The sequence below is a fragment of the Arachis hypogaea genome, chromosome 17, assembly GCF_003086295.3.
Source record: "Arachis hypogaea cultivar Tifrunner chromosome 17, arahy.Tifrunner.gnm2.J5K5, whole genome shotgun sequence".
Lineage (NCBI taxonomy): Eukaryota > Viridiplantae > Streptophyta > Magnoliopsida > Fabales > Fabaceae > Arachis > Arachis hypogaea.
Window position 1 is genome coordinate 133,345,782 of NC_092052.1, and position 284,890 is coordinate 133,630,671.

General features: G+C 34.0%; 19 protein-coding genes, 5 long non-coding RNA genes and 2 other non-coding genes across 45 annotated transcripts; 15 read left to right on the forward strand and 11 right to left on the reverse strand.

Annotated features, from left to right (window-relative positions):
• Window positions 1-23,777: 23,777 nt before the first annotated feature.
• LOC112764399 (growth-regulating factor 1) lies at window positions 23,778-27,350 on the forward strand. The gene is made up of 3 exons (XM_025809969.3): window positions 23,778-25,275; window positions 25,436-25,940; window positions 26,165-27,350. Exons 1-3 carry the CDS (start codon window positions 24,924-24,926, stop codon window positions 27,024-27,026), a joined length of 1,719 nt encoding a protein of 572 aa, XP_025665754.1. The 5' UTR covers window positions 23,778-24,923; the 3' UTR covers window positions 27,027-27,350.
• A 12,551-nt stretch (window positions 27,351-39,901) lies between these two features.
• LOC112767132 (uncharacterized) lies at window positions 39,902-42,076 on the reverse strand. Its single transcript, XM_025813011.3, has 3 exons — window positions 41,620-42,076; window positions 40,593-40,642; window positions 39,902-40,516 (listed from the first exon to the last, which is right to left on the reverse strand). The coding sequence occupies exons 1-3, from the start codon at window positions 41,946-41,948 to the stop codon at window positions 40,038-40,040; spliced, it is 858 nt and encodes a 285-aa protein (XP_025668796.1). The 5' UTR covers window positions 41,949-42,076; the 3' UTR covers window positions 39,902-40,037.
• An 11,604-nt stretch (window positions 42,077-53,680) lies between these two features.
• On the forward strand, window positions 53,681-54,091 carry LOC112764006 (basic leucine zipper 4). The gene has a single exon (XM_025809526.1). It carries the CDS (start codon window positions 53,681-53,683, stop codon window positions 54,089-54,091), a length of 411 nt encoding a protein of 136 aa, XP_025665311.1.
• A 26,748-nt stretch (window positions 54,092-80,839) lies between these two features.
• On the reverse strand, window positions 80,840-86,121 carry LOC112765007 (uncharacterized). 2 transcript variants are annotated; one of them, XR_011875726.1, is made up of 12 exons: window positions 85,893-86,113; window positions 85,484-85,676; window positions 85,330-85,404; window positions 84,882-84,988; window positions 84,287-84,347; window positions 83,558-83,617; window positions 83,366-83,440; window positions 82,914-83,060; window positions 82,643-82,697; window positions 82,256-82,378; window positions 81,589-81,868; window positions 80,840-81,331 (listed from the first exon to the last, which is right to left on the reverse strand). XR_011875726.1 is itself a non-coding variant. In XM_025810863.3 (12 exons), exons 1-12 carry the CDS (start codon window positions 85,922-85,924, stop codon window positions 81,308-81,310), a joined length of 1,182 nt encoding a protein of 393 aa, XP_025666648.1. In that variant the 5' UTR covers window positions 85,925-86,121; the 3' UTR covers window positions 80,840-81,307. The 2 variants fall into 2 exon arrangements, 1 of the variants encoding a protein (XP_025666648.1); XM_025810863.3 differs by having other exon boundaries at window positions 81,589-81,818; window positions 85,893-86,121.
• A 44-nt stretch (window positions 86,122-86,165) lies between these two features.
• TRNAD-GUC (transfer RNA aspartic acid (anticodon GUC)) lies at window positions 86,166-86,237 on the forward strand. The gene has a single exon. It is a non-coding gene; the product is annotated as a tRNA-Asp (tRNA).
• Window positions 86,238-87,813: 1,576 nt separating this feature from the next.
• On the reverse strand, window positions 87,814-89,959 carry LOC112765008 (uncharacterized). Of its 3 annotated transcripts, XM_072223764.1 has the most exons (3): window positions 89,349-89,959; window positions 88,807-89,001; window positions 87,814-88,447 (listed from the first exon to the last, which is right to left on the reverse strand). In XM_072223764.1, the coding sequence occupies exon 1, from the start codon at window positions 89,815-89,817 to the stop codon at window positions 89,413-89,415; it is 405 nt and encodes a 134-aa protein (XP_072079865.1). In that variant the 5' UTR covers window positions 89,818-89,959; the 3' UTR covers window positions 87,814-88,447; window positions 88,807-89,001; window positions 89,349-89,412. The 3 variants fall into 3 exon arrangements, with proteins under 3 accessions (XP_072079865.1, XP_025666649.1, XP_072079866.1); XM_025810864.3 differs by lacking the exon at window positions 87,814-88,447 and having other exon boundaries at window positions 88,738-89,001; window positions 89,349-89,953; XM_072223765.1 differs by lacking the exon at window positions 87,814-88,447 and having other exon boundaries at window positions 88,738-89,004; window positions 89,349-89,953.
• Window positions 89,960-97,507: 7,548 nt separating this feature from the next.
• On the forward strand, window positions 97,508-100,200 carry LOC112764007 (uncharacterized). The gene is made up of 2 exons (XM_029294326.1): window positions 97,508-99,336; window positions 99,432-100,200. The coding sequence occupies exons 1-2, from the start codon at window positions 97,508-97,510 to the stop codon at window positions 100,198-100,200; spliced, it is 2,598 nt and encodes an 865-aa protein (XP_029150159.1).
• An 8,985-nt stretch (window positions 100,201-109,185) lies between these two features.
• LOC114925674 (uncharacterized) lies at window positions 109,186-110,768 on the forward strand. Of its 2 annotated transcripts, XR_011875727.1 has the most exons (3): window positions 109,186-109,437; window positions 110,184-110,265; window positions 110,454-110,768. It is a non-coding gene; the product is annotated as an uncharacterized lncRNA (long non-coding RNA). The 2 variants fall into 2 exon arrangements; XR_003815057.2 differs by lacking the exon at window positions 109,186-109,437 and having other exon boundaries at window positions 110,127-110,265; window positions 110,454-110,693.
• Window positions 110,769-117,116: 6,348 nt separating this feature from the next.
• LOC112767393 (uncharacterized) lies at window positions 117,117-118,297 on the forward strand. The gene is made up of 3 exons (XR_011875728.1): window positions 117,117-117,344; window positions 117,888-117,966; window positions 118,156-118,297. It is a non-coding gene; the product is annotated as an uncharacterized protein (transcript).
• An 11,446-nt stretch (window positions 118,298-129,743) lies between these two features.
• LOC140180892 (uncharacterized) lies at window positions 129,744-132,112 on the reverse strand. The gene is made up of 4 exons (XR_011874985.1): window positions 131,934-132,112; window positions 131,788-131,842; window positions 131,571-131,699; window positions 129,744-130,061 (listed from the first exon to the last, which is right to left on the reverse strand). It is a non-coding gene; the product is annotated as an uncharacterized lncRNA (long non-coding RNA).
• A 9,804-nt stretch (window positions 132,113-141,916) lies between these two features.
• Window positions 141,917-142,711, forward strand: LOC112765899 (uncharacterized). Its single transcript, XR_003183955.2, has 2 exons — window positions 141,917-142,117; window positions 142,234-142,711. It is a non-coding gene; the product is annotated as an uncharacterized lncRNA (long non-coding RNA).
• Window positions 142,712-144,121: 1,410 nt separating this feature from the next.
• Window positions 144,122-146,019, reverse strand: LOC112764859 (protein PHLOEM PROTEIN 2-LIKE A10). Its single transcript, XM_025810662.3, has one exon. The coding sequence runs from the start codon at window positions 145,466-145,468 to the stop codon at window positions 144,203-144,205; it is 1,266 nt and encodes a 421-aa protein (XP_025666447.1). The 5' UTR covers window positions 145,469-146,019; the 3' UTR covers window positions 144,122-144,202.
• A 5,364-nt stretch (window positions 146,020-151,383) lies between these two features.
• Window positions 151,384-154,619, reverse strand: LOC112764987 (uncharacterized). Its single transcript, XM_025810846.3, has 3 exons — window positions 153,917-154,619; window positions 153,474-153,661; window positions 151,384-152,555 (listed from the first exon to the last, which is right to left on the reverse strand). The coding sequence occupies exons 1-3, from the start codon at window positions 154,446-154,448 to the stop codon at window positions 152,040-152,042; spliced, it is 1,236 nt and encodes a 411-aa protein (XP_025666631.1). The 5' UTR covers window positions 154,449-154,619; the 3' UTR covers window positions 151,384-152,039.
• A 17,524-nt stretch (window positions 154,620-172,143) lies between these two features.
• Window positions 172,144-173,610, reverse strand: LOC112767359 (U-box domain-containing protein 30). Its single transcript, XM_025813216.3, has one exon. It carries the CDS (start codon window positions 173,383-173,385, stop codon window positions 172,159-172,161), a length of 1,227 nt encoding a protein of 408 aa, XP_025669001.1. The 5' UTR covers window positions 173,386-173,610; the 3' UTR covers window positions 172,144-172,158.
• A 1,332-nt stretch (window positions 173,611-174,942) lies between these two features.
• On the reverse strand, window positions 174,943-177,697 carry LOC112767358 (lecithin-cholesterol acyltransferase-like 1). The gene is made up of 2 exons (XM_025813215.3): window positions 177,121-177,697; window positions 174,943-176,235 (listed from the first exon to the last, which is right to left on the reverse strand). The coding sequence occupies exons 1-2, from the start codon at window positions 177,552-177,554 to the stop codon at window positions 175,305-175,307; spliced, it is 1,365 nt and encodes a 454-aa protein (XP_025669000.1). The 5' UTR covers window positions 177,555-177,697; the 3' UTR covers window positions 174,943-175,304.
• Window positions 177,698-184,230: 6,533 nt separating this feature from the next.
• LOC112767360 (uncharacterized) lies at window positions 184,231-185,027 on the forward strand. The gene has a single exon (XM_025813217.3). It carries the CDS (start codon window positions 184,437-184,439, stop codon window positions 184,947-184,949), a length of 513 nt encoding a protein of 170 aa, XP_025669002.1. The 5' UTR covers window positions 184,231-184,436; the 3' UTR covers window positions 184,950-185,027.
• A 4,722-nt stretch (window positions 185,028-189,749) lies between these two features.
• On the forward strand, window positions 189,750-196,215 carry LOC112767364 (serine carboxypeptidase-like 18). Of its 8 annotated transcripts, none has more exons than XM_025813222.2 (13): window positions 189,750-190,066; window positions 190,184-190,395; window positions 190,761-190,849; window positions 191,158-191,322; window positions 191,414-191,451; window positions 192,217-192,315; window positions 192,425-192,511; window positions 192,601-192,744; window positions 195,250-195,321; window positions 195,401-195,519; window positions 195,615-195,728; window positions 195,822-195,867; window positions 195,966-196,215. In XM_025813222.2, exons 3-13 carry the CDS (start codon window positions 190,828-190,830, stop codon window positions 196,047-196,049), a joined length of 990 nt encoding a protein of 329 aa, XP_025669007.1. In that variant the 5' UTR covers window positions 189,750-190,066; window positions 190,184-190,395; window positions 190,761-190,827; the 3' UTR covers window positions 196,050-196,215. The 8 variants fall into 8 exon arrangements, 7 of the variants coding, with proteins under 7 accessions (XP_025669007.1, XP_072079869.1, XP_072079868.1 ...); XR_011875729.1 differs by having other exon boundaries at window positions 189,775-190,066; window positions 190,184-190,342; window positions 195,411-195,519; XM_072223767.1 differs by having other exon boundaries at window positions 189,779-190,066; window positions 190,184-190,342; window positions 190,761-190,837.
• Window positions 196,216-196,656: 441 nt separating this feature from the next.
• Window positions 196,657-212,476, reverse strand: LOC112767361 (calcium-transporting ATPase 3, endoplasmic reticulum-type). Its single transcript, XM_025813219.3, has 34 exons — window positions 212,103-212,476; window positions 211,669-211,719; window positions 211,495-211,528; window positions 211,142-211,159; window positions 210,864-211,000; window positions 210,535-210,609; window positions 210,210-210,255; window positions 209,715-209,774; window positions 209,533-209,613; window positions 208,715-208,800; window positions 208,167-208,268; window positions 207,298-207,351; window positions 206,495-206,596; window positions 206,176-206,234; window positions 204,950-205,094; window positions 204,305-204,412; window positions 203,792-203,944; window positions 203,580-203,684; window positions 203,204-203,400; window positions 202,350-202,461; window positions 201,893-201,991; window positions 201,660-201,805; window positions 201,454-201,511; window positions 201,030-201,122; window positions 200,872-200,922; window positions 200,615-200,746; window positions 200,134-200,235; window positions 199,946-200,000; window positions 199,155-199,240; window positions 198,367-198,515; window positions 197,969-198,074; window positions 197,795-197,848; window positions 197,382-197,430; window positions 196,657-197,076 (listed from the first exon to the last, which is right to left on the reverse strand). Exons 1-34 carry the CDS (start codon window positions 212,133-212,135, stop codon window positions 197,009-197,011), a joined length of 3,006 nt encoding a protein of 1,001 aa, XP_025669004.1. The 5' UTR covers window positions 212,136-212,476; the 3' UTR covers window positions 196,657-197,008.
• Window positions 212,477-214,414: 1,938 nt separating this feature from the next.
• Window positions 214,415-217,310, reverse strand: LOC112767363 (heptahelical transmembrane protein 4). The gene is made up of 4 exons (XM_025813221.3): window positions 217,009-217,310; window positions 216,121-216,379; window positions 215,505-215,790; window positions 214,415-215,191 (listed from the first exon to the last, which is right to left on the reverse strand). The coding sequence occupies exons 2-4, from the start codon at window positions 216,375-216,377 to the stop codon at window positions 214,556-214,558; spliced, it is 1,179 nt and encodes a 392-aa protein (XP_025669006.1). The 5' UTR covers window positions 216,378-216,379; window positions 217,009-217,310; the 3' UTR covers window positions 214,415-214,555.
• Window positions 217,311-217,430: 120 nt separating this feature from the next.
• On the forward strand, window positions 217,431-218,363 carry LOC112764009 (uncharacterized). The gene has a single exon (XM_025809529.1). The coding sequence runs from the start codon at window positions 217,431-217,433 to the stop codon at window positions 218,361-218,363; it is 933 nt and encodes a 310-aa protein (XP_025665314.1).
• A 1,141-nt stretch (window positions 218,364-219,504) lies between these two features.
• LOC112767365 (uncharacterized) lies at window positions 219,505-222,962 on the forward strand. Of its 2 annotated transcripts, none has more exons than XM_025813227.3 (9): window positions 219,505-219,826; window positions 220,201-220,356; window positions 220,457-220,550; window positions 221,015-221,134; window positions 221,254-221,302; window positions 221,567-221,666; window positions 221,782-221,843; window positions 222,021-222,079; window positions 222,506-222,962. In XM_025813227.3, exons 2-9 carry the CDS (start codon window positions 220,205-220,207, stop codon window positions 222,608-222,610), a joined length of 741 nt encoding a protein of 246 aa, XP_025669012.1. In that variant the 5' UTR covers window positions 219,505-219,826; window positions 220,201-220,204; the 3' UTR covers window positions 222,611-222,962. The 2 variants fall into 2 exon arrangements, with proteins under 2 accessions (XP_025669012.1, XP_025669011.1); XM_025813226.3 differs by having other exon boundaries at window positions 219,543-219,826; window positions 220,198-220,356.
• A 6,117-nt stretch (window positions 222,963-229,079) lies between these two features.
• LOC112765145 (GPN-loop GTPase QQT1) lies at window positions 229,080-233,498 on the forward strand. The gene is made up of 12 exons (XM_025811020.3): window positions 229,080-229,569; window positions 229,681-229,912; window positions 230,035-230,079; window positions 230,170-230,249; window positions 230,582-230,656; window positions 231,022-231,125; window positions 231,206-231,362; window positions 231,465-231,552; window positions 232,217-232,289; window positions 232,367-232,497; window positions 232,994-233,085; window positions 233,195-233,498. The coding sequence occupies exons 2-11, from the start codon at window positions 229,821-229,823 to the stop codon at window positions 233,049-233,051; spliced, it is 903 nt and encodes a 300-aa protein (XP_025666805.1). The 5' UTR covers window positions 229,080-229,569; window positions 229,681-229,820; the 3' UTR covers window positions 233,052-233,085; window positions 233,195-233,498.
• Window positions 233,499-262,995: 29,497 nt separating this feature from the next.
• On the forward strand, window positions 262,996-264,406 carry LOC140181081 (uncharacterized). Its single transcript, XR_011875731.1, has 2 exons — window positions 262,996-264,180; window positions 264,271-264,406. It is a non-coding gene; the product is annotated as an uncharacterized lncRNA (long non-coding RNA).
• Window positions 264,407-265,454: 1,048 nt separating this feature from the next.
• LOC112766079 (uncharacterized) lies at window positions 265,455-267,454 on the forward strand. 2 transcript variants are annotated; one of them, XR_003184103.3, is made up of 4 exons: window positions 265,455-265,944; window positions 266,275-266,433; window positions 266,980-267,040; window positions 267,191-267,454. It is a non-coding gene; the product is annotated as an uncharacterized lncRNA (long non-coding RNA). The 2 variants fall into 2 exon arrangements; XR_011875730.1 differs by having other exon boundaries at window positions 266,980-267,035.
• Window positions 267,455-267,654: 200 nt separating this feature from the next.
• LOC112766076 (protein NPGR1) lies at window positions 267,655-271,886 on the reverse strand. 4 transcript variants are annotated; one of them, XM_025811926.3, is made up of 6 exons: window positions 271,622-271,886; window positions 270,808-271,155; window positions 270,442-270,700; window positions 268,951-270,188; window positions 268,444-268,591; window positions 267,655-268,314 (listed from the first exon to the last, which is right to left on the reverse strand). In XM_025811926.3, exons 2-6 carry the CDS (start codon window positions 271,000-271,002, stop codon window positions 268,004-268,006), a joined length of 2,151 nt encoding a protein of 716 aa, XP_025667711.1. In that variant the 5' UTR covers window positions 271,003-271,155; window positions 271,622-271,886; the 3' UTR covers window positions 267,655-268,003. The 4 variants fall into 4 exon arrangements, with proteins under 4 accessions (XP_025667711.1, XP_025667712.1, XP_025667710.1 ...); XM_025811927.3 differs by having other exon boundaries at window positions 270,808-271,192; window positions 271,622-271,884; XM_025811925.3 differs by having other exon boundaries at window positions 270,808-271,473; window positions 271,622-271,863.
• Window positions 271,887-279,272: 7,386 nt separating this feature from the next.
• On the forward strand, window positions 279,273-282,442 carry LOC112764968 (WD repeat-containing protein ATCSA-1). Of its 4 annotated transcripts, none has more exons than XM_025810824.2 (8): window positions 279,273-279,666; window positions 279,749-280,169; window positions 280,655-280,833; window positions 281,010-281,232; window positions 281,429-281,583; window positions 281,682-281,771; window positions 282,031-282,102; window positions 282,205-282,442. In XM_025810824.2, the coding sequence occupies exons 1-8, from the start codon at window positions 279,511-279,513 to the stop codon at window positions 282,244-282,246; spliced, it is 1,338 nt and encodes a 445-aa protein (XP_025666609.1). In that variant the 5' UTR covers window positions 279,273-279,510; the 3' UTR covers window positions 282,247-282,442. The 4 variants fall into 4 exon arrangements, with proteins under 4 accessions (XP_025666609.1, XP_025666607.1, XP_025666606.1 ...); XM_025810822.3 differs by having other exon boundaries at window positions 279,292-279,666; window positions 281,010-281,253; XM_025810821.2 differs by having other exon boundaries at window positions 279,310-279,666; window positions 280,652-280,833; window positions 281,010-281,253.
• The last annotated feature ends 2,448 nt before the right edge of the window (window positions 282,443-284,890 follow it).

Here is a 284,890-nt window from a genome sequence, read left to right on the forward strand (position 1 = left end):
AGATAAACCAGGTTGTTTGGCAGTTTGGCAAGAAATGCAGTCAAAAGATTCATTTAGAACTTGACCTAAAATACCCTGAGACACAAGAAGACACTGTTTTTCTAAGGAGGTGTGGGCAAGACGTTGATGCCATAAGTGAAGGGTAGAGGGAGAAGACGTAGCACAGAGATTTGGTACAGGAGGAATATGAAGATTCTCGAGTTCAAACAACCTTCCGATCTTACGTCCAGTCCCGATGATTTGTCTCGTCCGAGGATCCTGTACACGACAACCAGAAACGAAAAAAGTGACTTCAAAACCCAGATCAACAAGTTGACCAACAGAAATAAGATTGAAGTTTAATTTGGGAACATAATAAGTATCAGGAAGATTAAGAGTTGACTGGGATATAGAACCCTTATGTGTTGCATGCAAGAGGGAGCCATTTGCAGTATTGACAGAAGGTCCATTTGTAGTGGTAGACATGGACGAGAAAATATTACGCAACGGAGACATGTGATTAAAGCAACCCGAGTCAAAGTACCATTTAGAATTACCTGGAGGGGTCGAAAAAGCAGCAAGGGTATTACCAGAAATGGAGAAAAGACGCTGAAGAAGAGATGCAATATTAGATAGAGAGACAGGAGACGAGTTGAGTGGATCAGGACGTGGTGGGCGAGTAGGATAGGCAGTAATTAAATGTCCCGAGAGCTTGCAGTAACGGCAGAACAGCTGTGAACAATGGTAGCTAATATGACCTTTCTGGTAGCATGTGCGATATTCAGCAGAATGACAGTCGGGGAAGAGGTTCCCAGAATGGTTACAGTTTCGACACAATTTACCCTTTCTATCGGTGACAGCAAAAACATCTGGCTTTTCTATGATAGTAGTCACAAAGATCAAAGAGAGGAGAGAAAACGGCAATTTTTGGAGCAGAAAATGAGAAATCGAAGTGCAGAATCGGAAAGAGCTCACCAAAAACCTTAGGGAGGGTCCCACTGCCTGCCACGTCAGTGACACGTCAGCGCTACATCAGCGGAATGGTGACACGTGGCATCCCGTGAGAGGACAGAGAAGACAGACAGGCGATGAGGTGGAGAGCGGGTCAACCAGCGGTCCAGGTCGGGTTGAGCGCGGGTACGCGGGTTGCAGGGAAAGCTGGCGGCGTGACATGTAGAAGCTCCAGGATCGTGCGATCGGCACTAATATTCAACGGCTACTGAAGAACAATGGAGGTGGGCAGGGAGGTTCCGGCGGCGCGTGAGGGCGCGTCCGGTGGCTTCAGGCGACGATTCCGGCGGCGTTGGAATCCTGACGGAGAGACGAACACGATGATAGCAGAGGTGACGAGCCAAAGCGTCGGAAACAGAACGAAAAATGAGAGCAAAGAAGCACTGTCGAAAGAGAAAAATAAGGAGGCTATGAACAAATGTTCATTGGAAAAAAAACTTTAGGCTCTTGATACCATGTTAGAAACAAGAGACCAAACTGAATAAAGTGTTTTGTGTACATTTCGGTCTGATCAAAAGTACAATATAGAAGGGGTATTTATAGGTGCTAAATGAATCAAAGTAATAAAGACATAGAATCCTACAATTAATATACAGATATGCTATATAAATATAAACGATACTAATTGATCTAAATTGATCTAAATTGATTCTAATGATTCTCTAACAAGAGTATTAGTTAATTACAATTAGCTTTTAATTAACAAAAATTATTTTTAATATAAAAAATCTTTGAGTATTATACATTTATATTTTATTATAATATGCTATGCTAGAATATAGAGGTACAATATGTTTGAATTAGATCACATGTTACTTTCAGTAGAACCAGCTTTGAAAAAAAAAAGACACGTGGTTCTATGGAGCCAGCTTTTGCAGGGAAGAAAGACGCACGGCGAGCTTCCATCAATATAAGAATTGTGTGTTGCTGCATGTGGTTCAAAGATTTTCTTTCTTTTTTTCAGAAAATTTGCGCAGTTTTTAAGTGATTCTATTCATTTTTTGACAATTTTTCAACACGAAAAATGCGTGTTGACAGTATATTTGTATGTAGGAGACATGCTTAATCCAAAAATACACGACGCAACAAAAGTTTAGCTTTAAAAGCCCCCACCCAAGCTCTCTTCCTCAAACGAGTGTGATTTTGCCTTGTTAATAACAGAGAGTGAACAAAGTGAAGAGAATTTTTTCAGTCTAAAAAAGGAGAATTTTTTAGTGTAGAAGAAGACAGTGAAGTGAACCAAAGAGCTTTCAGTGTATTTAGAAAGAGTATTTAGTGTATCTAGTGTGAGGTTCATACATAACAAATTATAAGCGTGTAAAAGTGGTACGTGATTATACGTTGGCGACAAAACATATTGTCAACTATTTGGGACAACATAATTATGTAAGTTTATTATTTTTGCTTTTTCAGAGCTTACTATTTGGTTAATATTATTTTTAACGTAATTATTTTGGTTAATATTATTATTAGTAAAATTAGTATAATTAATTATTTGATTAATTTTTTTATAGATTTTCTGTAATAATATTATTATATGTTCTGGCAAGGATACTCTGTCGAGCTATAAGTCGGCTCCGCGCTCTTCCTCAAGCCTTTGAGAATCTCTTGGTCAGCGGGAAAGTAATCCTTAGAACTCGGTCCCAAGAGTGAAACCTGCAGAAAGGATTCCGACGCTCCAGTTAGTGGAATATCTTTGAACTCAAGAGAGTAAAGTGAGTGTGTTATTCTTTTGTTCTTCTGCTCCATATCCTCGGCCGAGAACTTTTATTTATAGTCGCTATAGGAGAATTAGCCGTTAGTTATTTTCGAGTTCTCAGGAGCCGAGATCTTAGGGATGTTGGAGATGTCGAGAGAGTTTGTTATGGTAAGTGGTTTTTGCCAAGGTATAACTTGTGATGGTTATTAGTGGCTAAGAGAAGAGAGGTTGAATTTTAGCTTCTTTTTCTGCAAAATAGTACTTTTTTATTTTTCTAAGTAACTTAGGAGATATTTTTACTTTTGTCTTATAACGAGTTGAAATACATTTTCATTTTGTCTTCTGAGTAACAGAAACAGAAGTAAAGTAGAGAAGAAGGAATAACACCCAGATGTATCCAGGTTCAACTACTTAGTGCCATGTAGCCTACATCCAGTCTCCATCACAACTGTGACGGAATTTCACTATCTTTAAACAGATTACAATCACCAATTCTTTCCTAGGATCTACCCAATCCTATCTAGGACAAATCCAGATTCTAACCCAATCTGAATTTGACTAGACCTCAATCTAGCTTTCAACAATAAAGTGCTAACCCAACTTGCAAGGGAATCCTCACAAGATCATGAAACAAAAAGAAAGATGTACAAAGAAATTCTAAGACATCTTATGGCTTTTTCTCAAAATTTAACTTACTGTCTTTTTTCTCTCATTGGCTTTTTCTTATAAACCTCACCATGTTTGTATTTTTCAATGAGACTCAGACAAATTAAACTCAGAAAAAGAAAATACTAAATAAACAACATGAAGGAGAGGAACTCAAACAACTTGTGTAGCTATGAGATTGAACTCTGTGTTTTTTACTTATTCTCCTTACTTTCAACCCTAATGTTGTCTTCTTCTCCATCATTAGAGTTTTACAACGGCTTCATCAGAGAGGAGAGAGAAAACCAAATCTATTGCATGCAACTCATCTTTTCTCTCTCATCCTTTTTTTTCAAGCTTCTTCAATCTTGATCGTAGAGCCTTGCTTTGGCTCCCATTTTTTTTTTAGCGTTGATGAGCTTCTGAACCAAGTTGACTTCACATTCTCCATTATTGCTTGTTCCGTGCTTGTAACCTTGTGGCTTTCTTCTTGGTTCGTCGATGTAGCACAAATGAGGAAAGATACTTCTTGATGTGCTTTGACCGAATGAGACTAGCTACTTGGCTGTAGCCCCTTCCTTCTTGCTTGATTTTAGAAACAAGCTTTTTGTTCTTCACTCTCCAAAGCTACTGTACTTTCCTTTTCTTTTTTTCTTTCTTGTTGAGTGAATGATGTGACCGAAGTGAAGAGAGAAAGGAGAGAGAAGAGAGGACTTGGCTTTCGATAGAAGCTTTAGAAAAATTAATTGAATTGAATTTTAGGTTCAAGTATAGTGAGGTGTAGAGTGCGTAACTGTATGAGGCTTGTGGACTATTTGGTTCATTTCTTTTGTTCCTCATACTTGAGTTATGGGCTTAATTGGTTTTCATTTTGATGGACTATAATGTATGAATAGTTTAGGCCAAGTTTCCAAACTTATTTTCCTGCATGCAAACATAACATAATCATATAAAAATTAATAATTCTTTTTATAATGTTTGTTCATTATATAATTAAATATTAGTTTTTCAAATTCAACATCTTGTTTCGTTCGAATTATATGGGATACAATACACAGTCTCCAAACTTGACTTACCGAGCTTATATTAGTAAGTTGAGCTTTTCTTAGGTAGTTATACCTCGTCTATAGACAACTTTGTGTTATGAGCCCCTAAGCTCAATGTGCGTTGTCTTTTGACAAGCTTGGGCTTTTGGCTTGGTAATAATAATAATAATAATAATAATAATAATAATAATAATAATAATAAAAAATAAAGAATTAAAATAATAATAAACAATGATGATAATAAATGGTAACTTTGTGGGTTGTCTTGCAATAAATGTGTGCCTTTCTCTAGGAAAAATCTTTACCGTTTATTTGTCATGGGAAGTAAACAGTTTTACCGAATCAGCCACTAAATTAGTGGGGTGTAATAATGGGCTTTATTGCCATTTTTTATCTTGAAAAGAGACACAATTTCTAAAACTGGTCTTCTTGTGCAGGTGTTGAATGAGACAGAGACATGACGTCAAAAGGTTAGTGTCTCTTTCTTTTCCTTGTCTTTTAGTTTCGGTGATGGCTAGAAAAAAAAAAAAGAAAAAGTGGTTGAGGTAAAAAAGGAGAACCCTTACGGCTGGGTGCATGTTGATGTAAAGCACCGTGCCTCTTTGTATTATGACACTGAGTCTCTGCGTGAGCTCAAAGCTTTGAAATTGGTCAAAGACGATGCTGGTATTGGTGTTGATGTACTCCCCTGTAGTAGTGAAGAAAGGGTTTGTGAGAGAAGAGGGGACTGGGCGTATATATATATATATATATATACGCCCAGTCCCCCCTTCTCTCACAAACCCGGTTTGACAGAGCTTCATTTGAGGTTTCCATTTTCTGAGTTTGAATGCAAGGTTTTGACTCAATTGAACTGTGCACCTTCGCAGTTACATCCAAATTCCTGGGCATTTTTACGAGCTTTTGAATGATTGATGGATTTTTTGGATTTTCCCGCATCTCTCAACATTTTCTTTTCTTTGTTCCAGTCGAAGGGAGTGCGAAAAGGTTTATGGATTAACCTTAGTAGCTTCCCTGGTCGTTCCTTGTTTTTGTTATATAAATCTTCTTTCAAGAGTTTTAAATCTATGTTTATAAAGATTCGGTCATCAGAGACCGAATACCCTTTCTTGTTAGATGGTGAGTTGATAGAGAAATTTCTGTTGTATTGATGCCCGGAGCTAATGCAAATTCTTGAAGCTGTGGAGAGAAATGAAGAAGAAAAACTCTATTTAGATTTCTTGATAGAGTGTTTTGTAGTTTGTGAACTTTTGTCTATTTCTGAAATGTTGAAATTTGAGAAGGAAAAAGATAAAGAGGGATTAAAGGCTTATATAGGTAAATGTGTGTTTTTTTTTGTTTTTTGTTGGCTAGTTGCTAATTGCTGGCACCACTTTGCAACCTACCACTAAAGGTGGAACTACTCAAAAGGTGGATATTGATACCTCTACACCTATAAATACTCTAACACCCTAAAGTATTCTTCAAACTCTAATCAACTAAAAACTGCCTAAGACCCTTGCTAAAAGCATCAGAGTCTGTTGTACCTTCACTAAGACGTTGGACGGCGGCACCTCGGCACCAGAGAACGTCGGACGCAATCAGCGAAAAGAGCTTGGACCTCACGTTTAAGCCCAAATCACCCTGATTCTAAGTAAGCCTCAGAACATTGGTTTCGTTGTTGGGGATCTGGTAATCAACACCGTACGATGGCAGATGACATTCCATAAGATGGACACACGGGATCCAATTTTAAAGCCAGATAAGAAGAGCAATATAATGATGAGAGAGCATTAGATATACCTCCCCGAGTTGATAACAAAAAAGGTATTTCTAGAGATGCACATCAGTGCAACCTGGAAGGACACAGTATAAGCTCAAAAATACATCAATATGAAGGATAAAGGATTAAAGATCCTACAGAAATTATGGGGCTTATCCACGGACATCAAGGTCGGCTTGAACAACTCGAGTAGGAGCTAGAACGACAACGTGAATCCGAAATAGTCATGAGAAGGTAGGTAAGAGAATAGAGAGAGTTAGAGAAAAACTCTCGAAACTAGGATCTAATTTCAAGGGTAGGAGACCTCACATTGATAGGGAAGAAACACCTTTAGGAGGTGAAGATCCATTCATAGAGGAAATGACGCGGGCTAGAATTCCTAGAAACTTTAAAAGCCTGGACATAGACCTCTACGACGGAACGACTGACCCGAGATATCATTTAAGTAATTTCAAAAGTCGAATGTACTTGGCTGACGCATCAGATGCAACTCGTTGTAAAGCTTTCCCGAGAACATTAACCAAGGCTGCAACGAACTGGTTCAATAGTTTACCACCAAGATTGGTAACTTACTTCGATGATCTTGCACTTCACCCGATTTTTCATCTAAAAAGATAAGGTCAAGCATGCGCTATACTTTTGGGAGTAAAACAAAAAGTTGGAAAATCTCTACGAGCTTATATGGAAAGATTCAACAAGGCATGTTTGGAGATTCAGAATCTACATACCAAAAGAGTTTTCATGGGACTAGTTAACGGCCTCAGAGAAAGTCCCTTCTCTCTACAAAAAAAAAACGCTGAATACCGTCAGAATTACCATTAAAAAAGTGAATAAAATTTGACCATAAAATATTTACCGCCTGATTTTATGTCGGTATTTATCCGACGGAATAAACCTCGCCAGTAACATATTGCTAGCGAATTTTTTGCGTTCAATGATAATTTTCATCGGATTTAGCGACGTAATATAAATAGTAAGAAAACAGAATTTATTGAACATTACCGTCGAAAATTTTTTGATCGTAATGTTGGCACCATATCATACGTCTCCGTGCCATTTTACCGACAGATTAATTCGACGGTAATGGCGATAGATTTTTTTAAAATTTAAAAAATATTGACTGGGCTATTACCGTCAGTATTCCGACATTAATTCAGATGGTAGTCTTTTTTATTTTTTAATAATATTTTTTTGTCCATCTATAATGTACCATGATAATTAATAATGGAAACTGTAGTCCTTACTAAGGAATGTAGTGCAATAATTCAGAGCAAATTGCCAAGAAAGATGCCAGATCCAAGGAGCTTTCAGATTCCATGCACCATTGGTAGCACAATCTTTGACAAAGCCTTATGTGATCTGGGTGCAATTATCAACTTAATGCCCTTGTCTGTAATGAAAAAGCTGCAAATCAAATAGGCACAGCCTACAAGGATAGCATTACAAATGGCAAATAAGTCTCTGAAACATGCACATGAAATAGTGGAGAATGTCTTAGTCAAGGTAGGAAAATTCTTCCTCCCAGCAGACTTTGTGATACTTAACATGGGAGAGTATGAAAACGCCTCCATAATCCTGGGAAGACCATTCCTAGCCACTGGGAGAGCTCTTATTGATATGGAAAAAGGTGAATTTGTTCTGAGGGTGCATGAGGAGCTTTTGATCTTCAAGGTTTTTAGATCCATACAACATTCAAGTGAAGAAACTAAGTGCATGAAGAATGAAGTCACTAATCCAAGTCTCCAAGAACCCCTTAATGAGGTAAAACAGAGTTTGCAACTCAAGCTTCCTTTGGTGAGAATCAATACAATTCTCCCTGACATCAAACCTAAGTTTGGTGTTAGGTATGCATCATCCACCAAGGAGGAAGTTCCCAAGAAGAAGGTACCCAAGGGATGGAGAAATAAGAATATCTCCGCTGAAGATTTCTCACCAGGAATGAAAGTGGTATTGACTAAAAGCCTAGTATTACCTCATACAGTGAACAGAATCCTCTCTCTTGAGCATATTGAGTTAATCCATGAGAACACAGGAAAACAGTTCAGAGTAAGAGGTGAGGAGTTGAAGCATTATGATCAACCCTTGACTTAGCAGAGCTGAATGCAAGCTATTGACGTTAAAGAAGTACTTGTTAGGAGGCAATCCAATAGTCCGTATCCTTTGATTTCACAGCCATTCTAATTTAAATTTGATTATTATATTTAATTACAGTTTTCCTTTATTTTACATATGATTTGGTCATGCAAAGTATTTAAAACAGGAACAGGAGGAATCTGAAAGGAAAACAGAACACCCTGGAGGAAAATGGATTCGGGTTCCCCAGAGTTAAACACTGAACCTTGGCGTTTCACGCCAGGAGGTACAAATTTCGAGGGGAGCATTCTGTTTGGATGGCGCTAAACACCAGGCAGGGCGTTTAGTGCCAGAAAGCACGAAAACCGAGACAGAACCACTTAACACTTGGTCCTAAACGCGGATCTGGGTGTTTAGCACCGAAGTGCACACATTACAAAAGAGCCCACTGTCTTAGTAGCGCTAAATGCCAAGAGCGGCGTATAGCGCGAGAGCAAGATCTCACGGCACGCATACGTGCGGACTTGTGCGCGTACAAGTGATCATCTCGTCCCTTAAAAAAAATCGAATCTCTCAGTGGCGTTAAATGCCAGGATAGGCATTTAACGCCCCAATTGGCACAAAATATGGCACGCTGCAGTTTAGCGCCAGCAGTGCGAAAATGGATTTTGAAGAAAGGTTTGATAGTTAAAAACGGTAAAAATAGTGGGTCGCACTCTTATTTTATCTTTCCCCTTACCTACTTTCCCATCTCCATTCCCCTCATCTTATTACCGTTACCCCCTCCCCCATTAACTCCCAGTCCTTTCCCCATATACTAACTACCACCAACCGTCCCCCATAACTCCACTTCAACCATAACCCCCATATCCCCATCTATAAATACCACTTCTTTTTACCCTTTCACCATATCCCCATCAACATCACATGATTCCCTTCTCTTTCCAATCCTTCCCAAGTCCCTTTCATTCCCTGACCCACCACCTACCCCCTAATCCATTTTCTCCTACCTCTTTCTTTTCTCTAATTCCCCTTTTCACCATACTTTTACTTTGTTCCATTTTGTTCTCTATTTTTCTTTCTTTTTTTTTTTCTTTTTTTTTGCTCGGGACGAGCAAAAGCTCTAAGTTTGGTTTTGGGGCACTTCGCTTCTCTATTTTTATCATCATCCATATGGCACCAAAAATCGGGAAATCCTCTTCAAGGAAGAGGAAGGAGAAGGCTCCTGCAACCAGTCCATTTGATGTGAACCGGTTTAGCTCCTAGACACATGAGGATCACTTTAATTAGATTGTGAGCAAGAAGAAAGTGATTCTGTATATGCGATTTGACTTGCAACCGGATGAATATCCGGAGATCCAAGAGCAGATTCTGAGTAGGAGTTGGGAAGTTCTGTGTAACCCCGTGACTGATGTTGGAGTTCTGATGGTCCGAAAAATTTACACCAATACTTGGGTGAATTACAAGCATGTCAAGGGCATGAACTTTGACCCGAAGAACTGGCGCACTATAGTCCGAGGGAGGATCCTGGAGTTTAGTCCAGAGAGGGTGGGGGAGATATTTCAGTTACTGCCGTCCAGAGATGACCCTCACTCTTATATCAAGAGGGTCAATAGTGATCAGAGGCTGGACCAGATCCTCACTGACATATGCCTCTCCTGAGCACAGTGGAGCCGTGATGCTAGGGGGCAGCCATACCATTTGGGAAGGCACGATCTGATACTCGAGGGTGGTTGGAGTTCATTCAGCGCTCCATCATTCCTACGAGTAACCGGTCCAAGGTTACTATTGACCGAGCTGTGATAATTCACTACATCATACTCGGTAATGAGGTGGGGGTGCATCGTGTGATCACTCAGGAGCCGTACGACATAGCCGCGAAGGCTTCTACTTCTGCTAGATTGGTCTTTTCCCACCTCATCTTCCGCTTATGTGAGGCCGCTCGAGTCTGCATTGATCGAGACACTCCTATTGACGTCGATAGGCCGATCACTAGGAGTGGTATGGAGTACGCAAAGGAGTATGCCCGAGTACCGCCTCAGGAGCCAGTTCCTCCTCCTCAGCTGGAGCAACCTAGGATACCTCATAGATATTATTTTCCTCTACTGAATTATTGGGGTCAGCTGACAGTATCAATTGGACAGCTGACATAATCAGTTGATCATCTAAGGATTGATCATGAGGGCCACTCTGTCATTCTGCAGCAGCTGGTAGAGGAGCAGCAGAGCCAGAAGCGGGATATGGATGAGCTGATACGCGACTTTGGAGCTTGGAGAGGATATCCGTTAAGAGGGGGAGGTAGCCACCATGACACCTGAGGTGGTTCAGTACTTTTTATGCCTATTTTCCTATTTTAGCTCTATCATCATCATCATCATTATCATCATCATCTCCTGTTTTCTAGTGCTTATTAGTGTCTTTTGCATGATCTTGATTAGAGTCATTAAGTCTAGTTATAGTTAGTAGTTTTAATTGTCTTTAATTTTTGCTTATTTTGAAAAGTGGTCTCATGTATTGCTCACTGAACTTGAAAGAAAAAGAAAAGAAAAGTGATATAATTGCATGAGAAATTGAGTTATATATTCTGAAGTGTCTTATTTGTCTTGATGTGGTGGTATTATCTGTGGTTCTGAATGTATGAAATGAATAGTGCATAATTGATATTGAAGTTGAGAGTGTTGAGTTCTGAAGCATAGAAATTTAGAGAAGTATTATGGATTTTCTAAATTAAACAAGAAATTAATCCTTGAAGCAAAAATAGACAGCAAAAAAATAAAGAAAAACAAAACAGAAAGCAAGGTCCAAGACTTTAAGCATCAATGGCTAAGAAGGTCAAATATGATTAAAAGTTCAAAGAGTTATTTTCCTAGCCATATGCTTGTGGTGTGAATGTGTCAAGAAATTCTTGAGACATAGCACTAAGGGTCGAGACCAAGTGCAAATAAAAGAGTATGCAAAAGGCTCTGAGCACCACTGACTGAAAAAATAAAAAGAAAAATCTAAACTCAAAGAGTTCCCCAGTCAAGTGCTTGTGGTGTTTTTGTGTCAAGTAAAGTTTGAGACAAAATATTTAGAAGTCACGGCTAGACTCAAGGTGCAAAGCACCAAAGAAAAAAATAAGAAAGAGTTATGTTCAAGGATTAATCAGAGGTTAAAAAGAAAGAGAATTCATAATATTATCCGAATTATAGCTCTGAAGGACTTTTACACTTCTAAACTTCAACGGATAGTGAGATGCCGAAACTGTTCAAGAGCAGAGTGTCATTTACCTCACTCAATAAATGGACAGGAGCTTAATTGAAAACTCAATTCTCTGACAATTTCATTCTCCAGTTTTATATTACTTTTAGTTGCTTGAGGACAAGTAATAGTTCAAGTTTGGTGTTGAGATGCGTGAGCATCCTTCCTCTATTTTCTTGTTATTTTGGATATGAATTTATTGAGTTTTTAGTGTTTGAAGCCTATTTGGATGCTACTTTGAGGCACATTGTGGTTTTATGTATTTCAAAAAAAAATTCGGGCAAGTTTGGCAGAGTTCGTGCAGAAGAAAAAGGGAGAAATTCATTGCTGCCAAGTTGGCGCTAAACGCCACTACTGAGCTTTTAGCACCAGACGCCTCGTACCGCATGTAAGCTCTCTGGTGAGCTGGCGCTAAATGCCGCTGCTGGTGTTTAGCGCGGGAGATGTCGTAATTCATGTCCAGAATCAAAAGCAGTCGGCGCCAAATGCTGAGCCTAGCGTTTAACACCAGGAAGACAGAAACTTCTCTGCCCCAGGGGGGCTAAACGCCGAAACTAGCGTTTAGCGCCAGTAGCGCGGAATTGAACATTAATGAAGGCTCCGTTGGATGAATATTTGGTTAAAAATTTATTTTATTTTATTCTCCCTTAGTTATTTTTATTTACAAACATATTCTTTTAGGGTTTAGGCATTATTATTCTATTTTATTTTCAAATCAAATTAGGTTAGATATAAAAAGGGAAAAGATTTAACCCTTGAGAATCTTCTCTCTCTCTACCTCATTCTAGTTTTTACAGATTTTAGAACCCTAGTTTTCTGTCTGAGTCATGAGTAACTAAGCCTCCTTGGTTAAGGTTAGGAGCTCTGTTTATTCTATGGATTAATACTATTGCCATTCTATTTTAATTAATGTACTGATTTCAATTTCAAGGATTTGTTTTTGTTCTTCATCTTAGGGATTAGGGTATATTGGAAGATAACCCTTTTCTACTTGAGTTCTTGTTAAATCTTAAAAATGTAATTTACCTGGATAAAAGCTTGAAAGTATTTCCTCCTTAACACTAATTGCTTAGACTTAACGGGATACGTGACATATAATCCTCTTATATTTGAGTAACTAGGGTTTTTGTGGTTAATAAACTAGAATTGGACTTAAACCTCTAATCGAAATTAAGTGACCAAGGAATTGGCGTTTAACTAGGTTAGAGGAGACTAAATTACTAAGGAATTAGAATTTAGTCAATTATAGTTTGCCATGAATTGAATCTTGCATGATTAAAATAGTTGGTAAGAAATAGAAATCCAGAAAGTAAATAACTCTGAAACTTTAACTATTCTCTCATATAGCTTTCACACCAAATTCACTGTTTGCCTTCTAAATTCCTGATTTACTGTTTAATGCACTTGAAACCCCAAAACATCATTTTCTGCTTGTCTGACTACGCTAATCACTCAACTATTGTTACTTAGTCCATCAATCCTCGTGAGATCGACCCTCACTCACCTGAGGTATTACTTGGTATGACCTGGTGCACTTGCCGGTAAGTTTGTGGATTGTAAATTCCGCAACCATGTTTTAGCGTGTGTGTGCTTGAATGGAGAAGAAGATTGGCTGAAATGGCTTTATATATATTGGGACTTGGGATCGGTTTGGACCCGGTCCAACCGGTTCGACTCAATGACCCAATTTTGGGCAAAAAATTTTTAAATTAGTGTCAGAATCTGTATTTTAATTATTTTTACCTCCCTAAACTATAAAATTTAATTTTCTAATTTCTTTGAATAATAATTAATTTATTAGCTAATTGTTCACTAATTAGATACTCTCCCCCTCTCGTTTTGGTAAAAAGGTCGGACACCTTTCACATGTCGGACCTTGAAAAAATAGTTTTAAAATCGTGAAAGGAATCTTCAAAAATCGAAAAAATTTTCCGACTTTGGGAAGCTAAAAAAGAACCCCATTGTTGTTTCCTTGAGCTAAAAGGTTTGGTAAGTTTGAAAAGATAAAAGAAAACTTTGACAAAGGGAGAGATATCAAATTCCTGACATATCAGCTGATAAACTTTCATAAACCCCCAAGAGTTCGAGTGAAGTTAGCAAGGAGTGATCTTAGAAACCAAAAGGACATTCATCTCGAAATCGGTAAAAGGAATATAGATTCCTAACCTAGTAATTAGGCATTCGTACATAAACAAAAAATGCTCTTCCGACCTATTATAACGGGCATAGCAAATTCTCTCTTGGGGTCATGAGCCTCTAAAGGTACTTCTCCTCATTTTTCCGACTTTCACAAATCTTATATTATAGTCAAAATTTCTCTAAATATTCCCTATCAATTAGGGGAACGGCTGACAAAACGAAACTATCAACCTAGTCTAAATCGGCAGGAACATTAGAAAGCATTATGTGAACTATTGAATGAGACATAAAGGGTCACACCTACAAAAATAGCAAACGAAGCTATGTCACCACCAAAGCTCACAAACTACAAGTTGGGTACAATAGCCCATTACAAGTTTATTTTTCAGTTTTATATTGTTTTTAGTTGCTTGAGGACAAGCAACAGTTCAAGTTTGGTATTGTGATGCGTGAGCATTCTTCCTCTATTTTCTTGTTATTTTGGATATGAATTTATTGAGTTTTGTTGACTTTTTAGTGTTTGAAGCCTATTTGGATGCTACTTTGAGGCGCATTGTGGTTTTATGTATTTAAAAAAAAATTCGGACAAGTTTGACAGAGTTCATGCAGAAGAAAAAAGAAGAAATTTGTTGCTGCCAAGCTGGCGCTAAACGCCACTACTGGGCTTTTGGCGCCAGATGCCTCGTACCGCGTGCAAGCTCTCTGGTGAGCTGGCGCTAAACGTCGCTGCTAGCGTTTAGCCCGGGAGACGTCGTAATTCATGCCCAGAATCAGAAGCAGTCAGCGCCAAATGCCGAGCCTAATGTTTAGCACCAGAAAAACAGAAATTTCTCTGCCCCAGGGGAGCTAAACGCCAGTTGCGCGGAATTGAACATTAATGAAGACTTCGTTGGATGAAGATTTGGTTAATAATTTATTTTATTTTATTCTTCTTAGTTATTTTTATTTACAAACATAATCTTTTAGGGTTTAGACATTATTATTCTATTTTATTTTCAAATAGAATTAGATTAGATATAAAAAGAAAAAATATTTAACCCTTGAGAATTCTCTCTCTCTACCTCATTCTAGTTTTCACAGATTTTAGAACGCTAATTTCCTATCTAAATGAATAATAAGAAAATAAATTGTGTACATAGAGTATTATATATTGACAAATATACTTCATCATTCACAATTTTGATGGTACTCCGTAATTTATTATATTTTGTCCACATCCTCCAATATGAATTGGGTTAATTTTCATTATTGATTCTTTCAATTTCATAAATTTTATATCGATCACCCAAATACGTAAACAGCTACAATTAACGACAAATTAGCTATAATCTTTTTCCATATTTATCCGTTATAACCAATAGTTATTTTCATGTACATATTCTTTCATAAACCGCGACAATGTACAACAGTTTATGACCACTCTTTGTTGCTCCTAATCTGTTATTGGGTGGCTTATAAATTTTTCTACATGCTCATAATCTGCGACAAGATATTGTAGTTTACGTATAAATTCATAAACTGCAGTAGTATATAAAATAGAATTAGAACCCAAATTTAATGTGTTTTAAAATATTATATTTGCGTGAATTTCTCATCTAATTATTTTATATATGTCATTTGTCTTATATATTATGTAAATTATTTTTAATATATATATATATATATATATATATATATATATATATATATATATATATATATATATATATATATATATAACTGATTTTTTGTATAACTAAGTATGATTACTTTTAATGAATATTAGTTAATATTTTAGATCAATATTTTATTTTTATATTATTAAAATTTATGAGTCAAAATTTATAATTTAGTATTTAAAATTTAGAATTAGTTAAATATTAATTAAAAATAATAAATTTTATTAATAATATGACATTGTTATTTTGAGAGCGAAAATATTTGGTAATAAAAAATATTAATTAAAACAGGTAGAATTTGTCTTATTTAATATTAATTAATTATTATAAGTTGTAATAATTAATAAATGCTAAATAAGATAAATTTTAATTTTTTTTTGTCTTCTTAACATTATTATTTAAAAAAAAAATCCAATAGCCATGCTAACAACAACATTTTATTCATTTCTTATGAAAATAACAAGAAGTGAACATACGCTAACGTTTTTTATTTGAATGATAAACAAAAACTCGTTATTTGTTCAATACAATAATGACATAACCAATTTAGTCCTTTAAAAAAAAAAAAAAAAACAGCTCTGGCAGAGACGAGCGTATACAAAAGAGGCTGAAAAAAAGAAAAGAAAAGAGATGTTAATAATGAAAAGGTTACAAAGTAGAAAAAACAATGATATCAATAAAATTGATGTGAAATATCATTGTTGAAGAAAAATACATACAAGACAGACATAAACTATAACATGATGCAGATACAGCTGCAGCCTTCGTGAGCTACGTCAGTAACCAGTAGTACTTATAATTATTGATCGGGTAGATTTTTTTTTTTCTTAAAATTGGTCAAAATTTTTAAATTTTATTTTATTTTAATTTTTTAAAATATTTTAATTTATATTAAATATATTTTTTACAGTTAAATTTAAAATTAATCTAATAATAATACATGATAATTATGTTTAATTTATATGTGTTAAAAGTTATTTTTATTAAATTATTGTTTAATTAGTTATAAATTTTTTAAAAAATTAACCTTTAAAAATATATTTGATATAAATAAAAAATTTTAATATAAAATTAAAATAAAATAAAATTTAAAGATATTTAAAAAAAAATTAATAAATTCCAAACACGTAATATACTTCACCTTCCACCGGATTATTATATTGAATAGTAGTAGTACACAATGCTTTTATAAGATTATTCCATAAAATTTGTTGCCATTTTTTTTACTTGAAAGAGATTAATGTTATTTGCTTATTGTGTTTGTATAAATTAATGTTTACTGATTTATTTTTTATTAAATATATATAATGAATTATAATTTAACTAAAATTTTAGTTCAAATCTTGAAATAACAAAAGAAGAATTTTTTTTATAAATTATATAACGAAAGATATTTTTTAAAAAAGTTGGGGCTATACTATTATTTTGAATATAATAAAAAATACTATATGCAATAATATTTATATTTGTAAATGTAAGAAATTGAGAGAAGATGGGGCAATAGAGTCGATATTTTTGTCCCCCAAAAGGGAAGAAATGAAAGAAATTCAAATGGGAAATGGAAAAAACCAAATTAAAGATGGGCCAGTCTCTGCTCCAGCCAGTACCAGTAGATAGTAACTAGAAAATATATTATTTTTGAATAATCTTTTTAAAAAGGTAAAAATAATTTGATATTTGAATATTTTATATAAAAGTAATTTTTATTTATTAATTATATTCAGATATAATTTATAAAAATATTTTTATTTATTTATTATGTTAAAATATTTTTTAAAATAAAAAATCTTTTTTAAAATATATTTTTTAATATTTTTATTTTTATTTTTAAAAGTTTTAATTTCAAACACTTAAAAATATTTTTATTAAATTTTTTAATAATTTAATAACATCCAAATAAGTTCATAATGTACAATAAAAAATATTATATCTATTATTTTGTATACGTATTTTGATTTTTTATTCTAATTTAAAATAAGAATAAATTATATTTTTTATCATTGACATTTGTAATTTTTTAAAAATATTTTAAATATTTAATTTTATTCCAAATTTTTTCTATTCATTCAATTTTGTTATTAACGTTTTAGATTTGTATCAAAACTATTCTTAAAAGGTTTTATTTTTGTCTCTCATATTTTATATGAGTTAACGTTTAAAAGTAATTTTAACACAAATAAAAAATATTAGAGATAAAATTAAATTCAACTAAACATTAAAAATATTTAAAAAAATATTAGAGACAAAAAATAGATTTTATTTTTAAAATAATTAATAAAAGAAGAAAAGTTAAAGTGATTGTTCATATTATAAATAAAAATGCAAGAGAAATAAATAATATAAAAAAAATATAAATGTCATTTTTCATATACAAAAAGAGAAAGTTAGTATCGTACGATGGTGAGTGATGACACAATAGCAACACAATTGACCTCACACCTTTCGCACCCATCTGTTAATATAAAAATGGACTAGCTGTAAATGAAATGTCAGGTGACTTTTTTTCGTTGTATTTGTCAAAAATACTGGTAGTTAACAATTTTTTTTATTTATTAAAAAAGCATGCCTACAATAACAATTTGTATTGACTGTTATACGAATCCTTAAAGAGATTACGGTGGCCGTATATACGTAGATAATAATTGAAAAGCCGTTGTCATTGTGTTTGGCCTCCTATAGAGATTAGTATAGAAAAATTTTTAAGTGTATCGTTATACCGGTGTATCAATAATTTTTAACTGTTGATTTTAATTATATATATTATATATAATTTTTATAATTAAGATCCACGGTTAAAAATCACTGAAACACGAGTAGAAGGACATAATTGAAAATTTTCCGTTAGTATATACTCTCTTGTCAATTATGAGTGTGTGACTTTGTGGTAGGGAGAATAATTAGCCTATCACAGCTGCTAGCTGGATGGGCCGTACGCTTTTGCTGTCTTCCATTCGTTCTATTATTTTTACATGGATATGGATGCCCTCATCCCTCGTTATCTCCATTCTTTTTTCCTTTTTTTTTTTCAAATCAAAACTCTTTGAATTTTGGATACATACGACGATCTTAGCTTTATACACATTATTTGGATCAAAGGATTATGAAAAGAAAGAAAACAGATAAAAAAGTGAATTTTTTATTGTTTAGACGAGAAAAAAAATTAAGTAGAAAGAAAGAAAAATAGTGTGAGGTCCATCAAAATCTTTTCTTCTCAGAGAACGAGAGAGAACAAAGAAAAGATGTGCAAAAGTAGATAAAATTACTAATTTATCTTTTAATTAATAAAAAAATAAAAGACGTAAAAGTACTAACATGATTTTAGTCCATATTAGTTTTTTTTTTTATTCCAACAAATAAATTTTTTTATTTTTTTATCTAAATAACACATAAAAAATCTATTTTCTCTTCTATTTTCTTTTCTTTTATTTTGTTATTTTTTATTTTCTTTCTTTTTATTTTCTTTCATTTTTTAGAGAAACAGACAAATAGATCTCTTAACTTTTGTCACGCAAACATTTTGGTCATTGAGGATTAAAAAATACATTTTCGTTTCCTGGCTTTCTCAAAATTAAGACATTTAGATCTCTCAGTCCAACTAAGATTGTGAAACGTAAAGAAGATGCCTGATGTGGATGTCGTTATGCTGACGTAGCCGTAACGGTGTCCTACGTAGATGTGATAGAAAGGCTTAGGGACAAAAAGATCCCCCAACCCCAAAACGACACCATTCCATGCTCAACCCAAAAATCCATGCTCAACCCAGAAATTTGACCTGACATTGCAACCCCTCTTCCCTCTTTCAGTCGCTGAAGATGCTCGCTGAACGCCGCCTGCCTCGTCACCATTGGTTGAAAACGAAAACGCTATCCCCATCCTCTTCGTTATCATCATCCGTTAGTTACTCTCTCCATCCCCAAAAACGCTACGGTTGCATTCTCTTCGAACCAAATTCCGTCGCACCAGTCTTTTTCAAAGGATCATCGTAAACATCATCTGCCTCTAATTTATTTTACAAAGAAATATCAGTCTATATTAGAATTTATTTTACAAATACGTTAATAAAAAGGAAAATAAAATAACTATGCTAATTCATTTTTCTATGATTTACAAGTACTTTGTTTTTGTTGTTTTCCTTTTTCACTCTATTATTTTGTATACGAATACCTAAAAACGTTGAAAGCCATTGTGGCTTCCCAGTGAAGACAAAGTAACATCATAAGAGCACTTCAACCACCACTTCACATGCATATCCCACTGCAACAGATTTTCAGCCAAATTCAAAATTTTTCTCATGCACAAATGTCAAAGATGATGAAATATGTCCATTGTTCTCAATTCCATTGCATGATTTTGACAAAGAGAATCCACATAGCATTCTATTTCTTCCATATGAATTATTTTGGAATGTGTTGAATTGGCCACATGTAGGTATAGCTTTCTCTAATTGATTTTACAAAACATTTAAGATTTAGAAAAATTTAAATTTGTTAAGGCTAAAGGACTCTCACCCCTTAGCTGATTTCATGAGAGTTCCGGCCATTCCAAATTTCTCAAGTTACCTAAAGTTTGTGGAATTGTGTTGCTAATTCTATTTTGTGAGAGATTGAGCCCTTTAAGAGAATTTAGTTCTCCAATTACTTGTGAAATTTCACCCACAAATAAATTATTTGACAATTCTATAGTTGTAAAAGTTATTAATATTTTCACTAATTTTACTAACTAATTTTTCATGTTGACCACTACTGATGCAAAATATGATATAGAAGAATTGGCACGCATATATTGTAACTCAGATTGAATGTAATTGACATTCATCATTTCTTGAAAGTTTTTTAAGTATGATACAAGCAAGGACTCGCTAAAATAGTTGTTGAAAAATAAAGGTAGGGAGAGAATATGATGCTTACTCGAAACGATTTGACAATAAAATTCTTGTTTAGACGAGTACAGTGAGCAAATTGAATCCCGAATTTGGAGACGCGTTGCAGCAAGGGTTCATCCATAGGGATACTAATGAATGAAAGGAATGTTAAAAACTTTTTAGAGAAAACTAATCAAATACCTGATGCATTCTCGGAGTTGCAGCCGATGATCAGGGATAAGCTTAGGAGGTTTAGATAGAAACAATATCATTTTAGGGCTGAGGAATTTTTTTGTCTCTAAACCTTTCTGCCACATTTACATGGAACACCGTTACGGTCACGTCAGCATAATGACATCCATGTCAGATATTTTCGTTATATTTTATAATCTCAATTGAACAGAAAAATCTAAATATCCTAATTTTAAAAAAGTCAGAGACATAAATATATTTTTCAATTCAGAGATTCTTTTCTTTTTTTCTTTAATTAATATGGCTTATGTATGTATGTGTGTATTGTAGAAGAAAGAAATAGCATATTAGAGTGTGTAGTAGATTGTGATGACAGCGATGCCGAGAAACCCAACCTTGGGAGACAATGACAGTACAAACACACACACACATAATTAAATGGCCGCATGAAAAGCACTTGAATGCACAATTGCATAGTCACACCCACACCCTCCCTTGCTTGTTCCGGTAAAATTTAAACACAAGCCACACCAAAAACCCTTTTTTTCACAATTGCTCTCTCAAATGCGACATCCACATAATCTGTGTACTCACCACGAAACATTCTCCAATACCACCACCATCGTCCCTACCTCACTCAACACACTTTAATCACTAATAATCAATTACCATTTATAACCAATTAAACCATAACTACTTTTGTTGCTTTAACTCTTTTTCTCCATAGTGGAAACACATACATGCCCTATATTAATTTTTGGGCAAGCAATTTGTGACTGTACTATAACAATTTTAATTTATTTTCTTGTTAAAGATGATGTGCGGTCCTCCACCTTAATCAATGCGTATCTTGTTTTGGGGTCTCAAAATCGAAGGGAAATAAATATCTGTCCCTGCAACTTTGGTCATTGAACCATCGTGGGGTCTCACACTCAAAAACAAAAACCAAAAAAAAAATAAATAAATAAATAAAAGAAAACAAAAAAGATTGGTCTATTTGTGACAGAGTTTAGAAACTTAGAATAGAATAGAATAGAAGAGAATAGAAAGCTAACTCTTATCCCTGCATATGCATACATATATTAATATTAATGGGATCAGTGCTGCTACTGTTTCAGCTACAGCAATTATATTACATACAGAAACATTTAGAATTCGTATAACTAGAGAAGTATATTAGGTAAAAAAAAAGAACAAAAATAAAAGAAGAAAGGAGACATAAATGAAATGAACGCATTGCCAACCCAACAAACTGCTGCAACTCTTGTTCCAAATATTAACCAACTCTTTTCCTAGTTTGATTGGTAGGTATATTTTGCAGATATGTTCTATATATGGATAAGGATGCTGGAGATATAATGCAAATTTTCATCATTCCGTGTTCATTTAATTACCAAGAAAGACCCACTAAAAGAAAATTATCAATTCTGCCCTCTCCATACATTTTATTTTATGCAAGAAAGCAACATCACCTTCCAACATTCCTCTCATATTCTACATATTCTTTTCTCTTGCCCTATTATTTATGTTTTTCTCTCACACTTTCCTTCTTTTGTTTTTAATGTGTGTTATTAGGGGTACAGAAATTTATCTTCTTTCAATTCATGATGGTTTCTTGAATTCTAGTAATAGTGATGAGAAAATTGAAGTCTAGCTACAAAAAGTACCAATAATTAATGGTGGTTGGTTCTAATAGTACATTACTGTTTTCCTCTAAACAAGATTTTAAATTTAACTCACATAAATAAAAAAGAGTGAAAATTCAGATGCAGTCGAGACTTAATGTGAAATTGATAGTTAAGAGTTATTAGATGAAAATTTAGTTAAATCAGTCAAATCATCTAACGACTCTCACCTATCAACTTCATGTGAAGTCGACTGCACCTGAGTTTCCACCATAAAAAATTCACTAAAATAGAAATTTTTTTTTACTAAGAAAAAATTTTTCATTCATGAGATAGCTAGAATACACGTACGGATATTAAAAATGACAATATATTTACTTTTTAAAAAAGAAGATAAATATTCTCTAGGATATACTATAAACCGATAGAAGATATAATTTTTAATTATAAAAAATCTTAGTAAATAAAATTTGAGAGACAAATATAAATCTCTTCTGTACAGACAGGCTATATATAACACATAGAATACATTTTTTTTCGATTAAATCTGAACAATTTCTAAATTTGTAGATAGTTTTACGAATAAATCGCTAAGATAGGTAGCTCTATCAAAATGTGAATTTTCATTTATTCTTATTTAATAAATAAATAGAAAAAAAAAGTACTAATCAAATTCACTCCATTTTTGCTACGTGTCCATACTTGAACAAAAAAAAAATGAAGAGGTGGAGATGATAAGGAGACCATCAACGATATCATTTTGATTCACATTGGATCTCATATTAGACAGGTTTGAGCGTTGATATAAATGTTAGTTGGTCAACTTGGACTTAAAAAAAGAGGAATAAAATTTTATAATGAAATAAATAATATTATACAAAGAATATGACAAAAGCAATGTATGCATGTATTTTACATACAAGATGGTCATGTGCTAGGTTGCATAAACTATAAAAAAGGAACATGTTTAATATTACTAGTTGGTCATGTGTGCTCCTTGTTTATGTTCCTTAATTATTAATTAGTACAAAGAGGGTGGTCACTGGTCATGTGCTTTGGTTTTCCATTGCTGTAATCTCCCGCAATTTTTATAAAACCACACATGCATTACTAATTCGATTATACCATGCGTACGTTAAACTACACATATATTTATACACAAATATATTACTAACTGATTTTGATGTACGAATAATATTTTTGTTACTAATTATATCATTTAATTGGTTAGTACTACATAAAAGTGGCCATATGTGGCCCATTCCAACACCCGTTTCATATGAGTAAGACCAATCTAACAAGATGGATTGGCAGTTATTTCTCTTTAGGCTGTCTAAAACTACAAGTTCTATTTAGGTTGTCCTGTTTGTTCTTCTCTAGAAAATAATGATGTTAGAATATGAAACCCGTTACGAGGGCAGAGTACAACAACGTAGGAATTTAATTGTGTATGTGAACACGCAGAGCCACTGACTTTATGCGGGGCTTATTTACTATTTTGAATCTATGATGTAACAAAAAGTAGTTGGGGGAAGCTAATGTCTTCATAAATATAAATAGAAAAAAAGCCTGAATTAAACTTTTTTTTCTTCTTTTATTTGGAAGGAGAAAAAAGTATTTTCCAAGTGGAAGAAGAAGAAGAAGAAAAAGAGAACAAAATGTGATCTTTTGATATCTTAAGCTCAGGAACTAGGCTACCTAGCTTGCATACCTTTGCACTCAAGTTATGCTCTTTGGCAATTGAAGCACAAAGTACATAAGAGTGATACAGATCTACTTTATTATTATACACATTACCATGGCATAAAGTATTGTATATTATTGTGGGAACTGGGAAATGATATAATATAATGTATGGCATGAAATGAGAATAGGACATAGTATAGATAGAGATGAGGTAGAATTATTTTGGAGTAGTGGCGACTGAGTCACGTGGCGGTGCATCTTTGTTACTACCTTTTGGCCCTTCTTACTTTAAGATGAGTGAGAACTGAGAACTCACTCTCATACCGCTAGCGGACTTTGCAAGGCAAATTAATAACTCTCTAGTTTTTATTTATTTATTTTAATTTAATTATTGTTATTTACTTTTTTACCATTGTAATAATCATTACTAGTAACTACTAATTTTAATATTACTCTCTCGGTTTTTACTGTTGCCAGCTAACTCTATCAACTTCATGTACTATTCTACAATATAATAATAAGACAGAAATCATATCCGATAATATCTTACGTTCACGGTTACAACTTGAAAACGTTCCAAATATGAGGGTAAAGTGGATGAGAGTTGGGGAAGGAAGGAGGGGGAATTCGGTAATTAAGTAGGCATTTGCATAAAATGACATCCCCGTCCTTCTCGGTCCAGCTACATTCCAATGTTTTTCCTGAGTAGGTTTCCATAAATGCCCTCTCTAACCCACAAGTGTAGTAGAAGACCCTATGCACTAGGCGTGGGGCGAAACAAAGCAACCGCAATATTATATTATTGTTATTGTTATATTTATAATAATAATGTAGTTTCCTATCTCTCTATCTCTCTTATTGTATTAGCATGAAACTTTGGAAATAGTAGATAAAAAAAAATTTGGATATTTTGATGAGTACGCCCAAGATATAAACTTGGTGCAGTTGGGTTGTTCTCTCTCTCCAATTATATTTATGTTTGTGAAGACAGAAAACTCACTCTTGAAAACACAAAAGCCACATTCTTGTTTTCAATTTTTCCAGTTTGAGCTTAGCTTTAAAGGTGTCATAAGGCATATCTGCTGTTTCCTCATTTTCACATCCTCTCTCTCAGCTCACTCTATCTAACTATCTATCTATATGAACTATGATGATGTGCCTCCCTTCTTCTTCTTTGCTTGTGTTGATCTTGTTTTTGTCCCATGACTACTCCCTCCCAACCTTAATAGCGCTACTACTCTAGCTTTTCCTACTTGTTCTTCTTCTACTTGTTGTTCCCTCGTTGGTGTCTGTGTTTTCTTTTCTTTATGGATCTTGGGGCGGTGGGTTTGGATGGGTTGGTGGGTGTGGGTGGTTCTATTGGGTGTTCAGATGGTGAGACAAAGCACAAGTGGTACGGATCTGGGTTGTTGAAGCAGGAGAGATCTGGCGGTGGCAACACAAACAACGAAGATGATGATGAATATTGGAGGAGCAACAAAGTGGCCAAGACTAGTATTAATGGCGAGAGGAACTCGTCATCAAGCTTGCTGAGATCCAATGCAAGTCTCTTCTCTGATGTTGGTGGCAACAACCAGCAGCAGCAACAAATGCTAAGTTTCTCTTCACCAAAGTCAGACACATTCCCATATCATTACCTTCCCTTATCAAGAAATACAGGTAAGCTTTTCTCTATTTTTTTTTTTTACCAAAGATAGGAGACTCGAACTCGCAACCTCTTAATCGAGTATGGGGAGACTATGCCATTTGAGCTATTACTCGCTATTACTCGTTGGCAAGCTTTTCTCTATTTACTTACTTATGTTTGGTTGTTGGACAGGTTGTCACAGTTGGGGAAGCAATAGCATGCATGGGAATGGGAATGGGAATGGGATTGGGATGAGAGGGGCATTCACTCCATCACAGTGGATGGAGCTAGAACAGCAGGCCCTGATCTACAAGTATATAACCGCTAATGTCCCTGTCCCATCTCATCTTCTTATTCCCATCAAGAAAGCCCTTCATTCTGCTGGCTTCTCTCACTTCTTCAGGCCCAGTGCAGTGGGCTGGGCTGGGTTCCATCTGGGCTTCTCTAACAGCACCGATCCCGAGCCAGGCAGGTGCCGGAGAACAGATGGCAAGAAATGGCGTTGCTCCCGAGATGCCGTTGTCGACCAGAAGTATTGTGAGCGGCACATGAACAGAGGACGCCATCGTTCAAGAAAGCCTGTGGAAGGCCACAATGGCCATGCCCTCACCGGGACAACCACCTCCACCACCACCAAGAATGTGGTGCCCGGAAACACTCCTCCTCCTTATTCTTCACCTCCTAATACCATCAGCAGGTCATGTTCTTTCCATCTTATTCTATTCCAATATTGTGTTGATGGTGACTGGTCAATGCTAATAATAGTGGTTGAGATTCCTTTGAGGAAAGGAAGATGCTCTTAGGCGTATCAACTTGTTACTTTATTTATCTCTCTGTCAAGTGTGATATAGTTTAGGAAATGTGCTTTTAATAAACACAACACAACAGAACTTCACTTTTTTTTTAATTTTCTCATTGCAGGATGTTTATGACTACTACTACTACTACTAATAATAAGGAGAGTAATGGTAGTGAGAGAATCCCAGAAGCTGAAGATGCACTTCCAATGCTGCCACCAACTCTTGAGCTGAAACCAAAGGAGGAAAACCCCTTCATCATTCCCAAACACCAAATCCCATACCAACAGGAATCTTCAAGGAATGAGTTTGGTCTTGTCACTTCTGATTCCTTACTTAACCCTTCCCAGAAGAGCACCACAACCTTAACAGACAGGGAAACTGATTCCCATCATTCCCTCAGGCATTTCATCGACGACTGGCCCAAAACCCAGACCCACCACCGCTCTGCCTTGTCGTCGTGGCCGGAGTCGGAGAGGACCGAGCTCTCCATTTCCATCCCCATGACAACAACCTCCAATGACTTCATGTCGTCCACCTCCTCTCCCACCAATGACAAGCTCACTCTCTCACCCCTGCGTCTATCAAGGGAACTAGACCCGATTCAAATGGGTTTGGGAGTGGGAAACAATGCTTTAAGTGATTCATCAAACTCATCAAGGCAAGCTAACTGGATTCCAATCACTTGGGAGAGTTCAATGGGTGGTCCTCTTGGAGAAGTTCTGAATCTCAGCACTAACAACAACAATGGAAGTGATAATAATCAATGTGGCAAGAACAACAATTCGTCCTCAGCACTTAACCTCATGAGTGATGGGTGGGATAATACTAATAGCCCTCCATTAGGGTCTTCTCCAACTGGGGTTCTTCAGAAGACAGCCTTTGGATCTTTATCAAATAGCAGTGCTGGGAGCAGCCCAAGGGCAGAGAATAAAACACAAGAAGGTTCAAGCTTGTGCAATGATCTTCTAATGCCTGCATTGTAATGGAGGAAGAACCTTTTCAGTTATTTTAGTTTTTGTTTATTTGTTTTAAAATTATTGCTTCCCCCCTAAAATATGGTAGTAGTAGAATTTGCAAGAATATGTCTAGTCCCGTAACGTAACGTTGTATGTTAGCGTTGATAATTGGGTTGTGTAGGGTTTTGTTGCTTTTGACTTTTTGGTGTTTTTTGTATTGAAGGGTACTAATGTTGGTTGGTATATGGACTGGTTTTTATGAGAGATGTCCCGGTTATAGGTGATGGTGGGGACTCAGATTGCGTGACGTAACAGTAAATATTTAATGAGTGTTTGCAAGCTACACAAAAATCATTGAATGCGCTTCCCCATCTTTGATTTTAAACAACTTCCTCCTTCCTCCATTCTTATTCCTATTCTCTCTTTAAGTTTTCTTTGGATCTTTCTTTGTTTTCAATTTTAATGACTTTTGTCCCACTCGAAAATTTAAATCACCACTTCTCTCCAGACCATTCACATGTTAAATTAATCCGTTTCAATTTTTCTTTTTAAATAAAAATGGTACGAGTATCTGCAAAATACTTATTTATATTGTGTGAATCCTTCCTTTTTCCTAGTCCACGCAAATTGAGAAACCAACTTGCTCAAGAATCGATGATTCAGCATTTTGGAACTTGGGATAAATAGCTTGGTTTGCCATCTGTCATCTGCTATCAAATTGTCCAGTGACCCAAAAAGGTTACATTTGCTTTTATCAAAGAGCTGGTGGAGAAAGAAGGTTAAGGAAAGGTAAGCAATTTCTAAGCGGGTGGGGAAAAAGGTTAAGGGTAAGAAATTTCTTTCTTAGGCAGTGGTGTGGTGGAGGCTCTCCATAACCTGATGATTAATTAAGGCAAAGCATATATTTTGTGATACGAAAAAAAAAATACAAAATAAGACATGAATTGAAATTGATTGGTGATATGGCCGTTATAATTCGTCTTTAATGCTATAATTCGGCAATAGACACGTTATAGATCAGTTATCAACAACGGACACCAAAAGAAATATTGTAACGCCCTAATATGCTATTACTCTCTATTAATGCGAATTATTGAGAGTATAACTGTCAATGCTTCATCCCAAAATATAAAAGAGAGGTAAAACGTTTATTCGACACATTGCATTCTGCAAAGCTTATTATTCACTTTCTTGGAGTGCCTTCACCGACAGACGAGTTATAAGACCAAGTGAAAAGATAAATTGAAATTGAAATAGAAAATAAAAGATAGATTGAATTTTTTTTTGGTGAGAGGGTAACAAATAAAAGAAACCTAGAAAGACTAAGCTAAATCATTATGCAAAATTTGCAGTAGGTTTCCTAGTGGTTGAAGCCAAGAACAATGATCAATGCTTCCAAATACACCTTATTATGCCAAAGTATCCGCCACTCTATTAGCTTCTCTAGGAGCCAAAGAAAACCATGTCAAACAAGCTTAGTAACTCCATGTTCTAACACCAATAAAAGACCACACCATATCGCCCACACTTCAGATCGAAGCACATTCACACCCGAGACATTCCCAACGCTGCCAACTACCCATCAAAGAAGACACTCCCATCACAATTCACCTTATAGAAACCATGCTCTGGCTGAGCCCATTGATAAGTAACCAACGCCACAGAATGGTGGAGCGTAGAGGATGAAGCTTTTCGAAGCTCTTCAGCAAAGATTCTCGAGCTAAAAGCAGTGATCATTGGAGAATGATTTTTATTGTTAAAAATAAAGACATTATAATCCAACCATATGTTCCAGATCGCTGCTGAAAATAAAGAAATATCACAGCAACTAATACTCCTTTTCAGCCAATCTTCAAAATTCTGAACCTGATTGCTGACAATTTGCTGCATTCCTAGAATAAGCCAAACGTGTTTTGCTCTTGCACAATCTCTCAAACATTGAAGAACTGTTTCAGGCGCTGCATTACAATGGTGACAAACAGCCGAGGACTCTGGTTTTCGGCAAAAACGAAAATGCCGAGTAGGAAGAGAGCATTATGAAGACCAAGCCAAAACATTATTCTTATATTTTTTGGCACGGACAGCTTCCAAAGCCACGTCCAGTTTACTGCTCGGTCAAAGGATAAGAATCTATCCAACAACCACAAATAACCATCCTTGGTTGAATATTCTTGACTGGAAAATCCCAATCAAACCCACCCTGGCGTCGTAGTTCTTGTGAGATTAGGATTGTGAGTTTGTGACTAATGATCTCCATTCTCAATCTTTTCGAAATCATAGATGCTAGCCCATTCAAGTTCCAAACATTGTTATTAATTAGATCTTCTAAGCAAAGATCAGTATCTGAAATATGGACTGTTCTTGTATGGATATCTGAAGGGAGAGCTCGGTCCCTGGGAGTCGACGCCGTATTGTTATCTTTGGTGTCGACCTATGAGCTTTGTGAAAATCCGAGCTTTTCTCCGAGGAGATGTCCAATTGCACAAAGCGGTGTTGTTATCTTCGATGTCGAACTATGAGTTTTGTGGAAGTCCGAGCTTTTTCTCCAAAGAGATGTCCAATTGCACAGAACGTGAGCCAGGAACAAGGGAGGAGTGTACCCGCAAAGACACTCCAATGGTTAAGTCAATATTGAGAATTTAATGTGTCCAATTAAGAAGAAGATGTTATACTTTTATAGGCGAAATAAAACAAGTCGGTTATACTTTTGTTTCATCGTTTGAATTGAAGAATAATAATAAGGCTTAATGGGTGATGATATCTGTTTAGACGTTTTAATCTTAGTACGCAAGCTGTTGTATTCGGTTTGTAACGTGTAACGCTGAACTATGCATTTATTTGGCCGAATTATGAGTCGTGATGCCGAGTTATGACTTGGTATTTGTAACGGTCGGATCATGCACAAAATCCATCTTTCCTTCAACAGAACCGGTTTTATCCATTTAGAATACCAGAAAGAGTCGAGTAAGGCCCAATATTCTATCCAAAATCTTCATGCAATTTATTAGCTGCTACCAGAATAGCTTTCAAGTATGGGATGACCCTTTTGTCGCTTGAGTATTGAAGATATCACCTCCTCTAAAATACTTATGGTACATAAGTTGAACCCAGAACTTGTCTTTATTTGAAATAATCTGCCATACCACTTTGTCAAGAAGAGAATAAATAACAATCTTAGAATTTTTGAAAGCCAAGCCACCATATTTCTTTGGGGTCCAACTAACTTGATGCAAGCTTCTAGTGTCGGTTTTGCCTTTCCAAACAAATTGCCGGACACATTTATCAATATCCAAGCAAACCGAGGTCGAGAAAAGAGACGTTTGCATCTTATCAATCGGAATAGAGAAAACGGCTGACTTTGCTAAGCAACATAAAAAAGAGTCGTCAGCCTAATTTGTTCCCACCATAATTTAGAAATTAGATAAAAAAAAAGAGGAATTCAATTGAAAAGATTTACTCAATTTTTATCCTATTTTCTAATATAACAAAAGAAGAATTCACTCAATTTCACTTATTTATAGTATGGGTTCAATACAAAACCAAAAAGTAATTTGTCACTCTTCTAATCTTGCTATCTGATTATTACCATAATTTAGGAGATATTTATAATATTTTATTAAGTTAAAATAAAAAATTTTAAGCCCACAAATATATAAAGTCTAACATAGTAATTAAATAAAAAAATCAAAATAAATTAAATTAAATTAAATATTCTATTAATATAAACTAATAATTTGTAAATAATATTTAAATTCTTTATATTACGAACATTTGAAACACATATCATTTTGTCTTTTAGCAATTTTTTTAAAATATTTCTAAATTTTAATTTATTCAATTTTATTATAATGTTTTTATCTTGTTTAATTTTATTTTTAACAATTTTTATTTGTGTCAAAATTATATTTGGATATTTTCAATTTTGTATCTAATATTTTAAATAGAATTAACATTTAAAAATAATTTTGATACAAATAAAAAAATATTAAAAAAAAATAAATAAAATTAGATGTTATAGATATTTTTGGGAAAAAAAAAACCCAAATGCTAAGACAAAAGATTACTTTACCCATTTACTTTTTGGGTAGGAAGAGGGTTTTCTTGCATCGTTAGCTCTTGTATGGGAAATTTTCTAAATTTCTTTTGTCATCTCTGCTTTTTTTTGGACGCGATTGGCATCTCTCCTTCAATTCTTCTTCAAGCTTTGGATAAGTTGATCGTTTGATTTTTTTATTTTTTTTTATTTTTTGATATGGATCGTTTGATTTTTAGAACTTATATTATAGTGTGTACATACATGGCTTTTTGTTTTTGTCATTCATACGTGGCTTATGCCTTATAGTGTGGATGATACAATTCAATTTTAGGACCACCCCATTAAGTTTGGACTTCGATGTACAATAAGCCCGAAAAATAGAATGCATCCTGGGAGTTGGGACTCTGTCTTAGACTCTTACTCTCTTCTTGTTCAAAAAAGACTCTTACTCTCTTAGTACAACGGTCCCTAGAAATGTGTATTTACTATTTAGACATCTATTTATAGCCCAAGACTAAAAAAAACCCACACATATACACATCATTAAAAGAATTCTCGAAAAGAATTCTCACAGTTGAGACTTAACTCATATGGTAATCTATGTGTCCTTTAATATGCTGTACCTGAATTTAAATTTTAGTGAATATACACTCACACAACACATTCACATGCTCTACATGAGTTTATTTTTGGATTCATTTTTTCTCCCATGAGACTTAAACTCGAGTATGGTTGTTAAGGAGGCATATGATATGCCACTTAACCAAGTCTCTAATCACAAACCCCATTTTAGTTGTATTCCTTAGCTAAGTTGTTGTTTTTGTGGTATGGGACAACCAAGTCCAAAAAAAAAAAAAAGGAATTCTTCCCAATAATGTAGTATAGAAATTGCGTATGTTTCTTTGTTTGGTGTATAATTTAGGTATGAGTAAATGATCAAATTTCTTTGTGAAAGATTATTTATTTTTTAAATTAAATCTCAAAATATTTGTAACTAAAATTATCTTTTAAAAAATTTAAATTAATCATGTCATTTTTTTTATTAACGATACTAAAATTTGTTAATGTGACATGTTAAGTGATACTATAATACACATATAGATGTCTTAATTGACTATTAATATAATAAGTTCATGAAATTAGATCAAATTAAAATCTAATTGAGAAAAAAATTTGAGGTATTGAAATCTCTAAGTTTGGGGTTTATTTGATCTAATTTCATAAATTTATTATGTTAGTCGCTAATTAAGACTACTAAGTGTGTATTGTAGTGTCATTTAAGATATTACATTAATAAACTTTGACGTCATTAGCAAGGGAAGTGACAAAAATACTAAAATGAATAACTTACAATTTTTAAAGGACAAATTTGACTAAAACAAAATATTTTAGAGACTAATTTAAAAAATGAGTAATCTTTCGAATACTAATTTGAATATTTACTCTTACACAAATACTTACTAATTGTACAAAAGAGGCATTATTTACTTTTTATTAAAAAGTTAATCATAAGTATCCAACAAAAGTTTAATAAAAATGAGCTATTTTTAATTTGGAACAAAATTTTTCTCTAAACTTAGGAGTTCGAAGTCTGAAAGATAGATTATATTATTTTCACTTTATATATGATGTGTTTAGATTTTTCTGAACAAGCCTATCCTAGGTTCTTATGGTGTAATCTACTTAATGATCTTAAAATATGAGGTGTTATTATAACGGATCCCTTACTATAAAACCGTTTTCTGAATTTTCAGCATATTTAAGCGTATTTTCAAATTGTTTGTATCTTATATGGAGGTCGCGAGCTAATGAGATTTGAAAATTCTAATTTGGACAACATTGCAACCAGGTCATAAGGACAACTTACAAAATATTCTGATGCTTAAGTCAATAGTGTTTTAGGTGATAGAGTGAATAGTATGTCCATTTGCTAAGTTCTCCTTTAATTTTCTTTGATTTCATTTTTCCGGTATAACGTTATTAGGCAGTTACTGTCTTTAATATATGCTTTTAATGCCATGATGATTTGACAATTTCGTGAGTTAATAACTTAGCCATTAGCTAATAACGTAGGTTTCTTATTTATTAGTATTCTCAAAAGGTCATTTTTGTCCAAAACAGTGTCCCAACTTAAATTTGTTGACTTAACAATATAGTCAAGAATACCCAAATTTAATGGACCAAGCATAAATAAATTTTTTCCCTTTTTATTTTGAGTGCCAAAAAATTCATAAAAAACTTTTTAGTTTTCTTCAAGCAATTGCTTCTTTCGGTTTTCAAACTGTCAGAAGAGTGAAAGGTCAGTTACATTGATTGATAACTAAGGAAAAAAATCACGTTAAACCATCTGGGGTCGTTCTTCCGACCTCCTTTGGTTGCATGCTGGAGAAAGACTTTTATTCTTCTAAGTTTGTGGACTCATATCATATGACTTAGAGGATGCTTTTTTGCTCAGTTATCTTTGTTATGGATATTCATATGGAAATTTCAAATCTTTGTCCTGAATTTGTGGCAAAGAATAAAGACACTAACAATACTAGCTATCATTTAGATTCAGAGTTTAAATATATCTTTGGCCTCTATTCAAGAGAAAAATACCATTTTTCGGGACAAAGTTAAAAGCTCAGAAGAAGCGAAGATAACAAAGTTGAGAACCTGAAGAAACAAGTTGTCAAGCTCATGAAAGAGGTCGAAACCCTCAACCAGTCAGTCACGAAGTTTGAACGTGCTGCTGTGGATGAGTTGTTTGATTGTCAGCATAACATGCTTGAGCAAGTAAAACTCTTGGCTTTTAACTTGGATGTCTCCAAAATCAGTGCTTTTAAGAGAGTTGTTAATGGAAAAGTGGTGGATATCTTGTAAAGATCTTTATGAATTTTTCGAAGTTATTTGTACTTTAAGTTTATGCACTTAGTAATTTTATTTGCCTTTATAGACAAATTTTTTATTTGTCTTTGTGGACAAGTTCTTTTACCGTTTTTTCAAGATATTTTTTTTGTGTCTTTGTTGACAAGTTCTTTTCCTATTTTCTCGGAAAGTTCTTTTCTCGCTTTTTCGAAAAGTTATTTTTAGCTATTTTAAATTTTTGTTTAGACAATTAGACTAAGTTTATTTGAAATTTTATTACTTTTAAATGTTATAGGCGAAGTTTACTTGAAACTTTATTGCCTTTAAATTTTATGATTGCGCTTTTACTTTTTATTGTTTCTCGATATTAGTATTAACTGCGCTTTATTACCGTTGTATCAGTAGTAATATTAAATGTATTTTAAATATTTGTTATGCCGTTGTACCAGCATTAACTTAAATATTTGTCATGCCGTTGTATCAGCAATAACATTTATGCACATTACATAGGCAATAATAAACATTAATGTGTGGAGCAATTGACAATTATTAATATATCAAATTAAATTATCTAACAAAATTAAGTACAAATAAACATAAAATTTAGGCCTCATTAAAAGTCTAAGTTGATAGAAAAAGATTCCCTTTATTCCAGTAACTTTTTTAGAATAATATCTTTTGAGGTAAATAGCACCTTTTGAGGTGGATAGCATTTTATGTTTTTGAGGACCTTGGAATCATTTAAGATTTCTAGCTTGTATGTCCATTTACCTATATTTTCTTTAGCTCTAGAAGGTCCTTTCTAAGTAGAGGTTAATTTTTTTGGAGATACTGAAGTGCCGACATTAGCTTGCTTTGGTACTAGGTCTCTTGCTTGAAAGCTCCTATGTCTAACTTTGATATTATATCTCTTTACAACCCTTTGCTTTAATGCTTGTTCAGCTAAATTGGTTGCTGACCTTACTTCATCAATAAGGTTAAGATCCATACGATGATTGGGACTCCCGACTAACAACCTTGGAGTAGGCTCTCCACATTTTTATTGGATTCTGTCTAGGCTTCTCTTGAATTCAGGAGTCCAAGTCCACCAAAAATGCTCTAGTAAAATCTTTAATTTTATCCTTTAAGGTCAAACTTGCTTTATTGCACTTTACAATAGCTACCCGATCTCTTCAGACAGTGACTACACGACCTTCAGTGGTCAGGACATCATTCTGAAACTTTGCTGGTATAAATTCTCATAGGTCATTTATTGTCTTCTTTTCCAAGATCACATTATAAGTTGTTGAATCTTTTAGGATCACATTTATTGTTTCTCTTCCTAACTTGTGGTGTTAACGACTTTAAGGTTGAGGATTGTCCTAAACTTCCGGCCTTATTAGGTGACGTAACTGAATTTTTTTTTTTAATCGAAACTACTTTTGAGATGTCTTCATCTCACATATATTCCAAGGCGTTCTGATGAATTTTCTCTATAGACTTCACATCCTTGGAAGTTAAGTGTCTCTTGAAATCACCTTTCAGCAAACCAACAATGAGGCATAAGCACAAGACTTCAGGAGTTCGTGTGTTAACCTCTAATAAGGCCTTATTAAAACGACCTAAGTAATCTTAGATGCTTTCTTCCATTCTTGGCTCTACGCCAAGTAGGAAAATCGGATGCTTAGCATAAATTCTTCTAGTAGTGAAATTTGCTAAGAACTTTTGTCTTGATGTTAGCAAAAGAGGATATGGATCCAGAAGTTAAAGTGTTGAACCAAGTTATAACTGGTCCTCGTCATGTTGGAGCGAGACTCTCCTTTTTTTTTTTTTTTTTTGCAATAAGAGAGTTTTTTGCAGTAAGAGAGAACGACGACAATCATCCTTTTGACGTCAAGCATGGTTCCTCTCTGGGGGTCCTCCTTTCACGGCTATCTTCCCGCCCTTTAGTCGTACGACTTCGAGAATAGAATTACCATGATTGCGATCGTTGTAAGTTGTTGCTCTAACTGCTGCACTGATCAATGGCGCATTTCTTTCACGACATGGACATAGTTCTCACCTATGCTTACAAAATGCTGAACTTAGGGTTTTGAACTTCCTGACGTTCGAATCCTGGGGGAACTTGATGATGTTCCTGATTAGCAGAGAGAGTAACATCATCTCATGTCCATCATCTTAATTTTGTTGCCTTTGAAAGGATTGTTTGGATTAATTAATGATTGAATTTTGTGGTCAATCGTGGAACCAGTAGCGTAGGATTCTCACAGACGCCGTTAAATATTCGTACCTTTTGTGTAGGTCACGAGCTAATGAGATTTAGAGATGCTAGCTGAAGCAACGTTGGAACCAGGCCGGGAGGATAACCTGCAAAACACTCCAATGTTTAAGTTAGTAATAGTGCTTAGGTGATAGAGTGAGCAATATGTCCACCTGCTTAGTTCTCATTTCCCTTTTATTCCCTTTTTTTCGGTTTAACGTTATTCGACATTTACTACTTTTAATATATGCTTTTAGTACCATGATTTGACAGTTTCGTGAATTAATGATTTTATTAGTCTTAATGACTTAGCCGTTAACTAGTAACGTAAGTTTTCATTTATTTGTATTCTCGAAAGGTCATTTTTGTCTAGAACACAAACCAAAATATAAAATATTATAGTTGAAATGCAAAAATCTTATTTATACATTAAAATTAGCTATTAAAATTAATTAATATGTATTTATATATAAATATAATTATAAACTCATAAATATATCTTTATTTCTCTTGTATTTTAATTATACCAATATTAAATTTTAGTAGCTGATTATAAATAATATTCTGGGTGTATGCTATACTTCTTGAGGTTTATGCTCGTATATTAAGGAAAAATATGATTCTTGTGAAATCAATCACTGATGAGAAAAATAAAGATCCAGAGCGTAATACAGAAAAGGTGAGACATCAGTATCGCCCTATAAATTAAGAGAAGTCGTCAAATAAATGTAAGATAAAAACAAAGCATAGCTTCTTAATTTGTCCTGACCCGCTTTTCAGTCGCATGTTTCTTAAGTTTTTCGTTACTGTATAAATTATAAATCAAGCTCCTGAAAAAGTTGATAAAATAAAAAAATAAATATCTAATTATTTTTAAATTAAAATAATTTACATACAATAAAAGTTATAAATCCGATAGTAATTAATCTTTTACTTTATTATTTTATGGAAAAATATATGGAACCAAGAGATAATTAGTCAAAAAATAAATAATTTAACTAATTTATAATTATATTTAATTAATTTTATTTGTTTTTAATTTATAATATTTGATATTAATTACTTCTCACCCCAAATTAAAATTCTGAATGATACGTTGGAGAAATAGGGGCGGGGATGGCAGAACTTCCAACAATTCCGATTCTTAGTATATAAAAAAGTTTATAAAATATATAAAAGAACATCCATTTAGTATGAAAAAGAAACATTCTGATACTTAGTAGAAGAAACATCCTAATGCCTAGCATAAGCACCATTCACGTAGAAGTTCTGGATTTAACCAGTAGCATTTGGCTGGTACCCTCTTGGTTCTCTAGCATTGTTATTATTTTATTAATCTTCTCAGTTTAATTTCTTCCCTTAATTATGTCTAATTTCAACACATATTAAGCTAAACAATCATAACTTGGTTGCTTTTAATTTCAGCTTATTATTATTTGACAGTTACAAGATACCATACATATAAGGAAAATAACAATTTAATAAAATTTGATATGCTCATCAATGTCATGATAAGTTTCCTGATGAAGCAAAACTATCTACAAATTAAAGGCTTTGTTTTCATCACTGAATAAGCCATGCTTTTGTTCAATTATACAGTTGCGGTAATCACGTAAGGTGTGATCTTTCATGCTTGTTTGTTTGTCTTCTCGCTATGAATTAATCTACAAGCTAACTCTTTTCAACAAAGTTTGGATACATTTATATATTAATTAATCAACAAAACTCGTGATACATGCTACTATAATATAAATTAAAGAAGTTAGGAAGTTGATATAAACGTTGAAGAAGATAGCACATATGTGATTATGGAACAGAGCAAGAAGAATAATGAGATAAACGTTCCATTCTCATGGGAATCAAAGCCTGGTCTCTCCAGAGTAAGCAACAGTGAGAAAACAATGATTAGGAGCAGTGATTTAGAGCTAAAACCTCCTCCTCCGTATAGGAGTAGCAGAGGTAAGAATAATAAAGATTATGCAGTTGATGATTTGGACATAGAGAGTTCTAATTTCCTGTGTGCAGTTCATCCAAGAATCAGTTCGTTTCGAATGGAAAGTACTAGTCATACTCATTGTAACAAGGGAGAAGATCCTTTTGTTGAAGCTTACAAGAAATGCACCAAAACTCCACCATCATCATCAACGCACCGTAACAAAAAGAAATCATCTTCATCTTGGCCTAGCAGCATAATAAAGTACATGCATATTTTTTCCTGCAAGTTATTCGCTGGCGATGTTGTTAGCTAAATTACTGCATGGCATGGTGAATGATTGGAGAGTGTTTTTGTTTTCATGATGCATGGTAGAGACAGAGACTTAGGCGGCATGATGGGTATGCATGACAGAGACAAAACGGCATCTTATCTTCTTTACTATAATGGGAACAAATAATGAATACATAGCAGCGGCGATAGTGGGTGTATTAATTATGGCTATGTCGTCCCCACAATAACGTTATACATTATGGAAAAGTATAGGTAACCAACAAGATTTTTGAATAATGTGTAAACAATGTGAATTAATAGGGTTAAAAGAGTAAATTTAATTAGTAGCATTAAATTAGAGTGTAATGTACTTTCATTTGATTGGTGGTTGTTCATGTTGTTCAAAATTTTTATTGTTCCCTAGCACTCTCCATATATTATTATACGTAACATTGTTTTCTAATCATCTATATTGGCCCTGCTACCACTGCTTGTAACTTTCACTTTAAATGCTTCCAGATGAGGCCCCCCATCTCTCTCCACATCCTTCACATTCAACAACTTCTTCTCTCTATTTTGAGCTAATAATCTGCTTCGTCCTTTAAATTATACTTGCATCTTAAATTTTAATTTATTCAATTTGACATTTATAATTCATGTTAGTCTCTTATGTTATTGAGATAGCCTGACAACAATTAAACTTCCTAATGATTATGTGATGTAGCAACTAAAACTTTTTAACTCAAAATGAAATTAGGATTAGAATTTTAAAGATTTCGCAGGAAGAAAATTGAGATAAAAGAGTTTTAATTACCATCTCAAATAATAGTTAAAAAGATCAACTTGTGCCTTCAGTTATTAGTACGCCATCAACAGTTTGTAATAAAAACAAAGTTAAGGACTAATATGAATTACGAATGTTAAATTGAAAAACCAATCAAAATTTTAATAGGCTAAATTAAGACGAGAATGTAATTTTAGAAACTAATTGAGTATTAACTTATTTATTTTTATTTAACAAAGAATAAAGTATCATTTTTGTTCCCAACGTTTGGAGTAAGTCCTATTTGTGTCCCTAACGTTTAAATCGTCCTATTTGTATCTTTCACGTTTATAAAAGTGATTCAATGTTATCCTACTAACAATTATACTAACAAATCAGATTATATTTTTCAATTATTCTCACTTGGATGTATTCATTCTCAATTAGGTCTCACTTGTATGTGTTCGATTTTAATATTATACCCACTATTTGTGTTTAGATTCAATTATGTCCCTAGAAAAGTGAATTATGCAAATGTTGTAGGAATTAGTTTCAACATTTAATGAGCTATTTTTCGGAGTAGATCATTGATTCTATCCCAGACATTTGTATTCTAACTTTAAGAAGAGATTTTTAAAACTCAAACTAAAGTGCTCATGATGTGTAATTGACGGCAGAATAACATTGAATCACTTTTACAAACGTTAGGGATACAAATAGAACGATTTAAACGTTAGGGACACAAATAAGATTTACCCCAAACGTTAGGGACAAAAACGATACTTTACTCTTTAACAAATTTACTACCATAGGACTAATTGTAACTTCTTTTTAAATTTGAAAGTTAATTTCTATACAATTCAGAGTATAAAACATTCAGAATAAACGGCAGCATGCAATGGTTTCAAGTTTAAAAGGATTGGTTATATAGTATGACATCATTATATTTAAGAAGCTAATAAAGGGTGAGAAATGGGGGGTAATTTGTTACTACTAAGGTAGGAAGAGAATGCGGTTGGTGTTGAAATCTGAATCATATCTGACACAATTTCATGTTTCACGCCTTCCAAAATTCCCTCGGCAATCTCAACGCTAACGGCCTTAACATGCTGCTCAAACTTACTCCATTCATTCATAGATTTGGAGTAATCCAAAGTCAACAACTTCATTATCTTTGACTTTGACTCATGACCAACTTGTTGACCCGCTTCTTCTTCTTCTCTCTCGCAATCGAATACTACCTGGTTGGACTTATTTGTTCCAAGAAGCTCTTGCAGTTGCATTCTGTAGCCATAGCTTTCGCTTTTTGCTGTCTGAATGAGTAAGCTCCATAGTGCTGCCGAAAGCAGCGAATCCTCCGTGATTTTCTTGGGTGCAAGAACACCATAATTCTGTATTCCAGAAACATCCTCATTCAATTCTTGACCTGCCATTCAAACTCTTATTAAAGAATATTCTATTTAATTTCGATAAGAAAAGAAGTCTGGAAGAGGTGTATGTACCTTGATCTAAGCATGTTTGGCAGTGCTTTCCATTGTTGGTAGCATGCTGGCTTTGTTCATAAGGCCAAAGTGAGAAAAAAAACTTGTACAAATTAAATTAAGAATAAATTACTATTTGTACCCATTAAAGATATAGACGCTGAAAAATATACCCATATAAGAATAAAGTGACAATTATAACCACGGAAAATGGCTTTCGTGTGCCAAAAGTACTCAGACGTTGGTTACTGTTAGGGTACTTTTGGCACACATAAGCCATCTTCTGTGGTTACAATTGTCGTTTTATTTTTGTTAGAATATAATTAGGATCAATTAGCATTATTTAGTATATTTGAATATTTATTATAGGAGATTACGTCTTTATTATTACAATTCTCTTAGGTAGCGTTTGGTAGAGAGACAGAGATTGAAAGACTGAGACTGAGAGACAGAGACTAAGAGACAGAGACCGAAATAAATTTTAGTATTCTGTTTGGTGCAAAGTGAGAGACAGAAATTGAAACAAGAATAAAACTCTAATTTAATTTGCACAAAGGATAAAATTGGAATTAATTAATTGAAATGAGGGTATTTTAGGTATAAAATGTTATTAAAATTTCAGTCTCCATCTCTAAAAATTTCAGTCCTCTGTGTCCCTACTTTTTGGAGGTACTGAAATACTGAAATTTTAGGGACAGAGACAGAAATTTTAGTACCAGTCTCTGAACCAACAAACATGATACTGTGTCTCAGTCTCTCAGTCTCTGTCCCAGTACCTCAAAACAAACGCTACCTTAGTACCTATAAATGCCTTTTTATATTGTATCATTACATATAACTTGAATATACAATTTGAATAGACAACTTGATTACACTCAATAATAAAGACGTAATCTCTTATAATAAATATTCAGATATACTAAATAATGCTAATTGATCCTAATTGATCCTAATTATATTTTAACAATTCTTATATGCGTCTGTATTTTTCATGGGTACAAATGATAATTTATTGATTAAATTAAATATAATTTTGATGGGTTGGTACCTGGAAGGTATATTATCAGTGTGTGATGCTGAAGAGGTTCTGTCTTCGTCGAAATCAGAGCATGAATGGAAGACGGTTGAGCTGCTAGCGTTTGAGAAGCGATCTGAGTTTGCAGCAGCACAAAATTTTTGGTTGTGGAAAGCAAGTTTGTTGTGTAGAGCTGTTAGCAGTTTGGAGAATGGGAAGACACTTTTCTTTCTCTTACTGAGACTTGTTGACTTTGAAGTCAATCTTTTTGAGTAGCCTCTTTCTAGAAGGTAAAGCTCTAGGATGAAAGGCTCTTGTTTCTCATTCAGAAACTCTGCCAGTCTTTTCTCTGTTGAAGCCATGCAAGCAACAAGTGTCCAAGTTTGAATTTAGTTCTAAAGAATATAAAGATGTGTGATATATGTAGTTTAATGAAGGGGGCGTGACAAGGGAGCAGAGCAATAAATTGGGACAGATAAGACAAGGTAAGAGGAGAGTGCATAGAGATACTTATGAGTTATGTGACCCCACTCTCTTGCTATCTACCTGCTCTGTCTTTACATTTTACACTATTTCATTTTCAACTATCTAATCTAATTTCTCATTTCTTATTACAATAATTCTCATAAATACCCCTGCTTCTTCTCATTTGAATTTTGAATATGTAATCAAATTCAAAACATTATTTAGCTATTAGTAAGTCAGTGTTCGGACAAAAGAGAATATAATCGACCAAGTGATTAAGATTATAACTGATTTTACAGGATAACGATTGGATATTACTACGGATACGTTATTATATTCTACAATAGTTGAATCCCAATAAATAATGTGCCATAATAAATATTGAATGGCGAAAAAACAATAGCTTAAAAGACAGTAACTAAAAGAGAGAAGTTAACATTAGGTAAATACACAAAATTTATTTACAATCTCACGTTCTATTAATTTTAATATTAGAATATCTATGTCTTGCAAGTTATTCTCCTGACTTAATTCTATGTTTGAAGAAGTTAAAATCTCTAATCTTCATCTTTTTAGATCATAACCTCGCTTCAAATACCAACAGTCGAATATATAAAGTTTGGAACTTTTTGTTGGCTTTAACAAGTGTTCTTAATTATTGAAGACATGAACCGAAAAAGTATTACTACATACATACATTTTGATAAAGTAGTAAAATAAAGGTTTAATTACTCTGTTGGTCCCTATAGTTTCGTAAAATTTTCAATTAAGTTTCTATATTTTTTTTCCTTTTAATTGAGTCTTTGCACTATTTTTTTAATTAGATCCCTACAATTTTTTTTATTTAGGTCCCTGTACCAATTTTTTTTAGTTGGGTTCCTATAAAATTAAGCTAATTACTACTAAGAGGGACTTAATTGAAAAAAAATTAATACAGAAATCCAATTAAAAAGAAAAAAGTATAAAGACCTAATTTAAAATTTTACGAAACTATAGAGATGAACAGAATAATTAAACCTAAAATAAAGTTTATTGGATGGGAGATAAGGATAAATTTTCCCATAAAGTTCGTAATGGGGTAACATCAAAAGATGAGATGATGACAAATGATAAATTCAATTAAAATGATGCTTTGGTTGTTAAACAACTCTCACTTATATGCGGTTCAGTAGTCTACGTTTATTAATTGATGTGAGGAAAAGTGGATCCATCATTAAGGGCAAACGAAATTATAAAAAGGTCGCCAAAGAATAATTATGTAGTATTATTTGGATGCCTTAATATAATCATAGGTTGTAATGCAATGATATGTGATAGGTATGCTAACACGTGTAAATAATAAATACTAATTTATTAGCTGGAGTTATATCAATTCAGCTACAAAGAAAGAAAGAGAAAGCATAACCCACCTCCAATGAACAATCAATCACACACAAACTAGACAATGTCCTTCGACCTAATCTGTACGTTTGCTTATGCTATAATTTATTTCTTTAATAATAATTTAAAAGACAACCTTAGCAAGGGTAGATCCAACTCACTCTTGGTTATTGCAAAGCATAATTTTAAGTTATGAAAAAAACACAGCCTGAGGAAGAAGGCTAAAGAGTAACTAAGCTGGCAGATTCATAAGTTACCACTAATTGTCGGATCAAGTTTTTTTAAAACGTAAGAACTGGTAAAATGAGAAAGTAAGTGTCTAATTATCTTTAAATCAAAATTATAGGACTCATAATAACAGAAGTTAGAAATTTAATAGTAATTAATTCTTTGTTTTATTCCTTTATAAATCTCTTCCCTTACATTTTTTTCTTTGCAAAATCTCTTCAATTTATCTCTCAAATTCCCTTAATGAATTTGGACCTTCTTTCGTTGGTAGCAATTACTGGGCCTGACTATGTTATCATCCTTGCAAACGATTTTTGTGAGAATACATTGGGAGCAACAAATTGAAAGGAGGGCCTCTCAATGGCTCTTGTTTGTTTGTAGACCCACCAAAAAATAAATAAATAAATAAATAAATAGGTCCCTAACTTTTGTCACACAAATATTTTAATTATTGAGAATTGAAAAATATATTTACATTTTTGACTTTTTCAAAATCAGGACATTTGGATCCCTCCATTCAACTGAGATTATGAAACATAACGAAAATGTCTGACGTGAATGTTGTTATGCTGACATGGCCATAACGTGTCTCACGTGGATATATCAGAAAGGTTTATGGACAAAAAGTCCCTCAACTCGAATATGACACTATTTCTGTCTAAACCTCTTCCCAAGCTTATCCCTGACCGCCGGTTGTAACTCCAAGAATGCATCAGGTGTTTGATTAGTTTTCTCTGAGAAGTTCTCAATATTTCTTTCATTCATTAGCATTGCTATGGATGAACCCTTGCTGTAATGCATCTCCGAACTCAGGATTTAACTTGTCTACCAAACTCGTCCGAACAAGAATTTTATTGTCAAATCACTTCGAGTAAGCATCATTCTCTCTCCCTATCCTTACTTTCCGACAACTATTTTAGTGGGTCCTTGCCTTTATCATACTTGAAGAACTTTCAAGAAATGATGAATGTCAATTACATTTAAACTGGGTTGCAATATATGCGTGCCAATTCTTCTAGATCATATTTTACATCAATAATGGTCAACATGAAAGATCAGTTAGTGGAACTAGTGAAAATATTAATGACTTTTACAACTATAGACTTATCAAATAACTTATTTATGGGTGAAATTTCACAAGTAATTGGAGAAGTCTGCGGGTTGAGTCTAGTTTCTTTATGACTATTTTATTCATATCTCTATATATGCTTCATTATCTTGTATCTATGTCTTGTGTCTTAAATTTGTAGCTTCGTGTGAACGTTTTGAGCTTTTGAAACTCTGTTGTTGAGCTTATTTCTTCATCAAGCTTTTAGAATTATTATCTTTTTCTATATATATACATATATAATATTGTATAAGCATTAGAATTGTTATGGCCTTTAATTAACCTTTATTTTACGGCATGAGATAAGGTTTAGGGTAATTAGGGTGTTACAATAGTGGTCAACATGAAAGATCAGTTAGTAGAACTAGTGAAAATATTAATGACTTTTACAACTATAGGCTTGTCAAATAACTTATTTGTGGGTGAAATTTCACAAGTAATTGGAGAACTAAATTCCCTCAAAGGGCTCAATCTCTCACATAATAGAATCAGTGGCACTATTATACAAATTTTGGGTAACTTGAGAAATTTGAAATGGCTAGACCTTTCATGGAATCAACTGAGGGGTGAGATTCCTTTGACCTTAACAAATTTGAATTTTCTCTATATCTTAAATATTTCGTAAAATCAATTAGAGGGACCTATACCTATAGGTGGCCAATTCAACACATTTCAAAATGATTCATATGGAGGAAATACAATGCTATGTGGATTTTCTTTGTCAAAATTATGCAGTGGGATCGAAGACAATGGACATACCTCATTATCTTTGACATTTGAGCATGAGAAAAATTTTGAATTTGGCTAAAAATCTGTTGCAGTGGGATATGCATGTGGAATGGTGGTTAGAGTGCTCTTAGGATGTTACTTTCTCTTTACTGGGAAGCCACAATGGCTTGCAAAATTTTTAGGTATCTGTATACCAAATAAGAGAGTGAAAAAGGAAACAACAAAAACAGAGTGCATGTAAATCATAGAAGAATGAATTACTATAGTTATTTTATTTTCTTTTTTATTAATGTGTCTGTAAAATAAATCTTAATGTAGACTGATATTTCTCTGTAAAATAAAACAGAGGCAGACGATGTTCATGATGGTCCTTTGAAGAAGGCTGGTGCGGCGGGATTTGGTTCGAAGAGAATGCAACCGTGGCATTTATGGGGATGGAGAAAGTAACCAATGGACGATGATAACGAAGAGGATGGGGACAGCGTTTCCATTTCCAACCAACGGTGGCGAGGCAGACGGCGTTCAGCGAGCATTGAACAAGCCAGGAGGAAAGGAAAGCTTCAGCAAGTGTGAGAGGGAAGAGGGGTTGCAATGTCGGGTCGGATTTCTGTTAGGTAGCGTTTGTTTTGAGGTACTGAGACAGAGACTGAGAGACTGAGACTCAGTATCGTGTTTGTTAGTTCAGAGACTGGTACTAAAATTTCTGTCTCTGTCTCTAAAATTTCAGTATTTCAGTACCTCCAAAAAGTAGGGACACAGGGGACTGAAATTTTTAGAGAGGGAGACTGAAACTTTAATAACATTTTATACCTAAAATACTTTCATTTCAATTAATTAATTCCAATTTTACCCTTTGTGCAAATTAAATTAGAGTTTCATTCTTGTTTCAATTCATGTCTCCCATTTTGCACCAAACAGAATACTGAGATTTATTTCAATCCCTGTCTCTTAGTCTCTGTCTCTCAGTCTCAGTCTTTCCGTCTCTGTCTCTCTACCAAACGCTACCTAATCGTCCAGTTTTTCACTTTTCTCTTTCGTATTTTCAATCACAAAATACTAGATAGTCATATTTTTGTTTATTTAGTAGATTCATTTTATATTCTTGAGTTAAAGTACATATTACTGTTCTCATTATACTGTTCATTTGGTGATAACTTTGTTAGGTCGGTGTAAAAATGTTACGTAGTGTTTCTTATATAGTTTAACCTATATTTACATGTGTTTGAGGGATTTGAATGTGTTTTTGTGCATATTTAAGTGTTTTCATATTTTGAAGTGAGTTCATGTGTAGTAATCAGTAACAATTTTCGGTGTATTTTATTTGAATTGATGTGCATTTGGTGTTGTTGTCCTCTTTTTGTTGTAACTAGCCAACAGAATGTTGTTATAGTATTTTTGATATTATTTTGTACATGTTTGATGATTTGTATGTGTTTTTGTCTATTTGGGAGGGATTTTGTTCATGGATTTGTTGCAACTAACCTATAGAATTTTGTTGTAATACTTCTAGTATCATTTTGTGCATGTTTGATTGAATTGCATGTCGTTTTGAGTTGATATTGTGTGATGTAATCAAGAAATAATAGCTTTGGATTTAGTTTGTCTTTCGGTGTATTTTATGTGAATTGAGATGCACTTGGTATTGTTGTCCTCTTTTCGTTGTAACCAGGTAACAAAATGTTGTTGTCGTGCTTCTAATATTATTTTGTGCATATTTGAGTGATTGCATGTGTTTTTGTCCATTTTTAAGAGATTTTGTTCATAGATTTGTTGTAACTAACTATAAAATTTTGTTATAGTGCTTCTGATGTCATTTTGTGCATGTTTGATTGAGTTGCACATCTTTTTGAGCTGACATTGTGTGATGTAATTAAGAAATAATAGCGGTGCATTTGGTTTGTCTTTCAGTGTATTTTATGTGAATTGAGATGCACTTGGTGTTGTTGTCCTCTTTTTTGTTGTAACTAAGTAACAAAATATTGTTGTAGTGCTTCTAATGTTATTTTGTGCATGTTTGAGTGATTTATATATGTTTTTGTCTATTTTTGATGGATTTTGTTTATGAATTTATTATAACTAGTCCATAGAATATAATTTTGTTGTAGTACTTCTTGTGTCATTTTGTGCATAATTGCTTGAGTTGCATGTCTTTTTAAACTGATATTGTGTGATACAATCAAGAATGATAGTAGTGTATTTGGTTTATCTTTCGGTGTATTTCATATGAATTGAGGTGCACTTGATGTTATTGTTACTTTTTAACCTCATTTTTTATTCTCTACAGAAATAATGATAATAAAAAAAGTTGATGAAAAAAGCACCACAAAAAAAGAAGGACCAAAATATAGAAAATTCTTATTGTAGGTTTACATAAGAAAATATAGAAAGTCAATAGATTGTATAATATAAACGGTTAACAATATCTCTTCAATACTGTTTTGAATTGTGTGTACAGTTTTGAATTAACAAACACATACGTTGTATCTCTGTAAATATTCAATCCAAATTTTTAATAAAATTTCTTTGAAAGATTAAACTTTTATGAACTTGTCTATACGGTATTGAAATCTTGTTAATCTGAATGAATCCAGGTTCACAAAATTGTAGAAAAAGATGAAAATTTTTTGCAATACATTGAATTACTAACCAAAAATACCGAAATTATTCAAATAAACACCGAGAAAATACTTACAATTTTTTATGTGAATTTTCATCCGAATATATAGAAACTATGTAGATTGAATTTCTATATTGCTTAATTATTGAATTGTCTGCGTACTATATATTTAAAACAAATAAATTCCATAAAAAAATTGAAGAAATTAATTTCAAAACAAATAGTAACATGGTAAATAGAATAAAACAAAAGATATAAAAAGTAAACCTTCTACACTTTACACCAAATACAATATAAAAATTTATGTTGTCTCCGACTCTTTCAGTCTCTCTCAAGTATTAATCTATCTTCTAGATATAGCCTAATAGTTTCATTTATATTTGAGAAGCTAGATTTAGCTTTAAATAAATAACTAATAAACTAGTGTCACAAAATTATTCTTCATCATCATCATCATATGTTTGTTTGTTTATTTTTTACTTGAGTATATATAATTTTTTTTAATTAAATTTATATAATACACAATCTTTTATTATTGTGTTTATATTTAATATTATAATTTTATTTTTTATAAAATAAAATTTATTTAAATATAAATATTATATACATAATATATATTTAATATTATTTTTTCTAAGATTCTAATATTTTTTTTCTTCTAAGATTCAATGACGCAAATGTCCCATATACATATATATTTAATATTATTCTCCAAATATTTATCATTAATTCATTGATATTACTATGATAGGGTTTGAGTACGTTTTCTTATGTTTTCTTATGTTTGCTTCATGACGTATATCAATTATGTATTATACTTTCTTTTAAAACAAAACGATGGTGAGAAGCTTATCTAATTCACTCTAATTCCGTTAAGTAGTCTAACAAGACAGAATCCCGTTACATTATAAACATTTGGCTAAGACTAACCAAACCAATTTTTTGAAGAGCATGTCATCCTCCTATAAAAATCAAGTGTCATTCAGGCATTTAATCATAAAGAATTTCTCTATATCTGTATCAAACTTGTCTCTTTACCATAGAGGCATAGAATGACCCAAATAATTTACATGCATGGGATATATAGATTTTTTTTTCTTCCTCCAGCTTAGTTAGTTTCCTGTATCACATGCTTTTATATTCTAGGCCAGGCTTATTGCATTGTGTTCCTTTAGGCTACGTTTGTTTTCGAAAACAGGACAAAACAAGATACTGATGGACAAAGACACTAAATTTTGTGTTTTTATATTATGTTTGATGATAAACTAGAACAAATTATGAAAATCTAATTTATTCTCATTTTTTCATTCAAAAAATTTGAGATGAAAAATATAATAATAAAAAATATAATTATGAAAAATTAACAAAAATAATGAAAGAAAAAATAAAAAATAAATTGTGTCACTACTTAGTATCTCCGTGTTCTTCCTGTCAGGATGGACACAAAATACACTAATTCAGTGTCTCTGGACACATTGTCTCTGTCCATGTCTTCTCTGCCAAACACAATTTTGTGTCTCTGTGTTCCTGTTTCAGTATCCTATCTCTGTAAACAAACGCAGTTTTACATACTCACTGATTACATCATAGTGCTTACAGTAATTATGAAACTTTAACGATACTTAAAATATATCATTAAATTAAAAAATACGAATTTTATTCCAAGTTTGTTGGAGATTTGCTCCCTATTCCTATAGTCTAATAAAGAAGTAAGAACTGAGTGAGTGAGTGAGTGCATAAGAGGATCAACCTTAGGTGTATTTGGAAGTGAAAAAAGAAAATCAAAGGTAGCAGAGAGATAAAGGAACAAGGAACAAGTAGCCCTGATGAACTGAATACAATACATAATAAAGAAGAAGCACCCAAATGCTACTATCTTTTTCTTTCCATTATAATTTACATACCGCACATGCAACCTACTCTGATTTGTTTGTTTATTTATCTTGCTTGATTCTTCATTAAATAAATTATAATCAAGGTTAACTAAAATGGCAATTGAAAGGATTGCATGTTATCCTCCACTAACACTCACTTTAATAAATACTAGCTAATAAGTGGGGGAACCAACTGCCAAGTGCCAAACCAAAAACAAAACTATCCCTCAAAGATGGATGTCCTCAACTAAGAAAACTGCCCAAGAATATTCCCAATTATTCTGTGTGCTAAATAAATAAACAAGTAAACTATACTCACATATGTAACAGTAGCGTTTGACAGAGAGACAGAGACTGAAAGACTGATACTGAGAGACAGAGATTTAGAGACAGAGACTGAAATAAATCTCAGTATTCTGTTTGGTGCAAAGTGGGAGATAGAAATTGAAACGAAAATGAAGCTCTAATTTAATTTGTACAAAGGGTAAAATTGGAATTAATTAATTGAAATAGAATATTTTAGGTATAAAATGTTATTAAAGTTTCAGTTTCCGTCTCTAAAAATTTCAGTCTCTTGTGTCCCCACTTTTTGGAGGTATTGAAATACTGAAATTTTAGGGATAGAGTAGACAGAAATTTTAGTACCAGTCTCTAAGCCAACAAACATGATATTGAATCTCAGTCTCCCAGCCTCTATCCCTGTACCTCAAAACAAACGCTACCTAATATTCATATTGTAATAAAATATGGCATTAATTAATCTCTCTTATAAATATGGTACATATTTTAGAGAAATTATATGAATTGAGGGTCATATATATATCGGATATATATAGGAAATTGCCATGGTTGGACTAGTTCACATCAATCTAGAACAACCGAAAAAGTAGGAGGAAACTAAAGCAATGGCATTATTCCCAAACCAAACTGAAAACTCTTGTGAGAAAAATCTAGACAGATAAAAATGTAATGCATCTATGTCTCCGTCCATATTTGTTAATTTGATAAGATAGATAGCGAATTTCTCTTACTTCTTATCTCTACATTATTGTAGTTGATAGCTTTTGCATATTTCTTTATACTTCACCTACACAATTTACTTACTTGATATATGAGTAACTTTAATTTTGCTAGACAGTTCCATTAGCTAGACGTTTACACAACATATACTCCCAACTTGCAAGTTAAACTATAAATGTAAGGAATCCAATAGTTTAGAAATTATTTTAATTTATATTGGATTCATTATGCCTTCTTTAGTTTGTTAAAAATGGTTGAGTGGGTCTAAATGATTTTAAATTAGGTTTTTAATAAAGTTTAGGAAACAATAAAAGTTAATTTAAAGTTATCTTATTAACATTAATTAATTATTATTAAAATAATTGTGTAATTTTATATATAATAAATATACAAATTATATATTATATATATATAAAATTATAAATATTAAATTAAATAAAATAACTATTTTTGATAAATTACTATATAACTATACTTATTTTATGGACAGGATCTCCACTTCACTCCTAATATGTTGACGGTTACTACTTCATTGGCGTGACCTCTGATATAGGAGATAAAGCAAAGTGGAAAAAGATAGAATTTTTGCAAATTTAATTTGGAAGAGAGGGTGTTCTATTTCATTATTGCTATATCTTTTTATTGTATGATGTTAATTATGTTAATGTTTAATTTCAAGAGAAATGAAAGGCGTAACGATGAAAACAAAGAAATTGGATAAAATATTGAGTTTTTGTCATTGTTAATTGGAAAATTAAGTTGAATTAAAAATTGTTTATATTATTTGAGCAAATTAATTATCCCTATTTAAATACTTTATCGATGGAATGAGTTTTTACATCACAATAATGGATTGCTCATAAAATTAATGAAGAGATAGCAATTAAAATGGTCCATTAGTTTTAATTGGATAATCAAAATAGTTTTTTAATTTTTAAATTAATTAAAATGGTCTTTCAATTTTAAGTTGTAAATCAAAATAGTTCCTCCATCAATCATTAAGTTTACGGCGTTAACGCCAACGAGTTATAACTCAAATAATATAGTCTTTTCATTTTTATTTAGATGTCTCAAAAATCAAAATAATTTCTTAATTTTTTAAACTAATTAATTAAACTAGTTCCTTGATTTTTAACTGTAAATCAAAATAATCCCTCTATCAGATCTACAACAAAGTCAAATTCTTCCCCTGGTATCTAAAAAAGTAAAAATAGAATTCTTATCATGAATGTTAGTAAAAATAGAATTCACATACGAGTATATAATTTGCATTTTATATAATCAAATCTTACATTTCATCAACAACTTCCTAAGAAAAAGGACTATACATATTCAACCCGAAGAATTTTGGTTGCAAACGAGAACTATATAAACTGTAAAATAAAATTTTTTTTGAACGAAAACTCAACACAACAAGTGGAGCATAGGGATCAGCAGCATAGTATGAGACTAAAAACTAAAAATAAATAGAACAAACGAAATTGTAGATACTCCTTTGTCATCTCCGATAATGCCATCAATAATAGAAGGAGTCAACATTTAACTACTTCTTGTAACTCAAAGCAGACATGTTGATAATCTCCTCAATCCCTTTTTTCTTTGTTTTGAAAAATCATGCGGTTCCGTTCTAACCATAAATTCCAAATGATCGCGCAGAAAAAATCAAGCATTTCAAATAAAATAAAGCTCTAATAAAGCCCGTACAAAATACAGCAAGTGCCTAAACAACAATAAATTAGTTGAGAGAACATTTTGATTAATTCAAAACTGAGAGATCATTTTAATTATCGAGATAAAATTTAGGGACCATTTTGATTGTGATATCTTAATTAATGAAAAGAATAAATGTGTGGCCACAAACATGAACAGCTATATATGGTAATGAGGGGTGATTTTTCACATACTAAATTAAACGTTAATTAGTTGGTCTTCCTTGACCTTATATATGATGTGTATATTCTTTCACCGACTTGTTCACCAAGAATAATAATAATGATATGCATTTCTAAAATGAACACTACCTACCTGTGATTGTGTTGCCCAACTTTCTAATCCATTTTGTTGTTTTTATGTTTTTGTTTGATCCTTCGTCATTAAGCTAAAGCTAATCTTCCCCTCAGGACCCCATTTCTATTACCATTAACGATAAAGCTTACCCCAATCTGTATCCCCCACCACCCTTCTCTGACGTTAATCTTTAATTAAACAATCTTTATATCTTATTTTTTTTTTAGTTTACCCATATTCCCCAACAGGTTAAGGACTAATCTGTCGCGGATCTGAGCTCCATTTAAGGATCTGTCGCTGACTAATGAGTTGCTGCATACACAAGGTGAGATTCGAACTCTCAATACTTACTTAAGCGGACGAGTGAGTTGACTACTCGACCAACCTAAATTGGTTATCTTATTTAAAACAAAATATAATTAGAGACACAAGAATCACAAATACATCTCTGATTTGTGAACCCTACTTTTCATTAATATTTTTGGACCAATGGGGCCTGGGCCTTCTGAAATCCATTGCTCCTGTGGGCCCCAAGTGTCTTCCTCCTTTTCTGCATAAATACCCCCACACCCCTACTTCGATTCCTCCCTTTTCCCCTCTCTTCCTCCCTCCGGTTCACTCTTTTCAATTCGCCGGTTCTTTCTAATTATGCACTTGAGCAAAGCCATGACCTTCCAAGACCACGAGCTGGTTCAGTTCATGCTGACCGAAACCGAAATACAGGACCTGTTTTCCCTCATTAACCACCATCCGGGCAGCCCCCCTAGTAGCTCCGGCTCGCAGGGGTCGAACCGGTCGGTTTACTCGAGCGAGGAAAGAAAGCTGAGGCGCATGCAGTCAAACCGGGAATCGGCCCGAAGGTCCCGCGGCAGGAAAAAAAAGCACATGGAGAATCTGACGGTCCAATTGAACCGGTTGAGAGTCGATAATCGAGAACTGAAGAACCAGCTACTCGTGACCATGCACCAGCATCTTCTACTCTCCCTTGAGAATGAGAAGCTATGTTCCGAATCCATTGCACTAAGCGCCACACTTTCCGATCTTTGCCAGATTTTGCGCACCATTCTTCCACAATAATACCCTTTCCATCCAGTGAGTTTAATTAATTAGCACTAAACAAATATCAACCAGACTTTATACTAATAATAATGCTACATAATTAAGTTGGTAATTAAATGATTAATGCTATCTAGCTAGCTATACAAGGTAGGTTTTTTTCCCCTGTTGAGTTTCCTTTCGTTTCCTCTTCTTCTACTGATTCATTGTCATGTTACCAACAACATGCAATGTATAGTAGTGGTTTCGAAGAACAATGTAGGGATTTTGTGGGTCTACACCTACTTCTGATCCGATCCTAATATAGTCGATCATCATCACCTTTATCTTTTGTTTGCTATGTCTTTTCTCTTTCTCTTTTGTAAATTGTGAAAGATTAGTGAGTGGTTAAGCTAATTAAGTAGAGCTGTCCAGTAATCTAATAATTGTTGATTTGAGGTTCGGACGGCATCTTCGTGGAATATATATATATATATCGTTAATGTAATAATGTTGTAAATATAATTATATATATGCCCAACAATGAAGTGCATCGTGCATGCTACTTCTTGTGTGTGTCTTTTTCTTTGTTTTTTTTTTTTGGATAATCTTGAATAGTATATATATACGTCATACAACTTGACTAATTAATTAATAAGACCTCAATTGGATTTACAAATAGACATGTATATACCTTCTCTGGCTCTGCTGTGGTTATCTCTTTCAAGTCTCAACTCATCAGATTATTAAATAAATTAAAGGAAAATAAAATATGGTGGTGGGGTCACTCACTCAGGAGTCAGGACCCACACGTGAAGCATTCTTTCTAATCATCATGTGATGGTCTCATGGGAATTGTGTTTTATATCGGCAATATGATGCCTGGCCCGGTAATAAAGTTAGAACGTTAACAAAAACGGTAACAAAGTAAAGAAAATGAGAGAGGAGAGGAAGAGGGGGGGGGGGGGGGGTGTATATATATATATATATAGAAGTAGGGGTGTATATAAGTCGAGTGAAACCGAGTTTGTCTTAATCTAGATTTCGTCCTAAATATATATCGGGTCTATTTTTTAGACTTTAATCTGGCTATAAATCCGATGAAACCTAAACATTTTCGGACTATAATTATACTGGGTCCAAACCGAATAAAAATCGAATCTTTAAAGTTTTAACAATAATAAGTGTAATGATTTAACACAGCCATCGACTTCTCTCAGTAGGAGAGATCTCTTCTTTCACATAAGGAGAGTCTCACTAGAACGTTTGGTTTTTATCCAACAGAAAATCTTCAATCATTTACTCTTCATACACTCATCGCCATAATCGTTCCATACCTGATCACATTCACAAAATATTTTGATTAGGATTCTTATTTTCAGGGTGCGTTTCTGAAACAGCAAAAAGATATTGAAAATGACTACCTACAAGCTGGAGTCTATAAAAGAAAAAGTGATTAGCTTCAACAAAGGAGCAGAGTTTGGATATAAAGCTGATTGCCTAAATCTAGTGGAAAAAGTCATCACAGAGAAGGAGATAAGCTTCTAAATGTGCAAGAATGCTCTCTTGGGGATGTGGGAAAACCCATAAGGAGTTGCAGTCACAGATATAGGGAGAAAGAAATTGCTGTTCAGTTTTAAGGATATCAAGAAAGGATTGCAGATTGTTCGGAATAGTCCATGGAACATCAGAGGCAATTTAATCAATTTGCAGCTATGGTCTGAAAGAGAATCGGTCTTTGATGTTAACCATGACTACATAGAATTTTGGATTCAAGTTCATGGGCTTCCTTTGGATTACATGAATAAGGAAATAGCTACCAAGGTGGGAGATATGATGGGAATTGTTGCTGAGGTTGAAAATCCGTTGGTGGATGGCATACTCAGAAGGTCGTTTTTACGGATTAAAGTGGGTATCAATATAACAAAGACGTTGCCAACTGGTTTTTGGTTATCCAGAGAGAAAATGCCCAAGACATGGGTATTTTTCAGATATGAGAGACTACCTGATTGTTACTGTTTCAAATGTGGGATAATAGGGCACGAGAAGAAGAATTGTAGTAAGCCTATTGCCATGGCGTGCTGGGATCCGACAAAGCCAAAATACTCAGCTAGTTTGGGGTTGAATCCCGTTCGTCCTTTATCAGCCATGGAGGAAGGTAGTTCATGGAAGAGTGGCTGGAGAAATAAAGGAGAAGTTGACCCAGCGCGTGAGCAACAACACAGCAAGAAGGAGAGTGTTGAAAAGCAAGAAACAAAAGAGAGCGCAATTAGGGCTGAACAGTGTCTACAACAGGGATTAGGAGAGGAATGTTTCTTGGAAAACAAAATGATGAGAGAGATAGAAATGGTAGAAGTTGGAGTGCAGGCAGATAATGTGCAAGAAATCCCTGATTTTCAGGGATATGAGGAGGAGCAGAGGGAAGTAGGGGCAGCCTATCAACTAAAAAATCTAGAAGAGTTGAGAGATGAGCAAGTAACACAGGTTGTAAATAAACAAAATTAGGAAGAAAATATTTTAAGAGAAGTTTGGAGGGGCAGCAAGGTTGGGCCAAGTTATGCTGATAGGCCCAATAAGATCGAAGCTTATGCTGAAAATGGAGGGAGAAAAGAATATAGGGCTACAAACCAGCCCAAAGGGAAAGAGGTTGTTATAGAAGGATATGGGTTAGAAAGGAGTCAGGAGGATAGTGTGAACATGCCACAACAAAATCTAAGAGAGTTTAGAGGCCAAAATATCGAAAAGAAGAATGAAGAGGGTAAAGATGAAGCCCAAATTAAATATAATAGTCCAGAGCACATAACAACTAGGGAAGCTCTCAAAATAATAATGGGGGGAGAATTACAAACTAAAGAGCTCAAAAACCAAAGGATAGCTAGAAAAGAAAAGGAACTGATCAGTGCTGAGGTTCAACCCGAGTGGCACTGGAAATATAGAGAACCAGTAAGAGAAAAAATAGGCACTACAGATTATAAACAAAAGGAGAATCAGGGGACAGGAGAGGAGGTTGCATACTATGTGGAGCTAGCTAGTAATGAAGAAAATGGAGAGGGAGCAGCTGAAGAGAATGTAAAAGAGATTGCAAGATGGAAAATAGTGCTTATAAAGAACATGGACGAAAGACTGCAGCTTAAAAAGAAAAGAGAAAAAGATACTCTGAAGCTGATTATGAATGAAGAATGGAAGGAGAAAGAGACAAAAAGAGAAAATCAAGTGCCAAAGAAGCAGAAAATAGCAGAACAAATGAAAGGAAAACTGGTAAAGTACTTAGAAGAAGGAACCGATTCACTAGCTTTGGACATAGTCATGACTGAGGAGGCAGGCATTATTATGCCCCCAACTCAACCATGATTGTCATAAGCTGGAATTGTCGAGGGTTAGCAGCCACCTCGACAATTTCAGAATTAGTGAATCTGTGTAAACAGATTAAACCGGCTGTTATCTACTTAATGGAAACTAGGGCTAAGGTTGATAAGATAGATAAGATTAGAAAAAGATTACATTTTGATGAATCATTTTATGTAGAACCCCAGAGATTGTCTGGTGGTCTATGTTTACTTTGAAAATCTAATATTAAAGTTGAAGTTTACCGGTGGAGTAATAATTTTATTAAAACAAAAATGAAGAAAAACAATAGAGAGGAATAAACTAGTATTTTTATTTATGAAAATCCTATTTTCAAACAAAGGAGGAAGTTATGGAGTAATTTGGCAGAGGAAAAGGGAGACCCAAATGAGCCGTTAGCTTTCATCGGGGATTTTAATGACATTTTACATCAAGAAAAAAAAGTGGGCTTACATCCTAAAGCAAGGGTACAATTAGAGGAGTTTAATAATTTTGTAAACAAAATTGGACTTATTGATATTGATTTGAAAGGAAATAGGTTTACCTGGTTTAGCAATCCTAGAAATTGAGTAATTACTAGAGAAAAATTAGATAGAGTTATGGTGAATTGGAGATGGAGAAAAACTTTTCAACATGCTCAGTTAAAAGCTCTGCTAGCTATAAGTTCATATCATTGCCCTTTGATCTTGAACACAGAACTAAATGACAGAGCAAATAAGATTTTCAGGTTTGAGGCATTCTGGGCAGATCATGAGGATTGTAAAGAAGTTATTGAAAATAGTTGGACTCAACCAGGTGAAGAAGTAAGAAGTTGGAATAATTTCAAGAGGAAAAAAGAGAGATGCAGGGAGGATCTAAAGAGATGGAGTAAACAGAAATTTAAGAGAACGGATAAAGAAATAAGCAAATTAAAGGAGCAGCTTACAATTCTGCAAAATTCTGATCTTAAAGGAAATCAACAACAAAAAGAGAGAGAAATTAAGGAAAAAATTTCTCAGTTTTGGAGACAAGAGGAGAAATATTGGGGATAAAAGTCCAGGCTTAAATGGCTGAGATGGGGGAGATAAGAACACGGCATTTTTTCATGCTACAACCATTCAAAAAGGGATAGAAATAGAGTTGAAAGGTTGAAGAACAGTTTTGGGGAATGGATTCATGGAGAAACAAATATTTTAAATTTAATCGAAAATCACTTTAGGGAGCTGTTCACTACGGTGGGGAGAAAACATTTTGAAAAGTGTATTAAAGGAATACCAAGGAAGGTTACAGATGATATGAATGAAGAACTAAACAAGGAGATAAATATGCAAGAAGTTAAGGAGGCCGTGTTTAGCATGGGAAGCTTAAAGGTCCCGGGACCAGATGGTTTAAATGGTTTATTTTATCAAAAATATTGGCATATTATTCAGGAGGATGTTTTAGCAGTGGTGCAGATTTTTTTAAAGATGGGACAATTCCAGAAGATATTAATGAAACCACAGTGGTTCTCATACCTAAGGTGGATAATCCGAAAAATTTGAATCATCTCAAACCGATAAGTTGTTGCAATTTTATTTATAAGATAATATCTAGGATTTTAGTAATCAGGCTGAAAAGGATTTTGGATATTATTGTGTCCCCAATTCAAAGTGCTTTTGTGGGAGGGAGAATGATACAGAATAATATCGTTATTGTCCAAGAAGCATTTCATAAAATTGGAAAGAAAGGAAGAGAGGGGATGGAGGATTTAGCAATAAAATTGGATATGAATAAGGCATATGATAGGCTTGAATGGGACTTTTTGGAAGAGGTATTAAAGGACTTTAGATTTTGTCAAAAATGGGTGAAGATGATGATGAGTTGTGTTACAGGAGCTAATTACAGGTTTAAAGTGAATGGAAAACTAACAAAAAAAAAATCAAACCACAGAGGAATTTAAGGCAAGGGGATCCGCTTTCACCCTATTTGTTCATTATTGCGGCTGAAGTATTTACTATCTTGATAAATAAAGTAGAGAGAGAAGGAGATATTACTGGTATGAAATTAGCTCCAAATGCTCCGAATTTAACCCATCTTTTGTTTGCTGATGATTGTATCATTTTCTCGAAAGCTAGAGAAGAGGATATATATCAACTTATTCAAATCTTAAATGTTTACACGGAAGCCTCCGGTCAAAGAATAAATTTGGATAAATTCGAAATAATATTTGGGAATCAAGTTTCTATAAATACAAAAGTACAGATTGAAGAAATTCTTGGAATATCTACTTGGGATAATCCAGGAAAATATTTGGGCCTGCCTGCGAAATGGGGAAGATCTAAGATGAAAGCGCTAGAATGGATAGAGGATAAGGTTAATAAGAAAATTGAGGGATGGAAAGAGAAACTCCTTAATCAAGCTGGGAAAGAAATCCTAATTAAAGCAGTGATTCAGGCTATACCGTCATACGTCATGAATGTGGTGAAGCTGCCAAAGAGTTTTTGCAAGAGATTAGAAGGAAAAATAGCAAAATTCTGGTGGACTGGATCAGGAAAGGAGAGATGAACACATTAGATAAGTTGAAAAAGAATGACTAATAGTAAGAAGGATGGAGAGTTGAGATTAAAAAATTTAGAGAATCAGAATATGGCATATTTGGCTAAGTAGGCTTGGAGACTTGTAAAGAATCCTGAGGCAATATGGGCAAAAATTTTAAAAGAAATGTATTTTTTGGATGGAAATTTTTGGGAGGCAAAGGCAAAAAAATGGAGACTCTTGGGTTTGGAGAAGTTTAGTGGAAGGAAAAGACTTTATTAGAAGAAATGGAAGATGGAGCATTGGAGATGGAAGTAATATTAATATATGGAAAGACAATTAGATTATTGAAGGTGGGAGTTTAAAGAATTACCAGGATAATAGGATATTAATGGTTAAAGACTTATTGGTGGAAGGGAGAGGATGGAATGAAGAGTTATTACGACAGGTGTTTCCCCCTAATATAAAAGAAAAGATCCTAAGCACACCTATAAGTCTCATCAATAAGGAAGACTGCTTCTTTTGGCCACACAAATTAGATGAAAATTATACTATAAAATCAGAATACTACATTGCCAAATATAAAGAGAGAGTTGGTGAGGATAATTGGGCATCTTCTAGTGATAATATAAAGGAAGTATGGAGTGAGATATGGAAGATGAAAATACCAAATAAAATAAAGCTCTTCTTATGGAAGGCCTCACACAATATTATTGCAGTTAATTATAATCTTTGGAAAAGAAAAATTACTAACAGTCCAATATGCAGAATATGCAGGGATGGTGAAGAATAAGTGGAGCATGCTATCCTATTATGTCCATGGACAAGACCTACTTGGTTCGAAGCACAAATTCAGGCAATACCGGCGGATAATTTAATTCGAACATTTGTTCAATGGTTGCTGAAAACAATCAAGAGATTAAAACAGGAAGGCAGAGAAATGCAGGAACAACGGATAGGTAGTTTAGGATTCATGTGCTGGGCTATTTAGAAACAAAGGAATAATCATATTTTCAAGGAAAAGAAATCAGTCCAAACAGAACAATTCAAGCAGCAAAGGTAATGCAAATTGAATTTTTATCGGCAGTTGAACAGGTAAAAATGAAGCACAAAGGAGTAGAAAATAGGAGGATGAGAAATGTTACCTAGAGGGCTCCACCAAAGGATTGGTTGAAAATCAATGTGGATGCAAGCTTCAGAAAATCTACCAGGAAGGGAGCAACTGCAATAGTTCTTAGAGATTGTCAATAAATTTATCAGAGGATCAGCAACCGAAATTAGGGCTTTTTCCAGTCTTGAAGCTGAAGCATTAGCACTCAAGGAAGCATTGATAATGGAAAAAAGTCTACAGTTGGAAAAAGTTTTAATAGAGTCAAATAATTTACAATTAATACAATCAATTAAGTCAAAATATCATATAGGCGAAATACTAGCTTATTTAAAGGACATAGCACATCTTTTGAAAGATTTACCAGATGCTAGGATAATCTGGACTCCAGGGGAGAAAAATCATTTAGCGCATCACATAGCAACACAAAGAGCAGCAGGTACACTTTCAAGCAATTGGTCAGTGAGATTACCAGTGATAACTGAAACCCAATTGAGAAGAGAAGCAAAGAAAGTTAGAAGAATTGGAGAAAGGCCTACACATCACGAAGGTGCAATCGAGCAAAATGAAAACTGGGTTTTAACGGTACCCAATCAAGTGGTCATTGAAGTCAGGGAAAGAACCGGAAGGGGGCAGCAGACAGAGGAGCAACCTGCGTTTGAACCAGAAGAAAGTCACAAACAGGTACAAAATTAAAAATGATAGAAATACGGTAAGAAAAACGAGAAAGACAATCAACTTACCTTTCAAGCTTAATCCGAAATAAGGATTGTACATCGGAATCGAGCAATTTAGTTGAGAGGAACTCCCAGTGAGAAATTGTGGGTTCCTTCACCCTTTGCAACAGAGCTTCCATCAGGGGCACTGCCGGCAGAGGAGACCTGAACAAACCGGCACAATCATACCATGCATCAAATTCAGATCTCAAAAAAAAGAGGAAAACAAGAAGAAAAAAGAAGATATTGAAGAGACGAATATCGGTCTGAAAAGGAGGCTATGGGTGCATTATTTTTCAACTCCTACTACTTTTAACTTCTACAGGAATTAAGTTATTAAAGTCTAACTGTCTATGTAAAAAAGGGGATTTGGATTTGGGGTGGGTGGGTTGTTGGGTTTGGGTAGGGTTAAAGGGCTTAACCCAAGACCAAAAAAGAAAATTTTAACAATAATTTATAAAAAAAAATTATTTATAAATAAATTTATTTATAATGCACTTATTTATAAAGAAGAAACGTGTTACTGAGAAGTTGATATCCATATTTAAACTTGAATTTGTCCATAAATTCTAAATTAATGCTTCTTTGATCTATTTTCTAATTCAACAAGTGTGATTAAAGATAAAACAATAAGCTTATAATTAATATAACATAATATTGGAATTAATTAAAAACATATATACCTTTTTTTAATTCTTTTAGGGTGCACATGGATTGGGTGAAGTCAGGTTCACCTTGACCCGGACCCGACCCTAAATAATAACCAGGTCTATTTTGAAACCCGAACCTAGACCCAAAAATGTTCAGGTTCAGGCCGGGTCTTCGGGCCAGGGGACTATGTACACCCCTATATAGAAGTTTAAAAAAAATTAGAGTGTTTGGCACAAATTATTTTTTATATTACATTAGTTGTAGTGATGTGCAATTCAGTGGGTCGAGTGCGTGATAAATACGTGGGTGGTAGATCTTGGCTTCTCGTTATAGGAGAAAAACTGATGCTGGCAGTTCGGTGAGTGTGAGAAGTCTGGAAGGAGCCACGCATCTTAGCCTGCACAGAGCTCTGCCATTCCTGTAAAAAAAAAATTTTGTGAATTGTAAGAAGCATGGGACTATGCCACGCGTTCTCCATACATATTGGGTGAAACTGTCTCCTACCCTTAAACTTTATATAAATGATCTTCTTCTTTTTCGCATTTCTCATAAATTCCAACCTTTTTCGTTCTATGCATGGCTGATATAGGATAGTAATATGTTAAGAAATTTTGTACCACCAAAAATTAAAAAAAAATAATTCAATATTTTTAATATAAATTATAATTTTTACACTAATATATTAATTAAATAATAAATTATGAATGATTGTTTATAATAAAATTATTTTAGTATATATAGCATGAATTTATTTAAAAGAGAATAATTTTTTTATTTTATTCTCAAAACATCTGATAATGGCTCCAAAAATTATAAGTAATAAAAAGTTGAGAAAAAATGGTTATGTATATTAGTTTTATTGTTAATATTTATATCAGTTTTATCATATTAATTTTACTTTTGTATATGTACCAAGTTTAACTTTTTAAACTTTATTAATTAAATTTGTCTTGAAAAGGTGATTTCTTCAATATTGAAAAGCTGAGCCGTCCCTTTGATAAAGTAAGTCATACTTTATGGACATTCATATCACAACACTCTTCCTTGAATGTTCATTAGAATTATGTCTTATTAAAATCTTATTAAAGAAAAATTTAATGAAAAAAAATTTAGTGAAGGAAAAAGAGTACAATACCCTTGTGATGGAGATTACCTCATTAAAAACCTTGTCAAGAAAAGCTCAATAGGGAGAAAAATCTACCAAGGAAAAAAGAATACGATCTCTCCCTCTTGTCAACATTATTTAATATCTCAAAATCGGTGCATCCCAATATGATATACCAATCTTTTAAAGGAGGATTTTGGAAGTGACTTTGTAAATAAATATGCCATATTATCGCTTGAGCGGATCTGTTGGATATCAATTATTCGTTGATTTTGAAGGTCACGAGTGAAGAAGAATTTGGGAGAAATATGCTTTGTTCTATCACCTTTGATGTATCCACCCTTAAGTTGAGCAATGCATGCTGTATTATCTTCAAACAGAACAGTTGGAGCTATTTTTCTATTAATCAGTCCACATAATGATAGAATATATTGGATTAAACTCCTGAACCAAAAACACTTGCGACTTACTTCATGTATCGCTAGTATTTCAGCATGATTAAAGGATGTCGTTGCTATCGTCTGTTTTGTAGACATCCATGATATAGTTGTATCACCATATGTGAATAGGTATCTTGTTTGAGATTTTTCTTTGTGTGGATCATACAAGTATCTTGCATCTAGATAGCCAACTAATTGTGACTTGGATTCATATGGATGAAACAATCCCTTATCAACTGTTCCATGAAGATATCGAAAGATTTGTTTGATTCCATTCCAATGTCTTGTGTTTAGAGAGGAACTATACCTTGCTAGTAAATTCACAATAAATAATATATCAGGTCGTGTAATATTAGCAAGATACATTAGTGCTCAAATGGCACTGATATATGGTATTTCAGGATTAAGGATGTCTTCATTTTCTTCTTTAGGACAGAATTAATTTTTTTCCACATCCAAAGACCTTATGATAATTGGGGTACTTAATGGATGTGACTTATCCATATAAAATATCTTCAAGATCTTTTTTGTTTATGTTGTTTGATGAATAAATATCTCATTTTTGTATACTCGATTTGGAGGCTAAAACAAAATTTAGTCTTTTCAAGATCTTTCATCTCAAACTCTTCTTTTAGACCTTTTATAATTATTAGAATCTTTTCTTGGGTTCCAATAATATTTAGGAAAAAAGACAGATAGGTCCCTGACTTTTTAAATTTTTGACAAATACATCCCTGACAAAATTTAAATACAAAAAAGTTCCTGACTTTAACAAACGGAGGACAATTTAGTCCTTCCGTCTATTTGCCTCTCATACACCAAACGGAACTGGCTGACGTGGCTGAAACGGTGTTCAGGTGTCCGTTACGGTGCCACGCTGGAAGGGGAATAAAGTTCGAAGGACAAATAAGTCCTTGACGTCATTTTACAAATAAAGTTCGAAGGACAAATAGGTCATTGAGAATTTAGTTCATTATACTTCTATTATGCTTCTATTATGAGAATTTAGTTTATAAAATTATGCTTGTATTTTGAAATCTAGTTAACTTGTTGTATTCTGCAATTTAAATTATTTGTATTAAAATTGCAGAAATTGGGCTTGTTATGTTTCTACTTTTTTTTCTTAAATTGTATTAGTTCAGTTTTAGTGTATTTGTGTATTATATTAGAATTTGTTAAATTGCATTAGTTCAGTTTTCATCATACCAGTGGCATTAGTTAGTATGAGTTCATTTATGCATCAAGTTAGCATTAGTTCATTTGTGCATCATTCATGTATTAAGTTAGCATTAGTGCATTTGTGTATTATATTAGAACTAGTATTTTTATCCATAATAACATTACGAGAATAATTTTTTTTAATTATAGTTCACTTTGTTCTAACAGTGTAAACTATGCATGGCACAAAAGATTTATAAAATCAAACTACTTTTACAAAAAAGTCGTAAGTTGACAAAAGTCTCTGGCTAAGAAGATCAAGATATCTGCAGATAAAAAAATTAAATAATAAGACTTTTAGTTATTATTTTTATATGAAAAAGTCTAATTTTTTATTAATAATTAATTTTAACATTCGTTATCTAAAATTTAAAATAATTTAATGTGTATACTTTTACATTTAAAATATTTTAATTGTAAAAAAATATCGGATGACATATTTTGATTTGTCAAATTACTAATATAAAATATAATTATATATAGAGTAAAAATAGTAGAGAGAAATAGAAAAATGGAGAGAGGTAGATTAGAGAATTTAGGAAAGGAGTTTATTAATTTCGAAAAAAAATATTTTCTCTCAATTTTAATAATAATAAGAGTGTCATGTAACACATTTGATTATTAAATTAGATAGTAATATATGATACATAATATAGGTATATTTCAATTAGATAGTAATATATGATACATATAGAAGTATAATGAACTAAATTCTCAAGAACCTATTTGTCCTTCGAACTTTATTTGCAAAATGACGTCAAGGACTTATTTGTCCTTCGAACTTTATTCTCCTTCCAGCGTGGCACCGTAACGAACACCTGGACACCGTTTCAGCCACGTCAGCCAGTTCCGTTTGTTAAAGTCAGGGACTTTTTTGTATTTAAATTTTGTCAGGGATGTATTTGTCAAAAATTTAAAAAGTCAGGGACCTATCTATCTTTTTTCCTAATATTTAAATCATCAACGTACACAGCAATTATAATGAATCCAGATGCAGATTTCTTTATGAAAATATATGGGTAGATATCATCATTCTTGAATCCATCTTTGGCCAAATACTCAGTAAGATGATTATATCACATTCGTCTAGATTGCTTTAGACCATATAAAGATCTTTTCACTTTGACTGAATATAACTCCTGCAAATATTCATTAGATGGTTTGGATATCTTTAGTCCTTCATGGATTTTCATATAGATATCACGATCTAATGATCTGTATAAATAGGCTGTCACCATATCCATTAGATGCATATGTAGTTTATGGTATGCGAATAAACTGACCAAATAATCCAATGTTATTGCATCTACTATAGGGGATATATTTTTTCATAATCTATACCGGGCCTTTGTGAAAAATCTTGTACCACAAGTCAAACTTTGTAGCGTACAACTTTATTTTTCTCATTTCCTTTTTTCACAAATACCTATCTGTATTCAACAGTTTTTACATCTTCTGGTGTACGGATTATAGGTCCAAATACTTTACATTTTGCAAGTGAGTCTAACTCAACCTTCATAAATTCTTTCCATTTTGGCCAATCATTCCTTTGTCGATATTCTTCGACTGTTCTTGGCTCAAGATCCTTACTTTCATACATGATGTGTATTGCCACATTATATGCAAATATTTCATTGACAATTGTTTTATTCCTGTTCTATTTTTTTATTGTAAAGACAAAATTTATCAAAATCTTATCATTTTCACAATTTTCATAATTTTAAAGTACCTAAATGTCTTTTGGTATCAAAATTATATCAGAATTTTGGACAACTGCAGGTCTTCTTACTATGTCTTTATCTTTTTTAACAGGAATAGTATTTACCTCTTTTTTTTTTAGAATTTTTGTCTTTGGAACCGACGGGCCTACCACGCTTCTAACGTGAATTTGTTTTGGTGGCTATTTGTCTGACTGGGACATCAATTTGAATTGGGACATTTTCAGCTGGTATATAAGATTTAGTTATCCTTTAAGTATCAGAAAATACATCAAATAATTCATTTGCTATTCTTTGCAAATGTATAATCTTTTGAACTTTTAGTTCATTGTCCTGATCGAGGATTTAAATGCATTAAGGATGATGCATTCTAATTAAGTTTCTTTTCAAGAAACTTATTCTGTCTCCCTAATATTAAAAATTTTGATTCATCAAAATGACAATCTACAAATTAGGCTTTAAATACATCTCTAGTTTGTATCTCAAGATAGTTCATTATATAGGGAGAATCATATCTAACATATATTCTCAATTTTTATTGGGGTCCCATTTTGGTGCGATAAGGCGGGACAATTGGAATATATATCGCACACCCGAATATTCTCAAATGAAAAATATTTGGATGCTAGCCAAAAGCTAATTGCAGAAGAGAGAATTGGTGATAACTTGTTGACCTTAACTGAATAAGTGCTGCAGCATGTAAAATGGCATGCCCCAAACAATGGTTGAAAGATTTGTTCTCATAAGTAAGGGTGTATCAATCAATTGGAGCCGTTTAATAAGTGACTCTGCTATTATATTTTGTATATGAATATGAGCTACTGGATATTCAACATTTATACTGAGCTTGAGAGGTGAATTTACCAGCATTATCAAGACAAATTGTTTTGATTGGATTTTTTGAAAACTGTGTTTTAAATCGAATAATTTGAGCAAGTAATCTCGCAAATGCCAGGTTGTGAGAAGACAATATGCACACATGTGACCATCTCGAAGATGCGCCTAATAGGACCATAAAATATCTAAAAGATCCACATGATGGATGAATAGGTCTACATATATCGCCTTGAATCCTTTCTAGGAATTTAGGAGACTCAAATCCAATCTTTACTAGTGATGGCCTTAAAATTAGCTTTCCCTGAAAACATGCAGCACAACAAAATTCACTAGATTTAAGAATTTTCTGGTTCTTTAATGAATGTCTATGAAAATTTTCAATAATTTTTCGTATCATGGTTGTTCCAAGATGACCCAATCGATCATGCCAAATTATAACTTAGTAGACAATATAATAGTGCATTATTTATTATGAATTTTGTTCCTCCATAAAACAAAATTATAGCTTTTTTAGAGCCTTCTATCACATTGCCTGAGCCAATAATAGTATTAAGACATTCTTCTTTTAGTACAAAATGAGTAAAATATATATTACTTTTGAGAATGGTATGCAAACTTACACTATCCACAAGGCAAACATCTTCATTATATGTTTTTGTCATTTTTTTCAAAGACAAATAATAATAATAATAAAACGAGTAAAAGTACATGCGTAGTAAAATTGTATTTTTGATTAGAATTATTTTTCTAAGAGGCACTATACATAGTATCATTTACTAAAAATTTTACTATTATTATTATTATTATTATCATTATCATTATAGAACTTGACACATTTAGTAATTTTGAAATTCTTAAACATAAACATTAATATTTTATTAAACATTATTTATATACATCGTACTTGAAATTCAAATGTATAGGAAATAAAACTTAACAAAAATTTTCTTAAATTATTATTTACATGAGTACTTAACGAACTCAAATATTAAACTTTTTTTATCATTGATTAAATGACCAATATTTCCTTCAGGATCCTCAAAGAAATCAGATACTTCATAATGAGTGGTGTAATTTTCAATATCTTTTGAAATAAAATTTGTCTCATTTCCTTTGTCATCATTTTTCAAGGATACTTGATAAAGATCAACTAAGTGCCTTGGGTTACGATAGGTACGCGACCAATGGCCCTTTCCACCACAACGAAAATATTTATCCTCTATTGATTTATTTTGCCCATTATTTCTTTCTTTATCCCACTTCTAGTGAAATCCTTTTTTGTGAACATAATTTTTCTTCCTGCCATAATTTTTCTTCTTATTAAAGTCTTGCCATTTATCTCTTCTGGAGTTATAATTTGCCGCATTTGCTTTAAGAAATGGGGCGACACCAACTGGGTGCACTTTATGATTTCTTAAAATGAATTCATTGATTTGTTCAGCAACAAGAAGGTAAGAAATTAGTTCAGAATATTTTTTAAATTTTGTTTCTTGATACTGTTGTTGCAGGAGCACATTCGAAATATGAAAGGTCGAGAAAATTTTCTCTAACATGTCATTATCAGTTATCTTTTTCCTACATAATTTCATTCGTGAAGTAATTCAAAACATTGTTGAATTGTATTCATTTATGGATTTAAAATCATGTAAAGTGTGTCCACTCATATCGGGCTTGAGAAAGTATTACTATCTTTTGATGATTATACTTTTCTTCAAAGTTCTTCCACAAATCTGCATGATCTTTTAGTGGGAGATATTCATTTTTCAATCATTCGTCAATATGCCGACAAAGGAATATCATGGCTTTGCCTTTATACTTTTGGGATGCTTTATTTTCAGCTTTAATAGTATCTCTAAGATCCATTGAATTAAGATGAATTTTGGTATCTAATATCAATAATAAATAGTTATTTCCAGATATATCAAGAGCATTAAATTCAAGATTAGAGAGTTTTGACATAATAAAAATTTATTACCTGAATTTTTTTAAATTTTTATCAGATTCTCATGCTGATAACGTGTTGTAAAATAAATAAATAAGAAAGAAGAATTAAATATAAAATAAAAAAGTGTAAATAAAAAATTCTAGTATTAATATTTACTCAATATAACTGAAATAATTCATATATGTATTAACTAAGTCATATGTTGATGAGTATACATATATAAAAAAAAGTGTTTTTATACTTGGATTGTGTATTCTGTTTCAAGCCTTGCTTCCCCTATTTATATAGGTACTAAATCTAACTTTTCAAACTTCATTATTAATTAAATTTAGAGAAAAAGATAAATAGGTCTCTGACCTTTTGTCCCGCGGATATTTTCGTTCTTGACCATTGGAAAATACTTTTAAGTCCCTGACCTTCACAAAACTTGGAAGGATCAGTCTCTCCGTCCAAATACCTCCGTCAGACTCAACGTAAAAGTCTGATGTGGCTCCCGTAATGCTTGTCACATGTACGCATGGCAGACTTCCCTCTCACGCGTACGCATGTATCACGTGTACGCGTCGCCATGAATTCAGCAAATCCTCATTTCTTCATGAATTCTCCACTTTGCATGCTTTTTTTCCATTTTTTTCAAGCTATTATTGCCTTCAAAACTTTATATCACTCAAACAAATATATCAAGACATCGAATGGGAGAAAAGTAAATTAAATTTAGCAATTTAATAGCCTAGAAAGCACGTTTTCAATCATTAATCACACTTAGGAGAAATTCACAAAACCATGCTATTTTAGTAAATAAATGTGGAAAAAGTTGATAAAATCTACCAAATTCAATACAATATAAACCATAAAATTGTGGTTCATCAACTTTCCCACACTTAAACATTAGCATGTCCTCATGCTAAACTCTTGTGGTTCATCAACTAATATGCAAAATGTGTCTACCTACTTGGTTAAAAATGAATCAATCTCAAAGAACATATATGAACAAGTAGGGCTAAGATAGTATGATGATTTATGAATTCTACTAATTCAAATCTCAAAATGAAGTATAAATATACTTGCAAGAAGAAAGCTCGTGAAATCAAGGAACAAGGGATTGAGCGTCGAACCCTCACCAGAAGTGTTTGCACTCTAATCTCTCTAGTGTTTGAGGGTCGATTCTCTCAATTCTCTACTAATCTTGCTTTTTAAGACTTGCTCTTCTTCTACCAATCAACATATATTCAATGCATGGATACACATATCAAAAGGTCTTTTCAAGGGTTGTAATGGGGTTAGGGCTAAATTTAATTTACTTTTCTCCCATTCGATGCCTTGATATGTTTGTTTGAATGATTTAAAGTTTTAAAGACAAAAATGACTTAAAAGAAATGGAAAAAAAAGCATGCAAAGTGGAGAATTAATGAAGAAACGAGGATTTGCTGAATTTATGGCGACGCGTACGCGTGTGTCACGCGTACGCATGAGAGAGAAGTTTGTCAGGCGACGCATACGCGTGACCCACACGCATATGCGTGACAAGCATTATAGGAGCCACGTCAGACTTTTCTATTGAGTTTGACAGAGGCATTTAGACAGAGGAACTAATCCGCCCAAATTTTGTGAAAGTCAGGGACTTAAAAGCAATTTTCAATGATCAGAGACGAAAATATCCGCGAGACAAAAAGTTAGGAACCTATTTATCCTTTTCTCTTAAATTTATCTTAAAAAGGTAATTTCTTTATTATTAAAAAACTGAATCGCCTATTTAATGAAATAAGTCATACTTTATTAATAGACATTCGTATTACAAGTTTACAACACAACTAAACTTTTTATGAACCACTGAAAACTTCAAAGATCTTGGGACCACCGTAACGCAACATAAATAAGTAAACAAGCAATTTACTTCCAGTAAACAAGCAATTTACTTTTCCTTTAAGATTTTGAACACTTAGACAATTAAATGAATTAATTTTGACCAGCGTAAAATAATAACTAAATAAGTTTAATTTACTAATTCTCCAATTTTTTTATTTAAAAAAAAAGTAAAAGTTGTGGACCAATAGATTTTATTAACATTAACTAATATTTTAGATCAATACTTTATTTTTATACTATTAGAATTTAAGATTTAGTATTTAAAATTGACTAAAAATTAACAAATTAAAAAATAATAAAATTTATTGATCATATAATATTACTTTTTAAAATATATTAGGTGACTAATATTTTTCTTTGTGCATTGCATTTAAATCAATAATACTAACTAATTTTAATTTTTTTTTGGTGACTTAATTAACTAATTTCAATTTATTTCTAGCATTTTTCTTTTATTGTTGGACAAGAGAACCTACTTAATTCTACGTAGACACTTATCATCTGATAACCAAATGGAGAAAAAACATTCTCTCGTTTTCCCTTATATTAATGAAAGAAAAGATATAAATAAATAACTCCTAACTAGCTAATTTTAAATAATTATAACTAATAATTATTGATTTTATATTTTTTAAAAATAAAATTAATTAATCACTAATTAATAATAATTAATTAATATAGAGTATAATTTAAAAATACTTATTAACTTGTTGTTAGCTAAATTTTTATTAGTTACCTGGCCAGATTGTAAATGAAATTATGCCTCTTATATTATCTTATTTTACGTATAATATCTGATTTTTTACAATTGAATGGATCAATACAACTCCAAAAAATCTTATATATAGCAGAAAGAGGGTTATTATTTAAGTTTACAAAAAGTTATTAGGTAAAAATTCAAATGCAGTTAATTTTATATGAAATTGATAGTTAAAAATTATTAGATAATAATTTAATCAAATTTATCAAATTATTTAACGACTCTCAACTATTAACTTCACATGAAATTAACTATATATGAGTTTTTACCAGGTTATTAAGATAAAATTGTTTACTTTTGGGTACTTAAGTAATATATATAGTTGAACATGCATAAATCTTATGATTTTGTGGTTAATTTTTGGTTTATACTTAGCATAATTGATAATTGAATAATCAATAGAAAAAGTATAGGGTACTAACATATTATTTGCCAATTTATTGTCAATAATAATTAATTATTATATTTTAAACACATATATAAAGAGACACATTTAGAAAATATATCTATAAAGATACTTCTATTAAACACAGCCATAAAAAAGACATTTTTATTAGACACGTCCACAAAAACATTTTCATTAAACACAATTATAAATAAGAGTTGATAAAAGTTAGCAGAAATGCTGTTAGTAACATAGCGAGATTGTAATCAATACTTCCGATGGCTGAACTTGGAGCTAATTGACAAACGAAAATGTTATATTGAAATTGTAATAGACTTGAATTAATAAAGGACATCGATTCTACTCATAATTGGGCATGCAACGAAGAAAGTATATGCAACACTAGTAAATGGATGGCGTATATAATACAGGAAATATTTTAAGTGCATCGGGGAGTATCGGTGTACCAGTTATTTTAACCATTGATTTCAATTAATATATATTATATATATTTTTTATAATTCAGATAAACGGTTAAAACAACTGAAATACTGATACTCTCAGTGCACTTAAAATATTTTCTATAATACATAGTGTGTTCCTTATTAGGTCAATCATGAATTAAATCAATAAAGACGAATATCCACATTGGAGGCATGGACGAATAATAATGTGTACCTCCTTTTGATGAACGAACGAGTTGTTTTTTTCATCCATATGCAACGAATGCATTTGAATTTAAGATATGTAGCCCCCAGAAATCCACAAAGAAACATCACCGAAATTTTGTAAAATAGGATTAAAAAAATAGAGAGAGATTAATTAAAAAAAAAATTTAAAAATCTCCATAACTGATTGTCTAATTAGTGCGGCGTTATTGCTATATGACCATGGTTGGTTGCATTGTCTCTGTTCCTTTTTCCTTCGTCTTTCTGTCCACAAGCAATTTTCTTTGTGATCTAACAAACTAGGCATATCTTTGGTATTGGAAAGTTAAGAGAAAGAGGGGTGTCATCTTTTGACTTAATAACGCGGATTAGAAGCATTGATGACAACGATTTGTAATATAACTATATAAATAACATTATCAAGACATCAATAGTATCCTATCTCAAACCATGATTGTGCATAAGTGCACTATTATTAATCTCTAATACTAGTATAACCATCTAATAAACTTCCTTTGTATATATTATTGTTCCTTTGCATTTCACTAGCTTTATCTCTAATGACAAGACAAGAAGATAAACTTTGAATTTATTTAAGCAATCGCCTTGTAAGGATAAAACTCTATTGATTATCATTTTCTTGGGCAAATGAATTAATCATCTTCGGTTGCCTAAAAGAAAGGTATTCTGCCTATTCTCTTTAGAAAAAAAGATAAATACATTCTTAAATTTTTATCACCCGAATATTTTCGTCTTTAAGAATCAAAAAATATATTTATATTTCTGACTTTCTTAAAATCAGAACATTTGGATCCTTTCGTCCAACTGAAATTATGAAACGTAAAGATGTCTGACGTTAATGCCGTTATGCTGACATAATCGTAATGGTGTTCCACGTGGATGTAGCAAAAAGATTTAGGGGAAAAAAAATCCCCCAATCCTAAAATGATCGTTCCATGCTCAATCCAAAAACCCATGCTCAACCCAGAAACGGTGAAAATTAGTAAGAGGAATGCTAGGGGCAAACAACTTTTGTGATTTGTAGCCATCAAATAGCCATCAATGATGGTTTTAATGGTGTGAGATTGGTGTGAGATTTCATCCAATGGTTCACTTTTCTTTGCAGGTTATATGCTGGCCAAAATTTAACAAAGTTGCTGGCCCTCTAGACTTTTCCAATTAATAAAACTAATTTTAGAAAATAAATAAATAAATAAATAAATAACTAAATAAAATGAAAGGTAATAAACAATCCTAGTTTATAACCTTAGGATTTTAATGGTTGAAAAAGAGAAAAATTATATATCTCTAATTGATGGATGGTTCATATTGAAGAGACTCACCTATAAATTGAGTTTTTCTTTAATTCATTTCAATCAAGTCATCCAGATAGAATAACATAATATTTCTTTGAGTAGTTTTCTCCTATATATGTAGAGAGAAGTGTGTTCTCCTTTTGTCAAGAGAGAGTGTTATTGTAGTCTCCTTGTGATAAAGAGAAGTTGTAATTCTCAAAGAAAGTTATTCAATTGTTTCCATATTTTATACAAATTTCTAATTTGTCATCTCTATATTTTGCTGTATCATTTGTCTGGTACCTAACAGTGGTATCAGAGCCAAAGGTTGCTGATTGATATTTTTTTTTTCCGCTGCGAGTTACCGTCTAAAAAAATGGCAGCAAAGTATGAAATTCCAAAATTCAGTGGGAGTAATTTTTTCATATGGAAATTGAAGATAAAAGCCATTATAAGAAAAGACAATTGCGTGACAGCAATTGAAGGTAGACCCACTGGAATTACAGATGAAAAATGGAAGGAGATGGACAATAATGCTGTTGCAAACTTACACTTGGCATTAGCTGACTCAGTTTTATTAAGTGTAGCAGAGAAAATGACAGCAAAGGAAATTTGGGATGCTCTCACCAAATTATATGAAGTCAAGTCACTTCACAACAAGATATTCTTGAAGAGAAGACTTTATACTCTTCGAATAAGTGAGTCCACATCGGCAATGGATCACATCAACAATCTAAATACGCTATTTTTCCAACTTTCATCGTTGGAATATACCATAGCGGAAAATGAACGTGCAGAGCTCTTACTTCAAAGTCTACCAGATTCATATGATCAACTTATCATTAATTTAACTAATAATGGTTTGACTGATTATCTTTCTTTTGATGACATGGCTGCTGCGGTTCTTGAAGAAAAATCTAGGTGCAAGAATAAGGAAGATAGATTAGAGAGCTCAAAACAAGCAGAGGCTTTGTTGATGACAAGAGGAAGATCAATAGAGCGTGGTTCCAGTGGGAGTCAAAGTAGACCAAAGTCACAAAGTAAGAAGCAGGTCAAATGCTACAATTGTGGTAAGAGAGGGAACTTCAAGAAAGATTGTTGGAATAAGAAGAGTATAGAGAAGATTCCAGAAGGATCAAGTTCTCAAGGATGTGTTGCGAGTACCTCTGATGATGGAGAAATCCTGTATGGCGAAGCAACAATTGGTTCTAAAGGCAGTAAACAACTCACTGATGTTTGGATTGTTGATTCAGGAGCAACATGGCACATGACTCCTCATCGTGATTGGTTTTGTACATATGAACTTGTCTTGGAAGGATCTGTATTTATGGGAAACGATCATGCCTTAAAAATTGTTGGAATAGGTACTGTCAAAATAAAAATGTTTGATGGTTCTATTCGTTCACTTCAAGGGGTAAGACATGTGAAAGGCTTGAAGAAGAATTTGTTATCGATTGGGCAATTGGATGAACTTGGTTGTAAGATCCATATTGAAGGTGGGATCTTAAAAGTTGTTAAAGGAGCTCTTGTGGTAATAAAAGCAGAAAAGATTGCAGCAAATCTATACATGCTTGTGGGAGATACTTTGCAAGAGGCAGAGGCATCATTTGCTTCAACAAGCCAAGAAGAAATGACGATGATATGGCATTGCAAACTAGGCCACATGTCAGAACGAGACTTGAATATTCTTGTAGTTATAATCTCATTCCCGGGCTCAAATCGGTAAACTTACCGTTTTGTAAGCACTGCGTTACAAACAAACAACATAGATTGACGTTTGGTAGATCAACTGCTCGGAGCAAGCACATATTGGAGTTGATTCATTCTTATGTGTGGGAATCACCAGAAATGTCCCTTGGAGGAGCAAAATATCTTGTATCATTTATTGCTGATTACTCTAGAAGGCTATGGGTGTACCCGATCAAGAAGAAGTCAGACGTGTTTGCGATGTTCAAAGAGTTCAAAGCAAAGTTAGAACTTGAATTTGGAAAGAAGATCAAGTATTTAAGGACAGATAATGGAGGAGAATATGTCAATGGTGATTTTCTAACATTTTGCAAGCAAGCAGGTATTCAACGACAATTCACAATTGCATATATGCCTTAGCAAAATGGTGTAGCAGAGCGAATGAATAGGACTCTCCTAGAAAGAGCACGAGCTATGTTGCAAACTGCAGGTTTAGCCAAGTCTTTTTGGGCAGAAGCTGTTAAAACCGCCTGTTATGTGATAAATCGATCACCATCAACTGCAATTGGGTTAAAGACACCAATGGAGATGTGGCAAGGTAAGCCACCTAATTATTCTTCTTTACATATATTTGGTTGTCCTGTGTACGTGATGTACAATTCCCACGAAAGAACAAAGTTGGACCCAAAGTCTAGAAAATGTATATTCTTGGGTTATACTAACGGAGTTAAGGGGTATCGCCTGTGGAATCCCACTGCCCGCAAGGTAGTTGTCAGTAGAGATGTGATATTTGCAGAAGATGAATTGCAAAAAGAACAAGAAAATGACAGCACTGTTAAAGAGATAACCACTGTTCAAATAGATGAAAAATGCAGAGAAGGTGATCTTTCTGAAGCAGAACCACAGCACGAAGAACAAGAAGTAGAGGCCAATGACATAGAAGTTCGTCGATCCACTCGATAAAGAAGAACACCATCATGGCACTCAAATTATGTTTTGACAAACCATAATGCATATTGTCTTTTGACAGAAGATTGAGAGCCAACAACTTTTATGGAGGCTATGCGCAATCCAAATGCTTCTATGTGGATAACAGCAATGCAAGAAGAAATTGAGGCATTACATAGGAACCATACCTGAAAATTTGTTGAACTTCCAGCAGGTCGGAAAGCCATTGGTAACAAATGGGTTTACAAGATCAAACAAGATAGTAATGATCAGGTGGAACGATATCATGCAAGATTGGTTGTCAAGGGATATGCTCAGAAAGAAGGCGTTGACTTCAATGAAATATTTTCTCCAGTGGTGAGACTAACTACTATTAGAGTAGTTTTCGCTATGTGTGCTGCATTTGATTTACATCTAGAGCAATTAGATGTAAAGACTGCTTTTCTTCATGGAGAACTTGAAGAAGAGATATATATGCTCCAACCAGAAGGTTTTGAAGAAAAAGGAAAAGAAAACTTGGTTTGCAGATTAACTAAATCTCTGTACGGTCTAAAGCAGGCGCAAAGGTGTTGGTACAAGAGATTTGATTCTTTCATTATTAGCCTTGGATACAACAGACTTAGTTCAGATAATTGTACTTATTACAAGAGGTCTGGTGATAATGATTTCATCATTCTACTGTTGTATGTGGATGACATGTTGGTGGTAGGTCCCAACAAAGATCAAATCCAAGAATTGAAGGCACAGTTGGCTAGGGAGTTTGATATGAAAGACTTGGGACCAGCAAACAAGATTTTAGAGATGCAAATTCATCGAGACAAAAAGGATAGGAAGATTTGGCTATCGCAAAAGAATTATTTGAAGAAAATCTTGCAACGCTTCAACATGCAAGAATGTAACCCAATTTCAACCCCACTTCCTATGAATTTTGAATTATCCTCAAGTATGTGTCCTAGTAGTGAAGCAGAGAGGATGGAAATGTCTCGAGTACCGTATACATCAGCAGTGGGAAGCCTTATGTATGCCATGATCTGTACAAGGCCAGATATTGCTCAAGCAGTTGCGGTGGTAAGTCGATTTATGGCAAATCCGGGTAAAGAGCATTGGAATGTTGTTAAGAGGATCTTGAGATACATCAAAGGGACCTCGAATGTTACATTATATTTTGGAGGATCAGAATTCATTGTCAATGGATATGTCGACTCAGACTTTGCAGGTGATCTTGATAAACGAAAATCTACTATAGGCTATGTGTTTACACTTGCAGGAGGAGCTGTGAGCTGGCTATCTAAATTACAGACTGTTGTAGTTTTATCTACTACAGAAGCTGAATATATGGCAGCTACACAAGCATGCAAGGAAGCTATTTGGATCCAAAGGTTGATAGAAGAACTCGGACACAAACAACAGAAGATTTCTGTGTATTGTGACAGTTAGAGTGCCTTGCACATTGCAAGGAATCCTGCTTTCATTCAAGAACAAAACACATTGGAGTACAATATCACTTTGTTCGAGAAGTAGTAGAAGAAGGAAGTGTTGATATGCAGAAGATTCACACTAAAGATAACCTAGCAGATGCCATGACAAAACTAATCAACACAGAAAAGTTTGAATGGTGTAGATCCTCATACGGCTTATGGAATACATGAGCAACATGAATTTTGAAAATTTATCAAAATTAGCTTTTTGGGAGATTGTGAAAATTAGTAAAGCTAATTTTAGAAAATAAATAAATAAATAAATAATAACTAAATAAAATGAAAGGTAATAAACAATCCTAGTTTATAACCTTAGGATTTTAATGGTTGAAAAAGAGAAAAATTATATACCTCTAATTGATGGATGGTTCATATTGAAGAGACTCACCTATAAATTGAGTTTTTCTTTAATTCATTTCAATCAAGTCATCCAGATAGAATAACATAATATTTCTTTGAGTAGTTTTCTCCTATATATGTAGAGAGAAGTGTGTTCTCCTTTTGTCAAGAGAGAGTGTTATTGTAGTCTCCTTGTGATAGAGAGAAGTTGTAATTCTCAAAGAAAGTTATTCAATTGTTTCCATATTTTATACAAATTCCTAATTTTTCATCTCTATATTTTGTTGTGTCATTTGTCTGGTACCTAACTTCAATAATCTTTCGTCTTCTGTTTCTGTGTTTCTTGGTGAAGATTTTGGACATAACTTTGAGATTTTCTTGAGTTTTCACGAAGATTTTGAGAGATTTTGAGTGTCGTTTGAAGTTTGATCGTTTCAGTTTTGATTGAGGGAAAAGAGGCGTTTTTCATATTAACGTTTGCACTACAAAACAGTTGCGGGAGCGCATGTTTACACGTTTTCTAATCTGAAGTTTGTTTTTGTTGGATTTAAACCAACTTAGTTAGACATAAATGATAAAAAGGCTTGTATGTGTAGTATAACTTTTGATTACTTATATGATATTCATTTTATGTTAGTTTCGCCATCTTAGCTGGAGGAACCATTATTCAGGAATTATATACACCAAATCAACAAAAATTGAAGTGACTTTGCAAGAAATAAGAAAGTGTATTAATTGCCCATAATTTTATGCGAGCAAATTATTAGAATTGATTCTGTCTACGGCTAAGTAAGAGAATACTTCGAATTAAGCAATACAAATATACAATGGACTTTTGTGATTGAAAATTAAAACTTAGTTGAATAATTAAATAACTTAAAAATGGAATAGATTAGTTAGACATCTATGCAAATGTGTTATGGATGAGTATTAGTTAATTAGATGACAAAACCTTAACATAAAGGTAAAATTAATTCTTCAAAATCTTAACATAAAAGTAAAATTAGTTCGTATGTATAAAATTATCATAAATTATATTTATATTGAATAAATTATCATTTTAATGATTTGTATTTTGAATATTGAACTTCAATTTATATATTATTTATTTATTTATACTCTTTCAATTTGTTTTTATCAAATATTAAATACTACTTTTATTTTATTTTCTCCTCATTTTCTTTCTTTTCACTTTTTTCTCAACCCAGCAAAGCCTAAGAAAAGGAAAGAAAAACTTAAATAAAAAATGATTCTTATATAAAAATGAGTGTTAATGAAACACCTAAAAAAAATAATCAAGAGTAGAAACAAAAGTTGTGTCTAAAAGCCATATCAACATCATGGTAAAGTAGACGTCAATATAAAATACAATAATTTGAAAACTTTCTTTTTAAAATATATTCTTATCATACTCAACGCGCACAGGGATTGGGAAGAAGAGTAGAAGACAGACTCAAACTCAATTCGCTTGGCTTCTTTGTGTGTGTGTGTGTTTTTACTTTTTAGAGGCAGTAAGAAGCCAAGGCTGCAACCATAAACAATTTGGAAGCTGAAAATGAACACATTTTGCTTACATACCTTCTTACAGAATGAACAAGTTAATTGTTCCCAACTAGTAACGAAGACTGGCAAAACAAAAAGTAATTGAATCCTTTTCAGAAGATAAAAGGTCCCAATTTCCAGTTCTGGCTGCCTGCAGTTTAATTTCTTTTACCCCTGAACTAGATTAATTTCTTTCACTTTATTTTAACGTGATGAATTAGGTAGAAGGGAGTCACACTTTTCAAAAGGGAGGAAAAAAGCAGCTCAAATTACCTTACCTCGAACCTGGTGATTGATGATGTGACGATTACAATAATCCAGCACATACACCAACTAAACCATTTATCAATATTTATAATTCTAACCACATTCAACAGATTGGAAAGTTTTCAAATGTATCCGAAACACTAGTGTTCCAGTAATCTTAACCGTTGATTTTAATTAATATATATTATATATATTTTTTATAATTGAGATCAACGATTAAAATTATTGAATCATCGGTGTAGCTGATACACTTGAAGTTCTTCCCACAGATTAACCCGGGATACTTGAACACCAAATATGCACAATTCTTTACATGCACATGCACATGCACACACCAGACACAACTGTCAGAAGAGAATAGAATTTCATTGCTCAGAAATGGTGTTCTTGGAGATATCATCGCCTGCTCCTGTTCAGTTTTCGTTGAAACCAAAGATACGTTGCATGTTCACATGTTCACTGGAGGAGCTCCCTAAATATGACAGTTATATATTGTTTATAATCAGTGCTCTCCAAGTAAGAGAAGAATAATGTCAGAGAAATAAAGCCAAAAGATTAGCATTGCAAAGTGAGGATAAAAGCATGTCCTATATGAACCATTCTAGCTGAATAGTCTAAAACCATGCAAACTGTCTTAAGCAAAATACAAGGAAACATTTTTCCTAAGAATGATGTCAAATTGTCAATGTCATTTTATTTTAACGTTAACTGTTCAATGCAAAACCTCACCTTGAACAGAAGATCATACGCTATATATTCCCAGGGCAATGATATGGACATTAAGCTGCATTTCAAAGGTATCATTTCATCGAAGTCAGAACCAGAGGAAGAGGCAGCTGCATAAGCATGCCTTGCTGCTACTGTTGCAACTGATGCGGCTCTGCGAAAAATTACACCAAGACCCAACCCATTCTTTGATATAACTGGAGAAGATGGACCAGAGTCCTGCTGACTTTGATCTGACATTGCAACAGACAGATTCCATTTCATTCATCTTTCTGTATAACCTCTGAATAATAATAACATTGTTTTTACGTGTGTCTCCAATAAAAGCATCATAATACATTTGGTGAGAATAATCAAAGAAATGGTTTTCTTGCATAGGCACAAGTTTAATACATGATAAATAAGCACACACACAATTAAAGTGGGTACCACCAACTGTATTCAAGATACATTCACTATCATAGACCATAACAACTTTTATGTGAGTACATCCAAGGATAATGTGTGAAATTTGTGTTTATACAAGAATTTTGCTAACAGAAATCACGCAGTCACTAATGAAATTTAGAGTCATGCTTTATAACTATCTTTTTCCACGCAAGTTCCAAGAAAAAGAATACAAGAGTTGCATTACAGAAATCAGGAATTCCACCCATAAAAAGTTGCCTACCTGTAACACCAGAAACAGCTACTTCAACTTCCCCTCGACCTCCGGGACCTTTCATGTAAATCCTATCTGTTTTTCCTGTATAATGGCCTACTGATAGAAGGCTCCCAAATCGAGACTTGCCAGCTGCAATGTGGCAAGGGGAATATATTACTGAACAACATATATATGGCATGTGGCATCCATTGGAATGTAAAAAACAGAATAAACTTGGAAATTTCATGACTGAGCAATATGGTATCTTGGCAACGATAAAAAAAAAAGCAGCAAAAGCTCTGTAGGTTCCAATAACTCTACAGGGGCAGATTTGAAATGTTAAAAGAATTACAGGTCCCAAACTACTTTTGGAGATAAAATCATTCAAATAGATAGTAAAAAAAGAACAATTACCATCATAAGCATCTCGAACCATCTGATAGCTGACAAATCCTGAGAACAGGGTAAGCTGCATATCAGAGATACCAGCAAGTAAGATTGACTAAAACGCTAAAATAGCTTCTACTTATTACCATGTATGACATGTAAAACTATAATGCAAGTTTCAAGGATAAGTACAAGTGCTATTTGAGCACAACCACATACAAACAAACAATTGCTTTGGCACTTATTTAATTTCTTAAAGCAAATAGAAGCATATACAGTAGCTAAGAATGGAACAAACCTTAGTATCCTTCTTCTTAGCTGAACTACTATTCGGAGAAGAGTTGTCACTAGTACTGCAATCGTTTGACCCCTTTTCACTAGGAAATGCAGCCCCGTCATGTGCGTTAAGAACTACACAATAGCAATGATCTTTTTCAGTCAAAACCTGTTGGAAATGAAATGACCAAAGCTTATTTTATTAAGAGTTCTGAACCACGATGGAAAAAATATTTAATGATATGGCTATTCCTAAATAAGGAAATTAATTAAAGAACAAGGACACAGGAGCAAGAATTCTAAGAATACAGCATGACTCATGAATTATGAAAGTAGCAAAGTAAAGCAGTGCATGTTTCAAGGACTATTCTTGGATGTCTTAATTAGGAAAATGGACCACAAAGGAGAAAGCATATCTAAAACATTCTACATGTAGCAATTAAAATGTAAAGAGTTCACAAATGGTTACTTTACCACTGTATCAAAGGTGGAGTCAAAATCATCAATTGCAAAACATATATCTGGATAAGCAGGTGTTGTCTCCACTTCCTATATACATGTGAAGAAACAATTGTAAAGAGTACTCAAATTACAAGAATGCTTCAAAAAACATGTTTTCCTTTTTTTTTCTGCTCAAGGATATATAAAGAGGATAGGTATGCTTGCCTTTTTGGAGTCCAATTGAAAATTTACTCGACTTGGAGATGCATAAACAGTCTTTACAACCTGAGAAATTGCAATGGGATGCAGCAAAATCAAAACATAACTGCTGTATATTTACATTTAGGAATTTTCAACTTGGAGACACCACTGTTAGGTATGTATCACTGGGAAAAAATTGTATTAGCTTCACACTAAAATGTAGGAATTACTCATAGAAAGAGAAAAGAATATACTATAAATGTGAATGCACTCAAAATGAAATTCATCATTGACAAAAGGAGCACAAATCTTTAAAGTGATATTAGTTAGGTTTCCTACAGTAATCACCTAATAGTAAAAATAACATGAATAGATATAACAAATTATAGAAATAAAAGTCTGAAGATGTGCTAATGATCTCGAGGAAATTAACTAATGCCAATACCTGCCAAAACCATGGTGTGAAGTGTGAACTGTCTCTAACTGCTAAAATCAACTTAATTTTCAAAAAAGTTATGCTTCACCATCTAAATTTGGGCTTGGGGTTGATAAATCTGCATTTTTTATTTTTAAAACTTAAGATTCCCACAAGATTTGTAAATTGAATTATTTTTCTTATGGACATAAACATATTCACAAACACAACAAGGCAGAACTCCTAACAAAGAAAACCCATTGTAATATTTCATAAAAAATTATAAGTGAAGATAATTCAACTGGTAGATAAAGTTTCAATTCTTTAAAATGAATTACCTTGTATACGGGGGATAATGGTGTATCCTGCCCAGATTGATGATTCTGAAGGACCTGGTAACTACAGAAATGGATAGTTTTAATCAATTTGCCAAAATGAATGTTTATGACGAACAAAAAAGTATAACAACCCAAATTGCAAAGCTTATAGAGCTTGTGCAAACCATGACTTTTTATTCAAAGACACAATAGTCTTCTTTACAAAGTTAGAGAATGCAGAATGTCTCGGTCGGAATTTAAAAGTTTATTCTAATTATGAATAACAAGTGTAATGATCCACTAAAAAATCAAATGGAAAACTAATGAAACTGTAACGAACTCTAGTATTGTTGTAAAGGATATCTTTCTGATAAAGAAATGGCCATGTAACAATACAATTATATAACTTACTATTTTTGCAACATTTTGAGAAACACGTAAAATCAGAGATTCATTCTCAGTATTCCATGGGCATTGGACAAATCATTTGAAGCAATATGATCACAATCACAAGTTAAAGGAATTTAAGGAAACCAGAATGTTTGTCAAACTACTTAAGAGATTAGGCATGGCAAAACACAATGGTGGATATGAAATTGAGGAAAGAAAATTTTACCTGCAAATTGCAACAGTTACACTGAATGATGTATGAGCAATCAAATTCAAGTAAAAAGAACGCCTCCAGTCCACATTTAGTGAAGTTTCATCAACTAAGTTTTTCAACTGATAGTAAAAAAGTGAACAAAATTATTTGCCATCACAATGCATGGACTACAAAATCCTATGTCAGAATAGCAATCCAATAAGCATAAAGACTAATTTGCCATCAATGCTATACCAACAGTTTTCATCTTTGGTTTTATTCATCAGCAAAGCAAATTAATCAAACAGAAACACACTAGTATCATATGTACTGAGCTCTTGATTGGAGAGTAATGACTATAACCAGTAGACAGAGTTTCAAGCTTGACATTGAACTAAAGCATTACCCACCTCACTGGCATATGATATAAGCTAGAGAAAGGTAAAAGAAAATCTCCAACAGATTTTAAGGTCGAATTTACCTCGGGTGCCCACCTGCGTACAAAATAAGGATCAAGATTGTCCGCATTGTTGTTGGAACCAGAACCACGGGAAGCCTGCAGTAATAAAGCTCAAAATTCAACTTCACAAAGATCATTGCTGAAAACATTTCTCATAACAAATAAAGGTGCATACCAATTTCCTGACAAAGAAAACGAGATCATCATCTTGGCGTCCCCTTGATTCTTTACCACGGACAAAGTACAGATCAAAAACGTCATGCCAGAATTTCATGTCCATTTCGACATCGGAAGCATCTTCTTGCTCCTCCACTACCGTTTTGCCTATCAAATTAGAGTGCTTCTTTACCATGCTCAGCAATTCATGCCTTAACGATAACGAATCCAGGTGGCGCGGTGCAGAATCATTAGAGCATCAAAATCATGCAAAAGAATATGATAGTGAGTGGGTGTAAGGAAGAATGCGCGAGCGGTTTGCATTGTGCAATTGGAATTCCGGTTTTCAAATTGGATTCGAGATGGAAAAAGAAGCACAGAAAGAGAAGAGAAGCGCGAATGGTGAATAATGGTGCTAATTTAAGTACCTTGAGGGGGTTTCGCCTCCATCGAGAAGCATATCTTCAGAAATGATTGTTCAAACGGATTGAAGATTAAGATACGAATTATGAAGTAATATGTAGGGTTTATGCTCAAAATTTGATGGAGAAAATGATGCTACAAATCCAGCTTCTGATTCGACCGAAATCGTGCTGGAAGATGATTCGAGTTCAGAGCAGTTATTCGGTGCCAAGCAGAGCTAAGAAGCAATCAGATAATCATAAATAATAACAAATATGTGTCATGAAACTAGCAGCGAAGTCGTTGTAGTATAGTGGTAAGTATTCCCGCCTGTCACGCGGGTGACCCGGGTTCGATCCCCGGCAACGGCGAAAATCTTTTAGTTTTTGGTTGACGCAATTTTTTTCCTTGGCAGATGTAGCATTTTTTATGTTCTTTCTGAGCCCAAACTACACGGCCCAAAAAAGCAAGGTTCGAATTTCTATGATGTTAGTTGAATTGGGGAATGAAGAGGACCAACATTTTTAGTTAAAAGAAAAAAGAATCTATTCGTGTTAACTCAAATGTAAAGTAAAGTAAATGTCAATAAATATAACCAATATTTTGGAGGTCATATGATATCAACTTTTATTCGGTTAATATTAGTCAATTTTTTTTCTGTATTGTAAAATTACCATTTTAATTATTTTTTATAGAATTTAAAATTTAATATTTAATATTTAAAGGTTAGGATAATAATTTCGACAAAAAAAATATAGGTGAAGTACTTCTCACTAGCACTTTAGCATCCGATCTCATACATTGTTAAGAGAATGATATTTGAACCCTTCTTTTTATACATCTTTTTATTTTCTTTCGGTACTTATAAAAAGATGGCGCATATAACATTCTAGCAATTGATTTACCACTTTTTATTCAAACTCTTTCATACTGTTTTGTGTCCACGAGAAGATTTAACATTTTCGTTGATTATGACTACGGATGAGATCAAGGGAAACATGAGTTTTGGAAAAACTTTTTTAAAATATATTTATATTTTTTTAAAAAGTATAAATATTTTGTTTTATGTTTAATGAATTAAAAAGTTCATGTCTTTATATTTATAGTTAGAGGTGATAATTTAACAAATCGATCCAACGAATTTTGTAGGCTTTTTTTTTTTTAAATTTATTACGACCGAATATTTTTAATTAATAGGCTTTACAAAAACATTAAGCTTTGTTTGGTCTATTTAATAAAACGAGTCGAACCTAAAATGAGTCGAGTCACAACCTTTCGTCAAGTAGACTTACCAACATTCACCTATATTCGCAGTTTTTAAAAATTAGAGATATTTTTGAAAGTATCTAAGAGGGAGTTTTTTAAGGTTGTCTTATGCTTATCAAAATTTAAAAGTCTAATGTAATCTCATACGACCTTAATTAATATCCAAATTTAATTATTACATTAATATTTATATTTTTAAATTTTAAAAACTATTTTATCAAACACACTTATTGTTGTTTGTACTTATTAAAAATAATTTTTAATTTAATTTACCAAACATAGATGATACAACTTTTAAAAAATTATTTTCTAAAAACTAGCTTTTATAAACTACTATTAAAAAAAAGTTTTACCAAACCAAACCTTAACCGTGATGGAATATCAATGTATCGCTTACTTGGACGACATATTTTTTTCCCTCCAAGGCACAGGGCAAAACCTATAATTAGGGGTGGCAATTGATAGAATAGGATAGGGTTACCCTACCTGCAGGTTGAAAACAATCCAATCCTAATTCTATCCGTAGTCAATTCGTAAGTATCCGACCCTTCTCATGAATTTTTATAAATATACAATATTATTATATATCCTAATGAGTATGTAAATTAAAAATTAAATATAATCAACATAATTATTTCACAAATAATATAATATCTTTTCATAAATAACGTAATCATCAAATTTTTAATTATACATAAATTTAATTTTTATATAAATAAAAATATTAAATTATCAATTAATAATTTTAACTCGAATCGACAATTTTACCTTATCAAATTGAATAAAATTAAATACTCGCAAATAAGGTAGATGTTACCACCTTGCTTATGATTAAGCGAAGAAACAAGGTCAAAGGAATTAAGGAACTATATATACATACGAATATGATGAATTCTTTAACCGCATGCCACTATTTCTTGGATTCCTTGGATTCCTTGGGAGGTGATTTTGAGCTAAGGGACAAACTATACAACCTAAAAGAAACTTTGTCCGCTGAATTCACGCAATGATGGCGACCCATGCGACAACATCATTAAATATGATGAGAAATGGAAACAAAAATATTCAATTTTTTAAAGCAACTTTAGCCTGAAGAACATGCTTATTTAGTAAACAAATTAAATCGCGCAAGTTGTTTTGAAAAAGCTTTAGAAAAAAATAATCAAGGCATAAAAAATAAAAAATAAAAAAACAAACAAACGGTGGTGATCCCAATAATCATGCATGTTTATTTCTAACCCAATAATTATTACGCGCTCACATTAATCCTTTTCCGGTCCCCACCTCTTTCTTCTTTTTTCCAATTTTCTTCAATCTGATGAATAAGAAAGGAAAGTGCCTCTAACTATTTTAAAAGAATGATAAAAGAATGAGAGAAAATGGTAAATAAGTCCTGACCTTTTGTCCCGCGGATATTTTTGTCTGGCCATTGAAAAATATTTTTAAGTTTCTAACATTCACAAAACTTGGACGGATCAGTTTTTGACGGATGCATTTGGACGGATTAATCCTTAACGGAGGCATTTGGACGAAGGGATTGATCTATCCAAATTTTATGAAGGTCAGGGATTTAAAAATATTTTTTAATGGTCAAAAATAAAAATGTCTGCGGCACAAAAGGTTAAGAGACTATTTAATTAAAAACAAAAATTAAGAACTTTGGAATACACGTACATTCTATGACGAAGCAAATCACAAGATCTAAGTCATTTTCATCAACAATTTTGATCCAGCACGAAGCTTTAATAATAATCTCATGAACATGGATGAAACTGAACCAATATTTAATACTTGGCGGTGTGATAGAATAACACTCGAGATAACTGAATGTTAAATCTCCATTTTGAACCCAGAATCCGGATCCACAACCTACTACAAATACGAGATTTTATAAGTTCACTATAATCAATTGAACTCAGTGAACGAAATTGCAAAGCATAACTAGCTGAACAAAAATCTAGCATAAGAAATTGACAATGTTGCACAAAACAAAAACAAGAGAAGAGATGCATTAAATTTAAATGAAGCTCAATATAATTTATCTCATTACACATTAATAACCATATTCATGGTTTTTTTTTCTCCCTTATATATATTAGAAGCCAACGAAGACTACTTATAAAATTCCTTTCAAGATCTCAAAAAAAAAAACATAAGCTTTGAACGCATCATCATAATATAATTTGGTGAACCCCATATACAACATGACCACTTACCAATTAATTAAGAAAATTAAGGGAGACATTGATTTTGTTCAAGGCCTCATCATAAGAGTGTTCATCAGTAGTCTTGTTCGACCACTCCATTATTATTATTACTATTCTTATTCTTCTTCCCTTTGCCGGTTCTTCTCCTGCTGGCGGTGCCGACAGCGGAGACACCATCATGGCGAATGTTTCCATCGTTGAACATCAAGGGCAAGTCGTTTGCATCTTCTCCATCATCTTCTTCATCGGTGGCTATGCGAATGCAAGAGCAGCGGTTTAAGGATGCAAAGAAAGCCATGGTGACACCGTTGATGAACCACATGGCTACGCCATCAAGCTTTCCTCCTCCTCCGCAACCAGAAGAAGAAGAAGAGGACGATGATGATGAGATGTCTCTGACAACCCTTGATTCATCAGCAGTGTTTGATGATCGGAGACTGAAGAATCCGCTGCAGCTTGAAGAGGTTGTGGCAGCCATGGATCGATGTTTGATATGATATGCGGTGTTTGATATGATATGCTGCTATAGTAGTAGTAGCAAGCATCCACGTTCACCTAAAAATGAAAGAGAAAAGAGTGATAATAAGAGCTTATTAAGAAGCTTCAGATTTAGTTGTGATAATGGACTATTATATTCTTAATTCTCTATATATCATGGTTTACTTAATTATTCAGAAACAATAATCTTATGGACTATTCCACGGTTTCGCTCCGTATACTAAAATCAGCCACCAAAATCAGCTACTAATATGATATATATGTTAAAATATAAATATATATTAAAAATAAATTAAGCCACACATATTTATATATAAATATATTAATAATTAATTTTAATATAGAAATAATATTTTTGTAATCATTATTATATGTCGGTCTGTATATTTATTTTGAACATACATGTCTTTTTGTTTTTTTAGACATAATTTCTTTTTAACCATTTGCTTACATAAGCACACAAATAATTAATAACCAATCATATTAAACATATACTAAAAGATTAATTAATAAATTAATTATTTATATAAAATATATATTAAAATAAATTAAATAATATATATCTAATTTTGTATGTGTATATAATATTTTTGAATTAGAATACCATCCTACAACGTAGCGTACCTTATACTCTGTTGTTGTGGTTGTATATCTGACGATATATAATTTACAGTTTTACACGCTAGATATACAGCTCTTTTTCAATCTATCTATATCATAAATCCGATGTATATGGTTGATGAGTAATGCAATCTTTTGCCACTGAATTTCTAGAGTTTGAAAAATCAATCATGTTAACTATAAATTAAAAATTAATAATTAAATTAATTAATTATATAAAATATATATTAAAAATAAATCAAATAATATATATTTATATATAAATATATAATAATTAATTTTTAATGTATACATAATATTGTTATAAAATATGATAAAGTTTTGAACAACTTGTTAATATATTTCTAGAAAGATAAAAAATGTAGTATTTTCTAGAAAATAATTTAACTAATATAAAAACTAGTAAGTTTTAGATTTTTATTTATTTATAATTTAAAAAATGCTTAACTTGATTAATAAATTATTATTTTAAATATAAATCATTAATATAAAATATAACAAATAAAAACTAATTTTTATTTGATTAATAAAGTATACAATATTTTTTAGAATAAAATATTATTTTGGTCTTAATGTAACACCCTAATATGTAAATTCTTATACTCAACTCATAAGTCAATGATAATAAGGTGGTATGACTCTTAAGGTGGATTTTTATTACATAAATAAAGTATAATTGAAAGAAGTATTAATCAAGAAGTATGAAAATAGTAAAAATAGAATCGCGAAGTCGTATCACTCACGTATCGACAGCTAAAAGATAAAGCGTGAAGTCGAAAATGATGTACAGATAAAGGTATAAAGGAGAGTAAGAGAAGGATAGTGTATAAATATATAACATAAGTAAATAGTCACTAGTCGCCGCGATCTGCGAAGTTTAGGCCGGCTAGGGTAAAGTATGAAAGTAGTTGACAACAAAATCTCCTAATCTCTCCCAAAAGAAACATAAGAGCCTCTATAGGCAAGTTCAAAGGAGTTCAATACATAATATAAGCTTTTCAAAATAAAGGTGGAGAGATTCTAAGCAAAATATAAAGTAGAGAGTGTAAAGATCTTCGCCATCTCTCATATGAACCACAGTTCACTTCTGAGCACCTGGACCTGTATCTGAAAAACAAGAGATATATACGGAATGAGAACCCCCGACCCTTGGGTTCCCAATACGGTAAAAGTGCCAAATAAATACAATGCATTGTAATAAAAACTCATTAAGCATCCTAAACTTCCTTTCACCAAATATTCATCCTATGTTCTCGCTAATCCATAAATAGGCAACTGTCATAAAGGAATGCTAAATCTGATGCATATTCCTCATGCTTTCTAACTTTCTAACTATCTGACAATTCACAATCAGAATTATATCCAAAACCATCACCAGCTATTCTGTCTCCACAATTCTATATCAATACCTCATATCCCCACCTGGAGTAAGTGAAATCACTTCACTGTGTCTACCCAGGGAGCTCAAATTATCTCAATATCAACCTGGAGCAGTAAAATTATTTCACTACGTCTACCCAGGGAACTCAATTACCTCATTCAATAATCATCATCCTTATTCAATTACATCATCAACTCATCTCATCAAGAACAACCCTCAGCATCCATCGACACCAGCATGAGGGACCTCTCAGTTGTACAAACACAATTAATACAGACAAGTAATACACAATTAAGGTAGGGGTGCACAGACCCGGCCCGGCCCGGTCCCGAGCACTTTAGGGGCTAATTTGGTGTGATTTCATCGGGTTTAGGGCCGGGTAAGGGTCTCAAAAATAGACCCGGTCATTATTTCGGGTCGGGTCCGGGCCATAGCTCGGGTCACCCGAAGTCGGCCCGGTGGCCCGGTCATCATACACAATTAATATTTTGTGTTATTAGTGATAGATCATGACTATTCTTATGTGGAATTTAAGTATTGTAAACCTTAATATTTTGTGTTATTAGTCATTATAAGACTATAAGTTAAGGTTTTATATTTAGAATGCATAAGACTTTAGACTAATGCATAATATTGTGTTATTTGTATTGATTTAAATATTTGGTATTATTAGACAATATTAGTATTGATTGTGGTTTTGCTTTAGTATTGATTGTGGTTATGCTTTAATTTTAAAGAAGGGTTGGTTCTTGTTATATTTTTCTAAGTGAATTTTACCATGTTAAATAATGGTTGGAGTCTTGGAAATTTAGATATTTTTACATGCTAGCTTACAAGAATGTATCAACGTAATGTAATGTTAACGGCCCGGTTTTCACCCGGTATAATTGTGGCCCGAAAGTGTATTGGTTTCATCAGGTCTAGGGTAGGGTTCGGGTCTAATAAATAGACCCGGTGTATATTTCGGGTCGGGTCTGGGTCACATCAAACCCGGCTTCACCCGGCCCATGTGCACCCCTAAATTAAGGTATAAGTAGAACAGATAGCATATAGTCAGGTAACATAGCATATATGATATAACAATCCAAACAAATAGGCAAACTCAAACAATTCAAATATATGCAAATGATGTATGCCTGCCCTATGACTGATGATATCATCTGTCGGTTATCAAGCCAACCCGACGTGTCCGGCAGCTAATAACCTGGGCACAGTCTCTCTGTTGCGCATTAATATCATTAGAGGGAATACATGCCCTATCACTATTAGAGGATATATGTGCCCTGTCACTATTAGAGTGTATAAGTGCCATGTCACCATTAGAGTGTATAAGTACCCTGTCACCATTACAACCAGAAAAAAACACAAACATATTCACATTCAACATTTTCCATCATTATTCATTTACCACATTCTTTCATAATCATTCTTTATTATTATCAATTCTCAAAAAATATATAGCTTAATTAAAAATATTGTTATCATTTACATTACTCACTTTATTAATTATTCATATCAAATTTAAATAGTATTTTATCCTAGTTTTTATTTAGCAAATAGCCGTTTCTAGCGGGTTAGTATGTCTTTTATTTGAAGGTCTTATTAGATAAGATGATAACATAACATCGTTCATCACGCACTCTGGCAAGGAAGACCTTGGAAACTATAAATCTTGTCCGTCCCCGTTGCCATCCCCTTTAATTTGGCTTTTACCCCAAAGCATCCCCCCAAACGTAACCAAGAAAATGCCAAAAGAAGAAGCCATGTTTCAATGTGAATAGACGGGTAAATAAAGTACCGTAGAAAAACAATGAAAAGAAGAATAATGACAATCACAATATGATCTTCTCTATCTGTCTCTCTAAAAATAAACAAAAAAGTACATATATAATGTACATACAACTGTATGCATGTATGTTATTACAATAGTCGTGTCTGTAACAAGCATTATGATTCATTGGTAGGGATGATGTGTATTAATCATAATTTGGAAGTGTAAAGATTAACGAGAATGATGAGGAGTTAATTAATAAATAAGCTAAGGAAGGATGGTAATGATATGTGTAGTAGTGCATGTAATCATAATAAGCCACGGTGGGTCTACCCATTGGCCATTAGTCTCCGATCCCATTGCATAATCTAACCTACCACCTACTCTCCATAAATTAAAGGGACACTACAACATTTTTAGACTAAGGTAACCCTTATTCGAAGTAATATTTAACAAAAGTTACCTTAGACAGGCAAAGACAATATTTTTGATGAGTTACCTTTGAATAAGGCTAAGATAACTAAGTTTTTGGCCACCCACAAAAATTATTATCTTTGATATCTAAAACAACACTAAAAAAATGTTACAATATAAAACATTTAAGACAACATTTTTAAATAAAAATACAACATTTTATAAAAGTTATAAAAAAATTGAATAAATAACATTTATAAAAAGTTGCCTAAAATTATTCTAGGTTACAAATTTTAGAGGAAAACTTTTCATATTCCCACCAATTATTTTCCAATCAAATAACGTACAAAAAAAAAAAAAAAAGAAAAGACACAATTGCTTCATCAGTTCATCACTTCCTTTATCACTTAGCTTCATCACATACACCATAACCCTAACATACATTTGAAACGAACAACACAGACGGCCACACACCCTCCACCGATCGCGGCTCTCCTCCACCACGATCGCAGCTCTCAATCGCAGTGCTGTCCACTCCAAACGGCGACGGTGCGGTGCTCCCTTCCACGGTCGTCAGCACGTTACTCTCCTCCACGGGCTTCTGCGCGGTGCTCTCCTCCACGGGTGTCGGCGCGGTGCTCTCCTCTACGGGCGTTGGCGCGGTGCTCTCCTCCACGCACGCTGCTCCACGACTCCTCCTCTTCCTGTCTCGGCTCCACGTACAGGGTCTTCTTCGAGAAACCCCCTCTCCTTCTCCCACTTCCACTTCTTCCCCTGTCTCGCCTTCTCCTCTTCGCAAGGTCTCACAATACTACACGCAGCTGTAACCCCCCTCCTCCTCCTCTGCTTATTAGTAAGAAAGCTTCTAAATTTTACTATGGAATGAAATTTCTGAATGCATTGATTGTGAATGAAGATATGGAATGTTCTGAATTTTAGTATGAAAATGGAATTTCTGAATGCATTGAAGCTTAATTTTGGGGCTTCTCAATTATTCTGATTTTAGGGGTTTTATTTCAATTTTTCTGAAGTTTTCATGAGGATCAACATCTTCCTGGTGCTTTTTCAGTTCCATATTTTTTACCCTGGTTAAATAAATTCCCACTATTATATTTTTCTTGCAGCTTCTGTTCTAAAAGCTATGTTAAGGTACAGAAAGAAGCAGTTTGCGGTTGATGAGACCAGGCGTGATACTTATAATTGTCCAGTGCCTTCACGCAATAAACCACCAGTATTGACTACAGTTTAAGATGAATTCAAGCAATTAACTACTTGCGGTATGAACTTTTCTTATTGCTTTTTCTCTTTTTCTTGTTTTCGTGAACTAGATAAAACAAAATTGGAAGCATATATCAAGTATAGAGTCATCTTTTGCTTCTTACTTAGATTTTTTTCAACATCAAGTTGGTAAGAAAGCTTCTAAATTTACTATGGAATGAAATTTCTGAATGCATTGATTGTGAATGAAGATTGGGAATGTTCTAAATTTTAGTATGAAAATAGAATTTCTAAATGCATTGAAGCTTAATTTTTGGGGCTTCTCAATAATTCTCATTTTAGGGATTTTATTTCAATTTTTCTGAAGTTTTCATGTGGATCAACATCTTCCTGGTGCTTTTTCAGTTCCATGTTTTTGACCCTGGTTAAACAAATTTTCACTATTATATTTTTCTTGCAGCTTCTGTTCTAAAAGCTGTGTTAAGGAACGAAAAGAATTCTCTAAATTGCTGCGGTGAATGCTATGGCTATATATAGTTTCATACTTTTGGGTTATTGTAGCCAGCTAATATCATCAATCATCATCCTGATTTAGAATATGACTGAAAATTCCAAGGTTCATCTAATTTTATATTATAAAATACAACCATGATTTCTACTAACATTAGTAGAATTGCAAAATATGCTGATGTCCATTGTTCTTGTTATATTTATTGGACTTCTAAAGATTTATGTAACGTAAGTCAGTATATTTTTATCTTTTTTCCAACTGATGGCCAAATTTTATGTTGGAGGAAAAGATATATCACAATTCAGACCTTATTTATTCTTCTGAATCATATTGCTGTGCCCGTACTTGTGTTCTTGATTGTATATATGGTTTTGAATACAAGTATGTGCAATTCCTATTCTCTTTTTTACATAAATTCTTAGATATCACCAAGCATCTAACCTACATCAAGCAGTTAGAAAATTAAAATCTTAACCCATATAGTTCAATGTTACTCTTTATCTATCTATATATAATCAAAGTTCAATTAGCACAACACAAATTGGGCATGCAAATCATATATTTAATTTATATCAATAAATAGAAATATATAAATCAATATAGAGAGATAAAGGGATAATTAAAAAAATAACCATATAAATTAAATTGAAATACTTGGATCTCAAGACAAACCCTACCTTGAACCTTTTAAATCTTTAAGTTACTCTTAAAGTCTAGTATTATGTTCCATGAATTACAAGACTTTATGTAGTAAAAGTTGTAACTAAAGAGTTATGGAATCTTGGATTTTCACTGTATTTTTTTTTTCAGCCGCTCAAAAACAGAATTAAGTTCATGCCATTCCTCTTGGGCTTTATTCTTAAATTCTAGGAAACATTTTTTGTGCAGAGAAAAGAACAAGGAATATCTATTTTTGAACCAGAGGATGATATTTGATAATGACACTAATCTATTTTCGTGTTTATCCTCAATCATGCGACATTATATTTTGTGTGTCTGTGCTTAGAAGGCAAGCAGCATGTTTTATTTGATTATTTAAATTGCATAAGCTTTTGTGTTTGTGTTTGTGTTTGTGTGTACTTGGTGGAGGACAGTGCCTTGGACTTTTGTTCGATTATTATTTTTTGTTTGATTTTTCTGCTTTCCACATGGAGTAATGTAAATTTGATACTTTCCTCTGTTATACAGAAAGATTACTTTAGAGGAGTTTGAGGAACATTGGTGGATATTCTAGGACTTGAAGATTGCAATTTGTTGAGCCATGACTCCGTAAGTTTTTTTTATCTTACTTATACTTGTATGTTTTCATATGTATATTATGACCTTTGTGTAGTTTTTTTTTTCATGTTGAATGTCTTTTATGTGTCTTTTTCATTGTTTCTTAATTTTAATAATAATATTTTTATGTGCCTTTTTTATGAATTTATATACTTACTGTGCATAAACATTATTATTTACATGGTTATTAGTTAAATAGTAGTAATAATATATGAATAATTAGGTTTTTCCAAGACCTAGAAAAAGATTGGATGAGTTTACCGAGAGATAAAGCTGAGTTTAGTAACGGTGTCAATGACTTCTTAGACTTTACTTACTCCATCGGATACCCGCAAGGAGAGGAAATCTTATGCCCTTGTGCAAAGTGTTGTAATTTCTTGTGGCACAAAAGACAAACAATTTATATTCATTTGATTGCCTTTGCATTCGTTAATGGTTATACGAGATGGATTCATCATGGGAAAAGCGTAGTCGGCATGGATGTTGATAGCGATAGCGATAGTGAGATTGATAGTGAGAGTGAGACTAACTCGTATGACGACATGGACGCCTTGTTGAATGATAGAATTTGGGATGTGGCACAAGCGGAAGGGATAAAAGAAGGTATGAATGAATATGCAAAGAAATTCTATAACTTGGTTGAAGAGGCTAGCAAAGAATTGTATCCCGGTTGCAACGGGTTTTCTACGTTGTCTTTCACCATCCGACTATACTTGTTAAAGTGTCAACATGGGTGGAGTAATGCCTCTTTTACTTCTCTCTTGGAGTTGCTAAAAGAGGTTATTCCTAACTTAAATATTCCTACTTCTTTCAATAAAGCCAAGACTATGGTAAGAGACTTAGGTCTTGACTATAAAAAGATTGACGCATGCCCGAACGATTGCATGCTATATTGGAAAGAGTACGAGAAGGACACATCTTGTCATGAATGTGGCGCTTCTCGTTGGATTGTGCATCCTGTAGTTGAAGCTGATGTTTTGCCTTCAAAAAAATATCACAATATTCTTGTGAAGACGTTGCGACACTTTTCCCTAATTCCCAGGCTTCAAAGACTATTCATGTGCTCAGCAACAGCTAAAAGCATGAGGTGGCATGACGAAGAACGCAGAAAAGATGAGAAGTTAAGGCATCCTGCTGACGGGCAGTCATGGAAGGACTTTGACAATCATCATACAAATTTTGCTCTCGATCCCCATAATGTGAGACTTGGCTTGTCAAGTGACGGATTCAATCCATATCGAACCATGAGCATATCTCATAGCACGTGGCCTGTTGTTTTAATGGCTTATAATTTGCCGCCATGGATGTCTATGAAACATGAATACTTTATGTTGTCGTTGCTAATCCCTGGACCAAAGTCACCAGGAAATGATATAAACATTTACTTGCAACCTTTGATCGAGGAGTTGAAGGAGTTGTGGGAGGTCGGGGTGGAAACATATGATGCATCCAAAAATGAAACCTTCCAAATGTATGCAGCTCTTATGTGGACAATTAGTGATTTTTCGGCTTATGCAATGCTATCTGGTTGGAGTACAAAAGGGAAGCTAGCTTGCCCTTGTTGTAACCATGGGACTTGTTCTAACTATCTTAAATATAGTCGCAAGACATGCTATATAGGTCATCATGCCTTTTTACCCGAGGATCATCCATGGAGAGCTAATAAGAGACCTTTCAATGGAAAAGTAGAATATAGGCAAGCTCCACCATTATTGTCGGGTACTGAAGCTTTAAGTCAGTTGGAGTATGTGGATAATTCATTTGGGAAGCTAAAACCAAAGAAAGATGGTCCATGGAAGAAGAGGTCAATATTCTTTGATTTACCTTATTGGCAGTATAACACATCATTATGCCAATTAGAGAGGATCTTTCCTCCTTCTTTCTTCGACATAATGATTCATCTGCCTATTCATTTGGCTAATAAAGTGAGATTGGGAGGTCTAGTTCAATTTCGGTGGATGTATCCTCTAGAAAGATACATGTGTACTTTGAAGTCCTATGTTCGAAACAGAAGTCGTCTTGAAGGATCTATTGCAGAGTCATATTTGGTTGAAGAATATTTGACATTTTGCTCGTGTTACTTACATTCTGGTGTCCAAACAAAATTGAATAGACAACCCAGAAATAATGATGAACCTAATAATTCTATGATGAAAACTACAGATGTATTTTCGAATCTATTTCCAAAAAGAGGTGTTCCTTTGGGTGCAAAGAAAGGTGAACCTTTTCTCCTTGACGACAAGTCTCGAGAGCAAGTTCATAGCTACATATTATTGAATTGTCACAAAATAGACGACTATGTTAGGTAAATCATACTAATTCTACTATATTTTGGTATTTTAATTAGAAATTTTGATAGGTCTGTTTTATACTTACAAATATTATACTTTTGAGTTTTAGTGAGCATGAGACTTATCAACAAGGAACACGATGGATGAGAGCTAAAAACCATAGCAAAAACTTTCCTACATGGTTTAAAACACGTGCTTTGCGGCATGATGTTCCAAATTGGATAAAAGAGCTCTCTAGAGGACCAACCCAATGTGCAAAAAGATATTCTGGTTATTCTATCAACGGATATAGATTTCACACTAGGCAACGTGAGGTAAGACGCAAGACACAAAATAGTGGTGTTACTTTAGTAGCATTAACGACAAGCTTTGCAAGCACAAAGGATGCAAATCCAATTCATGAAAACGTTTCTTATTATGGTAGAGTGAATGATATCATTGAGTTGGACTACTATAGAAATTTTAAGGTTGCATTGTTCAAATGTGATTGGTATGAGGCTTGGGAGGATGCTTATGGCTCGACATATGTGCATTTTAACAAAAAGTGCTATCAGGAAGAGCTTTTTGTATTGGCATGTCAAGTGCACCAATGCTTCTATGTGCAAGATGCATTTGATAAAAATAAACATTATGTAATGAAGACTGTTCCAAGGGACCTATTTAGCATAAGTGATCAAGTTGCCATTGATGCTGAAGATACTTATGAAAATGAGCCATTTGATAATTCGACGGTTCCTTCTATACCTAATGATGATGGTGAAGTAGACTTGGTAAGGAATGATTTGAATGAAGTTCTGGTCGATGTCGCAAAAGAAGTCTATTTTTCCCAAGAGTATAACACAGGATCGGATGAAGAATATGATTCCGAAGACTTTTGAGTGACTTGTTTCCCTCTTTTATGGTATATAAGTCGGATTTATCGCTTTATGTTAGCAGTTTTCAACTTGTTTTCCCTCTTTTATGTTCTGATTGTTGCTTTTTAGAATTTTCTGAATTTTTCTGCATCTTGATTATGAGTGTGTGTGTGGGACATATTTTTCTACATTTTGATTTTTTTTGCCTTTTGAGTGAAGAATATGATTCCGAAGACTTTTGAGTGACTTGTTTCCCTCTTTTATGGTATATAAGTCAGATTTATCGCTTTATGTTAGCAGTTTTCAACTTGTTTTCCCTCTTTTATGTTCTGATTGTTGCTTCTTAGAATTTTCTGAATTTTTCTGCATCTTGATTATGAGTATGTGTGGGAATATTTTTCTGCATTTTGAATTTTTCTGCCTTTTGAGTGAAGAATATGATTCCGAAGACTTTTTGAGTGACTTGTTTCCCTCTTTTATGGTTGGTACGCGGAATCGTGATTTCACACTTTTTTTACAACTCCGCGCAACTAGCCAGCAAGTGCACTGGGTCGTCCAAGTAATACCTTACGTGAGTAAGGGTCGATCCCACGGAGATTGTTGGCTTAAAACAAGCTATGGTTATCTTGTAATTCTTAGTCAGGAGATTTAAATGGGATAATTGATTTTGTTTATGAAAAATAGATAACATGAAATAAATAGTACTTGTGATTCAGTAATGAGAAACAGGTTGGGGTTTCGGAGATGCTCTATCATCTGAATCTCTGCTTTTCTACTGTCTTCTTCTCCAAACATGCATGGCTTCCTTCAATGGCAAGCTTTATGATCCTCTCAGTGAAAATGGTCCTCTACGGTTTCTGAATGGCTAATCAATTGTCAGATTTCTCGTCTCGGATGAAAAATACCAAGTACAGCTACCGCATGGCTAATTATCTGTCGGTTCTCGCTAGCGTCGGAATAGGATCCATTGATCCTTTTGCACACTGTCGCTGCGCCCAACATTCGCAGGTTTGAAGCTCATCACAGTCATCCCTTCCCAGATCCTACTTGGAATACCACAGACAAGGTTTAGACTTTCCGGATCCCAGGAATGCTGCCAAGTGGTTCTAGCCTATACCACGAAGGTTCTAACCTCCGGACTCGGTCCGTTGATTAGAAACCCAAGAGATACACACTCAAGCTATCGCCCAATGACTACGTTGAGCTCAGATAGAACGGATGTGGTTGTCAGGCACGCGTTCATAGAATTGAGAATAATGATGAGTGTTACGGATCATCACATTCTCCAGATTGAAGTACGAGTGAATATCTTAGAACAGAATCAAGCGTGATTGAATAGAAAACAGTAGTAATTGTATTAATCCATTGAAACACAGCAGAGCTCCTCACCCCCACCTATGGGGTTTAGAGACTCATGCCGTCAAAGATACAATATGGAATGTAAAAATTTCATGAGGTGCTGAATGAATCTCTAAAAGTAATTTTTATACTAAACTAGTAACTTAGGTTTACAGAAAATGAGTAACTAAGTGCAGATAGTGCAAAAATCCACTTCTGGGACCCACTTGGTGCGTGCCTGGGCTGAGCTTTCAAGCTTTCACGTGCATATGCCCAAAGTTGGCGTTAAACGCCACTCTGGGTGCCAGAATAGGCGTTTAACGCCGAAAAAGGTGCCAGTTCTGGCGTTTTACGCCAGAAAGTTTTAGGCTGATTTTGAACGCCAGTTTGGACCATCAAATCTCGAACAAAGTATGAACTATTATATATTGCTAGAAAGCCCAAGATGTCTACTTTCCAACGCAACTAAGAGCGCGCCAATTGGGCTTCTGTAGCTCCAGAAAATCCACTTCGAGTGCAGGAGGGTCAGAATCTAACAGCATTTGTAGTTCTTTTTCAGCCTCTGAATCAGATTTTTGCTCAGGTCCCTCAATTTCAACCAAAAAATACCTGAAATTACAGAAAAATACACAACCTCATAGTAAAGTCCAGAAATGTGATTTTTGAATAAAAACTAATAAAAATATAACAAAAAGTAAATAAAACATACTAAAAACTATGTAAGAACAATGCCAAAAAGGGTATAAATTATCCGCTCATCAATGGTATATAAGTCAGATTTATCGCTTTATGTTAGCAGTTTTGAACTTGATTTGCTGAATATTGTGATATAGAATTTGGTAATTGTTTGTTATGGTTTACCTCTTCCCCTTATTAGATGCATATGCAATTGTATTTTATGGCTATTTTAATATTTTTATACAGCAACTTAATGAAAAATGGAGCAACTTCAAAGAGGAAAAGACTGGTAAAAAAGTATCAAGCTCATGCAAAATTTAAAGAATTTAAAATGAAGGAAGTATCTTCTGCTGCGAAACTAGTTCGAAATTTTATAACCAAAGGTGATAAAGGAAGTAATCAAGCCAAAATAGCACAACAGCCTAAGAGAAAAATTTCAAAAATTGGAGACAAACAAAGTAGGGAGAATTCAATGGAAGGGAGAAATAAAACACTTGTAGACAATGTTATGAACCGGTCTTTGAGGTCTTCCCATAACCAAGTGAGGAGTAATGTTCAACTAGAAGAACAACCAATTCCTAAGAAGATGAAGAGCAAGGCAAAGTGTCCAGCAATGACTCTTGATGCCTTTTTGCATACAGAAGGAGTAGAAGTGGAAAGAGAAGAGGAAGATAACTTTAAGTCAATTGGTGAGAATGCTGGAGCTACTGAAAAAGAACCAGCTAACTTGACAAACTTAAAAAATAACTTAAAGCGTCCAGCAATGACTCTTGATGCTTGTTTGGGTGACCAAGGAATTCATGTGGAAAGAGAAGAGGAACATACTGAAGTTCCAACTACTGAGGATGCTAGATCTAGGCCATCCCCGAATAATGGAGAAAATGTTCATATCTCCTCTGAGGAAGATTATATTGGTGAACATGAAAGTGACAATTTTGATGTAGAAGGAGATCAAGTTATGGAAGAGGCTCAAGTAGAAGGTGATGTAATTTAGTTTGTTGCTATTTGTTTTACATTTTCTTTTTATCTATGAGCATGGGGCTGCCCTTTCCATACCTTTCACGGTATCCCTCTCCATATATGATTCACGGTTGTCTTTGATTTTAATTTGTACTATTTCTCAATTTTTAATTTAGTTATTTCAAAGGTTAAAAAGACACGTGGAAAAACAAGATGCCTAAAGATTCATGCAAGAACTTGGGAAGAAAGGGAGGAAGTGACTTTTGACCAGGGAGCAACCGTGGGGCCAACTGCTCAAAGAGTGAAGGATTTAACTAATTTTATTGGAACAATGGGAAGGAATAGTGATTTTATTATCTTGATGTACACTAATTGGAAAGCTGTGCCTAAGCAAATCAAAAAGCGCATTTGGAAGTATATTAATGTAAGCTCCATTTATCTTTATGTTTATGCCATATGTTAATAATCTTTTTATGCATATGATATGATGAAATTGATGTGTTTGTAGTCAAAGTTCATTCTTCCAAAATCTTCAAAGTTATGGGTGATGATTGGTGTTCAAGGAGCATGGAAGCGTTACAAAACAAGAATAAAAAAGAAGCATTTTGAACCATATTCTGGAAATATTGAGGATATGTTGGTGAATCGTCCTTTGGAAATTTTAGAATACAATTTCAGAAGCTAATTGCATATTGGAGTATTCCAACTGTCAAAGTGAGCTAGAGGATTTCAATTATTATTATTTGATATGATCAAGTATAATTCTTTCAATTTTTATATTTTTTTCATCATTGTTTATTTTAAACACAGGCCATGTGTGTTATAAATTCTGAAAATCGCAAGAAGCAACAATGGAGGCATAAAATGGGACCAATCAATTTTGCAAGAGTGCGTGTTAATTTGGTAAGGTCACATTTGAGTTAAAATTCTCTACTTGTTACTTCTCCCTAATTTTAGTATGTTATAATTTTGTAATTGTTATCTTGATCTGTAGTGTGAGAAAAAAGAGAACAAAGAGGAACCAAATCAAGCTGAAATATTTGTTGCAACTCGGAATGGACTAAAAGGGAAAACACTTGATATAGAAACACAAGCTGTTATGTAAGTTACTCTATAATTTTTTTGTTTTAGTTGTTGTTTTATGACTGTCATGGATGCTATTTTTTTGCTGTTTTATGGCTATCGTGATTGTTGTTATGGTATCTATTTTGTGGCTGTTTCATGGCTGTTTCATGGCTGATTTAGTTGCTGTTTTATGGCTATTTTATGCCTATTTTATGGCTGTCATGGCAGCTATTTTATGACTGTTTTATGGCTATTGTGGTTGTTGTTTTAGTATCTACTTTATGACTGTTTTGTGGTTGTCATGGTTGCTGACTTGCTGCTTTCTTTTTTATGGCTGATTTAATTGCTGTTCTATGGCTATTTTATGCCTATTTTATGGCTATCGTGGTTGTTGTTTTAGTATCTACTTATGGCTATTTTATGGCTGTCATGGCTGCTATTTTATGGCTGTTTCATGGCTGTTTTATGGCTGATTTATATGCTGTTCTATGGCTATTTTATGCATATTTTATGGCTATCATGGACTGCTATTTTATAGTTATTTCATGGCTGTTTTATGGCTGATTTAATTGTTGTTCTATGACAATTTACAACCATGTTTTATGGCTATCATGGACTGCTATTTTATGGCTCTTTTATGGCTATTTTGGATTACTGTCCCTATTAGTTATCAATAGGTTTTTGGATTCTTTCATTGAATTTTTATCACTAAAAATAGACATATCATATATTTGTGTGTATAGGATAAACTTGATGATCTCCAAGAAGCTGGAGAAACTCCTACTAATGCATTTCAAAAAGTTTTTGGTAAAGAGAATCCAGGAAGAGTTCGATGTTATGGAAGAACTGTTACAAAAACTTCTCTTAAGAAAAATAAAGAAATAGATGAAATCAAAAAACAAAGTGAAGAGAAGGTAACAACTTTAAAAACTGAATTAGACGACCATAAGCAATGACTGCAAGGATTGGAAGATATTGTGAAACTTATGTTGCAACAAACTTCTCCTGGTATGAATGTTGATGAAGCGCTTTCTCTCTTGCGATCTAAGCAATCGTCTGCAAATAGTGCTCAAGATCCAAATTTAGTTCCTCAGCATTCTCCTCCATCGACTCATATACCAAATCATGATTAGGTATATGTATGCTAAATTGTTGTACCACTTGAGTATACATATTATTGTATAGCTGATGTTTTGACTATAATTTTTTTGTTCATTTAAATTTGACTGCAGCTTTCTTATTGTTGGATGAAGTTTTCTGAAGACATAAAGACAATTCTTGGCACAATGGTGAAGCACAAAGTCTTTTTGGTTTTAAGTGGACAAATTAGTTTCTTTTTTGTTTAAGTTCATTAGCAGAAAAACATGTATTTTGCTTACTTAGGTTTATTATTTATTTGACTTGGTAACTTATTAGCAAGTATATATGTTAATTGGTACTTGGAAGACCTTTCTATATATATATATATATATGCAATATATATTATTAGCTTATTCAAATGCGGGTGTTATATATTCTTCAAATGTCATATAAATATAACAAAGATAAAAAAAATTATTTTAGATATTAAAAAAGAGAATCTAAGAAAAATTCAATAAGGTGTTGCTTTAGGTATTAAAAAAAGATAACTGTAAATAAACCTACATAAGTGTTGCATTAGGTCTATAAAAAAGGCAACTTAAAAAAACTTGGACAAGTGTTGCTTTAGGTATATGAAAAGGCAACTTAAAAAAACTTGCACAAGTGTTGCTTTAGGTATATGAAAAAGCAACTTAAAAAATTCTGGACAAGTGTTGCTTTATGTATTAGAAAATACAACTCGTAAAAAGTGTTGCCATAGCATTTTATATAAAGCGTTGTGTTTGGGTGCTCTAAGGTAACCCTTTCGCGGAGTTGCTTTATTTGCAGAAAAGGCAACGTTTTTTGAAGGTTGCCAAAAAAAGGGTTCCCTTTAATATACAAATGCCTTAGACCAAAGGTAACGACCGTATAGCCAACCCCCAAAAAGCGTTGCTTTTTGTCAGAAAGTGTTGCCTTTTATCAAAGGCAACACTTTCTCTTATTATAAACAACGTTTTTAAAGGGTTGCCTCAGCCCGAATTTGTTGTAGTGGGACATTCTAGGCTATTGTTTTAATTTAGACAACCCACTTGAATCTAGATGTAACAGGTAATAGATGACTAAATATATAAATGGCTTATATTGTCTATAAGTATAGTATTTATAAGTAGTTATAAGATTTTAAGAACACTTAAAAAATTAATTTTAATTATAAGAAATAATAATACATTATCACTTAGAAGGTTTGAAGAGTTAAAAATAATAAATTATCTTAACTAATTAATAAAAAGTTATTCTATTTTTAGCTAATGTTGGTTCTAATAATGACATGGAGCTTTTAAAATTAGTCAAAGTGATTTTATGAAATGTTTTAGTTTTACAATAAATTTTATTCAATGAACACAAAATTAAAGAAAAAAAATTCTTATATTTCTCATAAAACATTAAAAACATTATTACCATAGTTGTTGTTCAGATCTTGGTCCAGATAACTCAGAACTATAAACTTAAAAAAGGTTAGGTCATTTTAAAGAAGTCCAATAACTTGCTAATTCAATTCAACAAGACCTTAACCAACATGGATCGACCTATTCGACTTGATCGAAGCATGGGTTCCGTAACCTGCAACCGATTCGACTTGCGTGACAAACAAAAACTTATTATCCACTACTTCTGAAGATATTTACAAACTTAATAACTACTCTAATATGAAGTAACTCCCTAAATATCAATATAGTAATTATCCAATATCCACTACTACAAGAAGAAATATTCTGCAGTGATGATCAAGTCATCACTTTTTCTATAAATACCTCATTAACCTATAGAATTATCTAATAGATTAACGGATTTACAAATCGATCTCCATATATAAAGAGAGACAACCATGGACATCCATCCTACAACTTGCTTAAAGCATGACTTCTTTAAATTCGACTTTTAACAGAACACTGTTCATACTCTAATCCATCTAACTCGGAACCATAGATCCAAAAAAGATTGGGCCATTTTAAGGAAACTCAATAACTTGCTGATCCAATTCAATAGGACCATAATAAACATGGGTTGACCTGCCCAACTTGCTCAGAGCGCGGGCTCTGTAACATGCAACTGACTCGACTTGCATGACAAGTAAAGGCTTGTCACTCTACTACTTCTGAAGATATCTACAAGCTTGGTAACTATTCCAAAGTGGAGTAACTCCCCAAATATCAGGAGAGTAACTATCTATTACCATAAGAGGAAAGATGCTGCAGTGATGATCAAATCATCACTTTTTCTATAAATACTTCATCAATCTCTGGTATTGATCAATTTCAATTCTTATAAACATATCTAGAACTCTTGATAACTACTTAAATATGAGAGTCCCTTGCAAGTACCTCCTACCATTCTTCAGAGTTGACGCAAAGCCACATCCAAGTAACTTCACACCTTCTTTGACCTCTTTTTTAAGCCCAATTACATATAGCCCATTTTAAGTACGCTTTGACACTATCGTAAATTTTCAAACCATAACCATATACTCATTATCAACTATCATAGTTGGTTTTCTTGAACAAATATTAATACATACATATTATAAAAAGTATAAAAGAAAAATAGAAGAGAATTTAATCTTGAAGAAATAAATCATCATTAATAAAATGAAATTGAACAACTATTTAAAAAAAACGATTAAAATTAAACATTTTGATATGATGTATTAATAATGAATTTTAATTTGAATAAAAAAAATATGGATAAAATAAAAAATATTGTCATATATTTAAAATAGTAAAACATTTGTGTGGTTTTATAACTTTAGTTACAATTTAGAAGTGTTATCAAAATTTCATAATAACTTTGGATGCTAAATCATAAAATATTATCATAAAGTTGACTTATATATTATTAACTCATAAATCTGGTTTAAACTTGGTATAAATTCATAAAATTGACTTAAATAGTTAAAATTTTATCGAGTTTAAAATCAGATAAAGGTTTAGAGAATAAATTCAGTCATAATTTAGGGTTGGGTCTGATTTAGGTGAATTTGATTTTGTCTACTCATAAACACTATAGTTAATATTCAAATTCATCTCTGAAAGATTATCTATTCATATCAGTCCCTAAAGATATAACTGCAAATTAAATCGGTTCTTTCATAAGTCACATGATAATATCACGTTAAGTGACACTAACACATGATATGATGACATGGCAAGTTAATAACACGTGTCAGAAAGTGATGGATTAATGTATCATCTGATACGTCATGAACTTATATAAAGTCAAATTAATTTCTGAAAATATACATATGAATCATTTTTTTATCCCTAAAAATTTAAAAATTGATCAAATAAGCACTACAAGAAACACCGTTAAAATCGACAGCTAGGCCGTCGATAATATTGAAAAACGATGGCAAAATTTTAATAAAATCGACGGCTTGCCAGTCCGTCGATAATAATTCAATAAAATCGACAACCTTGTCGTCTATAACATGAGTTTGAGAATTTTACATGCTTAATAAAATCGACAGGTTTATCGTCGATATTATTATAAAAAATCGACAACCTTTTCGTCGATATTTGATTCATTAAAATTGACAAAACAGCCGTCGATTTAATTATTAAATAATCGTCAAGTATGTCGTCGATATTTTTATTTTCTTTTGTATATTTTAAATTTAAAAAGTAATAAGAGTGTCGTCAATTTTAATAGTCATATTTTTTTTATTGGAAAAATAGTTGACAATTAATACAAATAAACTTTTAAATATAGAAATAAAATTTATACTAAATATTAGATAACGAGGCAACTAAACTTTTAAATATAAAAATAAAATTTGTACTAAATATCAGATAATCAATTTACAAACTTATCAAAATAATAAATAATCCTTTATCATAAAGATTCAAGACAACATAAATATGATAGTCCTATAGACTATAGTATATAAACAGAATTACTTCTCCATTCTTAGTTGAGATTAGACATAATTTCATTTATTTCCATTTGCATTTCTCAAAAACTTGTTCTACAACTTCACACTTCTCAGCAGTATCCCGAATCAAATTCTTGTCTCTCTCTCAAACTCTCTAAGGAGTTATGTCGATGTTGTTGCTGCTTCTTCTTTTGGCTTGCACCACTCTTTATTTTCTCTATTATCAAAATGTAAGAAGCAGCAAAGCAAGCTACAAGCTTTTACCAAGACCTTCTCCTCTTCCCATCATTGAAAACCTACCAAGCGTTTCATAATTTCAATTATTCTTAGTGTTTATGTTAATTTTCTGATTAATTTCTGATAAATGATTTCAAATGCAAGTGTTGCTCAGAAATACCAGGTTGGTTATATAAATATAACAGTATTATTATAACTAAATATTGGTTATAGCTTCTTCCATTCACTTTACATTATTTTATATCATATTATAGCATATATGATTCTATGTTCTATAAATGGCATATGATGATATGATTAAAAAAAAAGGTTATGTGCTTCCTCTTCGACTCCATAGTCCATACGCAACGCTTACACAAAACACAACTGAGTGGTATTGAACCAATCATCATCAGCCCAAAATAACAATTAGAATAATTATTTTTTTATTTATTTTTGTCTCATGCATGTCTTTCTCTGTTTATTCTAGAATAAGGTGACTCATCATTCTGTTACGATAAGATTTCTTTTTTAGATTTGTTTGTTTTAATTTGATGAGTTGTATAGTCCTTTTTTTCTTGTATATATTGAATCAACATAATCATTGAAAGAATATATACAATTCTTTCTCATACAATCTTGGCTTCTCTGATCTTAAATAATTTTTGTTAAGTGGTAAAACTTCTTGGAAAAGAAAAACATTCTCATAATCAATTATGTCAAAATTGGTCACTATCTTCACCTTGTCTCTTCTTCTTAGCTTTGGCTTAATCTACGCCTCTCGCCCACACCTTGAATTTGATGCCGTGACGATGATCTCTTCATCATCCCTGCATGATGAGGTACGTATAGTATATCTTACTCAATAATAATTAATTCTTATTAATTAACCTCTTCAAGTGTTCGATTAGTTTTCTTATTTGGTATATAGTCATGATGCGATGATGAGACATTATTATATTTTTGTTCATATGTATTACTTTGTTTGAGGAATTAATATAATTTGGATGTGTGTGGAATGAAATTGAAGGATGTTAAGACATACAAAGAAGGAGATCAGTCGGATGATGAGAATTGTGAAGGAGAGGAATGTTTGACGAGAAGAACTCTAGCAGCTCATCTCGATTATATCTATACTCAGAATAAGCCCAGAAATTAAATCAATGCATATCACCACCCAAATATATGATCCATATCTATATAACAATACAATAATAATTTGTATATATAAATGATTCCTCATATATAATTATCATTATTATTATATGCATATATATGTAATATATACATGTATCAAAAATCAAGAGACTGAAATTTTAAAATACTACTATATTATTGTTTTGTCGATTTTTAGCAAATCGATGGTGGTTCGATTCTAATGGTCTGGGAGCGAAACCAACTCCTCTTTTGCAGGTACCAATTTTCTATAAGTGTATCAAAGTGTCTTCGATTAGACAGGTATCGAAATAACAAATAAATAAAAATTTGTAAAAGGATAAAAGAAGTTAAAGACAATAAATTCGAAAAATAAATTAACTGAAATCGGAAAAGGTTTGCATTGAAATTTAAAGAAAGCAGTAAAGGTGTCTTGAACTAAGTCGAAGGGCTTTTGGCAGGAAAATTAAAGATACTAGAAGATAAATTGCATTCGAAAGTTAAATCATTACTTGAAACATAAATTTGTTTGAAAAGATAACGTTTATAGAAAGTTAAATTGAAAAGATAAAGACATGTGGAGGGAACCCTACAGATAATTGACTCGAAGCAGACTCAGAAAGTTTCTGGAGATGTGAGTGTGCGTGAGTAATTTCTGAAACGAAGTTCCAACTCTTATTCCCTAAAGCTTTCTAGTATTTATAGTCTACTTCTATAACCGATTATTAATTACATAGCGCTGTCTTGTATGCACACTCCCAGGTAACTGTTCCCACTCTTTTGCCAATAAACGTTACCAACAAATTTCTCACATGATGAAAGCCTTCAATTTCTCCACTTACGTAACTGCTCGATCTGCTATTTCGAATACTTGTTCGACTAGGCCCGTTCGATTTAATATGGTGTTTGAAATCGAGTCCGTGTCAAGTTCCTCCGACCAATACCTGCACGTGCATCTTTTCGACAACTACTTACATCTCAATCGATCTTTTCACCGCTTCGAACTAACTTACCTTAATCAAAAATATTTTTCGACTAACAATTATATTATGAGATCTAAAAAAATTAAATTTCTTTTAGTATATAACTAACAATCATTTGACAAAATCATTTAAGTAACAAATAGGATTTATAAAGTGTAATAAATGAAATTAAATAGGATTAAAAAATATTAAAAATAGAGTATATAAAAAAAGCTACAGATTAAATTGATTAAATTTTAAAATTTTAGTAATAAAAATGACTCATGTATATATTTTTAAAAATTAATAAATTAATTTGACTATATATAAGTTTATGACATATCAGATGATATATTAACTAATTATTTTTAGATTCGTGGTATTAATGTGTTATATATTAGACTACATTTTACTTAACGAACGTAACACATTAATTATCTAACTGATAAAAAGATCGATTTGATTTATTATTGTATTTTAAGAAACTAATAATGTAATTAACTAATTTAATCTTTAGGAGATTAATTTAAAAAATAATAATTTTTAAGAGATAAATTTAAATATTAATCTTTTATATATATATATATATATATATATTCGAAAGAAAAAGATATTTTTTTGCAATTACTGTTATTTTTTATTTAAATAGTAACATTCTATGCTATAGCTGATTTTGGGATTTTTATTATCATTACTGCTTGACTATTTAATTATTAAATTTAGATCCCGGCCCTTTTCAGTTTTTTTTCTCCTGCTTTTTTTTTTTTAATTTTGTCAAAGATAAAGAAATCGTGTTTTTTGAGTCTTTAAGCTATGTTACTCTTTTATTCTTGATATGTGATGAATTAAGATTTTTGCACCGGTTTATAATTTCACTCTAGAAAAGAGCTTTGTCGATAGTATAGTCCAAACTGACAATTAAATTCCAAATATCAAAGTTTAAAATTTCTAATTCAAATTAATCGAGAGTAATTAAATCTCGGGTCGTCTTCCCTAGGAACTAATGTCAAGAGTGCACAATTTTAGTTGTGGAAAGCAAAAGGGGTGTTTTCAATAAATTAAAGAAACGAACAATTAAAGAAATTAAAGAACGATCAAAATTACAATTAATAAACTAATAAAGGAATAAAAGAACTATGTATATAATATGGACAAGTAAGATTCAAAGTTGAGGAAATTGTGGTTCAAAACATAAATGGAACCTTGACTTGGGATGAGTTATGGAATCTCTTCCTTGCCATAACCACAACTATGATAATTATGATAGATTAATCTCATTAAATCAATCCTTAACATCGAAGGATAGGTCAAGTGAGCATAATTGTTATTAATCCACAAATCCTAGCTAACTTACTAATTACCTTAGCAAGAAGCTAGCGTTATTGGAAACAATAACAACTAACAACCCAAGAATTATTACTAAATGTCGGACATTATGACTCTAACAATCCATAAACTCATTTTCCCAAGTCAAGGGGTGGAAATCTACCCCATAATTAAAATTGGCATTTCATCAAACACATGGAGGGCATAATCCTAAAACATGATAAAATTGGAAAAATGATAAAAACTATGAATCACAAATGATCAAAAATAACAAAGGCAACTCAAACAAACATGTAATAATCATCAAACATCAAATTAACCAACTAAAAATCCAAAATTGCAAAACTATGTATATATTGATAAAGGGAATTAAAATATATGAAAGTGTAGAACAAGTAATGTAATAAAAGAGAAAATTAAGGAATACTTACAATGAGATAGCTAAATCCAAGATCAAAATTGAACTATAAAATGCTACATTGAAAACCTAATTAAAACTGTAAGAGAGAATTTTGTATACTAGTACACTATTCCTACTCCTACTATGAGTTTTCTAATCTAAAAGTGAGATCCCTCTTTTGATATGTGAATGATGCCCCTTGATATAGCACTTCAAAACAAGCTTCAGCCTTCCAAAATTGGGCCAAAAGAGCTCCAAAATCGCGAGCCACGTGCTTTATTAATGAAGTCACGAGCTGGTACGTATCTGTGCGTACGCACACTTCGCTGAATTTTCACTGGTGCGTGCGCATAGAGGGTTATGCGTACGCACGCATGCTGATTTCCTTCTTGTGCGTACGGACACATCCCTGTGTACTTCTTCTTTGATTTCCTCATGTTTTCCCCATGTTGCATGCTTTTCCTCCACTCTCATCAAGCCATTCCAACCTATTATACCTGAAATCACTCGTCAAAACTATCAAGGTATCGAATGGAATGAAAGTGGAATAAAATTGGTTAAATTAAGCACAAAATATCATGTTTTCACAATTAAGCTCAACTTAGGAAAAGAACACAAAAGTATGCTATTTGAATAAATAAATGTAAGTTTATATGATGAAATCCACTCAAATCTATTCAAAATTTATTGTCAAATGTGAATTCATCAATATGTTTCTTTCATGATCAAGAAGAAGCTAATGGAATTAAGAGATAAGAAAAAGAATAATTACGTGAAGATTAAATCTTAATAAACCATTTCCTATAATTACAGGAGTTACAATATCACTCAATCATAAAAGGATGTAAACCCTTTGGTAATTAGTTAGTGTCCATAAACACTTTAGAGTTAGTTGAAGTTTTTCAACTTCCTCAAGTTTTTATTTTTTTTTTTAATAATGGTCCTTCACACCCTTGTAATTTTATTGAAATTTTTTTCACACCACACAAAAAGAGAAAATCCAAAGAATTCTAACTATATTCTTTTCGTATAATTATTTTTTTATGTTATTTTTTGAGTAATTACCCAAATCAGTCTTCGAGGATTTGAAAATCGAACATTTTGGTCCCTGAAAAAAATTAATATACAAATTAGTCCCCATTGTTTTTCTCTAGTGGTCAAAACAATCCCTAGACCCATTTCTCCATTTTATGCCACCAGAAAAAGCTGAAGTGACACAGTTACTCTCCAGCGTGTCCAGCAACAAGTACAAGTGTCATAGAAGGACAAATTAGTCCCTAGCCACCTCATCAAGACGGCGCCGTTTAGGGCTTGGCACCAAACATTGAGTTTTAGTGGGAGACACAAGATCACGCTTCTTCTCCTCTACTTCAACCCCTTTCTATTTGAATAGAAACCAAACCCTACACATTCTTCAAACTTTTACAGAGAAGGTGGCTATCACTGCATCGCACTTAATCTCCCAAAGCACTATTGTCACTATCGTTGAAGAATTCGATCACCAACGTTAGCATTGGGTGACTCTATTGACGTGTCGTTCCCGAAACAGCAGCAATAATTGGTGCGCAGGACCGAGTGAAGTGGATGTAACGACAGTTGAACACGTTCATTGAGAAAGGTGAGTTTGTATTCTCTTATGTTGATTAGATTTATGGAATTTTAAATTAGTTAAGTACAATGCTGAATGTCACCATTACAGAGTATGTTGGGGTTTGAGTTTCTATTCTGTGATAATTATAGAGTATAATGGTTTGTTGTTATGTTGTGACTGTATAGTGTTTGGTTAGGGTTCAGTTACAAAAATTCTTAAAATAGAGTAGTTTAGGGTTTGATGATTCTGTTTGTTGATTTCAAGTATGTTGTACTTGCAGTTAGATGGAGAATTATGTAGTTCCTATTTTTTATCACGGTGGACATTTTGTAAGGGATAACTAGGGAGTTCTTCTATATATTGATGGAAAAGTTGACAAATTTTCTAAGATGGATATTGACCTCATGTGCTTCTTTGACCTGAAAACTCTGTTCAAAGGTTTGGGCTATTTGGATTATAAGGCTAGGTACTAGTTTGATCCTAAGGCTCCTAACTTGGAGAGGGGGCTGCACCCTATAAAAGGAGATTTGGAGATTAATCATTGGCGTGAGAATAAACAGATGAACCAGGAGACTGACGAGTTTTATCTATATTTCGATCACCCGATAATGGTTACTCCACTAGAGGACATCAATTTGGATTTTGATGCTAATGCAGATGTTGAAGAGGAGTCTAGTGATGAAGGGTATGAAACGATAGAGGATGAACCATATAGACCACCCAGTAGGATTTGAGGATGAAGATAGTGACTCAGATTGTTTGATTGTGAAGAGAAATACTAGAAAAGTTGGCAAAAAAATAGAAGATGGTATAGGAAAGAAGATTTCACAGAGGAATATAGGTGCAATAAGGAAGGCTTCAATAGAGAATAAGACAAACACTAATGGAGCTACTAGTTTTGGATCAAAGTATGCAGGTCCAGACAATTCTAGGGCTGCTGATGCTGCTAGGCCTAACACTAGGACTCCAAATAATGCTGGACAAAAAGTTCATGGGTCAACCTCATCTGGCCCAACTGCAAATGGGCCAAAAACTGTTAGAACAAGGGTTGGATTGCCAAATTCTGGGGCTGCCAGGGCTGCTGATCCTACCAACAGTAGTGGTGAAGATGAGATTGTGAAAAATATTGAAGAAGAAGATCCAATTTTTGAGTATGAATCAGAGACATTATTGACTCTGGAAAGCTCTGAAGATGAGAGAGATAGGTATGAATTCTCTCAATTTAATGAAAGTGTTGGATTTGGGGAGGTAAACTTTGAGTTGGAAATAGAGTTTGCCACAATTGAAAGTTTTAAGAATGCTCTTAAGGATCATGTAATTTTTTAGGGGAGAAAAATTAGGTACAGAAAGAATGATCAAAGGAGGGTTAGATGCGATTGTGAACATGGGGTGGAAAGGATTAAAAAGCCAAGAAATCCAAAGGGGAGCCATACATCTTCTACTGCGGCTACAAATGAGCAAGTTAATGCTTCTGATGAGAATGAAGGAGATGTGAATGACGGTGATGCCAATGTGAATGAAGCTGATGTGACTGAAGAGACTGTGACAACTGAGGCTGCCAAGTTGAATCCTTGTCCATGGCCAATTTACTGTGCATGGAATAATCAGCTTAAGAGTTACCAAATCAAGACTTATACTCCTCATCACACTTGTGTCAGAGAATTTGGAAGCAACATAGCAGATCAGAAGTGGGTGGCCAAGAAGCTGGAAAAGAGACTTCAAACTCAGCCTCACATGACCCTGAGTGAGGTTTATAAGCACATCAAGATCGACTACAACGTTATGATTAATAGGAAGATGGTATATAAGGCCCTCAAAGAAGCAAGGGAGTGTGTGATTGGCAACGAGAGAGCACAGTACAACAAATTGAGGGACTATCTGACAGAGATACATAGAAGTAACCCATGAAGCTCCACCATTCTCGAAGAAGTAACAGAAACAGCTAGCAAAACGCAACAAAATCCAAGGTAGCAATACAAACAAAGGTAGCAAAATTTAGATAATGTTTATGACTTTTTAAATTTCAAAATTTAATTTACATGCTAAATTTTAGAAATTTTAGAAGGAATAGAGGTCAATCAACTATAACTCAAATGACTCTCTTCATATTCACCTAGACGTCGTTTCCTCTCTTTAAACAAAAAAAAAAAAAAGTAGAGGCGAATATTCCACAAATAGAGTTAGGATACAAAATTTTACTTCTGATATATAATAACAAAGTAACTTCTATATAAAATAGAGTAAGACGAAATGAGACCATTAAAAAATCAAATAGTACGAAAATTTGGCCCTACTCATCCCATTGTCATTCCTCTGCCTCATGGAATTGAAAAGAGTTATAATCGGAGCTACAAGGCTTGAAAACGTGCCATAAATCGATTCGTGGCAATTAAAGTCTACAAGATTTGAGAGACGAAAGATGTTTAGGTGTAGACGAATAATCTATCGTGGCATATATAGAGGATCACTCACTCTACACCGTGCCGGGTAAGCTTAGCTTCTTCCATTTCACTTTACATTATTTTATATCATATTATAGCATATATGATTCTATGTTCTATAAATGGTATATGATGATATTATTAAAAAAGAAGGTTATGTGCTTCCTCTTCAACTGCATAGTCCATAAGCAACGCATACACAAAACACAACTGAGTGGTATTGAACCAATCATCATCAGCTCAAAACAACAATTAAAATATTTTTTTCTTTTTTTCTATTTATTTTTGTCTCATGCCTTTTTCTGTTTATTCTAGAATAAGGTGACTCATTTGTTTATTCTGTTAAGATAAGATTTCTTTTTTAGATTTGTTTGTTTTGATTTGATGAGTTGTATATTCCTTTTTTTCTTGTATATATTGAATCATCATAATCATTGAAAGAATATATACAATTCTTTCTCATACAACCTTGACTTCTCTGATCTTAAATAATTCTTGTTAAGTGGTAAAACTTCTTAAAAAAGAAAACGTTCTCATAATCAATTATGTCAAAATTGGTCACTATCTTCACCTTGTCTCTTCTTCTTAGCTTTGGCTTAATCTACGCCTCTCGTCCGCACATTGAATTTGATGCCGTGACGATGGTCTCTTCATCATCCCTGCATGAGGTACATATAGTATATCTTACTCAATAATAATTAATTCTTATTAATTAAACTCTTCAAGTGTTCGATTAGTTTTCTTATTTGGTATATATATAGTCATGCGATGATGAGACATTACTATATTTTTGTTCATATGTATTACTTTGTTTGAGGAATTAATATACTTTGGATGTGTGTGGAATGAAATTGAAGGATGTTAAGACATACAAAGAAGGAGATCAGTTAGATGATGAGAATTGTGAAGGAGACGAATGTTTAATGAGAAGGACTCTAGCAGCTCATCTCGATTATATCTACACTCAGAATAAGCCCAAGAATTAAATCAATGCATACACCACCCAAATATATGATCCATATCTATATAACAATACAATAATAATTTGTATATATAAATGATTCCTCATATATAATTATCATTATTATTATATGCATATATATGTAATATATACATGTATCAAAATCATGAACGTCTTAGTTAATAAATAATAATCCTTAACCTGTCTTTGCCCTTCTGTTTTTTGATGGATACTTAGATTTAGATTGAAGATGGATATCTTGATTGGCAATAATTGGCATGCCAAAAATAAAAACGGTTTACATGTGGCACGTGCATGAATGATCCGACCGAATCCAAATCTTGCACCATAAATTTTATTTTCTTTCTGATTAACACGTTAATTCTCTTTGTTTTTCTGCACACTTTGCATTTCTAAAAGAACTCTACTATCTCAATGTTCATTGATGCCTGATTAATTGGCCCTACGTGAAGTTTAGAAGACAAGGCCTCAATAATTGATAGCACAACGTAAAGATTAAAAAATGCTTTAACTCATGTAGCTAGTTAGTGACATTTAATTTATAGGTTTAGTTAACGAGTACAGCATTTTTTAAGTAAAATATATAAAATTTAAGTTTTTAATATATTTGTTGTGATATATTTATTAAAACAAAAAATTTTTAAAACAATAATTAAACCCTTTGATTAATAAACAATAATTGATCAGACTAATTTTTTCTATTTACTTTTCGAGCCCTGCGCCCTAATCAAGAAGTCACTGATTTGAACAGCCACTGTCACTCTCAAGTGATAGAACTCCTCTGTTTTACTTAAACAAAAGGACTGTTTCAAAATTGAAAATTGATATAACTCAACTTAGAGAGATAATGCACCAAATGGCATGGTTTGTTTTAGTCAAATAAAGTCATGGTATGAACCAATTATTAAGCAGTGTTTATGACTAGAGACGTAGAAATTTAAGTTGTAAATCATATTATTATATGTTATGTTATTATTTTTCATCCAAAACCCTATCTTTGCTTTCCACTTCATCAGTCTCTCTTTCTCTAACACCCAAACCTGTTGTTAAAAAAGTAAAAGAGAGTGTCAAACACGACTGCGTTACAGGAAGAATCTAAGACGGCGTTTGATTTCGTGATCATATCCATTAACACAAAAATATGATAGTATATTTTTGGCGTTTGTTTACTAACACAAAATGATAAAGGATACAGTTACCCAATATGTATTTTATGTCTTTCTAAAATGTTTGAAACATAAATTTATAACTTAAAATATACTTTTTGTACAATTTTATTCTTTAATATTTTAATAAGGATTATGTTAGGTAACCAATAACTTTCTTGAACAACTTGAACAACCATCAATTAAATAAAAACACACTACATCTCCAAATTACCCCCTTAAATTTTAATATTAGAATAACTATCCGTACACCTAGTGAAATGAACATCTGCTATATCTATTGTTCACATTATTTAGTATTTTCATTGTCTACTTATACAACCATACCCCTTCATCTTCCACCTACTCTCTTCTCTCTCACAAGTCACAACGAGCCTTCTCTACTCTCTACCGTCGTTGCCTTCGGACTTCGATGGTGCCGCCTTCCAACCTCTTCTCCAAGGAGAACGTTCCTTCTCCTTCACCCTCTCTCATGTGCCTATGTTGTTCTCGTTCCTCAAGAAAGGGAAACAACCATTGGTCGGCGCTGAAAAATGACCACAAATCTATGGTTCTGCTTCTCTTCCCCTCTTTGAGTGTGTCTTCGTTGTTCCCTCATTCCCTCAATCCATAGTCTCGCTTGCGTCTCATTGCTTGTTGTCTCAACCTGTTGTTTCTGTGTTTGAATTTTTTATTTTTATTTTTTATTAAAAAAATTGAATCTGTGTACCTTTTTTCATTTGAAATGAATCTAAAAATGTTTTGTTGATTTATATCTATTAAATTTAATTTGGATTTGTGCGAAAATAGAAATGAATGTTTCTAAATCACTCACTAGGCCACATGGCTATGATGCAAATCTATATGGAGATTTTTTTTCGATTGTTGAGTTACAAACTCGACTTAAAAATGGGAGAAAAGATACAAAATAAATCCTACATCTCAGTCATATTCTCTTTGGCATTGTTATCAAGAATAATGATCAAGAATAGGACAACACTACTAATATAAAAATGTCTGAAATACAAAAAAAAAAATCACACCTAATACAAAGACTAATACCAAATCAAAAAGAAAGTTCTCTAACTAAATACTAGAGCTATAATAACTCTTGCTATGATGTATCCACCTTTTATTGCAATATTCCGTTTTCAGCACTGTATAAAAGACCACATCCCTATTATCAATGCCACAGTTGCTCACGAAAATTATTTTGGAGATCACATAGCTTGTCATTAGCACTACAAGACTTTCCTATTCTCATTCTGATTATTGACCATTTTTTTCTAATTGTTGATGAATTTGAACTCCTTGTGTGAAGCATATTGAACCTTAATATTATTGAAACTTTGCAGAAAATTTTTCAGTTTATTTCTTTCAAAATTCAGCTTCCAATAGTTATCACCTTGTCCTTTGGCCCATCTCACCAAGATTGTTTCATTGGTTTTGAAGACCACCCGCTTTAGAATTGCACTACACTCCTCCAGCAAGAATTGACCGGATGTTTCAATGCACTCCGCCAAGGCATTAACTCTAGAATCTGCATTCAAAAACTCACATAAAAGCACAACAATATTACTCTCAGCATTCACAAGATAGCCACCCACTGCTATATATTATTTTGAAGCAACATATTCAGCACAAATCCACATGGAGATTGCAACACTAAACCCATGATTTCTTCTTTCCTCTTTTGTGTCTTCCTTAATGTTAGAGAATAAGAATCAGTTAGAAAAGTTTTACTTGTACTCAAAGTGATTCTTCATTATTTTTGAAAAATAACAGCTACTTCTGTCACTTACATTTTTATATATGTTGATGATATGTTAGTAACGGATAATGATGATATTAAAATTACTTCTACAATTACACAGTTACATTCAATTTTTCTGTTAAAAGAGTTAGGAGATTTGAATTACTTTTTTGGTATCGAGGCTGTTCATCATTCTTCTTCTTTGATTTCTCTTAATCAATCTAAATATATTGGTGAGTTATTAAATAAGGCAAGTATGCAACACTCAAAAGGAGTCATTACCCTTATGATAAGTTTGATTAAGCTTCAATCCAACAGCAGCTCAGCTTTTGAAGATCCAACTTTATTTAGTTTTATCATTTGAGGGCTGCAATATGCAACCATTACTAGACCAGACATTACATATTCAGTCAATAAACTGAGTCAATACATGGCTTCACCATAGCAAGATCATTGGAATGCAGTAAAAAAGGTAATGAGGTACCTAGCAGGTAGTATCAGTATGAACCTCTATTTTCACAAAAGTTCTTATTTACGATTAATTACTTCTGTAGACTCAGATTGGGCATCCGACTTAGATGATAGGAAGTCTACTTCTGATTTTTGTGTATACTTTGGTGCCAATCTTATATCTTGGAAGTGTAGCAAACAACCTACAGTTAGCAAAAGCTCTACAGAAGCAGAATTTAAAGTCATGACCGCTGTATTTGCAGAGCTTACTTGGATTCAAATACTCTTAGCTGAAATGAGACAACCTTGCAAAATTCCTCCTATTGTGTATTGTGACAACATGTCAGCAGTTTTCTTTGCCAACAATCGGATATTACATCATCGAACTAAACATTTTGAAATTGATCTATATTTTGTTAGAGATAAAGTCACCAAAGGGCTGGTCACAGTCTGATAAACCACTATATTATGGTTTATCTTGTGCCCAATTGAGTGATTTTTATCAATTCTTTACTCACTTATTCATATAAATTGCATGGTTTTACAAATCCTTCCTAATTCTGTGATATAGTTGAAAACAAGTTTCCTAGGCCTTTAAACTGTCAATTTTAATTATCCTTTATTACCACTCGATGCCGTGATATGTGTGTTAAGTATTTTTAGGCTTTATAGGGCAGGAATGGCTTAGAGGATGGAAAGGAAGCTTGAATAAATAGAAGGAGCACAAGAAATAAAGGAGATAACCAGCGAGGAGCGACGTGCACGCATGGCTCACGCGTGCGCGTGAATTGGAGTTCGCACGGCGACACGTGCGCGTGCCTGACGCGTACGCGTGACATGCGAGGATGACCAGCGATGCGTACGCGTGACATGCGCTACCTACAGAAATCGCAGAAAACGCTGGGGCGATTTTGGGCTGAGTTTGGACCCAGTTTTCGGCCCAGAAACACAGACTAGAACCAGGGGACAAGCAGAGACTCAAGAGACATTCACATTCAGATAGTTTTTAGTTTTAGTTTTGAATCTTAGAGAAAAATTACTCTTCCTCTAGGTTTTCTACACATTCATAGATTTCTAATTTTATGCTTTTGTTTTGGATATTGAGAAGAGTCACTACCTCCGTTGAAGTTGTTATTATTCTAGTTTTTTTTCTTATTCCTTTACTCTTTTGATTACTTATTAACCCTGTTCAGATAAGTATGTTATGAATTTGGGATTTATTAATGCAAAGTACTATTTTTTACTTTTAATTAATTTTCAGTTATTATTTAATCTATCATGTCTTCTTCTTATTCTCTTTATATGCTTGTGAACGTTGTATTCATGTCAATGGAGTAGACTCCCAACTTGACTTGGGGGTTGATTAAAAGGAAACCCTTGAGTTGGAATACTCAAGTGCTAATTTTGATTGGAAGTTGTTGATTGACTCTCTAGTCTCTGACTCTAATCCTTCCTTAGGAAAGGATTAGGACTTGGGATTCAGAGTTGGTTAGTTAGTTACCTGACTTCCCTTTATTCAGTAAAGGATAACTAAGTAGAACAACAACCTATTACTATTACACTTGGGAAAAATCCAACAAGGACAGAACTTCCAATTAATCTTCTCCCGGTCAAGGATTTTATTTTGATTATATAAATTCCCTCATTAATTTCCATTCCTTTAATTTACAATCATTTACTTTTTTGTTCTCCAACTCTTGAAATTTCTCGAAAAATTCATGACTAGTAAAATAGCACTCTTTTGTCAACTCGTTGGGAGACGACCTGGGATTTCTACTCCCAGTATTTTTATTCTAATTTTCTGACAACCCTTCTAAATTGATAAGTGGATTTTCGTCGATTAAGAACTGTACTTGCAATGTTAGTTCTATATTAATTTCTTAATCGGCTAATTTTCGCCACGTCAATTTTTGGCGCCGTTGCCGGGGAGTTGCAATTGCGTGCTAAATTATTAGTTGGTGTACATATTTTTAATTTTTGCATATTTTATTTTATTTTATTACCATGAGCTGTATGTTTCTTTCATTGAATGACGCATTCGCTGCCTAATCCGAGCTTAGCCGCGTTTGATCCTGAAATTGAAAGAACTATTTCACGTATTAGGCGAGCTCGGCTTCGGTTAGCCTCTGAGGGTAGTGAAGTGGTTCTCGCCAATTCACCAATCTCATCAGAGGGCAAATCTGAAGCGCCATCTGAGGAAGAAACAAGCTCCTTTTCTACTAATTCTGTTGATTCACGTGAAGGTAATATGACGGATCCCAGAAGGATTACTCTACAGGAAGCAGGAGCTCCAGACTTCACCCTGCAACCGTATCTAGCGCGTCACCCAAATTTGGCTGCAGATTTTGAACTGAAGACTTCGCTAATCAACCTAATACCTAAGTTTCATGGCTTACTAGTTCAGGAGCCTATCAAGCACCTTAGGGACTTTTAGACAGCCTGCTCAACCATTAGGCATCATGGTGCAGATAAAACTACTATTTTGCTATTTGCCTTCCCGTTTTCTCTTAAGGAAAAGGCAAGGGAGTGGTTCTACACTCAACCGGAAGCAGTTGTTACCGACTGGGATCTGCTCGGAAGGGAGTTCCTGGACAAATACTTTCCAGCTGAAGTTATAGACAGACTGAGGAAAGAGATCTCCTGCATTATCCAAGGAGAGTTAGAAACCCTTTATGAGTATTGGGAACGCTTCAGGAACCTCTTAGATTCATGCTCCCACCACAAGATTGATGAGATGGTGTTGATCAGCTACTTCACACAAGGCATGAAGCCTCATGATAAGAATACATTAGATGTTGCAAGTAATGACTCTCTGAAGAAGTACAAGACGGCAACAGAAGCGTGGCAGCTGATCGCCGATCTAGCTGAATCTACCTGGAATGCTAGGCATAGGACCAACCATCCCAAGGCTGTTGCGAAGGTTTCCTCTAGCAGTGAAACTGCTGCCCTCACACAGACTCTGGGAGAGATGACCAACATACTGAAGTAGCTCCAACTAAATCAACAACAATCTCAGCCTCCCTCACCACAACATAGTCAACAACTGGTTCCTCAGAGAGTGTGTGAGATATGTGCCGATTATAATCATTATACTGATGAGTGTCCGCAGCTCCAACAAGAAGACAACACCTTGGCAGCTACTCATAACTTCTATGACCGCCCGAATCAAGGATACTATCAACAAGGCGGCAATTATAACCAAGGTGGGAACTATAACCAAGGTTGGCAAGACAACTCCAACCATGGGTGGAGAGATAATTCCACCCAAGGCTGGAGGGACAACTATAACAGAGGAGGCAGAGATAACCAGGAAAATCAGAGGTGGAATAATAATAACAATCAGCAGCACCGGAATCAGCAGAACCTTCCCTATCAACAGCAGAACCAGAACCAGCCTTATAGAGCACCTCACCTAAGGCAGTCCTAATTGCCTCAGGACAACCAACAGCAGGCTCCTCAGATCACTTATCCCCCTTCCTCTTCTAATGATGAGATACTTCGTTCTCTTGCACAAGGACAACAAAACATTCAGACTACACTTAACTCTACCATAAATGGTCTGAATGCCACTTTACAAACTCTTGTCTCCAGGATGGATTCATTCTCCGCTCCCAATAATCAGCCTTCAAGCTCCAGTGGAATTCCTTCTCAACCTCTACCCAACCCCAAAGGTGGAATCAATGCCATCACTTTGAGGTCCGAAACCACACTACAATAGAGGAATCATGAGGAGCCAAGCTTGCAAGAAAACGCCCCAGTTGAGGACATGGTTGAAGTGGAGGATGTTGAAGAGGAAGATGAAGCACAAGACATGGTTGAAGAAGAAGCAACTCAACCAAGAAATGGAGAACCAAAGGAAGATGAAGTCATAAGAGATGCCATTCCTATCCCATTTCCACACCTTGCAAGAAAGCCCAGAAAGCAGATGGAACTCGATCCCAAAATGGTAAAAATCTTCAAAAAGGTTGAGGTAACCATTCCCCCTTTTGATGCAATTCAGCAAGTACCTAAATATGAAAAATTTCTAAAAGATTTGTGCATACATAAGGATAAGATTAATGAATTAGAAACTATTCCTTTAGGTAGTTCTATATCTGCTTTAATGGGGGATATACCTGAAAAATATAGTGATCCAAGTCCATGCATGGTTAACTGTACCATTAGGGGTGTAATATTTTCTGACAGCATGTGTGATTTAGGAGCGTGCGTGAGTATTATGCCATTGTCTGTATATGATACTTTGAGGCTCCCTCCCTTAAAAAGGTCGGCAGCTCGTTTTGTTTTAGCAGATAAAAGCATCATCACAGTGGTTGGAATTGCTGAGGACGTGCTGGTGAGCATTAAGGGGCTCACATTTTTCCATTGATTTCTATATTTTGGAGATGCCCCCTAATGACTCAGGAAGACCATTGTCCATCCTGCTTGTAAGGCCATTCCTGAAGACTTCAAAGTTCAAATTAGATGCCTTCTCAGGAACTTACTCCTTTGAGATAGATGGCAGAGCAGTGAGCTTCAACTTGGATGAAGCTATGAAGCACCCTCCGGAAGATCATTCCATCTTCCAGTGCGACATCATTGATGAAACTGTGGCTGCAGTCCAGCAGGAAGAAGTAGAAGAGATGCACATGGAGCACGGTCCAAGTGTGGGGAAACCCTCTGAACACAATGAGGACACTTTTCCATCATCACTAGCTCCAGATGATCCAGTACCTAGCCATGAGCAGAAAATGGAATTGAAGCCCCTTCCACCCCACCTCAAGTATATATGCTTACCTTGAGGACCATCAGAAGCTCACAGTCGTCATTGCAAGGGAACTCACTTTCCAACAGGAGGAGCAGCTGCTTAGTGTGCTGAGAAAACTCAAGAAAGCAATTGGGTGGAGCTTGACGGATATAGTAAGCATCAGCCCTCAAGTTTGTGAGCACCGAATATTTTTAGAAGAGGGAGCAAGGCCTGTTCGCCAACCCCAGAGGCGGCTGAACCCCACCATCTTGGAAGTTGTCAAGAAGGAAGTAACCAGACTGTTGGAAGCTGACATCATCTACCCAATCTCAGATAGCGAATGGGTCAACCCAGTGTAAGAGGTGCCCAAGAAGTCTGGAGTCACTACAGTGAAGAATGAGTAAGGAGAGCTCATAGCAACTAGAGAGCAAAATTCCCGGAGGGTTTGCATTGATTACAGGCGCCTCAACCAGTCCACTCGCAAGGATCATTACCCCTTGCCATTTATTGATCAGATGCTTGATCGCCTGTCAGGTAAATCACATTACTGCTTTTTAGATAGTTATACCGGCTATTTTCAAATTCATATAGCTCCTGAAGATCAGGAGAAGACTACTTTTACATGTCCCTTTGGAACGTATGCATACAAAAGGATGCCTTTTGGCTTGTGTAATGCACCGGCTACTTTTCAAAGGTGCATGATGAGTATCTTCTCAGATCTTATTGAGAACTGTATGGAAGTTTTTATGGATGGTTTTAGCGTATATGGTGATTCATTTAACATTTGCTTGGATAGTTTAGCTAGAATATTAGACAGGTGTGTTAGTTCAAAACTTGTATTAAATTTTGAAAAATGTCACTTTATGGTAAAACAAGGTATTGTACTAGGACATGTTGTTTCTAATAATGGTATTTCTGTAGATCCAGCAAAGGTAGATGTGATTTCTAGTTTACCTTACCCCTCCTCCGTGAGGGAAGTCCGTTCGTTCCTTGGTCATGCAGGTTTCTACCAGAGATTTATCAAGGACTTCAGTAAGGTAGCGTTGCCTTTATCCAGATTGCTGCAGAAGGATGTGGAGTTCTAGCTGAGTGCGGACTGCATGGAAGTGTTTGATAAGCTGAAGATCGCCTTGACTCAAGCTCCGATTGTGAGAGGACCATACTGGAGCCAGCTATTTGAGATTATGTGTGATGCCTCCAACCATGCAATAGGAGTGGCGCTGGCTCAGCGCAAAGGTAAGGATCCTTTTATAATTGCATATGCTTCTAAGACATTAGACGCTGCTCAATCTAATTACACTACCACTGAAAAAGAGCTTCTGGCTATCGTTTTTGCTCTGGATAAATTCCGAGCTTATTTACTTGGTACTAAGGTGGTAGTGTACTCAAACCATGCAGCTCTAAAATATTTATTAGCTAAAAAAGAGTCCAAACCAAGGTTAATACGTTGGATATTGTTGCTGCAAGAATTTGATTTAGAAATTAAGGATAGGAGTGGTTCCCAGAATTTAGTGGCAGACCACTTGAGTCGCCTTGAGCACATTAAGGATGACTCCACTCCTATCAATGATGCTTTTCCATTAGATAGCTTGCACGCAATATCTAAAGTAGTCCCTTGGTATGCACCTATAGCTAATTATCTAGTTAGTCATACCTTCCCTCCCAACTTTACTAAGCATCAAAAGGACAAGCTGAAAACCGAGTCCAAATATTATATATGGAATGATCCATATTTATGGAGGTATGGTGCTGACCAGATAATTAGAAGGTGTGTGCCTCAATCAGAATTCCAGTCCATTTTAGAGGCCTGCCACTCCTCTGGGAGTGGTGGACATTTTGGCCATCAAAGAACAGCTATGAAAATTTTAGACTGTGGATTCTGGTGGCCCACTCTTTTTAAAGATGCTACTGCCTTCTGTAAATCTTGTTCCCCATGCCAGAGGTTTGGTAATATATCCAAGAGGGATGAGATGTCCCAACAAATTATGTTGTTCTGTGAGATTTTTTATGTTTGGGGCATTGACTTCATGGGTCCATTCCCAAACTCTAATGGTTTCTCATATGTATTGTTAGCTGTTGATTATGTTTCTAAATGGGTGGAAGCAATTCCTACTCGTACTGATGATGCTAACACTTTTGTCTCCTTTGTTAGAAACCATATTATTTGTCGCTTTGGATCACCACGAGCAATCGTGAGTGATCAAGGCACTGACTTTTGTAACAGGAGATTAGCAGGTCTACTGAAGAAGCATGAGATTGTTCACAAAGTAGCAACAGCCTACCATCCTCAGACCAATGGGCAAGCCGAGGTATCTAACAGAGAGATCAAGCGCATTTTGGAGAAGATAGTCAAGCCTCATAGGAAGGACTAGAGTACCAGGCTACAAGATGCGCTTTGGGCATATCGGACAGCATACAAGACACCAATCGGGATGAGCCCTTTTTGCCTGGTTTATGGAAAAGCTTGTCACCTCCCAGTAGAGGTAGAGCACAAAGCATTCTGGGCGGTAAGAAAAATCAACATGGGATTTGAGAAGGCTGGAGCTGAAAGGAAGCTGCAACTACAAGAATTAGAGAACCTTTGCCTAAAAGCATATGACAACTCCAGGCTATACAAAGAGAAGATGAAGGCTGTGCATGACAAGCACATCAAGAGAAGACATTTCAGACCTGGGGAGCTAGTTCTCCTTTACAACTCAAGACTGAGGCTCATGCAGGCAAGTTACGTTCGAGATGGGAAGGCCCCTATAGAGTAGAGAAGGCAGAGCCATACGGAGTCTTCCATCTGAGTCATCCTTCAAGTTCCAAATTCATCAAGGTCAATGGACATCGCTTAAAGCTGTATCATGGTGAGAAGATGAAGAACAACAAGGAGCTAGAGATTTTCCTCTTGGAGGATCCATCAATAGAAAAAGACTAAGCTTGTGGACTGTCCAACTTAAGCACGTAAAAGCAAAGTGCTAGGTGGGAGACAACCCACCATGGTATGATCGTCCATTTTCATTCCTAGTTTCATTTTATTTTGTTTTTCATAGTACTCTTCGTAATTCCTGCATAATCATCTGCATTCTGCATTTTGCATTCTACAAAAAAAAGGCACTCGACGTGCAAGCGTCGCTGACGCGTACGCGTCATATGTGTGTGTGTGACATAAAGGAATTGAACAGAAAGTTGGGCTGGAGTGGTGCTGGATGTAACACCCTACCACACTAAGCTTTACGCTTAAGCCGTAAAACAGAGGTGGTGTGGTATTACGACCTCTAAAATAGAATGAGTACATATAATAGCAGAAGAATTATAATATGCTAGGAGCCTTGAAGAAAAGAGGAAACAAAAATCGCAAAATAAAAGCGCAACGCTCAAGGTATGAGTTAACTTACGTGCTAAGAAAATCATAATTATTAAACATAAGATAACAGAAGTAGGAATAGAGTGCCAAAGAAACAAAATAACAAGCTCCTAACTCAGCCTGCGAAGTCAAGACTGGCTGGAGAATATTTACATATATATACATACATATCCAAAACCCAAAAGTACATATACACAATCATGCCTCTCCATAAACCTCTAAGAGGATCAAAAAGAACAAGTTATACGGAGAGAAAGCCAAGTACATATATATTTATATACATCATAGCATAACAAAATAACCCAATAACCACTCCGCTTTAAGAGTCTAGACGCCTAACGAGATGCCTCTCGACCTGCATCTGAAAAATAACAACATAGTATGGAATGAGAACCGGGGGTTCTCAGTATGGTAAAGATGCCACACACATAATATATAAGGTCCTGGGAATGCCAGAGGCAATCCTAGAACGCCGACACTCAGATTATAGAGCTTAAAGTATTAAACAGAAGCCATAAAAGGTGGTTTCCTAAAAATATTTAATCCTAACTTAACTTAACCTTAAATCTAAGTTCTATACTGACATTCCTCCATACCTCCAACTCCATCATGCATTTTCACAGACAAATAGACAGATAAAGGCAAACACAAGAAGGTTACAACTACTGCAGGTAACAAATACACATTTAGCATGGCAAATACAGATAGGCACACCCAATTAGAGCACAAGCAAGTAATTCAAGTAATATGCATATGATGCATGCCTGTCCTATGGCTGATGAGGCTCATCTGTCGGTTATCCAGCCAACCCGACAAGTCTGAATTGTCCTTAGACTGTCCCCCGACGTGCATCCCCAAGAGTCTATGCATAGATTTTTCTCATATAGTCAATATTGCTCAATGGGGGTAACATTCCCGGGAATTTATATAGTGCCCGGTCACACTTATGTCGTAGGGTCAACAGAGTATCAAGTTTTCAACCTGGTACACGTGGTGGCAAGCCACGGCACTTAATCCAGGGAATCTCGTATCTCAGATTATTCAAATTCATTAGCCATATAAATAATTCAATTATAATTCATCAACATCCACATCATTCTCAATTGCATCTCATTCATCATCATACATTAAACATATTAAATCCTTATCCTTCATTATCACACCTCCCATTCCGTCCATCAATAGTTCCAATTCAAAACATAATTCATTCTTTTCTAAGAATCAAACTTCAAACTTAAAACATACTCATTTTCTTAATAACTCAAAATCAAACCATATAACCTTTAAATCTAAATCTCTTTTAAATAATCATCTAATTAAAATCTCTAATTTTTATAAAATTTCGGCAGCATCTCCTCTAAAACTCGGACTTTGCCACCCTTTTCGGGTCCAAACCTGCATTCTTTTCAATTCAACATACCCTTCCTCATCATCATAACAATCACCACAATAAATCTACCTCAGATCAACAATTAAACTCATGCAATATTCAAATCCAACAACCAAAATTCAACTAAGGATCATAGTTCACTAATCCTAGGCTTTTAACACAAAATACCTCATTATCACAACAACCTCCACAATAATTATACCTCAAATCAATAATTCACCAAATCATTAGTTAATCAACAAGCACCAAACTAACCATGTTCATCAACAATAACATTCAACCATAATTCTCTCCAAATTAACATAACAACATTCACCATCCAAAATTAAAAACTAATTATCCAATAAACTTCAACCAAATATATTCATCGACAAATTACTAAACATTAAACATACACTTGCATTCCAACTTATCCAATGGTCATCTAGCATAAGTTTTCACAGAACATTATATATTAAATGCAAGAAACCTAAACCATACCTTGGCCGATTTCCACGTAACGACCAAAGCTATTTATTCAAAACCAAGGCAGCCCCTCAAAACTTAACTAATCCGCTTCCTCCAAGTTCCAGTATTCACAATTCCAAGCTCCAATTATTTATTCACAACCTAATACACATTCATAACACATATATATCCAATTTAATACTCAAAGCTCAAATTCAATGAAAATAAAATAGAATTATCGTATCCTCACCTTACCCAAGCTTCACATAAGCAAGAGTGAACGTTTCTCTCAAGCTAATTGGATCCTAAAACATCAGAAATCAAAGAAATTCAACATTCCCACTTAAAATTCGAAAATTAGGGGAAAAGAGGGCTGAGAGTGATTAAACAAGTTACCAGTGAAATTGTTCTGATATAAATGTAGAGCTCGACGCGGTGGACGCGTGGTCGCAAACGGTGCGGCGATTGGAGCTCGGACGGAGAAGTTACGGGGATTGGAAGTTTACGTGAGGGTTACAGGAATGTTTCATTCTTCTTTTCCCCTGGGAAGCTTTCAGCTTCATTTACGTTGAAATGAGGGGGACGAAGGCTTGGGTTTGCTTAAAAGGGCTGGTCCGGTTGGACCGACAGACCGGTTCGGGTCCGGTTCAACCGGTTCGGTCCGTTCGGTCCAATTTTTGGACCATTTTCTTCGAAATTGGTGTCAAAATTCTCGTTTCGATGAGCTCTATCCTAATTTAATATAATATTTACGTTTCTAATCCTCCTTATTAAAAACTAATTTATTGACTAATTATCTACTAATTTAACCGGGGTTTACACTAGACACGTGCCTTGCGCACAAGCAAGTCCACGCGTACGCGTCCCTCATGCATACGCATCGTTTGCGATTTCAGCCCATCACGCGTACGCGTCCTTGACGCGCACGCGTGACCACGTAAAATCGACGTAAAAGGTGTTTGGTCAAAAAGTTATGATGGTATGGGGCTGGAACGGTGCTAGGAGCACAAGCCTCATCACGCGTACGCATCCCCGACGCGTACGCGTTGTTTTCCCATATTGACCATCCACGCGTGCGTGTCCCTGACGCGTACGCGTCATATGCATTTTTGGCTCTCGTGCGTATCAAAACAGAGAGTTGTGCGTGCGCGAGGCTGCCTTCGCGCCATTCGCACAACCGCGATCACGCGTACGCATCCCCGACACTTATGCGTCGCCTGAAAATAGCGCGATCCACGCGTACGCGTGATGCACGCATACGTGTCGCATGCGACGCACAATCTATCCACTTAGCGCCTGATTTCAAATCTCCTCTCTCCCAATCCTAATTCTTTTCAATCCTAATTATTTCTTCCTTCTTTCTTTCTTCTTCCTTATTCTTTCTTACTTTCTACTACTTTCTTCTTTCCTTCTTCATCAAGGTTCTTTTCTTCCTCCCATCTACTCTTTCACTATTGCATTTATTTATGTTTCTTTCTTCTCTATCTTTCTTTTAGCTTACTTATTTATGGTTTCTTTTTCTTTTCTTTTTCATGCATTCTTATGTTGGTATTGGAGTTCTATTTGGGTATTACCTTATTATCCTGAAGCTTGTGGTTATTATATGGAGTGATTTGACAAATGATTTTTTTAATTTGGCTCTAATATACAATTGAATTATATTATTTTCATTCCTACTTTAACTTGCTCACCAAGTGTTTGTGAAAAAGCCTATGGCATCTTGAACTCTATTTTGTTTTACCCTTTTACTTGCATGCCCCTTTTTCACATCACTTGCACTCCACATGTATTTGGAATTATCATTCACAATTGTCATCATTACACATGCTCTTTAATTTGGCACATTTTCTACTTGATGCTTGAGTTATGCCTCTCATGCCCCTTTTTGCATGCTTTTAACCTCTTGCATCTAATTATTATGAATTGCCTTTTTTATCTTAATTGATGTCTTACCTACATGTTGTAGCTACCATATATTTGAGCTAACATCTTTCCTTTGGCATTCATTATCACTTGGAATTTTCTCCCTTCCGGTTCTTTAGTTATCTATATTTAATATTCTCTCTTTTTCTTTCTTCTTTAGTGGGTACCAAGAAAGGAAAAGAGAAAGTCACTGACAAGACACCAGCAAGGAGAGGAACTAAGAGAACACTGGCAAAGGCACTTCCATCTACCAGTGTCAAGCCACCAACAAAGCGGGTGAAGAGGATTTTTAAGGTTGATGAATCAAAAAAAGCTTTTCCCGCTCGAGACTCCACACGGTTTGTTAACCGTTATTGCGAACAGATGTTCCCCATCCTAGCCGAGAGGAACTACAACAATGAGCATCTGCTCATTGTCCCAGCACATTTTGTTGATTTTGTGGAGCCCCGAATAGAGAAGAGACAGTGGCGATTTATGAGGAGGCAGCCGCGAGAAACCAACTTATCATGGGTAGTTGAATTCTACTCCAACTTCCACTCGCCTACTCTGCAAACTATCTGCGTTCGTCAGCAGCAAGTCCTTGTCTCCGAGAGTGCCATACAGAGAGCACTGGACCTTCCTCCTAGTCCAGAGGGATGGGATGCTTATCAAGCAGCCTCTTTTAAGCGCCAGATGTATTAGTTCGATTGGGATAGTGTTCTTGGAGTTATCGCCCAACCCGGCAGCAAGTGGATCTACGGGCAGCATCGTTCAAAATCCAAGAGCATCTCAGCCCAGTCACTCACTCTAGAGGCTCGCGTGTGGGCACAAATTATGTCTCACTATATCTTTCTGAGCACTCACGAGTCGACCTTCACAGCAAACATGGCTGTCCTCAACTGGTGCATCCTGACAGAGCAACCCCTCAACCTGCCCCGACACATCCGGCAAGCAATGAGACATGTACAGATTGCGGGTAATCTGTCTTTCCCCACCTTGGTTTCAGATTTAGTCTCTGCCACAGGAGTGTCCTCTCGGGCAGGCGACATGAAGGTCATGATCCCTAGGGCCGACCAGTATGTCCCGAATGAGAAGTACATCAGGCCACCAGTTGCCTCTGCGAGCCGGCCTACAGGCCCATCTTTGGATACTCCTCCTACTTCTACTCCACCATCATCCACACCACAAGCACCATCCACCCATCAGATGTTCCTTCAGATCCTTGAGAGGTTCAACTGGCAAGACCAGCGGATGGAGCAAATGGAGCGTCGTAACAAGCACCGATACAACTATTTGAAGGACCTCATAGTTGGTACACACCCACCTCCAGAACCAAAGGACACCCCGGTCTCCCCTTCATCCAGTAGTATAGAAAGCCAAGGTGAACCAGACACTGGAGGCGACGCTTCCAGCCCTCCCTTACTCCTTACTGATGGTACGGAGGACGGTGCCAAGCCTTATGTGTGGGGAGGTCAGTCCTTGACTTCCGGAGGTAAGCTTTCTCTCTCTCTCTCTCTCTCTCTCTCTCTCTCTTAACACCAACATTTGAATTTTTCTTTTGTTAGATAGGATAGATTGCATGATAATAATTGTTTGCATGTATGTTTTGCTTGGTTGGAGTAATGAGTCTTTATTCAAGACCCTTCTTATAGTATTTCACTAATTCAAATTAAAATTTGTGTTAAACTTGTTTGAGGATTGTAAATTGGAACATGAATTATAGCTAAGGACACACAACCTATGAGAGTTGAGCTTGATTACATGGTTACACTATTTAACCATAATATTTTATTCTTGTGTATTTCTTCTCTATGATTGTAATCTACATTTTGTTCCATTCTATATGTCCATTGTTTAGTATATTTACATGCTTGCATATGATTGAGGCCATCATTTGATTTTAGCTCACTTATCCCAAATAGCCTACCCTTTCAATTACCTTTGTTTGTCACTTTGAGCCTTTTAATCCCCATTTGTTCTATATTTTACCACATCACTAGCCTTAAGCGGAAAAATAATTAATTACCTCAACTGAATATTTGGTTAGCTTAAGATAGAGATTGTGTGTCAATTAAGTGTGGAGAACTGTGGGAACTTGGGTTGATGAAAGTGTACAGTGTCTCATTGACAAAATATTGGAAATTTGGATACCTACTCATGTGAGACTAGAAAAATTAGAAACCCATGTGCATTGATATGTTATGTTTACTTTTATATTTTTAATAAAAAAAATCAAAAATATTCAAATAAATAAATAACTAAGGGGACAAAATTACCCCAATGTTAATTTTAATGAAAGATCAATGCATATGTGATAAAATTAAAGAAAAGTGGATGCATGAGTGTGTGATGCAAAAGTGAAAATTCTAGGTAGCTAGGCATGATTTTAGAGTTACATAGAGTGTGTGTGTGTTTAGGTGAGAGCTTAGGTTAGTCAAAGATTCATATTATAGCTCACTTGGCCATACATATATCCTCACCCTTACCTTAGCCCTATTACAACCTTAAAAAGACCTCATGATATTTGCATTGGTATACTAAATTTTTGTTGATTGGTTAAGATGAAGAACAAAGTATAGAAAGCACGACTAGAGAAGAGTAGAGTGAATTAACCCTAGACACTTGAGCGATTAGAGTGCATATACACTACCAGTGAGGGTTCAATGCTTGATTCTATGTTCCCTGCTTTCATGAGCTATCTTCTTACAAGTTTACTTGTCTTTTATTGTATGATTTGAATTAGTGGAATCTGGTTTATTTTTGTCTTGAAGAGCTTATTTACTTTTGACCAAGTAGACAAAATCATCTTAGCATATAGTTGCATCTCATGAGTCTTACTTTCCTCCATTCATTTTATATATCCTTGAGCTTAGCATGAGGACATGCTAATGTTTAAGTGTGGGGAGATTGATAAACCACTATTTTATGGTTTATCTTGTGCCCAATTGAGTGGTTTTTATCAATTCTTTACTCACTTATTCATATAAATTGCATGGTTTTACAAATCCTTCCTAATTCTGTGATATAGTTGAAAACATGTTTTCTAGGCCTTTAAACTGTCAATTTTAATTATCCTTTATTACCACTCGATGTCGTGATCTGTGTGTTAATTATTTTCAGGCTTTATAGGACAGGAATGGCTTAGAGGATGGAAAGGAAGCTAGCATAAATGGAAGGAGCACAAGAAATAAAGGAGATAACCAGCGATGAGCGACGCGCACGCATGGCTCACGCGTGACTGACGCGTACGCGTGACTGACGCGTACGCGTGACTGACGCGTACGCGTGACTGACGCGTACGCGTGACATGCACTACCTGCAGAAAATGCAGAAAATACTGGGGGCGATTTTGGGCCGAGTTTGGACCCAGTTTTCGGCCCAGAAACACAGACTAGAACCAGGGGACAAGCAGAGACTCAACAAACATTCACATTCGGATAGTTTTTAGTTTTAGTTTTGAATCTTAGAGAAAAATTACTCTTCCTCTAGGTTTTCTACACATTCATAGATTTCTAGTTTTATGCTTTTGCTTTGGATATTGAGAAGAGTCACTACCTCCGTTGAAGTTGTTATTATTCTAGTTTTGCTTTGGATATTGAGAAGAGTCACTACCTCCGTTGAAATTGTTATTATTCTAGTTTGTTTTCTTATTCCTTTACTCTTTTGATTACTTATTAACCCTGTTCAGATAAGTATATTATGAATTTGGGATTTATTAATGCAAAGTACTATTTTTTACTTTTAATTAATTTTCAGTTATTATTTAATCTATCATGTCTTCTTTTTATTCTCTTTATATGCTTGTGAACATTGTATTCATGTCAATGGAGTAGACTCCCAACTTGACTTGAGAGTTGATTAAAAGAATACCCTTGAGTTGGAATACTCAAGTGCTAATTTTGATTGGAAGTTGTTGACTGACTCTCTAGTCTCTGACTCTAATCCTTCCTTAGAAAAGGATTAGGACTTGGGATTCAGAGTTGGTTAGTTAGTTACTTGACTTCCCTTTATTCAATACAGGATAACTAAGTAGAACAACAACCTATTACTATTACACTTTGGGAAAATCCAACAAGGATAGAACTTCCAATTAATCTTCTCCCGGTCAAGGCTTTTATTTTGATTATATAAATTCCCTCGTTAATTTCCATTGCTTTAATTTACAATCATTTACTTTTCTGTTCTCCAACTCTTGAAATTTCTTGAAAAATTCATGACTAGTAAAATAGCACTCTTTTGTCAATTCGTTGGGAGATGACCTGGAATTTCTACTCCCAGTATTTTTATTCTAATTTTGTGAAAACCTTTTAAATTGATAAGCAGATTTTCGTCGGTTAAGAACTGTACTCGCAACGTTAGTTCTATATTAATTTCTTAATCGGCTAATTTCTGCCACGTCACAGTCACTCACATTCCAGGCACTGAACAAGTTGCAGATGCTTCACCAAACAAGTATTTTCTGCAGTGTTTGACAAGTTTTTGAACAAACTCAGGTTGGCAATAAAGCCACAATGAGTTTGAGAGGGATGTTAGGAGAATCAAAATCAATTAGAAAAGTTTTTCTTAATAGAAGTAAGTTACAAGTTTGTTAGATGAATATTCATTCAGTTAGGGTTGGTGTTAAACTCTGCAGCACCAATATATATACTTGTATTTTTGTTACCAAAAATAATAACACAGAATTGATACATTTTCTCATTCTCTATTCTCTACATTCTACTTCTTTCTTTCAACTTCTCTCTATCATCTTCAATTCTCCAACACTGGTATCGAGAGCTCAACTGATCTATGGGTGACCATAATTCATCAAGCTCTTCATGTTCTGCTAGTATCATACTAGAAGATTCTCCTAACACTTAATCCCTATGGTTGTCAATCACTCACCTTTTTACTATTTCTTATTTGGGATGAGATTGATTTTTTTTAATTGATTTTATAAAAATATTGAATTTAGTTTGGATTTGGGTTTCATTATTTCTGGGTTAGTTTGAAGATAGTGGTGGTTTTTGATAATTCTAAAAGAAGAGTGAGAAAAGTAGAAGTGATAGTAATGGTACTCAAATGATGAGAGTAAAATTGATATTTCAGTATAGCAATGAATGATGTGTATGTCTTGTCTAATTTACTAAATAAAATATAAAATTAGTGTCTTTTTGTGTCTATATATTCTTATATATTTATGTCTATGCCTCTCTTATTTTGAGACAAGCCAATTCCACAAAGAAAATGTGGCCATCGCCAGCAGTTTTATATTCAGGGCATGTGAGTTGATTAAAAGGATACTTGACACCGAAACAACTCTACCTTTATATGAGTTGATTGACGAAACAAAATAATATTGATAACATTTTTTTTTTTGAAAAAAAAAAGAGGATCCATGAATAACTTCTATGACACCTATTTCTTTACGAGTGAAAACTTAGGTACAGTTAACTTAATGTGAAACTGATAACTGAGAGTCGTTAAATGATTTGACAGATTTAACTAAATTTTCATCTAACGACTCTCAGCTATCAACTTCATATAAATTAACGACACTTGAGTTTTCACGTTCTTAACGTCAAAAGATCTTTTTGCTCTTACTAAACCAAACATTCCAAACTATATTTATTAATGTATTAAATATAGAAGATTTTTATTAAAAATTTAAATTTTCTAGTGTTTTTTAGAAAAAAGTTATCATTTTTACCCACAAAATTTTAGAATGCTAACAAGACTACTCATAAAAAAACGAAACTAATTTTATAGTTTATATTCATTAAAAATAAATTTCGTATGACAAAAGTATCTAAATGTTAAATTTTGGTTAACTTTATTAAAAAATTATCTAAATTTTCAAAATTACTTTCATCATCTCTCTCCATCACATCCTATTCCTAATCCATACCCACTCCAAACCCCAACTCCCACCAACCACTAGGTAATTTTCAACCATTGTCACCACCCTCTTACTATGTCACCACTCACCGCCATTGAATCTTGTTTTGCTTGCCCCACTCTCACCGTTACTCTCACTCTAAATCACCACAGCCAACTAAAAAAAAAATAGAAACAGGTTTAATAACAATAACAATCATTACAACATGTTTTGCCTAAAATAACCATTATTCAAAACGACGTTTAACAAAAGTTATCTTAGATAGATAAAGATAACATTTTTGTTTGGTTACCTTTAAATAGGGCAAAGATATAAAATCTTTTGTAACCCATAAAAATAGTTATCTTTGATATCTAAAAATATATTTACAAAATATTGCAATATAAAAAATTTAAGACAACCTTTTTAAATAAAAAATACAACATTTTACAAGAGTTGCTAAAAAATTTTAACAAATAACACTTATAAAATGTTACCTAAAATTATTCATAGCTAAAAATTTTAAAAGAAAATTTGTGATCATGTTCCCACTCATTTTATTTTTTTACCTCCAAATAACTTAAGAAAAAAAAAGACAAAAGAGTTTGAAATAGGTTTCTGGAACCAAAACCCATTGAAATCCCTAAGTCTATTCAAAATTTTAAAATTCCAAAACTCCAACCCCTTTGTCTAGTAAAGCGAGCAGCTCAAAGACGATGGTCTTCCACGACGCTGCGCTTCTCAACGACGCTGGTCCTCCACGGTGCTGAGCTTCTCGACGACGCTGTTCCACCTCCACCTCCACAGCAGTTGACAAGCTCCACCTCCACAGCAACTGACAAGGCCTGAGAAGTTGCCACCTTAGAGAAAAATAACACCAAGGATGGACCCAATGCAAGGAGCAAGTTCTGGGACAGCTGTTCGCTTGGTAGAGTTTATGAAATTCATTCCCACCCAGGCTTCAAACAACCAAGGAAAAAATAGTTTATAACTTAGGGTGTTATTTGAAATATGTTGTGTTTCTAATATTTTGTACAAAACCTTTTCAAACTATGTTATTTTGAGACTATGTTATGAGGTGCTGTGTCTTGGTTTGGAGAAACTTAATTATTATTGATGATACTCTAGACATCACTTTTGATATATTATAGCAGTTAATGCTGTTGCTGTTTGAATACTATAATTAACTATTATGACTTTTAGTTAATATGTTTAAAGTTTGTTTCAGTTTAATTAATTTGGTATATTACAACAGTTAATCTATTGCAATGATTAATATGTATAGCCAATGAGTTAACATATTTTGTAATATGCATATTTCATTTTCTATTTTAGAAACACAGCTTCCACAATAGACATGGTTCATCGTTTCATTGCAAATAAATATATTTCACTTTACATGTTATCTCATACTTTAATCAATACTTTCTCTTCCATAGACCATAACCTACAGATACAAACCCAAACAGAACAACAATAATAGACAGAACAATCTTTCACATTCTTAAAGTTCTAATTTCAGCTTCAATCCCAGATTGATCTTCTAATGCTCTTCGTTGATTTGAGTTTCATTTTTTTTCAATCATGCCATCATCTTTACTTACATCTTTCCATACAAATAAACTACACCATCTCTTCCCAATGGTTTGAAGCACAAAAAATAAAAAAAATCAAAAAAAAATTGAGAGGAAGAACAATAAAAAATTAAAGGAAGAACAATAAAAATTAAGAATGGACATTCAACCAACTCACATTATAATTAGGACATCCATAAAATAGTATTTCTGAGTTTGCGTTTGTACCAGACCAACAAAGAATGGGTTGCATCCCATAACCACACCAATGCGGAACCTTCCCTCCTCTGTCATGATGTGCGTTCCTCACCCAGCTGCCATGTGAACGAGATCTACTAGTGCTTTGGAAAGCTTCGTTGCTGCTCCTCAACATTCTCCTTAACTCACCAAAAACGGGTTCAATTTGGGGCACTTCTAGGTTTTAAAGTTCAAATCCGAAATTTCTAGAGGGCTAAATTGATGCCTATAAGAATTTTGCCACATCATATAATAGTTAAAAGTGCCAGGTGTCAATTAAACATGACACATCAGCGCTTCGGTGCCGGAGATTGACAAAATGATCAACTTGAGCCCCGCGTTAAAATTTCAGGGTGTAATTTGTGTCAATTAAAAATTTGATGACTAAATTGTATCGAGAGTCTAATTTCAGAGACCATTTTAAGTATTAACCGTACTTTTATCACATAAAACTCATTTTTTTATGGGTATAAGTTAATTTCGTTCTTTTATAGATAATTTTGTCAATTTTCTAAATTTTTGTAGATAAAAATGGTAAGATTTTTCAAATAGTGCATTTATTAAAAAAATTTAAAAAATATTTATTCTAATTGAATAAATAAATAATTTTTGAGTAAACAATTATTTTTCATCATGAATGTTCAGAATGCTAATAAATTTATAAAAGAAATTGACTTTTTATACTCACTAAAAAATAACTTCGGTTGATAAAATTATTCAAATTCTAAAAGATTATACAAAACTTTTAAATTATCCCTCTTAACTTTTGCATCCCCAATTTTCAAACCCCTACCACCACCTCAACCCTCAACCTTTTACTATCATCCAAATCTGTCTTCTTCTAACTCCCGTTCCCAACCACCGTCACCACCATCTTCACTACTGTTGCCTCCTTCTCTTTACTACTGCCACCATCACACTCTCCTGCATTATTTGGGCCACATCCAGGTGCAGCGCTGCTAGTGAATTATATTTCTCTATAGCTCACTGTTTATTGAATTGCCTTCTAGGTAATTGTAAGCAATTGTGAATAAATTAATGAAAATAGAGCTTCCTGTATTTTGTATTTTCCTCTTGTCCTATTGTAATTTGTATATAACGTACGTTTCCACATCTCTTCCTCCAGGGAAATAAATATTGCTATTTTTCTGGCTGAGATACCTGCCCCAAGCTATTACTCTTCCACTCCATTAGGCAAGCACTCACCAACTGTTGGTGGAGGCTCATCGCAATGCCAACGTTCATAATCTGAGAAGAGAGGATCAGAGAGGATTTTGGAGTATGATGGTGGTGGTGACGGTAGCAATGATGGCGACGGTGGTGGTGGTGATAGATGGGGATGAAAGTTGGATGATAAACAATTTGGGTAATGGTGGCAAAAGGTCGGACATTGTAGTGAAGAGTTGAGAATTAGAAATGTGATAAGTTAGATGAGGAAGAATAGTTTAGAAATTTTGAATAATCTTTTAAGATTTAGATAACTTTGTTGACCAAAATCTATTTTAGGGTTATAAAGTTAATTTTGTTTTTTGTTTTTTTAAAGTAGATTTATAAGTATATTTGTCAATATTCTGAATATTTGTGAATAAAAATAGTTGTTTTTTTATAAAATTGGATAAATGGGGCTGATTTTTTTTAGTATGAAAAAAATATTGGTGTTTTTGTTAAAAATGGGATTATTTGGTGTAATTACAGGTAGGTGGATTTTGCATAGGAAGTCAACACCTGGGGGCATGTTGCAACACGTAGAGGGCGTGTTGGACAGGTGGCAACATCTTGACCAACACGTGGAAGGTGTGTTGGACATGTGGCAACATCTTGACCAATACGTGGGGACCGTGTTGAATGACTTCCACAATACTGTAATACACTTCAAATATCAATATTTAACCAAAACACCATCTCTATTTCCATATCAAAAATAATTAAGTGAATACCCCATCCGGCCCCTAACAATTATCTCGAAAGGACAACGAGATCCCCAAGAAAAAAAAAACACCCAATCCGGTCCCTGATCTTTTATTTTTGGGACTGATTAGCCCCTGTGCCAAAAAAAACAACATTGACTTTTTTTTGGCACAGAAGCCTCGTTGTCCTTTCGAGGTAATTGTCAGGAGTCGAATTAGGATTTTTTTGTCAAGGGCCTCGTTGTCTTTTAAGGTAATTGTCAGAGCTGTTTTGGATTTTTCTCAAAATAATTTCCGGATAAATGGATAACGTGATTCATGAGTAGATTTTTTTAATTTTGGTAACCATCGTTGACTACTAGTCGCTACCTAATTTTTTTCCCCTCCCTGTTTTGGGGTCATGTCCTTACCTCTAAATTCAATAAATACCGAGTCACAATTAACACAAAACTAACAATATCAATAAATTCATGCAGGTCCAAAAATCAATTACGCTAACTAACCTTGCACTCCTAGGATAGGGACATTTTTCTCCCAACAACCATCATCAACACTCCTTTTCTTTTTCTTGACCCAGAAAGGGTTTAAAAAAAAGACCACTATTTTCACGAGATTATTACATAAGTATTGTTTCTAAATGCCAGTAGTCTCACCGCAGATGGCATATGAACACCTAATTTATTAGACTCCTATTCCCTATAGTTAATAAAAAAGTATCAAATTGCTGCAGAAATGTTAAACAAGAAACATTCAAAAGGATTAAAAAGATCAATAGTATGTATACCTGAAACCTTGTTGGCTCTGTACCGGAATCACTGGCATGGCATGAAGTGAAGACAACAGGCCAATTTATAAGTGCAGACTACAGACAATTAATAATATAGAGAGATAGAGATGAAGAGACGACACCCTCAAGGCCTCAACAGATAATCCAATTGTAATCCGTAACTAAGCACGGTTAAAAGGTATTACTACTTAGTATTTACCAGCTAGATGGCAGTTACACAGACATAACTGCTATCCAATCTCAACTTTAGCTGTTAAGTTTCTTTTCCTTAGTTTTCTACTTGCCAAAATATGACCTCAGTTTTTAACATAGAGATAGAATTAGTGGAATTTGTTGGAATTATATTCAAAGATGAAACTGCATTACAATTACAACTAACTGGGCAGGGTTTAATCATCAGACTAAGCAGGCAATACAAGGGTACTGCCACCCAAAATATGCAAGTAAAAAGCAAGGAACAATGTAAACATAACTGATGACTTAGCTCCAACATATCTAACAACTTCAGACCCTTTGTGCACAGCTTCATCATGGACGTTCTTGAGACTTCTGTTCAATGCATCTGATATTCTCCATAAGAACAACGCCACAAATGATCTCAATGCTTCCATTGTCACCTTCCCCGTCACATCAAGAACAAATCTCCGGTTGGCCGGAACCGCCATCGTCGATTTGATCTGGCCAAGCAATCCTGCATCCTGAACACCACCACCAACCAAGCCTCCAACTTTGAAATGCTGAACAACTTCTCCAATTGGCTCAACGCACCCATTTCCAGTTACAATTGAACCACTAAGAACAAGAGAATTCACATTTGAACCTGAACTCGAGCTCGCACTCAAATTTGATTTTTGAGTTCTCGAATTCGTCAAGACTTGGTGAGATGTTCTAACCAAAGTTTCCACGGCACCATTGCACACAGAAACCAGAATCCCCTTAACTTGTTCCTGGTGTTTTGGATTGGTCATTCCAGCAAACATCTCATCGAAGTTATTAACATCCATTGTTTTGTCGAGAAAAACTGCAACGGCGGTGCTCACAAACACTTGTACAACGTCCCCTATAACCTTCCCACACCTCTCATCACTAATCACATTCAACCAAGCAGGCGAATCCGAAGACGCAACACCAAATTCAGCACTCTGAAGACCCAAAACCAAATTCCTCGCAAAGCTTCCAACTACCACCGAGGCAAAACCGGTTCCAGCCTTCGAGAAAAGCTTCTCCAACACCCTATCGGTGGCGCTATTAGGGTTTGTGATGAATTCGGGACTCTTATCGTTGCTCTGTTGGGTTTTAAGACCTAGCAAAAGTCCAATCGTTACGGCCTCGGAAACCTTATTGACCGAGGCGGAGCATTCCTTGGATGTGACAATTTTGGATAACTGCTTCAAGCTGTTGGGGATCTCGTCGGAATCAGAATTCAGGAATCGGTTGAGGTCCTTGGACACGGTGGCAATGGTTTCTGAGGATTCCGCAACCAATTCGGAAAGGGAAACGAAGGCTTTCACGAGCTTCATAAGGCGCTCTCTCTTGCGAGCCACGGAGGGAGAGTGGTAAGCCTTGTATGCGCCATAGCCAGAAGCTCCGAAGAGAGCAACGAGGAGAAGCCACTTCTTGTTCCTTCGAGAGAAATCCAAACCCTTCTTGATAAGTTGACCTTCCATAGGTAAGATCAACAAACCCTAGAGTTTACCAATCAGGAACCCTAGGAGCGCGAAATTGAAAATCTAGGGTTTCAGAATTTGGCAATATGGTTGGATGGTTAATTGAAACGGGGAGGGGAAATGAATGCAGAGGATTGAATTTGAAGACGAAGAGAGACGAATTGGGGGGAAATAAATGCAGTTAGGTGAATTTGTTGTTGGAGGGAAATAGATTGAATACGTCTTTTGTTGTAATTGGGAAATTAAGAGAGAGGAAAAGAAGGTAGTTGTTCGTTCCTCTCTATTTTCCAAGGTACGAATTTTCCAAGATGGTGATGGTTTTAACGAACTTTGTGTGAAGTGGATTTTGGAGGCAGTGAATTAAGGAGAGTGAATGGCAATGTTGAAGAAAAAACCAGCAAGTTTCGGTCAAGACCAAAGGCCAGAGTACCCGCCAAATAAGGGCTTCTTTGCTTTGTTTTGCTAAGTGTCAAGTTATCAACTATGCAAGTCTGGTCAATCCCCGCACCACAAGGAAACAATCATACAAAGCAGAGCACAACATAATAACACAGAGAACATGACTTTTTAGTCTTAAATGGTTATAAATATATGAGTAAAGTATTAAATTAGTTTTTAATGTTTGGGCGTAATTCTATTTAGGTCTTTCAGGTGTAAAATGTTTTATTTGAATCCAAAAAAATTTTATTTAGCTTCAATTTAGTCCTACCGTAAGGTCAAAGATAAATAATTAACGAAATATCATACAGTATAAGAACAAGGTCAATAATTTGGAGAATAAGTACAAGTTCTAGCGGCATAAAATCAACCGTTGATGCATCAATATATGTATTTAACATTTTTTTAGTTTTATAGAAAATATTTCATTTTAATTATAAGAAAAATAATAAATAAATGTATTGATTTATCCACGTTGATTTTATGCCTTTGGAACTTGTACTTATTCTTTAGATTATCGACCTTATTCTTATACTGCTGTCATATAGGAAATTTCGCTAATTATTTATCTTTGACCTCCGGTGGGACTAAATTGAAGTTAAATGAAACTTTTTTGGATTCAAATAGGACACCTTAAACCTTAAGGACCAAAATAGAAATACGCCCAAATGTAGGGGACCAATTTAGTACTTTGCCCTAAATATATTTGTTATTAGGAGTGTTCGTGGTGCGGTTTGGTTCGATTTTTTAATGAAAAATTATCCGATTCAATGTTATATTAATAGTGTGATTCGATTTAGTTCGATTTTTTTTTTATTAAGCCTATCCGAATCAAACCGAATTTAACCAAACTAATTAAATTCGGTTTGATTCGGTTCAGTTTGTTCATTTTTTAAATTGTTTTGAAAACCTTTCCTATTCTAATCATCAAATCATATTTAGGGTACTAAAATAATTAACAATTTCGCAAAATCAGGAGATGCAGATGGAACAATGATCAACTTATAAATCACTAACAAATTAGCAGAAGCACAACAAATTAAAATCATTAACAATTTTGTTACAAAAACAGCAGAAACAGATAGAACAATAATCAACCTGCACTGAATCAAGAAAATCAAGAAATATAACCAAATTAATTCCAAAAATTTTGCAAAAATGGTGCACCAATTCCAAACTAAATCAAGAAATAGAACCAAACTAAGTAAAAAATACAACCACACTAATTTCAAAAATGTTCATGTGGTGCACCAATTTCACAAATTCTTCCTCTTTCACCTTCCCTTTTTTTTTTGAAGTAAAGGAACTCAACACAACAAGGTGGAGCAACAAAAGAGCTAAGAACTAAATAATAATAATAAATAATCCATAGTCATCTCCGGCATTGCCATCAACAACCATTTGGATCAACTCTACTCTAATCCTTACAACTCGTAAGCGACCTATTAATAATTTCCGCAATTCCTACTTCTTGACTCCTGAAGATTCTGTCGTTCCTTTCCATCCATATATGCCAAACAATAGCAAAAAATCCAATTAGCCACCTATTACGTTCCTCCTTCCTTACAGTCACTCCCGTCCATCTTTCAAAATGCTGCTTAATTGTCCCTGGAACAACCCACAATCTGCCATAGTCAAACAACCATGCACACCACACCTGCCAAGTAAACTGACAACGAAGAAACAAGTGGTAGAAGTCCTCAACATCCTTTCTGCATAAAACACACATGCTATCCAACTGATCAATAACGCCTAGCCTTCGTAATCTTTCCTTAGTATTGACTCTACCAACTAGCACAAACCAGGTGAATAACTCAATACGTAGAGGTACTAAACCTCTCCAAATGGAACTAGTGAAACTATAGGTCGTAATTTCTTCCGGAAGTGTTTCCGCCTGTAGAGTTAGTAGTATAAACGCCAGATTTATCAAATTTCCACACCAGTTGGTCCTTTCTCTCAGTTGTTAACTTGACTGATCGTAGAATTTCATGAAGTTGGTTAACTAGTTTCAACTCCCATTGGAATAGTTCCCGTCTCCACTGAAAGTTCCATATCCATTCTAACCCATCCCAAAAATCACAATCCCCTACAACAGATCCGTTCTGATTTGAAACCGAGAAAAGTCTTGGAAAAGTGTTCTTTAACATACCAGTCGGCAACCAACTGTCCTCCCAAAAACGCACTTGTCTACCATTATCTACTTCCAGAAATAAAAAAAAAAGTTCAGAATCAACCCTAAATCAGAATTTTCCTAAATCAAAATAGAACAAAAATTTCAAAATTTAAAAAACTAAATCAGAATCAACAACTCAACCATAGAATCAAGAATAAGTCAACCAAGTGTTCATTACGAATTAAAATCAATAAGAAGACTAAACCAGAATTGATAAAAATAGAATCAGAACAAAAAAACAACCAAAGACTTAGGCATCATGTATTATAAGGTGATGACTCATCAAGATTTAATTATAAAATATAATTCTGGAGATAATTTACTAAAATTAGATACATTAGATTACAATACTAAAGGATAAGCATGAGTTTTACTAGTATAAATGATATTAGTAACATGATAATAATGAGAATAGAATATATATGATGAGACATTAGCATTGTTAAAATTATCCGGGAGTGCTAATGTTAACCTGCACCAATAGACTGTGAGTCCGGTTTAACTTATCTCTTATTTTTAACTAAAGCAGATCAAATAATATTATATTACTTAAGCAGCTCTAATATTAATATAATAATAATATTATATTATTATTTCTCTTTTCTCGCGAATTGAGTTTGCCTTGTCAAACTGAGACTAACTACGAAAACTAGAATATAAAACTCTCAACCGATGCAGCTCAAAAGCTAGGTTCTTCGCGACTGTGTCATCAAGCTTAACTCAGTAGAAGTGCTGGCTTAGTGATGACATAATGATGATATAGATTGAGGTGTTTGATAATGCAGCAAAAATACTTCTTTTATTGAACTTCCGAAAATTTTCTTATCTTTAGAAAAAGTCTCGTATATTCGAAAACTAGGTTGTTACAACCAAAGTTCTTTTTATAGTTGGTTTTATATTTATTTTTATTTATGCCAATACAAAACGTCATCGATATTTTCATTTTTTTATAAGCGTCACTGTCGTTTTGACCAACTTTAACTTTTAAATTCGTATAATAAGCAAAACATCGCTGTCGTTTTCTATTTTTTAGTTTTAAAAACAAACACGAATCACAAAACGGCATTGTCGTTTTCTAATTATAAAATGTTAATATAATTGTTTTATTACAAAACAGTACTGGGCTTATTTTTTTAGTTATGGAAGTTTAAAATGTGTTATGCTTAATTATGGAAAAATGATGTATTTTTTATGGATATGGAGATTAGTTTTTTTTAAATTGAAATTCACAAATCAGAGGCTCAGTTTTGTTTTAGAAACAAAACTTAGGGTCCGATTTGGGATAATAGAGAAATCCGAGCCTCAGATTTGTGTGGGCTAAAGATTTTTTTTAATGGATAAGCAAATCGGTGGGTCAGTTTTGTGAAAAAAAATTATATTATGGTATCAACAAAAAAAAATTAAACACCACAAATCTGACCCTCGGATTTGTGATATCCATACAAATAAAAAACGCACCAATTTTCCACTTTATTAAAAAAACGCCACCATCAACCCCCATATTAAAAATACAAAGCGAACAGTGCTGCCGTTTTTATATTACATAATTAAAAATATTTAACACACACAAAAAGGCGCTTTGTATTTTTAATATGGGAGTAAAAGATGGTGTTTTTAAATAAGGTGAAAAGTTGGTGTATTTTTTATTTATATGGATACTACTGGTGTTTTAATTTTTTTTTTTTTTTTGTTGATAACCACAAATTTGAGGGTCAAATTTGTGGTTTTAATTTTTTTTAAAAAAAATACAAATCTGAGGGTCAGATTTGAGTTTTTTTATTTTAAATTTTTTTGAATATATAAATCTGACCCTCAGATTTGTAATCCTATAAAATCTGACCTTTAGATTTCTCTACTTCCCCAAATTTGAGGGTCTAATTTGTTACTTAACATTAAAAAAAATTAATCGATATCTAAGAAAAACACATCAATTATCTATGATAATAAATTACACACAATTTTTTTTCATATAAAAAAAAAATTAGCCACAAAAAGGCGTTGACATTTTGGGTGTTCTGACGGATAATTTTTTTTTCTATAAAACTGTTAAACTCACCTATAAAAAAATAACCAAGAAAATCACCCATCTCCCTGCCATAATAAAAAAACTCGGCCGATGAAGATATGCTTAGCCTTTTTCCCTATTATTTTCATTTTAAGGTATTGGTATTATAACTCTAAAAATTCCTTTCTACAAACAATAATGGCACAAGGTAAAGCAGAAATTAGACACTTTTATTTTTGATATTGAAATGGTGATGGTGTTTTTTTGAAATGTGGACAGTTGGAGTTTTATTCTCAAATGTGGAACTGTTTAATTAGAGAAATAGAAATCGGATCGTCCGATTTGTATAGGTACAGAAAGCGGGCTGTTCAGATTTGTGAGAAGTACACAAATCGGACTGTACGATTTGTGTTAAAAAAATTAAAAAATTAAGGTATAGAAATCAGACGGTCCGATTTGTGTGCCCCAAATTTTTTTTAATTTTTTTAACACAAATCGGACGATCCGATTTATGTAAAAAATACCAAAAATTACCATGTTAAGGTATATCACTCATACCACTTCCATATCTAAATCTTTTAGCCGAAACTAGAGACACGTCAACTTTATTTCTTCTATCATATTTATATCACAAATTTATTCATCAAAAGTTTCTTTTCTCGTTACATAGTAGGTTAAACGATTACTGAAAGAACACAAATGTAATTATTCTGCCATTTTTGAAATCAAGTTTCTTAAGTTCTATTATTTTCCAGTTTTCAACTATCCAAGAAAAAGGATGTAATATAATGAACTAACAAATAACAGAATGGAAAAAACGTCCATCGTCTATTACAGAGATAATTGTTAGTTAGATTGAAGGAGGAGATTGAGGCAAAACAGAAGTCTTACTATTTCTGATTCAATAGAATGAGAGATCTCAAAAAGCTGTATTTACAATTGATGATATACATAGCTAGCTAATTAACTTAGTGAACTAATAAGTAACTAACCACTGAACGAATCTCTAACTAACTATGTCAGATGGCAGTAGATTATTCACCATCTTTAACTAACAGTGCCAACTGCCAACTTGCCACAGATATCTAGCAACCAACTGCACTAATACTCAATAACAATAACCAAATAAAATAATTTGCAAATCCGTTTAAATGTAAAACAAACCTTCATGAATTAAAAATGTCGGTCATTATAGAGTATTTCTTTCAAGATTTAAAATGACAAGTGATAAATCTACTTTTATTATTAAAATTCTAAATTGAAACCGTTGCGGCTAGAAGAAAATCATGAGGCGCCATGTCAGAAGACAAATATCATATCATTTGATCACTTAAGTAATCACATTATTGGTTTCCTTTCCAACACAGTTGACAGCAAGGCAATGACGGGGAGGCCAACACAAACAAAAAATAACAAGACTGAACACCCCAATCAGTCAATCACCACTAAAACCGCCATAAAATAATTAAAAAGTATATAAAAGAAATCAACTAAACTATATTTAACAACAAACAAGACGAGTCATGTACACTTCTTGTGCCTATATGATGTATACCTTCTGAAACAGCTCTCCCTCGAATTGGTGCGTATATTCATCCCCATTCTCAGTTTGGACCTCTATAAAACAGAGATCAAACATCAACCGAGCACGCACTTGGTTCCAGTCTTTCCATTTTCATTTGAGTTGTATCCCGAACACCACATTTAGCCTTGCGGCAAACAAATGCATAGTAATAGATGTTACAAGTTCGATTCAAAACCTCAAATAATATCAAGTAACATATCTTGACACTTCCAAACCTTGTTGACCATTCAACTATGTACAAAAGAAGCTCAAGAAAGACACAGGTAGTCAAGTTTTTCTGAACATCAGCCACCTGTCCTTCATGCTCTTACTTCTAAGTGAGGATCAAGTAGCCCTGAATGACCACAATCATGTTCTCTGGCTTGAAGCTTTATGCCACCTTTGAACCTGTATTACAAGTAATAGGCTTAATGCCATAATCGTCATCTTCAAGATCACTAAAAGATATGTCTTCTTCATTCACGATGGAAATAATTGGTTCTCCTAAATCAGAATCTTCCTCTGGCCAATCAATATCATCATCATCATTAACATAGTCCTGAGTAATAATTTGAGTGGAATGGCCACATTTTAGATCCTTGTTCTCATTTTTAATGATTGTATTTTCCTGAATTACAGACTTGTCAATGAAATGTGTTTCAGAACTTTCAACTGCAATCGTGTGCTTCTCTATCTCTTTATCTGCTAGCATGGATAAAGATGTTGTTTCATATCCATATGTTTGATGAGAAAGGTCATCAGAATAGGCATCATCTACTAAGCTGCAGGCAAAATCATCATGCCGAACAGGGCCTTTTGAGTACATAGTTCTTATTCTGGAAAACTCAAATTCAGGCTTTGTTTGTTTGTGCAGCTCCTGCATCCACATTGCCCTGGCTTCCATCACCTGAAAATATCAAAACCCACCTCAACTGACTATTACAGAGAACCAAAGCCTTGTCCCACTAGGTTGGTTCAGCTACATGGATCAAATGAAAGTTGAGCACATGAAAGGCATACATGGATGCATCACAATATTGGTAAAAGTTGAGCACACAAGAAACTGACATGTGCTTATTGAAATCCAAAGACAGAAAAGAAAGAAAAAGACGGACTGCTGAATAAGAACTTCAACTAAAAGCCCAAATAAATCTTCTAATTAACATCAAAATTTAACATTCACTTAAATAACCATTGACAAAATCAAAATCTTAAAGAAACTCAAGTGAACTCATCTCATAAAAGTTACAGTCCAGCTTCCTCCTAGAAGCCAAAAAGACAAACAGCCTAAAGTTACAGAATTTTGAAATTCTATAAACAGAATCATAGAGAACAATATTGAAACTCTAGAATGAATTCCAAAGTACAAGCCTGAGTACTAAGTAACATAAACTAAAAAAATTCGACCTCAACACAACAGTAAGGTAACATTCACACCTCCATATCAGTCTTCCAGTTTTATTGTTTACACTGATTATGCAAAGATGAAGTTAAAAAACCACTTCCATCAAAGTTTGAGCCAACTCTTATGAAAAAATAAAGGGACAATTCTATGATGAAGAGGATTTTGTATAGAGAGAATGTAAGAGGAGTGTATAATCTACTTTAAAAAATTAATAAAAATAAAATAACACATTAACCTAGATAAGTATCTAACTATCTATCAAAGAGAATCTTCATCACTTCACCATTTTCCCTCTTAACCATAGTTATATAAGTAATTGTGGTAAGGAATTATAAAAATCATCGATATCTTTCAAGACAGGAGACTGCAATCTATGGTCCTCGGAAGAGAGACACCAAAGCAAAAGTCCCAGTTACTGACCTGCGGTGTAGACAAAATGGAAGCATCTTCTTTATTAAGCCTTGAATGCAAAAGCACAAAATAGACTTTCCAGAAGTAACTTTCACTCATATGGCAAGGACACAGTTCAATTCTGAGTGCATTCAATCTAGGAATAAGTCTCTCAATTGCCACCGCATGCTCTTGTTGTGCATCGGACATGTCAAAATCTACAGGTACAATGAGCCAAGAGATGCAATCAGAAATCCCAAAATTCACCATTATAAAACACTGAAGCTTGTATGATGACCAGCAGAATTGAATTTAATTAAAATGAATTGAATTGAAACACTTATCACCTAAGATTAAGATTCACAACAAAAATGACTATAAGCAAGAACAAAATTGAAAAACGAAATGATGAACCAGCGATCTAATGCATTTCTTCGTTTTTTTTTTTTATTTAATTTCAAAAAGGAGGTTACCTTGAGGATCGTCTTCCTCATCAATAGGAAAATCGAGCCAGGTCTCGGGATGCATAGCGATATTGAAGGCGAAGGACAAAACCTCGTCGGTGATCCCAACGGCGCGTTCAGGAGCGTATTCCTCCAATTCAGGTTGGTGGTTCCCTCCGAAATCGGATCCGATGGGTTCAGGATCAGGTTGGTCGACGTCGGAATAATCGGGCCGAGAATGATCGGGAATAGAGTCTTGGTAGAGGTCGTGAGAAGGGGGAGATGAAGGGTTGGAATTGGAAGGTGGAGGAGGAGCGAGGAAACTAGCCATTCCCCAGAATTGACGAGTTAGGGTTTGTTTGATTTCATCAAGATCCTCTTTGACTCCACGGCCTTGGCCTTGATCCTCTTCGTCTTCGTCGTCTTCTGGTTCCGATCCATGCGCATTATCATGATGTTCATGTGGTTGGCTTGTGGGAGAAACAGCTGGAGGGTCCGCTACGACGTCGTTGTCATCGATTCGGAGGGAGTTTGTTAGGGACCGAGCTAGCCACGATGACATGCTGCTGCTTCTTATTGTAATTTGAATTTTGTGATTGTGATTGTGAGTTTGCTTTCGGTTTGATGCGTAAAACAGAATGTGAGTGAAAAGGTTTGGGGGAGAGAGGGGAATATTATGGTGGTTTTATTCACTAACGTCTAAGATGGTCGTCTCTACTTTTAGACGCATCTGACATCGCTGATTGGCTGTAAATGTTTATTTATTCTCTCACTTGGCACCACTTACCTCGCTAAACGGGAGAATCAAACTTACACAAACATTAAATCCATGCACAGTAACTGGTCTTCCCGTTTTGTCGCTTTTGCTCTTGGACCCCAATAAGGACAAAATAATTATGCTCCAACCACACGTGAATCTTCCCATTGGGCTATGCTTTCAAACCGGACTGAAATTAATTGGATTTGGGCTTTTTGAGTTATACTGTAAAGCTTTAGACAAAAAAGATAAATAAACTGACTAACTGAGAGAACTTGGTAAATCCTCCGTCAGATGGGGGAAAAACCCACATTTTTACTTAGAAAAATATTAATTCCTGAATTATATAGATGGATTCATATTTGTGCAAAATTCATACCTATAATCAGTTCTACATGTATAAACTAAATTATTCTTTTACTATGTGTTACCAGTTCGATATGGTGGTTGATGTTGAGAAAAAATTCAGAAATAAGAATAACTTGGACGTGCTCGAGAGGTGGTTGTCAGGGTATGTGGGCGAAAGCTAGTGCACTCTAGGCAAAGTAGGGAGTGCAGCACTCTTTAAAAGTTAACCTGCTATCAAAAGTAATTAGGTAAATTAAATTTATTTATTATTATTTTTTTTTTGTCATGGGCTGAACAAACAAACCGGCACTAACAAAAAAAACTAAGTCGCTCGTTTAACACAGGACTATCTTTACACCAGAAGAGTACTCAGAAAAATTTGATCAATTTCCTCCGTTATTCTGTTATTGTTGATGTGATGTCTTCAAGCATCTTCACGGTTTTGTTTGCTAGCAGGTGCTTCCACTATTGTTCTGTCTAGCCACATATTTTGACGCTCTTAAATCCACCCCATTCCACATCTACCATAAATGGACCTTCAAAGCCCGAAAAATTGCTGCCATAGAAAAGGAAGACGCTGTCTGTCGCCGCTGCTGGTTGGCTAACTCCAAACGTAAAACTAATTCTGTAGAAGAACCGGTCTCCATGAAGGCGCCATAATTCTCAGATGACAACGCAATCAAAGCACAAAATACATGACAGTTACAACAAGTCCATTATCTTTTATTTCAAATTATCCTCAACTAGAATGAAAAATTAAAATACAATTATATTTAAACAATTATTTGTATTATTTTTATTAATTTATTCAAAAAATAATTAAATTTTGAAGCTAATTGGTATAAAATATTACATATATAAAACTAAGAAAAATTTTTATTTGTATAAGAATGAGCCTAATAAATAATTATTTTATTTAATATATAATTAAGAGTATTTCTTTCTTTGCCAACGAGTTATAGTTCAAATGACATAGTCTCTATATTCACCTAAGAGTTGGTAAAAAAAAAAAGAATACTTTTTTTATTAACTTTTTTAAATATTAATTATTTATTTTACATACAATATAGAAATAAATGAATATAATATTTATTGAGTAGACGCAGTTACGTAAAAAAAATTTATTGTCATAGTATTTAAACCAAAGAAAAAAAAATATTATTTTAAGAAAAACTAATAATATATTTTTAATAATATTCTTAATACAAAATAATAAATTTTAAATATTTTTTAAATAATATATATTAACTAAAATAATATAATTATCCCAAATAATATATTATAAATATAGTAAAATGACACATTTCAATAAAAAAATGGTTAATAAAAACTTATATGAATTTTTGTTTCGCACAAAATAAAATTATTATATGTTTGTTTGCTTTTTACGTTGTATATATATTTTTTTAATTAAATTAGTATAATACAAAATCTTTTATCATTCTGTTCATATTTAATGTTTTAATTTTGTTTCTTACAAAATAAAATTATATATATATAACACAAAATTTTTTATCATTGTGTTATATATATATATATAGGGCAAAAAACCCTAATAAGCCAACGTTGGAAATGTGTAACGTAAATACGCCAAACTGAAAATCGTTTCAGCAATAAGCCAGAAGCTATTTTTATGTAATTCGAACCAGGTTGGTTCGAACTACAAACCTTAGTAATTCAAACCAGGGTGGTTCGAATTAGGAGGAGAGTAGCTTTGAATGGAATTCGAACCAATGTGGTTCGAACTCCCACCAAAATTTTCTTCATAAATCGAACCAGGTTGGTTCGAACCTTGGCTGCACATAGTTCGAACCAGGGAGGTTCGAATTATAGAGAGAGATCCGGCATGAGTAATTCGAACCGTGCTGGTTCGAATTACACAAACCATAATTTGAACCGGGCCGGTTCGAATTAGTGGGAGATAGACCTCTATATAACCGTGCTAAGCGTGAGTTGGTCTCATTAGACCAGTAAGATGGCTAGTGAGGAGAGTTTTGTTGTTCTGGTTCACCACAGAGGATCCATTAAGAGGAAAACTCGTTCCGGAGTGAAGTTCACAGATAAGGATCCTCTCTGTATTGTCGTGAATCCAACGACAAGCTATGATGACCTTGTTAGATCTGTGCTGATGAAACTTGGCCTGGAAGGTGCGAAGCGGGTTAAGAAGTTTTTCTATCGCATTCCAGTCACGATCCTGCACGATACGGTGAAGTATGATTGTCTCACGATTGGTAGTGATGAGGACCTGCAAGTCATGTTTCTTTGTCGGAGGCAGTTTCCGGAGGTGAGGACAGCAGAGTTGCTCGCAAAGCTGATTGATGTGGTATCCAGCTCAGGGGGTTCCAACCGGAATACCACCAATGTAGCCACGGCAGCTGGCTCCAGTTCCAGGGCTGCCGTGGCTTCTTCCTCCGTCCCAGTGTACGAGCCAACGGTCCAACTTGTCGCCTCCCCGTCTTTTGCTGTTGATCTGAATGACGGCGTAGGCGACGATGCAGGATCCTTTGATATTATGCCGAACGCTTTAGAGGGCGTTCCACCGGTTGGCGTCGAAGACGGAGTCTTGGGTGATGCAGATGAGGACGACGTCGAGCCGGATACGATTGAGGATGACAGCGGTGACGAGGTTGGAGCGACTGGTCCTGCATTGGCGGGCGGTGGTTCTAGTTCTAGCACACAGCAGTATCCACCACATTTTTCCTCATCGGACTTGGACGCCATGAGGCATGAGGGGGTTTTAGGGCACGCTATTGGATTCGGAGCTAGAGATGCGAAAGGGACTGCTGGTCTGACAGAGTTCCAGGTTGGTCAGCAATTCCAGGATAAAGACGAGGCCCTGCTAAGTGTGAAGAGTTACAGCATCCGGCGAGGGGTACAGTACAAGGTGCTGGAGTCCGATCACCGCAGGCATGTGGGCAAGTGTTCCGAGTTTGGGAATGGGTGCACATGGTTGATTCGACTGAGTCTCCGGAAGCGCAAGGGTCTTTGGGAGGTCAAACGGTACAACGGACCTCACACTTGCCTGGCCACATCCATCTCTAGCGACCACAGGAGTTTGGATTATCATGTGATTTCGGCGTTCATTATGCCAATGGTTAGGGCTGACGCATCCGTGAGTATAAAGGTGCTCCTAAACGCCACGGCAGCGCACTTTGGTTTTAGGCCGACTTACAGGAGGGTATGGATGGCAAAGCAGAAGGCTATTGCCCTCATCTACGGTGACTAGGATGAGTCATACAACGACATCCCTAGGTGGGTGTTGGGTGTCCAGCTGACGATGCCTGGAAGTGTTGCGGTCCTCAGAACGAGCCCGGTTCGAGTTGGAGGACAGGTGGACGAGTCTCAAGCGTATTTCCACAGACTTTTCTGGACTTTCCCTCCGTGCATCGAGGCATTCCGTCATTACAAGCCGCTAGTCAGCATTGACGGCACACATCTGTATGGGAAGTATGGGGGAACGTTGCTCATCGCGATTGCACAGGACGGGAACTCCAACATTCTACCAGTCGCATTCGCCCTGGTGGAGGGTGAGAATGCAGAGTCCTGGACATTCTTTCTCTCGCACCTTCGAGAGCACGTGACCCCGCAGCCCGGTCTGCTGATTATATCGGACAGGCACAACGGTATCAAGGCTGCGCTTGAGGCCCCTGACGGAGGTTGGTTACCGCCATCTGCGTACCGTGCATTCTGCGTACGACACGTAGCGGCTAATTTTGCCCTTACCTTCAAGGGCAAAGATGCTAGGAGGCTACTAGTCAATGCGGCGTATGCGAAGACCGAGGTTGAATTTGATTACTGGTTTGATATTCTTCGGTCTGAAGACCCGGCGATGTGTGACTGGGCGAACCGGATTGACTACTCCTTGTGGACTCAGCATCGTGATGAGGGTCGGAGATTTGGTCACATGACGACGAACATCTCCGAGTGTGTGAATTCAATCCTCAAGGGGGTCAGAAATCTCCCTGTAGCATCCCTGGTGAAGGCAACATATTGTAGGCTTGCGGAACTCTTTGTTCGCAAGGGGAGGGAGGCTGAGGCGCAGATGGGAACCGGACAACAATTCAGTCAGCATTTGGTGAAGTGTATTGAGGCCAACTTGAAGACGGCCAGGTGCTTCACGGTGACGTTGTATGACCGGGATAACTCCGAGTTCACCGTAGCAGAGACCACTCCGACTGGTTCTTTCTCCTTGGGTACCTACAGAGTATCGCTTGCATCGCGGACATGTGACTGCGGGTACTTCCAGGCGCTTCATTTCCCGTGTCAGCACGCACTTGCATGCTGTGCCTACTCACGGCTCACCTGGACCTCTTACGTTCACAGCGTCTATCAGATTAGCTCGGTGTTCAGTGTGTATCGGATGGGATTCACACCTCCGATCTCGGAGGGCTTCTGGCCACCTTACGACGGGCCCACGGTGATTCCGGACCCTGACAGGAGGCGTGCGAGAGAGGGTCGTCCTAGATCCACAAGGATACGGATGAATATGGACGAGGCAGATCCGAATCGGCCAAAGAGGTGCGGCCTATGTCGCCAACCCGGACACACACGACGTTGTTGCCCACAGGTTGGAGGATCGTCTCAGGCAGGACGCCATTAGTGGGAATGTAGTTAGTGTTAGTATTATTTACATTTTAGTTTTCCTGTTAGATGCAATGTCTTAGCACGTATGTAACTGTTTGATCTTTATACATTGTACTTTGATTGTTGTGAGTAGTAATGAATATATTGTCTTTCATTATGAATACTGCTACAAGTTCCGTCGATACAAATTTTAATATGCAAAGGTAAACACTAAACTGTTTCATGATTCGATGATTATAAATAGTCAATGTCCCACAACACAAATAACAAATAACATAGGTAAATAGACTACAACATAACAAGGAAAGTACATATCGTTATCATACACGATTGAACCATAGGAAAAAAATACATGAAACGTGCATCATCTAAACAGATGCGATCCAGTACCACAGCGACGGGCTACCCGTGCCCTCTGACCTCGGCGGATAAACGGCTCCTCATCCTCGATGTCATCCCCATCCTCCTGCGGGGCAGGCTGTGCAGGTGGCGCAACATGCAGGGGTGCCGCAGCCACCCCTGCGACAGACTGTGATGCAGCGGTGAAGGCGGATGGAGGGGTACCTCCGAGACAGAACTGCTGACCACCGGATGACGATGGAGGCTCATTCAGATCAACATCTAACGGGGCCTGTGTGCCTGAGCTCTGACCACCACTGCGGGGAGTGACGTCCCCCTGCATGATGGCGCTGATATCCTCTAGGAAGCGTGGACTCCCGAAGTCCCCAACAAGCGTCTCGAACCCAATAAAGTCTGACCATTGTGATCCCGGGATAACCCAAGGTGTACCCCCCTGCTCAGGCTGGTCATCGGCTGGCACACCAACGAAGTAATGTCCAAGAGGGCCCGATCCAAGTCCAGCGTCACCCGTGTCAGCCCCGTCACCCATCCCTGTACCATACCACTCACCCCCATGACCGCCATCGTGTGTACTAGTACCCGCAGCTGCAACAGCCCCTGAACCACCCCCGCCAACGGGCCCATGCTGATGATCGTCGTCGTCCCCACGGTCAGCATGCCCCCTCGCCCAACCTCCCTGGGCTCGTCGTCCGCCTCTAACTGGACCGGCGTCGTGATCATCGTCCATACCATGATCAGGCCACCTAAACTCACGCTGGCTCCGCCGTGTCCCCACACCCATCCTCCTCTCAACCCTACGCCTGTCCAGCACGTCCTCAGGACGATCCATGTCAGGAACTCGCCCCGGACCTCGCTGTGACGCCTCAACTGGAACCGGAACTGCTCTAGGATCCCCCAGCTGCGTGTCCGGAGACAAGAACCTCTTCCCATGCTGACTCCACCAATCAAGGAACTCATGCGATGGTCCGGGGTCGGCAACAACGTCGAACCTCAGCACACTCTCCTGACGAGAGTCCCAGTAGAGATGCCACTTCTCCAAATAACACGGGAACCACCGATCGCCACCTCTACCGTCCTTGGACATCAGAAAGTCGATGTTCAGGGCGGAAAGCGGAGGGGGCTGAACCCCTCCAAACTGCGGAAGAACACGATCTATCTGATGCCACTCTATGACAGCAAAGTAGATCAGCGCGGTCACAGAGCGCCACAACGCCATATGCCGAGGCTCCAAAACCTCCGGATGCAAAACCTGAAGTACGTCGGGGCTACTGTACGGCATCCATATGAACTGCACAACACAAGGAAGCCATTCTTGTTAGGGCAACTGTTGGAACCAAATAGAAAAGCTTGCTTATAATACGACACTTGTTAACTTGCATACTCACCTCCCTGTCCTGTAACCGGTCTATCCTGAGCCTCCACATCGCCACTCTAGGACCCTTTTCGCTCCCGGAAGGGTTGTAACCTGACCATCTGCAACATACACATGTGTTACATCAACTGAAATATGTGTTTAGAGTATGCAATAGACTATTAATGAAATGCAGTGATGTGTGTAAAATTGAAACAGATAAGGCCGTTTCGAGTACCTCGAGGCCAACGGCCAGCTGAACGTCTCATATCCTGCAGGCCTAAACCGAGGAAAGCGCCAAAAGATCCAAGACTGAAGTAGCTGAAGCGGGCCGGCTAACTTGACGACATGTCTGTTCGCCACTCGGCACATGCAACGGTACAACCAAGCCAGTGCTGCAGAACCCCAGCTGTAGGTACCCAGCTCCTCCAGCCTCGCTATGTACGGAAGCCATCTGATGTGAATCCGGTTCCCGGACTTGTCCGCAAACAGCTGCGTGCCCAACAACATCATGATGTACGCACGGGCATATCGGCGCACAGTCTCCTCATCTGCATCCTCCGGGCACTCGCCAAAAGTCTCCTGAAACCAGCTGCAGTTCACGGCGTACTTCTGAACCTGACTAGGAGGAGGTATAACTCCGAGCAACTCCTGGAACCAGACCCAGGCTGGACGGCCACCCTCGATGTATATATGGAACTCTGACAGGCACCCGCTCACGTAACGGCCGTCCACTGGCAAACCTAGCTGGTATGCCACGTCCTGGAGTGTGATAGTGCACTCTCCGAACGGCATATGAAACGTGTGCGTCTCGGGACGCCATCGCTCCACGAATGCACTGACAAGGGCCTCGTCTAGGCGGAACCATCGGTTGTTCAACCTTGCAAGATGGTATAGACCTGCCATCTGCAAGTACGGAACGTATCTATCATCAAGTCGCATGCCCTGCTGCCGCCGCATGCTCCTAATGCATCGCTGGGGCTGCGAGTAGTAATGAACCGCATAGTTAAAACCAGCTTAAAAACCAACCACAACCGTAAGCAACGCGATAAATCATCAACAAACCATTCTGCTAAATAAAACCGCATAACATTACATGAAAGATAAGCAACTGGAAAACAAACCCATATACCGCACAACTAAGCCGTTAACATAAACCGGCTTAACGAGATCCACTAACAAGAAAAACCTTAACTAAACCGGTTTACATAAAATATCTAGCGTAAAACAACTACAATCAAACAAGTCAAACAAATCACCAACATAAAACCACTAACGAAAACCACCTACCCTAAACCACTCAAATAAACCGCTTGCATAAACCACTCACAAAAACCGGTAACATAAACCACCAAAATAAACCACTAACAAAAACCACTAACTTAAACCACTAACTTAAACCACAAACATAAACCACTACCCTAAACCACCAACCTAAACCACCAACCTAAACCACTAACATAAACCACTAACTTAAACCGCTAACTTAAACCACTAACATAAACCACCTACATAAACCACTAACATATACCACCATCTAACCCACATGCAAAACTACTAAGTCACAAATACCGCTATAATCAAAAATATTTCCGTACTAACCTCGTCGTTGATGACCCCGGCTATATGAGCGACTCCGTCCAAGCGATATAACCGTGCCGGATCGTCCCCCATCAGCAGAGTATTCCGTTCAGGTCTTCCTCGGAGAGAATCTGGGTCGTTTTCTCTGAGATTTGGTGGGGTAGGGGGAAGGAATAATAGTTCGAATGAGGGTGATTCGAACTCCTTATATAGCCGAATCACTCCTAATTCGAACCAGCCTGGTTCGAATTACATACGTTGCACAATTGGCTATAGTTCGAACTAGAGGAGTTCGAATTACTTGGGTTAGTAGTTCGAACCACATTGGTTCGAATTACACACAAAGCTCCTCTTCACCTAATTCGAACCACCCTGGTTCGAATTACATAAAATTCACGTTTGGCTTATTGCTGAAACGATTTTCACTTTGGCGTATTTATGTTACACATTTCTTGCCTTGGCTTATTCTAGTTTTTTGCCCCATATATATATATACAAATTTTTTAGCATTGTGTTTATATTTAATATTATAATTTTATTTCACACAAAACAAAATTATATATATATATATATACAAATTTTTTAGCATTGTGTTTATATTTAATATTATAATTTTATTTCACACAAAACAAAATTTATTTAAATTTTAATATTATATACATAATATATATTTAATATTATTTTTTTATGTATTATTTATTTTAATTCTAAAATTCAATAATTTTTTTTACAGGCATGTTATTTTTAATATTTATATACTATTTTTTTATTTTGAACTTCAGCCCAATACCTGAGACTTACAAAAAAAAATCTAAAACTTATCAAAAATGATTAACCTGATTAACAGGTTACCTTTTTAAATCCAGACCATTCAAATAAAATATAATAAATGAAGAGTTCAGATTTACGAATTTACAAGGTGTGCAGCACTCCATACTTAGCAAGGAGCGTTTAAGGATGAGCCGGGTATGTGCGTCGAAATGTCCAAGAGTACTTAATCGAAAGGCATGCAATATGAGAAAAGATTTGGCGCGAATAGTTATATTTTGATAACTGTTCGAATGACAACGTGTTATCAAACAATTGATCCTGTTGGTTTATAAATTAAGGAAAAATTTATTTTAAAAAAGGTGAAAATTAGGTGTAGTCGACTTTAGGTGAAGTTGATAGTTGAGAGTCTTTAAATAAAAATTTAATCAAATAAATCAAATTATCTAATGGCTCTCAGTTATTAACTTTACGTGAAATCAACTGCACCTGAGTTTTCACTTTTAAAAAGACACTCACACAAATCTTACATCTCCAACTACTTTTCGAGATTTAGTTTTGAATTAGTTTTTTGTAAATTTTTTTCTATTTTATTTTATTGTTCTTTATAATTCTGTACTTTATATTTATACAATTTTTATTCGTTTCAGTTTCATTTGTTTTATTTATACAATTTCTTTTATTGTTAAAATTTATTTGTTCAGACTCGAATCTTCGAACTTTTAGTAAAGTTAAAAGATAAATCACAATACCTAAGCATTTGATTCAATTAAAAATTATCTTACAAATAGATGCTTTTGTTATGGCAACGTTTCAACCATTAGAACATCTGAAATTATATATTGCAGCTTCAACAACTACAATCAGGTACATGCTACCACAAGATGATGAAGCAGATAATGAACAATCGATATATTATTTAAGTAGGGTTTTATTTGATATCGAATTTTGATATTCACCTGTCGAAAAATTGTATGTCGTTTTATTTTGCTTGCACTAAATTTATGTGCTATATAGTTGCCAACATTGTTAAAGTCATTTCAAAAACAGACCTTGTGAAATATATACTGTCTTATCAAATTATGCGTGGTCGAATTGGTAAATAAATACTTGCTTTGACTGAATATGGTTTGCATTTGCAATATGTCCTTGCCAAAGATGTTAAAAGGCAAGTGATGGTAGATTTTTTGGTCAATCAAGTAGATAACCTAAATAACCATGAGGCAAATATATTTAGGTTAAGTTATGAAAGTTATATTTTGATGGGTCAAAATATAAGTATTAAACTACTCTTCCATCTTATCTCATGACAACAATAAAGAAGTCTCGTAGTTTACAAATTCAGCCCAACAGAATACATAAATTCAATTACAATTTTAGTCTTTATTATCTTATCTTATCTTTTCTTTATCTTATCTTTAGTTGTTTTTATCTTATTTTTATTTGCTTTTATCTTTCATAGGACAATGCTCTATATATATTTAGTTTTACCCTCATGGTTTACTATATACAATTCAATTCAAATTCAATCAATCAAAAAATATAAAGTATAATATTCTTCCTCTCTTCTTTTCCTATTCTTTCACAATTTTATCAATAAGGATGGTGATGGTGTGAGTGTTTTGATTATATCACCAAATGATATCCCATCGAGATTTTTATTCTTATTAAAGTACACTTGTTCTAATAATGTGGCTGAATATGAATTTCATATTAGATTTAGAAATACTAATTAACAAGGAAATACAAGATGTCAAAATATTGGAAGACTCCCAATTGGTACCGAAGCAATTGTCAAAGGAATTTAAATGTGCTAGTGAAGTATTGCAAAAGTATTTATGACAGCATGGAAGTATTGGTATCATTTCAACATGTGTCTTTAATTCATATACTAAGGATTTTAAATGAAGAGACAAATGAGTTAGACCAAATTATTTCAAAATATAAATTTCTCCTTATACCGTAAAAAAATTGGCAAAGATACAACAAATCCTACTGCTAATTGGGAAAAGAAAAGTGATGATTATAGATGATTGGGATGATAATGATTGGAGAAAACCAATTACTTCATATTTAAAGAACCCTGATACACAAATTGATCAAAGGTTAAAGTTGCAGTCGATGAATTTTGTGATGTTGGGAGATGATTTACATAAGAGTATTGATGGGAATATTATGAGATGCCAAAGTAAATTCGAGGCTATGATTGCCCATGGTGAGGTTCATGAGGGGATATATAGAGCACATCAATTTGGAGAGAGAGAATGAAATGAGTCCTTTACGTGATCAAGTGTTTTGACCAATTATGGTGAAAGATTGCATTGAATATGTCAAAACTTGTTTGGAATTTCAAAAACGTAGGATAATACAGCATGTGCCAACGTTAGACTTGTATTCGACTATCAAGCCATGGCCATTTTAATGATGGGCTTTTGACTTAATTGATTTGATCCATCCATCATCGTCAAAAAGTCAAAGATACATTTTGGTACCAATTGGTTATTTTACCAAATGGGTGGAGGCCATTGCTTTAGTCGATGTGACACAAAGTGTTGTTATCAACTTTATTGGCGAAAATATAATTTATCGATTTGGTATTTCTCAAACGATAAGTATTGATCAAGGAATTATGTTTGTTGGTCAACAGATAACTAATTTTGCAGCTTCTAGGGATATAAAATTGGTTATGATGACACCTTATTATGCACAAGTAAATGGTCAAGTAGAGGCAGCAAATAAAATCATAATAAATTTTTAAAAAAGCATGTTGGTTGCAAATATCGTAATTGGCATGAAACTTTAAGTCAAGTATTGTGAGTTTATCAAAATTTGCCGCGGGGGTAATACATTCTCTTGCGAGTTAGTTTATGGTCACGATGTTGTATTACCATTAGAAATTAACTTAAATACTATAAGGATGATGAAACAAGAGGATTTACCTGTCGAAGAGAATTTACGCAATGTTTGATGAATTAAATGAATTAGACAATGAGCGTTTAATTGCATTACATAATATTATTTGATAGAAAGAAAGTATATCTAATAGTTATAATAGACGCGTGAAGAATAAGGTTTTCCAAATTGGTGAATTGGTAATAAAGGTTGTTTTACCTTTTGAAAAGAAATCGAAGACGTTTGGTAAATGGTCATCAAGTTGGGAAGGTCTTTACCAAATAGTCAAAGATGCTGATACAGGAAAAGAGATGAAGTCGATTAATGGCAAGTATTTAAAGTGTTTTAAAACATTAGAACAAAACATTTAATGAAAATGAAAGTACTAAAAATAACTAGAATATAAAAGAGGACCAAATTACAAAGGTTTACTTGGCATTCCAAGCCTCAGCTAAATTTAGATCTTCAAAGCTTTCTTACTTACCTCAGCTAAATTGAAGTTGTGGATGATGCTTTTGACACTTTAATTCTTTTCTTGGAAGGTTTAGAAGTATCTGCTTTGCACTTTGAAGTTGCTTTGATAGCAGGCTTCTCAATCATCTCAGAGGAGACTTTCATTATTCCTCGCAAAATTTGTTCTAGATTTTGATCATATCGTGAGTAATATTTTTGCCACCAAATGAGGAAAGATTTGGTCATATAATAGCTTGAGACAAAGTCGACAGGATCATAGTCAGCTCATGGAATGGTAAATCTGTCTGCCAAGTTAACTAGATTTTTTTACCCAAAGAGAGCTGTTAAAGCCTGAGAAAATCCTATTTTTCGAGAAACCAAGTGAGGTTCATGGAGAATTACTCGATATTCATCTTTCTTATATACTGGAAAGTCAGTAACAAGTACTTGAATATCCACATAATTAACCCAAGTGTTATTGACATGTCGCTGAATTCTATCATTTGTAAATCTAGAGATCCTCGAAGCTGAAACCAAGTCGGGCCACATTTATGCTCAATAAAAGGAATAAAATGGATATCCTCATTTTGAAAATATTTGGAATTGTGAAATTTAGTGAAAACTTTCCAAAACAAATCTCTTATAGTAGTACCAGAGAATTTGGTTTAAGTATCGACAACCTATTGCCCTCAATCCTCTGTTTTGTGGCAAGGGGTACTCCTTCGACAATCATGAACTTTTCAAAGACAATATTTAATCATAGTTGAAAAAACTCAAAGAGGACCTCCTGAGTGGAGCTCGATTACGTGGCCTCTTGACCATTTGGCCTAATTCATTATATAAGTCTCCTAAGAGAAGTTTGGCCAGGCAATAGCTTGATGCGTTTTCATAAATAAGCGTAGCCAAAGGTTGGTAAAGTTTTTGCATAGTCACACTGCATGAACAAAAACTACACTGTTTAACCAAAAACATAGGAAAGCTACATGTTCTTCATTAGTGACAGGTTCATCATCTTGTTCCATATTGTTTTTAACGAGCTCCCCACGAGATGGTTTCTTCCAATTAATTTCATATTCCTTCTGTGGCTTCAACCCAAAGGTAATATTGGTCCTAATCAGAGAGAATCCAGAATAGCAGCTACATTAAATAATGTCAGACAAACCATTCCATAGGGAAGATGCAAATTGTTAGTGGTTTGATTCTAGAAATAGAGTGTCTCACCAATCAATGATGGGTAGTAAGGTGATATTGGGACAATGGAAGGAGGTCATATATTCCCTTAAGAGACTAGAAATCTTTTTTGTATGATTCAATCCGGTTAAATCATTTGAGGAAACTTGCATTTTTTGAAAGACATCTTGGGATTATCTAGAAACTAATGGGTGTCATCATCAAATGGGGACATATATATGTTATCTTTGATAAAAAGATCCTAATCTGGCAAAGATGGGAAAAGGGCAGGACTTTATCGATCGAGCGGGAGGTTATAAAGGACCAAGAAAGTAGTGTATCTGATCTTCGATAGCAAAAGGAATTAGGACTTTATCCTTATTAGTGAGGTTGACAGGTTCTTCGATGATGGTATCCAAATACCTCGACAAAACTCTAAGATTAGTACTAGGAGTATCTCCAAGTATTTCTTTTTCTTTCTTGGATGCTTAAGTTCCTGTTTTATATGCATGTCTATATAAAAGAAAATAGTTGAAGTTGTTTACTTGAGGAGTTGATCTAAAAGTAAAAGAGAAGCAAAGATTCTTGAATATCATACTAGCTAGTTTGAAATTAAATTTTTTATTTTTAGATAATGATTAGGGCAGTAGAGAAGATACATTGTCAACAAGTGAATCTTTTAATTCGATTTTTGAACAGTAGAATACAAATATGAATACATTGGACTTCGAAATAAAATGAATGTAAACAAATATGAATACAGTAATGTTGCTTTACTGTTTAAATGGTGGTGGCGGTTCTCAAAGGAGGAATGTCCTCTATGGAAGAAGATTGTGTGCTCCTGTAACAACTTGAATCCAAATCACCTTCTGTTATCGTAGAAATTGCCAAAAAGAGGTGGTCCATGGAGAGACATATGTCAACTACAAATAGGGGAGCAACATGTAAGTAAAAAGATGATTGATGGCCTTGCTATCCAAGTAGGGGATGGTAGATCCACCAGATTTTGGGAGGATACATGGCTCCAAGTGGGAAAGCTGAAAGACTCCTTTCCGAGACTCTTCTTGATTTCAAACAAAAAAGGATCAGTAATTGGGGACTGTGGGTTCTGGAATGGGTTAGAGTGGGTGTGGCACTTCCAATGGAGAAGAGGATTACGCCAATGGGAAACAGAGACACTAGACCAGATGCTTCAAGTATTGCAATCTATTAGATTGATAGCAGAAGTGCAAGATAGAGTGGTGTGGAAATTTGACAAGGAAGGCGTTTTTACTAACTCATTTGTGCAGACTTTGCAGGGGGAGTCTTTGGACGAGGAGCTACTGAGATATAGGTTCACTAAGAAAATTTGGAAAGACCTAGTTCCGCCACAAGTGGAATTTTTCTCTTGGTTCGTTTTGGTAGGCAGAGTCAATACTAAAGATCGGCTGAATAGATTGGGGATCCTACAGCAGAATGACACTATGTGCATGTTATGTAAGAAAGATACTGAAAATATACAACATCTGTTTATTACCTGTGAGTACTCTTGGCAGGTGTGGTGTGCTTGGGCCTCGGCGTTTGGACAGGAGTGGATTATCCCCAGAATTGTGAAAGAGCAATTTGAGAGTTGGAGATCTGTGTTAATGAGGAAAGAGGTACGCAAGTATTGGCTAGTTGGTTTTTTCTCAGTGATATGGACTATATGGTTACGCAGAAATGATGTCATTTTTCACAACAAGACAACAGGAATTAGAGACTGCGTGGAACAATCCTTTTCATATGCCACAGAATGGTGTTATAAATAACTCGTGTTGTTGATGGTAATGCCGGAGATGACATAGGAGTTGTACGACTGTTATGTTTGTTTGTCTGTAATGTTCCACATGTGTGTTGAGCTCTTTCTTTAAAAAAAAAATGAAATATGAGATTTTATGAGTTACTTGGGTTTTCATAAAGAGAAGCGGTAGCTTGAAAGCTACAGTAATAGCATCCGTGTTACAGTGCTGGAAAAGTTTGGGTTTTGAGAAGATTAGTTTTTGCAATTTAAAGTGAAAAGGAAAAAGGGATATGCGGATGCAGGGGTTAGAGAAAAGAATCTAAAGAATTTGTGCAATAAGTTGAATGTAGGAAATGCAAGTCAAAAGAGTATTTATAGACAGTAAAAGTGAAAGTTGAAACATTTGAAGAGAGAAAAAAGCACAAAGAGAAGGGAGAACGAGAATAATATGACACGCATTCAATGGACATGATCAAGATATGCAAGTTCATTACTTGATTAAACTAAACTATTGATTCAAGGGGGAATTTTGTTACCAGATCAAATATGGTTGTTGATGTCGAAAAAAATAAAAAATAAGAATAACTTGGACGTGATCGAGAGGTGGTTGTCAAGGAATGTACGTCGAAGAATATTTAATCGAAAGGCATGCAATATGAGAAAAGATTAGGCGCAAACAGTTATATTTTGATAACCATTCGAGTGATGATGTGTTGTCAAACAATTGGCCTTGTTGGTCTAAATTAAGGTTTCACGAAGAGAAAAAGGTTAAAAATTTATTTCAAAAATATACTCACACAAATCTCACATTTTCAGCGATTTTCTGAAACTCAGTTTTCTATAAATTTCCTTCTATTTCCTTTTGCTGTTCTTTACAATTCTATACTTTACATTTATGCAATTTTTATTCATTCAATTTCATTTATTGTAACTTGCATTTTGTCAAACTTTGTTTTTAGTTATTCCCAAATTTTTCAAAATTCTGTGAAAGGTTTTTTTTGTATGTCTAGACATTTTGAAATTCTGTAAAATATTCTTTATATTAAAATTTATTCAAGTAAAATTAGTTTATTTTTTTATTTTATTTCTACAAAATTCTTTTTTTATTATTGACAAAATAGAGATTTTGATGCACATAAAACTTGTACTTACAAGAGGAGTAAATTTGGCCGCCAAATACTAACCTTTGCAAATGTTCAAAGTTCATCTTTGCGTTAATTATTAAATAATCTGCATAACACTATGTTATAACCGTAAGGCTGCAAGCAGATCGATAATTATAGCTAAAGATTCAGCATTAGCGCCATAATCTCTATTGTATATTTGTATTCCTTTTCTATTCGGTTTTCCAAAACCAATCAAGAGCGCGAGACTTTTTGGATTGTTGAATGAGCCCGCCCATAGCATGTAAAGACAAATGTTGAATAAATATGCTATCAATTATGTCTGCATGACTACAGTACCTTTTAAAATTTAAATATGGACACACTATATTCTAAACTATAGCCTTATAGTCTTCAGATCTTGACCAACATTAAACCCACCCAATTCTTTCTCGTTGACCAAACCAAAAACACATAGCTTTAACAAAACAAAATAAAAATACTGAAAGGACAAACTACACAATTATATTATCACTTTCTGTGATCTCCAAACTTCACAACGTTATCTAGCTTTAGTGGGTTGGCCAGCTTCCACACTAGCATCAAATCAAAGACAGCAAAGATCTGATTTGAAAGGCCAACCAGTAATCCACCCTAACTTATTACCGTTTTTTAATTTTCATATGGCGCTGTTGGTGGAATAGGCCACACGTATGGGATGCATGTAAGTTTTATTGGAGTGTGATGTTAGGTCAACTGAAATCGAATGGTGCGATAAGAGAAGGGAAAACGGACAGTTCGATTTGTAGTTTTCCACCGACTAATATTAGCCAAATTAAAAAACAAGCAATTCGGACCCTCCAAATTCATTTTCAAAAAAAAAAAAAATACTAATCGGACCTTCCAATTGGTTTTTAACAAAGGAATCGGACGATTCGATTTTTTCCTGTCATTGTTTAGAAACTTCTATCTCACACATGTGTCTAACACCATTGTATCCCATAATCAAGCACAACTCACACTCTGGTGGCATATAGAAAAAAATGAGCCACTTATTACCACTTAATTTCTTTCTTTCTTTCTTTTTTTAATTAAAAAATAAAAAGTAATTTATACAAAGCCATGAACAGATTTTGTAGGAAAAATTCATTGTATTGTTGTGGTAAGCATACACTTAGAGATGAAGATACTAGCAGAGTAATTCAAACTGCACAATTTCAAGAACTCAGCAGACATGTGCTTCAAAACAGGGTTGCAACCGCTCTGAATCACCAGAAGCAGCTTCGCCGCCAACCCAGCCTCCACGGCCTCGGAGGCACATTGTTCCGGCGCAAGCTTGTAAATAGCCCACAATATCGAAAGCGCAAATAGCTTGCACCTCTCAGAGACTCTCATCAACAACTTCACCACATTAAGCACAGCATTGGGACAATCTTTCAACGCCATTCTTCCTTCTGGAATCGTCGACACCACCTCGAGAATAAACAGCGCTATTTCCAAGCACTCATCGTTTAGTGTTGGCAATAGATCCACCAGTTGCGGCACCGCTCCGATTCTCACAATGGAAGTTCTAACTGATTCTTGGGAACTGCACATCATCTTGATCAGTATGAGGCCGTTCAAGACCACCCCAGTTGGGTGTTTCTTGTCTCTAACTAACCTCAACAAACCAACCAACAGACTCAGGCTTGACACGTGTCCTTCTAACAACAATATCTCAATCAACTTTGCACAGTTCATCTTTGTTTCAATGGTTCCCTCGTTCATGATATCCACCAATAACGATACTTTTGATGGATGCATCAGATTCTTCTTAACCTCTGAACTCAAGTCCAGCTTCACGAGTATCCCAACGGCTTCTGACCCAACAGCATGGGAAGTGAAAGGACCTAACAAGGAAGAAACCAAGGCAAGTCCGTTGTGTTCCACAACTGTCTTCCTTATTGAAGCGTGAGAATCAAGGAGGTGGCGAAGTTCCTTGAGGGATTTAACTCTTGCTTGACCCTTAACCTTGTTGAGTGATTCCAAGAGGTGAAAGGCTGTGCCTTGAACGTCTTGGAGGCTTTTGTTGATGGAGAAATAGTTGTGAGAGAACCATGTGAGGATGAAGCGGTGGAGGGTGGTGTTGGGGGTGAGGGAAAGGTCCCAAAGGTCTTGCATGGTGGTAGGACAAGTGTTGTGGCCGAGGGACAACCATTTGAGGATGTTGGACCTGTCGTAGGTTTGGCCGGTGCAGAGTGTGACTGGGTCTCTCATTGGCTCCAGCGAGATGGGACAGATGAAAACCGAAGGAACATCTTCCATTGATGACTCCATCTCTTCAATCAGCACCTTCAGAGGAGGAGGAGTAGGCATTGTTTCTTGCATGGTCATAAATTTCTTCAAGAATATTAGATGCTGAAATGAATAAGCTTCGGCTTGGAAAAGATAAGAAGCAAGCGTGTGGGAGAGGATTTATAGAAATAGAAAGAAAAGAATAAGGAGAAGAAGCAATAAGCCAATAATAGAGAAAAGAGAGAGAGAGAAGGACTACTTTATTTGGGTTTTCTTTTTCCTCTTTAAGCAAATTTGCTTTGTCTCATTTTTTATTTTTTATTTTATTTTCTTGTGCATCTGTAACTGTGATATGTCTTTTTGTGGTCAAAAAGTAAAGGCAATGCCTATACATCATGACCAACATGATTGAGTCTTAATTTTCCATCACTAATACCGATGCTCTCTTCCTCTTTCAAACCCAATCCACTTAGGTGTGTTTGACAAACTCATTTGAGAGGATAAAAGTGGGTTGAAGTTCTTTGAACGCTGTTTTTTAATGTTTGGCAATCTTTTTTTCTAAATGCAGAAATAATTTTGCAACTTAAAAGTGTGTTTACTGAAAGCAAAAAATTGTTGCTTCTGCGTTCACTTCAACGTGAGTTCATCTTTGATGATCATTATTGGTTTTTTACAAAAGAATTTTCATATTTCCAAACATAAATCATGTTGGTACAAACTCACTTCTATCCAAAATCAATTTTACAAAATCACTTTCATTCAAACTTCACTTTAACCAACTCTAATCCAAACACACTATATATTAGTTAATTACTGCACCTTCACCTCACCTCACCAAAATAGAAATGTTAAAAAATACAACTACTTGCATATTTTTAAAAGTAAAATAGTTTATATTTCAGATATTTTTTCAGAAAAACAAATGTTTAATTTGCACTAACTCATTCACATAGTGATTGGGTTTTGGGCTTTTGGCGACAATTCACCACACGTGTAGTCAGTCATGCATATAGTTCAAAGTTCACTCTTTCGAGTCAGTAGCAGTGTAATAACTAATAACTAATACGGTCATGTTTGCTTTTCTTCTTTAATGTGGTAAAAATTTAAAGTTTGATTCTCTTTGCGTGAGTTGTGGACCTGGGAGGGGACACCAATCTTAAAACTAAAGAGAGGCTGCGACACATAGTCAAAAAGGTTAAATAGATGCCACCAATCGAATCATAATATCCACATATTCTTCTCCATTGGTCCCAATAAGTTCAAACTCTGCCAAACTTTCACAATGTAATGGTTAAACGTATAGTATTTGGGTCAATAAAAAAATGTATTCACTATTTCGCATGGTCATAGAGTAGTCACTCTGTTTAAGAACAGGCACGATATCTTAGGTAGTAGGAGAGGCAATAGTTCAAACATTCAATATCGTAATGCACATAAAAAAAAAAACAAAAAAGATAATGTTCATGTTCAATACCATTTATGAACCCAAAAAATATTGCTTATTTATTTGAGCTATAAGTTTTCTCACATTGCTTATATGTATTGTAAGGCTCACATGATTCCTTGTTCTCGGTTGGTCTATCTAATCCACAGCACAAAATCAGAGGAGGACCATGACCAATTGACCATAGACATAGATACAAATAAAATACAGGGTTGAGAAGAAGTATTGAGCACTCACCCACAAAAAAGGCAAGTGCACGAGGGGTTGTTCCGCTTTCTTTTACTTAACTTCAAAAAGTAGTCAAAAGTCAAATGCTTCCATGAAAGCATTAGTTCCTATGCCAAAGGAAAGTGAATCTAGTCAAAAACTCAAGAGTGCCTTGTCTGAAGCCTTTGGAATTTGTACCCTCCACTTCCCTTCCCCCTACCGTTATGATGGAGTTCTCTTCAACCATTACTCAAATACATAATCTATTACTAATATTGCACATATGATCAATTATTCAATTACTCAAATACTATAAACTCCATAGGAGGCATTAATTTTTGCATACAAAAACATATATGACCATCATCTATCTACCTACAAAAATGTTGCCAAAACCAGTATGTGAGTGATGAGAATTAATTCTACTAATCTCACCAATTATTTGTTCAAGTGCAACTTCATCTTTTAGTATTGAAACATGAGACACACCATCAATCTTAATCACTTTGATGCTTTGGTTTTTATTGTCTTCTCCCACTAATGACTGAAGCGCCAGCAAGCTCACCATGTTCACCGTTCCATCACCATCCCCATACAAAATTTCTGGCCCTTCATCAAAATCACCATTCCTGTAAAACAAAATCTCCGGGGTTCTGACCCCACTCCCTATAACACAAGTAATAGGAACTTGTTCCGGTGCTTTAAGGTTCTCTATTAACGGCAAAATGCGTGTTTTATAAGGATAAACCCCTTCCAGAAAACCAATATCTATGAGAAAATCAGGCATGTCATGTGCTGAATAGCTTCTATTTTCAGTGATGAGCAACTTTTGATGATGACCATATACTTTGGGATTAGGCAAAAGCCATAAGTTACTCTCGGAGCTTCTCTGCTGAGGTCTAACTATCAATGGATCCACCAAGGGAACACCAAGAGTGTTGCCAGATGCAAAAGTGAGCATTTCGTCCATTGCACCACCCCATGGTGCAGAAAGTGCCACCAAGTGTTTGATGAATTTCCTGCTCCATGAAGGGTCGTTTCGGTTAAGGAGTTCCAAGGCGAATAGACCCCCTAAGCTGTGGGACACAAGAATCACTTCCTTCCCACCGTTTGAAGCGCTTGCTTCTTCTATCAAGTTCTTGAGATCTTCAAGGAACTTTGATCCCACTTCACATGGGTGCCCTTCGCCTGCAAGACCATAACGAAAATCATAGGGTGCTCCGAACAGTGTTTCACCTTCAATGTAACCAAGCTTTTCTAATGAATTTACCAGGGAAGCCATATATTCCGTCACATACCTGTAAAAAACTAAAGAGGTTAATGTTCAATGCTAAATAACCAAACTAAATCCCCAAAGTGGTTGTGAGATTCCACATTTAACATGCACACTGTAGGTACAAAGTAGGATTCGAACTTCTAACACTTATGTAAGCTGATTAGTAAACCAACCACTAGACGAACGCAATTTAGTTTGTATGCACACACGAGTTAAATCTCAATTTGATCCCTGAAATTTAGTCTGATGTTCAGAATGACCCCCACAATTTCGTTGGCCTCAATTAGAACCCCAAATTTGTAATTGTGGCTTCGACTTGCCCCTGCGATCATCTCCGTCACCAGAATGCTGATCTGATGCAATTGCATGACATGGCGGACACTACTTAAACGACAGCGCATTGGTTTCGCCTCCAAATCCTTTGGAAACCACGTCGTTTTAGTTTTTTGTAAGTTAAAATTCTCTTTCTTTCCACTACGACGATCATAAATTGCAAAACATCAAGAAAACCCTTACACTACGTGGTTTTCAAAGGGTTTGGGTACAAAATTAATGCGTCGTTGTTGAAATAGTGTCCACCATGTCATACAGTTGTGCTAGATCAGCATTTCGGTGACGGAGATGATCGCAGGGACAAGTTAGAGCCGCAATTGTAAATTTGAGGGTTCTAATTGAGACCAACGAAATTGTAGAGATCATTCTGAGTATCATGCCAAATTTCAGGGACCAAATTGATATTTAACTCATGCACACACACTTTAATTAAGTGTTTCTATTTTGATTGATCGAGGAGCACTGTGGTACCCAATGCTCCATTTTGGAATGACAATAGTGTAATTAAAACTTCAAAGATAAAATTAGTGTGCATGTGAGAGACCCATATGCGTAAAGAAGAATGAGCACTTACTTAAGACGAGGATTGAGATAAAGAAGGGAGGAGGTGGAACCAAAGTGAGGGACACGGGTGAGAACTCCAGGGGTATTAAAGTAATCATCTCGGTCTTGATTATAGTGAAGCATCATGCGGTCAGCGAAGCATTTGGTGAAAGGAGAAAGGAGGACAGAGGAATCGAACCAGAGTCTGAACCAACCATTCTTTTTCTTGAAAAGAGGGTACCAGGAGTTGCAAACGAAGCTAGAGGCTTTGTAGTCTTGGGTCAACTTAGCTTCTAGTTGGTTCCCTCCGGCGCCAGGTATTAGGATCAACGGGTGAAGATTGCTGTTACCGTTAGCGCTGGGGGTTAGTGTTATTGCTCCACATGTGCACAGCAACGATAACATCGCAACTGCCACTGTAACCGTGGCATCATCACTTCCAATGTTTAGGACATGCTGCTTCATCACAAGAATCAATCAATGAATGATCACCAATGGATATGTGGATATGAGTGTAGTAGTAGTAGTAAGATATCTGAATTCTGAAGCATGTGATTTTTAACTAGATTAGGTGACACGTGTAATTTATGCTACGGTGGATATTACTTGGCCACGGCGATGCCCCGTTATCACTCAACAAGACTCTAGCTGCGGGTTACAATAAAATACACAACTATTATATAACTTCATGATAATTTAAAATAAAATTGACTTTTATGTAAAAAAAATATTACATTATCAATTAATAATTTTTTTTAGTAATTAAGGATCTTTTATATTTAGTGAGAAATTTTCGATTCCATATTCATTTAAAACATATTTTTATATGAATATATAACATATACATATATAGGGTGCGGGTTGGTGGGGGTAGGATTCGGGTTGACCACAACCCTACCCGACCCGCACGAGAATACAACTCGTACCTTACGTTACTCGTTGCGGATCGGGTTGACAACCCTACCCGATCAGGTGGGGTCAGATTGGGTACCCACAGCCCGCGGGTAGAATTCATGTTGCCACCTCAATGAGATATGAGATTTCCGGCACATAAATTTAAAATTTTTATAAGATACGAAGAGACAATATATATAAAATATAAAATAATTTTAAGATAAATTATAATGATAGTTTGATCTTTTATATTAAAATATAAATTTATTTTTAATGTATTTTTTAAAATATTTTTATTTTAGTAAATAGTGTTGTTATTTCTAAATTTATTTTAGGGTAAAGTACTAAATTGGTCCCCTATGTTTAGGAGTAATCCTGTTTTGGTTCTTAAAGTTTAGAGTGTCCTATTTGAATTTAAGAAACTTTCATTTAGCTTCAATATAGTCCCACCTAGAGGTCAAAGTTAAATAATTAATGAAATATCCTACATGATAGCAGTACAAAAACAAGGTCGATAATCTGGAGAATAAGTACAAGCTCTAGAGGCACAAAATCAACCGTAGATACATCAATACAGTTATTTATCATTTTTCTTACAATTTAAATGAAATATTTTCTATAAAACTAAGAAGAATGATAAATAAATATATTGATGCATCCACGTTGATTTTGTGCCTCCAGAGCTTGTACTTATTCTCCAGATTATCGACCTTGTTCTTATATTGCTGTCATGTAGCACATTTCGTTAATTATTTAACTTTGATCTCACGGTGGAACTACATTGAAGTTCTTAAGGACCAAAACAGGATTATACCTAAACGTAAGGGATCAATTTAGTACTTTATCCTTTATTTTAATAATATATTTTTTTTAAATAATAGTAATATTTTATTTAATAAAAAAATAAATACAATATCTAAAAGTTAGGATAAGAAAAATAAAAAAAATTTTAAATATTAACGAACAAGTGAAATTGTAAGAAGAAAAATAACAAAAAAGTAGATAGGAAAAAAAATCTTAGGACACTGTACATAAGGCAAAATAGATAGCTCCTAGTTTAACTTAAGCGATATTGTTAGTATTTTTTTTGGAGGCTCCTGGACATGTTCGAATATTCGCGACACATCTCCTTCCAAATATTCCAAGAGCTCTTTGAGGGCTTGTTCCTTGAAATCCAGTTTGTAACACAGAATCTCTTCACCAATTGAAGAACAAGGAACATCTATGGTCTAGAATAAGCTAAGCCAAAGAACTCTTCTTCCCCACTAGATTATTAGCGTCTCCACAGAAAAATAGACAGTGCATGAGTGATTCTGGAGCTGACTTGTAGATTGGACAAGTTGTCGGAGTGGATAGAAACTGCTGATGGATGAAAAGCAGAACAGGAAGTTTACCATGGAGGATTTTTCACGCAAAGGATAAAATCTTGTTAGGGATTCTCAGCTTTCATAAATGGCTCCAAACTGGCCTCTGTTGCATGAAGTTCGAACAAAATTCAATAAAGGTATGGTAAAATTGGTAAGCAATCCTGTATGCTTATGTAATATCATATGTTTTTGCTCTGTTCATTACCCATTGAATTGTGTTTTCACCTTCTCATGGGGTTATGGAAAAGATTCGCTGAGAAATTTTTGGAGGAAAAATATTTGAGATTAATACTTGATTCCACTGTTTATTTGACAAAAAGTAGGTCTTTCACCCATAACAGATGGTAACTATCTGATAGTAGTGTTGCAGATGGTGGAACAGTGAAGGGGTAAGAAGGAGGAAGCCATGGTTCACTGAAGATTCGAATATCACCAGAACTTACTTTTCAACTAATGTCTTTCTCTACAATTCGCCTCTCTTCAAGAATATTTTGCCAACCCAAAAAGGCAAGGTTCTCACTTCTATTGTAAAGATAGAATTAAATTTGAAGTATTTACCTTCAAGTATTTTAGAAAGAAGAGAGTTAGGTTGAGTCACGATTTTCCAGCACTGTTTACTCAAAAGAGCCAGATTTTGAGCCCTGAGATATTTAAAACCAAGTCCGCCTTCTTTCTTAGGCCTAGTTATCTTATCCCAATTAATCCACACTATTCACTTTTCAGAATCTTGCTGTTCCCATCAGAACTAGGTTAGAATATTATGAATTTCATTTAGCAAACTGTTTGGAAGTTTAAAACATTACAATGTGTATATTGGTATGCTTTACCAACTGTTCGGAGTAATATCTGTTTTTTTTTTTTCATTAGATAACAAGCATATTTTTCATCCTTGTATCCTTTTGAGAACCTTATCTTTGATTGAGTTGAAGGTAGCTTTCTTAGAGCGATTGACAAAAAAAAAATAAACTCAAATATTTATTCTATGCACTTATATGATAAATATTTAGCTGGCTGCTAAGGAGGTTCTAATAATCTCTGGAGTGTTATTATTAAAGAACATGGCTAATTTATTAATAAGATTAACTCTTTGTCTATTGAAACTCTCGTAAAATTCCAATAATTCTATAATAGAGGCACAACTATTTTTTGAGATTTTACTGAATAGAATAGAATCATCCGCAAATAGTAAGTGATTAGCATGTTAATATGTGTTAAGAATAATATCAAGCCACGTCAGTGCGTTGTTAATAGAAAACGAATTAAAAATTAATATGATACAATTTTTTTAATATCAGAAATATAATTAATGTAATTAAAATTTTAAAAATAATTATAGTGTACAGCAATAATATCAAAAACTATTTTAGAGATTTAGTCTCTGTTTTTGACATGACATTATAACTTACAAAATCATAAGTAATTTTCTTTTCTCTTAGTCAATATTCCAATTAAGATCCTTTTAAAAAATTAAGATTCATACTTGCAATCCTTCTTATTGTATGTAATTATGTATTCTTCGTAGGGCGAAATACTTGCCCTCTGGCGGTGTTAAAATAAGGACTATAATTACATAAGTGAGATGAGGACCATCTTTACTAGCTTATTATCAATAATACCATATCAAAAGTATTAATGTTGAATTTGAAGCGTCTTATGATTATTTTTCTTTGGTACAAGTCTCTTATTATGATTTAGTTAATAATAATGGGCATGTCTAACAACACTCATGAGCCTTTTCAACATTTCATGGAAGGAGAAGTTTGGATATATCATTAGAAATTGACATTATGGATTGTTGATTTTTTCCCTATTCAAACAAGTATTGATTCTTAAAATCAGATAAGGTTTTTTTATTTTTAAATATAAATCTTCGTCCGTGTTAGACCACAAAAGTGACGTAATTTACGTTTTATGCTCAATAATAATGTAATAATAATAACAATAACACATACAACTTGATCAACACAAGGAACTATATGAATAGATAAAAGCATACTCGTAAAAATGAATATAAATTTTAATCAATGGATTTAACTAAAGAATTTTCTAAAAATATTGGTTAAGACTTAAAGAGAATAAAACTACCGTAAAATTTTTTAGTTCTTTCAATATATTTTTTATATAAAAATATTTAAAAACTTTCATTTAATTTATAATTTCTATTTAAATTTTTGTGATTGCATTGTCTTTAAAATGTGCATGAATTGCACTTATTAGCAAAAATTTAATTAAGTAATAGCAAAAATTTACATACAACAGGTTGTTTTTATTTGAAGTTGATAGTTAAGAATTTTTAGATGACAATTTATTCAAATATATCAAATCATCTAATGATTCTCAGTTATAAATTTCACATAAAAATAAATACACATGAATTTTCACTTTAAGCAATTCTACACTACTCATTCATCTCCTTAAAGTTAAAAGAAGGGTAAATGAAAAAAAATTTTAATTAATAAAAAATATTATCTATATCTCCAAATTAATCATTAAAATCAATCATTATGTATTTTTGTACAAATATATATAGTTTAATTTATTTTTAATATATATTTTATATTTTAGTGTATATTTTATACTAGTGATTGAAGCTCTTATATATTTACTTATTTAGTATGATTGTTAATTAATAATATCTAAATACAACAATATTATTTATACACTAAAATTAATTTATTTTTAATGAATATTTTATATTTTAATATATATTTTATATTAGTGACTGATTTTAATGTATAATTTTAGTGTATATCTAATATAGTTCGTTGAGCTAAATATTATTAGTATAATTGAACAAAAATATTTTAAATATTAGAAAATGCAAATTTTGAAACTGATGATAGAATAGTTACTTATGTTTTGTACTTATTTATTCCATAGTTACTGATACAGTAATTTGAAATTTTATTTGGGTACTCATTATTATTGATGAAAAAGTTTAGGGACTAACAACTTTTTCAAATTCTGGCCAGTATGTAACCAATAAAAAAAAGTGAGCCATTTGATGAAATCTCACACCAATCTCATACTATTAAAATTATCATTGATAACTATTTGATGACTACAAATCACAAAAATTACTGTCCCCTAGCACTCCTCATTATTGATTAGGGACAGCTGCAATTATTGACATGTGCTCATTCTTGATTTCGGTTGTTGGTTGGAAAGTGGTGGTGACAAATCAAACATACATTTGTTGGTTAACAAAATAGTCCATCTTCTTATCTTAGTTGCCAAAATGAGAATGCGTTTAAATTCTACCATTTACTTGATGAGTCAAGCCTCCCGTTTACAGTTTTCAAATGCCACACTTTAATTTTCAATCATAGAGGCGTGCTCTAATTCTTCCTCTCACATTCTTTCGTTAATTGCCATGTTAGTTAAGTAAGACTTAAGCAAGACATATATGATATATATCAAAATTCAAGATCTTCATTATTATTACACACAAACGTCTTTGCAACTTTATCCATATCAGATCCCTGCTTACGCTAATTTTCTTCTTTTAATTAACTTGTTCATCACCTGACAATAAAGCTATCTCGATCAATAACTCCATAGAAAAAAAAAAAAAAAAACAAATAAACGAAAAGCTAGAACCAGAGAAGGAACTGTTCTTCAATTGAGAACACGTTTATTAATATTAAAAAAAAGAGCCACTCATAAGATTTTAAAAACGTCTTTTTTTAAATGTTTTTTAATAATTAAAATTTAACATGTATAATCAATTAAATCGTGTTAATTTTTGTCAAAATTAGACCAGACAAATTAATTTGACTAAAAAAAATGGTAAATTAAATTTTGAATTAGTCTAAATTAATATTATTTTTTATAAAAAATGACTATAATACTCCTATTATAAAAAATAATTAAAATACTCTTATTATATATATTAATTTTGAGAATTCTAAATTTTAGTCTTTTTTTCTGTCGTCATAGGATTAAGATTTAGAATTTTTAAAATTTATATTTATAATAGAGGTATTTTATTTATTTTTTATAATAAAAATATTATAATTATTTTTTATAAAAAATATTAAATTAGATCGGTTTAAAATTAATTTATTAATTTTTCAACAAAACTGATTTGTCTTGTCCTATGAAGCATGGACACTTCGTTGAGTTGTCGTGTCCGCGTGTCGGACACATTTGGGACACGACACTCACCGACACTCGTCCGACACGCGTGTCTGCTGTGTCCGACCGTGTCTTAATAAAAAATAAAAAATTCTTTTCCGGACACACCTGGACACATACACCTAAATACCATCACGTGTCAGCGTGTCCTGTTTTATTCTTAACATATATTTTTAAAATAAATTTAGATATAGTATATATTATTATTTATTAAAACAAAAATATTTTAAATACTTGATATAATTAAAATAAGACATTAAAAATAATTAAAAATTTTAATTTATATTTTAATATCAATAAAATATCAAAATATCATTATGATTTATCTAAAAAATACTTTATATTTTATATGAATGCGTGTTCTCGTGTCATGTAAGATTTTAAAATTCGCGTGTCGACGTATCCCGTGTCGTGTCGTGTCCCGTGTCCGTGTCAGTGTCTATGCATCATAGGTCTTGTCTAATTTTAATAAAAATAATACAATTTAATTAATTATATGTATTAAATTTTAATTATTAAAAAATATCTAAAAAAAAATACGTTTTTGATATGAGTAGCTCCCAAAACAACAACAACAAAAAAAAGTCAAATAAAAGATGTTGAAATAGTAGCGGTCCTTCGCTCTAATCTAAGCCACCTTTCGCTGTAATTGAAAATACAAAGTATTGAACGTAGAACCTCTACATGTCTTCATCAACAAATGCTATAACTATATCATTAATATATAATAATAATAATACGCCAACACGTTATTATCTGCGTAATTTTCTTGACCCAGCTTGCTCTGAAAAAGTCCATGGTAGCGTTCCCAGTTTCATATATAAATCCCATTTATTAGTGTCATTTTTCCACACTACTCGATCTTAGCTTGCTTTTGATTTTTGAAATTCTCATTCATTAAACTTCTTCAAAAAGGATAAAGCCATCAAAAACTGAAAAGAATTGAAAAATGAGAAACAAAGGTGCGCAGAACAAGTTGGTGAGGATCATAACCACACCTATAAGAGTTCTTGGAAAGGCGAAGGACATGTACGTTCGAAGCATAACACAGTGCGGTTACAGCGTCAGCTACGGCAACACCGGAGACGCGGCGGGGAGATTCCAGGCGGGGCTGCCGCGAAGCTACAGCGCCGCCACGTCAATGTCCGGTGCAGGTTCGGAGGATTACGCGGAGCTTGTGAGGGCAGCGTCGGCGAGGACCATGGGGAACCGAATCGACGTGGATTTGGTCCTGAAACTGCAACAAGAAGCTCGAGGTCGAGGTCAAAGTCAAAGTCAAAGTCAACCAGTGGGGTTGCCAAAGTCGGTGAGTGTTGGTATGGGTCGAATTGATGAGGATAAACCTTTTGATTTGAATGAAGGGGGTGAAGCTGTTGTGCCTAATTCTTACCCTAGAAGTAGAAGCTATGCTGTTGGAATTAGAAAACCCAGCCTTGTTCAAGGAATAATAATGGCTAATTAGTAGTTTTTTTTTTTTTTTTATCAAAGATATGAGACTCGAATCTGCAACCTCTTAATTGAGTATGAGGAGATTATGCCATTTGAGCTATTACTCATTCGCTAATTTGGAAAGATATGTGATTCAAACCCGCAACCTCTTAATTGAGTATGAGGAGACTATGCCAATGAGTTATGGCATAGTCTCCTCATACTCAATTAAGAGGTTACAGGTTCGAATCTTCTATCTTTGGTAAAAAAAAAAAACTGGCTAATTAATAGTTTAGGGTTACGTAATGCTACATGTTTATGTGTAATTACTTGCAAGAGAAAGTGTTCTTTGCAGGTATTATATATTCTTAATTATTATTGTTCTTCATGAAAATCATCCTACCGCTTTTCATCTTGTATAAATTTTGATAATTATTTCTTGAATTTTTTAATGAAAATTTGTGTGTATGCCACTTGAAATTACTTATTTTGGATTACTTTTCGATGAATGCATAGTTCATTTTGGCAAGTAGATTATTGATTTGATTGTTTTGCAATTTTCATTTTCTTTTATTTAATTTTAGGTTGGTTGTTATTATAATGTATATAATATGAATAGATGCTTATTTCGTTGCGGGAGACCGGCGAAAGAGTGAACTTGTTATGAATGATTTAACTGAAACCAAACAAACAATAATACAAAGAATTTATAACATCTGCTTAGTGCTGGAAGTGAGTCGAGTTGTGTTGACTTGGACTAAATTTAAGATCGACTCATAAAAATTGAGTTTGACTCACGGCTCGACTCATTAATAATTGAGCTTATTTTTTAAACTCAAGTTCGGCTCACCAAAAGCTTACGAATTTGTTCAAATAATTGGAACATAATCTATAATTTTATATCAATAAATTATAACGAACTTATATATTTTAAAAAATATTTAAAAAGATTAATTTTATCTATCAATAAATTATAAATTTTTTATTTTTGTTCTATATTAAAATTATATATAAAAAATAAATATAAAATTTTAAATAATTAAGATTATATATATATATATATATATATAGCTCAAATGGTATAGTTTCCCTGTACTCATCTAAGAGGTCGCGGGTTCGAGTCTATATATATATATATAGAGAGAGAGAGAGAGAGAGATTCGCGCGCTACACATCCATGTAACCAACGAGTGAAAACAAGCATTCGGCAAGGAACAACCAGAAACGAATGAAAACAGCAATAGAGATTCGCCTTCCTCCTCCTCCTTCTTTTTCGCGTTCCTTCTTCTTTACGTGTTTTCTCCTTATCTTCATTCTTTTGTTGTTATTGCTGCTGTATTTTTTTTTTTGTCTTTTCCTCTTTCTCTCTCCGGTGAAAAAGCAGTAGAAGGTAAGGAGGAAGAGTTTTAAATTGTACAGAACAGAAATGAACCAAAATGGTCAACTCCACTGAACCGAACATCATTCATGTGCTGAATAAAATGTCATAAACATTTAATCATCAAAGAAAAATATTTCTACATGCACAAGGACTCAATTGAACACACTAACAATCAAGTAAATCAAAATGAGCAACTCCACTGAACCGAGCAACATTCATGTGCTAAATAAAATGTCATAAATATTCAATCATCAAGAATAACATTTTTCCATGCAAAAGAAGTCAACTGAACACATAACAATCAGCTGAACCGAAATGACCAACACCACTGAACCGAACACCAATCATGTGTTGAATAAAACGTGATAAACATTCAATTCAATCAGTAAGAAAAACATTTCTGCATGCACAAGGACTCAACTGAATACATTAACAATCAAGTGAATCAAAATGAGCAACTCCACTTAACCGAGCAAAATGTTGGTGTTGTTGGTGATGATTATAACGAAAGAAGAAGGAGGAGGAGAAGAAGAAGAAGAAGAAGAAGAAGAAAGAAGAAGGAGGAAGAGGAAGAGAAGGAGAAATACTATTCTTATTGATTGAAAGTTGATCACCATTTATTCACTACATGAACATTGTTTGGTTCAGTGGCCTTTGTGATTTTGATTCACCAAATGAATGTTGTTCGGTTCGGTGGCCTCCTTTTACTTTGTTTAGTGTTTAAGATTATTGTGATAGCATGCAGCAATCATTTTCTAGCTGTCTCAACGTAATAACCTCATTCAACTGATTTGAAGTTGAATCATTCATTGTTTCCATTCAGAAGTGTAGATCGAAGAAGAAAACGAAGAAGAAGAAGAACGACGGAGCTTATTACGTTGAATTCAATGCAGATCAATAATAAAGAATGCGAGCAGAGAAGAAGAACGCGAATAGAGAAGAAGAAGAAGAAGAAGAACGAAAACGTGAGAAGAGAATAAGGTTTAAGTTATATGAGGTGTGTGTATAAGAAACGCGTAAAGGGGTTGGGGAAGCGCGTTTGATTGAAGTTACTTGGATAGCTTGGATGAAAAAATTACATGGATGTAGAACTTTTCTATATATATATATATATATATATAGGTGAAAACACAGGTGCAGTGGACTTCATGTGAAGTTGATAGTTGAGAGTCGTTAGATAATTTAGTCAAATCAGTCAAATCATTTAACCGCTCTCAGTAATCAACTTCACGTGAAGTCGATTGCATCTGAGTTTTCACCATATATATAATCGAGCCAGCTCACGAGCTAATAAGTTGAGTTTATTCAAATTCAAACTCAGCTCTTGACTCACTTCTAGTCCTACATGTGGTCCTATATTTATTGGGCTTATTTATTGGCAGATATTAGAATGAGCAACACAGCTCCTAGATCAAATTGATATAAAGGGAGAGAAATACAATATACAAGATCTAATTAAATTGGCGTACTCAATTGAAGCAAAAAAGAAAAGAAAAAAAAAACAAATAGCAACTCAAATAAAAAAAGCAAGATATATTTAATTATCTTATGTATATTACGTATAAAAATAATCCTCTAATTCGTTATTGAACACTCCAACCGGGAGTCTTCCGTTCATATCTGATACTACATGTTTAAGGGATAAGTGCTTTTTTCGTCCTCAAAATCTAGAGTCGAAATCAAAATCGTTCCGACCTTTTTTTCTTATTAAAATCATTCTTAACGTTACAAAAAATGTTATAAAATCGTCATTTTCTATTTTTTTGGACCAAATTACCTTTAACTATTAATAAAAATAATAAAACCCCACCCCACCCACACCCAGCATCTCTTCGTCTCCCCTCACCCCAAACCCACCTCTCACCCCACTCCCTCACCCTCTCACTCCCGAATTCAAATTTTCAGGCAAACTCATGCTAAATTATCAAAATACTAAGATGCCAATTCACTAGGAACGAAAATTATTGAAAAAAATCAAAAGCTGCAATACACAAAATTGTCATGAAAAAATGTTGCCGCTAACCATGATCAACCGAAATCAAAGAACCCTCTTTGGCAAAAAAAAAAAATCACAAAAAAAAGTAATCACTTACAACAGATCCTCATGGAAATTCAAAACCCAAGTACAAGTTCTTTTCCTCAATTGAATCCAAACCAACAATCAAAACCGACTTAAAGCCACAGAAAAATTATTGATCCCACCCTAAAAACCAAAAAAAAAAAAAAAACTGTTCATGGTCATCATCATCATCATCAACAGAAAATTCAAGCAACATGCACTTTGAATAATAATAAAAAAATTCAGCAATAACAATATTCCAAATTCAAATTTCAGCAACAACAATATTCCACAACAAATTTCATCAAAAATCCAGAAATTTCACAAAAAATCCAGTTCACAGAAGAAGAAGAAGAAGAAAAAGAAGAAGAAGAAGAAGCGGTGGTGCGGTGCGGTGGTGCGGCAGGACGGCAGGGCGGCGATGCGGTGCGGCGTAGCAGGACGGCAAAGCAGCAGGGCAAGGCGGCGGTCCCCCTTCTCTCCCCTTTCCTCCCCCCTTTTTCTCGCGGCTTCCCCCCTTCCTTTCTCTCCCCAGTTCCCACCCCCTTTTCTTCTTTTTTATTTATTTATTTTATATTTATTTTATTTTATAATTTTTTAATAATGAAGGGTAATTTAATAAAAAAAAAATTGAAGTAGAAAAGGACAATTTTATAACGTTTTTTAACTTTGAGAATGATTTTAATAAAAAAAAGAAGGTCGGAGACGATTTTGATTTTGACCCAAAATTTTGGGGACGAAAAAAGTACTTATCCCACATATTTAATAGTGTCATATGGATTTATATTTTGTCTTTTTGTTTATAAATTTTTAAATAATAAATATTTATTAGTAATAGTTCAAAAATAGGTCATACCAGATCATTTGTGAAAAAATAATTTGTAATTAGTTTGAAATGCTAGTGGGTTGCCAAAAATTTATACTTACATAGAAATTGGACAGAAACAATTAAAGTCCAGAGGAAATGGACAAGACTCATTAGAAGAAAAATGGTGACTATATCTCACCATATGACCATATCTCATTGGTAATTTATTGATCAACGACAAATTTTTAAATAGAATTCAGTGCTGCGTCGGATTAATCTTTGACCTGTTGGGCTGGAGGATACCGTGGAAAAAAAAATAGAGTGAATACCCCACCCGGTCCCTGACAATTACCTCGAAAGGACAACGAGGCCCCAAAAAAAAAAACACACAATCCGTCTCCTGATATTTTTTTTTGAATTGACGTGCCAAAAAAAATTAATTTTTGGCATAAGAGTTTCGTTGTCCTTTCGAAGCAATTGTCAAGGACCGAGTTTGAGTTTTTTTGTTAAGGGTCTCGTTGTCTTTCGAGTTAATTGTTAGAGATTATTTTGGATTTTATTAAAAAAATATGACCATACCTCACCATGTTAGTAATATCATGTATAACATTCCATAAAATAGTTGGTCCAAGAAGAAAAAGACACATTCCTTAAAAAGTTAGAATGGATAAGGAATATGGATATAGAGAAGTGTGGTGCCGGAGAGTTAGCATAGGAACTCAAAATGGCACAGCTTAGTTTGTGTAATTGTTGTAGTGGCGGCAGAAGCTCCTTGTCTCAAGTTTTAATTGTCTTTGCACTTGTGTTAGAGATCATTTGCTCTTTTCAGCTTTCAACATCTCACTCCATAGTGCAATCCCTTCCTGGATTCCAAGGACCCCTGCCTTTTGTTCTTGAAACTGGGTGGGTATATTATGATTCATTAATTCCTAAGTCATGTTATGGTTATTATTCAATAACGATTGAATTCAAACTATGAAAATATGCATTACGTTGACATGGCATGGCTATGGCAATAAGGTATGTGGGTGTGGGTGAAACTGAAGAGGAGCAAGATGGTGAAGTGTTCTACTATTTCATTCACTCAGAGAACAACCCCAAAGAGGACCCTCTCCTTCTTTGGCTTACGGGTGGCCCTGGTTGCTCTGCTTTTTCTGGCCTTGTCTTTGAAGTAGGTAGGTACATACCAAACACCAAAGGCTACGTTACAGAACAGGATACGAGACATAGAGGTACAAAATCGTATTTGATAGAGGAGACATGGATAGATACAATGTATTTAAAGACATTAAATTAATATATTTTGTGTTCAAAAAGAACACGGAAAAACTAACAAAAGATACAATTTATTTTTTATTTTTTTATTATTTTTTTAATTTTTTATTACTATATTTTTTGTCTTAAATTTTTTGAATAAAAAAAATTTAATTTTTATAATTTATTTTAGTTTATCACCAAACAGAATATAAAAACACAAAATTTTATGTTTCTCTCCTATGTCTTGTTTTCGATTTCTTGTCTTGTCATGTTCAGCGAAAGGTAGTGTATAATGGGTTTAATCATATTTTTTGCATATTATATATGCGTATTGTTACAGGTCCTTTATCATTTATAAACGAGGAATACAATGGGAGCTTGCCAAATCTGGTTTTGAAGCCACAGTCATGGACAAAGGTTTAGTATTAGGTGAATACTTATAGGAAGTAGGAAAATGTTTCATGTGAAGATAACAACAGAAAATGATAAATAATTTGACATATTTGACTAAATTGTATCAACATCTTAACTATAATCTTTAATAAAGACATCTTCACGTGATTAGAAAAGTATTATAGTAAATAGATGTTTTAACTTAAAGTTGACCAAGTCAAATTAAACAAGTTTAATCTTGCTTTGAGAAAATTGATCATGTTTGCATGGTTTGGGTGGTCGGGTAAGCAGTGTAATATTCGTAGATTTACCTGTGGGTGCTGGATTCTCTTATGCCAAAACAGAACGTGCTGTTCACCAAAGTACCCGGAAAGTAGTTCAAGATGCTCATCAATTTCTTAGGAAGTGGCTGGTTGATCATCCGGAATTTCTATCAAATGAAGTGTACATTGCGGGCGATTCAGTGTCTGGGCTTCCCATTCCAGCAATTGTTGAAGAAATTTCAAATGGTTAAACTCCTCTGATCTAAGCTTAAATAATAGGTAGCTAATGGCCTAATGCCCTCCAATTTCTGACTGTTCAATCTCTCTATTTTCGCAGGAAATGAAGGTGGCGTCCAGCCACATATAAATCTCCAGGTTTGTGCGTTTAAAAAAAAAACCTGCTACATATACAAGTCTTTTTGGCTTACAAGTCTTATAAGTCCAACAAAACACACGCCTTACACTCCCACATTCAAGAGTAAATAAACGTACGTTATTCAACCATTTCCTGTTTCTAAAGCGCGCTACTCACCATGCATTATGAACGACTCTTCTTCTTCTTCCTCCATGAAAACAAGTTTCTTGCCAAATTTGAAGATAATGGAACTTCAGAAATACACCCAAACGGTTACAGGAATTCACCCAAACGATTATAGAAATACACCCAAAGGATTACAAAACTACACCCAAAGGATTTAAGAAATACACCCAAAATTCGTTGAATTACACCTTATGCATAATTCAGAAATCTTTCTCTTTTTCCTCCTCATCTTCTGCTGCTTCTTCTTCTTCAAAAACGATTTCAGAGCTTGATGTCAAAAAATAATGGAAATCGAGAATAACGAAAAAAAACACAGAGAGAAAAGCACATAAATGAAGAAGGAGAAAGAGAATGCAAGAAACGAAAGTAAAGAAGAAAAAGAGGAAGAGGAAGAAGAATGTGCAGCAAGAAGAAGAAGAAGAAAGTGTAGTGAAAACGTGCAGTTCGAAGCGCGTTAATATAAATGACTTGTAAAGACTTGTATAAAAAAACGCTTGTATGTAGAGAATTATTCTTAAAAAAAAAAGGTAATAACAACCTGTCTTTTTATATGAACTTATAATTTCAAGTAGATTGAATAGAAATGTTATTTTGTACAGGGGTACCTGCTGGGGAATCCCTTTACAACATTTACCGAAGATAACTATGCAGTAGCATTCAATCATGGCATGGGACTCATTTCTGATGAATTATACGAGGTAAATCATTTACTAATCAATTCTCAATAGGTGTAATTAATAATATTTCTTATTTTTGTTTTAAAATGCTAACATACATATCCGAATTATTTTGGTGCAATAAAATAAGTCACTAAATAGGAACTGTAAAGGAGAGTTCATTAATGTAAACCCCGGAAACAAAGCTTGTGTAAGAGACATGGAATCATACAAGGAGGTAAGCCAGCAGCCATGTATTGTTATCATTGCTTTTGATGAAACATCTGAGTGTAAATTATAAAGGTTAGAAAACTCGTGGGTCCTCAGACTATTTCAGGAATTTATGTATGCCACATTTTGGAGCCTAACTGCGAGTTCGCCTTGCGTAAGGCATGGAGGAGGAGATCTCTGACTCTAACTGATCAGCTCCACAAGTTTCCGATCCTTGCAGTCCCACCCTTAAGCTGTCGGGTAACTTTTCACACCTTCAAATTTCATTAATGGAAGAGTTTACATTTAAATAAATTATTCCCGTGAAATTGTCTTCATACGATAATGATAGTTAAGTGTTAAGCTCCATTTTGGTCCCTGAAATTGGTGAGATGTACTGATTTAGTTCATAACTTTTCAATTGCTACAATTTAGTCTCTCAGGTTCAAAAAAGTACGCCAATATAGTCCCTCGTATTTTTTCAGTATCGGAACTCAACGCCGTTAGTGACGTGACTCAAGTCTTGCCACGTTAGATTATTAACGGCCCGCTGAGCTAGAGAAAAATTCCAATAGCACTGACTTAGTCCTTTTTCTTTTTTCTCTTTTATAACATAAAACAGAGAACGTTCTATCCAATCTTCTTTTTATTGTTCTTCTTCTTTGTTGTGCAAAGTTGCTAGTATGGGATGATGATTTCAGGTGGTAGCCAGAGTTTTATTCATTCAACCGCTAGGGTCCAAGTCAAAGCAGAGCACCAAGAGTACCAGGGTGGTGTGGCTGCAGATGTCGCCCTGTTCTCTGCTGGTCAATGACGGAATCGAATCCTAATAAGTCATTTTTTGGATGCCCGAACTACAATATAAAAAACCATAACTCAACCTTTGTGGGCAAACACAAAAACCTTAAATCCTTTCTCAACCTCTACAGACGTCGATACACACTTTGCGAAAACCAAAAGGTGGCCACAAACATTTTTTTTCTCTAGCAACCTTTAATTCTTTTCACCATTGGATGGGATAATTTTTTTTTTTTTGAAGTTCAGTGAAGAAAGAGAAGATGAAGTGATCAAAAGGGAGGAGTGTAATATTTTAGTATTGTTGAAACCCTCAAACAATGTCATTTAGTGCTTTCTTTAGTCTAAAACGCATACAACATCGTTTTAATATGTCTAGCATGGCAATGTTTGAGCCACATCACTAACAGTGTTGGGCTATTGCGATAGAAAATACACGAAGGACTATATTGGTGCACTTTTTTAAATCCGAGGGACCAAATTGTAGCAATTGAGAAGTCAGAGACTAAATCAATGCAACTCGCCAATCTCAGGACCAAAATGGAGCTTAACTCGATAGTTAAAGATCATTAGATTGTAATTCAGTTATATATGTCAAACTATCTAATGATTTTTGCAATATCATCTTCAAATGATAACAACTTCATGTAACTAATTACCTTAAATTTATTGCTAAAAATGTATCATTTTAAATTTGATGAATGCTACCCAACCCCCTCTAAAATAACATGTAAGTTACCCTTTATTATGTGTCACATTGTAATTGGTCCTTATCTTAACCATAGTTGGAGCGCCAACGTCATCACTATCTACTGCTCTTCCACACAACCTCTCTTCTTAGTATAGCCAGCGCCTCTTTTTGCCATGGATCACTTCTTACCCACATAATTAATGGTTAATTTGGTTATTAAATTTTTTTATTAAAAAAACATATTTTTATTTAATTACGTGATGGAACATATATATATATATATGTAAAATATAATATAATAAAATAAATCTATTCAAAGTATTTAAAAGTATAATTAAAATCATGAACATACAAATATAATAATAAAATTTGTACTCCAAACAAATAAACATATTTTTTTATCATACATATATTATTTAAAAAATAAATATATTATTAAAATTAATAACAGAAATTTAAAATGATAAAATTTAATTTTTTTACTGTATTTTTTATAGTATTTTTATTTTTTTAATTTTTAATTTATTAGTACTTTATTATTTAATTAATAATTAAACAAATTATTTTTATGAAAATTTATTTTTTGTATTATATTAGAGAAGAGACCAATATAACAGTTTAAAAAATAAATTGTATAAATATTTAAGAGATAAATATGAAATACATACTTAAGTAATGTTTAGTTTGGTTATTAAATTTTTTTATTAAAACAAATCTTTATTTAATTAAACGATAGAACATGTATTCATATGTAAAATATAATATAATAACTCTATTTAGAGTACTTAAAAGTATAATTAAAATCAGAAAAAATATATTTTTTATCGTACATAAATTATTTTAAAAAAAATAAATTGTTAAAATTAATAACACAAGTTTAAAATGATAAAATCTAACTTTCTTACAAGTATTTTTTATAGTATTTTTATTCTTTTAATTTTTAATTTTATTCGTACTTTATTATTTAATTATATTTTACATATAAATATATGTTCCATCACGTAATTAAATAAAGATATGTTTTTTTAATAAAAAAATTTAATAACCAAATTAACCATTAATTATGTGGGTAAGAAGCGATCCAAGGTAAAAAGAGGCGCTGGCTATACTGGGAAGAGAGGTTGTGTGAGAGGACAGTAGATGACAATGACGTTGGCGCCCCAACTATGGTTAAAATAAGGACCAATTACAATGTGACACATAATAAAGGGTAACTTACATGTTATTTTAGAGGGGTTGGGTAGCATTCACCTTTAAATTTACTATTTTCCACATCCCAGAGTCATGCATATCTACTATGTACCTATTGGGCCAACTTTGAAGAGGTTCGCAAGGCACTAAACGTTCGAAAGGTATAATTGATTCGTTATACACGACGGTAACTTTAAATGATGTATATATATAACATGAATGGCTAACTCTTTGCTTCAGGGTAGTATAGGAAAATGGCAGCGCTGTAACTATGACATACTTTACAAGCATGATATTCGAAACAGCGTCCAATATCATGAAAATCTAAGCAGTAAAGGCTATCGTTCATTAATATACAGGTCGATATCATTAATTACTTACTTTTGCTTCCATTTACCATTGGATGTGTATAATTAAATTGTAAATGTGTATTCTTTTTTTTTTTTTATAATAGTGGGGATCATGACATGATAGTTCCATTCTTGGCGACCCAAGCGTGGATTCGATCTTTAAACTACACCATCGTGGATGAGTGGAGGCAATGGTACGTCAATGGTCAAGTTGCAGGGTAAGTGATATGTGCTCAAACTCCAAACTTGTTATACCATTGTTGTATTTGCATAACTATCTCAGAAGCTAAATCAATCTCATAATTTGATAGATATACTAGGACTTATTCAAATCGGATGACGTTTGCAACTGTGAAAGTAAGACCCTTTTTAATTCCTGCAATAAATTGCCTCATGCAATGTTTATCTAATTAACTTCAATTTAACTGTCGTTTTGGAGAAATATTTTTAACCAGGGTGGAGGACATACAGCTACTGAGTACAAACCTGAAGAATGTTTAGGCATGTTCATTCGGTGGATATCTAAAAGGCCATTATAGGAATACCCAGCAGAGCCAAGGTGGTAGTGTACCTATGCTACGAAGAATAATCACTTTGTACAGTGAATCTGAACTTGTTTGGATAAACTTCTAAAAAAAGATCTTTTTTTGATTTATTTTTTTTTAAAAGATCTTATGAAAAAGTAAAAGTAATTTTATGTTTGAATATCTCATGTAAAGATCTTTTTATCTATTAATTATGTTTGGGTGTAACAATATAAAAATACTTTTTTCTTTATTTATTACATAAAAAAACATATTTTTTCTAAGAAAAAAAGATCTTTTAAAAAAAGATGTTAATTACGACTTCTCAAAAAAGATGTTAATCACTTAGAGAAGATATTTTTTTAACAAAATAATAGCGCCCAAACAAGCACTTAGAGACAATCTAAAATAAAATCATTTTTAACTTGGAATGATTAAGTGCTTTTTGTAAATAAATTAGCATATACAATGAGAGTGGGACAAGTGATTGAACATGAATGAAAACAATTTTTGCTGGTTGTTCTCTGGCTTTTGTCTTTAGTTCCCATATAATTGACACATAACGATGTATGAAGTGTTTAAGCGTTTCTGTAATTAGAATTAGCAGATGCAATGGAACAAGTGATTAAACACGAGTTTTGTTATCTGATTTTCTGTCTTTGGCTGCACTGCACTCAACAAGGCCCGGCAGGTAATTATGCTAGCAAAATTGATTAAATACAGTCGAAAATTAAAAAAAAAAAAAAAAATCGAGTAACGGCCTATATCCAACTACATTTGGAATTTTCATAATAATATAAATATTACAGAGAAATCAAATATTGTACAGCATATCTATTGAGGTACCTTGCCTAAACTCCTTGACTGCCATTGCATATGGAGATTGATGATTTGAATCCAACCAAGGATACCACTGTGTGGATGTCTGATTCGTTGCAAGTGAAGGATTTGATCGAATAGTACAGCACATCATCTTACTTATCACGCACTTCTCTTTTTGGAAGTAGGTCGGACCTCCTAAACCACAATCTGAACCTCAAACCTAAACATTGGAATAATCAACAAATCAGCAAAATGGAAAATAGTCCATATAGATGTGTTATCATATATCACTTGATTCAAGCGAAATGTATCCCATGATAAAACACTTTCAAAATGTACCCACTTCCCACTCAAACTTTTTCCAAGATAACACCAAAGTTCACCCACTGAATTTGTTTCCAAGTTTTCAAATGAAAATGAGACTACTAATCCTACAATTTGCCACCTTAAGCAAAAGCTACTCCCACACAGAATCTTAGCAACATAGATTTAGCTGAAAATTTAAGATGATGGAATGAAGATTACCAATGGGATTTCTGGAGAAGAACTTTAATACTTCATCAATAATTATAACCTGGAAAATGAAAAAAGAAAAGAAAAGAAAAGAAATAAGATTAAACCGTTGATGAGTAGCAGGACTCTCAATCTAGGCAAAACAGAGCCTAAGGAAGATCCCATCAATTGTATACAATAACATACATTTTCACAACTTATATATTGAACATTTTTTTGTTTTTGTTTTTTTTTTAAAAAAAGTGAATTTAATCACTAGTTATAATAAGTTTTCAATTTAAAGCCCATTGTTCCAAAATTCAGGACATATATTACATCTACTCTATTATGGTTCATCTGAGGAAACTGATCTACTTAGATATCAACAACAGGTGCATAAAGGTCAACAAAAATACTATTGACAAAGACGAAAAAACACTACATACAGGTATTGAAAGATAAAAGACAACCATCCAGTCATCCCAGGATAATGGTGTTACCTGCCAAAACAATTGTTAATAATAATAAATTAATAATTCAGATTGCTTATAAACAGGACAACTAAGCAGAGTTGTCACTCCAAGAAAAATTGTGGTACACCATTATAGAAAAATACTCACAGAGAAAAGAACTGACAGCGGGTGAACATATAAAATTAGTATGTGAAGAAGCATAGTTATGATTATAGAAGCAACAAGCCACATGTTACTCCAGGGAGGAACGACCCTGAAACAGAATTAATATTGTTACACTACAAATATAACAGAAGTTTATTCTCAGTTCCTAATTAAAGCTGAACTACAGCTCATGCAAGTTCCACTGTGCTCCACATGCAAAACCTCCCCTGGTTCCCACGAAAGGTTTTGTTTTGCATGACAAAGTTATCTTTTAACCGATATCATCATGATGATTTCATATATGCAATCATGCACCCTACTAGTTAGTGACATTAATATATTCTGCAGAGAACAACCCCCCAAGACGAAGTCAAATTAAAATAGATAAAAATATTACTCACAAAAGAGATTGATTTTCACTAAGGTTGTTTAAAGCATTGAACATCTCAACAACGACAAGCACAGTCATTGATACAGTAGATGGATGTCGATCATCAAATATACTGCATGGATAAGTTGTCTCCCTTGTTGGGCAAGTGTCAAAATTCATCTGTAAGAAGAAAACAAGTGAAACTATAAAATACCTTAATTAAATTTATTTATAGAAAATTGGAAGAAATTATTACCAGAAAAAGCAAACCTAATATATACTGCTAAAGATTATCGCATCTACACGAACAAAAATATGTTGCCCAGGCCTGAAGCAGTAGAATTCAACTATGTAATTCATTGTAAGTTCACAATGTATAATGTGCTTTCATAATAAACATTTTAGTAGGCGGTCTAACAGTGATTTTCAACTCCATTCCATTACGTATGTTAATGACTTCTCCTTGGTCATACAGCGGTTTCAAGACCTTTTTTAATTTTTAGTGAATCTTGATTAAAGAAACAAATCAGTTTTATTATATAGTTACACTATACATTATGTCCCTAAAATATATCTTGTTTACGTCCCTAAAGTTTCTTTTTTGTTAAAAACAATAACTAGTAGAAAATTTCCATCCTCTCGCCTTCAAGGGATATAATGTCGTAACTTGAAAACTCTTGCTTCTTATTGTTGCTCCGAATCTTCACTATATCATTAATAGGGAGAATACTCGGGACTCAATTGGATACCGTACATTCTTTGCATCTCAGTCATTGTCTCCAAATCACTCACAATAAATGAGGATAAATAATATCTTACCAGTTCAACATATGGTAGTTTGGGGCCACTATCAGCATAAACAAACCACCAAATAAAACCAGCAACGGTTGCAAGGCCAACATAAGCTGCATCAAGCATGCGAGGTTAAAAGGATACAACTACCAAAACAAATTATGTGAGATGAACAACATTAAAGCATAAAATGGCTAGTTATGATTCATTTATAAAGCATGATCAAAACAACTTTTTCACTAACATGTAAATTTGGAAACATAATTGCTGCTCACAATTTTCAACTAGAGTAATTTCTGTTACCTAAATCAAGTTATGTAATATACACACTTTTTGTGTAGCATGAACGCCATTCATTAACATGTTATGATTTGTGAGTTGCAACAAATGAACTTATATATATAATTACCCAAACCACGAAAAATGACAAAATCTTACACACATCTTCCATTGACTGAATACACTATTACACTTGAAAAATATTTTAATTTGATTAAGTCAAACCATTGTTGTTTTGTTTGATTTTGTTCTCATAACGTGGATGTCTTTTTTCTCCCACCTTGTATCATGTTTCTATTAATAATATTCTTCTTTTATCCCCCCCCCCCTCCACCTCCAAAAAAAAAAAAAACAACACTCGGCATGCACAAAGCCCCGTGAGAAGAAAAAGAAACAGACACACATAAACCAGGTTACAGTTACTATACAAAAACTTAAAAAGTGTTTCTTTCATTAATAAAGAAGAAAAGTTATTGGACAAAGGAACTGACCAAAGATGTCTATACTGAATAAGTCATGGTAAAGAGTTAAGTGTTTACCTCCAATTACTAGATAACGGAAGAAGAGCCAACCTGTCACAACTGCTTCATTCACCTAGGATTATAAGTTCAAAATAAATAAAAACTTGCCATCATTATAAGACATTGTGATACCCAAGTATTTAAAATCTTGATTATTGAATTGTCGAATCGAATACAAGCCTCACAACTAAGTATTGCCAGAGTACCTTTCGAGGCTTAGCCTTCATCACATCAGAGTCTTGCTTATTGAAGCCAATAGCAGTTGCAGGCAGTCCATCAGTAACCAAATTGACCCAAAGCAGCTGGACCTGGTAAAAGTTGAGGCAAACAAGAAAAAGATATATTAATTCAACGAAAAAATAGAAACAAATATTAATGATATATTTCTCATTGAAACAATGAAAATATCTACTGCAATCAACTTTAAACAAACGACAAGACACACTGTACGAGATAAACACTATTACCAACTACATCTACAAGCCAGGGCCCAGGGCAAGAATCATTGAAACATAAATTAAGGATTTACACAGGATTGAAGCATGTATCAATATGCATCAAAGAAAAAATCAGTAATTTGATATCATATGGAAAATATATGATAGAACTTTTAATTTTCTATCCTTAAGACTTCTGGAAAACAACTGGCCCAATAAGATAACACAAAGACAAGCATTGTAAACTCACAGGAGCGAGAGTATCAGGTATCCCAAGCACAGCAGCGACAAATATACAGACTACTTCACCAATATTGGATGATATCATGTATCTAATAAACTGTTTTGTATTGTTGTATATAGCTCTACCCTCTGCTACAGCCTGCTTCAAAACAATCAGGTTAAAAAGTTGCATAGGGAAATTGCTTTCTAATTGAAAAGGTATGAAGGAAAATAAAGAGAGAGACAGGATACTTGACTTTAGGGAATTGATATAAGCTAGCTTACCGCAACAATCGAAGCAAAGTTGTCATCAGCGAGCACCATGTCTGATGCACTCTGTAATAAAACAACACAATCCCATAGCCAAGGATTATTGGGGGAAGAAAACACAAACCTACTGAGGATTATAGAGTACAAAAGAGTGTAATGACAGTAGATAACACCTTGGCAACAGCTGTTCCAGAACCCATAGCAATTCCTATATCTGCCTTTTTCAGTGCGGGTGCATCATTGACTCCATCACCCGTCATTGCAACCTAAAATATATTGTGAATTTCAAGAAATTGGAAGAAAAAGTTTAAAATATTGTAAAACTGATTATTCCCATGATTACAAGGATACAACAAAGTATTAACATCCGGAGTGAAACTGTCAAAGAATGATAAGCACTTAGTCCTCATATCAAGCAACAAGAAAAAGTGTAATGCACCATACTATCTTTAGATGAGAACATAATGCTACATAAATATGACAAGAAAATTAGAATAGAAGATATCTATGGATGTAAAATAGCACCAACCCTAAAGAAAAACCTTTTGTACAAAGCAATTGCAGTTTAACATTTTGATAATGGAAGCATTTTTGTACCACTTCATTCTGATTTTGCAAAGCTTCAACCAGCATCCTTTTATGAGAAGGCTCAACTCTACATGAAACAAAGACATTCAACTTTTAACTATTGAGTTTTTCACGCAGAAAAATGTTGAACAAAGAGATAAAAGAACTTCTCTTCATGTAATGCCATATCTTTTTAATGAAATCAAATTTTAAAGTATACACATAATCCGGCATACCTGGTAAAAAGTGCCATGCGTTGCAATGCTAGAGTTTGTTGCAGTGGTGGAAGTTCTTCAAACTCAGAAGCAGTATAAGAGCGCTCGGAAAATTCTATCATATGGTCAAAAGCGCCTATCTTGCGGCAAAGGGACTCAGCGGTGGACTGATTCAGCATTAAGTAATTTTAGATAGAAAGACATCTGGAATGTTAAAGCAAAAAAAAAATGGAAGTTTACAGAACTCCAGGAACCTTGTTATCTCCAGTGACAACTATAACACGTATGCCAGCAGTCATACATGAAAGCATGGCATTTCTAACTTCATCTCTTGGTGGATCCAGCATCCCAACCTACAATGGGGAGAAGAGCCGCACAAAACAAAACCAAAAGAAGAAAAAAAAGGTGGAAAAAGTTGACAAAAGATTAGTAGCAGAAATAACAGTAAGAAAATCAAAATATTAAGAAAAAGGCAAAATATAAAAGAGGTCATTTTGGACCCTCTGCTTCATTCACTTGTGTTCACTAATCAGATATGTTAAGACATAAAATTTAAAATAAACAGACTCAAAAGCATATAACCCATTCGATGTCTCAGTATATGAATATAACCATTCAAAGCAAAAGTATATGTTAAGAACAAAGGCTAGATTTGTTTGACTTGAATTCAATATTTGAACTTTTGTATTTGCCATTGAAAAGAAAGCATACCAACCCAATAAATGTAAGATCTCTCTCATCATCAAAGGACAACATCTGTTGACCTGAGGGCATCCATTTCAAAGCCAAAGCTAGGCACCTCAATGTTTCTTTTCCTGCAAAACTGGCCAACAAAATCATGTTCACAATGTGAAATAAAACGAAGTTCACAAAAGTGTACAAGACCAAAAAAAGTTCACAACTAGGAATGTTCTCTGAATCATCTAAATGGAACAGGAAGTGTATGCAAAGTTAAGATACATTATGCTCCACTTCCTCTGCTTTTCTGAATGCACTTTCCTCAATTATCTAAAAGCTTTAAACCACAAAAAGATTCTTACTTTTGGACGTTAATTCTTCAATCTCTCATATTGATGTAATCTAATTTTCTTCTCAATGCTGGTAGGAATAATTACAAGAGTAGTAATTGAACCTGAATCTTTTTTCATGGAAGCTAAACTAATCTTTACATCATCTCCAGAAAAGGAGGCAATGATTCTCCTATTATGAACGGCAATGTCATCTTATCACTTCAAGTGGCAGGATTTTTTTCACTTAAAATACTGTAGTTAAAGGTCAGTTAACTGTTGGAGGATGGATCACTATGACAAATCATCATGGATATTATTTTTTAATGCCTAACAAGTATCCATCAGGTATGAAGCATATAGTTCACTCGACTGTCCCCTTTCCACTGCTAAAGTGCTAATACTGATAAGAACTAAGCTCTCGAAAATTTCAGTTTCATTTTCCTGTTTTTCTCCATGTGTTATCTATTCTGAATGAAGGACAAAAGGGAAGAAAATAAGCTAGATAAGAAAAAATTAGAGCGTATACACATGCTAATTTATAATAAAGAAACCAACCTATGGAACCTTGAAGCCAGCTCTGCTCGAATATCAGCAGTAAGTGGCACAATTGAGCCATCGTCATTACACAGAATTGTTGTACATCTAGCAATTATGCTTTCTGGAGCACCTTTAGAGAACAAAACATTCAATTGGTTTCTGCTGCAAAGCACACTCATCATTTTCCGATCTCGAGAAAATTCCAGCACATCCATCTGCAAAGTATCAGAGTCCAAATGATGAAACTAAATATCCACAGCAATATAACCCCAAAAGTAAAGAAAATCAATTAGTAAAAATATGCAATTATTTGATATTCATAGTTTCAACTCATATGTCAAAGGATTAAGAAAAATGTAAAAAAAAAAAAGGTGACAAACTTGCTGAATCATACCTTTCTAAATTGTTCCTCCCAATAATGGTTACAATAAGAAGCTCGTTCATGGTTACTCAACATGTTCAAGGCTGATGGCATAGAATTAAAACCAGGAAGACCAACCTAAAGATGAGCAAAGAAGCATACTTTGAGTCCAAAACAGGGAGCTTCACACACAAGATTAACATAAATAGGAGAGACAAAGAAACATACAAATCACAAATACAAACCTTTTCTGCAAAGACACGTAGTGCCACTTCAGTTGACTCACCAATTTTTTCATACTTTCCCTTATCAGGATTATACTGCAGGGTTGATTCATTGCAAAGAGCAGAACACATTGCTATGTGAAGAAGACACGGCAATTGAGCTGGAAAGTCAATCTGCAAAATAATCAGATGCTATTATTTGAACAATAAAAAAAGCTGGATCACCAACCATTATAAGTTTCTGTTTTGAATATAAACATCCGTATTCATGAAAGCGCTCAATTTCTTAGTCACCCAAAGGTTCAAATATCATGCAGCATTGGATGATGCCCATCAAAAAACCGAAAAAATACAGCATATTTGGCATTCTGTATCCTTGACGAATACTGTTTAGGGAAGGAAATTAACCTCCCCAACTTAAGAGGAGCAGACCCATTCCTCTCCTTGTATAAGTCAATTAATTAGCTTTCAAATGTGTTGAAAATTTTGCCTGTCCATTAACACAAAAGCATGACAAATAAAGAAAAATAGTACCTGCATCCCTGTATTGTCAAAAATTATGCCTTCAGGTGCATATGTTGTCCCACTGACACTGTATTCAGTAGCAGCAGGACTACGTTGTGCAGATTCAACAACGCACACCTGTGAATATAAAAGCATATAGAGGAGGAAACCAATTTAAAGAAAACAGTAAAAATACTGAAAATGGAAAAAGAAAAATATTATTTAGAAACGTTGAAGTACTACAAAAGCATGGAAGGTATGACAGAGTCAGTCGAAATAAGGGAGGAGTCAAGTAGCACAATATTCATACCTTTAACATGAAGAAAGAGAGTTTAGTTTTGAAATGATAATAGAGGGCTCTATTAATTTCAGGAAGAAGCCACATATTTAACATTCTTAATTGAAAAAAACATCATGGGCAGTGAGATTTATTTTATTGATAAAAAGAAGAATTTTATTAAGATGAAGAGAAGGATTATATAAGATGGAGGATAAGAGGACCTCTATACAAATGTAAAACAAAATAATAAAGCAGCGTGACCATCAATAAGTCAATACAAGATCCCCTGACAACGGTAAAGTTCTCTGGCATATGGCACTCGTGGCAATTAAAAAATCCACATAAAACAAATAGATGAATATAATGTTCATTGATCAATGACAAATAACACTCACCTTTGCAACTGACATCATATTAGTAGTTAGTGTTCCAGTTTTGTCGCTGCAAATTACAGTGGTGCAACCCAAGGTTTCAACAGAAGGCAAAGACCGAACGATGGCATTCAACCTAGCCATACGCTTTGTTCCAAGAGCCAAACACCTATTAATAAAAAAGTAATCAGTACAAGAAAGAGGGAGGAAAACCTAGATCAGATTAGTTTCTAATTGAAAAATATCTGAAGCATAGCATCTCAGATTAAGGATAGCCCTACAATTACCAAGTAATTCCACTAGTGCAAATATATAAGGAGAATTCTATGACACAACAGCCTTTTCCTTTTCTTTTTCTTTTTTCTGTTATTGCCCATACTCATGCTAGTTTTGTCTCTATTTGCTGACAACATGTAATACAAAGAAAATAAAACGAAAATATACTAATGCGAAAATTAGTAATAGCACTTAGACTAGCCCAATATATAGACTGAAACAAAATCAAGTGGGGTTCAATACTATCAGGAAAAAAATCAAGAGGTTACAGGTTATCAAGATAAATTAAATTCACAAAAACCTATCAAGAGCCATAAGTACTTAGAGAAGTTCCCTTCTAACTTTGACATTTTACAATAATAAAGAGTTGTTTCAAACAACTGTGGTTGTTAAATGACTCAAAGTATATGGTGCAAGCTGCCTGATCTTTTAGAGTATCTTTCTCAGAGTTGCAGAGAGACTGAAAAGCTTTGCACTACTGCTGTTTTTTTTTTTAAATCCTAATTTTTTTTGTATCCATTTCTTTTGCACATCCTTCTCTCTTTGTCAATAATGTATCATCTTTCATAAAAAAGAATCAAAAGACCGTGATGATGGTTGAAATTTGAATTGAATACAAACTCCACCTTCAGCTCACAAAAATAATAATACCTCAACGACAGTACTTGATACGAGGAATCTTAATAATATGTTGCCTTATTGTTTCCTTCATTGCAAATTTGAGATTTCTTTTACAAATTAATTACTAATGAATACTATGCAAAAAAAGACATTAATTTAACTTTGTCAATTAAACACCATAGTATGCTTCATTTACTTCACAATTTTTAGATTCAACACAAACAATAACAATTAAGCATTCTCCTACTAAATTTCATAAGAAATCCCATGAAAAATGTCTATAGAAATAAAAATTAAAACATCTGAAAGATAGCATTGCTAATAGAAATGATAAAGAAAAGACCTAGACTCACGTTGTAACAACAGCTGGGAGCCCTTCAGGAATCGCTGCAACTGCCAGGGCAACTGCAATCTAGCAGGAATGTGATTAGAAGTTAAAAGACTTTCATGCTAACAAGACAATATGGTTATTTATACACAAGACCAAAAGTTGAATTAAGCATAGAAGAATACATTAAATGGTACATGAAAAATAAGACTCCAGCATGATTGACTGCAAAACTTGAATATCAGAAAACAAGAGTATATAAATCTTGAGACAGAACAGTATAGCTAATGAAACTCCAAAAAGATAAAGTAAAAAAAGTGGAGTCCTCATATTTGATTACAAACCTTAAAATAATGAATAGCACCACGCAAGAAACCACCATGAGCAGGGTCACGAAAATGACCAATATTTACAATCCACACCAATACGCAAATCCCTGCAATAACCTGATAACATAAACATTGAAATAGCACCATCACAATTTAAAAATAAATGAGAAAAGTGGCCCGCCTTTACAGTTAACAGTTAAGCAATAAAAATATTTGTCACATGAATATTACTTTCATATATTTGATTATCCGTGGTATAATTTTTAGTTGAAACATCTAGGTTTGTAATACAAGTTTCATCATAAACCACGAGTTCATTTCAAGAGGTTTCAAGAATAATTTCATAATTTGTTGAAAACAAAACAATAAAGATAATGATAAAATAAACCAATCTAAATCTGAATCCTAGGATCATACAAGATACTGTTTAATATTGTAATATAGGATAATGACGTATAATATGATACTATGATATGGAGATGTAACTTAACACTTTTTTGTAAAACACATTTAATAATTAATAATTATTTGCCTGGCTTCAAATGAGCTTTCTCATTAAAAGCCACATGTATCTCAATAAAGCAAAGTGTTGCTATTGAAGACACTTCAAACTCAGTCCCAAATCCTAAGTTCAAACTTTTCAAATGCAGAATTGGATGTCTGACAGAACGGCATCAGCTAAATTTGCCAGGCAGGGAACATAGAAATGCAATGATGGTTGAGTAGCTTGTCAGAACAGTTGTTATAAAACAGCAACATGCCCTAATAGAACAAATTTTATGTTTGACAAAATCTAAAATAAGACAATCAGCAATCACCTTGGCTAAAAAGGTACCAAACTCATCCAGCTTCTTTTTCAATGGTGTCGCCTCCTGTAACCAATCATACAAAGAAAGAACAATGGACAAACACTGTTAACCTATGTCTAACAGTCCTTACTAAACTTTCCTTTCGATGTATCAGGGAAAATACACAATACACATGCACAAACATGGCATACATATTAGAAACCTTTTATCATTAAACAAGGTCTTTGGCTTTAATATCACCGATGACCAATTGCAGCATGACGATCTCCAATCATGTCAATTCTTACACTATTGTTATAAAATTTAAACTGAAAAATTAAAAGATTCAACTTTATCATTCCGTAGCTCTACACTCTAACTACTCACCCAAAAATACAATTAAGAAAAAAGGGAAACTTATAGCAGTATTTTATACTTGTACAGGCTCTCACCCAAGACATCTCTACCTTTAAATTCCATACACAACATTAGAACCAACTATCACTGAAGTAAATCCCAACAAGAAGAAGGTTATGTATATTATCTCAAAGTATGTCAGCATTACAATGTTACATAAGAGAGAAATGATGAAATGAATCTCTACCTTTTTCATTATGCTAGACAGTTCTAGTTTCCATTTTCCATTTCAAAAAAGTTGGTAAATAATGCCACGGTCCAATAGAAATACCTACTTATTCCTAACTTAAATGTGCAGGAGGGAGAAATTTTTTTATTATAGATATGTACACAACACGGTCATTTTACTCTTGATGACCATTAAAGACAGCTGCTAGTTTACATATTAAGATGAAAAAAAACTATTAACTGAAGGTCTTAGAAGAAAAAATGGCATGAAGCAAATATAGTAAAACCATCTATATGGCAATTGCGATACTTACATCCTCTGTGTGCATCATTGAATCACGAATGTTGCCCATGGCAGTGTTAGGACCAACTCCCACTACAACAGCTCTTGCCCTACCAGCAACCATAACCGTTCCCTGATTTTTTTTTTTTTTGTTGAAAAATTAATAAATCTCATCTGGTATAAGGCATCTCAGACTGCAAAAAATAGTGGCCTTTCTTTTTGGCCACTGAATATTCAAAACCAGGATATTTTGAAACAAAAAAGTAGCTATGCTAAAATGGGACCAACGAAGTTGCTATTATTACATTTATGTGGCAAAATTATTGAAACAATTTTCATTCGCATTGACAAATATATTTGATATAATAAATAGTTTAACAATTAACATCAGCAGAATGATTAAAATTATAAAATAGCATTGAACATGTTGGAAGCTCCCCCCCCCCCCCCACCCAAAAAAACAACAAAAGAAAAAAAACCCAAAAAAAGGGCTGAACATATAATCCAGAAAATTATTCTTTAGAAACAAACTTAAAACTTATCAGCCACATAGTTCAACAAAGGATTGAACTTACATACCGAGAACAAAATATTTGTTTTGTCTTGGTATACAGCATTTGTTGTTGTGGTTGTTTTAAGCTCTTTCTCCACCGAGCTGCTCTCACCTGTGATAATTTAAAAAAAAAAAAAAAAAAAAGAAATTGATCACTCATTATATTGGCAAGGTGCCTCTTGATTATAGATACAACTGGTGCATGTGAGTGCAATAAACTGATACATAAATGTATCACTATCATAACAACTTAACATATAAGCATGTAAAAGAACTTGCAAGACATATATATGCATATTAGGGAGGAGAGAGACAGAGAATCACATATTTCATATAAGCCTGACTAAATTAATTATGTAATGCTCATTGCACAATACAGGTAGAGGTATCCTCTACTGCTTCTGTCAAACATATGTTCATATGAACAAATAATCATAGCAACATTGAGTACATTCTATTGTTAGCAAAGCTAAATCTCAAAGTTTCATCAAATTACTATGTTAGAAGTGGAATTCATCAATAGGATTACAATAGTAGTCAAATTGTCAAACCTGACAAGCTAAATTCTCGATTTGCCAACAAGTATAAACTAACAATATTACCCACAATATTAAGGATAAATGTCACCTATCATGCCCTCCTCTGATGAATCAGTAGAATGCATCGATTATGTTATATGTAACTACCAAACCATTATCTAAATGCCTGCTAATGTCAACCATAGGTATATTGGCACATGATAATTTTTCAAAATTTTCAGACATGTAAGAAGTAATTGTAGCTTTTTGTAGCAGGAAACATTCAATAGTTCCATTCACATTAAAATATACTACAGCAGGTATACCTGTAAGAATGGCTTGATCAACACGGACTTGACTACTTAGCATCTCAATCATCCTCATATCAGCAGGAATTTTGCACCCCACTATTTAATTTCAAACCAAAACAGTGTCAGCTTTCAGCTCTACAGGATTATGCAAACAAACCAGCTAGTTTGTAGGCATTTCATTTGCATAATCAGCTTACCAGAAACTTCCACAATATCACCAGGAACAAGTTCAGTGGCTGGAAGTATAGAAAAACAACCTGCAAGAAATAGACTATCCCATGCTTCAAAGCTGGTACTATCTAAACTTCAAGAAGACGAGCTTTGACCAATTCAATAACTTCCAATAATGTCATCATCACATATTACAAAAAATAAACAATTTGTACTACACTTCACTAGCATTTTAAGTTTCTGTTTTTTATTCTCTTTCTTCCACTAAACATGGAGGAACATTATTTTGATAGAAAATATGGAGATCAGTTTAGAAAAATGTAAAGGCACGCAACAATAATAAACTTAATTAAAATTACCAAGTTTGATTCTAACAAGATTGCTGGGATGAATGAAGACGTAGAAATATCACTTTCTCTACTTATTTATTTGTATAAAGAAAATTTATTTGAGCAAAGTAAAGGAAAAGAGAATAAGATGTACTCCAAGAAGAAATAAAATAAATAAATGATTCTTATTACCATTTCGCAAAACAGTTGCCACATCAGCTTGATAGGCACGCAGCTCCTAAGATAACACAAAAAGAAAGGAAAAGATGAAAGTGAAAGCAACTTGAAACAACCAGCTCTCTAGCATATGAAAAATCCAACCCGAAAATCATAATAAATAAGATGATTTTCATCATATAACAAGTTTAAATTAGGAACAAACAAAAAATTAGAAACAAGAAAGCTTTAGCCGCAAATTTAGGAAAGCTTCATCCAGAGCCTGTTAAAATTGCCATAACTAAATCATTATGAGTAAGATTGTATATGGAGGTCTACATTATTAGTCCTTTAAATTTACCTCGAGAGCTTTTTCAGCATTTGTTTCCGTAATCACCCCCACAGCTGCATTTGCAGCTAATATCAATAGAATAACCTGAACATGTAATGAATTAATGCATGAAAATATCACCTATTTGATAAACCAGATTCAAGTAAGAGCAATCATATAGCAATAGGAAATTTAGTACATTATCCAACTCAGAAACATTACTACAAAAGGAACTTTCTCAAGTCCTCCATTTCCAAATAGTTTATAATTCAGAACATGAAATATTTAAAACAATGATTCTTCACCAAATAAATTGTTCACAAAAAAGCAAATACAACATCTAAGATCAAATATCATACAGAAGGCTCCAGAAATGCCATTAAGCCCGTTTCTCCATTAACTAAAGCCAGAATAAATGATATCACTGCAGCTGCTATAAGTATCTTCACAAGCAAATCATCAAATTGCTTCAAAACCAATTTCCAAAACGGAGCTCCTACATACCAAATTTGACAGGAGTGAGTTAATTACAACCAGAATCAACTGATTTTATGTCATTAAACAAAATAGTTAAAGCAACACATGACAATGAACTAGAGTGAGAATGGAAAGCAAGAACTCAATGTCATATACTTACTTTTATCTTCAGGCAGCACTGGATACCGATTACCAAAGGATACCATGCAGTAAGAGAAGGGGAAATAAATGTTAATATACAACTACATTAGTAAAATATCAACTACTAACATGAAGCTGGTTAACTATATGCTACATGTAAATTTTCTTCTTGCTAGGTTCACCATAATGATTTTTTTATGTAATGTGCCATCAATGAACACAATGAGAACTCCACCATTTGCTTAGAATGCACCCAACATCCAATTTGTTTCAAGATAAAACCACAATTCTCTGATATCTATTTCTTTTCTGTAAAGCAAAAAATTACTAAAGAAATTAATTCATCGGTGCATGGCCATAGAGAAGACATACCGTTTATACCATACAATCGACCATGTTGAACTACCTGGAAAACAAGAGTTGTTTCTTTACTCTGATTGGGTATAAACGAAAAAGGGAAAAAGGAAAGGAAAATCCAGGCACTCCTAAACTTGATCAGACAAAAAAACAAAAGAAAAAATAGCAAAGAAAGGAAAATTGAAGTACCTGGGTATCTGATAGACCTTTAGTTGGGTCGACTCCAAAGTGATCAAGGACCTAACCACCCAAAAAAGATAGAACTCGCAAAGATTTATAAAGATTATAAATTGAGGGATTGCTAAGCAATGTTAAACAACTTAAGTTTCTCCAAGTGCAACCTAATCAGAATTATGCTAGATATATGCATATGTTTGAAGCTTTGCCGCTAAATACTAATGTAGCTGAGAATAGCTTTATCAACATCATCTATCACATTGCTACTCCCTATCGATATTCATACATCTAAATTCAGCTTCCGAGTAAGGAAAATTCGCATTCAATTTGTTTCGTAAATGTTTGCTACCAGATTCAATTATAAAAAAAAAAAAATGTTTGCTTCCAGATTTGGTGAAGAAATAATGCAATGAGATTTTTTGTTAGAAGGTGGAATAGAAAATAACCTCGGGAATAGATCTGGCAAATGCGTCCTCCATGGAAAGAGGATGAAGAATTTGGATCGAGAAAGGCTTTCCGTTACTTCACTTTACTTGAAGAAGGCTTCACACAGAAAGAGAAAGAAAAATGGAGCATGTGGATTTCATACCTCTAACAATTAATTAATTGATTAATCAATTAATTAATTAATTAATTAAAGATGGTAGTTTTCGTTTCACTTTCAGTGTGCACTCTTTCTCTGTGTTGATGCTGATATACTACGGTGATTGCTGAAGCTGAATTGGTTTGATGGTTTCCCTGAAACTCCAGAATCTCCAAATTCGACAGAGCAACACAGCCGTTACGTTCAAGCAACGTCGTATTGGGCCCATTAGTATTTGGATGAGCCTCCTAATTGGACTTGAGGATTTTCTAAGCCCAAACAAGTGGAATTATTTACTCTCAGAAAACAAAAATGTTGGGATTTGTTTCAATAAAGCACCACTTTTGAGTAGGGGTGTTATCGGTTCGGTTTGGTTCGGTTTTGGATTAAAAATTAACCGAACCGATATGTTCGGTTCTTACATATACACAACCATTCGATTTTCTGTTTTTACAACAACGAACCGAATCAACAGTGGTTTGGTTTGGTCGGTTTTTTTTGTTTTTAATTCCTAATGAGAAGAATATGAATCACAATAATTAAAGGTTCAAAATAGTCAATAAATTGAAATAATAAGAGTAAAACATTGAAATGGTTAGGAGTTGAAGATTTTTGTTGTTAGGTTAAAGGTTAAAATGGTTAAAACATTGAAATGTATGCATATATTCGGTTCGGTTTGGTTTGGTTCCGTTTTTATCGAACCAACCGAACCGAACCGATCGATTTTGTCAGAAAAAAACCGATTTTTTTGGTTTTTAAGTCGGTTGTTGTAATTTTCGGATCGATTTTGCGGTAATTTTCGATTCGGTTCGGTAACTTACACCCCCTACTTTTGAGTAAGCACCCAATGACCCAATCCGATCCTGTAAATCTCTTCAAAAAACGAGGTGATTTCTCTAAAAAAAAAATACATTTTAACCAACTTGAATTGATGAATGATCAACTCACTTGTTCGCTTAAATAAATGTCGAAGGTTTGAATCCCGTCTATCGAGTTGAGGGATACTGTGGGTAGCAAAAAATGGACATTTTGGCCTTTAACAAAATTATTTTGGGATAATACTGTTAACAAACTGTTAAATAATAACAAAAATTAGTATTGTAGGACTTGTATTTTTTATTTTTTATTTTTTTAGTATTAAAACGAGACACTTTTATTTATAATTTATGGGGTTTTAAACCCCACACAATTCTTTTCTATAATAGGACTAACTATCATCACCACTGTCAATGTCTTTCTCATTATCATCATTATAATTTTGACTTCTACTATTTCAATTATGCAATTATATCTTGTCATCATCATTATTTCTTTTACCACTGCCAATAACGACATCATCACCATTCTCTTATTTCAGATTCATAAGCCGTATTCATCTAAATTTGTTTGATCTCATTTTATTATCATTCTTATTTAGTCTTTGTTTACATATTTATATGGTCATTTCTTCAAGAATTTTTATTTACATTATTTACGGTCGATAAGTCCTGGTTCAAACTCACTTCTTTAAAGAAATGTGAAAACTCAGGTGAAGTTGACTTTACGTGAAGTCGACTTTACGTGAAGTTGATATCTGAGCATCGTTAGATGAAAATTTAGTCAAATCAATCAAATTATCTAACAGTTTTCAAGTATCATCTTCACGTAAAGTCAACTGCATTTTTACCTTAAAGAAATCATATCAACTCTGCGATTTGAGATTTTGAATACAAATTTTTGAACCGACACCTATGTCAAAGTATAACCAAAATCAAGCGAAATACTATTTATATGTCAAAGTATAACCAAAATCAAGCGAAATACTATTTATATGTCAAAGTACTATTTAATAGAGTTTTTAACACAAGAATGATATTATCATAAATAATTTTATTAGGGATCAAAATCGTTTTTTAGACAAAGATCGTTTTATCTTTAAAAGAACAGATAAGGACTGAATTACAAGTGTACTCACCGTTCTTTCTTTCTTTCTTTTTAAAAAATAAAAAATTGCATCCAAAAAAAATGTTTTCTATAATGATGTTATATTGTGATGGAGAATACATAGCTGTATGATGGCATGGCGCCGTATGTTTGTTTGAATCCTTTTCAAGTTTCTTCACTGTATACAAAAAGAAAATGATGTGTATAATATTATTTTTTGGAAAATTTTAGATGATCAATAAATCCGAGATATGACACTGAAGATTTGCTAGGATTTAATTTCTCAATATCTTATGTATCAAAGTTTAGCATTGATACATGCTTCTTTAATTCAAGAGAGAGAGAAAGAAAGAGAGAAAACTACAGAAAAGATTCACTGCCAAAGTAACCTAGCTAACAACCTTGGGAATCTCTCCATCTGAGGTAAACTAAGCCATCAAGATAGTGTGTGTAAGCTCCTGCCACAACCAATACATGGAATATTTGGTGACTGTGGCCAGCAATGTCAAACTTCCCTGGCATCCACCTTTTTGGTATTCTTGTTGCGTATACTAGAGCTCCCAAACCATAAAGAACTCCCATTAATATCTCATAGCTTGTCGTTTGCAATGCCTCTGGTTGATGCTTGTGGATTATCACCTTGTGCATTATTGGTGCTATCCCTGAAAACCCCATCAAGAAGAAGAGGGTGGCACGGTACTTCCTGAACTCCGATTTCTGGAAGAATGGGAGAAGAGAGAAAATAATGGTGGCTATGCCCATTACTGTTATGAATCCCAAGTACAGGTAGCAGAAGAATGGGTTGCACATGAATGAGTAGTAGACTGTAGGGTAGAATGAGGTTGCAATAAGTGCTGCAATGCCGGCATAGTCGATCCTCAGCATGATGTAGGAAAGGCGCTGTGAGTGGCAAGAAAGAAGGTGGCATGTGCTGCTTGCTAGCAAGCAGAACATTGCCCCTCCTAAGAATGCATAGAATGGCCACCTTGTTATCGGTTCCATCGATACCATGTCGCCTTTCATTGCATTCTGCAACAATTTAACTAGTCGTCAAGATCGAGTACAAATAATTGAAAACTCACGTGCAGGTGTCTTTTAATAGTTGAAATTGTTAGATGAATCATTTGATAGTACTCATCTAACTATTCTCGACTATCAAATTATTAACATGAAAGCAGCTACATGCGAGTCTCTACCCTTGATAACTAACATCAATCATTGTTCATGATTGCTTAATAACTAACAAAGCCTTTTCCACTTAGTGTAGTTAATTACTTCATCCTCATAAGTTTGATCTTTTAAAACATTCTTGAACAAAAATGTTATAGGAATAGGAACTTACAAAGGAATACTGCTCAGGCAAACAATTGGAGAGAACTTGCATGGCATTCCAACCTGATCCTAAAAAGTCCAATGGATAGAGAGATGCACTCAATTCATGTTTGAGTTTAAGGAGATCAGGCATATTAGGCAATTTTGGCAAGCAATCCAAGAGCTCTAGACGAATCTTGTTCAAATCAGATTTTCCCATCATCTCATGCAAGTTTATGGAATTTAAATCAACCATTGGAGCTTTCATGGCAGTGTAAATGGTTAGAAACAGGAAAAGGAAGAATCCAATCAAATGCCTGGAATTAAGCAATGACATCATTAGTAATAAGTTAATAAGGCTAAGCAAAGAAATGCACAAAGATTAGACACTTACAGAACTAACATTCCTAAAGTTGGGATACCTCAAGTATAGTATAGTGACATTTTTATTATCAAAACATAATTTAACTTCTATGCACGACAATGTAAAAAAGTTTTACAATGTTACAACATCATTAAAAGTAATTAATTTCAGAACCATATAAAATTTTACACTCTGAATATATCAAAATTGACACGGAACCTTTCATGTTAATTGATAGCAAAATGAATTTGTACTTTGTAGTTAGAGGGAAAAAAGTACTTACGTCCAAACGTTAAGTGTCTCATTATGAATAGCGAAAATGCTAAGGAAAATCTGTTTCAATGGCCACTCTGATCTATAATAACCCAAGATGTATTCATTGTCCCTTAAGTAAGTTGGCAGTGAATTGTATTCTACAAGCTGATATTTTAATCTTCTCCATAGTGCCAACACTCCCTTCTTTTCCTTTGAAGGTTCAATTACTTCTCCATAAATCATTTTAGGGGAAGAAACCAACCCTTCATATGCACCACCTATCATCTCTGCAACAATGTACGAAACAAATGCAAAAACATATACATATTCAAAATGCCAATTTCATGAAACCAGATCAGAATAGGATTTGCAAAAGCAATATTATTAGCAAAGATAAATAAGGGCTTGCCCACTAATATCTCTTAACAAAAGGATGCACATTTATATCAGTTTGTGACGAAGATCCAAGAAATTATATTATTCAATTCAAATTAAAGTGTCAGGTCCTTTTTAAGCTTCATATATAACAATGATTAACTTTACTCCATCCTTTAACGTTGCGTCAATTACATTATTCTCTATGGAAAAGTTTAGGGGCCAGCAACTTTGTTAAATTCTGACCAGCATATAACCAGCAAAGAAAAGTGAACCATTAGATAAAATCTCACGCCATTAAAACCATCATTGACTATTTGATGGCTACAAATCACAAAAATTACTGTCCCTTAGCATTCCTCGTTATTTATATATATTTCGAAAAATTAGAAAACAGGCCTTTGTTGCCCCAGATACAAATTGATCAAGGTTCTTGTAAAGAATTCATGATTCAGGTGTAATAATGTAAACAGAGTAGAATATCAAATCAAAGTTTATATAAATTAGAAGACACAGCAAGCTTAAGACAATGCATTGGTACCTGAGATAGATCTGAATTCTGAAACGTGGGGAATTTGTCTATTGGAGATGATAAGGTGGTGGCACCAGAGGATGGTGCCTGGGCATGAGTAAGCATACACCAGAAGAAGATCAGCGTTAGCAATTTAAAATAATGGCATTGCAGAACGATTATTGTGACACCTATTACCTATTCCTTAGGTTTCCTTGGATGCATTAAAACTGAATAGGATCTGTTATTTTCTATATAATGAAAAAATAAATGAATGGTATTAGCATGTGTAAGCATGCATGGACCCACTGTTTCCACGTGTCATGGTTGTTGAGCCTCGCCAACACGTACACATCGTACGGTTACAACTGTCACTTTCTCATCTCTCATATGTCACATTCCACACTCCTTTATAGTCCTCTCCCTGCATTCACACCACCACCACCACCACCATGATTAAGACCTTGAATCCTCGCCAAAATCCGGCGAAAACAATTGAGATCTTGTCAAGGTACAGGCCCATAGCACCAAAGCCCGAAACCGATCTTTCCCCAAAGATCAAGCAATCTTCTTACCTCAGAAGCCTCTGGGCTCAGCTCCAGGCCCGCCCCACCAGGACAAGAAAGAGAGGAAGACCACTCCCTTCTTTCAAGAGACAGAAAACTCACATCTTAGGATTTTGTCCCGCCACATGCCACCTCACTCCTCCTCCTCCTCCTCCTCCTCCTCCTCCTCCTCCCACTCCAAGATTAGTGACACTTTCACTTCTTCCATGTTCTTCTAATTCTCCTTCTCCTTCCCCTCCCATTCTCAATGAGCTTAACACAGCGGGTTTCAACGTGGCACAGAAGAAGAACATTCCAGAAGAGAAGGATCTTTTGAAGCAGTTGCAAGGAGGAGTAGTCAATGCGAGTAGCGTGAATTGCGTGATAGCGCCGCAGGCAGTTCGAGCAGTTGGATCATGCATAAGTGTGGGGTCCATATCCGTTAGCGAAAACGGAATTCTTGTTACGAAAACAGCAGAGCAAGTGGAGGAAGAGGTTGAGTCAGAGGCATTGCCAGCTGTCATAACAGACTCGAAGAACAGAGTGAGGATGGCCAACTCTGCCTACAGGGAGATGGTGGGTGAGCCCGTTTGTTCTTGGCTCCAGTCCGTGGTCACAGGAGCCACGTGCACCAGTAGGATCTGTGGTGACGTGGCGCTTCATCTTTGTGGTTCATCAAAGGTGCCTATTTCGTCCAATGGATTCTCATGCTGGGTGAGGATCGGGTGGAACAATCAAGGGAAGAAGATTGAAGTCAATTCTTTCTGTGATGTTAACAGATTATCGTGCCAATCCAGGGACTATCTTTTCAGCTGGAGATTCCACACAATCAACATGTAGCACTTCAAAATCAAATTAAATTAATATGTATATATGTAGGTAATAGTATTAGCTAGTGAATAGTGATCACATATATAAGCGTTCTGAGTTTAATGTTTACGTTTATGTTTAGATGTCATGTCACTATGGCAGCATGCTCCCTTACCGAAAATGTTTCTGTTAATAAAAGGAAATAATTTATCCAGGATAGTTGGTCTCAACACATGATCATCCTATCTATATTACTCTTAAATACGTAACTAGTATATATCCAAGCTCAAATTATTATGTTAGATTACATATATGATTAAGAAGACGATTAGGTTAGTATGTTAAAGATATAGTTTATGCATGATTGCTTTTGGGTTTAATTATTACGATAAAAGAACTAACAAATTGAAAAAGAATAACAGAATGAATCATATTATTTCATTCAAATACGTTTTGGAATATTTATCATTTTGTTTGGTTTTTCTTTGTTATTTAAGGTAGTCTTTTTTTTCAAAGATAGGAATCGGATTTAGTATTGGATGTAGTGGTTAGATATTAGAAGTAAAATTTTAGTTTTGGAATATAAATTTTTAGTTTTTTTAGTCAAAAAATAAAAATAGAATAGATTGAAATTTTAATAATATTTATTTTTAAAATATTTTTATCTAATTTTTTAAAGAATAAAATATTGTTTTTGTATCAAAGTAAGTTCTAAAATTGTTCTTAATATTTAAATCGTTCTATTTAAATTTCTAACATTTTAAAATTATCTCAATGTTATATTGCTGTTAGAAATTTATTAATAGAATTGATGTCCGGACAAAATTGAGATGATTTTAAAACGTTAAGAAGTTAAATAAGACGAAAATTTTTGAGACAAAAAAAATATACTAGTTAGCAGAGTTGTCAATTCGCCATAATGCGGGGTTGTGCTAGTTAGCGGGACGGGCCGTTTTATGGGGCAAAGCGAGATTGGGTGGGCCGGTCCGTTTTGTCACTCTTAATCTCTTTTTAAAAAATTAATACTTTTATTAAAATTTGACTTGTATATAACCAACAAAAGAAAAATAAGTAATTTTTTACTATTAGACATAACTCACATTATTAAAAAAATTACTAATAATGACTAATTAATGACTATAAATCACAAAATCTGCTAGCATATCGCTCCTCGGCAAAAATAAATAAATAAAACACTCCCACAATAAAGAACAAACACTAGTACACTTATACCACACCACACCAAACGGCTCCCTCTCGTGTCCTCTGGCTCTCATCCTCACTTCCTCAGCCACGAATCCCGCCGGCCAGGCGTCCGCTCCGAGCCTTCTCCAAAGACGACGTCAGTTTCTGCTCCAGACGCAAGCTCCATCGACGACGCAGCGATAACCTCCTATCCAGCCTCCAGCTCCATCAACGTCGCCGCCGCCAGACTCCCCTCCATCCGTCCTCTGTACGTCTCCTCTGCTTGGATCTGAGACTGCCCTCAGCTGGTAAGCCCTCCCATCCAACTTCCAGCTCCGTCAATGGCGGCGCCATCAGCCTCCCCTCCATCCCTCCTCTACTACGCCCCTTCTGTCTTCTGTGTTCTACTGTTATTGCTGGGACCTGTGTTGGATTAAATTTTAAAATCCACAACCATGTGATGATAATTGTAGATTTCAATTTGTTAGTGTCGTCTATATATATAGTAAAATTTTAGTTATGGATGTGGTGAATTAGAAATTTAGAACGCATTTTGGCAATTATTAGGGAAATTAACCATTTTTCTATCTGAGATCATATTTGCAAATCCCATGCATATAATCGGAAGCTTGTTTAATTGTTTTGGTGATTGATTGAATATTTGGTTGTGATTAATTAGCAGAATAATGGCGGAAGATCTGGTTCTAGATACTGCAATCAGAGACTGGGTGCTGATCCCTCTCTCTGTGGTTATGGTTCTAATTGGTGTGCTACGGTATTTTGTCTCTAAGCTTATGCGTTCTTCCCAAACCCCTGATGTCAAAATTGTCAAAGAAGGGTAATTCCCTCTCCCCATTCAACACTATTATGTAGCTGTTTTGCTTTTTTAATTATCTTTAGTGTAACATCAGAGTGATTTTCTGGTGATATTTATTCAGGCAAGTGATGCTTAGAGCTCGGAACCTGCGTGCCGGAGCGAATTTTATTCCAGCTAAAGCTTTCCGTGCTCGCAAGATTTACTTTTGTAACGAGGTTTGTTTACTCAAATTCCATATGGTTTAGATGTGTAATAATATCTTGATTGAGAGAAATTTAGGTTGCATTTACTGTCTGTTGTTGTGGGGGCAAGCAGTTAAAATCTCGATTTTACATAAAATCGAAGGATAACATTGAAAACGTAAAACATGAAATTGTAACATGATTTGAATTGTAAAATCATTTGATTTAATGGAAATTTTCAGAATCCATTGAGTTGATCAAAATAGTAATATAAAAAAAATGTAAGAGTTAAGTCAAGAATATAACCACTTATGTTGTGCGACTTTACGGCACGATCTTATTTGCTTTTGCTTGAACTTTGTTCCTCTGATCCGTTGCTGGATACTTGAGGAACAAATCTGAATTTTCATTTGACATCTTTACAACATTAGTCCAGAACTAAAATTCTTTACAAGTTAATAACCCTAAACTAGTTGTTACTTTTATATTTATTGAAGGAAAATGGGCTGTTGTTTGTTCCAAAGGGACAAGCGCAGAATCCGCAAGCTCAGATGTTCTCCGATCCAAACATGGCCATGGATATGATGAAGAAAAACCTTTCTATGATCATTCCTCAGGTGTAAAAATTAAACTTACATAGCATTTTTTTATAGGATATTGGATTGCACTCCTTACATGTTACAAATGTTATTTATAAGATGTTGTAATAACTTTGGTGTTTCCTCTTGTTCCACAGACTCTTACCTTTGCTTGGGTGAACTTTTTCTTTTCTGGTTTTGTAGCAGGTAACTTTTTACACTTTGCTCTCCTTCCTAATTTCATCCCCACTCGGCAATTCTTCATTGATTGGAATCTTTTTTCTGTCTGTGCTTCTATATGTTTCTCCAGTGTTTCTGTTCATATAAATTGTCTTAAGGTGTAATTTGAACTTTTTCATCATTGTTAATAACTATGCAACTGGCATTTTACATAGCACATACATTTCATTCCTTATGTTAGTGCCATAGAATCACTAATTTTGTTTTGTTAAATGTTTAACTCTCTTGCAGCCAAGATACCCTTTCCGTTGACACAGAGATTTAGGTCGATGTTACAGAATGGAATAGACCTAAGCACAGTAGATGTTAGCTATGTTAGCAGCCGCTCCTGGTAATTTTCATTTTAATGGAACTTGTGAATCCCCCCTCCCCCCCTTCTTTTTTTTTCTCCACTGGTATCCATCTACTTGTTTCACTCAAGTTTAACTGCTGTGATCACATTTTAGGTACTTCCTCAATTTGTTTGGATTACGAGGATTGTTTAGTCTCATCTTGGGGGAGGAAAATGGTTAGTTATGGTTTGAAAACCGGGTACTTTTATATATGTGCTTTTAGTTATATCCTCTATTTCATGAATTTGATTTTTTTTTAATAATATATTCTGCATGTTTTTCATTAGTTTTCCAAATCTTAGATAAGAATGATCACTAACTAGAATGCTGATGTGTTGTTGTTTTCGCTACAGCTGTGGATGATACACAACGTATGATGCAAATGGGTGGATTTGGAATGGACCCTTCGAAGGTACACACATATGAGTGACTTTATAGGTTTTCATAAATGAGAATATCAATATTTACTCTCTTGTCAAATATGAATTTTTTTTTTTCACTTTTTTATGTTTATGGCATTTCTAATTGAATTCTCCCTCCCCTTCTTTTGGATATTTCTAACAAAAAATGATAAAATCTGTCATATACATTTAGTGTTTTCTTCCTGGGGGAGGGGATGGAATTGTGTGTGCGCGGTGTCATCGTTGTGTAATTTGAACCATGTGTTGAGAGAAGGAAAAAAAACGTGGTCTATGCCCAAGGACTTGGGTAATCTGTGTTGTTATGGTTGTGCTTCAATGATGAAAATGGGAAAATAAATTGAATATAGTAAGGTGTAATTGGGAGTCGAATGAATATGCAATCTAAGTCTTTTTCCCCCTAAAAATTTTGTTTGCAGGGCTTGAGTGCTGAGAAAGACAATCTTGACATAACACAACATGATTGGGCCTTACCAAATTTCGAGCAACGCGCTGAAGCTGTGTTAAGGAAATTTGTCAATTGATCAATGTTATGCAATAGGGAGTTTAATTGCTTGCATTAACAGGAGGATACGAACCAAACGTATAACCACAGCGAAAGATGTTGCTGATCGTGTTGAAGCTATTAGTGTATTTTCAAAGCCAACACCTTTCATTATTATTAGAAAGCACTGATAACCAGAGTTTAAATTACACATTAGTTGCATTTTTTTTTTCTGAATGTCCATAATCATAAGAAACATGATTTTTTCCCATGAGACGTTCAACTTTGTACTGTGTTTTAAGTCATACTACTACTGTCTTTATCCATAACTTGCTGGCTTGATGCACCAACTTTATTTGTGGAAATTATTATTGTTCCTATTATTGTTCCTATTCAAGTATCTCGCTTGGCTGTGCTATGAATGTATATGTTACAGCCGTTTGAAATACACTCTCATTGCAGTGAACAGTGCCTCTTCCATTTAACAACCAACAACTGAGTAGGGATAAGGTATTTGTATTTCCCCTTCCCTCTTAATTTTGAGTCATTCTATTTGCTGCTGCACATATCGAAGTCTTGTAGACGTTTATTCCAAGCTCTATGAGCTCAAAACTTGTGCACAAATCGATTCTCAACACCCTACTTCTATCAGATCCTCTCGCTCTTGTGCATTAGGGATTGTATCAAGCTTGATGAAACATCATTGGATACCCTTTACTATTTTGAACTGTTTTGGGGTATGGTTTTCTCTTAGGATTCATTATTTTGTTTGTATTTTTATTTTTTCCTTCACAAAGGGAAAAACTTTTCAAGCAAATGAATCGTGTGAATTTGATGTTTTTATTCAAATCACTTTTCTATTGTGCTTATGGACGGTATTGTGCTGATTAGCTCTTCCTCACATCAGTACATAACATAAACATAGGCTATATCAACTCCTGCCATCGTGTGTCCCTTGGTTGTGTTGTTTTTTCTCCAAAATAAGCACATTGGATAAGAGTGTGTCCATTTTTTTTTGGGTCTCTTACAATATTACACAACACATTCACACACACTACAATATATAAGTTCTTTTTTCCATCAGTGAGATTTGAACTCGGATGTGGTTGTTTGGGAAGCATATAAGATGCCCACTTAAATCAAGCCTTCCAATCACAGAGTGTGTGTCTTTTAGCTATCTTTTCTGGATTTGATTTTTCTTAGAGGATGAGATTGGAATTTGTTTGAGAAGATTGTCCACTTTGTGTGCTTTTGCCATGCTTGAGGGATTAGTACAAAACAATTGCTATTCATCTTAGTACATAAATTTGAGTATAAAAATAAAAAGAAATAAATTTGCACTAATTTTCTTTATGAGATAAAAAATCCTAAATCGTCTTTCATTTATCGATCATTTTTAGTGTAAAATATACTTTTTATTCTTAACATTTGCGATATTTTTTAAAATATTTTTAATGTTTAGTTGCATTCAATTTTGTCTATAACATCTTCAGTTTGTGTCAAAAATATTTTAGACGTTAATTCCATGTAAAATATTAGGAATAAAATTGAAACTTCCAAAGATAGTTTTGACACAAATTTTAAACGTTAGAGATAAAATTGAATGAATCGAAAAGGTCGGAGACAAAATTAAATGAAATTAAATGTTAGAAATATTTAAAAAAAATTACAAATGGTAGAGATAAAAAGTATACTTTATCCAAATTTTAATATTAAAGTAAACTATGTAAAAAAAATACAAGTGATTTATATAACATTCATCTAAAATAAAAAATAGTTAGACTAAAATTTATGAAATCATTAAAATTTAGATTGGTGCTACAGTACAAGTGTTTTTGTAATCAAGTTCAACCAAGTCGGTGCAAAGTCCAACGAAAAAAAAAAAGCGCTCATTTTTCACGCTTTTCTCGGTAGACAATTTTTTGTTAAAAAGCACATAAACTTATTGATATAATACAAATTTCAAAGCATATCACACAATTTTACATATAACAAACTTATTGATATAGTACATAAATTTTTGCACATAGTACACAAATTTTTGTTGCAAATGTATTTTGTTAGTTGGATGAGCCACTATTTTAGATATGTGGTCCTCCAAAAATTTCAATGTTGCACATCAAAATTTTTTATGCTATGCACTAAGATTTTTGTGTTGTACATCAAAATTTATGTATTGTGTGTATTTCATTAGTATGTATATAAATTTTTACATACATCATACAAATTTTTTTTTACATAACACACAACCTTTTGTTGCGAATGTATTTTGTTAGTTGGGTGAGTCAATATTCTGGGTATGTAGTCCTCCAAAAATTTATGTGTGGCTGAAAGAGTATTATCGTCAGTTAAGAATTTTTTTCTCGGTTAGAGGAAATAACTTCATTGCAACTATAGTTCCAAACCGACAAATAATACTCAATCAAAGTTTAATTTTGGTTGTTACAAGTCCAACCCAATAAAAATAACTGAGAGTATTAATCCCGGGTCGTTCTATCTAGGAAATGCAATCGAGTGCCTAATTATTGGTTACGAAGTTCAAGGGGGTTTAGGGTTGTTAAAAATGCAAGGAAATAATGATAAGAAAAGTAAAGCAAACAATTAAAGAAAGCAATTAATAAGGAGAGACATTCATGGCAAGGATTAAGAATATAGGCTTTCTATCCTAATTATCAATCATAATACAATAATTAACAAGAGTTAATCCTATTTAGTCATCTCTAACATTAGAAGAAGGTATAATATTATCTTTACATGAGAGAAAGTCAAATAAGACTAGTTAATCTCAATCCAAAAGTTCTAATCAACTTACTAATTAAATTAGCAAGAGATTAGAGTCAATGAAACAAAATTAACTAACAACTCTAGATCACCAACATGAGTTGGGTATTAATGACTCAAGATTGCATAGTTTCTCTTTCCAAGCCAAGAATGTTAAAAAAGCTACACTAACATCCAACCAAGCATTTTGTTAAACACTTGGAAGGCATAAAATAAAAGTATGGTAAAATTACAAGAATAATAAAATCTACCACTACCCAATGCAAAAAATTAACACTAATAACTCAAGAAAGCAATAAAAGACATGGAAATATAAATTACATTAAAGAAAATCCAAATCCAACAAGAGTTCATCAACGTAAAAAGAGGCATAAAAAGGGAAATTAACAAGAAAAACTAAGAGAATCAAAGCAATTGAACAAGGAAAAGTAAAGAGAATAAGATGAAAACAAGAAATTAAACCTAGATCTAAGAGAAATTAACCTAATTCTAAATAGAAGAGGGAGCTTCTCTCTCTAGAAACTACCTAAAGCATGTTTCCTACACTAACTAATTGCTCCCCCTTTGTCCAATCTTCAATTCTGCATGAAATAGCCTCAGAAATGAGTTGGATTTGGGCGTGGGAAGCTCAGAAATCGCCCCTAGCGAATTTACTTTAATGAGGTCACGTGATCAGCGTCACGCGTGTGCGTGGTCGACGCGTGCGCGTCGATGACAAATTTCCTCCTCACGCGTACGTGTGGGTGACGCGTGCGTGTGGCCATGAATGTCCTTCTCACGCGTACGCGTAGATGACACGTGCGCGTGACTCTCAATTCTCCAAATGCTCATTTCTTCATGAATTCTCCACTTTCCATGCTTTTCTCTTCACCTCTTCCATCCAATACTTGCCTTATGAATCTGAAATCACTTAACAAACATATTAAGGCATCGAATGGAATTAAAGTGAATTAAAATTGACAAATTTAAGGCCTAAAAAGCATGTTTTCACTCTTAAGCATAAAATTAGGGAGAATGACAAAAGCATAATATTTCATTGAATAAATGTGGGATAAGTTGATAAAATCCCCCTAAATTAAATACAAAATAAACCACAAAATTAGAGTTTATCAGCGGTACATCAAACTTTCTGTGCTATGCCCCAAAATTTGTGTTGCATATCAAAATTATGTACTATGCATATTTTATTGGTTGGAAGAAGAAGAAGATGAATACGACGAGGATGATGATGATGATAATAAAAAAGGCTGAAGAGGAAAAAAAGAGAAGAAGAAATTAAACAACAACAACATCAAGCAGTGGTGGTAGTGACGACGATGACGGCAGTGGCAACAGCGATGATGACGACGACAATAACGAAAGAAGAAGAAGAAGACCTATGTCCGAAAGAGAAGAGCGCATGAAGACTTGGGTTAAAAGTTTGGTTAAAAAAAGTGCTTGAATGTCTAGCATTTCTGTAAAATTTATAACATTAGGTACTTCAGCCAATTTGGTTGTTGTAAAAAACTGTCTGACAAAAAACTAATAAGAAAACTGGTTAAATTGATCGTTAATTGGTGAATTATGTAAATTGGTCTGGTTTTTAAGGTCACAGAAATTTAGTTAAACACTTTGTTCAAAAAATGCTTGGTAGCCTAACATTTCTGTGAAATTTATAATATTAGCTCCTTTGGCCAATTTGGTTGTGATAAGTCTAACAAAAAATTAATAAGAGAACTAGTTGAATTGATAGTTAATTGATGAAATGTGTAAATTGGTCCGGTTTTTAAGGTACAACGGATCAGAAGCCTATCCTATGAACTACGTTATTTAAATTTGATTTTTTTTTTGGTGACTTAAAAGAAAATAAACAAAAACTAAGAAAGAAAAAAAAACAAGAAACTGCTTAAGAAAGGCAGTCCCGCTGAATACTACTCTCAAACTTCTTCCAAGGCAATGAAAGCTCTACTTGGGGAGAAATAGTCCTCATTGCAGTCTTTGCCATGATGTCTGCTACTGTATTTGCATCTCTCAAGATCAACCGAAGATCAGCACGCCATTTCCAAGACATGATATCTCATTTGAGTTAATACTCATTTTGGTCTCTGAAATTGTAAGTGAGTTTTAATTTAGTCTCTGAAATTTCAATTGCCTCTATTTAGTCTCAAAATTTTGTAAACGTGACCCGCATTAGTCTTTGGATAATTTTTAGCACACAAATGTTAATGGAACGCTAACCTGAATAGGCATATACCACGTTGGAACTTATAAAATGACGTCGTTGTGGTTTTAGCGCTTAAATAGCCAAAAAGCGATGCCTGATCACTTATTTTGGGAAGAAAAGTTTCAATGAAACATCACTTATGATGTTTTTTGGCTATTTAAGTGCCAAAATAAAAATAACGTCATTTATAGAGTTCAACGTGATATTCGGATGTCAGTGTTTTGTTAACGTCTGTAAGCCAAAAATTATCTCAAGAACTAATATGAGTCACATTAGCAAAATTTAAAGATTAAATAGAGACAATTGAAACTTTAGGACTGAATTGAGGCTCAAATGCAAGTTGGGGATCAAATTAAATATTATCTCTTTAAATTTTTTAATTTTTTCTCTCACCTTAAACGGCTGAACCCACTCACCCTCAGTCCCTCATACATGATTCACTAGACCCCTTCACTTACCACCAGCAGCCCTAGCAGCCACCTTCTCCATCACCGAATTGCTCTCCTCGGCCAGAGGGTGCCGTTGCCGTCGGGATTGGGACAGACAGCGTGCCTTCGTCGCCAAAAATGGTCTCTGCAGTTCGGCTCTCTTCTCGACGTCGCGAAGGTCTGCTCGGGCCGGAACTCTTCTCCTTGCCGTCGCGTCTCTCTCTTCAAGCTCTCTCTCTTCGAGCTCATTCTGTGTCACTCTCACCGCGAACGCCTCTCCTCATGGTCACTTCTGTTCCACTGCTCGACCATCACCTCCTCGCGAACGCCTCTGCTAGTTGGCCGTCTTCCCTTCTCCGGTAAGCACTCCTCTAGACCTCCACTGCTTCTTCACTCTTCAGTGAGTTAATTTTTATGATTCTGACTTCTGAGTTAATTTTGTTGATTATTAATGGTATCTTGTTTTTATTTGTTTCAACATTATAGTTGTCAAAATCAGACCAAACCGGTAAATTAATTATGTAATCAGTTCGGGTGATGCATGCAACCGGATAAGAAAGAAAATCGGTTTGAACTAGCTGGTTTGGTGGAAAATCGGAGAACTCGGATCGGTTCAAATTGAAAAAATTAAAAAAAAGTAAAGTAACAATTAGGTCATTGAAGATTTTAACTTCGGACTAATTAGTCTCTAAAGATAAAAAAGTACCAATTTGATCCTCTAGGATAACAAACAGTGTTCATCAATTAAAACTTAACGGTGATACTTATATGTACTGTTAATTACTCTGACATATCTATTTATAAATGATAGTCATGTAGATAACAATTTTTGAAACAAAACTTCACTTATTTTAATAGAATTTGTGATAAATAGAAAACAATTGATAAAAGGCATATAAAAACTCAGAAGATAATAAATATTTCACTGTTCAAAACTATATGATTTTTCTACTCATGTGACATGAACGAGACATGCACCACTGTAAATAACAAAATATATGGACAATTCGATTTCATGTTACACTATTCATTGATATATACATGTCCAACATTTGTTCTAATCTAATTAATACTTTTTTTTTCGTCAAAAACTAATTAGTCCGAAGTCAACATCTTCAACGATCTAATTATCACTTTAATCTTACAAAAAATACCCCATCCCCAAACGAAACCCTAGCACTTACTCCCTCATTCTCCTTCCCTTCAGAGTTCAGAGAGACTGAGACTCTCCCCCATCCTTGTCTCCTTCAAGCTTCAGCTCCACCTTGCTACTCTCCCCCATTCTCTTTCGTGACTTCATCCTTCCTGGCCTCCTGAAGAACCGAACGGCTGAACCCACCTTCCAAAACGGCAGCCACCTCAGCTCTGTCTCTGTCACCTCGGTTCACCGCCACGCCGCCACCGCACGCTCACCTCCGTCGCAGCGCCTCTCGCCGGATCCACCAGCTCTCCTCCGCTCGCGTCTCCTCCTCCGGCCGCCTGCATCTTGCTCGCGTCTCTGTCTCTGTCTCGAGCTGTGCTTCCTGCAGCCTTGAGCTCTCTTCGTGGTGTGCTCCACTGCTCCACTGCTCCACTCTCTTTCCTGCCGTGAGCATTTACTTGTTTTTTCAGTTTTTTTTTTCCGTGAAATTTCTTGTGTTATTGCTGTGAATTTTATTGTTGATTGGTTGATGAGCTGATTAGAAATAAATATGGCAGGGTTGAATTGAAATGTTGAATTGGTTTTGAATTGCTGAATTAGTTGAATTGGTTTTGGATTGGGTTCTGACAACTATGTCCAGAATAGTTGGTTGTGCATTCTGGGAACTTTGATTTCTTTTATTTGAAAGGAAGAAACGATGGTTTTTGGGCAAGTAGTTGTTGGACCTCCTGGCTCAGGCAAAACAACTTACTGCAATGGCATGTCTCAGTTCCTCAATCTTATTGGAAGGTTAGCCTGACTCTTTATGGGGGAACAGGATTGAATACATTGTTTCGATAGTTGGATTAATTTTACGTTTTCTACTAATGTGGGTCTTGTATTAACCTTGTATATTTTCTTTGTGATTGCAGGAAGGTTGCTATTGTCAATTTGGATCCTGCTAATGATTCATTACCGTATCCTTCTCTACAATTTTTGTTATCCAGAATGTTCCATTTTAGTTGTATGTTCCAATTGATGTGTTTTCCCTTAATATAAAAATATAGCTATGAATGTGCTGTGAACATTGAGGAGCTTGTGAAACTCAGTGATGTAATGGTGGAACATTCTCTTGGTCCAAATGGGGGTAAGCCTAATACTTACATAGCTTTTCATGTTTAATGTGTATTTTTTTCTTCTTAAACTGAATTCTATCTGTTTTTTGTACTGCAAAGTGTAAACAATTGAATTGTGTGATGGACTGTTTGAAGTGTAGACATAGGACGAATGTTTTCTAGATTTTTTCTTTCTGGAAGCATGGATTCCAAGAAATCTAACTAGTTGCTTAGTGTGCAAGTTAATGGTTCTAATAAAATGTTCTGTGGATATGTTGCACTACCTAAACCCTAAACATAGGGTTCAGGTTTATATCATAGTCTCAGGCTGCACAGTTTGAAGTTTCTCGTCTTTTACAAGCAGGTCTCGTATATTGTATGGATTATATAGAGAAAAATATCGACTGGTTGGAAGCAAAATTGGAACCACTTCTAAAAGGTTGGTTTGCTATTATGCCATATTGTATAGATCTAAATGCTAAAAAATAAAAATTACTGGCATTATCCATAGCAGACTACAACCTGCTATTATCTTGCTTTGTATGGCTTTTTTTAACTCATGTGCCACCTTTTTCAAAACTTATTATCAAAATACCATCTTTTTATAACTATTACGCAAAGCCACCCTTTTACCACAGTGACAATTGATTTGCTATTTTTGTTTTAATTATGATTGTTTATAATAATATAGGAAGGGTGGCATGAGTAATTAATGTCAGAAGAGTGACATTTGGTTAATAAGTTTCTGAAAATGTGGTAAATTATGTTATCCATAGTGGGCTGACAATAGTATTAACATTTCAGATCACTACCTACTCTTTGATTTTCCTGGCCAAGTGGAACTCTTTTTTCTTCACTCAAATGCCAAGAGTGTTATCATGAAACTCATTAAGAAATTGAACCTAAGGGTATAGTTCTTTTCTTTGCTTCTTGTGATATCTAATTGTGTATCAGTTTGAGAACTTAATCTTATGTTCGCTCTATGCAGTTAACAGCAGTGCATCTGGTTGATGCCCATCTTTGCAGTGACCCTGGGAAGTATGTCAGTGCATTGCTTCTATCCTTATCAACAATGCTACATTTAGAACTCCCTCACATAAATGTCTTGTCAAAAATTGATTTAATTGAGAGCTATGGGAGGCTAGGTGCGGAAATTACTTTTAGAATTTACGGTTTAAATATATATTTGTTGATGCTGGTTATATTTGGCAAATTTCAGCACTAACTTTGTGATTTGACTGTTGCAGCCTTTAATCTTGATTTCTATACAGACGTAGAAGACTTGTCATATTTACAACACCATCTTGATCAGGATCCTCGCTCTGCGAAATACAGGTGGGATTTGTTCTTGGAGATTCTTTTACCTACTAGCATGTTTTGGATTCTAATATAATTTTGATGTTTTGTGACTATTGTTTAAAACTTTTAACTGTTTTCTTTCTGAAGTCATAGAATTCCACACTGTACTGTATTGTGTAATTGACTTGTCTACCATGAATCTATGATCATCTGCCATGCTAAATAACTGCTTAATGAAAATTTGGAAATGGTGGAAGTGGCTGTTTCAACTGGATCCATGGAATTTATTTTGTTGGTGTACTTCTGTAAACTATAATAATGAAGTACACTGACAAAATATATTTTTTTTATTTCATGAATTCTTTCTCCTGTGATAGGAATGGAGTGTCCTCTAACGGGTGTTTGCCAATTGGAGTTTTGGATGGAAAGGGAGAGAAGAGAATAGTTTAAAGCATAATGTATTTTTTACTCTTCAGACCCTTCCCATTCTACCCTTCCCCTTGAAAACTTCAACTCATAAATGCACTCTTAGGGTACAACCTATGAAATAGAACTGACTCAATAAGAAACCAATGACCAACAGATTGATGAAACATTTAGGATATGGAATTGAATGTTCTGATCCTTCCATCCTTGCATAGAATTTCTGGTTTATTATACACCGACTAGTTCTTTTTACGAGTAATCTATATTTTTGCAGAAAGCTCACAAAGGAATTGTGTGAAGTTATTGACAACTTCGGTCTTGTGAGTTTTACAACCTTAGATATTCAGGTACATAATATTTCTCTGGGTTCTTTGAATGTGTTCATGGCAGAGTTCACAATCCTAAACCTAGATTTCCTTTTCAGGACAAAGAGAGTGTAGGAAATTTAGTGAAGCTGATAGACAAAAGCAACGGGTACATATTTGCTGGCATAGAAGCAAGTGCAGTTGAATTTAGCAAGATTGCTATTGGTCACAATGATTGGGATTATTACAGATATCCTTGCTTTCTCGTGATATGCATATTTTGGATTCATTTACCTTTTACCTCATGGCTTACACTAGAAAATTTCATCACTTGCACATGTGCATTATGAAACTTTACTATCCAGCATTGCATTTTTCAGTGTGGTAAAGAACTTTTGAAAACCTTAATGAACTTAACCATATTTTATAAGTTCATACAAAAGGTTGTGATATTAATATTTGATATTAATTTAAATTGAACTGCATTGTGAATATAAATCTGATGTGAGAACATGACATTGCTACCAGCTACATTAGGAGAATTTTTTTTCTTTTTATTTATCGATTTACAATCTGGATCAAGTTTTCAACGTTAAATGATAATTCTAGTAAGGGTTAAGCGCTAGTGCTGTACTTTTATTTAGTGGCATGTCACAAATACATTGCATAATTTCCAGTAACTATATTACTGGAGGAGGCTTTACTTGAAATGTTTATTCCGAGTTTCCCTTGACTTAGCAATCTACAGTTGCAGCAGTGCAAGAGAAGTATATGAAGGATGATGAAATTGATTATGATGATTAATATGGAGGAACATTGGAGAGAAAATGACGCGTTGGTGAGTATTGTTACTTTCTTCATTACATATAAGTTTCTTTTATCTTGTGATTCCGTGGCTTATTAAACACTTGATACGCCGTACTGATAGTTTGCGACTATCACTGCAGATAGTGCGATGCCGATTTCTGTAGAGTTTGATTTTCTCTTGGGAAAATAATGAAAACAGGGAGAGTAGAGCATCTGCATTTTGGTTACATGGCTTGTTCAACACCAACAAAAGCAGCTATAAAAACTCTGTACATGTTTGTGGGAGGTAGGACCAATTTGTGAAAAAGAGATATCATATTGTTTTATGTCTCGTTGACATCAGATCTTAAGATTATAGAATCATTAAATATAACAAGGTTTTATGCCAGCAGCCAACACATCTAATTTTATTATATCTGATATCCAAATTACATTTTGAATGAACTCCACCAACGGTTGAGAGTGTTTATTTTAGCCTTTTATTTATTTACATTTTTTTATTCACTGAACGTAGTTTTTAGGAAGTATTCCACTTATATGCAGCAGGTTGGTATACTATAGTATATTATAGGTATATTATATAATATTGTAGAGATTCAAGTAAAGTCTTTATATTGATATATTACTACTAGTAAGAATGTTGTAGAATTGTAGGCTTATAACATATAACAGGACTTCAGGAGTTCAAAACAAAACTCTGAATGTTAAAGCCTAAGAAATTTCAGTGGACTGAAAAGCAGTGAGAATGACGAATTGAAGTTGAAAAACACAAATCATCCTTATTGATATAGGGATGATAATTAACGCAGATACAATATGATTATAAAAAAGTGAAAGACTTGTATATAGTTTTTATGTAAAGTTGACCGTTCTAAATTGTTCTAAATTATTTGATGATTTGACATTTAATTAAATTATTATTTAAACTATTATCTATTATCAATTTTATATAAAGATAATGTACATAAATTTCCACTTTATAAAAAATATTTTCCACAATTTCAGAGATATTATTACTGTTAAATATATTTATTTTTGCCAATAACGTCACGAATGTCGTGGCTACTAATAATTTAATTTAGTAAGAAGTTAAATGAGTTGACATAGTTGAAGCAGTCAGCCGATTATTTATTTATTTATTTATATTTTTTGGTTGAGCAAGTTTGCTATTAACTGTTGGTCACCGGGTGCTCTATATGACCAAGTCATTCAGAAAGCAATGCAAGTAACAGAAAAAAAAAATGATAATTGTTGTGTATCTAAAACTAGTGTACTAGTCTTGGCATATACCGAAAGTTGTGTATATAATAATAATAATAATAATAATAATAATAATAAAGAATAGACGAACTGTTTGGCTAATTGTAAATGCATCATATTAGTTTAAAAATATTATTTACACATTAAAATTAATTATTATATATATATATAATTTAATTTATTTTTAATATATATTTTATATTTTAATATATTTTATTTTAATAATTAATTTTAATACTACGTTTAATATATATTTACCATGATTGATATTAATTATTTTTCTCTTTTCTATTAGTTATAGCTAACTATTATTTCCGTGAAATATAAGTATGATCTCATAATTATTAAATTGTAATTATATATCTTTAATTAACAAGCAGATGATGGTTAATTTTTTTTGTTATGGAAGTTTAAAATATGTTATACTTAATTATGAAAAAATAGTGTGTTTTTTATGGATATAGAAATAATTTTTTTTTAAATTGAAATTCACAAAAGCTCAGTTTTATTTTTGGAAACAAAACTTAGGGTCAGATTTAGGGTAATAAAGAAATCTGAGCCTCAAATTTGTGTGGAGTGAAAATTATTTTTAAGAAATAAACAAATCGGTGGGTCAGTTTTGTGAAAAAAAAATTATAAATCACAAATCTAATCCTCATAATATCAAAAAAAAAAAAATCACAAAATTGTACCTCAAATTTGTGATTATCTATAAAAAAAAATACATTAACTATCTATATTATTTAAAAACAGCATCACAATCTCAATAATAAAAATAAAAAGTTCGCAGATGATAAAGGAAAATTAATGAAAAGTCTCAACAGTATCACGTTCCTTCTAGAAGACATGATCATGATTGATCCATGGCAAATATAAAAATGTTGGCTTGCAATAACTTGGAATACGTCCTCATATATATATACACTCAACAAAAGTCAAATCCCTCTTTTCCAAGGAACATGTTAACTAATTTCAATAATTTATGATACACAATCCCTTTTATATTTTTAAATACGAATTATTACTTGGTCTTGAAAAGAATAAACTACGTACTCTCCAAGAAGTCAAAGATCAAACAGAGCCACATTAGATTTATATTTTATATATGTGTGTGTGAAAGTTTCATAGGATTAAATTTCAAAACCTTACCCTTAATTTTGACTTTGAAGCCGTGTCTAGAAATTAGATCCAGTCACACTCTCCTCCAAATATATAAACTCTTAATAGTCTTCCCTCACGCAATAATCTTCCATTAACATACCTTCCTAGCTCCCAAAATTAAAGTTCCACAAAGCAACACAAACTTTCTTTTTTTTTTTTTCAAAAAATTAAGCTTTTTAATTAATTTCCACATGCTGAGTTCTTTAGTTTGCGGCTTCAATTTGAATCACGAAGAAGAAGATGGGGCATGTCAAAGTAGTTCTACTTCTACCCCAAAGAAGCACTCAAAAAGAAGGGATAATAACAGGGACAAGAATCCATACTCAACACGCGGATTAGACAAGTTTTCTGAACTTCTTGCTGAACTCGATGAGAGAAGGAAGAAGGTTTATTCCAAGATGAACCCTCACGACATATCCTTCGTTCGATTCGCGTATTCCGACAACGATGATTTTGTCCCCATCGTCGTCAAGGTGAAGAACAAAGACCAAAATCATAAGAAGAACAGCAAGAGAGATGATCAAGAAGATGAAAAGCTCAAGGTGAGAGTAAGACACATGACATCTTTCTCGGAGCCAATGCAAAAAACCTCAATAACTAAGGAAAAAGAATCAAAGCAGCAGCAACAACAACAACCCAAGTTGTTGGAATCTGATAACAGGAGCTTGTTGTTCTCTTTGGACAGGATGAAGTATCCATCTTTCTATGTTCCGGCTGTTATGATATTGATTTTGGTGTTCTTGACGGTGTTTGGTAGATCGGTGGCGACACTTTGCACGTGTGTTTTGTGGTATGTAATTCCAGTATTGAGTGATACCTCTTTTTCTTCTTTTTCTTCTTCTTCAAGTTCAAAACCAATAAGAAAAACTGTAAGGAATACAAATAAGAAGGAATATGTGAGAGAGTTGAGTGAAAAAAAGATGGTGGTGAAGGACAATGATTCTCCGAAACATGGCCACCAAAACAGCTGGTGATGTTGAAGAAATGGAGGTCTTGTTACAAGGTTTTTTGGGTTCTCATTCAAAGTTATTAATTAATTTTTTCCATTATTTCTAGGAAGGAAATTGGACTTTGCTTTTGCTTTTATTGTGTAAATATGTTCTAATTATGTTTTTTGTTGTTGAGACTGGTTAATTAAGAATTCATGCCTTCTCTTGATGGCATTTTCTTAGTGTAAATTGTTGTACATTTAGAGCTAATGATATGTGCAGTAATTAATCCACGCCATGTTTGGCTTGTACATGGATTCGAATGGCTTATAGTTGTTTAATCGAGCAATGCTACGTGTCCAATAAATATTATTATTTTTACACAATATTTGGTCAATAATAATTTATACCAATATTTATAAGATTTTGTATACAAAAAATATATAATTTATATATACATTTATTAGAATTTATACATAAATCAATATAATTTGAACCTATATTTTTTAGAATTTATTTATATAAATTAATAAAATTTATTTATCAAAGATAATTTAATATTTGTGCTAGTTAAATAATAATAAAAAAAAACTAAGTTGCTAACGAACCCATATGAGATACCGAGGAATAAGCTATTCTTTTCTTTAAATTACGTTGACCAAAAGATGTTGAAGCTGCATAGATTATTTGAATTGAACCTAATAACATTAATCAGGAGGAAAATATGGAATGAGCGTGAGGTAATAATTCCATATTAATTTGAACCAATCCATATGCGCCCATTTTTAATAAGATTCCGGCTAAAAGCATATAAGTGCAATGTGCCTCTCCGTGGGTGTCCGGTAACCATGTATGTAAGGATATAATCGGCAATTTTACAGCAAAAATAAAAAGAAATCCCATATAAAATATTATTTCGAGCACCCAGGATATGATTGATTAGAACTCACAAAATTTCTTGTTGTGTAAGATTTCCATTCCATCAATGCCTTAAATGGCAGCTAATTAACTAAAAAATTGAAATTCGAAAGATGTATTACTAATACCTAGCACATATGAATAAGCAGAATTTGATAATTTTAACATCAATTTCGTTATGTAGACAATAGAAATTACAAATAACGTAAATAATGAGCTGCATTTTAAGTATATTGAACATAAAATACTTAATTACTCATCTTTATCTTTAATTATACCTTTCATTTTTCACCTTTTTTTATTATCCTATTTTCACCATAGCCACTCTACTCTCCCTCTCCTGTCACGCTGTCAATATTGCTGACAACGCTAAACCTCAGTACTGCAATAAAAAGAAACATTCATCAAACTTAAAAGAAATATCTAAAAAAATTTATACTGAAAAATATTCATGTATAATAAAAAGAAGAAAAAGTATATGGAACCAAGAAGTTATCAGGCAAAAACTAAACAAAACTACGTTAATTTATATTAATTATTAATTTTAAATTTTTAAAATTTTTAAATTCAAAATTGATTAAGTAAACCTAATTAAAACCTATAAAAACCTTCCTCTTCTCTATCACATTAACCTACCCACCTCCAACAATCACATACAGACCTCTCTCTCTCACCAATGCTGCTAGAAGCGCCGACGACTTCCATGCTCTCCGCGACACCCTCAACAAGCACATCCAAGACAACTGCTTCAACACGAAGTCCACCTCCCGTTTGTTATTCTTGTTTTTTTTTTGGGTTAATTTTCAATCTTTTTTTCAATATTTTTTCTTCTGTTTCTTTTTTTTTTTTGCTTTTCCGAAGGGAATAGCAGTACTGCATCAGAAAATAGAAGCCTATTATTCCATACAAGATCCATGGAACTAGTTTTTATTATTATTAAGCGATAGCAACTGCCCTATGGTATGAAAGGAGTAGCCTCGTGCCTTGTTTGGGTAGCCAGATTGTGTTTGCTCCTTGTTCCTCAAAGCTTTCATGGAAGAAGAAATGTTCCTTACAGAAATATAAAAAAAACATTCATTTAATATGGAAAAAAAACATCCTAATACTTAACAAAAGAAATATTCAGTTATATTTTAGCAAAAATAATTAAATATCTATAAAATTTAAAAAAATTATAAAATTCTTAAAGAAAGAGAGACATTCACATTTGTAATACAAAAAAATTCGAAAAATATATAAAAGAATATCCATTTAGTATGAAAAAGAAACATTCTGATACTTCGCAGAAGAAACATCCATATATATTAACTCGTAGAGATTTTGAATTCACCCAGAGATATTTGGCTGATTTTTGGCTAATACCCTTTTAGTTCCCTAGCATTGTTCTAAAAAGAAACATCCATCAAAACAAAGGTAACACTCGAAAAAGAAAAAAGTTATTCATAGAGAAAAAACTACTTATTTAAAAGAAACATCTAAATTACAACGAAAAAAATCCAAATCACAAGAAGAAGAGAACGACAGAAGAGAGAGGGTCTGTGCGGTGTCCGACTTGTATGCACGGCGAGATGGAGGGTGGATGGCGCCTCGCATTGCGGAAAGAGGTGCCTTTGCGCCCTGATGATGCAGCATCAATGGTCCGTGAAGCTGCGCGATGCGAATGATGGAGGGTGGATGCTGCTGTGTGTTGCAGAAGGAGGTACCTCTGTGGTTGGAGCCGCGGTGCAATGGAGGATGGAGCATCAGCGATCGGCGGCGCTGCACGCGGCGGCAGTGGTCAGTCGGAACGTGGGGTGACCGCGAGGCAGCAACAACGGCACCTTCCGGGATTGCGAGGCATTAATGGTAACAACATAGGGATCGTGAGACAGCAGCAATGACGTCATGTGCGAACGGACGCACACCTCCCTCCGACGGCGACGGCACACTGTGAATGCGGAGCGATGGCGGTTTGAATGGCGGATGGTTAACGCGATGAGAGGGAACGAGACGTGGTGTGAGGGTGTGATGAGAGGGACGGAACATAGTGTGAGAGTGTGTTTAAAAAAGGTTATATTGTTAATCTTAATTATTCAAATTCAAAAATCTAATTATTCCTAATTAATTAAAAATGTGATTTTTAAATTAATTTAACACTTCTTTTTTAATCTGTTATTTACATTGTTATATAAATAATTTATTTAATAGACTGGTTTTTATATACAGGATAGTTAATATTATATTTAGATATAATTAGAAATAATAATAAACAAAGGTACTTCCTGAAGTAGTATATATAATAGTATTTCTCATCTAGCTATTTTCTTTAAAACACTATCCATTAGGGATGGCAATTTCCCATGATGCGGGAATTCCTGCGGAGACTACTCTGAATGGGGATCCGACTGTGAAAAATTTTTTCTGCAAAGATGGGGATGAGGGATGAAATTCTCACGAGGCAGGCGCGGAGACCCGAGCGGGAATCCCCGCCCCTTCTCTGCTATTCCCCGAAATTTATAAATTTACTAAATTATCCTTAATAGTTTATTTCTCATATATATTTTTTAGTCATACACACACACACACACACACACACAGATATATATATATATATAGAAACCCAAAACTCCTAATATTCATTTGCATAACCCTTCTTCAATTCAGAGATCTCTAACCCTGTCCATACTCTTTCCAACCTCTCTACAGCCACCCCCTCGCCACTCTCCCTTCTCACCGCATCGCCAAACCTTACCGTGCCATCACCCTCACCGCGTCGTGCTTTCTATTTGCGGCGTTCCATTTAATAACTCTGCCGTCGTGTCCATTCTCCTCTCTGTTGCTGCATCTCTCACCTCGTCCACTACTTTGTATTAGTAGGTCCCCAACCTCAAGTGGAGTCCACACAACTTAAATAAAAAAAAGGAAATAAATAAAAGAATGAAAGAAAGTGGCGTATAAGCCACAAGAGAGGATGAGAAGCTTTCTTTTAATTTTTGAAAAGAAAGAAACAAGGCCTTGTTTCGGCGCCGAAGAGAAGAAGGAAATTGGGGGGGGGGGGAAAAGGGCAAGCCATTTTGATCCAATTAAACGGGTAAATTCGCTCCATTTCTTATGAAATTTTAGTATGTTATTCCTGGTGTAGAAATAAACATTAGGATATAACTTGCTAGTTGTATTGTCTTCTCTTTTACCTGATTTGAGATACCCACTTTGTGGAGGATTTATGTTGATTCCACCAGTTTTGGTGATGTATTTTGTTGATTGTTTAAATGTCCTAGTTGTAGAACCTATGCACAATTACTCAAGAGGGGGGGGGGTGAATTGAGTATTGCAACAACAATGAATCTTTTTGCGAAAGTTAAAGACAATATACAAAAGTGTTATTGTACTAGTATTTTTCCAAGAGCTTAACTCAATTGCTAAGCATTTATAAGGAGCTTTTACTTTCCAATAGACACCAACTCAAATAAATTGATCAAGCTTTTCACCAATCGGACTTAAGCCATTCATTAAGTACTTACGAAGCTACTTTTCGATCACAATTTATTTGCTCAAAGGTAAAAGACAATAATATTGAAGAGATGAGTTTGGAGATATGCAAACGCTATTTAGAGTGGTTCGGCACAATCCTTGTCCTACGTCCACTTTCTTTCTCAATCGCTATTGAGAAGTTCCACTATTGCCAAGCTTCAAGGTGCTCGCGCAAAACCTCTTACAATCCGAGTCCTTAGTTTCTAACACCTCACGGTATATGATCACCACTCGTATACTAACCCACTCCACTTAGAGATACCTCCTCTAAGATTTGCCTTGAGTACTTAGTATACTTCTTTGGTATCCTCACCGACTATAGTGTTTATAACTCTTGACTCAACCTTGGAGATCACACTCCAATTTACAAAGTGTTACAAGAAAACAATTCTCAAAGAATTGTTGAGACGAAATGAGTACTCTCTAGAAGAGTGTATGATTACAAGTTTAGCACTATTGAACCAATTGATATTGCTCTCTCAAATTGTGTATTATAACACCTTAAAAATGTGTAGAATGAAAGAATATGAACAAGATAGTTTGCAAATACTCACTTGTATGAAATAAGGCTTCAATCCATCTATTTATAGACTCCCCAAACCTTAGAAACGTTTGGGAGTTAATGGGATGGAGCCGTTTTGTTAAAACTAGCCGTTTTTTATGTTTTTGAATCATTTGCATCGATGCATAACACTTTGCATCGATGCAAATGTGTCTTTGAAGCTGAAATTTGAATTTTCAGCTAGGTTGCATCGATGCAAACATCTTTGCATCGATGCAACAAGTCGTTGCATGTTTTGCATCGATGCAAGATGAGTGTGCATCGATGCAAACCTTAAAGAAAGGCTTAAAATCACTTCAAAATGCTTAGGATTGATCTCAAACTTGTTGGAGTCAATTCCTATGCTTTTGTACCTTTGAAAACAAGTTTTTAAACCATTTGGCTAGCATCGAATTGCAAGATGTGCATCAAAACATTTTGTGAGTGTGTGTTGAGAGATTTAGCAATTGGTTCTTAACAAGAAGTTACCTAAGTCCTAAGACACTATACTTGTCTTCAAATGTTGTGGACTTGAGTTTCTTGTTGTTGTTGTGTTGCTTTCAACTCTTCATTCCTCAACGTTGAATGTTGGTTGATCTTTCAACATGCTTGTTCATTCAAGTTGTTTGTTGGTTTGTCTTTCATGTCATTTGTTGGTTTGTCATTCATCAAAACCTACGAATACAAACTTCGCATACAAGCAACATGATTTACAATTTCCCCCTTTTTGATAATGACAAACCAATTTTGAGGATATGCATTTATAAATGATTTTGAAAGCAACAATAATGCACTTTGTTTTATAGAAAGCTTTGGAGAAGACTTCACACAAAAATTTTGCAGGAGTTCCCCCTAAATATGTGTATTTGTTCCCTTAAAGGGCGTTTATCAAAGAAAACGATTTAGATATCAAAGTTTTTGCTTAGCGGAAGTCTTTTTGAAAACATTGTTTCGCAAACTTATTTCTTCTTTTCAAATCCTCAAACTTCTTCTTTTTCAAGAGTTCAAAATTTCAAATATCCTCAAACTTCTCTCTTCCCCCTTTTGACATTATCAAAAAGAAAGGAGCTTGAAATGTGTCATAGAAGCATGCATAAAACAATGTATTTTTTTAAGTTCAATTTCTCTATTAATTTCAAGGATGAGATATTCCCCCTTTCAAAAAGAATTTGATTTCCTCTTTTTATATATATAAAAAGCATGCATAATTCCCCCTAAATAAGTGAAATATATTAAAGCATGCTCATTAACTTAAAATAGGGGTACCAATCCTATTTTGAGTTATTCACCAAATAAGCATACAAGCATTAATCATGAAACAAAATTATGAAGGAAATATCAATTAAACCATTATAAAGTTCAATTTGTTGATCCTCCATTGTTTATAATCCTCAAATTTTTCAATCTACCTCAAGATCAGCTCATAAATCTACAAAACAATGGCTAATTGGATATCTCCAATGCTTAAGTTAGTAAGAGATACAAAAATAGTAATATCAATGCAATGAATTCAAACAAATCATATTAGATTAGAATCCAAGATACCAAGTTCATTTCGGATGTTAAAAAAACTTTCTTTACATAAAGGTTTAGTGAAGATGTCCGCTAGTTGTTTACTAGTTTCGACAAATTCAATAACCACATCACCCTTTTCAACATGGTCTCTTATGAAGTGATGTCTAATCTCAATATGCTTGGTTCTAGAGTGTTGAACCGGATTCTTGGTTAAATTTATTGCACTAGTATTATCACATTTGATAGGAATGTGATCAAGCATGAGTCCATAGTCCACAAGTTGTTGTTTCATCCATAAAATTTGGGCGCAACAACTACCGGCGGCTACATACTCGGCTTCGGTGGTAGACAAGGCTACACTTACTTGTTTCTTACTATGCCATGAAACAAGAGAGTTTCCTAGCAAGTGACAAGTGCCGCTAGTGCTTTTCCTATCCAATTTGCAACCGGCAAAATCGGAATCGGAATAACCAATCAAATCACAAGTGGATCCTTTCGGATACCACAATCCAACATTTAATGTTCCTATGAGATACTTCATAATCCTTTTCACCGCACTTAAGTGAGATTCCTTAGGATTAGCTTGGTATCTCGCACACATGCATACACTAAACATGATATCTGGCCTACTTGCCGTTAGATAAAGCAATGATCCTATCATGCCTCTATACTTCTTTACATCTATGTTTTTACCTTGTTCATTTTTGTCAAGGTAGCAAGTAGTGCTCATTGGTGTGTCCATTGCCTTAGCATTGTCCATTCCAAATCTTTTGAGCAATTCCTTGCAATATTTGGTTTGGCCAACGAAAGTTCCTTCTTTTCCTTGTTTGATTTGAAGACCAAGGAAGAAGTTGAGTTCGCCCATCATGGACATTTCAAATTCACTTTGCATGAGGTTTGAGAAAAACTTGCAAAGTGATTCGTTAGTTGAACCAAATATTATGTCATCGACGTAAACTTGTACCAAAAGGATATTTTTGTTTTCAATCATGATAAATAAAGTTGTATCAACCTTCCCTCTTCTAAAACCCTTTTCTATTAAAAACTTGCTCAAACGTTCATACCAAGCTCTTGGAGCTTGTTTAAGACCATAAAGAGCTTTCTTGAGTTTAAAAACATGATTAGGATTTTCATAATCCTCAAAACCGGGAGGTTGTTCAACATATACTTCTTCTTGAATGAAACCATTAAGAAAGGCACTCTTAACATCCATTTGATAAAGTTTGAAGTTATAAGAGGATGCAAAAGCAAGTAACATCCTAATAGCTTCTAATCTAGCTACGGGAGCATAAGTTTCGTCATAATCAATGCCTTCCTCTTGATTATAACCTTTAGCTACTAATCTAGCTTTGTTTCTAACAATTGTACCATTTTCATCGAGTTTATTTCTAAAAACCCATTTTGTTCCGACAATTGTTTGATTACTTGGTTTAGGCACCAATTCCCAAACGTCATTTCGTTTGAATTGGTTAAGCTCCTCTTGCATTGCCATAACCCAATGTTCATCATCAATTGCGGACTCAATGGTAGATGGTTCAATTTGAGAAACAAAAGCACTATATGTAAATAAATTTCTAAAAGAGGATCGAGTTGTTACCCCTTTCGAAACATTACCAATGACGTTGTCTAGAGGATGATCCTTTGAAGTACGCCAGTCCTTTGGAAGTGCATTTATTTGTGCTTGTGATGGTGCAATTTCTTCAACTTGAACATTATCCTTAGTTGTAGAGGCTTTATTTAAATCTTTTTCTTTGTCTTCATCATTCAAATTTAGTGAATCAAAGTTTTCTATATTTTCATCAAAAACTTTTCTAGCATAACAACGGTTAGTTTCATCAAAAGCGACATGAATACTTTCTTCCATAGTCATGATGCGTTTATTATATACTCTAAAAGCTTTGCTAGTTAAAGAGTAGCCTAAGAAGATTCCTTCATCAGCCTTAGCATCAAATTTGCCTAAGTTATCTTTTCCATTATTTAGAATAAAGCATTTACAACCAAAGACGTGAAGGTGGGAAATATTTGGCTTTCTTCCTTTGTACAATTCGTACGGTGTTTTCTTAAGAATAGGTCGAATGATAATCCTATTCATAACATAACACGCGGTACTAACCGCATCCGCCCAAAAGTACTTAGGAATATTAGCCTCATTGAGCATAGTTCTCGCCATTTCTTCTAAATGACGATTTTTCCTTTCAACCACACCATTTTGTTGTGGTGTTCTAGGAGAGGAAAAATTATGCTCAATGCCATTTTCTTCACAAAAAGTTTCAAAAAGATTGTTTTCAAATTCTCCACCATGATCACTTCTAATAGATGATATATGCAAATTCTTTTCATTTTGAATAACTTTGGCTAATCTTTTGAATGCTCGAAATGCATCACTCTTGTTTGCTAGAAACAAGGTCCATGTAAATCGAGAGTAATCATCAACAATAACTAAAGCATAGTAATTGCCACCAAAGCTCATAGTCCTGGAAGGACCAAATAAATCCATGTGCAAAAGTTGTAATGGCCTTGTTGTCGAAACAATGTTTTTAGATTTAAAAGAGGCCTTTACTTGTTTTCCCTTTTGACATGCGTCGCAAAGGATGTCTTTTTCAAAACGTAGCTTTGGTAAGCCAATTACTAACTCTTTAGAGACCAACTTGCTAAGATGGTCCATGTTAGCATGAGCTACTCTACGATGCCATAACCAAGTTTCATCATTTTTACTAACAAGGCATTTCACATCATTTGAGGAAACTTCATCTATATTAATCATGTATACATTGTCAACACGGTGCCCAATTAGCACAATTTCATTAGTGTCTTGCCTTTTTATCAAACAACATTTTGAATCAAAGGTGACTAAGTTTCCTTTGTCACAAAGTTGGCTAACACTAATGAGATTATGTTTGAGACCTTTGACAAGTATAACATTATCTATGGAGGTAGAAGAATTTTTACCAACTTTTCCAACGCCGATTACTTTGCCGGTGTTGTTGTCTCCATAGATCACATTTCCTCCGTTTGTAGGCTCTATTGCGGTGAACTTTGATTCATCGCCGGTCATGTGTTTGGAGCATCCACTATCAACATACCAATTTGTATCCTTAGCTCCAACACGTACCTACAAAACAATTAAAATTGGGATTTAGGTACCCAAGTGAATTTGGGTCCTTGATGGTTAGTATGAGCATAATGCCCATAAGGTGCCCATCTCGTATCTTGACTACGAAAGTTTATATGTTTAATTCTAGTAAAGCATACGGGTGCTATATGACCTACTTTATTACAATAATGACATATGACATTTGGATTATGCATCCTATGCATGTTTCTAAATGGTTGCCTAGGTTGTTTCTTAAATGCAACATCTTTTGATCTATATGCATTGTGATTATAATTTCTAAATGAAGCATGTTGAGGAGGATGTTTAAAGGCTTCATTCTTTTTAGGCATGCTTGCCTTTTGGGCTTGCGGTTGCCTAATAGGAGTTTTAGCATTTTTAAATTTTCCTTTTTCAAAACCTAAACCTTCCTTATTATGAACATGCTTTTGGTTTTTCAACATTTTATCTAAGTTCTTTGAAGATTCATTGAACTTAGCTAAAGTGTTCTTAAGATTTGTAATTTCATTTTCATGCATTTTACAAGATTTGTATGGATCACTACTTGTGCTACACTTATCTTTTCCAAGATTGATATTCTCGTTTTTCAACATCTCATTTTGTTTTAAAAGATCCATATTCTTTTTCTTTAGGAGAGAATAATCTTGGGTAAGTTTTGTGTACACCTCAAGTAAGGCATCATATTCATCTTGTAAATTAAAAGAAGTGGAGTTGTCATTACTAACCTTTTCTTCGCTTGCCATTAAGCAAAGATTTGCAACCTCGTCGTCATCGGAGTCGGATTCATCCTCATTCTCCCATGATATGTATGCTTTCTCCTTCTTCTTAAATTTCTTGTTTTTGTCCTCCTTTTGAAGTTTTGGACAATTGGGTTTAATGTGTCCAACTTCTCCACACTCATAGCATTTTGGTACCTTTGTTTTGCTCTTGAAGTTTTTCTTCATTGCAAACTTATTGAATCTTTTTAATAAGAGTGCAAATTCTTCATCTCCTTCTTCTTCATTATCATCACTCTCTTCTTGTAGTGATGTTGTTTTAAGGGCGAGACTTTTCTTCTTGCTTTCTTCACCTTTTTGTCTATTTAGCATAGTCATCTCATAGGTGAGAAGATTACCTCGTAGTTGATCAAATGTAAGTTGATCATAGAGCCTTCCTTCCACAATGGCGTTCACTTTGGAGTTCCATTTTGGTGTAAGGCTTGTAAGCACCTTGGTCACAATTTGTTTATCATTGTATTTTGTGCCAAGCATGCTTAGGTTGTTGAAGATCTTGGAGAGTCTTTCAAGAGCTTCTTCAATGCTCTCTTCATCTTTCATTTTAAAATTTTCCCATTCATGAACCAACATAAATACCTTTGATTCTTTAACGTGGTCGGTTCCTTCGTAAGTGATTTGGAGTTTATCCCAAATCTCTTTAGCGGTTTCACATGTAGAGATCTTCATATAATCATGCTCGTTAAGTGCACAATGAATGAAGTTGATGGCTTTATCATTCATTGCCACTTTCTTCCAATCATCGTCATTATATTCACTTTCTCCTTTCGGTACTTGCTTTAAGACGGAGACTTCTCCTTCTTTAGCGCTTGTTGTCTTTGTTGGAATGTGATTTCCATTCTCAATCACTTTCCAAATTCTCACATCTTGAGAACGGATCCAAATTCTCATCTTATTTTTCCAATAAGAGTAATTTGTTCCGCTAAAAAGAGGAGGTCTAGCGGTTGAGTTACCTTCACTAGTGTTGTTGTTGTTAAAGCTTGTGCTTGCCATGATCTTTTCCCTTAAACGGTTAAGTCTTTCAAAGGGTTAAGCTCTGATGCCACTTGTAGAACCTATGCACAATTACTCAAGAGGGGGGGGGGGTGAATTGAGTATTGCAACAACAATGAATCTTTTTGCGAAAGTTAAAGACAATATACAAAAGTGTTATTGTACTAGTATTTTTCCAAGAGCTTAACTCAATTGCTAAGCATTTATAAGGAGCTTTTACTTTCCAATAGACACCAACTCAAATAAATTGATCAAGCTTTTCACCAATCGGACTTAAGCCATTCATTAAGTACTTACGAAGCTACTTTTCGATCACAATTTATTTGCTCAAAGGTAAAAGACAATAATATTGAAGAGATGAGTTTGGAGATATGCAAACGCTATTTAGAGTGGTTCGGCACAATCCTTGTCCTACGTCCACTTTCTTTCTCAATCGCTATTGAGAAGTTCCACTATTGCCAAGCTTCAAGGTGCTCGCGCAAAACCTCTTACAATCCGAGTCCTTAGTTTCTAACACCTCACGGTATATGATCACCACTCGTATACTAACCCACTCCACTTAGAGATACCTCCTCTAAGATTTGCCTTGAGTACTTAGTATACTTCTTTGGTATCCTCACCGACTATAGTGTTTATAACTCTTGACTCAACCTTGGAGATCACACTCCAATTTACAAAGTGTTACAAGAAAACAATTCTCAAAGAATTGTTGAGACGAAATGAGTACTCTCTAGAAGAGTGTATGATTACAAGTTTAGCACTATTGAACCAATTGATATTGCTCTCTCAAATTGTGTATTATAACACCTTAAAAATGTGTAGAATGAAAGAATATGAACAAGATAGTTTGCAAATACTCACTTGTATGAAATAAGGCTTCAATCCATCTATTTATAGACTCCCCAAACCTTAGAAACGTTTGGGAGTTAATGGGATGGAGCCGTTTTGTTAAAACTAGCCGTTTTTTATGTTTTTGAATCATTTGCATCGATGCATAACACTTTGCATCGATGCAAATGTGTCTTTGAAGCTGAAATTTGAATTTTCAGCTAGGTTGCATCGATGCAAACATCTTTGCATCGATGCAACAAGTCGTTGCATGTTTTGCATCGATGCAAGATGAGTGTGCATCGATGCAAACCTTAAAGAAAGGCTTAAAATCACTTCAAAATGCTTAGGATTGATCTCAAACTTGTTGGAGTCAATTCCTATGCTTTTGTACCTTTGAAAACAAGTTTTTAAACCATTTGGCTAGCATCGAATTGCAAGATGTGCATCAAAACATTTTGTGAGTGTGTGTTGAGAGATTTAGCAATTGGTTCTTAACAAGAAGTTACCTAAGTCCTAAGACACTATACTTGTCTTCAAATGTTGTGGACTTGAGTTTCTTGTTGTTGTTGTGTTGCTTTCAACTCTTCATTCCTCAACGTTGAATGTTGGTTGATCTTTCAACATGCTTGTTCATTCAAGTTGTTTGTTGGTTTGTCTTTCATGTCATTTGTTGGTTTGTCATTCATCAAAACCTACGAATACAAACTTCGCATACAAGCAACATGATTTACACTAGTGTCACTAGGAAGACTGTTTGTGTACCCATTATTCTGATAGTGGAAGATTTTTCTGGACTAGGTCCCATGTGTTTTTTGTCCCTCTTTTGGGGGTTTTCCCACGTTAAAATTCTGGTGTCTGATTATTTAATTTCTGCCATTATATTTGCTGCTTGGAGTATCTTTGGTATTGCCTATTTAATCGCACAGGTTGTGGAAAAATTATTTTTGGTGCTTCCACTATTAGACAGGTTCTTGTTTGAACCTTTGTAGAGTTTTTCCAACAAAGTAGTATCTAGAGCTTTGGTTGTATATCTCTGTGCTAATTAAATGGAGGAAAATACTTATGGACCGAATATGGTCAAATTAAATTCCCAAAATTATTCGATTTAGAAGACTCTCATGGAAGATATATTGTATAGCAAGGACTTGTATGATCCTGTGGAGGGGGATAAATCCAAAGGTACTAAATCCGATGCTGAATGGAAGAAGCTGAATCGGAAGGCAGTAGCTTTGATTAGGCAATGGCTTGATCTTAGCGTGTATCCACATGTTGACACCGAAACGAATGCTGAGAAGATGTGGAACAAATTGAAGGAGTTATATGAGAGGAAGAATGTACAAAACAAAGCATTCTTGATTAGGAAGCTTGTCAATATGAAGTATATTGAAGGTAAATCTATGCTGGACTACTTGAGCATTTTTCAAGAGACGGTGAACCAACTAACAAATAATGAAATCACTTTGAATGATGAATTGCAAGCCTTGTTGTTGTTGAGCTCTTTGCCTGATAGTTGGGAAGTTCTGGTTATGACACTGACTAACTTAGCTACAAATGGGAAGTTGACGTTAGCAATGGTTAAAGAGAGCATGTTGAATGAAGAAGCCAGAAGAAGAGAGCGAGGTTTGACTAATGCCTCCTCGCAGTCAAAAGCACTTGTTTCAGAGTCACCGGGGAGAAGTCAAAGTAGAAAACCTCACAGTTCTGACAAGTCAGAGAGTCGAAGCAAGTCAAGAGGAAAGTACAAGCCAAGAAAGGAGTTTATTTGTCACCATTGTGGCAAGCCGGGGCATATCAAGAGGTATTGTAGGTTCTTGAAAAGAGAACAATCAAGGGGAAGAAACAAAGACAAAGGTAAAGATAGTGATAAAGAAACTGCCGCTATTGTTTATGAAGATGTTCTTATCACATATGATGAAAATTATGTGAATCTTGTCTGTGATGATTCCACTTGGATTATGGACTCTGGTGCCTCATGTCATGTCACTCCGAAGCGTGAAATTTTCACTTCCTATACTGTTGGAAATTTTGGCATGATCAAATTGGGAGATAAAGGAGTGTGTGATATCATTGGTATGGGTGATATATGGCTTGAAACTAACATGGGATGCAAGTTGCAGTTGAAAAATGTTAGGCTTGCGCCAGATATGTGGTTCAATCTCATTTTTGTGAAGGCATTGGATCAAGAGGGATATTGCACTTCCTTTGGTAGTGAAAAATTTAAGATTACCAAAGGGGATCTCATTGTTGCTAAAGAAGACAATAGTCTCACTACTCTCTACCGGTTGCAAGCAAAGTTGTGCAAAGAAGATATGAATGTAACTGATGATTCCTCTTCTAATTTGTGGCATATACGTCTTGGTCACTTGAGCGAGAAAGGACTAAGCGTCTTAGCCAAGAAGCACTCACTTCCCGTGAAAGGTACAACTTTAAATACTTGCACTCATTGTTTTGTTGGAAAGCATGCTAGAGTATCATTTCATAATTCTGGACCTCATAGGAGATCACATGTTCTAGATTTAGTTCACACTGATGTTTGCACTATAGATGCCAAGACACTAGGTGTTGCATCATATTTTGTTACTTTTATTGATGATTATTCTTGAAAAGTGTGAGCTTTTGTTTTGAAATCTAAAGATCAGGTGCTCGGTATCTTCAAACACTTTCATGCAAGTGTTGAAAGAGAAACAGGAAGGAAATTGAAATGTGTTCGAGCAGATAATGGTGGTGAATACAGGAGTCCGTTTGAAGAGTATTGTAAAGGACATGGGATCAAGCTTGAGAAGACGGTTCCTAAGACTCCTCAATATAATGGAGTTGCAGAGAGAATGAATCGCACTATCAATGATAGAGTCAGGTGTATGCTCTCTCATGCAAAGTTGCCTAAATCTTTTTGGGGTGAAGCGATGAAGACTGCAGTAGATCTAATCAACCTTTCTCCTTCAGTTCTACTAAATGGTGATGTTCCAAAGAAAGTTTGGAGAGGGAAAGATGTCTCCTATAGTCACTTGTGAGTGTTTGGCTGTAGGGCTTTTGTTCACATTCCAAGAGATGAAAGGTCCAAACTTGATGGAAAGTCAAAGCAGTGTATCTTCATGGGTTATGGTCACGAAGACTTTGGTTACAGATTATGGGATCCGGTGAGCAAAAAGATAATTAGAAGCCGAGATGTAATTTTTCTTGAAGACCAAACTATTGAAGATCTTGAGAAGACAGATAAGTCAATAACTGTTAGACGTTCTGCTAATGATGAACCTGGTCCTTCCACTAGACCTCCTGTTGATAGGGGAGATGTACAAGTTGATAATGATGGTGATGATTTTCATGATGAACTTACACATCAACCTGAGGTGCCAGATGCAGAAGTTCCACCAGATGTTGAAGTTCTACCTGAACCACCAGTTGAGCCTGAATTGAGAAGATCTACTAGAGAGCGTCATCCTTCTCAGAAATACTCTCCTTATGAGTATGTGATGAACACTGAGATTGGGGAGCCAGAAAGCTACCAGGAAGCTATGTCTGATGAGCATAAGGAAGATTGGTTGAAGGCCATGCAAGAAGAAATGAAATCCTTGCATGAGGATCATACGTTTGAATTGGTGAAGTTACTAAAGGGTAATAGAGCATTCAAGAATAAATGGGTGTTCAAATTGAAAGCGGATGAAAATATCTCACGGCCAAGGTACAAAGCTCGATTGGTTATGAAAGGCTTTGAGCAAAAGAAAAGTATTGATTTTGAGGAGATTTTCTCTCCAGTTGTGAAGATGTCCTCTATTCGAGTTGTGCTTGGGTTAGCGGCTAGCTTGAATTTAGAGGTTGAGCAGCTTGATGTAGATAAAGAAATTTATATGGAGCAACCAGAGGGTTTCGAGGTTAAAGGAAAGGAGCACCTCGTATGCAAGTTGAAGAAGAGCTTATATGGGTTTACACAAAGTTTGATTCCTTCATGGAAGGTCATGGGTATAGTAAGACTTCTTCTGTATGTCAAGAAATTCTCTGATGGTGATTTTATAATTCTCTTGCTTTATGTTGATGACATGTTGATTGTTCGTCATGATACTAAGAAGATTGAAAGTCTTAAGAAAGACTTGAATAGATCCTTTGCTATGAAGGATTTGGGTCCTGCAAAGAAAATCCTTGGCATGAGTATCACTCATGACAGGAAGAATGGAAAAATGTGGTTGTCGCAACAGAAGTACATTGAGAAGGTTTTAGAGAGGTTTAGCATGAGTAATTCCAAATCTGTTAGTACTCCACTTGCTAGTTACTTCAAGCTGAGTTCGCAGCAATGTCCTACAAGTGAGAAAGAGAAAGCAGAAATGAAGAAGATTCTATATGCATCTGCAGTTGGTAGTTTGATGCATGCTATGGTTTGCACCAGGCCGGATATTGCTCATGCCGTTGGAGTTGTTAGTCGGTTTCTCTCTAATCCTGGCAAGGAACACTGGCAAGCAGTGAAGTGGATTCTTAGATACCTTAATGGTACTTCCAGAGTTTGTTTATGTTTTGGGAGTAGCCAACCTGTGTTGGATGGTTACACAGATGCGGATATGGCTTAAGATCTTGATTCAAGGAAGTCTACTTCTGGTTATATGATGACTTTTGCAGGGGGAGCTGTGTCGTGGCAATCTCAACTTCATAAATGTGTTGCTTTGTCTACTATAGAGGCAGAATACATTGCTGTTGTTGAAGCTTCTAAAGAACTCTTGTGGGTGAAGAAATTTCTACAAGAGTTAGGCATTAATCAAGAGAAGTTTGTGTTATTTTGTGATAGTCAGAGTGCTATCCATCTCAGCAAGAATCCGATGTTTCATTTTAGATCGAAGCACATAGAGGTGAGGTATCATTGGATACGTCAAGCGCTTGAGATGAAGTCATATGCACTTGAGAAGATCCATACTGATGATAATGGTTCAGATATGATGACTAAGAGTTTACCTGCAGTGAAGTTTGATTCCTACAAAGAGAAGGTGGGCTTGGTGGAGTAGCCTATCCCCACTTGAATTGGTGAGGGAGAGATTTGTTGGTGGGTCCCCAACCTCAAGTTGGGCCCACACAACTTAAATAAAAAAAGGAAATAAATAAAAGAATGAAAGAAAGTGGCGTATAAGCCACGAGAGAGAATGAGAAGCTTTCTTTTAATTTTTGAAAAGAAAGAAACGAGGCCTTGTTTCGGAGCCGAAGAGAAGAAGGAAATTGGGGGAAAAAGAGCATGCCATTTTGATCCGATTAAACGGGTAAATTCGCTCAATTTCTTATGAAATTTTACTATATTTTTCCTGGTGTAGAGATGAACATAGGATATAACTTGCTAGTTGTATTGCTTTCTCTTTTGCCTGATTTGAGATACCCACTTTGTGGAGGATTTATGTTAATTCCACCAGTTTTGGTGATGTATTTTGTTGATTGTTGAGATGTTCTAGTGTCACTAGAAAGATTGTTTGTGTACCCATTATTCTGATAGTGGAATATTTTTCTGGACTAGGTCCCGTGGGTTTTTTGTCCCTCTTTTGGGGGTTTTCCCACGTTAAAATTCTGGTGTCTGATTATTTAATTTCTGCCATTATATTTGTTGCTTGGAGTATCTTTGGTATTACCTATTTAATTGCATAGGTTGTGAAAAAATTATTTTTGGTGCTTTCGCTGTTAGACAGGTTCTTGTTTGAATCTTTGTTGAGTTTTTCCAACACTTTGTCCTCTGACTCGTCGTTGCGTCCCCCACTGCGTCATTTCAAAAGAAGTCACCATTGTATCATTTAGACTTTTTGTATAAAATCTTGTTGTTTTTGAATAGGATGGATACTTGCAGTTCTATTCATATGGAAATTAATAATTAGTTATAACTATCAGATAGATGGGAAATGGGATCCCCGCGAGAAATGGGGCTATGTGGGAAATGGGGATGGAGAACAATATTCCTCCACGGTGAAAAATGGGGAGGGGACGGGGAGCAAATTTGAGGGCGGAAATGGGGAGCAGGGAGGCATCTCCCGCCCCCGCCCTACCCCGTTGACATCCCTACTATCCACCAATAACAAACTTAAGGAGCTACAACTATAGAGATTCGTAGTTTTTTAGTGCCACGTAAACAGATCTCATCCATGGAGGGGTCGGTCCAGGAACGGATCCACGCTTTACTTTGTTGGGGGTAAGTGCCGTCACCGACCTTTTGAACAAATATAAAAAAGTATATGAATAAATAAAGGTAATGTCCAAAATAGTCTTTGAAATTTTCAACTCGTTTCAGATTAGTCTCCCACTTTTTAAAATGATCAAATAAGTCTCTCACTCTCATAATCGTGAATCTCCATTAGTCCAAAGTTACCGTACTTTTTAACGGTGCTAAGGTGTACAGTTAACTGCATGCTGATGTGGACAGACAATGAGTTCAACTCAAATTGGTACCTCAAATTTGATTAGAACACCCAAATTGATCCAATTCTCACCTATAAAACCCTAATCCCCCAAATGTTCATTTTTATTCTTCGTCTCCACTCCTCTTCTCCTCCTTGATGTTGTTTATCTTGGCTCTAATCTAAAAGATATTCTAATTTCCAGTAACCCTTCGTTTTTACTTTCTAATCCAACCAAACAACGCCTCTAGTTTCTTTTGGTCTCTGTCATACCTTGATGTATTCTTTTCTTTGTTCCGAAAGTTTGATGATGCGACAATCCCAAAAATAATATGCTTCAATTCTATTTCAGTTGTTTGTGCCATTTGTTTCGGGATTAACCGAACCACCACATGGTAGTTATTTTCCACTTCTTTTTCTGACGACATAATCGCTTATACTTCGTCTTCATTTTTTTATCATTGGAAGCTTTTTGTTGTGTTGTTGTTTCTTTATTCTCATAATTGCCTTTGCTTGCTTGCTTCTTCTTCTTTGGTTGATGTGGTTATAGATGTGTTGTTGTCAGTACTAATTTGGAGGATTTGTCGTGTTGCGTGTCGTCGAGTCTGGTGGTGGTGATGGTGGTGATGGTGATGGGGGACAATCTTATTGGTTATTGTTGTTGAAGAGGAGAAGGTTGGAAGAATATAGAATGTAGAGTAAGATGGTGGTTAGGATCAATCAAAGGTGATGCTACTTTTGGATTCATTATTGTATTGATTGGAATAAAGGTGCATTTGATTTGCTTTTATTAATTATTAGTTTACTTTTTAAGATTTGATTTTTCTTTCTTTGAGGTTGTTGCTTTTTTATAAAAGTAGTATATGTGTGGGAAGAAACTTGAAAGTTCAGAATAGTTTAAATCATACGAAAATAGAAATTAAGAAATTATTTTAATATTTTTATTTTTGTCTAATTTACTTTCTTCTTTCTTTTTTTTGTTTTGTTGTTTGATCTGATATGTGAAGTTTGTTATGGCTAGAACAACATCAATGAGGAGGAGATGAGTGGAGACGAAGAACAAAGATGAATATTTGGAGGTTAGGATTTTATAGGTAAATATTGGATCAATTTGAGTGTTTTAATCAAATTTGGAGTACCAATTTGAGTTGAATTCATTGTGTGTCCACATCAGCGTGCAGTTAAGTGCCACTCTGTACACCTCAATGCCGTTAAAAAGTCTTGTAACTTTTGGACTAACGGAGATTCACGATTCTAAGAATAGGGGGCTTATTTGATCATTCTAAAAAGTGGGAGACTAATCTGAAGCGAGTTGAGAATTTCAAAGACCATTTTGGGCATTACCTTTGGATAAATATATATGTTTCATTGCAAAATTATATTTTTTCTCTGTTGATAAAAAATTTAATTTATGAAAAAATTCGATTACAATGCATCTAAATTTAGAAAAAGATTGACAGATCAGATCTTTAGCTATAGAGAAAAAACACTCTTAAATACGATAAAAAATAATGGTCGAAGTTGAGGGCTTTATGATGAGAAATGAGTTGAAACTATAGAAATTAAACCACGTAGTTAAATACAAACACGATTAAAAATGTGGGGATTGAAGAGCAAGGACGTGAGGGTATTCATTATGAAGATTTTTTAAGGTCAAAGTAAGGTCGTGACTTGAGAAATTAAGGTCGTGGTCAAGATTTTTCAGGAGCAGGTCTTCCTTTTAAGGTCTATAAATAGAAGAAGTTTAGGAGAGAAAAAATAACTTCAATAAAAAATACTAGATCATCACGAAAATTCTGCAAAAATTTTTAGTCTCAGACTTTCAATGATGCAACAAAATATCATAGAATGCAAGTATATGTAAATGTTAGGAGCTTATTTTATTTTATTATCTTTTGTTTTTCTTTCTTTTAATTTTTTTGTTTTAAATATTTCATTGTTATTTTTTTTCTTATAATTTTCATTTCACTTTTTTACATTTTTACTTATTCAAAGTTCTTCTATTTAATTCACGCATTTCAAATTTATTTGTTACAATTTGTCATTAATAGTTCGACACATTTTGTTTCGATACGAATACTAAGTAATTTTTGGGTCGAACTCACTCTTTTTAGAAGAGTTGTATCTGCTCCCCGAATTGAGATCTTGATATAAGTTCGATTCGACACCTTGTCGAAATTACTAAACATCGAGTGAAACACCCCCACATTAAAAAAATACCTAGTAAATTTTGTGTTAAAATATTTATTTTATATATATTTTTTAATTTTTAGAATTAAATTTTGATACATGGTTAGTATAAAATAGCTTTACACGTATATTTAATATTATATAACACCATATCATAAAAAATTACTACATTTTATATTAATTGTATTTGCGTAAATAATCATTCAAAAAAACGTAATTAGACAATTATATAAAAAATTTTACACTGTTAATATATCAAAATTAAACTCTAATTTATATCTAAAGTATAAGATAAAAATATATATTAAATTAATTTAATAAAAAACAAAATATTATTATAGTATTATTTAATTAATAAATTTATTTAGTAGCAGTTTATATCCTTGAATTTTTTTATTCAACTTTAATATTTACTAATAAACTAAAAAATTTTATACCCAATATATATTTTGATAATTAGTTCTCAAACATAAATTTAATTAAAAATTATTTAAAAATTAATTAAAATAATAACATATTTTAGTTTTTTATCTATCTAAGTAACTAACTTATTATTATTATTATTATTATTATTATTATTATTATTATTATTATTATTATTATTATTATTATTATTATTTGAAATCAATTTTTAAATTTTTTTATTAAATGATTGAATAAATATTAAATAATTTATAAAATATATAATAAGGATATGAGAGATTTGGTGTATAATTTTTTTTAAATGCTATTTATTGTACATAATTCATAAAAAATATACTTTATTTTTATTATTAATTAGAAGATAATCTGTTTATTATTTTGATTATCTTAATTAATTTCATTTATTATTATTATTATTTTATATATTTAATTTATAAAAAACTAAATTAATAACCACATTATTATTTATTAATATATTAATATTTATAATAAATAAATAAATAATTATTTAACATTTAGTATGTTCATATTATTTATTTTTATATGTTTTGATGTATTTATAATTTTTTTATTATTTTTATATCCTACATATTTACCTCTATTATTTAAAATTTTTAGATCTATCATTGGATTTGTTACTCTACTATGCAATGGAATGGTCCTCCTTATACAGCACCATCGCATGCCAACCGCAGAGTAATAAGTCTCCTACTCAATTGATATTTCACTTATTGATCCACGTATTGTTTTTTATAAAAAATAATATTTGTATTATGTTTATACATTTTTATGTATATTTTTTTTTCATCAATCACTTTTAATATTAAAAATATAAAAAATACATACAATTAATAAATATAATATTTTTATTGGTTATTTACATTTGCTTAAGCTTCACATGGAACCAAAATTCATGTTACTTATATCCTAGATTAGAGGCCACGAGCCGAGTTGGATGACGCCAACTTGTAAGTTGTAACCCAAGTGGGACATTAGAAAAAAAGATCAACTTAATTTAATCGAATTGTCAGTTTATTTGTCAGTTTAAGTAAATATTGTGAATTTAAATCTTATTTTATATATGTAATAATTTATTAGTTAACGACATATTCTTAAATTTAAATTTTTGACAAATTAATTTTTAATTTGTCGAAATAAAAAAAAAAAAAAAAAACCTAGAAACCACGTGAAAAATGCAAAATATCGAACCCAATAAATTCAACAAGGAACGTGTACCAGAAGAATCTAGTAGCCTAAAGTCGAGCTCAGCTATAAATGCGTCGACTATTAGCAGGCAAGCCACATCATTTATGCTTTTATTTCAAGAATCAACGTGGTGTATCCCTCCCTTTGACCAAGACTTTAATAAGATCGAATCGAATTAATCGTGTTCATGGTAATATGATGATGACTTAGCTGGTAGTTAATTCAGTTTGTGATTATGAGTGACAATTCGTTTATGGTGTTTTACTATACATCTTTAATTTTAACCTGCTCAGTGAACCAAAAAACAGCAAATCATACAAATGATTGAACAAAGAATTCTCATCAATAATAACATATCTATGCCATTGAAAAATCTCTCACCAAACTCACGAGCCTGTTTTCAAGGATGAAAAATAGATTTTTTTTTTATTAACCACGAAAGATATAAACGCTGACAAATTTACCCATGAAAAAATAAAATTAATATTGTAACCACGAAAGATAGACTTCAATAGACAAAACTAACCAAAACTTAAAAAACTATTCAAATTCCAAAATTACCCATTCTTTATCAAATTCAATCCCACAACCTCTCTTTTTCTTCTTCTTCCTCTTCCTCTTCCACCACCTTCACCACCGCACTCAACTTCAACTTGATAAACTCACCTTCATCGTCCTACATCAACTCACCCACAAGAAATTCTCCTTTCTAAAATTTGCGATGATTCATATCTATTGTACCTATCCCCAATTCCTTTCAATCGATACGAAAAATTGAAGATCCCGTTAGGTTTTTTCTCGCCGGACCGAACCTGGTAGGCGGTAGCTAACAGACCGAACTGCATTCGCCGTCGTGGACAAGATTAGCAACGGGAACGCGGTATTCGCCGATGAGCTTGTTACCAAAGAGAGTACCGTCGTGGCGGAAATCGAAGCGAAAGAAGAGGCCCTTGAAACCTTCTAGAAGCGAGGGTGTGATTCACGCGAGGTCAAAGATTCCGTCGTGGTGCCACTCCGGATTAGCTCCATCGCCATCGACTTCTCTGTCAGTTCTAGTCCGTTGCTATTAACTCTGGCATGGTAAAGAGAGATCCATTGGTGGTGGTGTTGTTGATCTGCTTCCAGCCATCGTTGAAATCAGAAAGAGGTGCTTTTGACTTGTTGAGAAGCGGGTGATGGTAAAGGTGATGGTGATGAGTTGATTTCACCGCTGACTTTGATGTCGAAGCTCCTCCTTCATCAGGCCTCTTTGAACTATAATTGTTGCTCCAAATGAAATCGTTCAAAGACAGGTTCGGCAGATTCAAAACCTACACATGAAGTTGGTCTCTGAATTACCAAAATGACGATTCTTGATTTTTCTCCATCTTCACAAATCCAACACAAATTCCTTCAAATCTGAATGCACTTTTGAGTATATTTTAGCAATGAATGAATACATAGATAAATAAATTATTACTGCTATGCAGAGACAGAGAGATAGAAAGAGAAGAAAAAGTAGCATTCCATGTGTAGAGAGATCTGCAGGACAGAAATGGATTAGATTGAATTTGGAAAAGAATGGGTAATTTTGGAATTCTAAATAGTTTTTTAGATTTTGGTTAGTTTTGTCTACGGGAGTCTATCTTTTATGGTTACAGCGTTAGTTTTATTTTTTTATGGATAGATTTGTCAACATTTATATCTTTCATGGTTAGAAATGGTTATTTACTCTCAATAATAACATATCTATGCCATTGAAAAATCTCTCACCAAACTCACGAGCCTGTTTTCAAGGATGAAAAATAGCTAGATTTTTTTTATTAAACAGAAAAAAAAAAAAAGACAAAACCAAATTAATTGGATAGGTTTAAATCTAAATCTATTAGATGTTGAAGCTTATTTTATAATTGACTCCAATTCAAGTGAATGTCCGCGTCAGAAGTAGTTGCTTTAGTCATACAATTTGCAACACTATTCGCATTCCTCTTAATTAAAAGAATAGAGACTCTCCAATTTCAATTCATAACTTCTTATATATGTTTTGCCAAATCTCATTCCAAAATATCGTTACCAAGTATTTTTTGGTTTACTAAGACTCTAAATAGTCTGTTTCACAAATAACCTCACAAAATTCACTATTCCAAACTAGAAGTAAACCTCTCAAAATCGCATCAATTCAGCAAAAAGAATATTGCACACTTCGACTTAGCATCCATCAGAATTGCGAATAATACAACGAAAATTAGCATAGCCAAAAGGAGCAAAACAACTAGCATCACAATTCAATTTAACAGAATGAACGGGAGGTAGAACCCAATGCAAATAAAGTAAAGGAGGAGACAAAGATTGATGCATAGCAAAAATGGTGTGGAACTCCCTTACTGAACTACGAATCAAACTCACCACTTTACTAGCACTCCAAGAGTTCTCTGTATTAAATAAATCATGATTTCTACTTCTCCAAATCCAAATAAATCATGATTTCTACTTCTCCAAATCCACCAGATGATCGAGAAGAAAAGAAAAACATCTCCACTCCTTGCAACTCTATAGAGCCAATCACGTAAATCCGAATTATCTGAATACAGGCCTAAAAGGTTCCAGACTTCCTTGGCACTGGGACACTCGCGAGACAATGAAGCATGGATTCAGAACCACTCTGACACCAATGACAAGTGCTAGATAAAGCTAAGTCACGATCCAATCGAAACTCTGCCGTAGGAATATCGTTATGAAGATTGAGCCAAATCAAGAACTTATAATTCTCAAGAATAATATGCAGTCGCCGTACTCAACCAATTATCACGCTCATTCCAGTGAAACTTTCTTTTGGCTAGCCAACTATATCCACTCCTAATTTAGTTGAGTCTAGAAGATGTCACACCCCACGACAAATCCGAACTCTCCCCAACATTCAAATCCGGATTATAAGCATTCAAACGCTGTCTAACATCTTCTGAAATGTTAGAGAAAACATCATGGAGATTCCATTGGCCATTTTTCCAAACGTCTCTAATAGTTAAATTAGAATCAGATATATGAACAAAAGTAACATCTTGAGCAATTGGACTCTCAATATTCCATTTGTCAAATCAAAAAGATTGATCAAGTGATCCAACACACACCAAGAAAAGGCATCCTTAAGAGCACCAAAAGCCTTTGAGATATTCTTTTAAACATGAGAAGCATTGCAAGGAACAGAGCCATTTAAAACTCCCTCATTTCTCAGATACTCTGTCCTCAATAGAGCAATTCAAGATTTGTCCTGACAATGAAAAAATTGTCAAATCAATTTACCAAATAAAAATATATTAGCACACGTAGGGTTTAGGGTTTAGGATCTCTAGTACCTAGATCACTAAATTTTTTTAAAGTGACCATCGTCCTTCAATTAACAAAAAAAAGACCTCTTCTATCAACTAATCTTGAATTAAAAATAGATTAAGATTACTAACCTTAGATGTAGTACTATTATCTGTGTGTATCTAGATAAAAATTAAAAAAATGAAAATAAAGAAAGAAGTCAAAGAACCCCACAAACCATTATTATTTTAACTAATAATACAAAATTACACAAATGAACACGAAAGAGTGCAACAGATACGATATTAAATTAAATTAAAAAAAATAGAACATGAAAAAATATCCAAAATATGATTTAATTATTTTATTAATTTTTATAATTTTAATAAATTTTAATTAGAATTTTACAATTTAAAAATTTTTAATTAATATTTATATTAAATAAAAATTTATAATTAGATTCTTATTAGTTATTATTTTTCAGCAAAAGTTCATTAATCCTAAAACATTTTGCTTGTAGAATATTTTATAATTCATTTTACGAAAATAAATTTTTTAAAAAATTATATTTTTAACAAAAATAGTTTGAAAGAACATAATTAAAATTTTTTATCTAATATAAAAACTCATTACAAACTTTAAACTATAAGATTCTGATAAAACATTTAATAAACTATCAAACCAACAGAATAATATTAAAATTAGATATATTTCTACTTTTATATAATTTTTTAAAGATATTTTTTTAAATAAATAAAAAATATTATTTTAAAAAAAAGGTTTATTTATGAAAAACCAACTTTTTTTTGTCCTTAACATAGATTGCCTCTTGGTTTGGTGAACTATTTTTTTGTACTCAATTCTTTTCTGTATGCAATTGGCAAATTGTCCTCCTATCACCCAGTTCGCCTTTAAATTTGGCGATCTGATCTCACTCCTCAGTCGTGCCTTTTACCAATTTTTTTGTATGCAAAATTCCCACATGCTCACTCTCCTCTTTTCCTTTTAGAATTTTCACTGCGGATAAAAGTTTTTTTCTCTCCAAATAAGTTTCTTTTCTAAAAATAAATGTTTTGATAATATCAAATTAGATAATAATTATACAAAAAGTATATTTAGATTAGATCATATTATATTAAATAATAATAGATAATATTATATTTAAACAGTTTTTAGAATAGTATTTCATTTAAATTTTAGTTTATATTTAATATGTTCTAATTATTTTATTTTTTATTTAGATTTAATATGTTATAATTATATTCATTTAAGTTTAATTATTTTTATTATTATTATATTTATTTTAGTTAAATTTTAGTCATAATTATTTTTAATATTTTATTTTAGGTTAGCTTAATGAGCAAAACTTATTAAGAGGCTACGAAGATATGCTGTATAGATTAGATAGGATTAACCATATTGCTGGCAATGACGTGGTCCAATGAGCTTGTGAGGACATACCTCAACTCAAATAAGCAGACTTCAAACATATGGCCAATATGATTGAGTGGGACCATAATTTGGTGTTGATGTTCACTTTGATCGAGGGGTGGCGGCAGAGTCACACACATTTTATTTGCCCTATGAAGAGATGACCATTACCCTAAAGGATGTACCTTATTAGCTGGGGTTTAATATTAATGGAGATCCTATTAGTGGCTGAATGGGTGAAAGGAGCTTTTTTAACAGGAACGTTCGATGGTGGACATATGTCAGCAGTTGTTAGGAGTTGTACTAAGCCTCATTGATAGACAGGGTTAGAACAAGTAAGGCGACAAGTTATCATGGTTTAAAGAGATAGTATGTTGGGATTCAGAAGAATATGCGACGGACGAGCAATTGATGCATGCAGTACACCATATCATGCAAATTATAAGGGACATCAAACGTGTCTGACTGTTGAGTTCACATGAGGAGGCTGCACTTTTGGAGGATCTAAATTACTATGACCAGCTATCTTTGGGTTCAACTGTATTGGCTTTTTTATACCAACAGATGTGCCATGCCACTAATTACAGGCAACAGAACTTGGGTCGATACGGGGATTTGCTTCTCTTTTGGGCATTTCATTATTGTATCCTTGCCTGTCGACCCCACGTATTTGAGCATAAGTTTCCTTTGGTCTCGAGGTATTTATACATTTTTTTTATTTGTTTGATTGTATCCCTAAATTAATGTTTAAGGATGTGTAATTTTTGACAACCCATGAAATTGTATAGGTGGGTGAATTTCGAGCCGTACAATAATATTGTGGAAATCAGACTTATATTTGGAGACGGGTTCTCAACAACATTAGGATTTATAACTTACGTAATCATCACAATTTTTTTAAATATATTTGTGTTTGTTATTTTTTGGTTTGCAATTGTCTTGTTTTTTACTTTGTTGTGTGTGGATTGTGCGCAGGTCAACTGGATTCCAAATATGTTGACCTGCTTATCCAGCACATCATTCCATAGAGTATAGTTGAAGTTGAAGCCTCATGGCGTGTCGTGCGTCCACTCTTGTGCTTTCCGATCGTAGAGTTGGCATTAAGTGGATCGTGTTGTCAGGTAGTTCAATGGTTTGCAGCACTTTTCCTTACTGAACCATTGAACATTGACGAAATGCACGCTCATGATGGTCGATCTTATGCTAATGGTCAGATATGCTTTTAATCATTGTGTAGATAACTTGAGCTATCACTTTCGAATAATCCAACCTTCGATGGTCTATTGATGTTTGCATATAAGAATAAAAATCATTGTATATTCACACTTCAATTTTTCCTGCCTTGGGCCATAAAAAATGCATATGCTCTATTATTGACAACTCATTTCAAATTGAGTGTACTATACAATATATTTTAATGGTTACTCTTTAATATCTTATTTCTCCAGCCTAATGAATCGATAATAATGGGATTTGAGACATTTTAGAAATAGATAAATAAGAATTATAGAGATAAATTATAGAGTTGAAGGGAATGAAATTTTAATGCAACTAATACCTCAAACTCATTGAAATTTATAGGCTACATTTTTACCATTGGCTAGGGAATAGATCGCCCTTAAGAAGGGTGGACTAAGGAGGTGAAACGCAAATCATGTTTCACTTAGGCAAACTGTATAAAGAAAAACCCAGTTCGCCTCTCCCCTAGATGAACTGAAGCAAATCACCTCTCTTGAGCGAACTACTTCTTAACACAAAAAAAAAAAAAGCATATCTTAGTAAATAATCTTATTTTCTTTCTTTTTTAAAAAATAATAATTTTTTTATTTTATTTAAAAAAATCTATTTTTATTATAAACTTCTACTTTTGATGTTAAAAATAGGTAAAAACACATGCAAAAATTAATAATTAAAAATTATTAAAATATATTTTAGTTAAACATATTAAATAATTATTTAATAATTCTCAATTATTAATAATTCTATCTTAAAAGTGATTCATAAAATATAAAATAAGATAAAAAATATATATATATCTTTTATTTCAGAAAAAAAAATTGTAAACATACATCATTCTTGTATATACAATTGGTGCGTGTAGGTGTATATAAAATAATAAATAATATATAGGATAGATATTAATTGGTGATGGTGTCCTCCTCAATATAAGGGAATAGAAACTGGAACAGAAAAAGGGGGGAGGGTAAGGAAATTTTAGAAAAAAGGAAAAAAAGTACAGATTGTAGAAAGCGTACAGGGCAGCCAAATAAACATTAAATATATAAAAAAAAAGAAGGAAAAAAGAGAAAGAGGGAAGGAGAGGGAGAGAGGGTGGTCGGAGAAAAGATGGGGCTTTGCTTTGGTTGCTTCGACGGAGGCAACAGCAAGCGTATGACGAAGGAGGAAGAGCGATTGGCCGAAGAAGAAGCCCGTGCTAGAGCCGCTGAAGCCGCCCAAAAAAAGTACTTTCTTTCTCTCTCTCAAGGATTTATTGGATTTTTAATCGTTACATAATTATTTCCTGCAAAATTGATTATTTATTTCCTGCAAAATATAATATTTTTATGTATATCTAAATTATCCATTAATACATTTTTCTACGTACTTTCTCTGCATGCATGCAACATAAATGGTGAGAGGTGACATACGTACATTGATACATACATGAGCCTCTACACATGCATGCATGCATGCAATGGCCATCTTAATTATGTTATTATTATTGCATATAATCAATTAGGTTTGGGGGTTTGAATTTTATTATTATTGTGGTGATTTTATGTTTTATGCAGGCAAGAACAAGAAGGAGAGGCAAAAGAAGAGGGAAAGCAACCAGAAGCGGAAAAGCAATCTGATCAAAACTCAAACTCCAACTCCAAAAGCCACAGCGACAATGACAATGACGAACCATTTGTAAAAGTTTAGCGACTCAACACCCTACTTGATTTCTGGCAAGTATTATTATTCATTATATAATAATATCCTCTCATCGTTATAAAATTCAAACAAGAAACAACAATGCTAGAGAACCAAGAGGGTATGAGCAAAAAACCAGCCAAATATATCTGGGTGAATCCAAAACCTCTATGTGGATGGTACTTATGTTAGGCATTAGGATGTTTCTTCTACTAAGTATCAGAATATTTTTTTTTCATACTAAATGGATGTTTTTTTATATATTTTATAAATTTTTTTATATACTAAAAATTGGAATTGTTGAAAGCAGAGTTCCATGATCCCCGCCTCTATTTCTCCAACGTATCATTCAGAAGTTTAATTTGGATTAAAAAGCAATTAATATCAAATATTATAAATTAATTAAGTTGTTTACTTTTTGGCTGATCACCTCTTGGTTCCATATACTTTTCCAACAAGAAATCCTTAATTAGCTTGCATTAAGCTATTAATTGCATCTTGTTACCTCCTTTTCTTTACTATTTTTCTTCTAATTCCACCCCAATTTTATCATAAACAAAAAAAGTTATTTGTGGATGCAGTGGCAGATGGGTTGAGGCTAGTTAATTTGTCTGTCCGAGTCAACTGTTTCTTACATGTAAGGTATAGGGTAAATGATTTATGTATCTTCTAATTAACATAGGAAATTATGCTTTCTTTGGGGGCAAAATGGAAGTGTCTGTTCACAATTTATTAGAGCATCATTATTTGTTCATTAGATTTTCTTTTCTTGTGTGTTGTGTTATGGTGCAGTATTAAGTATAGGACCAGTCAAATTCTCTGCATGCACTGCCAGCTTCCCTTTGTAGATCCGAAGATAACAAACGCTCTCTCAAACAATTGTACAATCTGTCACATTTGTTGTCTTTCTGACCAAGACATATTTTGTTTTATTGCAAAGAATTTATGGTTTAAAGGAAACAAGGACAAGATGAGAATGTAGTTTGGTGTTTTCTTTAATTTGTTTTCCCCCCCTTCCTTGATATTGAATCAACTCCTTTATCTTATTGTCAAAAATGAACGCATCAATCACTTTACTTTCTTTATCTTTCTTTGCTGATATCAACCTACCGAAAATCAAAAGTGTGATCAAATTATATTCAAACATTATTATTATTATTATATATCAGTACTCTCACAGCAGACAATAATTTCTAAATTATAATCCAAAAAACAAACTGAAATCGTGTAGAGCTTCATGAACTTCACACCTTCAATACCTTAAATGGGCATCATTTGGAATAATGAAGAATATCAGAGTAGTTTCCTTTCAGAATACAGAAAAAATATCAGAAAGGTGCAAAAGAAAAAAGAAACAAGCATGGGCAAGTTCAACTGTATATATGGCACCTGTTATCATTTGCCAGGAAAATTGATTTGAACAGAATAAATGTAAATCTATAGAATTGAAAAAGGTGCTAGATTAGCTATACATTTGAACAAATCATTAACAAAGTAGTGGTTAACCGTAGGATGAGTATTTATTCCATTTGGTTGCTGCTGGTGTGTTTTCTATGTTGCTCTAAGTTGAGCTCAATTTTTGGTTCCAAATTTTCGTAGTCTAAATTACTCAAACTTTTGGATCGGAGCCGAAAGCTTCAGTTCATATGCAGCTTGAAAGAAATCTGCTGCTTGCTGCAAGGAACCTTCGTTTTTTGAAACTAATCCAAGGTTGAACCATGCATCATGGTTTGTGGGATCCAATCGCAAAGCATTCATTAAAAAGCTTCTTACAATTGGAAGTGACTGCATACCAAGTTTCAGAAACAATTCTGCAGTTGAAACAATACTGGGAATGTAATCTGGCTCGATTGATAATGAGATCGAGAAAGAAACAAAAGCTTCCTTGTATAATGATTGAGCTTCCAACAACCTCCCTGCAATATCGTGCAGACATAGAATTGGAGATTACTGATTTCTTAAGTGTTCATGCATGGTGATACGATCACCGTGAATATGTGTAGTAGTGAAACAAAATTAAAAACCAGAGCAGACAGAGTCCTTACCAGTAATATGCCAACTTCTTGGAGAAAAAAATTCTATTAATTGAGCTTTGTCAATACAAGACTTTGCATCAATCAATGAACCGATATCTGCATAAATAGTAGCCAAATCCTGCCAGGCTTCTGTTTCCAAATTCTTCTCTTTTATTGCCTGCAAAGAATGGTGAACAAGTTAAGGACATTCTTCTCAAGAATTCAGGAGATGAATATAATCATTACTCCACCAGTAATAATAATAAAAGCTGTCTCTGATCATTAATTCAATCTTCCATAGAATTTTTGATCATTGAAAATTTTTGCATAAAAAACTGGGTCAGGAGAGGATTGAGGGAGTTACTTTTAGCTGATATTTAAAAACATCATGACTCGTCAGTATTCACTAATATCGACATAACCATCTTATTTGTTTAGCAGCTTTCAATAGACAAGTGGCATCACTTCTTTTCAATCAACTTTAATGTTAGTGTATGCATGGGATGTTTCAAATTTTCCCATAAAAGTTATACACACCTCATGCCTGAATCCTATTGCTTGACCAAGTTTCTTATCTTCATGCCAATGCTCCTTTTTTCCATGAATTAATGCCAGCAAGATTCTGTAGGTCTCTACTGCTTGTTTCGGTTTCTGCTGAGCAATTTGAAGTACTGCTTTCAATCTTAGAAGTTCTAGCTGATCCATCCTCCCAGCCTCATCCAAAGCAAAATCAACTATAGTTTCAGCATCCTTAAACCGCTGCTGTGCGGATACTATAAGTGCTAACAGCTGCCAACCTCTCCCTGAGCTGCCAACTGTCATGTCTGAGTACATCATCATGTTGTCAAAAGCCACATCCAGATTCCTTTGCTTCGCATTTTCTAGTCCAAGGCTGAATATAGCTTCCGGGCCACCATTTCCATTCTCCACAGCACGATTTAAAAATTTCAGAGACTCTCCTTGAAATATACTTCTTTCAGAATCCAACACAGAAATTCTAGCTGCAGCCCCATAGCACATGCCTAGAAATTTATAGCCTTGATCCAAGAAATGCTCATTTCGATGCTTGGCTAGATCAATAACCTCGTGCGAAAAGTTAATGCCTTCATGAGCATGGCTAGGATCTTGTGAACACAGTTTTGCTCCAAACAAAAATGAAGGGAAGTGAGGTCTTTGCTTTGCTTCAGAACTACCACAAGCCTTCTTCAAAAGGTTCAATGCTACTTCATTCTGTCCTGCTGCACTATAACACAGAGCAAGAAGGTACCACCTCTCAGCTCGACTATAGATCCCTGGGAGGATCTGCTCTATGTGAACTGTCAATGACTCACACATTCCAGTAACGGAAAGAGCAAAAGTAAGGTGATCCATTATTTCAGCATCCCAGTCAATTTCCTGAATTCCCACCTTGCTCATGAGTATTAACAGCAAAAGTATTGCTTCTTCGATGTTACTCTTGGGTGTTGTTGGACCCCACACTTGCAACTGAGAGGGTAGACTTACTTCAACACCACTGTAGAGTAGGGTCTTAGCTAAGTCTTTTTGCACAGCAGCCAATCTCTGATGCTCCAAATTCCAAGGCTTGATTAGAGCACGACGATATGCAGTAACAGCTTCATCTAAAAATCCTGCCTTGATCCATAAGTTTGGAAGCAACTCTAATGCTCTGTGGAACATTTCTTGCAACTTGCAATCTTCACCAATACCCTCAGGCATTCCCTTAGGAAGTGCAGATTCAACTGTATCCACAATTATTCTGCACTCCTTTGCAGCCTCTGGTAAAAGAGAAAGCATAAAAGTCACTTGAGTTGGGACCATTGGAAGCCAAAACTCTATCTACATCTACATCTCTATAATCAACATAATATAGATACTTATATTCAATTCATTCGTATAGAAGAACGTTCAAGATCCACTTCGACGAAAAATGGAAGTTCCAATATTTTACATGCAAAATCCGCACCAATTAGCAAACAGATGTTTAGTCAAACAACATATGAAAATTATGAAGGTAGTAAAAAACAGTACCGATATATCGGCCAAGTTCCTCTAATGATTTTGCTTTAAGCAAAATTGCCTCAAGAAGGAGGCTTACTGAATGCAATGACATCACATTGGCAACCACAATGTCTGCCTTGGAACGTGGTTTCCTTTGCCTGGTTCTTTCAGCTATGGCTCTGACCATCCTAGGGGTCAAACCCTTGATGTCTATGCCTTGAAATACTTGAAGAGCAGCATCAAAGTTCCCTCTTTGATACTCAAGCCTCCCCAGCAAAGCCCTGGCTTCCTGAAATTCATTTGAAAATTGGAAAATCAAATTTTAATGGAAAAAGAAAACAGCCCCATATAATCTAATTAAATGCTCATTTGATCAAACTGAATTTCCATTGCTACCTCATAGTTTAAGGAAAGAGCTTCTTTAAGAGTGGACTCTACTTCGTCAACTTGGGTATCATCGATTTTGGGTTCCCAATCCGCAGTCCTGGAAGAAAGTCCACCGGCTGAGAAATCCCTTGTCGCCAGAGAATCCGGGGACTGTGGCGGCGCCTCCTCCAATTTGAATTGCTCCCCGGAGCAAGCGCACAACATCTTGAAAGTGAGTAACTCAAAAGAAGACCAACGCAGAGAAAAAGAACAAAAGCGTGGATCTTTTTATCCGTTGAAAAAGCGAGTCAACAACGATCAATTCTCAGCTCACGCCTTCATGATGGGGACACGCAAACCTTTAATTGAGAAACACATCTGTGCAAGCCAAAAACCAATCATCCAAATTTTGAAGCTGCCATTGTTAAACACAAAAACAACTGAACAGTGAACACTGATTATGACATAAACAATGCCACAAACTTGTCTCGTGAAACAGTCAATAAAAATATACACAAACAACAATGAGGGTTCGAGAGTAGGTTGGACTAGTAAGCATAGCACATCACAGCATTTTAATCAATACAACGGAAACGATCAAAAGTTGATCCAACAGAAAAACCAGACCCCAAGCAAGGTTAGTTGTGGGTAGATAGAAGAAAAGGGGAGAGAGAGAGATGAGAACATGACAGGTGCCTGAAAAACAACGAGAGAGGTCAGAGTAGGAAGGGAAAAAAACAAAAAAAAAAGGTGAAGAAGAGAAAAAGGGTTATGATGTGCAGAAGAACACGGACGAGGTGTGAAAAGGGCGAGACAAACAATGAGAACAAAACTTTGGACTTACCAGAGAGAAAGAGAGAGAGAGAGCCCATATCCCAAAGAGCTGAACTTTAGCGGTATTCGACGCCATGAAAGCTACCTTTCTCTCCCGTTTACATTGCTTACCTGCAACAAAACAGGGACCAATGCCAACCCTTATTATATATATATATATATATATTCCTATAATCTGCACTCAACTTGTTCAAACAGATATAAATTTTACACTCTTTTTTTTTTTCATTTAAATTGTTGAGCTCCTTGCTTAAGGCTCAGAAGTTGAAGTGTGCGTTGATATTGGATTGGGGATTTTCATTTTCAAAGGAATTAGCGCGTAAAGAGAGTGAACGAGTTACGAGTTTGTTTGTTAGCTTTTTTTTTATGGTTTCTTACCGTATTTTCAAATCCGACGGTAACAATGAGTTGTTGCATGTACAAGATAAAATTTGAACTCTCGACGCTTGTTTAAACGGACGAATGAGTTGACTACTCAACCAATCCAAATTCAACAATGCTAGGGAACCAAGAGGATAACAGCCAAAAACTAGCCAAATGTCTGTGGGTAAATCTAAAATTTTTACGTGGATGATACTTATACTAGACATTAGGATGTTTCTTCTACTAAATATCAGAATATTTCTTTTTCATATTAAATGGATGTTCTTTATATATTTTATAAATTTTTTTATATATTAAGAATCGGGATTGTTGGAAGTTCCATGATCTCCACCCCCTATTTCTCCAACGTATTATTCAGAATTTTAATTTGAGGATAAAAATCAATTAATATCAAATATTATAAATTAACAACAAATAAAATTAATTAAATATAATTATAAATTAATTAAATTATTTATTTTTTAGCTGATAATCTCTTAATTCCATATACTTTTCCATCCAAATTTATTTGTTAGCTTTGGTTGGTTGTTTTAAATGAGGAAAGTGAAACCAAATTTGGGGAAAGTGCTTTGCCACCAAAAGCCAACCTAGCAAAGCAGCTGAATAAGAAATTAGATTCATTCTTAAATAAACTTCATACTTTTAAAGTAACCTACTCAAATCAAATCAAAACATATTTAGCTAAATGAACTTTGACCTATGAACTAACATCTACTAATTGAAGAAGGCATATATTTTGTAAAGGATAAATTCATTTTTTATTTCGAAAATAAATAAATTTTTAACTAATTAAAATATAGAGAGATTTAATTAATTAATTTATAGCAGAATATAACTGATGAGTTGGTCAGAGAGAATAGATAGAATTATAGAAATCACGTAGCAATTAAATATTGAAAGAGAAAGTATGGTTAATCTAACCCCACACTCCCACATCCCTCTACTTTTCAGTTTCTTCTTTATATTGACTTTGATAATGAGTACCACATGTCCACATAAGGTTGTTATCACCTTAGATAAATTTAGTTAGTTTAGGAACCAATTTCGTCAGCTAGGAAATTATATTTAAGAAATGTAATAAATAATAATCAATACTCAATATTCTCTCTATATAAATGTTAAGAAATATCGAAACAATTTTGGTAGTGATTATTACTAACTAAGGGAATTAAATAATAATGAGTGGTGTAGTGGTAGTAGGCGTTCTTTCTTTTTCTTGGTTTGTAGCAAGTAGGAGAGAATCGAATCTAGTGAAGGCTGAAAAGTGAAAAGCAGAGCGGAGGGAGTGGTCTCTTTTTGTCATCATCTGAGTCAGCGAGCGACTGAAGCTCACACTCCTCTACTCCACTGACCACTGCTTCTTTTTCCTTCCCCCTTCTCTAATTTTATGGGAAGAACACACCACCACGGTAGTCGGCACCACTAATGTATTTTTTTTTTTTAAATTAAAAGAGAGATTTGAATCTGCAATCTTTAAGTGAATAGGAGGAGATTATGTCATTAATCCACTGATATTGTATTTAAACTTTAAAGAAAAAACAAAAAGATAAATTAAATATTCAAATTGATTGAAAAAACCACCACTATTCATGTTGTATTTGTTGAGAATGGTGTCATAGTAGCTAGAATCTCGATATAACTCTTAAAATTTTTTGATATTTTGATTTTACAAAATTTATACTAAGTTTGACAATTTTATGATTTAAATCTTATTAAAATTGTACGTTTTACATATTTAATTTATTTTTTCGATTTTACGTAAAATTTTGATTTTCTCTACCTTAATTACCGTATCAGATCTAAATTTTTTTTAGAATTAATTTGGATATTTATTAAAAGGAATACTATTTAGTCAAATTAATCTTTCTTCTAGTAAAATTAGTATATCTGTCCGTTTCTATATAGGATAATATATGAAAATATAGAAAGTGTTTTTTGAATTTTTTAAAACAAAAACATACATAATAATTATTGCTATACAAAATTTACAAAATCAATTATATCTAAAATTTAAATATTTTTAATATTAAAAATATTAAAACTAGTGAATAGTCATTTTATTTAACTTTAAAATAGAATAATTATTCATTGATAATAAGACATAGTTTATGATTAAATTAAAATATTTATATTAGGAACTTTTTTGTAAGATTTTTCTTTAAACAATATTAATGATTAAATTTGTAGATATTTTTTTCATATTTCATGAGTAAAAATGTTTTTATTCTTATGTTAAAATCGATCTAAGTAAATACAATTTAACATGTCTTAAAATTCACATTTAAAATTTTTTTATTATCATGATAGATATTATTATGTAGAACTATCTTATTAAAATCTACTTGAAATGCCAAGAAGCAATAGCTCAAATGGCATAGTCTCTCCATACTCAATTAAGAGGTTGCGGGTTCGAGTCTCTATATCTTCGGTAAAAAAAAAAAAAATCTACTTGAAATAGTTTTACTAAATTACTAATATGATCAATGTTATCATTGAAGCATATAAAATTATTTTGCCTTTTCTTGATTTAAAGTAATTGTATTTAGTTATTTACTCATACAAAGTTTCATATTTTTCTTTTGTTAGTTTGAATATCTGAAAAAATACTAAAAATAAGATGAATACACAACTAAATATATAATATCTTATCTTGATCAATAATAAAAAAGATTTCTCTGAAGTCTCTATTTAGTTCGATTTTTTTTCAAAAGGCAAATCTTTATTATATGTTAAGGAAAAAACACCATGATATTATTTAAGTATTTACCAAGTATTTTATAGTAAGGATGCCAATGGACAGATTCTTGTCCTACTCATCCCTCTCTACTCGACAATAACCTGGATATAATATGTCTTATTTTTATCTGTTTCTATAACTATTAAAATCCATAAATAAAATTAAATTTTAGAATTTATATAACTATAATCACATACATAATATAAAATAAACTAAAAACATAAGAATGATACAATATCAAACAATATTGTTAATCATTTTATTAATATTTTTTTACGTAATATATATATATAGACATACACAGACAAACACAAACACACACAGAGATAGATAGGCCATAGGGGTGAGTATTCCCTTAAACCCAACCTAGTCCTGTGTCTTGCCAAAAACTCGCTTGCACCGGGTCGAATAATTACCTGTCCCTGGTTGGTTAGAAGTAGATTGGGTGCTCACAGGTACGAATTATTTTGTCACCCCTACCTCATAGTAGTTTCTATTAACGATATGAGTCTCAACCCATATTATAATTTTAGTTCTCACCAAAAACATTATTTAGATGTCGTATATAAAATTCTCAACTATATTTAGTGGTATTTTGAACTTAAAGTGTACTCATTTTTATATTAGGAAGGAATAAAGATACAATGTCACTCGAAATAAAATTTAGTATAATGTCATCCTTTGAGAAGAATTTAACTAACATCAAGCTTCAAAGAAATATTTTTGTCACACCTTTGTAATCATAAAAAGATTATAAAAAGATTTGGTCATTTTTAATAATTTTGGTATTAAAAGTCATTTTTAATAATTAAATCTTTCTAACAGTCTTTTAGAATAATTTTTCCAAAATTTTAAGCATTCTCACCCACCACAAATGACAATACTAATGATGAGCATATTGCTGAATTTGCTTTTCTAAGTATAAATAGTAATGAATTCAAGATGAACAAGGGAGATGAGTGTGAGTTCATTGGGGATCAATTCAAAACTTAATTGATGAAAAACATGAACATGTGAATGATAATGATCTTATTGGACATGTCGAACCTGAACCTGAACTTGAAAGAAATAATGTTTCTGATGAAGATGGTAAAGATGATGATGTTAATGTTATGGAAGATGAAAATATTGAAAGATTTCAGTTTTAGATTTAATTTATTAGAACATTTAATTGTTGTTTTGTTTTTTTTTTTTTTCAGTTGTGTTATATGAATTATGAAGTTTTTTTGTGTGTATGTTTTATGTTGAATTAGATGCATTATCATGAAGAATTTGAATGTCTATTTTAATAGGTAAATTTGTACGAGTAGATCAGTTTCATGAGTTTATTTAGACTCACGAATTTGATAATCTTGTATGTATGTAGTAATATGATCTATTGTAAGTATATGAGTGATTATTGTTATTTTTTAAATTATATAGATTAATAATAATTTTTAAAATTAAAAGAGAGAAAAAAAGATAATTAAAAAAGTTTTTTTTAATTTGAATTAAAAAATTTCTTGTAAGAATATCCAATTTTCATATATACTAAATAGTTATAATATTTAATAGTATAGTATTTGTTATAACAATAACTCATAATATTAATCCAAGACCCTAGAGTCCCAAATCTGATAAGTGTTCATTACTCCAAGGTCCAATCTGGAACAAAATTCACACGTTCCCTCTCGAATCTGCTCAGATACGTTGCTAGTTATAGATTGGGGTAATGGGACTTGTAGGGATGCGACACGTAACAAAAAAGCATAATAGAATCATCATAAATAATCAATTTAATATAATCCAACGCAATTTATAACATATTATTATAAAAAATAACATTTTAAAAATATCTTCCAATAGAATAACATAACGCAGGTACTTATGTTTCTGTCTGTGTCCCCATTTACTTACCAGGGTGAGTCTCAATCTCTGTGAAAATTTCACAGGTTCTCATTTAACCTAAAATTGCGAGTAATTATGTGAATATCTATTTCGGTGAATTTTTTTTATCATTTTTATTGCTAGTATTTGTTGGTTTGTAACGTAGAACTAATCCAACTATTTATAAAATTCTAATATAATTATATTCTATATTATATTATTTTTATAAAGTGACATGTATCTTTGTTATAATAATATTAATTGAACAATGAAAATTTATATGATTGAAGATAGTCATATTTATAAATATTGAAAATGAGATAGCATATTTATAAATATCAATAATGAAAATAGTTTCACTAATGTAAATGACTAATACAATAATTATACGAAAAAATAAATAATTATATAATTGCATAATTTTTAAGATTCTATATAGGACAAATTTAAAAATATCTATATAATAATATCTTAATATTTTATCATACTATAAATTATACAATAACTTTATACTATACTATAACTTTAAGTCAACTCCTTAAGCACATTATAACATTTTTAAAGATACACCAAATAAATGAATACCACATGAATCACAATATACACTTCAAATTGTCATGGCATTTCAAATAAAAAAGAGTACCAATACGAAAAAATCAATGAATACAACTAAAATAAAGAATATAAAAGAGACACACAAAAATAGTAAAAACTATTATTTGTATATCAAAATCAACTACTAAAATCAGTCACCAATATATTTGTATATAAATATATACGTGATTGAATTTATTTTCAATATGTATTTATATTTTAATATGTATTCTATACTGATGGTTGACTTTCGTGACTAATTTTACTGTACATGTAATATAATTGAAAAATAATAATAAAGAGCATCAATAAAAACATTAACACATAAACTATATGCATGTGCAATGTACGTATTAATCGTAGATCACAAAATAAAAGACAATATATATGAGTTAAAGTACACATAATAAAAAAAATTATAAAATAAAATTAATAATAAAATTATTTAAAAATATAGTAAAAATGACATATTTTTTGTTAATTAAAAGTTAGAAGGAAAAAATATGTGCTTAATAATAAATAATTAAAATAGATAAAAATCTTTAAAATATATATAGAAAAATAAAGTGTATAAAAAGTAGTGATAAAAAAAATAAATTACAAAAGTTGTGCTCTAATCTCTAAAACACGAGGGAAAGAGAGAAAAAAATACATTTTGATTTTATATAAATAGATAATAATATAATATTTAAAAAATTAAATTAATTCATACATTTTGTTGTCATATTTATTATTAGATAGATAGATTTTTTTTAGAATTTAATTTTGATACACTATCAATGTAAAGTAATTTTACACGTGCATCCAATTATGTAATGTTACATAAAAAAAATAACTATTTTTTATTTTAACCACGTAAATAATCATCTAAAAAATAAATATAATTGTATGATTTTGTAAAACTCCTTATACTATAAGTGCTCAAAATTACCTTTTTTTTAATTTCAAAAAGAAAAAGATGTAAAGGGTAAACTATTTATAGTTTTATACTCAAGTGTTTTTTCTAGGGGTGTCCGCGGATCGGATCGGATCGGATATGGCCGAAAATTCGATCCGATCCGCACAATTTTCATCGGATCGGATCGTATATGATATCCGCACTTTTTAGTGCCGGATCGGATATCGGATATATCCGCATAATTAAACCTTCTCTTTTTAATCATATTTCTATGTTAAAAAATTCGATAAAAATATTTCTTTCATACTTTTAAACTTATTTATTCCTAAAATATTTTTAATCAAACTCTCTCTAAATAACAAAAATAAAATAATACAATATATGAATAAGAATTACTAACTAAAACATACAAATAAGTAAATATAATACCAAACATATATATATTTATTTATTTTTTAATTATTATAGTGTGGATCTGCGGATCCGCGGATCGGATACGCGGATGTAGAGCAGATATCCGCGATCCGATCCGCAAAGAGTGCGGATCGGATTGGATCCGATCCAATCAATTTGCGGATCGGATCGTATCCGCAATTTTCGGATCGGATGCGGATATTTACCGCGGATCTGCGGATACGATCCGATCCATGGACACCCTAGTTTTTTCTGTCTTGAAACTTTCCTAGAGTTTTAACTACAGGAAACAAAGCCGCATGTTTTTTTTGGGTAAAGTATATTTTTTGTCTTTGAAGTTTGGCAAAAGTTTTATAAATACTCTTAAGTTTTATTTTGTTTTAATTTTATTCCAAAAATTTTTTATTTGCATCAAATATACCCTTGGAGCCTAAATTTTCAAAAAATTTAAGACCAATATAACAACAATACATGAAAATTATACTTGATTTGATTGTGTTGAGGGGTTGTTCTTATGAAATTTTTGTTAAATCGATCTTAAATTTTTTGAAAAATTAGCCGTTAGGGATATATTTGATGCAAATCGAAAATTTTTGGGACAAAATTGAAACAAAATAAAACTTAGAGATATTTTTAAAACTTTTATCAAACTTCAAAGACAAAAAATATACTTTACCCCTTTTTTTTTAAAACAAAGAAACCACATAATGCTGGGCGGAAAATGATAATTTGGGCCATATTTAGGAGCGATGAGCCCAATAATATGGTAGAATGTGGAAATGGGATAAGGCCAGTGATAAGTGATAAGTAAGCTCGATATTTTAACGTTTGAGGACAGAAGAGGATTCCGTTGGGGAGATTCCGGAAGACAGAAAGGGAGGCACAAAAGTGGAAACTGAAGAAGCAGTAGCAGCAACAGAAAGTGGAAATTGTTGTTCTTCGGAAGAGAGGGTAAGGGGGAACAGAGAGAGAGGGGGAGGGTTATGCGTTCAAAGATGCTTAGGAAATGCATACGTGGAAGCAGATCAGAGACAGGGAATTTGGTAATTTGCGCCCACATCGTTTCTCCAATCGGATCAAGTCCCGCCGCGTCTCCGACCTCCAATTGTCAAACCACAAAGACTTTCTCTCTCCTCACAAGGGCGCCCTGAACTCCCTTCAGGTTTGTCACTATCATCCTCTGCTTCGCGCCTCTTATTCTAATCCTGCATCCGCATCCGCTTCCTCTTTGACCGTGAAATCAGGTTGATTTGACAGAGGGAAGATACTTGCTATCCGCTGCCGCAGATGCCTCCGTCGCCGTCTTCGACGTGCAGCGCCCCACCGAGTACGAAGCCGGTGGCCTCATATCCAAGCACCGGTGTCTGTTTCTCGTGGACAAGCAGCACCAGCTGGCGCACAAGTATGCTGTTTCCTCCGCCGTCTGGTACCCTGTGGACACTGGATTGTTCATCACTGGCTCCTTCGATCACCACATCAATGTCTGGGACACCAACACCACTCAGGTTGTGGTGAATTTCAAGATGCCTGGCAAGGTTTATCGGACTGCCATGTCCCCCTTGGCCACCTCTCACATGCTCGTCGCCGCCGCCACCGAGGATGTCCAAGTCCGCCTCTGTGACGTTGCTTCTGGTGCTTTTGCTCACACCTTGTCCGGCCACCGTGGTATGCATCTCAATCCCAATCATACTTTGTAATTTACATGTCTTTGGATGGCCCTGTTGTTTTTAATGGATATGGAAACTATTAAAATTGCCATGGGCTGGTGAAGTAGCTGAATCATGCATAATCTGTGTCTTCTCAATTTAATATGATTTTTACTTACAAACCGCACTGGCTTTTTTGTTTTTCTTATGGTAAATAATTATGGAAAAGTATAGGGGGCAGCAATTTTGTTAAATTCTGGCCAGCATGTAACCAGCAAAGAAAAGTGAGCCATTGGATGAAATCTCACACCCATCTCACACCATTAAAACCATCATTGATGGCTATTTGATGGCTACAAATCACAAAGTTGCTGGCCCCCTAGCATTAATATATAAGTGCTGCCGGAGCCGAATTATTTAACATAAATTCATGATGCATTCATTTGGTATGGTGCGTTTTGCGGGAAATTATATTGGGCTGAGACATGTTTTCCGTGGTAGCAGATGGAGTAATGAGTGTTGAATGGTCTACTTCAAGTGAATGGGTGTTGATGACTGGGGGATGCGATGGTGCGATACGTTTTTGGGATATTAGACGAGCCGGCTGTTTCCTTGTTTTAGATCAATCTCGGACTCAGCTTGGAAGACGCCCATCCGTACTTAAACGCTCCATGACGCACAAGGTGGTTCAATTTTCATTTGGTTTATTCCATAACTGCTAATAGCAAGTCTCAATGATTGTTCTTACAAGTCATGGCTATCTTAATTATGTAAACAAGATTGGTTCAAGTGATTTTTTGTGACACTCGATATCAATGATTGTTAATACTTAATAATCCCAAAGCCTTATTTCTAACAGGAGTCGACTTTTAAGTCTTCCTCGGCTGGCCAAACAACAAGTGCAAAAGTTCGCGTTTCACAAAAAAAGCTTCCTAATGGGAATGGGAGCAGACAGGTTGTGATTGGTAGAGTTCCATCCAAGGGATCAATAAAGCAGAGATTACATCCAGGAATGCTGTCCACTCAGGATCGCGCAACAGCTCATTATGGTGCTGTGACAGGGTTAAAAGTAACAGATGATGGCATGTATCTACTAAGCTCAGGTCTTTTCATTAGTTATTGTATTCCATAATTATAAGAAATCCCTATGCATTGCAATAATGGTTTTGTATGGGACTTTATGTTAAACTTGTCTTTTCTTCTTATTCTTCAAAATTTTGTTCGTATCTAAAATTCTAAATGTTGTCTTCCCTTTATTCCTATGCTATTGGAACACAGGGTCTGATTCAAGACTAAGGTTGTGGGATATTGAATCTGGCTGTGACACGCTAGTGAACTTTGAAACCGTACGCCTGCAAACAAATAAACCAATTCAATTAGCCACCTCTCAGGATTCAACCCGCGTTTTTGTTCCATGCATGAGAACTGTGAAGGTGCACTATTCCTTCATTTTATTATATACTATATTTTAACCATACATTAGATATACAAATAGAATGTGGATTACTGATCTCTTGTTTGTGCTATTCAGGCATTTGACATGTGGTCTGGGAGCACGTCTGCAACATTTCGTGGCCACTATGAATGCGTGAACTCTTGCTGGTTTAATGAACAAGATCAGGTATGTTGATGAGGTGGTTGTCCATTCTCTGTCGTTGAATATGATCCATATAAAAATTATACTAGTTATTCAGGAAATATCCAACCTTTGAAACCGGAATGACACAAGTTATAGATCTCAAGCTACTTGCACTTATAAGCAACTGCCAAAATGCATTATACTGTCTCAAAATCTATGGCATTGTAATTTATATGAATTATAATACTATTATCATAGTACCAAGCTCTATGTACTTTCTAACAGTTTATGGTTGTCGCAGGAATTATACACTGGTGGGAATGATAGACAAATTCTTGTGTGGTCACCTGCTAGGTTAATTTCAGATGAAATGGTAAGCACTCTGTACCGTTGTTGTTTAAGATTATCATACATGTATGCCAGGTCAAAGCATCTTTCGTTATGTCATGGTTTAACACCTTGTGTTGAACTGCAGGAAGAAGGAATTGCTGAAGATCAGGACAGCTGGAGTAACTGAGTTTTGACTCGATATATGTTCCATCCTTCCGGTGTTCTTCGTCTATGCATATGTTTGACACTAGATGTTTGTATGATTCGTAAATAAAGGCTTGTTCTGGTATTGAAGCTCATTTGAATCACTGCATTACAAGATGGCAAAATTGTATACTAGTAACCGCTTCTTGTGTATAGATATTGTGCATGTTTGGGCGCCATTATTTTGTTAAAAAAAGATCTTTTTTCAATGAAAAAAGATCTTTTTTTATTTTTTAACGTGTTTGGCAAATTTCTAGTAGTAAAAGTAAAAGCACTAGTAAAATAAAAAAAAGATCTTTTTTGAGAAGCTGTAATTTACATCTTTTTTTAAAAGATCTTTTTTCCTTAAAAAAAAGATGTTTTTCATGTAATAAATAAATAAAAAAGTACTTTTATATTGTTATACCCAAACATAATTGATTGATAAAAAGACCTTTTTACATGAGATATCCAAACATAAAATTACTTTTACTTTTCTATAAGATCTTTTAAAAAAAGATAACTCGAAAAAAGATCTTTTTTAAAAAGCTCACCCAAACAAGCCCATTGTATTTCTGTTTATTTTCTTTTAGATTTTAAGTAATTAGTTCGGAACTGATTCCTTTCCTTTTTTTTTTTTGACTTAAATAAGTTAAACAAAAATTACTTAAATAAGTTAAACAAAAAAAAAAAAAAAATAAAGAAACTGCTTAAATAAAGGGATAGTTTTGTTTAAGATTATTTTTAAACTTCTTCCAAGAAAATGAAGCTCCTTTTGATGAAGTTGTAACTTCACCATTATCTTTTACTTTCAAATTTTGAGATAGAGAGTATCCAAATTTATGTCTGTATATTTATGTGTGAAGACTCGAATCTGCGACCTCTTAGATGAGTATGAAAAGACTATGTCATTTGAGTTATAATTCATTGGCAATTAATTTTCCATGATTAACAAAAAAAAATATTTGAATTCCTCAGATGATAAAATATTTGAATTCTTTTCTGAATAACAGATTTTTAAAATCTTTCAAATTGCACAATAAAAATAAATAAATAAATGTGATATAAAAAAATTAAAATATTAGACTTATTTTAATAAATACTTATATATATAGTTTATCTATTTTATAATTTAGTTAAAAATAATTTTGTTTTATAAAATATTAAAATTAATAAAATAGTATGAAATCATTTGTTATTTGTATTATTTATTATTTCATAGTTAAATTTTATATAGAGAGGAGAATGTGTTTGTACTTTGTAGTAAGTTTTGAACTAGGATTTAAGAGTTTGTGAAAAATTTGCAACAAAAATAAAAATCAATTGAACAATTTGTACCAAATAAAATAAGTGGTCACAATTTGGTCTAATCCCGGCCAACTTTACCCAAATTTTCGGATATTCAAATTTGTAAGTCATTATCATCGTCTCCAAAGAGGATATAAGTCTCCAAACAGTATATAAAAATACACAAAACACAAAAAACAAGTATGGCTTCTTCAATATCGTTGCGTCAATGACAACTATTATCTCCAAAAATACACAGGTACACAAGAATAAACCATATTTAACAAATATTTTTTAATTATAAATTAAAAAAATCACTATTTCCCAAAAAAAAAATACAACTTATTCCTGTCTATTCGTGTGTACTCTCGTATACTTTGGAGACGATGATAATGATTGTCATTATTAACCTTATAGCTATTTTTTCCTCATCTATATCGAAGTTCGCTGGAGATAAGGGGAACCGGGGTGCGATAAACTTGTCCTAAATACAAAAAAAAAAAAATCGTATTTAAAAAATTAAAATTAAAAAATTAGATTTGAAAAAATAATAATTTTTTAAATTTTATTTCAATAAAAAAATTCCCTCTCTTTCTTTCTCTTTCTCTAAGAAAAATAAAATAAAATCATCAGTAGAATCTTTTAAAAATCCATACCATTAAGAACCTGTAAACAATTTAAATTTAGGAATAATGTATATATTTTGGGTGAATATATACTCTAAAACATTGACAATAAATGTATATTTTAGTTATTGGTATATTAAAAATCACAATTAATGAGGATTTTGTTAACAAGTATTTAAGAGTATTATTAAAAGTGTAAAAAGTATAAGTTAAAAAAAATGTAGTTGCTCAAATTCTAAATTCTAAATTTGTTTATCTAGTATTTCTAAAAATAGAAAAAATTGATGAGTATAATATATTCAATGTATTTTTTTTAGATAGATACTCCCATAATAACATCTTTACATGAAAATAACATCGTGAACCATTAAATGAATTGATTTATTTAACTAAATATGTTTGATTAACTATCTAAAAGTTTACAATGTCATCTTTATATAAAGATGTTATCATATAAATATTCTCTTTTTTTTTATACCTACACATTTTTATTCATAAAAATTTAAATACTAACTTTAAGGCCTTCGTCATAAAAGATTTGCAAAAATCATTAGAATTACCCTATTCATGCTTGATTAGTTTCTTTATATATATATATAAAAAATTAATTGGAATAATATGTAACTATAGATGCATCCAATCAAATTATTGAATTAGAAAGATTTGGTAGAATGGAAAAAAATATATCAAGCTTTAATTTCTAAATTCCAAGTAGTCTTCATAAATATAATCTAA

Excerpts from the sequence above, each read along its gene's own strand:
- LOC112764399 (XM_025809969.3), top strand. The coding sequence starts at position 24,924 with ATGGATCTTGGGGCGGTGGGTTTGGATGGGTTGGTGGGTGTGGGTGGT. Across the intron at positions 25,276-25,435 it reads TCCCTTATCAAGAAATACAG|GTTGTCACAGTTGGGGAAGC; the intron begins GTAAGCTTTTCT and ends GTTGTTGGACAG. Across the intron at positions 25,941-26,164 it reads CCTCCTAATACCATCAGCAG|GATGTTTATGACTACTACTA; the intron begins GTCATGTTCTTT and ends TTCTCATTGCAG.
- LOC112767132 (XM_025813011.3), bottom strand. The coding sequence starts at position 41,948 with ATGGCTTCAACAGAGAAAAGACTGGCAGAGTTTCTGAATGAGAAACAA. Across the intron at positions 40,643-41,619 it reads ACTGATAATATACCTTCCAG|CCAGCATGCTACCAACAATG; the intron begins GTACCAACCCAT and ends TTATGAACAAAG. Across the intron at positions 40,517-40,592 it reads CCAAACATGCTTAGATCAAG|GTCAAGAATTGAATGAGGAT; the intron begins GTACATACACCT and ends TTTGAATGGCAG.
- LOC112764006 (XM_025809526.1), top strand. The coding sequence starts at position 53,681 with ATGACCTTCCAAGACCACGAGCTGGTTCAGTTCATGCTGACCGAAACC.
- LOC112765007 (XM_025810863.3), bottom strand. The coding sequence starts at position 85,924 with ATGCTTCTCGATGGAGGCGAAACCCCCTCAAG. Across the intron at positions 85,405-85,483 it reads TTTTCTTTGTCAGGAAATTG|GCTTCCCGTGGTTCTGGTTC; the intron begins GTATGCACCTTT and ends TTATTACTGCAG. Across the intron at positions 83,441-83,557 it reads TTCAATTGGACTCCAAAAAG|GAAGTGGAGACAACACCTGC; the intron begins GCAAGCATACCT and ends ACATGTATATAG.
- LOC112765008 (XM_072223764.1), bottom strand. The coding sequence starts at position 89,817 with ATGGCTGCCACAACCTCTTCAAGCTGCAGCGGATTCTTCAGTCTCCGA.
- LOC112764007 (XM_029294326.1), top strand. The coding sequence starts at position 97,508 with ATGGATGTTGATAGCGATAGCGATAGTGAGATTGATAGTGAGAGTGAG. Across the intron at positions 99,337-99,431 it reads AAAATAGACGACTATGTTAG|TGAGCATGAGACTTATCAAC; the intron begins GTAAATCATACT and ends TTTGAGTTTTAG.
- LOC112764859 (XM_025810662.3), bottom strand. The coding sequence starts at position 145,468 with ATGGAAGGTCAACTTATCAAGAAGGGTTTGGATTTCTCTCGAAGGAAC.
- LOC112764987 (XM_025810846.3), bottom strand. The coding sequence starts at position 154,448 with ATGTCATCGTGGCTAGCTCGGTCCCTAACAAACTCCCTCCGAATCGAT. Across the intron at positions 153,662-153,916 it reads TGAGGAAGACGATCCTCAAG|ATTTTGACATGTCCGATGCA; the intron begins GTAACCTCCTTT and ends TTGTACCTGTAG. Across the intron at positions 152,556-153,473 it reads CCATTTTGTCTACACCGCAG|GTGATGGAAGCCAGGGCAAT; the intron begins GTCAGTAACTGG and ends TGATATTTTCAG.
- LOC112767359 (XM_025813216.3), bottom strand. The coding sequence starts at position 173,385 with ATGACCATGCAAGAAACAATGCCTACTCCTCCTCCTCTGAAGGTGCTG.
- LOC112767358 (XM_025813215.3), bottom strand. The coding sequence starts at position 177,554 with ATGAAGCAGCATGTCCTAAACATTGGAAGTGATGATGCCACGGTTACA. Across the intron at positions 176,236-177,120 it reads TATCTCAATCCTCGTCTTAA|GTATGTGACGGAATATATGG; the intron begins GTAAGTGCTCAT and ends AGTTTTTTACAG.
- LOC112767360 (XM_025813217.3), top strand. The coding sequence starts at position 184,437 with ATGAGAAACAAAGGTGCGCAGAACAAGTTGGTGAGGATCATAACCACA.
- LOC112767364 (XM_072223766.1), top strand. The coding sequence starts at position 189,888 with ATGGCACAGCTTAGTTTGTGTAATTGTTGTAGTGGCGGCAGAAGCTCC. Across the intron at positions 191,452-192,216 it reads AGCCACATATAAATCTCCAG|GGGTACCTGCTGGGGAATCC; the intron begins GTTTGTGCGTTT and ends TATTTTGTACAG. Across the intron at positions 192,316-192,424 it reads TTTCTGATGAATTATACGAG|TCACTAAATAGGAACTGTAA; the intron begins GTAAATCATTTA and ends CAATAAAATAAG.
- LOC112767361 (XM_025813219.3), bottom strand. The coding sequence starts at position 212,135 with ATGGAGGACGCATTTGCCAGATCTATTCCCGAG. Across the intron at positions 209,614-209,714 it reads TGATATTGTGGAAGTTTCTG|TGGGGTGCAAAATTCCTGCT; the intron begins GTAAGCTGATTA and ends GAAATTAAATAG. Across the intron at positions 198,075-198,366 it reads AGTGAAAATCAATCTCTTTT|GGTCGTTCCTCCCTGGAGTA; the intron begins GTGAGTAATATT and ends ATTCTGTTTCAG.
- LOC112767363 (XM_025813221.3), bottom strand. The coding sequence starts at position 216,377 with ATGATAGGTGGTGCATATGAAGGGTTGGTTTCTTCCCCTAAAATGATT. Across the intron at positions 215,791-216,120 it reads GAGACACTTAACGTTTGGAC|GCATTTGATTGGATTCTTCC; the intron begins GTAAGTACTTTT and ends GCTTAATTCCAG. Across the intron at positions 215,192-215,504 it reads TGCCTGAGCAGTATTCCTTT|AATGCAATGAAAGGCGACAT; the intron begins GTAAGTTCCTAT and ends AAATTGTTGCAG.
- LOC112764009 (XM_025809529.1), top strand. The coding sequence starts at position 217,431 with ATGATTAAGACCTTGAATCCTCGCCAAAATCCGGCGAAAACAATTGAG.
- LOC112767365 (XM_025813227.3), top strand. The coding sequence starts at position 220,205 with ATGGCGGAAGATCTGGTTCTAGATACTGCAATCAGAGACTGGGTGCTG. Across the intron at positions 220,551-221,014 it reads AGATTTACTTTTGTAACGAG|GAAAATGGGCTGTTGTTTGT; the intron begins GTTTGTTTACTC and ends TATTTATTGAAG. Across the intron at positions 222,080-222,505 it reads TTGGAATGGACCCTTCGAAG|GGCTTGAGTGCTGAGAAAGA; the intron begins GTACACACATAT and ends TTTTGTTTGCAG.
- LOC112765145 (XM_025811020.3), top strand. The coding sequence starts at position 229,821 with ATGGTTTTTGGGCAAGTAGTTGTTGGACCTCCTGGCTCAGGCAAAACA. Across the intron at positions 230,080-230,169 it reads CCTGCTAATGATTCATTACC|CTATGAATGTGCTGTGAACA; the intron begins GTATCCTTCTCT and ends ATAAAAATATAG. Across the intron at positions 231,363-231,464 it reads TGAGAGCTATGGGAGGCTAG|CCTTTAATCTTGATTTCTAT; the intron begins GTGCGGAAATTA and ends TGACTGTTGCAG.
- LOC112766076 (XM_025811926.3), bottom strand. The coding sequence starts at position 271,002 with ATGTTGTGCGCTTGCTCCGGGGAGCAATTCAAATTGGAGGAGGCGCCG. Across the intron at positions 270,701-270,807 it reads CTCTTTCCTTAAACTATGAG|GAAGCCAGGGCTTTGCTGGG; the intron begins GTAGCAATGGAA and ends AATGAATTTCAG. Across the intron at positions 268,315-268,443 it reads AAGAAGTTGGCATATTACTG|GGAGGTTGTTGGAAGCTCAA; the intron begins GTAAGGACTCTG and ends ACGATATTGCAG.
- LOC112764968 (XM_025810821.2), top strand. The coding sequence starts at position 279,511 with ATGCATACGTGGAAGCAGATCAGAGACAGGGAATTTGGTAATTTGCGC. Across the intron at positions 279,667-279,748 it reads GCGCCCTGAACTCCCTTCAG|GTTGATTTGACAGAGGGAAG; the intron begins GTTTGTCACTAT and ends CCGTGAAATCAG. Across the intron at positions 281,772-282,030 it reads GGTTTAATGAACAAGATCAG|GAATTATACACTGGTGGGAA; the intron begins GTATGTTGATGA and ends TGGTTGTCGCAG.